General features: G+C 42.9%; 1 protein-coding gene across 2 annotated transcripts; it reads right to left on the minus strand.

Moving 5' to 3' along the window:
- Positions 1–25,388: 25,388 nt before the first annotated feature.
- LOC126354579 (facilitated trehalose transporter Tret1) lies at positions 25,389–230,586 on the minus strand. 2 transcript variants are annotated; one of them, XM_050004325.1, is made up of 6 exons: positions 230,428–230,586; positions 174,449–174,604; positions 68,453–68,597; positions 58,719–58,978; positions 43,884–44,405; positions 25,389–26,945 (listed from the first exon to the last, which is right to left on the minus strand). In XM_050004325.1, exons 3-6 carry the CDS (start codon positions 68,559–68,561, stop codon positions 26,364–26,366), a joined length of 1,473 nt encoding a protein of 490 aa, XP_049860282.1. In that variant the 5' UTR covers positions 68,562–68,597; positions 174,449–174,604; positions 230,428–230,586; the 3' UTR covers positions 25,389–26,363. The 2 variants fall into 2 exon arrangements, with proteins under 2 accessions (XP_049860282.1, XP_049860281.1); XM_050004324.1 differs by lacking the exons at positions 174,449–174,604; positions 230,428–230,586 and adding an exon at positions 70,410–70,760.
- Between the last annotated feature and the right edge of the window lie 57,772 nt (positions 230,587–288,358).

Below are 288,358 nucleotides of genomic sequence, written 5' to 3' on the forward strand. Positions count from 1 at the left end.
TGAAACACATTGTGGAAACAAATTAAACAATGACTAGTAACAGTAAACTTGTTGTTTTTGTGATATCAGTAACAGCCATCGTGTAGCCAAACCTAAAATGTTTGCATTTAAAGATATAGAAATTCTTGTTTACAGATACAAATTGGAATGTACAGTTATGTAATGTGAGAACTTGTAAGGTCAATTTGATTGATTATATGGAAATATTAATTAAAAATACGTTATGGCAGAGACATTAATTAGGAGTACTTAAATAATACATTTTCCTTTATGAATTACAAAAGTGTATCTTTGTAATTAGCCATTAATCTGTTACCATATTCTATGTACTAGCATCTAGTTAATATTAGTAGACAGTCAGTTTAGCAATATTATTGAATCTTTGACACCAAGGGAAGGTGCCAATCGGTTGAAGAGACCGTTGCAGCTAAGTGGAATAGGAAAGTGCTGGGGGAATGGATGGTGTTAGGTAGGGATATAGTCACAGTGAGAACCAGAAGTCTGGAAACCACACTCTGTCCCCATACATGGGTAAGTCAGATGATCATTCTCACACACTTTCATTGGCCAAGGGATGTAGGTAACATTCACGAGGCATCTCTTGTCAGCATTCTCCAACTATGAGAACTATGCTTGGCCCATGGCATCAGCCATTTCAGAGCACTAGCCATAGAAGTGGTCTTGCAATAAGCAACAGCTATCAATGAGAAAGAAGAAAAGTTTTCAGATTCAATATTTGTAATAAAACACTTCTGAGTCCCTTCAAACAGGTAGCCACCCACACCATCATTTCCCCTTACACAGGAGTGGAGTTATACGAAGTTTTCAACAGATCTTTAGATGGTTACAAATGGATACAAACAAATTTTAACCAACTTTTAACTTTTATCATTGACTTGTTGCACTTCATTATGAAGATGTGTCAACATTGCAGTCTGGTATAATTTTTGTGGTTTCCCAGCCTGATGAGTTTGAGAGCCCATCAGAACACCTGGATCTAGATGACAGGCAGGGCTCTTAAACTTTGTGAACACTGCTCTTGTTGCCTATGCACAGGCTGCTCTGTATAATGTACTAATGTGATGAAGAAAATTACCAAAAAATTATAACATTTTAAATAATACTTTGTTCATAAATGATTCACTCCATTACTGCAGAACATGAAAATACACTCCTGGAAATTGAAAAAAGAACACATTGACACCGGTGTGTCAGACCCACCATACTTGCTCCGGACACTGCGAGAGGGCTGTACAAGCAATGATCACACGCACGGCACAGCGGACACACCAGGAATCGCGGTGCTGGCCGTCGAATGGCGCTAGGTACGCAGCATTAGTGTCAGTGTCAGCCAGTTTGCCGTGGCATACGGAGCTCCATCGCAGTCTTTAACACTGGTAGCATGCCGCGACTGCGTGTACGTGAACCGTATGTGCAGTTGACGGACTTTGAGCGAGGGCGTATAGTGGGCATGCGGGAGGCCGGGTGGACGTACCGCCGAATTGCTCAACACGTGGGGCGTGAGGTCTCCACAGTACATCGATGTTGTCGCCAGTGGTCGGCGGAAGGTGCACATGCCCGTCGACCTGGGACCGGACCGCAGCGACGCACAGATGCACGCCAAGACCGTAGGATCCTACGCAGTGCCGTAGGGGACCACACCGCCACTTCCCAGCAAATTAGGGACACTGTTGCTCCTGGGGTATCGGCGAGGACCATTCGCAACCGTCTCCATGAAGCTGGGCTACGGTCCCGCACACCGTTAGGCCATCTTCCGCTCACGCCCCAACATTGTGCAGCCCGCCTCCAGTGGTGTCGCGACAGGCGTGATTGGAGGGCGAATGGAGACGTGTCGTCTTCAGCGATGAGAGTCGCTTCTGCCTTGGTGCCAATGATGGTCATATGCGTGTTTGGCGCCGTGCAGGTGAGCGCCACAATCAGGACTGCAAATGACCGAGGCACACAGGGCCAACACTCGGCATCATGGTGTGGGGAGCGATCTCCTACACTGGCCATACACCTCTGGTGATCGTCGAGGGGACACTGAATAGTGCACGGTACATCCAAACCGTCATCGAAACCATCGTTCTACCATTCCTAGACCGGCAAGGGAACTTGCTGTTCCAACAGGACAATGCACGTCCGCATGTATCCCGTGCCACCCAACGTGCTCTAGAAGGTGTAAGTCAACTACCCTGGCCAGCAAGATCTCCGGATCTGTCCCCCATTCAGCATGTTTGGGACTGGACGAAGCGTCGTCTCACGCGGTCTGCACGTCCAGCACGAACGCTGGTCCAACTGAGGCGCCAGGTGGAAATGGCATGGCAAGCCATTCCACATGACTACATCCAGCATCTCTACGATCGTCTCCATGGGAGAATAGCAGCCTGCATTGCTGCGAAAGGTGGATATACACTGTACTAGTGCCGACATTGTGCATGCTCTGTTGCCTGTGTCTATGTGCCTGTGGTTCTGTCAGTGTGATCATGTGATGTATCTGACCCCAGGAATGTGTCAATAAAGTTTCCCCTTCCTGGGACAATGAATTCACGGTGTTCTTATTTCAATTTCCAGGAGTGTAGTTACTTTTTTCATTTAAAAGCAATATGATTTCCATCATATTCTTACTAGACATCAGTTCACACTGCCACCAAATCACACAAGAATTCAATTTTTATATATGAAACAGTATTACTAAAGACAATAAAGGTACTGACAAATATCTGCTTACTCTTAAATAAATATCAATACACTTGGTTCCCTGACACACCCACGTGTGGTCTCTAAATACAATCACATTTCTTCTAGCAAGTGGTGTTGGTATTGACAGATTTCTTCAATATGACATTACTTATCTCCATGGATAACCATCAGTGCTTCTACCAAGTTCAGTAAATCTAAAAATTACAGTTTATTTAAGTAACACAAAAATGTCACTGATGCAAACTCACTGACATAGTCTGAATCAGCCTAGTCCATCATAACCTGCGTAACCTGAACTATACAGAATTCAGGTAAATTGGAAGTTATTTGTAATTTTTATACTTATTTCCTGAGAATTATTTTAGAAAATCTCTACACTGACGTTCAGCTAAATGCAAGTTTTTCTCTTGAATGAACACAAAATAACATAACTCATTTGTTAGACACTTAATCTAACTTTCAATTAATGTTATCTATTGTATGATGTTTCATAAGTTTACGAAATGAAATCAATAAAACAATTTTTATCATTTTACATTAAAGTTATGAAAATGTCAACATGTAAAAAGAGCCAATGGAAACTTTTAGTTTCTCTTGAAACAAATATCCCATAGTTGTCAGAGGAAAACTTACAATATTCCCTCAAGAGGACCTCATGACTGCCTATAGCTTGGAATGCAGGAAGACTAAAGCTAACTTATACAGAATTTTGCAGTATTTAGAATTCAGCCGTAATACAGCCTCTGACAATAAAGTTTGGTGAATAAAGTCAGAGAGGTCGATCGGGCGAAACTGGTGACTCACAACACTGCACCTGCATAGGGGACTGTAGTTCAGTCGAGCGTCATGTGTGTTCCGTGTTAGACCTGTTGGACAAAGTGCTTATTTAGTGCACTGGTTCTGAACTGAGAACAGGATAATGAATGAGCAAAGGATGAATTTAAAATTTTGTTTTAATCTTGACAAGAAACCAAAGGAAATGCGTGCAATGCTGGCACATGGTTATGGGGTTAAAGCACTGTCATTATAGTGTGTGTACGAGTAGTTTGCCCATTTTCGAGGAGGCAGAGAAAGTGTTTCTGACAATCCCCATACTGAACAACCGGCGACTGTCATCAGTAACGAAAGCATTGAGAAAGTGAGGATATTAGTCATGAATGACTGTCAGTTAGCTGTGTGCATGATAGCAAATGAACTGCAGGTGAACCATGACTCCATGCAACAAATCCTTACCAAGGATTTAGGAAAGAGGAAAACATGTTTTCTTGTGCCATATCACTTGAATGACAATCTGAAGTAGGCACATTTAGAGGCTTCACAGGATTTTGTCGAAACTGTGGATGCGACATCCAATTTATTGAACCTTATTGTCACTGAGGATGAAACTTGATGTCTCCAGTATGATCCTGAAAAGAAACGGCAAAGCATGGAATGGCGTTCTCCGACATCACCTTGTTGGAGAAAGGTCAGAGATGAAAAATCACGGATCAAAACAATGCTCATCACCTTTTTCTATAGTCAAGGCATTTTCCACAAGGAATTTCTACCTGAGGGAATATATTGAACTTCATCTGTTCCTGAGTAGCTTTTTAGGAAGTCATCCTGTTTTATTTTGTTCTGTTTATAGTATGTTTTAAAGTATTTTGTTCTTCATTATCAAGGGATCAGTACAATGTTGTTTTTGTGCATTGCATTATAGTTTTGTGTGGGTAATCTCGCCTTCTGAAGGAAGGGGGAGGTAGTAATAAAGGTTTCTTTCTTTCAGGTCACATACTGAAATGTGTACAGATATAGACCAAAATGTAGTAATAATTTCAGAGTAAAGAGATGATTATGCTCTAATATCACTGGAAGACCCATAGAGATGTCAGAGGGGAAGTGTTACAATCTGCCCAAGTAGGATGATACAGCCTGATGTAGAAGCATGTGGGATCCAGTTATTCCTGGGAAAAACCAAAGCAAGTGAATGTCAAAGGGAGGCATTAGCACTTTGTGCACAGCCTTTGTTCTCCTTATACTAACTTCTGTTTGTCATTTGGTAGTAGGTGATGTTTGTCTGGAACTTGAAGTTCCACATCGTATTGATTTGCATACATGCATACTTATTCCTGGTGGTTTGGATTTTTCAGGTCGGTCATATATACCTGTATATCACAGGTGCATTGTAGGTTAACTCTTGTTGCAATCACATTTTCTATGAGTGGATAACTTCTGCATCATTCTGCGCACCACTTCAGTCTCAATTAACAGACTGGAGGCAATTTTCCTTTGCATGTTCTTGAATATAATTTAAATTAGTGTTTTTCTATGATTTAGTGTGGGAGAACTCTTGATTCTGATATGTCATTCATGGACATAAATCTAAATTTTGTCTGGTATAGTAGGTTAGATTTTATGCTATCAACTTGAATATTGTTTTGTCACACTGTATTATATACACAAAATATCTCCTTACATTGTACAGTTCACCATACTTCTGAATTGGAAGTTACACTGTGATTAGATTAATTAAAAATTATTTTTGTGCTGATACAAGTTTGAAATGCACTAAAGAAGGAGATGGAATAAAATGATGTGAAATGGAGTATAATAAAAACATAACACTTTATTCTGAAATACTGTTTACTCCACTTGGAAAACTCATAAAGGTAAGAAGCAAAGTAGTTGCGACATCTGATGGGTTACTCTGAGAAACAATTAATTTTGTTTAGTGATGCACATTCACACTTATTTGGGGACACTGATCTAGATGTGATCATTCTGACCACTAAATTTGAATGATGATACATTTTTTTGGTCCAGTGAAATTTCTGCTTTGAAATGAGTTTGATACAGCATAAAATGTCTGTCATTCTGGTTAACATTTTTTTTTTTTTTAAGGTTAAGACACAATTTCTTAGGTAGCAATATATGAACATTGAACATAGTGATAAGAAATCTCATAGAACATTCAGTGGAGTGCATCAAAAGAGCACAACAATGATATAACTGTGAAATTTTATACACTTGCAGTTTTTCCCTATTATAATGAAAAAAGTCATATGTGCCTTGTAAAATTTCTTTATGGTAGTAGATATATATCCCCCCCCCCCTCCAGGAACCATGGACCTTGCCATTGGTGGGGAGGTGTGCATGCCTCGGCGATACAGATAGCCATACCATAGGTGCAATCTCAACGGAGGGGTATCTGTTGAGAGGCCAGACAAACATGTGGTTCCTGAAGAGGGGCAGCAGCCTTTTCAGTAGCTGCAGGGTAACAGTGTGGATACTGACTGATCTGACATTGTAACGTTAATGAAAATGGCCTTACTGTGCTGGTACTGTGAATGGCTGAAAGCAAGGGGAAACTACAGCCATAATTTTTCCCCGACAACATGCAGCTTTACTATATGGTTAAATGATTGGGTAAAATATTCCGGAGGTAAAATAGTCCCTCATTAGGATCTGCAGGCAGGGATTACTCAGGAGGGCGTCGTTACCAGGAGAAACAAAACTGGTATTCTACGGATCGGAGCGTGGAATGTCAGGTCACTTAATCAGGCAGGTAGGATAGAAAATTTTGAAAGAGAAATGGATACATTAAAGTTATATACAGTGGGAACTTTTGAAGGCCAGACATACAAACAATTAAAGGGAACAGCCATGGGTACCAGGATAGCCCCCTCATACGCCAACCTATTCATGGGTCGTTTAGAGGAAGCCTTCTTGGTTACCCAGGCCTGCCAACCCAAAGTTTGGTACAGATTTATTGATGACATCTTCATGATCTGGACTCACAGGGAAGAAGAACTCCAGAATTTCCTCTCCAACCTCAACTCCTTTGGTTCCATCAGATTCACCTGGTCCTACTCCAAAACCCATGCCACTTTCCTTGACGTTGACCTCCATCTGCCCAATGGCCAGCTTCACACGTCCGTCCACATCAAACCCACCAACAAGCAACAGTACCTCCATTATGACAGCTGCCACCCATTCCACATCAAACGGTCCCTTCCCTACAGCCTATGTCTTCGTGGCAAACGAATCAGCTCCAGTCTGGAATCCTTGAACCAATACACCAACAAACTGAAGACAGCTTTCGCATCCCACTACTACCCTCCCGACCTGGTACAGAAGCAAATAACCAGAGCCACTTCCTCATCCCCTCAAACCCAGAACCTCTCACAGAAGAACCACAAAAGTGCCCCACTTGTGACAGGATACTTCCCGGGACTGGATCAGACTCTAAATGTGGCTCTCCAGCAGGGATACGACTTTCTCAAATCCTGCCCTGAAATGAGATCCATCCTTCATGAAATCCTCCCCACTCCACCAAGAGTGTCTTTCCGCTGCCCACCTAACCTTCATAACCTCTTAGTTCACCCCTATGAAATCCCCAAACCACCTTCCCTACCCTCTGGCTCCTACCCTTGTAACTGTCCCCGGTGTAAAACCTGTCCCATGCACCCTCCCACCACCACCTATTCCAGTCCTGTAACCCGGAAGGTGTACACGATCAAAGGCAGAGCCACGTGTGAAAACACCCACGTGTTTCACCAACTGACCTGCCTACACTGTGAAGCTTTCTATGTGGGAATGACGAGCAACACACTCAACCTCCGCTAATTTCAAGTTGCCTCCGCTCATACCTCACCTGTCTTTCAACAACTTCTTTGCCTCTGTACTTCCTCCTCGACTGACATCTCTGCCCGAACTCTCTGCCTTTACAAATGTCTGCTTGTGCCTGTGTATGTGTGGATGGATATGTGTGTGTGTGTGAGTGTACACCTATCCTTTTTTTCCCCTAAGGTAAGTCTTTCCGCTCCCAGGATTGGAATGACTCCTTACCCTCTCCCTTAAAACCCACATCCTTTTGTCTTTCCCTCTCCTTCCCACTTTCCTGAAGAAGCAACCATTGGTTGCAAAAGATAGACTTTTGTGTGTATGTTTGTGTTTGTTTGTGTGTCTATCGACCTGCCAGCACTATTGTTGGGTAAGTCACATCATCTTTGTTTTTAGATATATTTTTCCCACGTGGAATGTTTCCCTCTATTATATAAATAGATAGATAGATATTCAACGATCACAGGCCCTGCAGACCACATGCTGCTTCCACAAACTGCTTCCATTCCTCCCTGTTTTGTGCACAGTTCCACCAGATGTCTTCAATTCACAGGGTTGCTAGGTCCTTCGCCAGGTCGTCCATCCAGCGCTGCCTTGGTCGTCCAATGGGGTGTTTGGTTTTTGGTTTCCCCACTAGTGCCATCTTTGCCTGTCTTCCATCTGGCATACAGGCTACATGGCCGACCCATTGTATTCTTTTGCTCTTTATCTTCAGTAGGATAGTTGGTTGTTGCATCAGAAGGTAGATTTCCTCATTTCTCCTCCTCCTCCATTCTCCATTATCTAAAAATGGTCCCCGTATCTTCCTCATTACTCTTATTTCAATTATTAATAGTTTTTCCCTTTCTCACTTAATCATGCTCCATGTTTCTGAATCATACATTACTGCTGGGCATATCGCTGTGTTGTGAATTTTCATCTTCGGGTTGACTGAGACCAATTTAGAGCCAAGTGTCTCTCTGAGGGTATGCATGCATTTCGTTCCCATTGCTATTCTTTCCTTGTCCATTTTTATGTTGTTGTCCATGGTAAACCACGATCCCAAGTATTTGAACTGGTCTACTCTCTAGAACCTCTTGCCATCTATCTCAAGAAATTCTTTCTGCTCTTGTCTTCTTTCTAATTGCATGAACTCTGTTTTGTCTCAATTCACTTTGAGCTCTACCTTCTGTGCATAATTGTCCATTTTCTGGTACATTTCTTTCAATTTGTGCTTTGATTCACTTAATAGTACTATGTCATCTGTATATGCAAGACAATTGACGTTTCTGTCCATCTCTACTCCAGCCCACTCCTGTTGCCTACAGTCTTTTATTACTTTCTCTAACATGACATTGAACAGAACACAAGAGAGAGCATCCCCTTGTCTGAGGGCTGTCTCAATTTCCAATGTTTCTGATGTGGCTCCTCGGAAACGTACTGCTGCCTTTGACCCTTCCATACAAGCTTGAACCATTCTCACTAGCTTCTTAGGGATTCTAATGTCCCGCATTGCATTGTATTGTATAGGCTATTCCTGTGGATGCTGTCATATGGACGTTGAAAATCAAAAAACAGGCTGTAGCTTTATGTATTATACTCCCAATGTTTTTCAAACAATTGTCTTAGTGTGAAAATGTGATCTGTTGTTGATTGGTTTGGCCGAAAGCCAAATTGGTACTCCTGTATGTTGTTCTCTAAGAATGGTTGCAATTTTCTGAAGATAATGATGGACAGCACCTTATACGTTACATTCAACAAGCTGATTCCTCTGTAGTTACCGCATTCCATTTTGCTTCCCCTCTTGTATATTGGGCATATGATAGCCAATTTCCATTGTTCTGGCAGTGTCTCCTTCTCCCATATCAAATGGATCAGTTTATATATCTTTAAGTGTAAGCTCTCACCTCCCTCCTTGATTAATTCTGATGTTATTCTGTCCTCCCCTGGGACTTTGTTGTTTCTAAGTCCTTTGACTGCGATTTTCACATCTTCTTCACTAACTTCCCATTCTTCTTCATCTTTCCTTTCCTCCGTAGTGTTTGCAGGTAATATCTCATCTTGGTCTGGGCGATTCAACAGTTCTGAGAAATATTCTTTCCATCTTTCTAAAGTTCTTTCCTTGTCGTTTATCAAGTTGCCATTCTTATCTCTAATGAAAAAAAGTTGGACTCGTAAATCCACGTTTCCGATTTTTTATGTATTGGAAGAATTGCCTTGAGTCCTTGTTTTGGCTCTCTGCCTCAAATTGTTCTAGCAAACTGGTTAGATATATTCTCTTTTCTGCTCAGGATTTGGTTTGTCTCCCTTCTGATGTTGATAAAATGTTCCCTTTTCTGCTCATTCTCCCTGTCAGCTAACCACTTCTCTCTTATCTTCCTTCTCTTTTCTGTAGCCTTCTGGCATGTTGTATTGAACCATTTCTTCTTCTTTATTATCTTCTTTCTTCCCAATATATCCTCCACTACACTTAGTACCATGGACTTTATTTCTTTCCACCTTTCCTCCACATTCTCTCTTGGTTCAAGGGTCTCTAGGACCTCAAAACGGTTTTTGATTTCTATAGAATATTATTCTTTAATCGCATTTTCTCATAGTTTCTCAACATTCAAAGCAGGTTCTAGTGTCGTCTTCTTCTTATGCACATAGGTGAACATGAGTTTAAGCTTGTACACAATGAGAAAGTGGTCTGACACACAGTCAACTTCTCTATAAGACCTGACGTCCATGACTCTATGGCTATAGTGCTGGTCCACTAAGATGTGATGTATCTGGTTGGTGGTTCTGCCATCTGGTGGACACCATGTTCCCTTATGTATTCTCTTGTGTTTGAAGTAAGTCGAACTTACTCTCAAGTTTTTTAGATTGCTAAGTTGATCATCCTCAGGGATGCCTTGGATGTAGATGGATACATGGTTATAAATACAAAATCAAATAGGTGTAATGCAGGAGTAGGTTTAATAATAAATAAAAAGATAGGAGTGCAGGTAAGCTACTACAAACAGCATAATGAATTCATTATTATGGACAAGATAGACATGAATCCCATGCCTACCACAGTAGTACAAGTTTATGTGCCAACTAGCTCCGCAGATGATGAAGATATTGATGAAATGCATGATGAGATAAAAGAAATTATTTAGATAGTGAAGGGAGATGAAAATTTAATAGTCATGGCTGACTGGAATTCGATAGTAGGAAAAGGAAGAGAAGGAAACATAGTAGGTGAATATGGAATGGGGGTAAGGAATGAAAGAGGAAGCCACCTGGTAGAAATTTGCACAGAGCATAACTTAATCATAGCTAACACTTGGTTCAAGAATCATAAAAGAAGGTTGTATACATGGAAGAGGCCTGGAGATACTAGAAGGTTTCAGATAGATTATATAAGGGCAAGACAGAGATTTAGGAACCAGGTTTTAAATTGTAAGACATTTCCAGGGTCAGATGTGGACTCTGACCACAATTTATTGGTTATGAACTATGCATTAAAACTGGAAAAAACTGCAAAAAGGTGAGAATTTAAGGAGACAGGACCTGGATAAACTGAAATAACCAGAGGTTGTGCAGAGTTTCAGGGAGAGCATAATGGAACAATTGACAGGAATGGGGGAAATAAGTACAGTAGAAGAAGAATGGGTAGTTCTGAGGGATGAAGTAGTGAAGGCAGCAGAGGACCAAGTAGGTAAAAAGATGAGGGTTGGTAGAAATTCTTAGGTAACAGAAGAAATATTGAATTTAATTGATGAAAGGAGAAAATATAAAAATGCAGTAAATGAAGCAGGCAAAAAGGAATACAAATGTCTCAAAAATGAGATAGATGGGAAGTGCAAAATGGCTAAGCAGGGATGGCTAGAGCACAAATGTAAGGATGTAGAGGCATATATCAAGAGGGGTAAGATAGGTACTGTCTACAGGAAAATTAAAGCGACCTTTTGAGAAAAGAGAACCACTTATATGAATATCAAGAGCTCAGATGGAAACTCAGTTCTAAGCAAAGAAGGAAAAGCAGAAAGGTGGAATGAGTATATAGAGGGTCTATAGAAGGGCGATGTGTGTGAGGACAATATTATGGAAATGGAAGAGCATATAGATGTAAATGAAATGGGAGATAGGATACTGCTTGAAGAGTTTGACAGAACACTGAAAGATCTAAGTGGAAACAAGGCCCAGGGACAACATTCCATTAGAACTACTGACAGCCTTGGAGAGCCAGCTCTGACAAAACTCTACCATCTGGTGAGCAAGATGTACGAGACAGGTGAAATACCCTCAGACTTCAAGAAGAATATAATAATTCCAATCCCAAAGAAAGCAGGTGTTGACAGATGTGAAAATTACCAAAGTATCAGCTTAATAAGTCACAGCTGCAAAATACTAACATGAATTCTTTACAGATGAATGGAAAAACTGGTGCAATCCGACCTCAGGGATGATCAGTTTGGATTCTGTAGAAATGTTGGAACACGTGAGGCAATACTGATCCTATGACTTGTTTTAGAAGCTAGATTAAGGAAATGCAAACCTATGTTTCTAGCTTTTGTAGACTTAGATAAAGCTTTTGACAATGTTGACTGGAATACTCTCTTTCAAATTATGAAGGTGGCAAGGGTCAAATACAGGGAGCAAAAGGCTATTTACAAATTGTACAGAAACCAGATGGCAGTTATAAGAGTTGAGGGGCATGAAAGGGAAGCAGTGGTTGGGAAGGCAGTGAGACAGGGTTTTAACCTATCCCCGATGTTTTTCAATCTGTATATTTACCATGATCTATGAAAAAACTCTGATTGTTCTAATGTGAAGTTCAATATGTAACAATGATAGTAACTGTTAGAACCATATAAACAGAGGCGATTTGTACACCACCATACTTCAGTGTTAGGCCAAAGTTTGCATCAACAGCATGTAGTCAGACACCGTCACAATGTAAACTGTTTTATAACTGGAAGATGTGAGTTCTACAATGTAAAACACATTTGCTTCTGAACATCTAGCATGCAAAATAAAAACCTATGGAGAGAAGAACTACTAAAACTTATTTTGACTATTTCATAACATCTATGTAATGACGCAGTAACATCAGAATCAGCCTATGGCAGCATCAAAAAGCAGCACCTAGGATTACACAAAATATGTATAAAATTGATGGAGAGTTATTTGAACGCTGGTAATGTGTTGCAAAAGGTGGTATAAAATAATCAGATAGTGATTGAACAGTATTTTCCTTGTGTTAAACTATGACACACATCCCAAACTTCACATAAACATTTTTGCCACGTTTTATTACAATACTTAAAACTTAACCTTCCAAAATACTACCCTAAATCCTGACTTCTATGCTCAATAGATGAACTAGTAGCAATGCAGAAAGGGAGAATGACATCTAAACAAATGTTTTGACACCTACATGAATACTGTAATTGATGACAACATAGTATCACAACCATAAGCATGATATCTAACAGCGCTGTAGTGGTTTTGATTGTACTTTGTGTAATCTACTTCTCTTTTAAACAAAGATCAGTGGACCACTCAGATTTATCTGTGCATCAGATAGCATTGATTGGTTTGTAAATAAAGCTCTGTTACGGTGTAAAGTGAAGTGTCGGCACATCTGTCGGGAAAGATAGAGCAGAGTGGACTGTGACAAAACACCGGCCAATTGCATGCTAATTGACCCCTCTGCAGGACAACAACGTGACAGCACTGGCCTATATCCAAAGAGGACATAAGCACCGCCCCCGACTGGTCATGGCCCAGTCAAAGAAAAACATCAAGGCTAGGGACCTGAATAGAAGTGTCAAAGCTCCTTACATGCTTGTACATTCTATGTAGCTCAATCTTGGAATTGTTGTACTGAAGAATCCTGTTTGTTTCATATGTCGCCCTTTGCTCATGACACATCTGTATTTCTCAAAGACAAGTATTGTCATTTATTTTTTGTTGTAAAACTCATTAATATGATTTGGTTGAATCATCTAGCGATCCGAGAAAGTAAGTTGCCTAGACACTCCATCTTTAATGACGAGGCAGGATTCAACAGCTGATGATGAGTTATAAGAAGAACCCAGTGCCTGGTGGCCATGGATTTTCTTTTGTGGTTGTTGGTGCCTTAATTCTACTTTTTTTTCTCTCCCCTTCTTCATTGCAGGGGTATGTTTACTTGCTGTAATATTGCCTCTTATAGTGTTTTTGCTAATCAGTGTTTTCAGGTGGGCATTGCAGAAATTTTCCTTGCTTGTGTGCTTATTTTTATTGCTTGCCTTGTCTGTTTATTGCATTTGCATAGTCCAGAATGAGCAACCCACCTCACCCACCCCCTGCTCAGGCGCCTCAGGTGCAAGCGATAAATGCAATGCAGTTAATTCAGATGTTTCAGTTCCAGACCAAGCAAATTGCTTTGCTGCTAAACACAGTACAGCAGTTCCTGATAACTCAAGCGACCAATACATGCAAAATACAACTACTTTAGCTCTGAATGTTATACCGCTATCTCGCCAGTTTAACAAAAAACCTAAGGAGTGGCTCGAGAAGCTGCAACAGTTTTCAGCACATGTCATTGCTCACAACATGCCAGGTACTATGAAACTACACTACTTTTTGTCAACAGTAGGAAGTGTGGTGTTTCACCTGATTCGGAAATTGTTCCTTAACACCACTCTGAGTGAACTTTTCCATGATTGGGTTGTAGATCCACTAACTAACTATTATGACCAACAAGTGAATGTGTTGAGAGCTAGGTATAAATTCTTTAATTGCAAAAATACATCAGAACAAACTTATTGTGAGTGGATAACGTATTTGCAGGGTATAACGAGGAAATGCAAACGTATATTCATATGTTATGTTGCGTGATGTGATCATTTACAATGTAACTGATGTCAGACTTAGAGAACAGATTCTGAAACAGTCAGATCCATCATTTCAGCATGTAGTGCAAATATTAGATCAGTACGAGTCAGGTGTCATGTCAGTCCATGAATCTGAGCTGCCACCAATTTGTCGGGTCGAGTCGCCCCTTGCTTACGACCGGCCCAGTTGGCAGCAACAGCATGCACATGTCACACTGCGTAAACAGTTCCCTACGCAGGTGAACAGAATTAAGTCATGCTTTGGTGCTATTCATGACACAAATGCCAAGACTTCCCATACAGACAAGCACAGTGTTACGCTCGTGGTAAGAAAGGTCACATAAAATCTGTATGTTTGCAATGGAACAAACTTCAGTATTTTGCCCACTCACAAAAATCTAGGCACAATGCCCATGTAATCAATGCAGTGTATTGAAAGACTGCTGCAGTTATTAGAAAAACTAGCAATCAAACGGTTTCTTCAGTGCTACGCCAGTCCAACAAACTTTTTGTTCATTTGCATGTTAGTGGAAAATGTGTGAAATTTCAGTTGGACATGGGTGCCTCTATTACATTGCTGAATCATAACACATATGAACTGTAGGGCTCCCTATGCCTGTCTAAAATTAGCATGCGCCTGATGGCTTATAATGGACAAGACATTCCCATTCTCATAAAATGTACTTTGCCTGCCATATATCGCTTGCATATGGAAACTACAAGTTTCACTGTGTTGCAGTATGCGAGCATGAGAACATATTTTGACACTATCCATTTGATTTATTTGGCTTTAAAATGCAGGACAATATGTTGTCAGTGACTGCATTCAGTGCAAAAGACAGTGTAGTTGGTGAAAGAATTCCCTGACCTTTTTTCTGAAGGTTTAGGTAAGGCTAACAATTTTGTTGGACATATTACTATGAAAGACAATTCTCAGCTAAAATTTTTCTGCACCAGAACTGTTCCAATTGCATTAAGGGACAAAGTCGCTGTTGAACTTAAAGAACTGCAAGATAGCACAGCTATTACACCCATACAAGCTAATCAATGGGCAAGTCCACTGGTTTTGCTTCCCAAACTTTCAAGTCGTGTTCGCCTCTGTATTGACTTTAAGTCTACAGTCAACCCACAATCTGTGATTGATACTTATCCATTGCTGCACCCAGAGAATCTTGTAGAATATTAGACACTGGTCATTATATTCCAAAAATAGATTTTCCTGATGCATATCTTCAAATACCAGTAGATGAAGAATCTCAAAAAGTGTGTGTTGTGAACACCCATTTGGGCTTGTTTAAATATTTGCGTTTGCTTTCTGGCGATGCTTCCACACCCAACATTATCTAGCAGTATTTGGAACAGCTGACTGCTTAAGTACCAAACTGTTCAAACTATTTGGACATGCACCTGAAGAACACATCGAAAAATTTGCATGCTTCGTTTCATGTGTTATCTGATGCGGGACTAAAGCGTAGACTGAACAACTGTGATTTTATTTAACCTGAGTTGCAGTACCTAGGTCATGGCATAAACAGTCAAGGTGTACATCCTCTTCAGTCACATTTGTTTGCTGTATGTGACCTGCCAGTTTCTTGCAATGTCACCAAATTGCAGTCAGTCTTAGAGAAAATGAACTATTATATTCAGTTTGTGCTGAATGCTGCAAAAACCACAGCTCCATTGCATCGCTTGCATTGCCAGACTGTTCCTTTTGTTTGGACAGATGAGTGCCAAAAAGCTTTTCAAAAACTTAAAGATGCATTGCTCAGTGATCATTTTTATCCTGACAAACCAGTTGTGTTCCAAGTTGACTCTTTCTCTTACGAAATCGGTGCAGTGCTTTTGAACAGATTTGGCGATGAAGACAGGCCTATTGCTTTCATATCAAAAGTGTTGTCCAAAACTCAATCTAACTAATCATATATAGAGAAAGAGACATTGGCTATAGTGTATAGTGTCACCAAATTCCACCATTATTTGTATGGCAGAAAATTCTACTTAGTAATGGATCACAAGTGATTGCAGTCCTTGTTTCATCTGATGAAGCCAGTTCTTGTATGAACTGCCCAAAAGTTGCAAAGATGAGCTTTGTTGTTGTCTCAATACCAGTATGAGATTATTTATCATCCAACAGGTCAACATGGTAATAGGGATGCCCTTTCACGTCTTCTGATTGGCCCTGACACAGACTTTGATATTTCTCCTGCGTCTTGTTGTAACATCAATGTTCACAATTCTCAATTGCTTCGATCCTTTCCTCTGAACCATAGAAAATTGCACAGGCCATGGGAGCTGGTTCAGATTTGAACATTTTGGCCTCACTCACTGCAGGGCATAAAGAACTCCGTAGTCCACAGATTCTTTGCATGTCCGCATAGCCTCACTATACAGTAAGCTGTGATTCTTGTTCAAAATGACAGTTCACGTCAAATGAATTTGAAACATGCAGTGGCATATGGCATCTAACTAGTGCTCAGTTCCATCCACAGTCAATCAGTAAAGCAGAACGTTTTGTCAGATCATTCAAGCAGCAGATGACAAAACTTCACACCACACACACCAGGGATAAAGCATTGCAACTGTTTCTCAACACCTATCGTTTGTGTCCACGAAATGGACCATTACCAGCAGAATTGGTTCATAGCCACTGACATCAGACACTGCTCCACCGGCTCCACCCTCCTCAGCATACGGCTCCAATGAAAGGATGCAAGAATCGCTTCATGCTGCATGATATTGTGTTTTACAGGGTTTTTAGTGGCAGCGGATGGTGGGCGTGACACAAGGTCCTTTGTCAACTTGGTGCATGCATGTATTTAATTTCAAACCCCAATGGAATGTAACATCAACATCACATTCAAATTCACCACTGTCATGTGTACAGTGATCCTTCTGTATCTCTTCTCCCAAAATTCATGGATCCCCAAGACAGTGTAGCCACAGCAGCCACCAGAGGGTTTCAGCACAACACTGCAGGATGACCCCATGGAGATGGACCCTTTGCCTCCTCCGCCTCTGCTCGTCCTACCAATGGAACTGGGCCCACCTACACTGCAGCAGCCGAGGCCTTCTACATCATGTTATGGGCCTCAGAAGGAGGATGCGTACCCTTCTGGTCATTTACTGTGGGACGCCTACACCAGAGCGCAGGCCAGATGGCAGGGTATGACTGGAAGCCTGATGTCCCCTGCAGCCACAGCGTCCAGTCCATCACAGCATTCACACTCCTGCCTCTCCACCTGTTGTCACACTCCCTACACAACGATAGTCTGTTGCATTGGGAGGAGTGAATGTTACAGCATAAAGTCAGTGTTGGCATACTAGTTGGCAATGATAGAGTGGAGAGGGCTGTGTCAAGATGTCGGCCAGTTTCACGCTGATCGACCCCTCTCGAGGACAACAATGTGACAGCAGCGTCTTCTATGCGAAGAGGGCGTAAGTGCCTCACCCAACTGATCACAGTCCAGTCCAAGAAAAGCATCAAGACTAGCAACCTGAATAGAAGCATCAAAACTCATTACTTGCTTGTACATTCTATGTAACTCAATCATGGAATTGTTAGACTGAAGAAACTTGTTTATTTTGTATGTTGCTCTTTGCTCGCAACACATCATTATTTTTCAAAGTTAAGTATTGTCATTTATTTTTGTAATAAAACTCATTAATACAATTTGCTTGAATTGTTGTATAGAAATCCGAGAAAGCACGTTTCAAAAAAAATGTGTGAAATCTTTTGGGACTTAACTGCTAAGGTCATCAATCCCTAAAAAGCAAGCTTCCTAGACACCCCATCTTCAATAGCTAGGCAGGATTCAACAAACTCGGACATAGTGAGGGAATTACGTGTAAACTAATAGATGAACTGTAAGTATATCAATAACCATGTTAGTGTATAAGAAATAACATCTGCAAAGACCTATGTTATCGTTTTGCTACATCAACCATTGAAACTCATGTAAACTAGCTATATGAGGGTAATGGTAGAATAACTTAAGTTGTACTGGTAAAGTTTAGTAGGGGTACTCTAAAGTGAAAACTGGAGACAAATTTTCCAAAGGAAGTGGGAGATGTTACAGCCAAGGATAGTATCCCCAATAAACACTAAAAATTCATCCAAGCTCTACCTTGGCAGCTCCTAGAATGTGAAACACTTGTCAATGACCAGTAGACTTCCAATTGAAGGGAAATGCTGAGTGAGTTGCGGCAAACACAGACCCCAAAGGTGGACGAGCAAGTGCCCAGGCCTGCAGGTGAAGCATAATGACATCATGGAAGCTCAGAGATACCATCAAACTTGTGGCAAAGCAGGATTTTGTAAGGAAGGCTATGTACAATCCAACTTAAGTATGCAGGTGCTGAGGCAGCAGAAAAGAGCCTCTGAAGGTAACTAGGAAAACTGACAGTGAGCAAAAATGACTCCTGATTCCATATCCATTCCCACCACCTCAGAGTGCATGGAAAGTGCCAACATAAAAACCCCACTCTTCTTAAAAAATGTTTGATTGATTAGTGATGATTGCTGACTGCCCAGTGCCCCTTGTGTCCGTTGCAGCCATCCAGTGGTAGGGGAGGCTATGCAGGTCTACCTCTTGTCATCAGTCATCTATGGAACCACAAGTCCGTCTGGAAAGGTGTTGCTGCTGTCAGCTCCACTGCCAACTTTTGAGGCCACACTACTGGGATGCAGTGGCCATCATCACCCTGCAGGTCTGCTGGAAGCTTGACCTGCATGACACTGTCCATCATCTGCTTTTGTGTGTGTGTGTGGATGCTGCTGCTTCTCATCCTGTTCTTGTGGCAGATACCAATGCTGCTGGCTCCTGTTTTCTAAATGAGGGCTGAGATCCAAGCCCTGTGAGTCACCAATATTGGGGCAAGACTCCTGATTACAAAGTTTTGTCATTATGGGAGCACTTAGGAGACTGATATGCAGAGCTGGAGACTGCCAGATTCTGCGGTAGACGGCCACTGATGATGTAGCAGCTGCCACTCAACACTTTGCTGTGCTGGCAGTACTGTAAGACGAGCTACTGAAGAAGTGATACACTGCTGGCCCAGCTGCGGTGCAGCACTTTGGAAGACAATCCTGTATTACTGCCTAATAGGTGTGCTATTGTCAATGTTTTCTTGGCACTGTTGAGTGTAACTAGGTTCTCACCACCACATTCTGCCTCATTCTCTCTCATGTCCGTAAGTGTCTGGTACCAGACTCCTATCATATGTAGAACAACCCAGAGGGAACAATAAGACTGGAATACAAAGAACAAAATGCTTAGCTTAAAAAGGATGTGACAGAGGGATGTAGTCTTTCACCCCTATTGGGGGTCATGAGTTAGATGAAGTCAAGCAATAGTGCTCTCTAGGCAGCAAAATAATACATAATGGACAGAGTAAGAACATAAAAAGCAGATGAGCAATGGCAAAAATGGTATTCCTGGCCAAGATAAGTCTACTAGTATCAAACATAGGCCTTAATTTGAGGAAGAAATTTCTGAGAATATATGTCTGGACCACAACATTATGTGGTAGTGAAACATGTACTGTGGGAAAATTAGAACAGAAGAAAGTTGAAGCATTTGAGATGTCATGTTACAGAAGAATATTGAAAATTAGATAGACTGGTAAGATAAAGGAATTAGGAGGTGCTCCACAGAATCATCAAGGAAAGGAATATATGGAAAACACCGAAAATAAAGAGAGACAGGATGATAGGTCATATGTTAAGACATCAGAGAGTGACTTCCATGGTACTAAAGGGAGCTATAGAAGGCAAAAACTATGGGTGGAGACAGAGATTGGAATACATTGAGGATGCAGGTTGCCAACAGCTCACAGGATTCTACAATTACTGTACAATAAAAATTGGTACTTTTGCTCTTTTACAAATTCTTTTAAATAAATCTGTGACCACCACAAAAACAGCTGAGTTTGTGTTTAACTTTATTATAACAGGTAAATTGGCTATTCACACATTGATTGTTGACTGCAAAACAGTTGATTAGTCAGTACTGTGGTTACTAATATGAGCATACCTCCTGCCTAATGTCTGTGCTGCTATTGTAAGGTAATATATTTAAATTTCCTTCACAGCCCTACTCCACTCCACAACCAATATCTTTGGGCTCTGTGTGGTCATATCTAGTTTTCTTGTCTGGTGCTAGGAGAACAATTGTTATCATCGATGACTGCTGTGAGTACTGGTGGTTGATTTCTCCAGTCCTGATTATTTAGCCTTTCCTACTGGCTATTGTGCCAGTAGCTGTCACTGTTTCTTGACACCTAACCACAGTTATACCTAGTTTTTTGTTGCTTTTGCTCATTCTGGTTGCTACCATAACCACTGCCTCATTGCTCATACTGAGCTGTTAGTTGATGCTCATGTCAGTCCACATGATAACTGTCTGACATGCTGTATCTGCAACTATTGCTATTGCCAACAACTGTCAGCCAACTTTTTGTTTGACTTGTCCTTGCTTGAGCACCTTCACATACCAGATAAAGTGAGTCAAGGACCTAGATAAATTCCTTCAGGTTCAACTCAGTATGTGGATCAACTTTTCTTGCACACCAATAGGCAACTTTGCCTTTAAGGTTCGCAAAATGTTATGATGTCTCTTTGGCTCAGTTCAGTATTGTGTATTATTAATACATTTCTCAAATTACTGTCTCACAATCTCTTGCCAAAAACTGAAGGTTTCCAGATTAAACACTTCTTTCCTGAGGTATTCTTGAATACAGTTTGAGCAATATTTGGCCAGAAATGATCTTTCAAACTCTTCACACATATTATAGTACACTGTTGCATTGGTAGCCCAGGGTGAAGCATCTTTGTGTACATGTCTAGTACGAAACCTATTTTTGATCATAATTCCACAAGAATGGCAACAAACCACAGGATGTCTGAATAAATACAGAGGAATGTAACTCTTGTTATCTGTCAAAAAGGTCTGAAACTGAATTTGGTGCAGCCCCCACTGCTTTCTGTGTTTTTGGCAACAATTAAGGGGCCAGCTCATAGTGCTCCTGCTGCTCCCAATCCAACAATGGATCAGACTCTTGCGTCTTTTCAAGCTCCTGTACTGCTGACACTGTCATTCACAACCTCTCTAACCTTGGCTGATTCGTTATTTACTAGGTTGATTCAATTCCTAATGGCTTCATTCAGTTGTGAGAAATCTTTCCCCATTTGTTCTTTTATTTTGCACAGCTTATTTTTCACTGTTTTTGCCAAACGATCTCATTCCTTTGAGGTATGATTAATCATAGCCTGAACTTTACTATCTGTTTGCTTGGCAATTTGTTCATCCTTTACAGCATCCAAATTGTAAATTAACCTGCAAATTGGTCTTTGCAGTTCAAAATGTTCATTTAAAGTCTCTTTCTAGCTCAAGAAATAAGACACCAGCAGCTCATTTTCACAACTGGTGGACAGTTTCAGATAGGAACTTTCGAGTGGTTTTTTTCTTTCATACCTTGTCAGTTAATTAGAGTTAACATCAGGTAAGCCATCCTCAGCTTTTCTTGACTTGGTAAACTCATTAGAAATCTGATCCTGTCTTTTGAAAGTCTGTTTAACTCGTTGGCTTGCATTTCAGATATTTCCTTTGCTAATTCAGCTTGGGTTTTGGAAATTTCTTACTCTGTCAGCATAGATTCCTCTTTTTCTGGCATAACACCTATTTGGTAAAGCATCAAAGGCATTGTCACTGCTAAAATTTCCATTTTTCAGAATAAATCCATTAATGGGTCTTTCTTTTATTGTGTTGAGCAATAAGTTCAGGAAATTGCTTAGGGCAGCTGATGTAGGTGGCCTGTCAGGAGGGAGATAGAGGTTATAAACTGTGATGGCAGAGTCCAAGTGTACTAATGTGGTATGAAGTGGGATCCATGTACTAACAATGGACCCAAGTGCAGATGTCACCAGAAGCCCTCAAAGGTTTGACCTATTTCCCACAGAAAGCACAAAACCCATGAAGGGTTGGTGAGTGAGCATCAGTAAAATGAGATTCCTGGAAAATGACATGAGCTGCCAAGGAAAAGGCAATAAGGGATTGGAGCTCAGGAAGGTGATATTAGTATCCATTACAATTCCATTGAATAACTGCAGAGTGAATATCCAAATGGGAGGCAAACATGCTGGAACCAATCATGCTGCCAGATTACCATCTGTCACCAATGATGCTGGAGTGAAATCCATAAATATGATATCGGACTCAGTTTGTGAGGGAGGAGATGACGCTTCTGGGGCCACTAGGATGATGATAATAATAATAATAATATTAATAATAATAACAATAATAATAATAATAACAATAATAATAATATTCTCTTTCATAGGTCAAGAGGGCAGGGCATAGAGGGAGAGCAGGCTTCTGCATTATCTGGAACTGAAAGAGAGCGGGCAACCTTGGGGTGCCTGTCCCACAGCCGAGTTGTGAAATCGGGCTTCCAGCCTGAGAGACTCTGGCGGGAGGGGGTCACCAGAGGGAGTCCTATCACTGGTGGATGCTGATGAAGGGGGGCACTCCTTTGGCTGGGGAAGGGGAGCGGCTCAAGGAGGGAACCACATGGAATAGGAGAGGAGAGGGGGACAGGACGGGTAAGGAGGTGGGAGGAGGGAGGAGGGGGAAAGGCTGCAACAGAGGTAAAATCGGAAGTCATCAAAACAGGGTGGAGGCAGTCATATTTTTGACGAGCCTCAATGTAAGACAGACAATCCAGGGATTTATAGTCTTGTATTTTCTTTTCTATCTTGTAAGCGGGGCAATCTGGTGAGCATGGAGAGTGATGGTTGTGACAATTTATACACACTAGTAGCAGAACGTGGGTTCCCTCATGGAGTGTCCACCATACATCAAGGAGATAAATGCCACACTGATAAAACACAACCTTTATCTTCTCTGGGAGGGTATATCACTCGGAAGACAGAAGAAAGGTGGTGGTTTCAGTGGATTTGTCCTCAAGATCTTTCTGCATACGCCAAACAAAATGAATGCTCCATCATTCCAGATTAGCCCAGATTTTCTCATCAGTTTGAAGAGCGAAAAATTACTCTCTGAACCATATTCAGAGATTAGTGAGGTGTAGCAGACACTGGGACATTGCAAAGATGATTACAAGCACAAAGAGCTGCAGATTGGGCAGCATAAGAAGATTTGAGCAACAGGGAACTTGACAGCATCTTACTGAGAGACTCCACTTTGCCAAACTTGTCTTCAATATTTTCCACAAAAAACAGCAGCTTTGTGGTGGTGAATGTTTTCCCATCCATCTAGTACAGACCAGGCAGTGGAGAAAGTTTTTCACTCCGAGCTGGTGAGCCTGGTCCTCTTTCCAGTGTGTAGCCAGGGAAGAGAAGGCCACAGGGTCATAAGAATCAGTCAATGATCTGTTACCACTTGAGGAGATGGCTGTAAGAGAATAGCCAGATTTTTGGTGCTTGATATGCTTCATGAACAAAGCATCCACCCTGATACCATCCACTCCAATTAGGGACTCTCCCTGTGGGCGCCACCTAGCCACAGGCTTCTGGCATGGCAGCCATTGCTGGGAGTTCTGATGCTCCAGAATAACAAGCAATCATTTCTAGGTGTACATGGTGGGAAGGCAACAGCTCAGGTATCAGAAGTGTGATCTTTGTATCATCTGGGAGCACAGCCAGGTGAGTACATAATGGTCCCACCACACAGACTGGCTATGTGTGCTTGTCACATAGTGGGGTGGAGGGGGGGAGGAACCCATGTTGTAGACACTAGGGAGGGAGTTCTTCCCCAAAAGGCTTACACTAAAGACAAAAAATTTAGAAGTGTAGATCAAACTCCAAAGGCGACCAAAAATGCCAGAGATAATTGAAGAGAAAAGGCAAGAGAAACAAGCCAGCAAGGAATATAGGAAACCAGATGTATAGACACGTGAACATAACTAAGAATGCTAAGATAGGGGGCATTGGGAAGGAGTGAGGATGGGGATGGAGAGCCATGGGGGAAGAAATGCGGCCCAGGGAGGAAGAATGGGATGCAACAGCTTGGGTCCTCTTCGGCACCATGCACAAACTTGCAAAAGAACCATGAGCCCTTTGATGGGCCCAGCTGATATTTGTTTGCTTTAATCTGTATCTTTGTTTATAACTCTTAAGACTGCAATCCTGTTTTTGCATTACCATCAACAGAACAAACAACATCCAAACCACTTCTAGAATATGCACAACAGAAATGATGATAATGTGAAAAGTTAGTTCACTATCTAGAATAATAAGTATGCATGTTACAGACCGACATGGAAAAACCAAAAATAAACTAAACAGGAAACAAATTTTCATCCCATTTAACAGAAATCTCTGTTCTCAATATATACACCCCTTCCAGAAGTCCGCTCCTTTGTCTCCGCCTTTGCCTCCTGTATGTGATGTACTACTTAGTAAACTGCAAGTCACATCAATGCATTCAATTTTAACCTTGGTTTTTACCAGCAGATGATGATGATCTTCTTCACCCATTCTTTTGCAACACTACTCTCTGTCCAAACTACATTTTTGACTGCACTGACAATTAGCTTGTTTTGATAGTTCTGCAGCTGTGCACTACATCATAACCACCAGTCTTTCTTCCACCATCCTGGCCACTTCCTGCCCGACCCACTTTTTAGTTCACATTTTCTGCGAACACGGTCAGGTTGTACAGAATACAGATTGAAATTCACTTTATTTAATTATCTGTAGAGAAATCATTCACTAATGGAGGGTTTAATTTTCTGTAGACGCCAAGAGAAACATTTATATCAGCTAGACAAATTACTGCATTACTAGATGGTCAAAACTGTTGGGTATAGTCATGTCAGGAAAGGTTGGCTGGTTCATTTAGCTTCTCTGTGTATGTTTCTGAAATTAAAGAATCACTAACAGCATAATGTCTTAATTTATTAATACATATAGATTTACACATACAATTCAAATATAAATAAAATATACATTTACTGATAATATGTACAAAGTTGCATTTGGTATAAAACAAGATAAAATGTTTATCACTCTTGTTGATAAATAGGAAAAAATCACATTTTCTGCAGTAACAAGTAACTGCATACTTAAAATCTTTTTAAAACTGTATTGTGCATTTTCAGATTTGTTAATATTGCAAAATATCATAAGCTCAGTCACCATACCAGAAACTGAACACACTATAGTGAGCAGTTTGAGGAGAATTTAATATCATTATACAGATAAAGTGTTATTTTTCAGGTTCTAGTGTTTTCACAAATAATAATTGGGATGAAGGCCATGAAGCTTAAGTTCTTGCTGCCAAAATTAATAGTAATCAAACGTTACATCATCACAGTTACTTTCAACAAAGAGCTTCACAAAAATTGTTGTTTATCACAAAATAATGGCACTAATAAATATATACATTGATTCCTACCTAATTATTAGAATTTTACATGTAGCTTCAAAGAAGTGCAACATTTTAAAAATGACAGCTCTGAAACAGTAAATAAATTATATATAAATATATTTTTCTGTAATTGAAAATTAAGTAGTAAGTGCAGCTCTAGATTTCTTCTGGTATGTAAGGTTGTCTTCTTCCCTAATTGTTACCAAATTGGTCAAATTCTTTGCTTTTCCAGCGAAAATTTATAAAGCAAAAATGTAGTTTTGTGAAAGTAACATTCCTTGCCCTAGCGAACAGCTTTTCTGTATGGAGTTATAAATATTCTGATGGTCAGAGTCATTATTTTAAAATCTTCCCACATTATTTTTAACTCTCAAACAGAGTCTACAAACAGTGTATAAAAGGCTGCCTGCAACAGCACTTCTTACAAAAGTAATTACTTGGGATAATTAAACAGACATGAATAAGCACTCTTTATCACAAGTGGAATTCAGCAGTCTTTGTGCTAAAAATTTAAAATAAAAGAAATTGTAATGTAAGACTTGACACAATAATTATTTGAGTTCATGTGTCACGCTTTCAGCACTATTAGCTATATAATGCTTCTGTATAAGCATTCCTATCCTTTTCTCTCTTCTTTATCACACGCGGGTGGGCGCGTGCACACATACATACGCACACATGCACATGTACACATGCAGTCTTGTTCTGCTGCAGCTGTGTTTCACTACTGCAAAGCTGACATACTTTCTTCCTAGTAGTCATGTGTTGTTATTCACCATAGACTATTACTACAGTACAAAAAGGTGAGCTCTGTGGTAAATAATTTTTTGTAATAAACAATTTAAAATTTTTCTACTGCAGTTGTCTCTTCATCTTGTTGTCTTTTGTCTTCAGTAGCTTCTCCGCCAAGTACTCTCTGCACTTCTTCCAAAGACTTTCCCTTGGTTTCTGGTACTATGAAGAAAACAAAGATTGTACCAAGGGTAGAAATGGCAGCAAAGATAAAGAAGGTGACATCAGAACCAAATGCATCTTTCATGTCAGAAAAGAATTTTGTGACAATAAATGCAAGAAACCAGTTCAGCAGACATGCAACTGAACTTGCAACACCCTTAATACTTGGGGCAAAAAGCTCACTCATCATCATCCATGGGATGGGACCAAACCCAAGTGAAAATACAACAATGAAAAGACACATGGAAACGAGTGGGAGCCATCCTATCTGGCCTTCTTGTTTCTGATCTTGCAAGAGGAAAAATATACCAAGCAATAATGAGCACAACGCCATAACACTGTCTGAGACAAGCAACAGAATTCGCCTCCCTAGCTTGTCCACAACTAGAGAAGAGACAAATGTTGCTGCTACTTGCATAACTCCCACAATGACTGTTGATACTGCAGGTTCGATATCGCTCCCAGCGCTCTGTAAAGAGAAATTTGTACAATGTTAATTCAATATATTTGGATACTATATCTTTTTAACAGTTTAATACAGGAAAATTATTGTATTGCTGTTCATAAATGCATTTTTCCTCCATTATAAAGAGCAAGCAACAGAACAAAAAATAATAAAGTACAGTTACAAATTTTTGTTTTGTTCTTGGATATTCTGCTGTGTAACATCATCCAGGTTTTGCAATAATTTTGCCATCTTTAAGTGGTTCTGATGGTAATCATAAGAAGCCCGAAAAGCAGTTCAAGATGATCATACATGAAAGAAACATAAGATCAGAAGATTATAAATGTTTCCATTCCTCTTTGTGTTTTGTTCAATGCATGGTTTATTCTGAAGGCATACTTACTAACAAATAGTGTATCATATGGTGGTGGAACAGTTTTGTATATTTCATGTTGTACAATAGAGCAAGCAACTAAAACACTAAATTGAATCTTAAAAAGAATATGAGGCATGATCAAAATGTAATGAGAATTTTTGGAGTGATGGTGCTTTTGCCGATCTTCGAAGCACTTTGGGGACTCATTTTTTATTATGATGTTCAGCTTCTTCAGTGATTCCGTTTTTACCTCATCAATGCTAGCAAAACAATGTCCGTGAGTTTCTTTTCAAGCTTGGGAATATAAAGAAGTTGCCAGGGCCATATCCAGTGAATACACGGCTGAGAGAATATAATGGTTTTGTTTATTGTAAAAAAAAGGACACGCACACAGGAGCATTATCACAATGCAATTTCTACAAGTGGTTTTGCCACAATTCTGGTCATCATCTTCTCACTGCTTCATGCAAGCAGCACATAACTTCCAGGTATTCCTTGCTGACCACACAACCATAAGACAGGAACTCATGATGTGCTATCCTACTGTAATCAAAGAAAACAGTCAGAAGAACTTTCACATGTGGTCAAGCTTGTCAAGTTTCTTTTCGGTCTTTGTTCTTCAGGCAGTTCCGATTGGGACCAATGGGCCTTGGTTTCAACCTCATGTGCCTGCGCCAATGTTTCATCATCTGTTATAACCTTTTCTAGAAGTCCTGGAGCATTTTCAACTTCATTCAGCGAGTCCTGGGAGATGTCTATGTGTTAATTTTTGGTTGAAATTCAACAATTTTGAAACAAATTTTGCTGCTACATGTTTCACGCCGCCTCCCCCCCCCCCCTCCCAATATATATATATATATATATATATATATATATATATATATATATATATATATATATATATATATATATATATATATATAGTGATGTTAAATAAAATAGAAAGAAACATTCCACATGGGAAAAATTTATTAAAAACAAAGATTCCATGACTTACCTACCGGGATAGCGCCGGTAGACAGGCACAATAAAATAACACACAAACACACACACAAAATTTCTAGCTTTCGCAACCAACCGTTGCTTCTTCAAGAAAGAGGGAAAGACAGACACACACGTCCATCCATACATATACAGACACAAGCAGACCAGGACCATTATCTTTACTTCTTCCACAGAATTGTCAGCAATTGGTGTGCTAGAGCATCCAGAGCGGTCATCTTCAGTGTTTTCTCAACCCTCTTTGAAACATTTATACCATTTTTAAACTCTTGAGTTACTCATAGCACATTTGCCAAAAGGTACAGTCAACAATTCAAATGTGATGCTGTACTTGATACTGTTTTTCAAGCAGAATTTGATCAAGTTCTTCGGTCCATATTTCTTGAAAGTAAAGTTTTCTGAGCACTCATAAACACACATCTTTTCATTTGTCAACAATAAATTAAATATTGAAAACAGTGAAAATGCAAATATACATCAGGAACATGTACACAATCAGGTTTTTTCCCTGGAAAATCAGATGTATAAACCTACAAAAGCGAATTTAAGAAGAAATTTCCAGAAATGTGTATGTGTGTATCACAGCATTATATGGAAGTCAAACAGACTTTTCAGAAAACCAGTGAATGATGTGGAAGCATTTGAAATGTAATGCTATAGGTGGAAGTCAAGAATAAAGTAGGAAGGTACAGTAGAAAATGAAGAGGAAAGACCGATACATTTAGTTTTTCCATTTATAAACAGGAATAACACATGAAAGCAACAAAATTTGTTTTCAAAGACACAGCTATTTTTTATACTTCCAATTTAATTCAAAATTATAATTGCATTTGAAATTGTTAATGTCACACTACAATTTATTGTGAGTAATAATTTGACAATATTTGTAGCAGAATTAATTATTTGTGTGTTAATTCCTTTGTGTGTAAGAGATCAATACTTCATAAAATCACTGTACTGTGACTTCTTGTATATTTGTTTTTGTAGATCTGTGTAACTGTTTGGCACAAATAAGTAACATTTTTATGGATCACAGTGTTCATGGCATGTGTTAGAGAGAAATCACGTTTCAGATTTTGAACTGCGAAGTTACAGAGACATGGCATTATGATTGTTCTTATTGAGGTCTAATGTTCAATAAATGATGTAAAGAAAGTTATCTGCATCCTCTATATTATTTTTATGTACATATTTCAAAATTACAACCTGCTATATCTCATAAGAAGCCAAACCAACTCATTAGACTAACAGCCAAACAACAATTCAATTCACTGATCACAAAGCTAAATAGAAACTATGAGCTTGGTTTATTCTACCTGCACTTGCTCATGTTAATATGCATTTCTTATGCAAACATAGGCAAAGGTAGCATTTTGAAAAGTATGCGAATTTCTTTATTTATACTATTATTGTAGTAAACAGAGCAAGAAAGACAGTTAGAACTGAGGGCTCTTGTCCTTGGTGGAAATAGACACACATGTACTAAAATTACACCCATGTTGCACAAACAAAATTAACTATATGGAAACTAGAAAAACATGATTGTAACCAGGATAGATATTGGACAATAAGAGAAACTGGCAGCAGCAGACTGACACAAAAAATTTAAGTAAAAACAATTTTTTTTGTTCTTGTATTTTTGTGTGATAAACAAGTGTTACAAATGACTATACTCAAGCCAAAGGTCAAATCAGAACCTAACAATCAAGGAGGGGGAGCAAATAATTTGAATCAGTGTAACAAATAACAAGAGTATTCAGAATTGAAAAGAATGATATTAGTGCTTGGTCAAGCTTTAATAGTAATGGAACAATCAGTTATGGTTATTTGACAGTTGAACAATGTACATCAAAAAATTAAGAAAGGTTAAAGCCAATGAAACAATCAATTGCGGTTAAAAGTGAAAAAAATTTACGCTTTAAAATATCATGACACAAGAATCTCAAACATGAATCAGTAAAAACATTACATAGTGAAGTTCATAAACTTGTGAATGAAACTGGAATTTTAGCACCAAAAGTGAATTCAGAAGTGAATGGCAGAATTCAGAAAACTGAAATTAGCATTCAAGATAATTTAGTAAACTGACAAACTTTAAATGACCATGTTGTGGAAGGAAGGATGCTGGAAGTACAGTAGACAATCCTGTTGTACAGACGAACTGTTTTCCTAATGTAAATAATGAATAATTTACCTTTATCTAAAGTAAGTGGAGTTCCGACATGAGACACTGAAGACCATGTGGAATCCATCACTTGCAAATGATTCATATGCAAAGAAGTATCTGAAATTTTCAACAATATGGCACTTCGGAAAAATTATTGCAACTTTGTAGTTGATTACAGTTTAATAGGTGGTTGATTTACCAAAATGAATTCTGTAGTCAGTTTAGAAATAATAGCTTACGTGTTTGTGGTAATGCTGAAAGTACTGATAAGCACCCAACTTTGATTGCAAAATTTTGTAATTTTAACTTGCAGACTGTAATAACTTATCAAAATTATGTAAAAATATTTTAAGGCAACAGCTGTAACAATGCTAAAGACACAAGTAATTTGCACAGAATACCTAATTTTGTCGAAAATTATCACAGTTTTCAGCTGAAAATGAGAGGAAAATAGTAACAGTATGCAGTAAAAGTAGAGCTATGTTCCCAGAATGAGATTTTCACTCTGCAGCAGAGTGTGCGCCGATATGAAACTTCCTGGCAGATTAAAACTGTTTGCCGAACCGAGACTCGAACTCGGGACCTTTGCCTTTCGCGGGCAAGTGCTCTACCAACTATGCTACCGAAGCACGACTCACGCCCGGTACTCACACCTTTACTTCTGCCAGTATCTCATCTCCTACCTTCCAAACTTTACAGAAGCTCTCCTGCGAACCTTGCAGAACTAGCACTCCTCAAAGCACTCATATCCACTGGGGCATTTTACCGCTACATCCAAAAGATGTGCGCTGGGGCCCTAGCCTTGTGAGTACACAGTGAGCACGTAAAGATGCCTAGAACAGTAGTGTGTCTTGCCAAGTATGGGTGCCCGCTGCGGGGTTTCGCATGATACCATGCAACCCCTACATTTCCTTCTCCATGACAGTCCTCGGCCACACACTGTAGAGGCAATGAGGACGTCCCTGCATTTTTCTCTATGGGAAGTGTTTGATCACTCACCACACAGCCCATACTGGGTTCCCTACGATGTTTGTCGCTGCTGACATGTACCACTGGCTGTGAACACAACATTTTGGCTAATTCTGCAAGGTTCGCAGGAGAGCTTCTGTAAAGTTTGGAAGGAAGGAGACGAGATACTGGCAGAAGTAAAACTCTGAGTACCGGGCGTGAGTCGTGCTTTGGTAGCTCAGTTGGTAGAGCACTTGCCCGCGAAAGGCAAAGGTCCCGAGTTCAAGTCTCTGTCGGGCACACAGTTTTAATAGAGCTATGTTAATTTGTGAAAAAATGTCTTGTGCTCTTTATGTGAAGGTAAACTTAAAGAAAAGATTAAGAATGGAATACGAAATTAAACTACCTTTATTTTCAGTGTGGACCCTAAATTTTTGATTACGATGTAGGCACACTTTGTATTGTAGAGCAATGTTTGACGACGGCAAAGACTAGATGTTTCTATCAGGAAATATATTGACAATTTATTATATAATTACTGTGTTTCTGGTGGCTAAGAGAAAATAATCTAATGATTTTTGAGATAAAACATATCTCTGGTTAATAATAACGATAGAAATAGTAGAAGAGTTAAGACGTGAAAATTTTTTGTAATGTCAGGATGTTGCTGACTACTGATTTGTGCCACCATAGAGGTGAAACAAGTGTGACCATTAAAAATAATTTTATTATTATTTATTTATTGGCTCTTCTTCATTATTTATTAAACAATAACTTCACAATCACAAAGATAAGTAGATATTGTCAACTTGGTTTATTCTACCTACACCTGCTCATTCTAATAAGCATTTATTATGTAAACCTAGGAAAAGTTCTGGTAGAATTTTGCACAGAGCACAACTTCATCATAGGTAACACTTGGTTCAAGAATCATAAAAGAAGGTTGTATACATGGAAGAAGCCTGGAGATACTGACAGCTTTCAGATAGATTATATAATGGTAAGACAGATTTAGGAACCAGGTTTTAAATTTTAAGACATTTTCAGGGGCAGATGTGGACTCTGACCACAATCTATTGGTTATGAACTGTAGATTAAAACTGAAGAAACTATGAAATGGTGGTAATTTAAGGAGATGGGACCTGGATAAACTGACTAAACCAGAGGTTGTACAGAGTTTCAGGGGGAGCATAAGGGAACAATTGACAAGAATGGGGGAAAGAAATACAGTAGAAGAAGAATGGGTTGCTTTGAGGGATGAAGTAGTGAAGGCAGCAGAGGATCAAGTAGATAAAAAGATGAGGGCCAGTAGAAATCCTTGGGTAACAGAAGAAATATTGAATTTAATTGATGAAAGCAGAAAATATATAAATTCAGCAAATGAAGGAGGCAAAAAGGAATACAAACGTCTCAAAAATGAGATCTACAGGAAGTGCAAAATGGCTAAGCAGGGATGGCTAGAAGACAAATGTAAGGATGGTTAATATAGATACTGCCTGCAGGAAAATTAAAGAGACCTTTGGAGAAAAGAGAACCACTTGTATGATTATCAAGAGCTCAGATGGAAACCCAGTTCTAAGCAAAGAAGGGAAAGCAGAAAGGTGGAAGGAGTATATAGAGGGTTTATACACAGGCGACGTACTTTAGGACAATATTATGGAAATGGAAGAGGATGTAGATGAAGATGAAATGGGAGATATGATACTGCGTGAAGAGTTTGACAGAGCAATGAAAGACCTGAGTCGAAACAAGGCCCCGGGAGTAGACAACATTCCATTAGAACTACTGACAGCTTTGGGAGAGCCAGTCCTGACAAAACTCTACTATCTGGTGAGCAAGATGTATGAGACAGGCGAAATACCGTAAGACTTCAAGAAGAATATAATAATTCTAATTCCAAAGAAAGCAAATGTGGACAGATGTGAAAATTACCAAACTATCAGTTTAATAAGTCACGGCTGCAAGATACTAACACGAATTCTTTACAGACGGATGGAAAAACTAGTAGAAGCCGACCTCGGGGAAGATCAGTTTGGATTCCATAGAAATATCGGAACACGTGAGGCAATACTGACCCTACGACTTACCTCAGAAACTAAATTAAGGAAAGGCAAACCTACGTTTCTAGCATTTGTAGACTTAGAGAAAGCTTTTGACAATGTTGACTGGAACACTGCCTTTGAAATTCTGAAGGTGGTAGGGGTAATTTACAATTTGTACAGGAACCAGATGGCAGTTATAAGAGTCTAAGGACCTGAAAGGGAAGCAGTTGTTGGGAAGGGGGTGAGGCAGGGTTGCAGCCTCTCCCCGATGTTATTCAATCTGTATATTGAGCAAGCACTGAAGGAAACAAAAGAAAAATTCGGAGTAGGTATTAAAATCCATGGGGAAGAAATAAAAACTTTGAGGTTCGCCAAGGACATTGTAACTCCTTCAGAGACAGCAAAGGACTTGGAAGAGCAGTTGAACGGAATGGACAGTGTCTTGAAAGGAGGATATAAGATGAACATCAACAAAAGCAAAACGAGGATAATGGAATGTAGTCGAATTAAGTCGGGTGATGCTGAGGGAATTAGATTAGGAAGTGAGACACTTAAAGTAGTAAAGGAGTTTTGCTATTTGGGCAGCAAAATAACTGATGATGGTCGAAGTAGAGAGGATATAAAATGTAGACTAGCAATGCCAAGGAAAGTGTTTCTGAAGAAGAGAAATTTATTAACATCGAGTATAGATTTAAGTGTCAGGAAGTCATTTCTGAAAGTATTTGTATGGAGTGTAGCCATGTATGGGAGTGAAACACGGACAATAACTAGTTTGGACAAGAAGAGAATAGAAGCTTTCGAAATGTGGTGCTACAGATGAATGCTGAAGATTAGATGTGTAGATCATACAACTAATGAGGAGGTATTGAATAGGATTGGGGAGCAGAGAAGTTTGTGGCACAACTTGACTAGAAGAAGGGATCGGTTGGTAGGACATGTTCTGAGGCATCAAGGGGTCACCAATTTAGTATTGGTCAGCAGCGTGGAGGGAAAAAATCATAGAAGGAGACCAAGAGATGAATACACTAAACAGATACAGAAGGATGTAGGTTGCAGTAGGTACTGGGAGATGAAGAAGCTTGCACAGGATAAAGTAGCATGGAGAGCTGCATCAAACCAGTCTCAGGACTGAAGACCACAACAACAACAGGAAAAGTTAGGAATATGGAAAGTCTGCAGATTTCTGTAATTCTGTTATCTTAGATGCAAGAACAATGAGGAAGGTTAGGGAACTCCAACTAACAATAGCTGTTCAAAAAAGATTTCTGTGACAATGTCTTACTGCAAATGTTTTAATTTTTTTAATTTTAGCTATTTGGTCCATTGCTTGATGTTGCACACAGAAAGCTGCTTCACTGGCAAACTAATTTTCTAATACAGTTTCTACAAATGTACCTATTAACATTTTAGTGCTTTTGATTGAACCACAGCTCAAATATTGAGACTGTCTAATGGAATATCCTAAATTTCTCATGGAGAAACCTAATTATACTTTTCCTGAAGTTAACGTTCAATACACAATCACAGCTACAGAGCCTCCAATGTATGCAGGTACTTATCGTCAGGAAAATTGGCTTAAGAAAAACTTTAATTTCAAGTCATGATCAGGCTTGCTACAAGTCATCCTTCTAAAAGCTGCTAGTGTAGTCTTCTCCATCTCGTTTCCATGAAAATTTGAACTCTGCATACCTGTAAGGATTACTGAGCTTTGAAAGCTTTACAGTGCCGGACTGATTTCCATTACCTTTTTTATACGATTTCAACTGTCAAGGTTCAAGGTGTGGGTTTCTGTAGTCATGTCCTAGTTTATGAACCACGGGTAACGTATGAGTGGCCAAGTAAGTGGTCCCGACAGTCGGGATACCAGTTACTTTGGAATAACGCTGGGCATCTCGGACATATTCTGAGTCATGGTCAGCTTTATGCTCATACGGAAAAGACTACCAAATCGGTTAGTCCCTCAACTGTTAGGGGTAAAACTCAATGGGACTCGGGGCAAGTAAGGCTGCTTCCCTCGTACTTTAAATATGACGCTGGCAACAATCAGAGCAAAATGCCTCGAACCTTTGGAGGTGACGGAGTCCCACCTCTAACTGACAAACCAGGGACTCCTAAGATACAACTTGGCAAACTAATGGTAATGAGATGGGGAGCTATTAATATCAATGGGGGCTACTCTGGGAAGAAGGTAGAGCTGGCAGAGGCTGCAAGTAAGATGGGGCTGGACGTTTTAGCTGTTAGTGACATTCGGGTAAGGGGGTGAGAAAGAAGAGGAAGTGGGAGAATACAAGGTCTACCTGTCAGGAGTCAAAGCAGGAATAGCACAATGGGGTGTAGGGCTTTACATCAGGAAAGAAATGGAACCCAGCGTAGTTGCAATAAGGTATGTAAATGAACGACTGATGTGGATAGATTCGACAGTGTCTGCATATTAACATTGTGAAGGGACAGATCAAGATAAGATGGATAGTTTTTATGAGGCACTCAGTGATGTAGTTGTTAGAGTAAAGGCCAACGACAGTGTTCTGCTCATGCGCGATTTTAATGCCAGGATTGAAAATCGAACAGAAGGGTATGAAAAGGTTATGGGTAAATTTGGAGAGGATATGGAGGCCAACAGGAATGGGAAACAACTCTTTGATTTCTGTGCCAGTATGGGCTTAGTAATCACAAACTCCTTTTTCAAACTTAAGACCATTCACCGATATACTCGGGAACGCAGGGGAACCAGATCTGTCATTGACTATATAATAACAGATCAGGAATTCAGGAAGGCTGTGAGGGACACACGTGTATTCAGGGGATTCTTTGATGACACTGATGAAAATACGATCAGTAATGTTTCAGATTTCGAGGTACAATGGGATAGTAATGATGGAAATAGGATCACATTTGAGGAAGTGGAGAAAATGGTCAATAGATTGCAGTGCAATAAAGCAGTTGGGGTTGATGAAATTAAGTCGGAACTCATCAAATACAGTGGAATGTCAGGTCTTAAATGGCTAAACAGGATAATTGAATTGGCCTGGGAGTCGGGACAGGTTCCATCAGACTGGACAAAAGCAGTAATCACACCAACCTTTAAACATGGAAACAGAAAAGATTGTCACAACTACAGAGGTATCTCTTTAATCAGCGTTGTGGGTAAAATCTTCTCAGGTATTGTTGAAAGGAACGTGCGAGTATTAGTTGAGAACTAATTGGATGAAAATCAGCGTGGGTTTAGGCCTCTTAGAGGTTTTCAGGACCAGATCTTTAGCTTACGCCAAATAATGGAGAAGTGTTATGAGTGGAACAGGGAACTGTATCTATGCTTTATAGATCTAGAAAAGGCATATGACTGGGTTCCTAGGAGGAAGTTATTGTCTGTTCTATGAGATTATGGAATAGGAGGCAAACTTTTGCAAGCAATTAAAGGTCTTTACATGGATTGTCGGGCAGCAGTTAGAGTTGACGGTAAATTGAGTTCATGGTTCATAGTAGTTTCAGGGGTAAGACAAGGCTGCAACCTGTCTCCACTGTTGTTCATATTATTTATGGATAATATGTTGAAAACAATAGACTGGCTGGGTGAGATTAAGATATGTGAACACAACATAAGCAGTCTTGCATATGCCGATGACTTAGTTGTGATGGCAGATTCAATTGAAAGTTTGCAAAGTAATATTTCAGAGCTAGATCAGAAATGTAAGGACTATGGTATGAAGATTAGCATCTCCAAAACGAAAGTAATGTCAGTGGGAAAGAGAGATAAACGGATTGAGTGCCAAATAGGAGGAACAAAGTTAGAACGGGTAGACAGTTTCAAGTACTTAGGATACATATTCTCACAGGATGGAAACATAGTGAAAGAACTGGAAGCGAGGTGTAGCAAAGCTCAGCTACGATCTTCTCTCTTCTGCAAGAAGGAAGTCAGTACCAAGACTAAGTTATCTGTACAACGTTCAATCTTTCGACCAACTTTGTTGTATGGGAGCGAAAGCTGGGTGGATTCAGGTTACCTTATCAACAAGGTTGAGGTTGCGGATATGAAAGTAGCTAGGATGATTTCAGGTACTAGTAGATGGGAACAATAGCAGGAGGGTATCCACAATGAGGAAATCAAAGAAAAACTGGGAATGAACTCTATAGATGTAGCAGTCAGGGCAAACAGGCTTAGATGGTGGGGTCATGTTACATGCATGGGAGAAGCAAGGTTACCCAAGAGACTCATGGGTTCAGTGGTAGAGGGTAGGAGGAGTCGGAGCAGACCAAGGAGAAGGTACCTGGATTCAGTTAAGAATGATTTTGAAGTAACAGGCCTAATATCAGAAGAGGCACCAATGTTAGAATTGAATAGGGGATCATGGAGGAATTTTATAAGGGGGACTATGCTCCAGACTGAATGCTGAAAGGCATCATCAGTCTTAAATGATGATGATGATTCAACTGCCAACTCTCCAGGGTAAAGGTATTATCTAGAATAGACTTTATTCAAGCTTATCACCACATTCCTGCAGCACAAGATGATCCACAAAACTCAGGTGTGATTATAACATTAGGACTTTTCAAATTTTTGAAATGCTTTCTCTTGTTTTAGGGTGCAAAAACAACTAGGATCATATGCACCCGTGTCAGAACTGCAGAACTCTAAGACAAAGAGAGGAGTTAAAAACGATGACACATTAATCTCTATCAAAGGACAAGAAGACAACAAAAATCAGGGATGGGGAGGAAGGTCTATAAAATATGCCATAAAAAATGGAGGTAAAAGATTAAATATCCTTCACCACAGTGATACAATGGATAAAAACAAAAATGCACTGGACAGCCCTCGTGTTGTTTGCTAAAACAGCCAATAACTCAGATGGTAAACACAAATGAGAACTTAAATGTAAAGAAAAGGGAATTCCATCAGGAAATGACAGACTGTCAAAGGTTGAGGTCAATGAGCATGGTGGGAGAACACCGCTTAACTAATGACAATGGCTAAAAAGACAGTGCCTGATACCCAACTTAGCTAAAATGATCTCCTCATTGTGAGATGGCCAAGAGGAGGTCACTTGACTATGTGTCAGAGACAACAGATCACTAGAGATGATGAAACAGCTGGGCAGTGCAGAAGGATAGATCCAAATGGGAATAGGTGTGCGAGGAGTCTGAAAGGAACATGGATGCTCCTGTGTTAAGGTAGAGGAGGTTGATTAAGAAGGCCAGCCAAGAGAGCACCTCTCAGAAAGGTTCTGGGAGAACCCCAAAGGGGATGGTGCACATTAAAATCACTGATCAGCAGAAAGAGTTGAGGTAGCCACCGAATAAGCTGGAGGAAGTCTGCCCTATTGATATTGAATGATGAAGGGATATAAACAATACAAACGGAAAACGTCAAGTGAAGGAGGAAAACAGCTTGAAGATGGGTAGTCAGGAAGAGGGGCTGACTATGAATGTCATTCCGTATGAGCAGCATGACTCTCCAATGAGGTGGAATGCCCAATGCCCATCTCAGGGGAGAGGGGGGGGGGGGGGGGGGGGGTAGGTCGAAAGACTGGGAAGAAAAGTGGAAGGCCAAAGCACTCATGAGGATGCAATTTTGTTTCCTGAAGGCACAGGACAAGTGGATGATGCTATTCTAAGAGCAGTCATAAATCCTTTTTGTTGGATCAAATGCCGCAAATGTTCCATTGGAGGAGGGTCATGATGAGGAAAAAATGAAGGGGTGTCACCTCAGTGGCTGCTAAGTGCCAGCCTGCGAAGACTCGCTGCTACAGGGAACAGAGGTAGGGGGATCCTGCTCCACAAGTCCTTCAGAAGCATCAGCTCTCTTCTGCTGTCAGCCTGTGGATTCCAGTGCAGAAAAACAGTTGGTGCTGCACACCAGTGACGCGGAGGCTGGCTGGGTGAGGGTGTCACGTGACGACACCATCGAAGAGAATCTTTGGGTTAGCAAAGGAGAAGACATTTGCCTTTGGTTGACTTCTTCAAGTCTTTCCAGTTAGCATAGGTAGACAGTGGTGTTGGTTGGCTGGACGGACGTAGGAAATCTTCACAGGAGTATTCCTTCTGTCCTTTCTGATCTGCTCGATGCGTAGGTGGTAACTTCGCCCTGTGGGACGAGAGTTTGATGGCTTGTTGCACAGCTAGACAAGGAGATGTTGATACTACAATGAGTGATTTCACAACCTCAGAGCTGAATTTTAGATTGAATGTCTGTGTGGCCATGTCCTTCATGGAGCGAGGTGTAGGAAGAACAGTACTGTAAGTGTCACATGGTAATAAACAGGGTTTGTGGCTAGCCAATAACTTGTGAGTGACCAGGTAAGATACTTTTTCCTTTACCCAGATCTCCTAGACAGCCCACCCATTGAGATACATGGGACAATCTCAAGAGGAGGTGGCATGGTCACCATTACAGTTACAGCGAGGAGGAGGAGGCAGACAATAGCCCTCATGTGCATCCCTCCACAGGTTACACATTTGGCAAGATGTTGAGAAGACATTTAAGTCTGGTTGAAATGGTGGCAATGGTAGCAGCACATTGGATTCGGAATGTAAAGTCAGACTGTGATAACTTCATACCCTGCTTTGTTCTTGGATGGAAGCACCACTATATTAAAGGTGAGAAAAAGAGTGTGTGTGGGCACTAAGTTGGTATCTGCCTTTTACATCACCCATTGGACACCAATAACAACCGGATTAGAGAGTTAGGTTTGGATTTTGGCCTCAGTCAGGCTGTCAAGCAACCCAGTGTAAATAACACTGACCCAACCAGGATAGCTGTGGAGCAGTGAAACAGCAAGCAGTAGTTGTGCTTGAGACTCATAAGTAGTCTCCAAAAGCAAAGTGCCATAGCATAAACAAAAGAAGGATTTCAAAGGGCTGGCAATTCAATCAACATCTTTCTGAATTAGAAAGAGATTTCCCATTGCAAAGGACTAGCTGTCTTCAGTACTTGAAACCGTGAGAAACTGTGATGCAGCTGGGAGGGTCTTTGAATCAGGAGGGTCATTCCATTTAAGTTTGGTAGATGTAGAGTGGAAAGATGATGATTGGCTCATTGTGAGAAAATTCCTCATGATTGACAGCATCTCTGATGGTGTGATCCTTCCAAGTGGGGGACCCCTTCACAAGGGGGCACATCCACCTTAGCTGATTGTTCACACCTCAGGTCGCACCTCCCGTACACCTGACAGAGGGCACTTGGCGATTTGGGAAGGTAGCAGCTCAGGCAGTCACCCCTCCCCAGGCCTGGTGTGTACGGAGGGTACATGCGAACCCTACCTGTCAACCCAGGGCTGGGGATTACATGTTACCCAGTACCATTATGCATCAGATACATGGGCCAGCCTTCAGGAGAGCACAGGGAAGAAGAAGAAGAAGAAGAAGAAGAAGAAGAAGAAGAAAAGAGGAGCCTCAAACGTTGAAGCAGAGGAAGGGTAGGAGAAGGTGAACAAAGAAATGAAAAAGGAATGAAAAACAGTGTTGAGACACTGTCTGTAATCTGTGGACAATGCAGAACATTCCCAACAAACCTCAGACATGTTCCCCAAGGGAGGTGAAAAAGAATTGCAAGAGGACAGACATGCAGCATGGAAGGTAAAAGAAGCTGAAAAGGATGGGGCCCCATGGTAGCCAAACATGAACCCGTCAAAGAGCGGCGAGCCCCCTGGGGGTCCATGCACTATATGACTTGGCTCATCCTGTCATCAAAGGCACAATGGACTGATTCAACAGCACTTCATTCGACCTTCACTGAAACGAGAACTAAAGCTGAGTAGGAAAAAAAAGCCTTTTTTGTCAAAAAGTGTATGTTTCAAAACAACCAGCGCTTACGGAACTTTCAGCAAAGTTGACAGTCATGTCCCACATATTTATATTGATCTGTAGGGGCCATTACCTTGCTATCCAGGCTCCATTTACCTCTTAACAATGATTGACAGATCTATACATTGAACGGTGGCAGTATCACTAATGGACATCTCTGCGGAAAGTGTTCCCAACACACTGTTATCGTCGTGGATGGCATGTTTTGGAGTATACCCACTGACATGTGATGACAGTTTCTTTGTCTGTTGTTTACTCATGTCATAAAGTCTGAAGACACAAGCTACTGCTAATCTTCTGGCATCAAAAGACAAAGTTGAACAGTGATACTGCAATGTCAAGGCAGCATTATGAGCCCGACTCTCAGATGACTGGTTGACAACTTACCAACAATTTTAATGAGTCTCTGTGCTTTTTGTGACTCCAGAATATAAAATCACTGTTTATAACAAATCAGCACTACAGGGATAGCTGTTGAGTGGTAGATTGTGATTAGTAATCTGATTAACAAAATTTATGATTCAATCCATTTTTCAACTAAATTTTTTTTTTTATAAATGAAAACCCAAAATTCAGTACAGGAACCTTTGAGATAAAGTGTGCTACATAAGGATATTTATTCATTTTTTTCATATTTCCTGTAATATTTTGACATCCATTTTCATTTTTGACTTTTAAAAATTTTAATTATATCATAAATTTCAGTTGTTTCGATTGACTGAAACTGGCATGTTACTTCACATTGTGAAATATTTAATTATGGAAAATCCATCATAACATTTCACACACCATAAAAATAAAAACTCTTACAATTTTTCACAAACACCAAGAAACATCGTAATGTTAATATTGTAAGAATGCATCTTTGATGCTCTGCACCAACAAGTGGCCAGTCATAAGAAGTGCTGAACTTGATTCTTGTAAAGTAAAGTATTATTTTGTGAAAACCGTGTCTAACAAAAACTATCAACTTTTATATGAGTATTTCTAAAATAATTAAACAAAATGGAATATTACCAGTTACAGAGTCAGTGGCTATTTGAAAGTGAAGTACAGGGAAAAGATACAATTTGTTGCAGACACTGAACTTGACTAAAAATGATAATGCTTTACTATCGACAAATTAATATCTTCACAAAAACATTTAAAACTTGGTCCCCCTGAAGCATGATGCCTCAGAATATAATGGACAATGAGCTGAGCTGTGAACATCTTCAAATTACCCCAGATGAGGTTTATTACTCTGTTCTCATTTATGAAACAGCCAACACTGTAATATCTATTCTACAGTGCCATTTACCATCATATACTGATAAAAATTTACATGTATGACAGCACAGACAAAGAAAAGTTAATGCTAAAATTAAACCATTTCAATAATTGCTGTTTGATTGGACTGTGGGAACAGGACTGTTAGATACTGCAGAAATTCTTTGAACCTACACCAATGGAGTGTGTGACATTCCAATTTAATTTGCAACCTGAAGCAGCACATGCAGTCACATAAAACAATAAATGTTCACTATCACCCTACAACATTTGTCTTCACCTATTTTCAACTTATGACTTTTCACATTTCTTCATCAGACATTATACACAGAGAGGAAACTTCCCTAACTATCTGGTAGGTTCACACTCTGAAAAACACTTTGATGTTGAAACACTTCATGGTCAGAAGACTGTCTCCATCAATAGACTCAAGCCTTCCTGCTGAAGAATATGGAGCATGGACCACTCATGTCAGCTTCACACAATCCACCAACCAACTCCAGCCATAAAACCTTTGGAGTGTCATCAACCAATCTAATGAATTCACATTCTGGCCATACAGAGCATTTCCAAAAAAGTACTTTAATGTTATCACTGATGAGGGATTAGTACGTGGTTATAGCTGGTGTAATGAAATATAAACTCTGTTAAAAGTATTGGTACACATAGGATTAGACAGTCTTTTGTTTCTGTTTACTATTTCCACTGTAGCATCATTTTAAAATATATGTACAATTGAGCATCACAGTTTTGTGTTGTTGTCTGTAGTTCTGTATAAAAAAAAGAGGAGATAAAGTTATTTTAACTAGAACTGCAATTTGTACTGAATTTTACCTGGAAATATATGTCAATTGCCGTCTACAAAAATTGAAAAAGTAAAAAGTTTTTCCTAGCATATTGGATATACCAGGTCTACAGAGGTGAAAAGATTAGCAACAAAACAACAAGTCATGGAGAACAAGATTGAACCACTGAAAGAATTACAAAAAAGAAATTTGAATGTCTCATGCATGTAACAGATAGGTTAATATTTGTACCTCGACAGCTTCAACTTAATCATTCATTTTATGCCATGCCTAAAAACCCCAAAAGCATCAATGTGCAAATTTCAGCTCAGTGTGATCTCCACAACAATGTCGGTATAACTTATGTTCCCATATGGAACTAAAACATACACAGTGCTTAATTTCATTGCTGATGTGTAACCTTTTATTGCATTGACTTTAAATAATGGATAAGACTCCTCAGATCACTTTTGAAAAATTATATTCATATTTTGGTTTCCCACTGCTTCTTTAAGTACTTTTAATATGCACGTGTAATTCATTAAAAAGAATTCAAACATAAATGTAACGCACCTTAAAAATGTCGGAGGTGTAAAATATCACAGCATTTACTCCACTGAGTTGTTGGAAAATCATGAGGCCAAAAGCAACAAGAACTCCTTTTCGTGCAGCTGGTGTATTGAAGGCCTTCCACAAAGAGACCTTTTCCTTCGCTGAACTCTCTACAGATTCTCTCATTTCAGCTAGCTCAGGTTCAACATCATAGTGTGGGCCTCTGAACCACTGCAGTGCCTTACGTGCCTCATCACCACGTCCTTGCTTCAGGCGATACAATGGAGTCTCAGGCATGAAGATAAAAGCTGCTGCAAATAGGATGGGCATGAGACCACATGCAATGGATATCCAAAACAGCTCTACACCTAGTCCCAACAAATACACAAACAGTATTCCCACAGTAAGCATAAGTTGGTAATAGCCTCCTAGTGTTCCTCGAATTTCCTTTTGCGCAATCTCACTTGTGTAGACAGGTGCTGTTAAACTGAATGCACCTCCCATTCCTCCTGTCAGTAAGCGTCCTACACACAGCCAAACAACCTGTGAAACAAATAAAGACCATAATCAATTTAAAAGATCCTGTCAAGTCAGTAACAGGAACAAAGGAAATGTTTCAGTAAAATTATGAAAGGAATGAAACAGATTACTGCTGATTGAAAGAAACATAACTAGCAGATTTAACAGCAACAACATATACTACATATTTTTACTGTTTAGGAATGAAATGATAATTAATATAACACTAAAAAAACAGACTGTTGCACTGAACTCTTTACAATTTCTAGTATAGTCAGATGAAAGTGTAACGCCGGAAATGCATATCCTTCTATTTCCATCTATTGCACTATAGATTTTTCCTTATTTTGTTACCTGATATGACATTTCTGTGTCTTTGTATATTGTAATTGTTTTACTATTTGTATATATATATGCATTTATGTCGATGTACACGGTGATTCAAAAAGAATACCACAACTTTAGGAATTTAAAACTCTGCAACTGTAAGAGAGCTATAAAGTTTCATTTAGTTGTACATTTGTTCGCTTGAGGTGCTGTTGACTAGGCGTCAGCGTCAGTTGATGCTAAGATGGCGACCGCTCAACAGAAAGCTTTTTGTGTTATTGAGTACGGCAGAAGTGAATCGACGACAGTTGTTCAGCGTGCATTTCGAATGAAGTATGATGTTAAACCTCCTGATAGGTGGTTATTAAACGTTGTTATAAACAGTTTACAGAGAATGGGTGTTTGTGCAAAGGGAAAAGTTCTGGACGGCAGAGAACAAGTGATGAAAATGTAGCACGCATCCAGCAAGCATTTGTTCGCAGCCCAGGAAAATCGACTCGCAGAGCTAGCAGAGAGCTGCAAACTCCACAATCAACTGTATGGAGAGTCCTACAAAAAAGGTTAGTTATGAAACCTTATTGTCTGAAATTGGTTCAAGCACTGTCTGCAGCTGATAAGATTAAAAGAATCGATTTCTGTGATTTTATCCTTGCTCAAATGGAAACAGATGAATCTTTCGTTTCAAAGATTGTGTTTAGTGATGAAGCAACTTTCCACTCTAACGGGAAAGTCAACCATCACAATGTCTGTATATGGGGCACTGAGAATCCATGGGAAACAACTCAGTATGAACGTGACTCGCCTAAGGTGAACGTTTTCTGTGCCATTTCAGCCAATAAAGTTTCTGGTCCCTTTTTCTTTGAAGGTGCTACTGTAACTGGACTACAGTATCTGGAGATGTTAGAGAATTGGCTGTTACCTCAGCTCGAACAAGAAGCACAACACTTCATATTTCAGCATGATGGAGCGCCACTACATTGGCAATTATCTGTCCGTAACTACCTGAATGTCAACTACCCGAGGCGATGGATCGGCCGCCAGGCAGCCCGTGACAGAGCACTTCATCATTGGCCTCCAAGAAGCCCTGATCTTACCCCCTGCGATTTTTTCTTATGGGGGTATGTTAAGGATATGGTGTTCCGACCACCTCTCCCAGCCACCATTGATGATTTGAAACGAGAAATAACAGCAGCTATCCAAACTGTTACGCCTGATACGCTACAGAGAGTGTGGAACGAGTTGGAGTATCAGGTTGATATTGCTCGAGTGTCTGGAGGGGGCCATATTAAACATCTCTGAACTTGTTTTTGATTAAAAAAAAACCTTTTTAAATACTCTTTGTAATGATGTATAACAGAAGGTTATATTATGTTTCTTTCATTAAATGCACATTTTTAAAGTTGTAGTATTCTTTTTGAATCACCCTGTATAATTGGTTTGTTTTGTGACTATTATTTGTATTTACACGCTGGGTCTGGCCTATGGAAAACTATGCTATCGAATGAATACATTGATAGGTCGTGTGGAGAACCAAAGTGTTTAGGATCTTTGGTAGTGTTAATTCTGCCGCGTGGAGCGCAGGCAAAGAGGGTCTGGCTGGAGGAGGGCAGTGGAGCAGGTGCGTTGTGTGACGCTCCCGCGAGTTGCCGCACTTTCGGGGTTTGGCAGCATGTAATTGCGCTCGACTTGCTATGTTAGTTTCTGACATGGTGTCGCAGATGGGAAGCATTAGCTGGCGCACATCAAGAGCCCATTTTGCCTGGTGACCATGTTGAGAAGAAGGCATGCCAACATCCAGCTTCTGCAAAAGCGACGGCCGACAATGAGTGACTGTCGTCACCTGCTCGACTGATGACTGCAAACCTTCAATCAACCCACAAGGAAGACTGGAAGCACGTAAATTTTTAGAACTGTATGGAAGACCTCAATTCCATCACAAAATTACAGCAACTTAGCATGAACCTTTGTTGCTCGTTGTCCCAATTGCATAACCAAGCAGGGTCCCTTCCTTTTCCGAAATGAACCCGAGTGTCGTTGAAATTCAGACGCCAGCGTTGAAGGAATATCATTCCATTTCACTGCTTTAATTTCAAAGTTCAGTTAATGTATTCATAGCTGGCAGTATTTAGATTACACAAGCACAAATTAAGAGTGCAAGTTTTGTTACCATATTTTAGCTTACCTGTGACTGCAGCTCAGCTTGGTACGTACTAAATTTTACTATTGTTAATTGTTCAGAATCATTTAATTCAAGTTCAAAGTTAAATCTCTTATTTCTAAATTACGTAGATTCAAGTAGCTTTTGAAATGAATGTTGAGGTAGCCCAAGACTAACCTTATTTTATTGAATTTCATAGTGCTTCAGAAACAAAGCTCACTATTAATTTCAGTCGCTAAATTAACTTTCAATTTTCCGGTTATATTAATTCTTTTGCTAAATTAAGTCAGAGTGTATCGAAATTTATTACTTCTGAAAAACTTTCAGTTTTCACACTACACGTGTCACCCTTCAGTTGCCATGCTTCTAGTGCTAATTATATGTGCAATAACCTTTCTTTTTCAGTTACTATAGTAATTGCCCATAGGACTGGCAACCGTGATTTTCCCCAAACCTCAAATATCTAATTACCACTAGGTAATTGTTAATGTAACAGCTGCACAGTTACTTTCTTTATTAGCTTTACCCCTTTTCAAAATTAATTTCCACCAGTTTCATTTGCATTTTTCCTTTCATTTAGATGCAACCCTTTCCTCCCTCTTTACCGACAGATAAACTTCGGTGACGATTGCGTTTCCCAAATTCCCATTAGGTACACGCTGTTTAAGTTTTCACTGTCATTAAGGTCGATAAGTGAGGGGGAGGTTACAAAAGGAAAGAACCTTATTATATTGGGCTGCGCAACAGCACCCTTGCAAAAGTTGCCAGAGACAAGTGTAGTTGAAACTTTAAAACTGCACAAGATAAAGGTTTGCTTAAATTTGCAATCACGCTCTTCTATTTGCACTAGCAATCATTAACTCAAACACACACAATTTAAAACCAGAAACGTAGGTCCAGTCCTAAAATCTGCTAAAAAGTTAACAGGGAAAAGGCTTAAATAGGATATGAGGGCAAGAAGGGGGCATGGGTGTGGGGGTACATGCACCCAGCCATCCTGATGACATATTACAACCTCTTTCCTAATAATGCAGGAACAAAATCAGTGATATCACAAATCCTTAAAAGTCTTGTCTAATTTTTCTTCAGTTGCCAAAAGACAGGGCAGATAAACTAGAGGAAGGTTTGCTTTACACTTTTTAGGATTTACACAAACTCTGTTAAAATGTAGTATACATAAATCTTTACACCATAAGCTTGACACACTAATGTGTCCTCTTGCTGAAGAAGGAATCTATGTAGCATAGGACAAACTCCAACCAGGAGGTGTGTTAACAAGACTCTTTTACCTCTGTGGCTGGAAAGAGTTATGCTACAGCTGGGTGGCTGGCTTAATCAACCACAGCATTTTATCCTACACTTCCAACCACTCTTCCTCCCACCAATGCATGATCCTGTGCCTCAAAATCAAAGGCTATGCATACAAGGCAACATTCCACTGTACACGCCATGCTCTGTTCAATGACATTGTCCCCATACATGGCAAATATGTTTCTGGCTGATTCTGCTGCTGTTACCTCTCTGCAGAATTCAAACAAAAGAATATATCATAAATATCCTGATTTCTCCACTTGGCACTCCATTTTTTAGCATACACAGCTCCCCTCACTATCTCAAAATGACCATATGTAAATTAAGACATCAACCGTGAACTACAAATAAGACATGATAATTGATAAATAAACCCTCAGCAAGAGGAATACCAACATGAAAAACAAAAACACTACTCATTATGCACCAGCATAATACAAACACTCTAATCCATATGTCTAGGGCTCCAGATAAAAATTACAATAAAAAGATAATGTGCTTTCTGCTCAGTCATAACCTGCATCTAGCTATGGACAAATTCCCAATTACTGTTAATGAGGCAGCCACAGCTACAGGCCAAAAACTGTTCTGTCGGGTACGGTCATCAACACCACAAATGTGGCCATGGTAATTCCAGAAATGACTGTTCCACCATGCAGGATACTTCTTTCTTTGTGCCATCATCTCTATGTCATGAAGGGGGTCATATTATTAGCTACAGATGAAGAGGAATGTAATTCTGTCCTCTCTCCAAGCCCACTTTCTTCAGCAGCTTCATACATCACACTGGATTACGCAAGGACGTGACAGCTAGGCTTGTTGCCATGTTTACTGGCTCATAGTCAATGCTGTGGAAGACTGCATGGTTTCAGCCTATCACGCTTGCGCTTATAACGAGTCAGCCCTGACAGAACACTTCTCCCCAGCTTAAACCCGAATGCCCAAGGGAGAGACCATGTTTATTTTGCAGGTCCACTCCAAGGTGCCATGGAGTTACTACTGGATGATGCTCCCTCTAGCTTTCCATTCATGGTACAAATACCAACCAACTCATGACAGCCACAAGCCAAACTCTGGAAACTTTTTTCACTGTAGAAGATCCTCCTCCTCTATTGTGTTGGACTACCATCCCCAGTTGGTACCACTGCAATTAAGCTGTTCTGTCTCTGTAACAGCAAAGAACATCTAATTACCATCCCTTCATTCTGAGTGGAATGGATGGTCAGGAACTTCAAAACACAAACACAGAAGGTCATAGGATCAACGGCCCCACTAGCTTCCTCACTTCTCACTGATCTGTCCACCTCAACAGTTGTGACATGGCCAAAGTTTTTAATGGGTGCAGATCCCAAACATTATTTGACTTTATGTGCCTGATAAGCAAACACAGATTACAAGCCTGCACTCATCCTATTACTGTGTGGGCTGCAAATCAGAACTTGCACCTCACATAGATCCCAAAGTGCCATGACCAGCAACAGATGGCACCAAATTTTTGCACTCATATCCATGCAAGAGTGACTGATTCATCATAAGAATCAGATTTTGCTATGATATACACCACAGAACGCACCCACAGACCAATCAGTCAGTCAGTCAGTCAGGGACAGAGGTAGGCAGGACACCCACTTGAGAACAAATGCCAATCCTGAACTTACCACTTCCCTTCCACTAGCAGCTGTATGATCTGAGACCACACTAGAATCTTCAACAGCTTTTTGAAGTGATCACAAACCAAAAATGGGTGCCAATAGAGAGAGAACACTTACATCCTCCTCTATCTTACTGAACACAATCCTTTCCCTGTTGCTGCATAACCTGGGTTGTGAGTAACTAAATCCACTTACCCTTCTTCCCTTTCTTTCCCCTCTCTCCTCCCTGATTAAGGAACATTTATTCCGAAAGCTAGGAACGTAATTTTTTTTTTTTTTTTTCTTTTTTTTTTTTTTTTGTATATATCGGCTGTACTGAGCTGAGGTAAGTACTGGCCAGGCCCTCTCTCTGTCTCTGTCTCTCTCTCTCTCTCTCTCTCTCTCTCTCTCTCTCTCTCTCTCTCTCTCTCTCTCTCTCTCTCTGTGTTAGTATTTGTTTAACATCTTTATATAAGATTTTCCATTAATTATTTTGAACACAATCTCAATCAGACATTCACCCAAATAGCACCTTGCAATCAACAGACCAGCCAGGCCTTTCCATTGTGCAGATGATGCTACTGCCTGGTCCTGCCTCTAACAATACTACACAGAAAGCAATGGATGGCAATATCCGTGTTCATTCATCATCACTGTGCTTTCACTCCCATTGCCACAGCCATTTTCAGCCCTAAATACCCACTAAAGGAGGAGGGGATTTAGTATTGTATCATGCTTATATCAATTTGGATTTAGAAGCAGACACATTAGTAGTGTCTGAATCATCATCTTACAGTCCAGTCCACACAAGGCACCAGAAGAGAATATGGTGTCTCTGACCACTAGCAAGCCAGCATTAGAAGTGTTATGGCCTCCGACCAATTGCTGTAAATTGCTCTTAGTAACATGATGTCTTGGTAGCTGTTATTCAACCTTGCCATTACTTGGTTTATGCTTGTGGTGTCTGCTCTGGCAAAACCCTGGATTGTTATTGGACTTAAGCTGGTCTGCTGACTCACTCTGGCATTCTCCTTGCCTGCTTGCCTAGCGACTTCTATAGCTTCATTGCTGCACACTCTAGTGACACTACAATTGGCAACAGTAGACTATGCTTCCATTTCAGTTATTGAATGCAAGTAATTCTCTTTTTCTTTATCAGCCAATGAAGTTGGAAGACTTTGTATTTTCTAGGTCTTTCTCTATGTATACCTGTAGCCTAGCTGGACCAGATGAATGCTTTGTAGAATTATTGTTGATAGGACCTGTCCTGCAGCCTCTATCTTTCAACTGACAATGAAACATTTTCAAATGTTTAGGGCTAAACATGATCATACTTTAAGGTTTTAGCAAACATAGTAGCCATGACAGCCTTTGATCATATGCGAGGCCCATGGGCTCAACTGACAAAACTGAAATGGAATGATGTCTTTAAAATGTAGTGCTGTTACATTAAGACTGGGACAGACATGATTAAAAATACACTCCTGGAAATGGAAAAAAGAACACATTGACACCGGTGTGTCAGACCCACCATACTTGCTCCGGACACTGCGAGAGGGCTGTACAAGCAATGATCACACGCACGGCACAGGGGACACACCAGGAACCGCGGTGTTGGCCGTCTAAAAGCGCTAGCTGTGCAGCATTTGTGCACCGCCGCCACCAATGTCAGCCAGTTTGCCGTGGCATACGCAGCTCCATCGCAGTCTTTAACACTGGTAGCATGCCGCGACAGCGTGGATGTGAACCGTATGTGCAGTTGACGGACTTTGAGCGAGGGCGTATAGTGGGCATGCGGGAGGCCGGGTGGACGTACCGCCGAATTGCTCAACACGTGGGGCGTGAGGTCTCCACAGTACATCGATGTTGTCGCCAGTGGTCGGCGGAAGGTGCACATGCCCGTCGTCCTGGGACCGGACCGCAGCGACGCACAGATGCACGCCAAGACCGTAGGATCCTACGCAGTGCCGTAGGGGACCACACCGCCACTTCCCAGCACATTAGGGACACTGTTGCTCCTGGGGTATCGGCGAGGACCATTCGCAACCGTCTCCATGAAGCTGGGCTACGGTCCCGCACACCGTTAGGCCATCTTCCGCTCACGCCCCAACATTGTGCAGCCCGCCTCCAGTGGTGTCGCGACAGGCGTGATTGGAGGGCGAATGGAGACGTGTCGTCTTCAGCGATGAGAGTCGCTTCTGCCTTGGTGCCAATGATGGTCATATGCGTGTTTGGCGCCGTGCAGGTGAGCGCCACAATCAGGACTGCAAATGACCGAGGCACACAGGGCCAACACTCGGCATCATGGTGTGGGGAGCGATCTCCTACACTGGCCATACACCTCTGGTGATCGTCGAGGGGACACTGAATAGTGCACGGTACATCCAAACCGTCATCGAAACCATCGTTCTACCATTCCTAGACCGGCAAGGGAACTTGCTGTTCCAACAGGACAATGCACGTCCTCATGTATCCCGTGCCACCCAACGTGCTCTAGAAGGTGTAAGTCAACTACCCTGGCCAGCAAGATCTCCGGATCTGTCCCCCATTGAGCATGTTTGGGACTTGATGAAGCGTCGTCTCACACGGTCTGCACGTCCAGCACGAACGCTGGTCCAACTGAGGCGCCAGGTGGAAACGGCATGGCAAGCCGTTCCACAGGACTACATCCAGCATCTCTATGATCGTCTCCATGGGTGAATAGCAGCCTACATTGCTGCGAAAGGTGGATATACACTGTACTAGTGCCGACATTGTGCATGCTCTGTTGCCTGTGTCTATGTGCCTGTGGTTCTGTCAGTGTGATCATGTGATGTATCTGACCCCAGGAATACCGTCAATAAAGTTTCCCCTTCCTGGGACAAGGGCTGCACGGTGTTCTTATTTTAATTTCCAGGAGTGTAGATCTACTTTGTGACCTTATCAAACCTTTGATTTGCATGTGGATCACAAAATTCTAGAAAACTAAAGCTAATGGCATTCCTCTTGCATGGTTGGAATCTTACTTCCATAAAAAAGCAGAGGGCTCAGTAACAGACTGTAAATTGGGCATTAAAATAACCTCAGAACGATGCAACATAACATCTAGCACCACAGAGATCAGTTTTAGACCCACTTTTGTTTCTAACTTGTATAAATGATCTTCATATGAATTCAAAAACTGGAATGTTTGCTAATGACACAGGCACTCTAATAAAGGGTCAAAATCAACACTAGCAAACTCAGGTCAGATGATAGATGAGCATAACTGTTGAATGAACAAGACATCTACATTACAGACTTAAGAGATGTCCAAAACCCAGCTGACAAACAAAAGCTAAACGAAGTGAAAATGTGTATAAAGGACAGTGCTGAGAAAGGCGCTCAATGAATTTGAAAATAAAATTTTGCCAATCAGTCCAATTAAAAACTCAAAGAGGTTTTTGTCTTACATAAAATCAGCAAGTGTAACAAAATCATCTATTCAATCACTGAGTGATGATACTGGCATGAAAATAGAAAATGACAGAGAGAAGACCGAAATACTAATTTTTGGTGCTTTGAAATTGTTTCATGCCAGAAGATCTTAATACAGTTCCCCCATTCAATCACCATATGGCAAAAGGCGGATACTGAGATATGTTGTCCTAAAATAGAAAAGCAACTACAATTGCTTGGTAGTGGATATACTTGTAAGATTCTACAGAAGTTATTAAAAAAACTTGCTCCCCTCCTAGTAGAAGCTTACCATAGATCACTGGAGCAAGGAAAGGTATCTAGTGAGACAAAAAAAAGTGCAGGTCATTCCTATTATCAATAAGGGTCATAGGACAGATGCACATAATTATGGGCCTATATCACTGATGTCAGTCAGTTGTAGAATTATGGAATTTGTTTTATGCTCATTTTGGAGAACAAAAATCTCCTCATTAAAAAACCAAGATGGATTCTGCAAACAGAGATCTTGCAAAACTCAGCTCTCTCTGACAAGAGATTCACAATGTTGTAGACATCAGTTGATGCCCTGTTCCATTAATTCAAGAAGGCATTTGGAAAGTCCTGTGCTGCCATATGCACTTACTGAGTGCTGGATGAGAGTAATGATAGGATTCAATGTTTCCTCACAGATAAAACTCAACATGTTGCTATTAACAGTGGAAAAATTGAAAGGTGTAAAAGTAATTCAGAAACAGTTCAAGGAAATGTGTCACAGTCACTACTGTTTACAATACATGTAAATGATCCTGCAGATAATGTTGGAAGCTGCATAAGGCTATTCACAGATTATGTAGTTGTCTATAAGGAGGTAGCAATGCCCAAAGACTAGCACTTAGCATGAAGACCTGCAGACAATTGATGAATGGTGCAGAGACTGGTAGTTGACCCTGAAATAAATAAATGTAACATATCGCACATACATAGCTGAAGAAATACATACTGCACAATTGCGTTATTGATTACAAATTGTTGAGACTGGTAACTATCATGAAACACACTGAAGTAGCCATCTGGAGCAAACATTACTTGGAATAATCACATGAAACAAACAGTAAGAAAATCAGACGCCACACTGAGTTTCATATAAAAATTCCCCAGGAACTGTAATTCATCCATGAATGATCTGACTTACAAAACACTTGTGCCATTTAAGACTTTCCTGACGCAGTAACTGCTCCATTGGTTCATGGGCATCATGTCAGATAGTGTTGTGGAAGCTGCACAATATTTTGACGAGACAACTGCTCATCATCCTGAGGTGCTTACTGACGCATTTCTGCAATGGCTTGCCAATATATATTCTGACTCGCAAGAAAAGCGCAGGTGTCAAGGGTTGAGACTATAATGTCATTGTAGGTGAATCATAGAGCATGGCAACATCCAGTGCCCCCTGCCATACAAATGAGACTCAGGCTTCTCATTCGCGATGCGGGAAAAGCACGGCTGCAAGTAGTGGCCTAGAGCAATTACGTGCACTCATAGTGCTGGCACCCAGTTTAAGTGTGCAGACTATGTTTCTCTGTCTGTGCTGACACAGATTCATTTGTCTGCAGCTGACGATGCCTTAGTATTGCCAGTGCTGGTTCCCATGCCTTGCCGAGTTGAAATCCCATGACCCTATTGATCAGGTCATTACTTACATAAATTTTGACTGCTTCTTTAATGATGGAGCCCTGGAATGAGGAAGCAAATGAAAGGATCTTTGTCTCTCCACAGTTCATGCTGTGTCCCATGTCAAGACAGTGTTCAGCCACAGAAGACTTTCCTGGCTGGCCCAGTCTGGTCTGATGCTTATATTCAGCACATTTATCCTTAATAGTGCGACACATCTTGCCAGTGTATGATTTCCCATGCTGGCATGGGATTTTATATATATCCCTGGTCTCTTTAGACCTAGGCTGTCTCTAACAAAACCCAACATAGTTTGCACTCATGCCGGAGACTGGAAGACATTTTATTTGATGTTTTTTGAAAAGCCTGCCAATCTTAAAGGACATGCCACCAACATACACTAGAAAAACAATTATCGTGGAGTTCTCTGTTTCTTCTAGCTGTTCTTGAGGTTTAGAGGGTGTAGATTTAAATGATTTACAGGTCTGTTTATCAGTGTACCCATTTTGTACAAACTTAGTGTGAAGAGGGCTAATGGTGGCGATGATTGGTTTGTGGGGCTCTCAACTGCGTGGTCATCAGCACCCATACAAAGTCCCAATTTTGTCACAGCCCAGTTTTTTTACATAGTCCAATCGAGCCACTATCATGAATGATGATGATGATGACAACACAAACACCCAGTTCCTGGGAAGAGAAAATCACCAATCTGGCCAGTAATTGAACCCGGGACCACATGGTCCAGAGGCAGCAATGCTAGCCACTAGACCATGAGCTGCAGACGTGAAGATTGCTAAGCCCTTCTGATAAACTCCCTGCATCAGAGATAATTCTGGCCCTATGAACAAGAGTCCACAACGCGGCTCTGCATTGAGATGAGTGATGGCAGCCTGAAGCTCATAGATATAGGTCAGTGTGAGTCAGTTTGCGAAACACACTGCAACCCAAGGAACCATCATCTTTTTTGTGGACCAAGACATCAAGAAACTGGAGGTCTCCATTTTTCTACACTTCCATGATGAAGCAAATGCTGGGATGAAGGGAGTCAAGGTGTTCCAGAAATGCAGCAAGCTTTGGTGCTCTGTGTGACCAAACTACTTAAGTGTTGTCCACATATCTCCATAATATTTAGGTTTCAACACCACTGAATGAAGTACTTTTTCCTTTAAGTCTTCCATAAAAAGATTAGCTACAAAGGGAGACAAAGGGCTACCCAAAGCAACACTGTCAGTCTGGTAAAAACAGTTTTCTTTAAATAAAAGGTATGCCAAGGCAAGCAAATGTTTGATTACACATAAGATGTCCTCCTCCAACTTAGTTCCTGTAAGTTGTAATGAGTCCACCAAAGGAACTCATGTGAACAAAGAGACCACATCGAAACTCACTAATATCTCAGCTGGTTCAAGACGCAAAGTCTTCAGTCATTGTATAAAATAATCTGAGTTTCCCAAGGCATAGGAACCAGTATTGGCAGTATTGAGGCATTGTCAGCTGCAGATGAACAAAACTGAGTCCACACACACAGAGAAACAGTCCACACACTTAAATTGGGTGCCAAAACTCTGCCCACGTGCTCTCTGGGCTGCTATTTGCGGCCGTGCCTTTCCCGCATGACGAATGAGAGACTCAATCCTTGGTTCCTGTGCTTTTCTTGCGAGCCAGTGTATATATTGGCGAGCCATTGCAGCAACACATCAGTAAGCACCTGAGGATGATGAGCAGTTATCTTGTCAAAATATTGTGTAGCATTCACAATAAAACACGTGTTTGAATAATTCTTGAGCACTGCTCATTAGTCTGGAACCCTTACCAGGTTGAGTTAATAGAAAAGGTAGACAAGATTCAAGGAAGAGTGGAATATTTAATCACAAGATTGTTTAGTTGGCATAAGAGCATTATGGAGATGCTCAACAAACTCAAGGCCATACACTACAAGGATCATGGTGAGGTTTACTATTTAAATTTTGAGAGGGTGTGTTCCAGAAATAGTCAAACAACATATTACTTCCTCTTGCAAAATGTCCACACTGTGATAATTTGTTTTGGAGCTAACACAGAGTTTTAGCAACAATCATTCTTCCCATGTGCCATTCACAAATGGAACAGAAAAGGGGAGAACAGTTAGCGGTAACGGAAGTACCAACCACCACACACTGTCAGCTGCCTTTGAAAGTATATATGTAGATGTAGAACAGGCCTATAATTGTTTCACAGCTAGTGAAGACACATTATGCAATTTCAAATAAGCAATGACCATTGAGCAACAATCAATAATTATATAGTAAATGATGCACAGCAGGTAAAATTCTACATCTACATCTATATCCATACTCCGCAAGCCACCTGACGGTGTGTGGCGGAGGGATCCTTGCGGATCCAGATAGATACAAGTTAAAATGGAGTCAACACATGGATAAAATAATCAAGAAACTCAGTTCAGCTTGTTATGCACTTGGAAGCATCTCCAATTGTACTGGCCTAAAGAAACGACTGTTGATTTACTATGCATATTTTTCTTTCTCTGTTTTCTTATATAATTATCTTCTGGGGCAGTGTACCTAAAGCAAATAGAGTGTTTGCTCAACAGATGTAAGCAATAAGAATATTGTGTAAATTAGATAATCATACACGTTGCAGAAGCCTTAGGATCTTACTTCCCACTCCTTAATGGTTTTTGTTATTGATAACAAAAATCAATTTCAACTGAACTGTGATATACATACAGAGTCACAATACAAGACACAAAAATAATTTTCACATAGACTTTTCCTCCTTGTCGAGGGTTAAGAATGGCGTTATGTATGCTGGTAGTGAGCTATTCAAGATCCCAGCTACCATACAACAAGAAATTGGGAAATCCTAACAATTCAAAATAAAATTTAAAAAAAAATTTCCAAGTTAGTAACTCTTTCTACAAATTACCTTAACATATAAATGCAGAGTGAAAATTTCTGTTAGTTATATGGTATGTGGTGTGTTTGTTATAATGCTGTATGACAAGTAATAATTTAATAAACTGGACTCAAAATTTACATTTGTTACAAAATTTTCTCTGAAAAATACCACTGTAATCAAGTAAATATTTAGCTAATAATAGCAGATAAATAACACCTATAATTAGTTACTTTCACATTACATGGATCACTTGCATGATACATTGTAATGATGTGGAATGAGTCATTTTACATTCACATTACAAATTAATTTGTAAATATGGCTACAGTCTGAAAATAACTTTTTATTTTTTAAATATGAAAATGTGAGTTAGTAATTCCAACCCATCATCTTTCACATATTCCAATAATAGAAATTCTTCTTTGGAATAGAAATGGTTGTGAAGGAGAAACTTTTTTAATTTGTTTTCAACCCTAACTCTGCCGTCAGACATTTTACACCACTGGGTAAGTAATCAGACAATTTAGTTGTAGCATTGTACACCCTGTTTTGTTCTAAAGTCAACCTTAATGTCAAGTAATGAATGTCATTATATAACAAAATGGAGAAGGCAGCAGTTTTACTCAATGCAACAGCTTCAGTTGGCTTAACTGTAATATGCACTGAGCAGTATAGTGAAAGTTTATTGTTAACAGACCTACAGTATACAGCTTCAGTTTCTCTGATGTGTTTGTCTCATGTTAGTGTATACCTTGACTCATTCCACATCCTCAAAGGTTTGCCTCCTGGATGGAATCTATGGAACATGATGTGTGGGTGGATGGGCGGGTGGGGTGGGGTGGGGTGGGGTGGGGTGGGGTGGGGTGGGGTGGGGTGGGGTGGGAGGGTGAATGAATGAACAAATGAAAAAAATGCAGAAACACTTACTGTATCTCCCCACACAATGCATGCCCATCCAGCAACAAATGGAGGAACAAGACAAAGCATAGTAAGTTTTCTTCCCACCAGATCAAGGAGGTAACCAATTGGTAAGACCATTGCAAAAGCTCCAAGTGGCATACAAGCACCAATCCATGAAAGCTCATTAGCAGTGTAACAATGTCCACTATTCGTAGCACAGTCAAGTTCTGCATTGGCTGGGCTGGTCCAGGCAAGGGTAGTACCTGCTGCCATTGCTCCAAGAGTCACTGAAACATAAAACAAACTCTTGTTGTCACTTGGGTGTAATTGGTTATGTTCTCTTACTCACAAACCCAATAAGACAACTGTTTATCTGCACAACTTGATAAACATAAGATTTAAAAAATAGTGTCTGTCAAAGCAAAAAGTGTGCAGGATAGGTGAGCACATTCATGTATTCATTACTCTGTTGAATCTGAATTTGATGCAAAATACTGTGCATTTACTGGTGTTCCATTATACAGGGTGGTCCATTGATAGTGACTGGGCCAAATATCTCATGAAATAAGGATCAAACAAAAAAACTACAAAGAACGAAACTTGTCTGGCCTGAAGGGGGAAACCAGATGGCACTATGGTTGGCCCGATAGATGGCGCTGCCATAGGTCAAACAGATATCAACTGTGTTTTTAAATAAGAACACCCATTTTTTATTAGATATTCGTTTAGTATGTAAAGAAATATGAATGTTTTAGTTGGACCACTTTTTTTGCATTGTGATAGAGGCGCTGTAATAGTCACAAATGTGTAAGTACGTGGCATCATGCAACATTCTGCCAATAAAGATGGTATTTGCTTTGTGATACAATACCTGTGTTAAAACAGACTGTTTACCAATTATGGAAAAGGTCGATATCATGTTGATGTATGGCTATTGTGATTAAAATGCCCAATGGGTGTTTTAGCTGCTGTCACGGCCTATACGCACATCAGTAGCAGACAAATTGCACGAGAATTGGGAATCTCAAAAACGTTGGTGTTGAGAATGCTACATCAACATTGACTGCACCCATACCATATTACTATGCACCAGGAGTTGCATGGTGATGACTGAATGTCGTGTACAGTTCTGCCACTGGGCACAAGAGAAATTACAGGATGATGACAGATTTTTTGCACCTTATTCTATTTAGCGAGGAAGCATCATTCACCAACAATGGTAAGGTAAAACAGCATAATATGCACTATTGAGCAACGGAAAATCCACGGTCGCTGTGACAAGTAGAACATCAGTGACCTTGGCGGGTTAATGTATGGTGCGGCATTATGGGAGGAAGGATAATTGGCCCCAATTTTATCGATGGCAATCTAAATGGTGCAATGTATGCTGATTTTCTATGTAATGTTCTACCGATGTTACTATAAGATGTTTCACAGAATGGCGATGTACTTCCAACATGATGGATGTCTGGCATATAGCACACATGTGGTTGAAGCGGTATTGAATAGCATATTTCATGACAGGTGGATTGGTCATCAAAGCACCATACCATGGCCCGCACGTTCACCGGATCCGACATCCCCGGATTTCTTTCTGTGGGAAATTTGAAGGATATTTGCTATTGTGATCCACAAATAACACCTGACAACATGAGTCAGCGCATTGTCAATGCATGTTGATGGACATAATTTTGAGCATTTATTGCATTAATGTGGTATTTACAGGTAATCACGCTGTAACAGCATGCATTCTCAGAAATGATAAGTTCACAAAAGGTACATGTATCACATTGGAACAACTGAAATAAAATGTTCAAATATATCTATGTTCTGTATTTTAATTTGAAAAACCCACCTGTTACCAACTGTTTGTCTAAAATTGTGAGCCATATGTTTGTGACTATTACAGCACTACCTATCACAAAGTGTAAAAGTGGTCCAACTAAAACATTCCTATTTCTTTACATACTACACAAATCGGTAATAAAAAATTAGGGTTCCTATTTTAAAAAAACACAGTTTATATCTGTTTGACCTATGGCACCATCATCTAGTGGGCCAACCATAGTGCCATCTGTTTTCCCCCTTCAAGCTAGACAAGTTTCGTTCTTTGTAGTTTTTTCGTTTGACGCTTATTTCGTGAGATATTTGGTCCTGTCATGATCAATGAACTACCCTGTAGATATAAAAGAGCAAACAAGGTTTCATGGACAGGACAAGGATTTCAGGTGCAGCATCAAGAGGCTGGGGAGGGGGGCACGATAGATACCCCAAATGTCTGCTTGCTGTCCTTTTTTCCCCCCTAAGGTAAGTCTTTCTGCTCCCGGGATTGGAATGACTCTTTACCCTCTCCCTTAAAACCTACATCCTTTCGTCTTTCCCTCTCCTTCCCTCTTTCCTGATGAAGCAACCGACGGTTGCAAAAGCTTGAATTGTGTGTGTTTGTTTGTGTATATATCAACCAGCCAGTGCTTTTGTTTGGTAAGTCACATCATCTTTGTTTTTAGATATAGATAGATAGATAGATAGATAGATAGATAGATAGATAGAGAGAGAGAGAGAGAGAGAGAGAGAGAGAGAGAAGGGTGTGGGAGCAAGCATTCAGCAGAGTAGGAGAGGAGGAGCAGAGAAAGGGAAAAGACTGGTGAGTGTGACAGGACAGGGGGTGCAAACTGTTGAGTGGATGGTGTGGGCACACTGGGTTACTGTAGGCGGAGGCCAGGGTGACTCCAGGAACAGAGAATGTGTTGTAAAGATAATTCCCATCCGTGCAGTTCAGAAGAGCTGGCAGTGGAGGCATATGGCCCAGGTTGTGAAGCAGCTATTGAAATCAATTGTGTTATGTTCAGGTGCACATTGTGCCACAGAGTGGTCCACTTTGTTCTTGGTCACAGTTTGGCAGTGGCCATTCATGCTGGTGGGCAGTTAGTAGTCTTTTTTTGTCGCCTGTCTTCTGACTGGTTTGATGTGGCTGCCACAAATTCCTCCCTTGTGCCAACCTCTTCATCTCAGAGTAGTGCTTGTGACTAACTTCCTCAATTATTTGCTGGATGTATTCCAATCTCTGTCTTCCTTTACAGTTCTTTCCATCTACAGTTCCTTTAGTACCATGAAAGCCATTCCCTCATGTCTTCACAGATGTCCTATCATCCTGTTCCTTCTCCTCATCATGTTTTCTTCATATTGCTTTCTCCTCTGATTCTGTGCAGAACCTCCTCATTCCTTATCAGTTCAACTAATTTTCAACATTTGTCTGTAGCAACACATCCCAAATGATTCAATTCTCTTCTGTTCTGGTTTTTCCACAGTCCATGTCTCACCACCATTCAGTACTGTACAGATGTATGTTCTCAGAACAGTCATACCAATATGAAAAGCCATTCAATGATTGCAGCACAGTTGGTACATGACACAGCTGTTTCACAGGTGGCACAGTCTCTGACAGAGTAGGATAGTGAGTGATGTGTTGGTGGATTGGGCAGGTCTTGCACGTGGGTCTTTCATGGTGATATTCATATCACCACCCTATGGCAAGGGGTTGGAACAGTAGTTTTGGAGTTGCATAGGGATGGACTAGAATATTGTGGATGTTGGGCGGGTGATAATACCAGTGCAGAAGGGTTGGGAAGGATCTTTGGTAGGGTGTCCCTCATTTTTAGGGCATCAAGATAGACAAACAAAGTCCTGGTGAAGGATATGTTTCAGTTGTTTCAGTTCGAGGTGGTACTGGGTCATGAAATTGGTGTACGCTCATTGCTGGTTGTTGAAGGTGGATGGAGGATCCCAACACATTGCTGCTTGTGGCCCATCCCTATACACCAGTATCCCTCTGCCCATAGTCTTGCAGCTGTTGAATACCACCTCTTCTGCGTCCTTCACACTCCAAACTCACTACCTCATTCCTCATACACCTTACTAATCTCATCCTAACACAAAACTACCTCTCCTTCAAAGGGAAACAAATCCATAGGACAGCCAGAGCCATCCTCCGGTAACCTTCCTGAGCCAACGTGATCATTGAGCATCTAGAGGAATCCTTCCCACCCTCCTGAAACCCCTGCTCTTTTTTAGGTTCACTGAAATATCTCCATGGTCTGGACTCAGGGCCAAGACACCCTATCATCATTCTTCCACACTCTCACAAATGCATTCACCGGTAAGCAATGCCCCCAGACATAGCCCACAAAAATATTTCTTGTTCCATGTCCCCACACACTGCCAATCCTTCCACCATCTTCAAGAACCAGCTACAAATGAGCACCCTCTTCGTCACTCAGTAACATCTCAGACTGGAACAGCTGTATCTCATTTTTTGATAGGGCTTTGATTATCTATCATCATGCCCTAAAATGATGGACATCCTGCTCAGGATCCTTTCCACCTGTCCTAAAGTTGTGTTCCATCCCTCACTCAACCTCCACAATATCCCAGTCCATCCCTATGAAACTCCCAATGCCAGCCCCTCACCACTTGGATCATATCCCTATGGAAACACCAGGGGCAAGACCACCCCAACTCACCCACCAACCACTTGATATTCTAGTCCTGTCACAGGCTTATCCTATCCCATCAGAGATCAGGCCACCTTTGCCAAACTGTGGCCAAGAGCAAAGTGGACCTCCCAGGCCACAACATGCAGCTGAACATAACATGACTGATTTCAATGGCTGCTTCACAACCTGGGCCATCTCCCACAACTATTGGCATTGCTGAACTGTGCATACAGAAGTTATCCTTACAACCCATCCTCTGCTCCCAAAATCATCCCAGCTTCAACCTACAGAAACCTAATGCCACCCTACCCTCCACCCAACAGTTTCCACCCTCTCTCCTATCACATCCTCCTGGTTTGTGTCCCCTCTGTGTGCCACACTCTGCCATCACACCCATGGGTCTTTTCAACTTCTCTGTTGTTCTCCTTCTTCATTACCCCTTCCCCCTTCTGTGCCACAGCCTCCTGACACTGCAGCTGGCAGCCTTGTCCTGCCACCATCAGTCCCTGGATGCTCTGCCAGACAGCACTCACCTCCCCCCTCTCCTCATACCATACCCTACTATCCCCCTTTCCTCACTCCACTATAGATTGCTGCTTCCATTTGATGGCTTGGCCAAAAACTCAACATGTAACAGTCTCTTGTTGTGCCTTTCTGCAACACAACATGTCATATTTATGTTGAGTTGCAGTCTGTAGTTGGACATTTACCCACTCATCTACATCTAAATCCATACTCTGGAAACCACTTGTGAAATTTATGATAGAGAGTTACTTCCTACTTTCTTCACAATCCATTTGCATATGGAGTGCAGAATGAATAATTGTTTAAATGCCTATGAATGCTGTGAATTAGTCTAATATTGTTTATGTGATTCTTAAGAATGTGACAGACACGCAGTATATTCCTAGATTCCTATTACTAGTTCTTGAAATTCTGTTGTTAGGATCTTGTGGAATACTTGATATCTATTTTGAAGCGTCTGTCAATTCAGGTTTTTCAGCATTTCTAGAATTCTCTCCTATGTATGAACCAAACATATGACCCTTTTTGCTGCCCTCCTTTGTAGTCATTCAATCATTCAATTACCACCCCCCCCCCCCCCAACCAGATAATAATATTTTATATGAATCACATACACTTTAGCAATATTCAAGGACACAACTGTTTTATAAGCAGTAACTGTTTTAGACAAATTTCATTTTCCCAGTATCCTATCAATGAACCAATGTCTGCCACCTGCTTTACCTAGAGGTATAAATCAGCTAATTCCAGTTGTGACCCACAGATACTAGTCACAGGATACTAGATTTCTGAGTTTTGTGAAGCATACAGATCTTTACATTTCTGAATATTCCAAACAAATCAACAACCCGGGCTATCTGCCTGAAAATTTGTGCAGCTTTTTCCAGACAGTACTTCATTATGGATAAAATCCTCATTTGTAAAAAGTTTGAGGTTAATATCAGTATTATCTGCCACATCAATACATTACATTACAACCTGTAAAGGTTCTAAAACACTTCTCTGAGGCATGCTTGATGTTACTTCTACAATGGTATACGAGTCTTCTCCCATAACATGCTGTGTCCTTCCTAAAATGAAATGGTCACTCCAGTCACAAATTGCATTTGATACCACATATGATTGATCATTCTTTCCTTAGGAAGTGTTGCTGTGATACAGAGGCAAATGGTTTTTGAAAAAAAAAAAGAAAAAAAAAGAGTACTGCATCTACCTGACTGATTTAATTGTTTCGTTGCTGATAGTAAAAATGTTTCAATTGCACTGTGTTGTAGCCAGTCACAATACAAGACACACAAATATTTTTCATGTAGACTTTGCACCCTTGTCCAGTCACAACGGAATTACTGTATTTACTTTGGTGGTTAGATACCAACAACCCCCCATCTAACAAAGTGAGAAGTTGTGAATCTCTGCCCATTTGAAACAAATTGTGTGTCATCCTGCCACCTCATACAAATTATCTGAACATCTAGATTCGTGTCTGAAAATTTCTGTTAGTTATACGGCAAATAGCAGTAATTGTTATAAAAATGTATGACAAGTTACCATAAACAAAACTCACATGTCACTCCGTATTATCCTGGTCTTTAATGTGTTACCCAGCTACTTTGACAGAGCTCTGACTTCCTAATATTAATACCTGAAATGAGGTCCATTCTGTCCAAAATTTTGCCCACCACACCTAGAATATTTACCAAGGAATCACCAAACAGCTGTGTGTTTTGAGAAGTTATTTTATTTTGACAACTAGTTTTGACATTTTAATATGCCATCTTCAGACCCCATATGCACTTCATGTACAGGCATTCAGTTGTATCAATATTGGCATACTGGAGCCATCAGTATCTCAGTACTGTGAATTCATTACTCAAGTGCTTCCTTTGAAATATTGACAACATCTGCAAATATTGTTGTCAATGAAGTGCACATGGGGCCATAAGATGGCATATTGAGTGCTAAAATTTGTTGTCAAAATAAAATAACTCCTCAAAATGTATGGCTGTTTGGTGATTCCTTGGCCAATATTTGATCAGTTGCTGTCCTGCATTCACAATGGGTCAAGAGAGACATCTAGAATAGCTGTTTGTCATCTTCCCAATCTCCACAACATCCTCATCAGATCCTACACTACTTCTGCACCCATTTCCCCATTTCATGGCTTCTACCTCTGTGACAATCCCTGTTGTAAGATCTGCCCTATACCAGACCCATAACTGGCAAAACATACTGTCAAAGGGAGAGCCTCCTGTGAAACAATACAGGTCATGTACCAGCTGTTATGAAAATACTGTTTGACCTTTTATGTCAGCATGACTTCTAACAAGTTATCAGTTGGACAACTGGGCATAAACAGAGGGTATGTACCAGCAACACACAATATTCTGTTGCAGAGCACACACTGCACCATGGCTGTTGTGAGCACACCACACCTGCCATCTCGATTTTCCCCTCGGATACCTATTTCTCAGGACTCTGCAGGTGTGCTACAATGTGCTCTCAATTATTGCCAACCACTAGTCCTTAATTTCCATTAATTTCTTCTGCCTGAGAATTTGTTAACAGTAACTATTCATTTCTTCACTCCCTTTTAGTTTTATACATCTTTCTTTTTCTCCAATTCCCATCTCCAACACATAAAATGCACTTGGATGTCCACAATTATTAAATCTTGCACAATGTTTTGTCAGTAATCTCTGTCTTACACATTAACCTATTTTCCAGCGTTAAGCTCTCAGGCTTTCAAATTTTGTCTGGTGCAGTCCCCAACAATCACTTACCTTCTATCACTGTTTGCTAAATCTACCCTGACCCGAGTTCTTGGTGACTTTTCTGTACTCTCCCCATTTCCTCAACCTCATAAGCCCTTTTCCTACACCCTTATTCCTTCCCCTTCAACCCTTTTGCCAAAAGGAGGTGCTACTGACTGAAAACTTACAGACTTAAATACTTTTATATGTGTGTTCTCCTGCTGCTGCTTGGCTAGTAGATTTTTTTATTTATCCAATTACATTTTATGTTAAAAAATTGATTACTTTCATTCCTAAATAGTACTCAGTATCTATAAACTGAAAAAAATATTTTCATTGAAAAACATCATTGCAGCAAGTGTATTTTAAGCTATGAACAGTAGCTAAAAAGTATAATTGAGGAGGCAACATTTTCTCTAAGTAGTAGTTTTCTTACTACATTAATCAACTAGACTGAGACAGCACAAGCATAAACAGCATTAATCAGTACAGTGTTGATTTATTGTTAATAAGGTGCACAGATTATATTTCTATGATGCTTTTGTGTTATGATAATATATACCTTGACCCAGGTTCATGGAGCATGACAATTTTTTTTTTTTTTTTTTTTTTTTTTTTGGATCTATGCCTGATAGTATGGGAGAAAGTCATTCTGTATGAGCTACCTCATTATGTCTGAACACAAAGAGTATATTCTAAGGTTGTACAACAGATGACTGTAAATTATATTGGATAGCTATTTTGTGGATCACTCCTGCAACCCTTCTTGTGGATGAGTGTGATCTGCATTTTCTTCCAACCACTGGGTACAGTTTTTGCTTGTGAGTTCTGTGCTATGTTAGCATTAAAATGAACGCTAACTCAGCCACATATTCTGTATAGAATGTGATGGGGATTCCATCTCATTCTGATACCGTGGTAAAAATTACCAATTTGAGCTGTTTCTCAATGCCACTGAGACTAATGTCATGGTCCTGTTATGTTATTTATTTGCACACTGACAGTTGACAACTGAATGTGTTTCATTCAGTATCTCATTGTCTATAAGTCTCATAAAAGTCACCATGCCTGTATTTCAGATACCTTCATTAAGACACAAGGAATTTTAATGTTAAATGAACATCATCAAATGACACTGAAAAATTGGCAAGAGTCTTCGTAATTCTCACAAAGTGGCTCAAGAATGTCTAATCACCGTCACCATCAGAAAATTTCGGGTTATTTATGAAGACTGTTGGCAAATTTTAATCACCTAAATATGTTCATTTATTAACGAACTTGTTGTGGCATTGTACAGATACCCAAAATATAGCAGTGTGATTTTTATCATCATTTACAGCATTAAGCTGTGGAGCATAAAAGATCAAGGCTATTTCTTTATCTACAGCTGTATTCTTTGTTTTATACTCTTTGTACAGCAGTCACTGTCTGTTTAGAAGGTTTTCTTAACAGTGACTTCAGATACATAGGGTTCCTTCCATCACAAACTCTTTTACTAGCTACCGAACTTATCTATCCAGTGATTAGTTAGCTATTCTAAACTCGAGTCACAGTTTCTCTGCCTGCTACTGCAGAGCTATAGGTTTCAAATCCGATGATGCTGCTGCCTCTTTATCTAGTTTACTGAACATCCAGACCTTTCTGCTTGTGTTAAACCTGTTACAAATTTATTCATTACTTCTGCTGCCTTTGGAATAAACAGTGTAACAAAATATGATTACATGATGAATCATGATGGAAATGATATCAAGTGTAGTGTTATAACATTTTTTAATATTTTGGTTGTTGATAACAGTAACTTCACACAGAGAATATGATCTCAAACAGCAACTAGCAATGGTTTTTTTAAATTTAGATTAATATATATCTAACAGTTGTATTATTTCCTCTAAATATAATTGATATGAGTTAACAGCCACGAACTGTTATGAATCAGTATGTAGCTCCTGGCTTCACTAGAATCAAATAATTAGAAATGTTGTTTATTTTTTACCAAATATGGCAGCTATATACTGTGGTAATTTCTTGGCAGGTGCAGAAGAAGTGCTCCCTCCCACAGACACCAATGTCTGTGTACTGACTCCCATCCTTGTGTCATCCATCCTGCGTATACTTGTGTAGGTATTGTTGGGCGGAAACTGCAAACAAAAGAGAAAAGGATGTTTAATATGTTCAAAAGTCTTGTTACATTATACTTAATACTTTCTATAAAACTTTATTTGTGAACAGGACAATAACTGCATAGATGCTGTAATTTTGTCACAGATAATGAGAAGCAGTACCATCACTTTCTTTCAGCTGTACACACAATAATTCTCCTTTTTCTCCTTGCTCTTTGTATATTCGGGAATTATTACCACTGTAATAAGCACAAAATGACAAATGTTATGGTATTAAGCAATTACAGATGACTGCTAAACTATTAGGGAAGTTAAGTTTTTTGGGCTATGTAGTTCAGCAAAACCCTGGATTAGTTCCTGTTTAAGAAACAAAATGCAGAAAGTTATCCTAAGCTGAACAAGTAATACAAAGAACGATGCCACATCATCTGGATGTGGAGAAATGACAATGGGAGTCCCACAGAGTTTGATCATTGGTGCACTATTGTTCTTGCTTTCAGTTACTGATCTGCCACTTTATTAAACGGGTGGCAGAACTAGTCAGTTTTAAAGATGATACCAGGATTGTTATGAAACCAGTCAAAGAAGCATCAACAGAGGATACAGTCAGTTACAGTTTTGTGAAAGTTACTGGATGGTTGTACACAAATTGGTTAGCTTTAAGCTTTGAAAAAATTAAGTTCATCAAGTTTTGGACTGTCCAAAATATCCCATCTCCTATTAATCTAGTATATCAACAAGACAGAATAAACAAGGTAGAAAATTGAAAGTTCTTAGGTGTGAATATTGATGAAAATTGAAATTCGAAAAATCATCTACTAAAACATTTCCACGTCTACATACATACTCCGCTAGCCACCAAGCGGTGTGTGGCGGAGGGCACAATTCGCGCGAAAGTCATATTCCCCACCCCTGTTTCACTCGCGGATTGCGCGAGGGGAAAAACGACTGTCTGAATGCCTCAGTACGAGTTCTTATTTCCCTTATCTTTAGGTTCATAAGAATAAATGCCAACTTTAGGGATATAGAAGTCAGTAAGTTAATGTATTTTGCACATTTTTATTCACAGATATCTTATGGGATAATATACTGGAGTAACTCCACACTTAAGACAAAAAATATTCATTATGCAGAAGTAATTAGAATTATATGAGTAGTTCACACACATATAGCCCATATTGCAGGAATCTCTTTAAGCAGCTGTGAATATTCACTACAGCCTCACAGCACATTTATTAACGTATGAAAGTTGCCATCAACAAGCCATCTACGTTTGAGAGGAACAGAGATATTCAGAAGTACGAAACTACGAGGAGTGATCTGTATTATCCATTTGAGGAATTTAACTTTGGCACAGAGTTAGGTGAAATATGCAGCTATAAAAGCTTCGATAAACTACTAATGGAAACCAAAGTCTGATAGTGGAAGTGTTTTAAAATCTATATTAAAGATGTTTCTTCTTGACAACTCCTCCTATACCACAGGGCAATTCTTGAATGGAGATAATTAGTTACTTATAGATAATAAAAAAACTTAACGGTCAGCATCTGGGCAAGTAATTGTTATTTTTTGTTGCAGGTTGTAAACAAGTGTTGTATATTTGTTCTGTTGACGCGTTCCACATCACAACGTTTATCAGTAATTTGATCTATGGAACAAGAAACTGACTAAAGTACAATCTCCTTCTAGTTTCTTATTTTATCATTTCCACTTCTGTTTATATATAACAGCCCTCCATTGTTAATAAGATTATTCAGAAAGTATTGCAACACAATTTCGGTTAACTTTTACGCTTTTTATTTCATAGAAAAACTAGGGGACAACACTTACAAGCACTGTAATGACAGCATTGCGTCCTTTCTTGAAAAGCCTCTTCAGTTTCATCTTATTTGTGTGCCGGCAGGGACAGCTGTGCGAACTCACACAGAACCATATTTATTTTGTAAATGCCAGCTTGTAATCGGCGCGCCCTCTAGTGTAAAGTACAACAGGATAGTTTGGCCAGATGTCTGAACTACACGCAACAGCATGCAGCAACGGGCAAACCGATCGACCGACGAGCTGGACGCGTTTCGGCATCTTGACCGACCGACGGACTTTCCCTTTGTCGATAAGCCGGGCGGATAGAATCACCCGACAGCCGACTCCCTCACCACTCGACTGAACAAATTGTGCCGTGCCAACTTTGCGAGAAAAGTTCGTCTTTTGTTACTGTTTCTGGAGAAACGTTTGTGGGACACGTCGTGCTAGGAGTATAATAATGTAGATGCAAGAAATGAAGCACATTTTTCATTTTTTAACGAATCCATTATGGTTTCTTCTTGACATCTAGAATAAACGTCCGTGGACATTCGATATTCCTGTTTTTGGGTTTTATTTCCTATACTTATCGGAAATGAAATCTAAAAACCGAAATATCGAGATTCAGTGGACGTTAATTCGTAAAATATACTTGCTTCATTGTTATATGAGTTAAAAGCTCCAGCCCATATCCAAGCCGTTAAATATCTGGTGTATTTATTAGATTTTGTGCGCCACCGCCATGTTTAGTCTTTCTTCTTCGAATTTGAAATGAGTTTCTAAAACTTATGGCCATCTTTCATGTCACATACATTAAAAAAATTAATAACGTTTAAATGAACGTCTTTCGTTTTAATTTTCTTTACCGTGATGTATTTCATTACTGAAGTATAAATCACGCTGCAGGTTCAGCAAGCATTTTACTTAATAATTGTGGGGATACAACAGCATTGAATATGAGGCACTCTTTAACTTTTGCCAGTTGCTAGAAATCGTCTTGTATCGAAAAGCCTCTCGTCGCAGCTTACAATCACTCTCATAAATGTATTATTTTTCTTCAAGAATGGCTTGATGATCTTCCGCAACTCCGAACTGCCTGCTTCATCCACTCTAAGAAAATTACGAAAATCATCGGCTCTCAGCTGCTTAAGGAACAGAGCATGGGTGAATTTTATTTCCTTGCATTAGCCATTTCTTTGCCCACAGCTTTGTCTCACCTTGTTTGGTCTTGTTACCTCTACAACAAGACGAACCATTGTTTTTGTTTATTTATGGAACCAAACATACCATAAACTCAATGATCATAAGATGAACACATCGCAACAGCAGGACGGCGCTGTAATCGCGGCAAGCAGTCTGTCGGGAAGTGCGCACACTGCCACGGAATTGGTCAGTCGGTCGTTCGGCCGATAAATTGGTGCGTGTGTAGTGGCCTTAAATGTTACCACTTTGTAAACGAGACAGTCGAACAATAACATTAATCTACATCTGCGTCTACATACATACCAAGAAAATTACTCTAAAGTGCACCAAAGGAAGATGATGGGATTAATCGCCTGTCTGATGACGTGACCAAAGTTTGAAGAAGAACCAAAGTGTCAGATCGCATTAAGGTGTGACCACTCGATGCCTTTACCCTGTTCAACTTCGCGCGTGCCATAGTATTTACAAAAGCACAACGGCTAATGCGCATTTGTACATGCGCAATTAACTGGAAATGGAAGTAGTGTGTAGGAGTTCATTGCATCCCATGTGCGCTAGGAATCTTTTGCATGTTTAGCAGACGACTGCAGCTTCGAGCTGACGTTTGTTTCGTTGTATTGTGCGCAATGGTAGTGCCTTAAAGCGAATTGTCTGCAGTAATGTCTGTTGACTGCAAAGAAAGCACGCTGAAATTTATAAATGATTTTACAGACTAAGAGAAGTCATAGGGAATGTCGCTTCTATAGATTGTCTAAATAAAAATTTGAGATTCGATGCCCAGAGTGCCATTAGATAAAAAGTCTCAGACCGTATCAATGTAAAGAATAAGTCTCAATGTAGGAAAACGGAGAAGAAGAATTCCACAAATTTATGAAAAGTGAATGGGGAACTGTGGGCGAATGTTCATTCTAAGGCGACACAAAAACTGAAGAAGGATACTTATGATCCAAAAATAAATAAATAAAACGAAATTGAGCAGCACAACAGCTGTTGTAGTGAAGTCTGGGTCCTATGATACTACCGAATTTGTCGAGTACGAAGATGTTAATCTATATACCATAGCCTCTTTCCATACAAGTTGTGTACACAATTTTTTATAAAATAAAATGCAAATATCATACTGAATGTCAATTAACTTTCACAGAAGACTAAGAACCTCCCTTAAGTGTTTCTCAATTTTAGGGATAATCACTGAAATGCTTTGTCTTGAAATGTGACATTAATAGCTCCAACTGGCATATATCGGGTGATTAAAAAGTCAGTATAAATTTGAAAACTGAATAAATCACGGAGTAATGTAGATAGAGAGGTATAAATTGACACACATGCTTGGAATGACATGGGGTTTTATTAGATCCAAAAAAATACAAAAGTTCAAAAAATGTCCGACAGATGGCGCTTCATCTGATCAGAATAGCAATAATTAGCATAACAAAGTAAGACAAAGCAAAGATGATGTTCTTTACAGGAAATGCTCAATTTGTCCACCATCATTCCTCAACTATAGCTGTAGTCGAGGAATAATGTTGTGAACACCACTGTAAAGCACGTACCCAGTTATGGTGAGCCATTGGTGTCGGATGTTGTCTTTCAGCATCCCTAGATATGTCGGTCGATCACGATACACTTGGGACTTCAGGTAACCCCAAAGCCAATAATCGCTCGGACTGAGGTCTGGGGACCTGGGAGGCCAAGTATGATGAAAAATGGCTCTGAGCACTATGGGACTCAACTGCTGTGGTCATTAGTCCCCTAGAACTTAGAACTACTTAAACCTAACTAACCTAAGGACATCACACACACCCATGCCCGAGGCAGGATTCGAACCTGCGACCGTAGCAGTCGCACGGTTCCGGATTGCGCGCCTAGAACCGCGAGACCACCGCGGCCGGCCCAAGTATGATGAAAGTGGCTGCTGAGCACACGATCTTTCACGCGTCTAGCAATTTTTTTTTGTTATAATAAAACCCCATGTCATTCCAAGCATGTGTGTCAGTTTTTACCTCTCTATCTACATTATTCCGTGGTTTACTAAGTTTTCAAATTTATACTGACTTTTTGATCACCCAGTAAGTCGCCGGTTACCAGCAGACGAAATATTATTGTCAGCCTTATCATTACATTTTTCCAGGCAGGAAGTCTCAAATTGCGCTGTGATCCCCTCATGGCATAGGTCTATGCGAACGAAACGTCGCTTTGTATTACTTGTACCTCTGTTATTTACTGTTTTGTGCTTAGCCGCCTCGTGTTCTCTTTTTCCACCGCTTTTCACCACAGTAAAAGCAGTGCAAATTGCCTAACAAAGAAAGGGGCGGACAGCAGACTGCTTGCTCATCTACATGTACATCATACTCCGCAAGCAATGGTGTGGGGCGGAGGCTACCTTCCGTACCACTATCTGATCCCTCTAACCCTGTTCCACTCGTGAATAGTGCGTGGGAATAACGATTGTCGGTAAGCCTCTGTATTGGCTCTAATTTCTCGCATTTTGTTCTCGTGGTCAATACGCGAGATGTATGTGGGGGGAAGTAATATGTTGTCGGACTCCTCCTGAAAAGTACTGCCCTGAAATTTCAGTAGTAAATCTCTCCGTGATGCACAACGTCTCTCTTGTAACGTCTGCCAATGGAGTTTGTTTAGCACCTCCGCTACGTTCTCTCGTCAGCTGAACGATCCCGTGACGAAACGCGCCGCTCTTCATTGGATCTTCTCTATCTCCTCTATTAGTCCTACCTGACAGGGATCCCAGACAGATGGACAATAGTCAAGAATCGGGCGAACAGTGATGTGCCGTGTGGGTATGGGAACACACTTGCTTACATGCGTTCTTTGTACTAATTTTTGAGCATGTGCTTCTGTTCACGTGCGCCAGCGACTGTGCACGAGGAAAGAGGCATCGTTTTGACAACATCACTGCATCTGCACGGCGAAACCGCGTGAGTAGCGCTCGCTGCCCATCAATCGCTTCGCACGCGTTCACAGGAGCACGCGCCCAGCATTTTCCCCATTCGACATCACGAGGCGCGCACTCGGTGAGAGCAGGGCAGCAGGCGTGTGACACTGCCACACAAGAAGCATGAACTACACTCCTGGAAATGGAAAAAAGAACACATTGACCCCGGTGTGTCAGACCCACCATACTTGCTCCGGACACGGCGAGAGGGCTGTACAAGCAATGATCACACGCACGGCACAGCGGAGACATCAGGAACCGCGGTGTTGGCCGTCGAATGGCGCTAGCTGCGCAGCATTTGTGCACCGCCGCCGTCAGTGTCAGCCAGTTTGCCGTGGCATACGGAGCTCCATCGCAGTCTTTAACACTGGTAGCATGCCGCGACAGCGTGGACGTGAACCGTATGTGCAGTTGACGGACTTTGAGCGAGGGCGTATAGTGGGCATGCGGGGGGGCCAGGTGGACGTACCGCCGAATTGCTCAACACGTGGGGCGTGAGGTCTCCACAGTACATCGATGTTGTCGCCAGTGGTCGGCGGAAGGTGCACGTGCCCGTCGACCTGGGACCGGACCGCAGCGAGGTACGGATGCACGCCAAGACCATAGGATCCTACGCAGTGCCGTAGGGGACCGCACCGCCACTTACCAGCAAATTAGGGACACTGTTGCTCCTGGGGTATCGGCGAGGACCATTCGCAACCGTCTCCATGAAGCTGGGCTACGGTCCCGCACACCGTTAGGCCGTCTTCCGCTCACGCCCCAACATCGTGCAGCCCGCCTCCTGTGGTGTCGCGACAGGCGTGAATGGAGGGACGAATGGAGACGTGTCGTCTTCAGCGATGAGAGTCGCTTCTGCCTTGGTGCCAATGATGGTCGTATGCGTGTTTGGCGCCGTGCAGGTGAGCGCCACAATCAGGACTGCATACGACCGAGGCACACAGGGCCAACACCCGGCATCATGGTGTGGGGAGCGATCTCCTACACTGGCCGTACACCTCTGGTGATCGTCGAGGGGACACTGAATAGTGCACGGTACATCCAAACCGTCATCGAACCCATCGTTCTACCATTCCTAGACTGGCAAGGGAACTTGCTATTCCAACAGGACAATGCACGTCCGCATGTGTCCCGTGCCACCCAACGTGCTCTAGAAGGAGTAAGTCAACTACCCTGGCCAGCAAGATCTCCGGATCTGTCCCCCATTGAGCATGTTTGAGACTGGATGAAGCGTCGTCTCACGCGGTCTGCACATCCAGCACGAACGCTGGTCCAACTGAGGCGCCAGGTGGAAATGGCATGGCAAGCCGTTCCACAGGACTACATCCAGCATCTCTACGATCGTCTCCATGGGAGAATAGCAGCCTACATTACTGCGAAAGGTGGATATACACTGTACTAGTGCCGACATTGTGCATGCTCTGTTGCCTGTGTCTATGTGCCTGTGGTTCTGTCAGTGTGATCATGTGATGTACCTGACCCCAGGAATGTGTCAATAAAGTTTCCCCTTCCTGGGACAATGAATTCACGGTGTTCTTATTTCAATTTCCAGGAGTGTATATACAGCTTCAACACAGCACTGCGGCACTGATGAACATGGCAAGTATTGGAGTGCATTTGGAATTTCTTAGTAGCTGTTTATTTTATGTTTTTTCAATAGAGAAAGTGAATGCTGTATACCTGAGATTCGTCAAGTATTAGCACAGCGACTGAGTGTGATCGATTATAATGAGACGAAAAGTAGTAATCGAATATTGAATGGTATTGAAGGTAATTGATATATAGGCCAAAAAATTTGTGTTTTGCCTTCCAGAAATGAGTGTAATTCTGGAAACTGTTTTAACCACTCAAGTAGGGCTGTGATATGAACAATCCGAGTTTGCCCCTATTTCTGAGAGGGGCTTCAGTCACAGTTAAATGAAAACCACTGAAATGTTGGAATTTTCCGCTTTCAAAAAATAATAAATTCCTTCAAAATTACACGTTTAATCGAAAAGCCAAAGTTATGTAGGGCATTAAATTCTGCCAAAACTTTGCTATTTGATTAAATTTTCCTATACAAAAGCTACTTGAGAAAACGATAAACCTTCACACTTTTCGAAAAATACTCTTTCCATCAGTGTGAAACATGCAGCTTCTGAAAATCGACAAATAGCAGGAAAGTTGCGGAGCACTGAACTGTGTTATCCAAAAAGTCAAAAGAACTGACAAAAAATAGAACTGGTAACTACGAGTAAATATGGCCACGGTTCAGTTATCTGTAATGGTTAATGACCAAGTGCCGCATTCGCAGTAAATGGCTCCCCACATAATCACATTGACATTCAAACGTGTTTTGGACAGAACAAATTAAAAAAAAAAAACAAATACGCTGATGAGCCTGACAATAGATTACAATTGTTTACTTTGTTTGAAATTAACAAAAAACTTCGGTCCAGCTACACTACAAGTTTTTGTGAGTAACTTGAACAAATGAACTAATAGGACTCGTTACAGCTGATAATATTAATTGCAGTACCACAGAGAGGAAGACAGCACAAGATGTAGCGGTAAACAGAGACAGATCCCCCCCTTCTCTGCAAAATTACATATCTGGATCTTTCTATATAGGTTTAGCTACTCTTATAACTTAAAAAATATTGTTTAATTGATAGATATTTATATAAAATACTGCACACAACAAGTTAAATGAATCACTGTTGTAAATAAATCACTAGTAATACACACTTTCCAGAGCAATCTAAGGAAAGTGGTATTGTATTGTTATCGAGCTACTGCACATTGGTCTTAGTATGGTGTATAATAAAGAACTCATATAAGAATCCTACTACACAGTGTCATCTCATAATTTGGTGGAGACGAGATGTACTTAAAAAACCGTTAGCACTTTCCCAATATATAAATTCATCACCAGGAATGGGGCCACATTTATTGCTTTATGTTAACAAAAGAATTCGAAAATCACATCGATTTGCCAGAGGAAAAATTTTGGAACGCAAAAAACCCAAACAACTGCTTGATGAGAATCACATACCACTCTCAGAACGAAGTTCACCAGGTATAAATCCACAGAGGTGGAAACGTAGACTTGATCACTTTCTTGTCTGCACCAAAGTTAAATTTATCCAAAATGACCACACAGCAAGAGAACACATCTTAGAAAATTGACTCAAAAAGGAGCCAAGAAACTAATACATAAGAGGAATGGAAGAAAGAAAAGGATATCGCCTGGGGACTGTTCTGTACCAACTTTATACATGAAGCTAAGAAGCTAACTCGTAGAAGAAGAAAACGAAATAACATTAGTGGAACTAGGTATGCAAAGAAACTCTGGAAGAACGAAAGAGAGCCTTCCAGAAAAGTAACAGCAAAATATCACCTGATACAAAATGGATGGCAACAAACAAAGACGACACTTATGCGAAAATGTTATTAAATTATCGTAAATAACTTTAGGGAAACCAACTCATGTGACTTTTACAGGACGTTGAGTGGGAAGATCCGTTGATACACATAGCGAAATGTATGTTTCAGAGAAAAAAAATGGCTCTGAGCACTATGGGACTTTACATCTTAGGTCATCAGTCCCCTAGAACTACTTAAACCTAACTAACCTAAGGACATCACACAACACCCAGCCATCACGAGGCAGAGGAAATCCCTGACCCCACCGGGAATCGAACCCGGGAACCCGGGCGTGGGAAGCGAGAACGCTACCACACGACCACGAGATACGGGCATGTTTCAGAGAGCTGGACGGTAACCTCGCTCTGACAAATCACGAGAACTGTAGGGAAGAATTTCAATAATTCTCTGAGCTACACACGTGTCCAGCATCACCTTCAAGATTTACCATGGAAATCCCTGTACAAATGCGCCCAGAATCTCAACGGACCACCAAAGATGAAGTCTGAAAACATATCCTTAGACTAAAAAACAACTGGGCATCTAGAAAGAGGGCATCGTTGGAGAGTTACTGAAGCACATATGGACAAACACACTCGAGAAACTTGAGGGAGCAAGTGAGCAAGATGAAAGAATCGATTGATGAATCATTATTGTCTTGGGAAGGCGATCACAGCCGAGCAGGTTGGGATAGGGAGTCTACTATCTCTCAGGCGTCGTCTGTAGTTCGACTTTCGTGTGAAATTGGACGATAATGACGACGATGATGACGTTTGGTTTGTGGGGCGCTCATCGACGCAGTAATCAGCGCCCATACAAATCCTCAATTCCATTTTTCCCAATGACGATGAAACGACGGGGACAACACAGACACCCAGCCCCCAGGCAGAGAAAACCCCAGACCCAGCCAGGATTCGAAACCGCGACCCCGTGATCCATAGGTAGCAATGTTAACCACTAGACCACGAGCTACGACGGGAAATGGACGAGACACCCCAACTTGCACAGGATGGCTGCTGCTTCGCAGCCCCTTGCTTCTAGCAAGAGAGACTGAGATCTTGAGCTGTGTTTCTTGACCATCCCTTTGATGTCTTGCAGCTCCTTTTCTATCATAGTGACTATTTGATGAGTTATCTGAGTGGCCACCTGTGAGATCGCCAGCTCAGTCTCCTCAGTTATCTGCATCACTGCAGAGACTGCAATGGTGGCTGGCTGCTCAGTCTGTGTGGCTGCCTTGACACGCATTGGCATGGTGGTGGTCTTCTCTTGACTTGTTCTAGTGCACTGTCACTGTGCTGCATTCTAAATACAGTCGCAGCATATGGATGATTTCCAGAATCTCAACAATCCCTCCAAATACACCTCAGTCAGTTAACTTCCTGGTGTTGTCAATGGCTCCTCAAGATCAGTCCTTCCAAAACGCAGGTAATAATTATTGGATGCTCCACTCACAACTTCCACCTCCATGAGTTCTATCTTGCCATTCATGACCATCCCATGTAGCTAACTAATACAAAAGAAAGGTTTTGGGCTGACAATTACCTGACAACTAATGTGGAAACCTCACCTTCTAACCATCCAAAAGAAAGACTACAATATGCTAAAACTACTAAATGACCGTTTTTTAGTATTGAAACCCTCGACTGTCCTATAAATCCTTGATGCAACCCATCCTTTGTTATTCGAATGTTGCACGGATCTCGACCCCACCCAAGTTCAATCAGTCCCTCCAGATCCTGGAACGACATGCACTCTGACTCGCTTTCTGCATCCGTTTACCTTCACCCACCTCTTTTCACTCACACTGAACACCTTTGAACACTATACACCATCTACAAACTCGACTCCAATAATCCTAACGTTTCCCCTCTACTTTCCAATCCTCACATGCTGCCACAACTTTACAACAAATCCCACTAACCCTTCACACCCCACTAACACTCCACCTACAGCCTCCACATACCTTCCCAAAGAAACTTCATCCATCTCCCCCTCGCAGAACATGAACTCTAACCCAACATTTACCATCCTACCAGTTATAGATCTACTCCACCCCAATCTTGTTTTAAATGTGCACTTATTGTGTTTCATTTTACCTTTTATTATTGCTGTTTTCGATTACTTCTGCAAGAAGTCGTCTGTCGTATATCAAAAACTTCCATTTTATTTTTCACCTTTATAAAGTTTTGGACTCAATGTAAATAGCTCTGTCATCTGCTTCTTCTTTTTTTCGTCTCTTTTAATTTTTTGTTGTCAGTTGGCTGAAGAGTAGGTTGCCTGTACCGTTGACAATCCATCCCCCTCCCCGTATGGGGCGTGTATGAATGAAATAACAGTAAAGAAAAGAAAAAAAAACATATCGTCCGGTCTAAATGCTGCCACGAGACATCGTTTATGCGATAGTAACCCACCCAAATGGCAATGGGGATGCCGCCTGCTGACGAAGTGGGCGCCTTGGATCGTAGCGACGGCTGTTGTAGTTCCAAGTGACAACAAACGGTTCTTTTTGTCATTCCTCGGAACAGTTTTTTTTATGGCTTACAATATCGTGACGCCTACAATATTCACTTAATGGCAAAGAAGGGAGAATTAGAGCAACCCGTGGGAGGAATATCTATCCTACTGAAACCCTGGATGACCCCCACCAAAAAAATCATAATACAGAATATAGTATGCTAGTAGAAGCATCAAACATAAATATAATTGCAGCCCATTTCCAGCCGCACACAATTGCAGTAGAAATAATTGACGAAATAGTCACACTCATCAAACAATGCGACTGCAAACCCACCATTAATGCAGGCGATCTCAACTGCACAATAGACACGGAAAACTATGAAACAAGACTAGTCATTGAAACCCTAGAAGAAGACGGTTTCACCCTACTGAACGATAGACCAATACCTACATATACATGTCATAATGGAAAAGCACCATTGATATCGCATTAACAAGAGGAGAAATAAAAGGAAGTATTCAACCAATATGGTATGACTCCATCACTCCTATACGAAAACACATTCCAATGAAAATAAAAATAAATAACGTCACCTCACCACCAGCAAGAAAGACCCATCAAATCACACAAAGAAAAATCGATAAGGAAAAAATAACAAACCAACAAGAACAAATAGCGCAAATAGAAACTTTAGTAGAGAGTGGAGACTTTTAAAAAGTAACAAACAAAACAGAAGAACCCCTAAAAAATTAAGTGATACAAACAAACCCAAAAAGAAGGACGTCAAGAAGTGGTTCGGTGCTGAATGCTATAGCAAAAGGAACACTATTCTAAGAACGTTCCATAGATTAAGAAAACCGCAGGATGAGGAAACATGCAAATTATACGCAAAAGAGAGAAAAATCTACAAAAACTAATAGAAGAGAAAAAAAGAATACATAGAAAGAGAGCCAAAAAGAGAAGCAGATGAAGCAGCGAAAGACCTATACATAGCAGGAAGACCAAGAAGACAGACAAAATATAGACATGAAGGAATGGGAAGACCGCTTCACTAAGGTACTGAATAAATGAGGAATTCAAACACCCCCAGAGAAAGAGAAACAACATCAAACAAAGGAAAAAGACAACTTCTAAATGAAGAAGATGTAAACAAAGTAATAAAAACACTGAAGAACAAGGAAGCAGCAGGACCATACATATATAAAAGATGCGAAGTTGGCTCTGTAACACATATGGAGCAAACTATTCAACAAATGCCTGGAACTTGGAAGAATTCCGACTCAATGGAGACACTGGATAATAAAAGTTCCCAACCGACACAAACAAGTACAGAGGCATAGTCCTAGAAAATACTGAGTTCAAGATATTTTCAAAGATAATCACACAGAAAATCAAAGCCTGCTGGACAGTCACCTCCCAGAGCCATGAATGGACTTCCTATCTGGAAGACCAACACTCACAGCAATCAGGCTTCTTCTAAACAACATCGACGAAGTGCTACAAAAGAAACAAATGTTCTGCACAGTGTTCATAGACTTTGAACTACTGGAAAGAGATCTCATAGTCCGAAAACTGGAAAATACAATTGGAGGAGATAGCGCATGGGCAAGAATAATCAAGTCAATCCTCGAATACAACTTAATCTCAATATCAGACAACCCCTCTTTTTCGAACCTCATTTTGCAATCGAACGGAGTCTTACAGGGTGACACAATGAGCCGTTTGTTGTACATTCTTGCCACTGAAGAAGTACTGCGAATTGGAGAAAATGAAGAAGATGTATACATATACGCATACACTGACGACATAGCCGAACGGTCAACATATATATAGAAGCTGCAGAAAGTCTTTGAGAAAACAGATAAATTGTGCAGTGAACACAAACTACACATAAACGTAACAAAGACAGAAATGGTGATTTTCAGAAAAGGAGGCAAAACACCCAAGAATGCGGAAATCAACATCAAAGGACAAAAATAATACTCTCATCAGACTTTAAATACCTAGGAGTGACATTGCAACCAACAGCCAAACGCTTCACAAAAAATACAACAGAACGTGCAGCCCAAGCAATAATAGCAATACAGGACATCAGAAACATTCTCCTACTCAGTCTAGAAACGGCCATGAAATTATTCAACGTAAAAATCTTGCCAATCCTGACCTAGGGGATGGAGGTTATATCGCACCATCTGACAGAAAAATATCTAGAAACACTAGAAAAGGTAAAAACGACTTATCTAAAAAGAGCACTAGGTCTCTCAAAGACAAAAAGATCTAGACTAGTGTACTTGCTAGCGAGAAAGACATTTCTAATTGAAGACATCACACTTCGATATATGATGCCACACACCAAGGCTTCCATAAATCAACTGAAGATTATGAAGGATAAACGAGAAAAAGTGTGGTCGGAGTTCTATGGCACCGTAGCAATAACGAACCGCAGCACCAAACTTTGAACTGCGGCATGTCGTAACAAGATTATCTATTCATGGCTTTCATGATCTAATTTGCAAAAACAAAACTTATCACGACCCAACCACAACATATGTGTGTGAACTGTGTAACGAAGCCTGTGAACGATACCACATAGAACTGTGCAGTAAAAGAGTGAAATCTATAAATGAATACGCGAAAATGTAAAATGTGAGCTTTAAGCAATTTTATGAGACAAAATATCGTGACGCCTAGAGGCCAAAGTTCGGCCACCCGCCTAACTATCCTGTTATGCTGGTTGACTGCAAGCCCTGACACAGCAATCGAAAAGTGTATACTGTAATGGACCAAGAGTTACTTTTTTTTACATCTGTCTCGCTTTCGTTTGATGCTTCTTATACTGGACAATAAGGTGAGCGAATGGTACAGATACTGTTATCAAACAAGGGTATAGTGTCCCAGACGAAAATAAAATAGAACCCATTGGCAGAAGGCCTCGAAGAACATGACAACGAAATTAAACATCTTTCCCAAGAGATACCGTAGTTCGACACTGGATTACGAAGATATTGTAGTAAGTTTGACAGACCATTGTAAGAAGCAGGATTTTTTTCATTGTTTTTCGTTGCATCGAGTTAGTGATATACTCGTACGTCGCGAAGAACTGTGTAGAACTCCACTCGAGACTACAAGCAATTTATTAATCTGTGCTGAGACGAACGCACGCTGTTAGATTAAGAGATGGTCGAACCCCCATTAAAAAAGAAATATTTATCATGTTTAACATGACATACTCATTCTGTACACCCCATAAGATAGTTATGAGGAGTGTGAACGAATCTTGAATGGATCACGATATCTCAGCTGAGCCTTTATGGTTCTTTGTTCAATTTAGGATAATTTGTTACACTGTTCTGTTACGGTTTCAATTAGACCCACTGTTATTTCTTTGGTAGTACATTCACAAATATTACCATACCAATCTTGTATAATTAGTGATTAAGAGAAAGAGAAAAAAAGAACAAATTCGAAGTCATGTGCTTTTCAGTATCAACGTTTCTATTTTTCACCAATTAGAAATGAAATTAAATGACTCGCTTATAAGAGTGGCACGAGACTGTAACTTCAATGTTTCTACACCGCAGAGTAAATTTTTGACAACCAAATGAAGCCAGTTAGTCGAAACTATGATAGTTAATAACAAACAGAATAGTTCAAAAAATTATGATATCAAGTTGCAACACTACTTCTCATCTATGACGATACTGCTAGAAAGCTCCCAACATTTCAATATGTCCTTGGGACAACGAAGAGGAGCTTTATAAAAATCAAATGAAGCACTGCTTAAATGTTATAGAGGAAGGTTCGAGCTACACAGATTTATGGGTATACATGTAAAGAAAGAAACAGGCCGGTAGAACAGAGAGTACAGGGGTGAGGTACCAAAGAAAAACTGCAGGATACCCGTTGTTGTTTGTGAACGGAAACAGAGGCATCAAACAAGGAACAAACGATTTCATTTGAACGTTGTAAAAACACAACATAGTAGACATTGAAAGCAAAGATGCATATGAAATCGGTTAACGCGCAGTTACTGCGATATTATTCATTCATTGCGACACTTTAAATTTTTCGTTCGTCATTTTGGATGATAACTCATAAGTTGAAGTAATACGCGGCTAAAATGATCGGAGCCAGAACACTAAATAGCTAAATTACAGAAAAATGAAGGTTGGTCTAATGAAGAAAAGTTAATTGACTCAAGACTTCTGCGGACATGAAGTCGCAGGTGTAATTTAATTCGTAATGATGTCGTTGATGACGATGACTAAGTCTTAGGTTTTATGTAACAGAAAACAATTTCTGGAAATCTTCTGAAGCTGTTTCAGTGTACGTGTTAATCTCCAAGTCTCCTGTGCTGCTTTCGGTATGTGGATTAATGTACTCGAAGCGAATGAGAAAAAAAAAAGGGGATGGGCGAGAAACAAGCATTTTTGAAGATTAGTGGCCAGATCTTTGACAAGATAAACATCGAGTGATTAACACTTTGCAGATCGTTTCTCGCTGAGCGGTAGTAGGCTTGCCCAAACAGCCTACTTCGTAGGCAAAACGTGAAGCAGTCTCGTATGAACGGCGGCATGGTTAATAGGAGTTAGAGCTTGGTGATTTTGCTTTGAAACCTAGGATGGCTTATACCCCCTCAGTCCAATAAGCTTCTAGCCTTGATTAATGAAAAATAGAAAAAAAGTTATGTTGTGGTTTTAATGTTCAGATGTTCTACATAGTCTCCTACGAACTTGAGTATAACGCAATGAGGTCCATATAACCACGTGAATCTGTCAGCACAGACCTTCTTTGGGATGTTGTTCGACTTGTGCATCTCACTGGCTTGATTGTTGGTTATGTCATCAAAGTGTTGACCCTTCATGCGAATTTCTGCACTTTCTCACTTTCTGGTAGATTCGCATTGATAATACCAAGTCTTGTAACCTTTCATGATTTTTTCCAGAAGTTAATTGTACGCATTTTGCATTTAAATCGAGATGCAGCAGGGGCCCACTAATCGTTGTTTTTATTCGGGAATCAAGGTGTGCGGAAAAAAACTTTACACACAATTTTCTCTTCTTGAAAACATTGTGGAGAACGTCTTGAACTTTTGATTTAGAGACATTGTTCCATTGTGATTTGTAACACAACGGCGTTAGCGCATTACGGCTGCATGTCCTCTACGTAACACTGCCTACTCGCAGCTGACTGGTCGAATGCACATCCGCTGTTCACAGTTGTTAGTTCAGGCTACCACCGTAGCCAGTGCACTGACGCCGCTTATACCCCAGGAATAAAATCCGTCACCGAACTTTTCGGACGGACGGGGTAGTGATAATCGAGTGTATGAGCTTAAGAATTACATGTTATATAACATTACGATGACGTTATCCAATTTTACTTTTTTTAATAATTGAAAGGCTGGCGAGGACGGAGAAAGAAATCACTCACGGAATTTTGTATAAACTGTATCGGTAATCGCTTCATTTAATTCTGGAACCAAAAGAAAACATTCAGCATGATCGATCGATAATTTGGAAACCGTATGAGTTCATCATCTATGTCCTCCGCTACTTGTTTTGAGTTTCATTGTTTACTAAAATTACTTCAAGCGAATGGCAGGCTGGGCCCTTAAATATTTGACGAATACTTCCTTGCTCTAGCTTTCTGCAACCCATTGTTTTGAACTCTGACGTTGCGGGAGGCGCTAAATTCTAATCTTTTAACTGAGTATGATCACGACGATTTGCACAATACAGAAAAGCGCCACTGAAGGAGCTCCTGACAAAGCATACACACGTATTAAATCTTCAACTTAAGGTGATTCTTGAAGTTCTCACGGCCTAATTAGTATTCCATTTGGTTTCGAGACTGGAGTCGGATGACGTCGACATCTTGCCATGATTCTTTGGCAGACAATCATTCAACCATATTCAGATGAATATTTTTCACTGGAGTTTGTTGCCGCAAGCGTTTGAGCAATATCGCCGCACCATCGTATGAGCCATCAACAGATTGGGAGTGTTTTGTGAAAAAAACTCTCATCTTATACACAATTCTGCCGACTTTTAAATAGACTAATGTTAATACTGCTTTTCTGTCTCTTGAATTCGTTGCTACTCATCAGCAGATACACTAAAGCCGATATCACAGCGCTGTTCCAACAAGCCCTTCGCCCAACTCATTTTTTATTCAGCTGTGAATATTTTGATATTACGGTGTACTGCCAGTTGTCCATTCACCTCTCTGGTAGTAAACTTTCACTTTATGAAAGACTTTGGTGAGTGCTCACGCGATTTGGCAGGACGTGGATTAAAAGTCTTCTGGCGATATGTAGATGACACTTTTGTAGTGTGGTCATACGGTGAAGAAAAGCTGTGACGATAGTTTCATCTAAATTTAATCCACAAGAATGCCCAGTTTACAATGGTAGCGGAGAAAAGGCGGACGTCTACCGTTTCTAGATGTCTTAGGCAGTCGGAAAGTGAATGGGTCGTTAGGGATTTCCGTTTACCGAAAGCTCACTTATATTTACAGGCGTCTAGCTGCCACCAACCTTCACAGATTACTGAGTCCTTCGAACGTTGGTAAACCGGACACAAGTTGTGTCTAGTAGAGACAGCTTTCCAAAGACGCTGGAACATCTATAATCTGTGTTCAAAGATAATGGATATCAAAACTTCGTCGCCGCTTAAAAATCTACGCCGCACCCAGACACAAACGTGGCTCAGAGCCTTATCTACATCTACATGACTACTCTGCAATTCACATTTAAGTGCTTGGCAGAGGGGTCATCGAACCACAATCATACTATCTCTCTACTATTCCACTCCCGAACAGCGAACGGGAAAAACGAACACCTAAACCTTTCTGTTCGAGCTCTGATTTCTCTTATTTTATTTTGATGATCATTCCTACCTATGTAGGTTGGGCTCAACAAAATATTTTCGCATTCGGAAGAGAAAGTTGGTGACTGAAATTTCGTAAAAAGGTCTCGCCGCGACGAAAAACGTCTATGCTGTAATGACTTCCATCCCAACTCGTGTATCATATCTGCCACACTCTCTCCCCTATAACGTGATAATACAAAACGAGCTGCCCTTTTTTGCACCCTTTCGATGTCCTCCGTCAATCCCACCTGGTAAGGATCCCACACCGCGCAGCAATATTCTAACAGAGGACGAACGACTGTAGTGTAAGCTGTCTCTTTAGTGGACTTGTTGCATCTTCTAAGTGTCCTGCCAATGAAACGCAACCTTTGGCTCGCCTTCCCGACAATATTATCTATGTGGTCCTTCCAACTGAAGTTGTTCGTAATTTTAACACCCAGGTACTTAGTTGAATTGACAGCCTTGAGAATTGTACTATTTATCGAGTAATCGAATTCCAACGCATTTCTTTTGGAACTCATGTGGATCATCTCACACTTTTCGTTATTTAGCGTCAACTGCCACCTGACACACCATACAGCAATCTTTTCTAAATCGCTTTGCAACTGATACTGGTCTTCGGATGACCTTACTAGACGGTAAATTACAGCATCATCTGCGAACAGTCTAAGAGAACTGCTCAGATTGTCACCCAGGTCATTTATATGGATCAGGAACAGTAGAGGTCCCAGGACGCTTCCCTGGGGAACACCTGATATCACTTGGCAGAGGGTTCATCGAACCACAATGATACTATCTCTCTACTATTCCACTCCCGAACAGCGAGCGGGATAAACGAACACCTAAACCTTGATGTTCGAGCTCTGATTTCTCTTATTTTATTTTGATTCTAGACTTTCACAGAAGAAAGGAAGTTTGGAACGTAGGAGATGAGGTATTGGCGGAAGTAAGGCTGTGAGGGCGGGTCGTCGTCAGTCGTGCTTGGACAGCTCTGTCGATAGAGTAATTGCCCACGAAAGCAAAGGTTCCTAGTTCGAGTCCCTGCTTAGCACATCGTTGTAATTTACTAGGAGGTTTCAGATCAAAGCACGCTCTGTTGAAGAGTGAAAATTCAGTCCTGAAATAACGGTCATCCTTTCCAACAGATTACCACAGCTTTAACGAGGAAGAAACGTGACCACTCACAGTATCAAGAGCAGAAAGAGCTGTTCAAGTCCAGGGCGTTCCTCCTACAAATCGGCCATATTACGCAGAAATTAGACAGACTCCTAAAGAAACAATACGTGAAAGTAATCTTCTGCCACCTACAAAGACCTGTGTTCTTTTCCGTTCAGTAAAGGATGTTTCTCGATTGCGAAATTCTGGTTCAAATGGCTCTGAGCACTAAGGGACTTAACTTCTAAGGTCATCAGCCTCGTAGAACTTTGAACTACTTAAACCCAACTAACCTAAGAACATCACACACATCCATGCCCGAGGCAGGATTCGAACGTGCGACCGTAGCGGTCGCGCGGTGCGAAATTCTGGGCTCTACAGAATACCTTGCTAGTGTGGCAAACCGCACTTTGGTCAGAATACATGCACAATACGTGGAAGGTGCGTGGAACATGATTGCCACAGTCGCCTGGCAAGCAGCCGAGCGCAGTATCTCCACAGGACATTCTATGGATTATTATGCCACGGAAATCTTGGCCACGACGAGAACCTTCTGAGATACAATTGTTAAGGCATGTGTGGAAATACGCTTTGGTGAAGATGTTATTAATCGTGATGGCAGATTCAACTTGGTAAAGGGTGGGATTTCTTTAATATCCTTAGAAAGAAAAACGAAACCGGACAAATTCGAGTAGGACTCACACCCGAGAGTTCCGTAAAAACTTAATCATGTATACAAATAATTCATCCATTGGGTTCAATGAGTGAGTTTGTGATAATACATTTATTACACAAATGCCCATATTTTGATTTCATTGATTTAGAAGCTTAAATTTTTTACACCGTCAAGGAAACCTAGGCCTTAGCATTTGACATAAATTTCGACTTAATACCTCCTCCCGTCTCTAAGAAAAAGAGTCTTAACAGACTGAGAGACAGACGGACTACAGAGTAATCCTGTAAGGGTTCCGTTTTTACCGCATGAGATACGGAACCATACCGCTAATGACACGTCCAGCGACATTTTTGTGTCACCTGAATTTTAACCCTAAGGCCACAATTCGACAGAGGCTCTGCATGCAGTATCACCATTATACCTGAGGTTGCTCCCCTTTTTCGGGGCAGTATTCAACAGAGAGTGTTAAACTACACATACTGCAGTAATGTAGCGGCAAACCATTGCGCAATCGCCTCCGCGCCTACTTTTGATACATGGTTACCGACGTGCACCAGCAATCTTCAACGTAAAAACCTCACCTGAAGATAACTTAATGGTTGACAGCCAAAATATCATGGCAAGATGTCGCCGTCATCCAGCTACAATTAAAAACTTCATGGAACAAATGCTTAATTTTGGTTACGGAAAATAATAAAGGTGGACACTGAAAGTTGCTAGTCGAGTGCCAGGCCTCATAGACCACGATTAAAAGCACTGCCGACATAGTAGAACTCTGCCGATATTAATCTCGTGGGAAGAAAAATATATTCAGCAACGACATAATCGCCAGTATAAGTACAGGAAGCAAGACCGACGAGAAGAGAAATCGGGAGAACGGCTCGCACCTTTTTCATTACGGAAGTTTTATAACTGTGTCATTTTCCCGTCTGGCTTGCAGAGATGTCTCCGCTTAAGAAAGTGGCAGTGAAAGTTGAAGTTATTCACAAGTAAAACTGCCCGTCATGCAAAAACAGCCCTCAAAGAGTCCGGAACTAACCACTCCGTTTCTGCACAATGTGTTTTCCAACCTCTGTTGGTCTAGCGCTGTAGAGTCGAACGTTCTTACCAACTGCACAGTCCAGTCATATTAATGTGACCACCGCTTATGTTCGACTTCAACGTGCAATAACCACTCTCATACGGCAGGTGGTAGCACTGGCATTGGAGGATAAAAGAGTACAGAGCGCTAGAGGAGACGCGCAAAAAAACTGCCGTCGTTGTCGTAATGCGAAAACAGAGCGATTTATCTGACGTTCAGAAGGGCATGAACATTGGCTTTTGGGCCAAGTGTGGAATCATTTCCGTTACTGCTAAGTTTATGAACTCTTCGCTTGCCGTCGTAGTTATACCGTGCACAACAAAATGGTGCTATTCAAAACCGGAGCCGAGGCAAGTATAATGCAAAACGGGCCACTGATTAAAGGGGCTACGGAGATGTGCACGGGAGACTAGACGTGCATCTGTTGAGTAAGTGACCGCCCAGATGAACCAAGGGGCTACCATCAAACTGCAGACCGATTTCACTTTTGCCAGCATTCTCAAAAATTTCAGAAAGAGTAATGTACAGACAGCTTCTCAACCATCTGACCACAAGTAACATATTATCAAGAACACAGTTTGGATTTCTGAAGGGTTCTGATATCGAGAAGGCTATTTACACCTACAGTGAAAATGTACTTAATTAATTAAATAACAAATTACAAGCAGCAGATATTTTCTGTGATTTGTCAAAGGCCTTTTATTGTGTGAACCACAACATCCTTTTAAATAAATTAGAATTCTATGGTGTCATGGGCAATGCTGCAAAATGTTTCAAGTCATACCCCGCTTACAGGAAACAAAGGGTGTCAGTGCAAGGGACTAGTGAATTAAGTCGTCAGTCATCATCAGAATGGAAAGAAATTACATGTGGTGTCCCACAAGGATCCATTTTAGGGCCATTGCTTTTTCTTGTGTACATCAATGATCTCACATCAGTTACACTGCCAGAAGCAGAGTTCGTTTTGTTTGCAGATGACACAAGTATTGCAATAAATAGTATGTCGAGTGTAGTTCTAGAAAGATCTGCTTATCATATTTTCATGGATATTAACAAATGGTTTAAAGCCAACTCACTGACATTAAACTTGGAAAAGACTCACTATATGCAATTCAGAACCTGTAAGAGGTTTCCACCCAGCATATGCATAAAGTATGAAGAAGAGCAGATAGAAGAGGTTGACAGTCTTAAATTCCTGGGATTAAAACTTGATAATAAATTCAGTTGGGAGGAGCACACCACAGAACTGCAGAAACGCCTTAACAAACCTGTATTTGCAATTCGAGTGTTAGCAGACACAGGCGACATAAAAATGAAAAAGCTTGCATACTTTGCCTACTTTCATTCCATAATGCCACATGGTATAATATTTTGGGGTAACTCTTCAAGTCAAACAAAAGTTTTCAGAGTTCAAAAGCGTGTAATACGTATTATTTGTGGAGTAAATTCACGGACGTCCTGTAGAAACCTCTTCAGAGAACTGGGTATACTAACTACTGCCTCTCAGTATATTTACTTTTTAATGAAATTTGTCCTAAATAATATATCTCTTTTTCCAACAAACAGTTCAGTTCATACATACAATACCAGGAACAAAAATGATCTGCACAAGGACTTAAAAGCACTTACTTTAGTTCAAAAAGGGGTCGACTACTTAGGAACACTCATCTTCAATAATTTGCCAGCAAATATAAAAAATTTAGTTACAAATAAAGATTAGTTTAAAAGAAGTCTGAAAGACTTACTAGTGGCCAACTCCTTCTACCCCATTGAGGAATTTTTTAACCGAAACAAATGATGTATTGTATATACTCATACTATTAGTATTGATATTTCAGCTTAAAAAAAGTGGCATGTTCCACATCCACGAGGATCTCCTCAGTACGGATCTATGGAACGAAAAACTAATCTAATCTAATCCACCAACAATGTCTCCTCGACGACAATTCAGCGATTGCTGTTTCGTATGGACCAACGCAGCAGGCGCTTTGATGATGCACCTATGCTAACTGTTGTTCATTGGTGACTAAGACTGAAATGTTCAAACCAATACCGCAACTGGACCTACACTAAGTGGCGGCGTAAGGCTTTCTCAAATGAATCACATTTTATACTCAATCGGACAGATGGCCATTGGCGTGTACGCTTTGAAACGTCTGAAAAACAAAACAAAACAAGAACAAAACAGAAGGCACCTTTCTTGTGTTATGGTTTGGGGAATGTTTTCGTTGCATTTTCATTCTGGAAGGCACAATGGATCACAACAAGGGACCTATCCTCGGCGACCAAGTCCACCCCTAAATACAGTTCTTTTTTCCTCGGCACGATGGCATCTGCTAGCAGGCCAATGCTATGTGTTAATCAGCCAGCAGTGAACGTGGGTGGTTCAAAGAGCACCATGATGAGTCTTTCGTTCTCCCCTTACCACCAAACCCCGCAGATTACTATGCCGATCGGGGTATTTGCACCAAGGACCTTCAATCCAGAAACCCCGAACAGCTGGCCGTGGCAGTGGAGTCATCATGATTATTTATTTCTAGTTTCTGCTACCAGTCACTTTTTTATTTTATGTTTAAACTAATATAATAGAACGAGGTTTCGAACAGGTTCTGTTCATCTTCAGGCGTTTATACATACATACATACATACATACATACATACAAACATACATACACACAGGCATTTGGGGGGGAGGAGGGGGGCAGTGTATGGCTAGAAATCGAAATCAGTGATGTCTTCTGCTGGTTTTCTTCCTTGTGGTTGACTATATATGATATCACAGCCTGTATAGGATGCAGATAGATTTGCATCAGTTATGTGTTACGAAAATAGTGTGAAAGGCTTTTATATAACAGTTGATCACTTACAATTTCATCAACTTACTGCTTCACTTGCATGGCTCCACATTCTTCACGGTACCTACCAGCACCTCACTGACTCTCTTGCTGCACGTCTCGCAACGCTCCACGTCGCGAAAGGTGGTTATTCAGGGTTTTCACGGCTGGTCACATTAATGTGACTGGCCAATGTAACTAACGGCCACGTCATCCACGTGAATTATCATTGAGAGGTGGTGCAGAAGATGGGAGGTGGACTCGGCAGTGATCAGAAGTTTCCTACAGAATTATGGGCGTTATTACTTGATGTTATAATTATTGGTGATAAGGTATTTACAGCATGATGTGGTGGGAGTAAAATCCCACACGAGAATCACACTATAACAAGTAAATGGGACAAAATGGCATAGAAGCTAAACATATGTACGAATATAAACGCATCTGTAACTGACATATATAAACTTTCGGGCGGAACATATAACTTACTTTCCATGGCCTTGTATTCTAAAAACGAGCAGAACAGTCGCAAAGGCCACAAATACAGTTTGAACACCGATATTATACATTATGAAAATAGAAAACCCAAATACGAAGGGAGAGAGCACATCACAGATCAAGTTGGGGACAATAACTACTAAGACTTTAATATACGTCTACCGAAACAACTGACGGTAGAGGAAATTAAACTGGTAATCAGGGACAGCAAAAATCCATGATTTTTGGAAATAAAACAGCTGATGAGAATCTCTTAAACAGCAAACAACAAAAAGCTGATACAAAAGACATGCATCACTAAAGAAGAGAAAGAAAATGCTTTGGTCATAATGTAAATGTGGTAGAGAGACTTTTTTTGAAACAACTATTCGAGATATATGATAGCACTGACATGTTGTATAAACCAAAGTTCTGATCACTCGCCACTGCAGTCGAAACGTTGATCAATAGAACAAGAAAGCGATGCGTTCACACACACACACAGCCTTTCATGACGGTAACGCTTGTACAGACACTACATTTCAGAAAATGTTAAATTCTTTGAAGAGAACAGCATAACTGAGCTACCCAGTGATATATAAACAATAACAAGCAAGCGCGCTCTCTCACACACACGCGCGTGAGCCCACACACACACACACACACACACACACACACACACACACACTCACGCACGCACATACATACACACACCTACACACCCACACACCCACAAATCCACACACCCACACACAGAGCCAGATAAAAAAAGTCACAGACAATAACCATCACAGACTAGTTCTGATTGCATCATTATGACCGCGGGACAAAGATGCACAGCAAGTAATGGAAACATGTGATTCGCCCTTGCGGAAAAAGGTGGAGTACCCGCTATCATCGGGCAAGGTGATGTTGAGTAATTTTTGGGACTGCCATGGTCTGATGTTAAGGCATAATGTTTACAGGGGACAGTCCGTCACAAGGGCATAAGAGCGAAATCTCCTTAAGAGATTACTGGAAACTGTTAAGAGAAAGCGTCGCGGGCATTTGTTGAAAGTGGTATTGTTGCAAGACAATAACGTAGCTCGTTCTGCACCACACACAGTCAAACTTGCTGCTTCTCTGGGCCATGAGAATTTGCCTCACAGCGACAACGATGATGGTGATGGTGATGGTGATGATGATGATGATGATGATGACGATCATGATGATGATGATGATGGGAAGAAGAGGAGGAGAACCGTTACTAGACGGCGGGTGCTTCATAGGGCACATACTACTGCTGACAAGCAACGGATTCCATGATGAGTTTTTACCCTTATTTTTTTTTTTTTTTAAGCACGTGCGTGCGTCTCCTGTTGACGCATCGCATCGCATGAATAGAGCGTCTCATCACAGATTCAGTTGACACAAAATTCTTTGGCGCCGAATATCTGTGGTCGCCTGCGCAGTGGTGCCGGAGGGCTTAAAACGAATGACGAAAGATACTGTAGCTTCAGGTTCTCTGCTCAGTCGGAAATTAGCCGGTAGATATATGGCCGAAATTCCAGTTTAGACCTCAGGTTCCTGCAACTTCTCTCCAGAAATCTAATGTTCTTACAGTCTTGGCGTGGATCTACATCTACATCTATACTCCGGAAGCCACCTTATGGTGTGTGGCGGAGGGTACTTTGCCTGTCACAGTCACTGCCCCATTTTCCTGTTCCAGTCTCGCGTGTTTCGCGGGAAAGACAATTGCTGTTAAGTTTCCATGTGAGCTCGAGTCTCTCGAATTTTATCTTCATGGTCTTCTCGCGAGCTACACGTAGGAGGAAACAATATATTGGTTGATTATTCTAGGAATGTACGTTCTCGGAACTGTAACAGTAGACAACAACGTGATGCAAAACATCTCTCTTGCAGTGTCTGTCACTTGAGTTGACTGTGAATCTCTATGAAGGTTTCGCGCTTGCTAAATAATCCTGTAACGAAACAAGCTGCTGTTCTTTGGATCTCTGTAAGTCCTAGCTTGTACAGATCCCCTACTCACGAGCAATTTTCAAATATTGTCGAACGAGTGTTTAGTAAGCTACTTCTTTTGTTGATGCACTACATTTCCTGAGGATTCATCCAATGGATCTCAATCTGGCATCTACCTTACCCGCGATCACTTGTCTGTGGTCGTTCCACTTCAAATCTTTCCGTACGCATTCTCCTAGAAAGGAATCCTCTGCAATTTAAAGACTCTTTCTGTCTATATATTCACAATAGAGTACATTTGTTTATGATAACAATCAATTGCCATTCTATGCATTAAGTGTCCATCCTGTGCAGGAATTCTTGCATTTCTTTACAATTTTCTACGTCACGACTTATTTGTATACAACATCATCAGTGAAAAGCCTTGTGTAACTTCCTACGTCCCCTAATAAGTCACTTGCATTTACTGTGAAGAGTAATGACCCTATAATACTTCCCTAGGGCACGCCAGAAGTTACTGTTATTGCTGAAGTCTTTACTCCGTTTAGAATGACACGCCGTGTTCTGTTTCTTAGAACCTCTTCAGTCCAGTCACACGGTTGGTCTGATACTCCATACTCTCGTATTCTGTTCATTAAGCAGTAGTGCAAAATTGCGTCGAACGCCTTTCGAAAGTCAAAGAACACGGCATCTACCTGACCGGCTGTTTCTACTGCTTTGTGTGTCCCGTGGACGAAGAGAGCAAGTTGTTTTCTGAAACCATGTTGGTTTCTACAGAGGAGATTTTCGATCTACAGAAATGTTACAGAACGCGAGCCTACAAGAATACTCAAACGGTTCAAATGGCTCTGAGCACTACGCGACTTAACATCTGTGGCCATCAGTCGCCTAGAACTTAGAACTAATTAAACCTAACTAACCTAAGGACACCACACACATCCATGCCCGAGGCAGGATTCGAACCTGCGACCGTAGCAGTCGCGCGGTTCCGGACTGAGCGCCTAGAACCGCGAGACCACCGCGGCCGGCCAAGAATACTCATCCGCTACCACAGAACATGAGTTAGTCGAATGTTCGTCTACATCTGGGGTGCCCAGAATTTTAACTTACGTAGGCCACACTGAAAGAGGACGAGCATTGTTTTGGCCGCACGTAATGTACTTAACCCAAATAATAACAGCAATAAAAAGTATGGATCAATGAGAGAATAGCATCTGCAGCGGAAATTTAATGTTGAAAATATTCAGTTTATCATAACTTTCCAAAAACAGAATTTTGTGGATTTTCTTTTACCGATCGTGTGCTAATGTCCACGTCTTGGTCCGCTTTGATAATTGCTTTGGATCGCATGCGGCCCGCGGGCACCGTGTTGGACACCCCTGGTCTAGAAAGAGGCGTAGTAGTGTAAGCCTGCTCAGACGGTTGTATAGCACATAATCTAGTGCAACGTTCGACTAGGTAGACAGCAATAACTAAGCTACAGCGCGTGACTTCAGGGCGTGGCCTCTGGGAAACGCGCCCGCTGCTAGTTCTCAAAGGGGCGGCAGCCTCCTCCGCGCGGGGTCGGAGTTCAGACCCAGCTGGCGGCCAGACACAACGGCCTCTATATAGGTCGGCGTAGAAAGCTGCAGCGCGCCGCTCTTGCGACACATTCAACAAATTCCCCTCCGGCGGCTGCACGTGTAACGGCCGGCCGAATCAGTAGCTTGTTCACGGCAAGCCAGCGCGTCGTATGTGTGTGTGTGTGTGTGTGTGTGTGTGTGTGTGTGTGTGTGTGTGTGTATGCGTGTGGGGACTCCTTGTCTACATCGTCTGTACGTAACACAAGTTGCACATAAACTATGTGATCAAAAGCATCAGACTGCCCTATGTAATTCAGAATTGAACAGCATACGTCACTACAGGCCGGTATATCCTAAGGAGTAGCAGAATTTGCTGAAAAAAAAAAAAAAAAACAAAGCAAAATACACTACTGGCCATTAAAACTGCTACACTAAGAAGAAATGCAGATGATAAACGGGTATTCATTGGACAAATATATTATACTAGAACTGACATGTGATTACATTTTCACGCAATTTAGGTGCATAGATCCTGAGAAGTCAGTACCCAGAACAACCACCTCTGGCCGTAATAACGGCCTTGATACGCCTGGGCATTAACTCAAACAGAACTTGGATGGCTTGTACAGGTACAGCTGCCTATGTAGCTTCAACACGATATCACAGTTTATCAAGAGTAGTGACTGGCGTATTGTGACGAGCCAATTGCTATGCCACCATTGACTAGACGTTTTCAATTGGTATGAGATCTGGAGAATGTGCTGGCCAGGGCAGCAGTCGAAGATTTTCTGTATCCAGAAAGACCCGTACAGGACCTGCAACATGCGGTCGTGCATTAACCTGCTGAAATGTAGGGTTTCGCAGGGATCGAATAAGGGTAGAGCCAAGGGTTGTAACACATCTAAAATGTAACGTCCACTGTTCAAAGTGGCGTCAATGCGAACAAGAGGTGACCGAGACGTGTAACCAATGGCACCCCATACCATCACGCCGGGTGATACGGATGCGACCATCACGATGCTGTAAACAGAATCTGGATGCATCCGAAAAAATTACATTTTGCCATTCGTGCATCCAGGTTCGTCGTTGAGTACACCATCGCAGGCGCTCCTGTCTGTGATGCAGCGTCAAGGGTAACCGCAGCCATGGTCTCCGAGCTGATAGTCCATGCTGCAGCAAACGTCGTCGAACTGTTCATGCAGATGGTTGTTCTCTTGCAAACGTCCCCATCTATTGACTCAGAGATCGAGACGTGGCTGCACTATCCGTTACAGCCATGAGGATAAGGTGACTGTCATCTATACTGCTAGAGACACGAGGCTGTTGGAATCCAGCACGGCGTTTCGTATTACCCTCCAGAACCCACCGATTCCATATTCTGCTAAAAGTCATTGGATCTCGACCAACGCTAGCAACAATGTAGCGATACGATAAACCGCAATCGCGATAGGCTACAATCCAACCTTTATCAAACTCGGAAACGTGATGGTAGGCATTTCTCCTCCTTACATGAGGCACCACAACAACGTTTCACCACGCAACGCCGGTCAAGTGCTGTTTGTGTATGAGAAATCGGTTGGAAACTTTCCTCGTGTCAGCACGTTGTAGGTGTCGCCACCGGCGAAAATCTTGTGTGAATGCTCTGAAAAGCTAATCATTTGCATATCACAGCATCTTCTTCCTGTCGGTTAAATTTCGCTTCTATAGCACGTAATATTCGTCGTGTAGCAATTTTAATGGCCAGTAGTGTAGCTTCTGATACAAAAAAATAAAATTCACTTATACAGTGACATAATACGCTTGCAAATAGGACTGCAACAGTACTTCACAATGCATTTAATTATTAACTTTTCAATACTAAATTAAAAACAAGTTTTATAATTATTAGTGCCTTTGTAATTATTAGGTCCCGACAGGTTGGCTGCAGGTCCTCCACTGGCATCCTTCTAACCAATACCCGGCCATCCCTGGCACCGAGGCAGAAACGGCTCTCACAATGAAATACAACAGATCTTCACCCTGGCTTCCAATCAGCTTTAGTTTTGACACCACTGAAGTCGCAAATGGCGGTGGTTGTGGGCTGTGGAAAGTAATCTAGAGAGAGTCGGAGCTGTCCCTGAAGTAAGCGATTTGTAACAGTTGGCTGTGTCACGGTAGTGCCAACTGCTGCTCAAATTGTTGACGCAAATTCTGTGCGATTCGCCAGAGCCATACACTGAACGCTATAGTCTTCCCTCTCGGTAGTGCCACGTGACCGTCCGGAGTCAGATATTGCGACTGAACATTCCTGTGACCACAGCTGCTAGCAATCATAAGCAGTAGCTACGTTCCTGCCAAGGCTTTCTGCAGTATCACAGAAAGAATATCAAGTTTCTCGTAGCCCTATTAAAAGATATTGTTCAAACTCAGCAAGGTGCTGATAGTGGCGTCTTTGTCGCCTTAAAAGGCATTCTTCACTAACGTCAACTCACCACGTTCAGGTCTCAAAGGTGGCTCACGATCGTTACAGGAAGTATTTAAAGCAAACCTAATTTGCTTTCTCGTAGTGGCGTTACTAGAGAGCCATAGCACGCCTAAGTTCTCGTTTTGTCAATGTGGTGTCTCTTTGCTGCGAGATAGCAATAAATTAACTGATTGTTGGTGATTTGTTAGGTTTGTAACTTTGGCTACAAATACGTTATGTATATCGTATGGGGAAAGGCGGCGGTGGGGATTGAAAATTATGACTGAAAATAGGATCGCGAATGGTGAATGGTTGAAAAACGCTTTTGTAGTCAATGCTAAGCTACACTTGAGGTGCCGGCTGCGGTGGCCGAGCGGTTGCAGGCGCCTCAGTCCGGAACCGCGCGACTGCTACGGTCGCAGGTTCGAATTCTGCCTCGGGTATGGATGTGTGTGATGTCCTTAGGTTAGTTAGGTTTAAGTAGCTCTAAGTTCTAGGGGACTGATGACCTCAGATGTTAAGTCTCATAGTGCTCAGAGCCATTAGAACCATTTGACACTTGAGGTGGTGTACAGAGCGAACGTGTGGAGTGATCAATCATTTTTTAACCCTGTGGCAATCCGCTGGCCGTGTTTGGGTGCGACGAACGGATGGAGAAAGTTACCTACCATTATGTGTAATGCCAACAGTGAAGTATGGACGACATTGTGGAATTCGTGGCGGATAGCATCAAACCAGTCAGAGGACTGATGACGCAAAAGAATGTCCGGACATTTTTGATCACTTTATACTCAATCGTCTAGCAGATTCACTCAGCGTGAAAGCCATGTACGCAATCTGTTTATCTACAGAAGAGGGATAATTATAGTGTAATTGTTTCAGCTTTATCCGCCGCTCTAAGTAATCGACAAATTTCCGCCCGGCAGAAAGGCAGACTGCAAATAATTGTATAGGTCTACATTGCGCCGATAGTTTTGCATTAACTCAAGTTAGCATGAGGTATGCAATATCAATATCAAGTATTTTTTGGTAAAGCCGTTCCAGTAACTTGGTCACGTCACTCCGCGCAGCCGCATTTATACCAAAAAAATGCGTGTCTTGTCGTTCCACGGTATGCCGCCTATAAGTAAATGACTCTATCATATAACTTCTCTTCATGGGCGGGAACGACAATTGCCGTTAATGTTAGTATGCTACAGCAGACCTTTTACACTGCTGGTTATCAAAAATGAAATACTGGAAAGGATGGTGAATGAAGAAATTTTACTTATTGTGAGTAAATAGTATAGTGGGGAGAAGACGTAATTTACGATTAATTTTTAGGTGTTTTAGTGATCATCAGCATGTAGAATGTGGTACACTGAGAGCTCTGCCACATGTGGGAACGCTATGTCTCTGACTGGCCTTGGCATCGAGAATATACACTGTAGAGCCAGAGAAACTGGTACAACCGCCTAATATCGTGTAGAGCACGCAGAAGTCCCATAACGCGAAGTGGCAGGGATTCGACTAATGTCGCAAGTAGTGCTGGAGGGAACTGACACCATGACTCCTGTAGGGCCGTCCATAAATCTGTAGATGTACGAGGGGGTGGAGATCTCTTCTGAACAGCACGCTCCAATAATGCTCAAGAATGTTCATGTTCATGTTGGCCAGCGGAAGTGTTTAAACACAGGAGAGCGTTCCTGGAGCCACTCTGTAACAGTTCTGGAAGTGTGAGGTGTCGCATTGTCCTGCTGGAATTGCTCAAGTCAGTCGGAATGTACAATGGACATGATTGGATGCAGGTGATCAGACAGGACACTTACGTACGTGTCACCTGTCAGAGTCGTATATAGACGTGTCAGGGGTCCCATATCATTCGAATTGCACACGTCCCTCAACATTACAGAGCCTCCACCAGCTTGAACAGTTCCCTGCTGACATGCAGGGTTCATGGATTCATGAAGTTGTCCCATACCCACACACGTCTATCCGCTCGATACAATTTGAAACGAGACTTGTCCGACCGGCGAACATGTTTCCAGTCGCCCTGTGAAATGTCGGTGATGAAGGGCCCAGGCGCGGTGTGAAGCTTTGTGTCGCGCAGTCATAAAAGGTACACGAGTGGGCCTTCAGGTCCGAAAGCACATGTCTATGATGTTTCGTTTAATGGTTCGCATGCTGGCCCAATATTGAGATCTTCAGCAATTTGCCGAAAGGTTGCACTTCTGTCGCGTTGAACGATTGTCTTCAGTCGTCGTTGGTCTCGATCTTGCAAATTCTTTTTTCGGCCTCAGCGAAGTCGGAGATCTGATGGTTTACCGGATTCCTGACATTCACGGTACATTCGTGAAAAGGTCGAACGAGAAAAGCCCCACTTCATCGCTACCTCGGAGATGCTGTATCCCATCGATCGTGCGCCGACTATAGCACTACGTTCAAAACTCACTTAAGTCTAGATCACTTGCCATTGTAGAGCAGCAACAGATCTGGCAACTGCACCAGACACTTATTGCTTTATATAGGAGTTGCCGACCGCAGCGAGGTATTCTACCTGTTTATGTATCTCTTTATTTGAATACACATGTCTATATCAGTTTCTTTGGCACTTCAGTGTAAAATATACAGTGTACGAAAAAAAAATTTCTAGGTGAAAATTTAATATTAATGAACGGGATATCTGTCTGTATTACGGCTGGCCGCCTCCTAGTAGCTCCTACTGGTTGTGTAGGTTCAACTTTGTGTTTTTCAAATGGTAACCCGCTATTTTATGGCCTATTCAGATTCTACCGCAACAAATATGTACGGTTTACTGAAGCCATTAGATGGCTCTGTAATCGACAAATATTAAAAGTGCATATTTGTGAAATTAAGAACCGATGCATTTGATTCCACATTTTATTTACGACGCAAATGTAAACCTTTGTGTACTGGCTGTTGATACTTATGAAACTTCCTGGAAGATTAAAACTGTGTGCCGGGCGGAGACTCGAACTCAGTTGGTAGAGCACTTGCCTCGAGAGGCAAAGGTCCCGAGTTCGAGTCTCGGCGCGGCACACAGTTTTAATCTGCGAGGAAGTTTCATATCAGAGCAAACTACGCTGCAGAGTGAAAATCTCATTCTCGTTGATATTTATGTTCGAAATTTACTTTAGTATTACAAATTTGATCGTAAAGTACAATATGGTTAGCCATTTGAGTGTCTAGTTAGAAACTACGTTTAGCGTGATTCAGGAACAACGACTTGTATGTAACAGTTTTATGTTCCCATGGAGATGCCTGATATCGGCGAGTCACCTCGCCAAAACATTATGACCAACTATTTAAAAGCGTGGTGCTCCACCTCTGGAACGCAATTCAGCAGTGATTCTGTGTACCATAGATTCGCCAAGTACTTGATAGGTTTGCAACTGGTTATGGCACCATATGCATACGCACAAGTCACACACTTCCCGTAATTAACGGGCAGCTGGTTTGTGGGCCCGGAGCGTCCCAGTTGAGTTTCATCAGATTCAGATAATCCGAATCTGACGGCCAGTACTTCAACGTGAGTTCACTATCGTGGTCCTCAAACCACTGCACGACGATTCCGGCCTTACGACACGCGCAGTCGTCCTGATGGAAGATGCCATAGCTGTTGAGGAAGACATCAGGCACAAGGGGTTATTGTTGGTTTACAATAATGTTCACGTAGTCCACAGCTGCCAAGGTGCCTTCGATTACTACCGCAGATACCCTGGAAGCCCAGGTGAATTTCCCCAGAACACACACATCAAAAACAGTTTTGCATCACCCTGATTCCCAGAACTCCTGAAGATAGATGTTGACTGTAGGTACTTTGCCACAGACACAGTCCCTTTGACTGTTCGAAAATGTCACTAAACTCACCAAAAGATGTACACAACCATGCATGAGCAGCGCTTATTAGACGGAGGGGATACGGCAGTCTATCAGTTCCACTCATTCCGCCAGGAAAGAGGTACACGGTTCGTGTTGTCTGTAGTTCAACCATGCCTGGACGGTCAATACCGCGGTTCGATCGCGTCCGCATTGTTACTTTGTGCCAGGAAGGGCTCTCAACAAGGGCCAGGCGTCTCGGAGTGAACGAAAGTGATGTTGTTCGGACATGGAGGAGATACAGAGAGACAGGAACTGTCGATGACACGCCCAAGGGCTACTAGGGCAGTGGATGATCGCTACCTACTGATTATGGTTTGGAGGAACCCTGATAGCAACGCCACCATGTTGAGTAATGCTTTTCGTGCAGGCACAGGATATCGTGTTACGACTCAAACTGTTCGCAATAGGCTGCATGATGCGCAACTTCACTCTCGATGTCCACGGCGAGGTCCATCTTTGCAACCACGACACCATGCAGTGCGGTGCAGATGGGCCGAACAACATGCCGAATGGACCGCTCAGGATTGGCATCATGTTCTCTTCACCAATGAGTATTGCATATGCCTTCTACCAGACAATCGCCGGAGACGTGTTTGGAGGCAACCACCGGTCAGGCTGAACACGTTAGACACACTGTCCAGCGAATGCAGCAAGGTGGAGGTTCTCTGCTGTTTTGGGGTGGTATTATGTGGGACCGACGTACGCCGCTGGTGGTCACGGAAGGCGCCGTAACGGCTGTACGATACGTGAATACCGTCCTCCTACCGATAGTGTAACCATATCGGCAGCATGTTGTGGAGGCATTTGTCTTCATGGACGACAATTAGCGCCTCCATCGTGCATATTTTGTGAATGGCTTCATTGAGGATAACGACATCTCTCGACTTGAGTGGCCAGCATGTTCTTCAGACATCAACCCTATTGAACATGCCTGGGATAGATTGAAAAGGGCTGTTTATGAACGACGTGACCCACAAACCACTCTGAAGCATCTACGCCAAATCGTCGTTGAGGAGTGGGACAATCTGGACCAACAGTGTTTAGATGAACTTGTGGATAGTATGCCACGACGAATACAGACATGCATCAATTCAAGAGGACGTGCTACGGGGTATTAGAGGCACCAGTGTGTAGAGCAATCTGGACCACAACCTCTGAAGGTCTCACTGTATAGTGGTACAATATGCAATGTGTGGTTTTCATGAGCAATAAAAAGGACGGAAATGATGTTTATGTTGATCTCTATTCCAATTTTCTGTACAGGTTCCGGAACTCTCGGAGCCGAGGTGATGCAAAACTGTTTTTGATGTGTGCATAATACTGCTCCCACCGGCCTTCGTCCGTGGCGCGCTGCATGTTTCAAGCAGCCTCTCGTCTGGATGACAGCGTATCTGGACTCGACCATCGACGTGGTTTGACAATAACCGGGACTCATCCGGGCAGGCGGCACGATTACATTGATCCGCGGTGCAATCTCGATGATCTCGTGCCCACTGTAATCATAATTGACGATGTTGTCGTGTTAACTTGGGGACACGTAAGGATCCTCTGCTGCGGAACAGCGTATTCAACACTTTGCGTTGAACAATGACCTCCAAAACACTTGTGCCTGGGCCAGCGCTGTACTCTGTCGTCAGATATTCCACACATCGCCGCCTATCCTGCTTTAAAGAGCGGGCAAGCCTCCGATCCCTATGTTCTGTGGTGAAGTATGGACGTCCAACTTCTTGTCGCCTACCCGTGGTTTCACCATCCTTCAACCAATTTCCACAGATGCTCACGGCAGCAGCACGCGAAAAGCAGACCAGCTTCGCGTTTCCGAGATGCTCGCTCCCACACACACTGGGCCACAACAATCTGGCTGCTGTCAAAGTCGCTGAAGGCGGCGAAAATCCGCCTCTGCGCCACTTATCGTGGCTAGAATGATTCTGCATTCGTCTATGCTCCGCTCAGATACTTCTCTTGCCGCGTCAGGTATCCTCAACGCCACCAGGCACCATACAATCTCGCAGTGGGCAGCGGTAATTATGTTTTGGCACATTGAAACTTCCTCTTGGAAAAATTATGAATTGCAATGCTGGTAAATCTCTTACGTTATTTGATTTTCAAACAGCTGAGCAAAACTGAACGTACTCAGACATTTCTCTCTTTACTTATTCTGATCAACACTAAACTGACACACAATATTTTTTAGCGCAACGCAATCTGACTTTCAATAATCCCTACAAAAAGAATGACCCTGACTAACAATAACCTATACCTTTCATGAATAACTTACCTCACAAAAATCTTCGTTATTCAAACTACTACAATACAGTGTTTGCCAATACTGCCAGGTAAATAGATGATTCTAACTACTGATAGGCATAGTTAATAAATGAAAGATTCTGATGGAGAACAAACAATGTAATTAGCTTAATAGTGTTCAAAAGTCATAATATATCAGTTCATGACAATATATATACAGGGTGTTACAAAAAGGTACGGCCAAACTATCAGGAAACATTCCTCACACACAAATAAAGAAAAGATGTTATGTGGACATGTGTCCGGAAACGCTTCATTTCCATGTTAGAGCTCATTTTAGTTTCTTCCACCTACGCTCAATGGAGCACGTTATCGTGATTTCATACGGGTTACTCTACCTGTGCTGCTAGAACATGTGCCTTTACAAGTACGACACAACATGTGGTTCATGCATGATGGAGCTCCTGCACATTTCAGTCGAAGTGTTCGTACGCTTCTCAACAACAGATTCGGTGACCGATGGATTAGTAGGCGCGGACCAATTCCATGGCCTCTACGCTCTCCTGACCTCAACCCTCTTGACTTTCATTTATGGGGGCATTTGAAAGTTCTTCTCTACGCAACCCCGGTACCAAATGTAGAGACTCTTCGTGCTCGTATTGTGGACGGCTGTGATACAATACGCCATTCTCCAGGGCTGCATCAGCGCATCAGGGATTCCATGCGACGGAGGGTGGATGCATGTATCCTCGCTAACGGAGGACATTTTGAACATTTCCTGTAACAAAGTATTTGAAGTCACGCTGGTACGTTCTGTTGCTGTGTGTATGCATTCCATGATTAATGTGATTTGAAGAGAAGTAATAAAATGAGCTCTAACATGGAAATTAAGCGTTTCCGGACACGCAACCACAAAACACATTTTCTTTCTTTGTGTGTGAGGAATGTTTCATGAAAGTTTGGCCGTACCTTTTTGTAACACCCTTCACACGCACGGCACAGCGGACACACCAGGAACCGCGGTGTTGGCCGTTGAATGGCGCTAGCTGCGCAGCATTTGTGCACCGCCGCCGTCAGTGTCAGCCAGTTTGCCATGGCATACGGAGCTCCATCGCAGTCTTTAATACTGGTAGCATGCCGCGACAGCGTGGACGTGAACCGTATGTGCAGTTGACGGACTTTGAGCGAGGGCGTATAGTGGGCATGCGGGAGGCCGGGTGGACGTACCGCCGAATTGCTCAACACGTGGGGCGTGAGGTTTCCACAGTACATCGATGTTGTCGCCAGTGGTCGGCGGAAGGTGCACGTGCCCGTCGACCTGGGACCGGACCGCAGCGACGCACGGATGCACGCCAAGGCCGTAGGATCCTACGCAGTGCCGTAGGGGACCGCACCGCCACTTCCCAGCAAATTAGGGATACCGTTGCTCCTGGCGTTTCGGCGAGGACCATTCGCAACCGTCTCCATGAAGCTGGGCTACGGTCCCGCACACCGTTAGGCCGTCTTACGCTCACGCCCCAATATCGTGCAGCCCGCCTCCAGTGGTGTCGCGACAGGCGTGAATGGAGGGACGAATGGAGACGTGTCGTCTTCAGCGATGAGAGTCGCTTCTGCCTTGGTGCCAATGATGGTCGTATGCGTGTTTGGCGCCGTGCAGGTGAGCGCCACAATCAGGACTGCATACGACCGAGGCACACAGGGCCAACACCCGGCATCATGGTGTGGGGAGCGATCTCCTACACTGGCCGTACACCTCTGGTGATCGTCGAGGGGACACTGAATAGTGCACGGTACATCCAAACCGTCATCGAACCCATCGTTCTACCATTCCTAGACCGGCAAGGGAACTTGCTGTTCCAAAAGGACAATGCACGTCCGCATGTATCCCGTGCCACCCAACGTGCTCTAGAAGGTGTAAGTCAACTACCCTGGTCAGCAAAATCTCCGGATCTGTCCCCTATTGAGCATGTTTGGGACTCGATGAAGCGTCGTCTCACGGGGTCTGCACGTCCAGCACGAACGCTGATCCAACTGAGGCGCCAGGTGGAAATTTGTAATACCGGATGTCATGAACTGATATATATATATATATATATATATATATATATATCAGTTCATGACATCCGGTATTACAAATTTCGTTTTTCTGGCGGACACACGTCCAGATCGTCCGCTCTTAAACTCTGCCATCTCTCTCCCCACATCCACCACTGCTGGCGGCTCAGCTCCAGCTGCGCAACGCTACGCGCTGTTAACAGCCAACTGCCCAACACTACAATAGCAGACAACAATGCAAATTAGCCACAGATTGCACACAGCACAGTCAGTGATTTTCATACTGAGCGCTACGTGGCATTACCAACATAAAAACCTAAACAGCCTACTTACAACCTCAGTGTGCAGCAGGTACACCGGTCACTATTACTTCATGGACATTTTACATTACTACGACGGTTGTGGTTTGTATTCCACACGTAGCCGCATAGCGGCCATCGCGAGAGTTACGGGTGGGTAGATGGAAACACATGATGGCGCGGTTCGAGGGCGGCCACCGAAATCAAGCATCCCTGTGGTTTAGGGACTCACCACAATCACCCTCGCAGGGAACAGAAAACCACGTTACCAAACAAGTAGCTTATTTGCCAGATGTCGATCTAACCCCATATTATTTATACTGCACAACTACATTTGCAATACTCAAGGGACTTTTGCACAAGAGTCTCAACCGCTAGAACACAAATGTTTACATTTACATCGTAAATGTAACATAGAATCAAATGCGACGGTTCTTCATTGATTTCTCGATTACAGCGCCATCTACCACAAACGCAAAACAATGGTGTGAGTAAACCGTAAGTATCTTTTGGTGCAGAATCAAAATGATTAATAAAATGGGGATTCCCATTTGAAAATACCCACCTTCACAGAAGGTGTGGTTGGGAGGTGTGGTTGAGAGCTGACCAGGTGTCCCCTTTACTGATATCAACTTTTCATCTAGAACTTTTTTTGTGCGATGCGTCCTTTTCGAGATATTTTGTCCTATCTTTAAATTCATAACTTCACTCATGTAGCTGATATAATTTTACAACGTATCATTTTGAAAGAGACGCATCAATTCGTTAACTGGAACGGGGTACGTTAACGACTTCATTACTTTGAGCTGTTTCAGTCCGGTGTGCGTGATCGACCGTGAGCACAAATCCGTGAAGTAACTGTTAGTGTGACGAAGCAGCGGCCGTGACTCGTTCCCACTGGCTTCAGAATGGCCGCCCTCAGCAGATGCCACGCTAGCGGGGTCACAGACCAGCTGTTGGTCTCTGTAGGTCAAGGTCGTGGAGCGCACCTGTTGCGGCAGCTGATGGAGATGACTTGCACGCGAGGTGCATCGAACCTGCAGTTTCTTTGTACAGGCCGAGTGCCGCTACCGCTGCGCAGTCGCGTCGAGTCATCCTGCGGAGCAACCATCTGGAAGAGCGGGCGTAACGAGCGGTCAGTTAGTTGCCTGGGACCACTCTTCAGAAACAGCCTCGCGCTTCTCGACAGCAGTTACCACTCGCATGGATCTAGGTGGAGGTCGAATGGATAATTTGATGTGCGTGGGTGGAGGCGGGAGATCGTGCACCGTACAGGGACATGTGCAGCACGGTAAGGCCGGATTAGGCCTTGTTTAGAGTGGTGCCGATAACTTCGGCAGACGCAGTCGCCAGAGGCTGCCCGATAACATCGGCCAACAACTTGGTCACAGAGCGTTCGCCGTCCTACGTCGGTTTCGAATGGAATCAAGGTTGGTTTAGTTTAAGTTAGGTTAGGATAGAATCTATTGTATTAGGGAGGTTACAACGTATTTTAACCAGGGTGACCAAGATGGATGCCGCGACACCCCTGTGCATTGCGGCTTTCGCTTTTTAAAAGATGGCGAATGATAGTTGCAAATATTGTATACTCTTTCCTCAGTGAAATAACTATACACGTTTTTCGAATATATGGTTTGGAAAGAGAATCGTTCTATTACATACTCGAGACGATTCGTACTGACTCTGAAAAGAAAGATTATAAACACTCTGCGTAACAAACCAGTTCAGTTATCCTACAATGACTGTCATTCAGAATATGTGTGAAAACAAAAAAAAATTAGAGCAGGATACACTGAACACATAAAGCACTGTAAAGCGGAAACACATACACCACATTTTCAAACCATTTAATGTATCAGAATCGCCACCCTACTGGCATAAAAACCTCGGTAAGGTGTTTTGAAAATTCATAGATAGCTAATGTTCATATACCACAACCTAAAAAAGATCCACTTTACAGTAACATTAAGCATAAGATATCCTCCCTTTTCACTGGGAAAATTTTACAGGTCAACGAAAAATTTTTTTGGAAACTTTTTTACACTGATAGCTGAAATTTATAGATTTTTATGAGCTGAATCCAAATCTAGCCTTAGTTTTTTTTGTATCACCCATAGTTTTCGAGCAATATGCTTTTTATTATATAGTATAAAAATCCTATGCCAACGGTAAAAGGGGAAATTAATGAAACGCTTTGTTACAACATAAGCATGGTTTGTGTTTACAGTAAGCTATTTAAAACAATGATATGTGTTAATAGAGGTTTCACTTGTCAGCTGTAATTGTTTTGTATTTTCTTTCTCTTTATTTTTCATTTTTTGAGCTTCTTGTGTAGCTTTTTCTACGATGAGTCGCTTGCTGAACGTATCGGTGAAGTGACCAACGGTAGTCCCCCATCATGTTGGTGTTCCAGCGGCCTTGGCAGCATTTTTCCATCACTTCAATGTCCTTGTGGAAAAGCTCTCCTTGCTCGTCACTAACATCTCCCATATTGTCCAGGAAGTAATCAAGGTGACTGTTCAAAAATTCAACTTTCAAGCTCATTAAACATCCTAAAGTTTTAAACTTCTTTAACATTGTAGCTATATTGGAAACACATTTTTGGTCTTTTCCATGTCCTAATAACTTTGTAACGACTTACTTGAATGATACCCATGCTTCTTTCTCATTTCAATTCATTGTGGATTCAAAGTTAACATCAAACATTAATTTTCTAATGTCAGGTTCGACGAAGACGCCTTCTTTTAGTTTGGCTTCTGAAAGGTGTGGAAACTTTTGGCAGAGATACTTGAAACTTGGTCCATGATTAGACAAAGCCTTTACAAACTGCTTCGTTAGGCCTAACGTTATATATAGAGGTGGTAGGAGCACTTTTTTTGGATCTACAAGGTATTTGAGTATAATGTTCTTCTCACCAGATTTTAAAGACTCCCTCACAGGCCAGTTCTTTCTGCACCAGTTTTGATCCCTAGCCCTACTGTCCGATTCACACAAGAAAAATGGAAATTTGGTAAAGCCACCTTGCTGACCAAGGAACATGTTTGTTACTTTTAGATCGCCACATATCATCCAACCATGAGCAGAACAGCCTATTTTATTTAGCACTATTTCTAGGTTTTCGTAGCTTTCTTTCATATGTGCAGAATGTCCAACAGGTATAGATGCATACATGTTACCATTGTGTAATAAAACGGCCTTTAAACTAGTTTTGGATGAAGCAATTAACAACCTCCAGTCATCCTTTCTGTATTAAATACCAAACTCATTCATCAGACCGGGAGTGTCTCAGCAGTACATTAAATCGCCTTCTTGTTGAAAAAACTTGGAAGATTGCTGCTCTCTCTTTCTATACCCGTATATGCTGGTTCCAACTGACAATAAGTTCTTTTCTTTTAATCTAGAGCCAAGCAACTCAGTTTTTTCTTTCGTTAAGCCAAGATCCCTAACCAAATCGTTAAGCTCGGCCTGAGTAAACAATTTTGGCTCTAGAGTTTCTGTATTACAATGGAATTCATGACCATCTTGTTTATCTAAATCACATTGTACATCAGAAAATACTTATGTTGGAATAGAATTTAAATCATCTGGTGGTTCAGAAACCGGCAAATCTACACCATGCGCTACTGGTCGGCTGGCGGACGGAAGGTTAGGGTAGCCTATTACCTTCTTGTTTTTGGAATTATGTCCAGTAATATCAACACTGCAAAAGTAGCAATCATCGGGATGATTTCTTGGCTCCCACCATATCATAGGAACAGCAAATCTAAAGGTTATTACTTCTTTTTGGACCATTTTCTCAGATCTTCAACACACACATAACATCTACATCTACATCTACATCCATACTCCGCAAGCCCCCTGACGGTGTGTGGCGGAGGGTACCCTGAGTACCTCTATCGGTTCTCCCTTCTATTCCAGTCTCGTACTGTACGTGGAAAGAAGGATTGTCGGTATGCTTCTGTGTGGGCTCTAATCTCTCTGATTTTATCCTCATGGTCTCTTCGCGAGATATACGTAGGAGGGAGCAATATACTGCTTGACTCTTCGGTGAAGGTATGTTCTCGAAACTTTAACAAAAGCCCGTACCGAGCTACTGAGCGTCTCTCCTGCAGAGTCTTCCACTGGAGTTTATCTATCATCTCCGTAACGCTTTCGCAATTACTAAATGATCCTGTAACGAAGCGCGCTGCTCTCCGTTGGATCTTCTCTATCTCTTCTATCAACCCTACCTGGTGCGGATCCCACACTGCTGAGCAGTATTCAAGCATTGGTCGAACAAGCGTACTGTAACCTACTTCCTTTGTTGTCGGATTGCATTTCCTTAGGATTCTTCCAATGAATCTCAGTCTGGCATCTGCTTTACCGACGATCATCTTTATATGATCATTCCATTTTAAATCACTCCTAATGAGTACTCCCAGATAATTTATGGAATTAACTGCTTCCAGTTGCTGACCTGCTATTTTGTAGCTAAATGATAAGGGACCTATCTTTCTATGTATTCGCATCACATTACACTTGTCTACATTGAGATTCAATTGCCATTCCGTGCACCATGCGTCAATTCGCTGCAGATCCTCCTGCATTTCAGTACAATTTTCCATTGTTGCAACCTCTCGATACACCACAGCATCATCTGCAAAAAGCCTCAGTGAACTTCCGATGTCATCCACCAGGTCATTTATGTATATTGAATAGCAACGGTCCTATGACACTCCCCTGCGGCACACCTGAAATCACTCTTACTTCGGAAGACTTCTCTCCATTGAGAATGACATGTTGCGTTCTGTTATCTAGGAACTCCTCAATCCAATCACACAACTGATCTGATAGTCCGTATGCTCTTGCTTTGTTCATTAAACGACTGTGGGGAACTGTGTCAAACGCCTTGCGGAAGTCAAGAAACACGGCATCTACCTGTGAACCCGTGTCTAAGGCCCTCTGAGTCTCGTGGACGAATAGCGCGAGCTGGGTTTCACACGACCGTCTTTTTCGAAACCCATGCTGATTCCTACAGAGTAGATTTCTAGTCTCCAGAAAAGACATTATACTCGAACATAATACGTGTTCCAAAATTCTACAACCTTTTGCGGCGCCCACGGTTTATCTTGGTCACCAAGCTTAGATATGATAGATAAACCTTTTTCACAAAGCCTGTAATGTTCCTTTAGTATTTTTAAATCACAAATTCACCACAAATATAACAAAAACTGTCAGCAGAGTTTTTTAAACCACGATTTTACATTGTACTGAGCACATGTACAGGAACCGGGAAAGTGAGGTTGACAGTAAAGAAAACACCATCTGTTAACACAAAAATAGAATAGACCTTTTTTGCCAGCAAATGTTTTTCAGCAGTGCTACCAACATCATCTACATTCATTACACCTGCTTTTTTAATTATTTTAACGATACAAAAGCTTCTACATTCTTTAAAAAATCCCTTAATTTAATAAATTTAACTGTAAAATGTGAAGGAATGGTGGGTGATACAGTCTTTTAAGTATTGTATTTGTAATTCCCACACTAAAAAACTTCAGAATAAGGTATTTTCAGCAAAAAAGTTTTTCCATCGTTGGCCTGTGTTATTTTTTGAGGTTATAATTTATTCCTGTGCCTAAAATTTCCGATAAAGGTTTTTCCCACTTCTGGTCTCCAATAAATATGCGATTTCAGTGCATAGATTCCGAGCTGTACCCAGATTACGATACCTTCCATTCTCTAGATGCCACAAACTCCTTCTTTTTCGGTCTTAAATTTTCAGGTTCCCACACTCCACATTTCGTGTGTGAGAACGTCGGCAGATTCAGTTGAAGAAAACAATCAAATTTTAATTTCACCGTTTATCCTCCGGAAAAAGGCCGTACGTTTGGGCGATGAATCTGCTGCACTGTGCCCGCATGCGTAGCGGCGTGTTGATCTGAAAAGATCGGCCGTCTTCGTCTGATGTCGGTCGCCGGTGAAATCCACAGACGTCTGTGACACTGTGGTAACAGTCTAAGAGACTTGTCGCCGATGTCGTCACTACCTGTCACCTGGCACGTACAACTATGATCTATGATGCGTCGTTTTCTTGAGAGATAGTAAAAAACTTATAAATGACGTCTCTCTTCGAAACGATTTAATTTAAATCGTAAGAGATACTTAGAAAAACTTCGTAAAACGGATGAGTTACTGATCTATATAGGCTTCCGTGGCCGGTGTCATTCTCATTAAAATCCTCCCTGTGTGTACAAAAGATAATGAAATAAATCGACGTTTCGTCCGAGTTACAGCTGCCTTCCTTAGAGAGTGGGTGCTCAATATATCGCTTTTCCATGTTTCACTAGGCAACTCACGTCACGAGCGAAGTAGTTCACCTGCAGGAGCTATAACTCGAACAAGGGGCTGTCATGTGAAAGCAAGCCAGATGGAAAAATGAGTGAACTGTTTATTATTCATTTCGCCATGACTGTTAATACGTTTATCCCATTGTGAAACAAGACAGTCAGGGTCTTCATAGAAAAATGTTTGCGGGCCCACCCACATGTTGTCAGGGTTGTTTCTACTACGCCGCAAAAGGTACGCTGGGAAGCCCTTACACATCCTTGATACTGTCCCGAAGTTTCCCCATGTGATTTCTATATTTTTGGAACCCTGTAGCAAGACATTCGTGCCGTCGATTTGTTTCGGACGAATAGTTGCACGCCTATATTCAGTCACGTTTCCGTAGGTAATAAAAAACATTTTTTCCAAAAAAGCATTGACCGTCTTGTCTCACAGTAGGATATGTATTAACAGTTATAGCGATTACTTTTGAAATAATAAATAGTTTAGTTACTTTTTTTGGATGTGTCTCGTTTTCAAATGACAGCCCCTTACAGAAACTCTTCACGTTGGCTGGATGTGGGAAATCGGCTACAGATTCTAGCATTTCGTTCAGATCACAATGTTTCCTGTTTATTAGTAAACCTTAGAGATGAGACGGTTCTCAAGCGTCGAAACACACAATGCATAATAGGAAACTGTGCCGTAACGTAGTTTATAGTGTGTTGAATAATATCTGATACAAGTCACAATAGTGACTGTTAGCGGATCTTATTCTACACCCCATAAAAGGGGTGAGTTCAGCAGGACGCATTATGAATCAAATTCACGTAATGTTCCCTGTACCGCCAGTTCACGAAGCGAACTGTTTACAGCATCCTCGCTTTTGTTCCGGCAGTTGGCATTTATCCACACTCTATCGCCGTCTTCGTTTCTGGTTGTTTCTACGCCGTACAGTCCGTACTTCGGTGCTGTGACCTCATGACATCCTGAGTCAGAGAGTGCGCAACCTATTATTCCAGCAGGCAGAAAACTTTTGCTCTTCGCGTTAACGGGTTCATTCGTCGCTGCTTGGTAGGCAAGCTTATCTCGATCAGTGTAAATAGAAAACTGTGAATGTTCTGTAGTATTTATTTGCTAACCAGTTTTCGGCTTACAAATCATTTCAGGTAATACCTATGATCTTCAAAGATGATAGCGTATTAGTGAACATCTTTGGACAAGACGTTACAACCGACTGTTGCGTTACGATCCACGGTTGAAACTCGCGTTTTATAGTTTCGTCGACGTACATGAAAAAATTCAAAATCAAAGCATTTATTGAGAGAAATGAAGCGGGAAAGAATGAGTGCAAAATGTTATTTTGTGGTTTAAATACAAGCTATAATGAAATCTAAACTCGTAACCAAGGATTTGCTCACCTGTAACAAAATGTGACTGATTTATAAAAATAAAAGAAATAATTGCATATAACAGCAGTTAAGATGCAGGTAGTGAAGCTATTTAGTAACACATAATGCACTGATAATCAGAGTAAAATGAGTCTCAGACAGACTGGATCGATAAAATAGGAAAAGAAATTTACGAATTGTAGAGTATATGAAAGATTCGTAGAGTTTCTGGAAGGAATAGTACTAAGCTCAGTCGACAGTTAAAAATTAACTGCTGACCGTGGTGGCCGAGCGGTTCTAGGCGCTACAGTCTGGAACCGCGCGACTGATACGGTCGCAGGTTCGAATCCTGCCCCGGGCATGGATGAGTGTGATGTCCATAGGTTAGTTAGGTTTAAGTAGTTCTAAGTTCTAGGGGACTGATGACCTCAGAAGGTAAGTCCCATATGCTTAGAGCAATTTGAACCATTTTTTAAAAAATTAACTGAAACTTCCTGGCAGATTAAAAATGTGAACCGGAGCGAGACTCGAACTCTGGACCTTTGCCTTTCGCGGGCAAGTGCTCTACCATCTGTGCTACCCAAGCACGACTAACGCCCCGTCCTCACAGCTTTACTTCTGCCAGTACCTCGTCTCCTACTTTCCAAACTTTACAGAAGCTCTCCTGCGAACGCAGTCTTGATATGATGATGCGATTGATCGGCCACCATTATAGCCGATTCATCACTTTTTCGTGATTTACGAAGTCAGGTTACGATTTCTTGAATGCATTTTTATGCACTCTAGCAATGGCAACCCAAACCTTTATTACTGATACAAGGTCTAGCGCCATCCTATTGATGACTGTCTGCGAAAACCAGCTACGCCGATTGTTTCAGCTTTTTAATTTAAAAGTTTCGTCGTTATAATAACAACATTCCCTCTCAAAACAGATGAATTTTTTATTATCAAGAAAACGAGATACAGAGAGAACATTTTTTAATGATACAGACAAGGACCAGCGTAGAAAGAAAACGGTGAGCACCTTTTGGTACGCGTGACCAACGTAGTGGTAGTGATTCGAGAAAACCTCTATTCTTTGAGTAAGGCTTTGTTTCTGAAATTTGGTTTGGGTTCTCGCATATAATGCTCTATAGTTTTCTTTAGCGACTGTCATATTGGTCTTAATCCTTTGTGCGGATCAGCATTCCGAGTTATCAGAAAATTTCCAATTATCGTTAAGCCCGCTTGTAAAAAGGAATAGTTTGTACAATCATTGTTTGGTACAATCATGGTTAGGCATAAAAAATATATCATTTTTAAACTGAGTGCTTCCTTTTAAAGACCCGTGGGTTAGAACATTCATGAAGAGTACTGTGTTAATTGTTTGTTCCCCTTTAAGCACTTACATGTTAATTTGCACAATAGTCAATGAATCGAAAACTTATATTGTTCACAGGTAAACCCTGAAAGAGCGTGCGATCTTTAATTCATTTCTGTTGTTGTCACCTTGTGGCTATGTGGTTTTAATTTATACCCTGTGTATGTACTTCATTTGAGCTGAATGAAGGGACTGAGTGATGCCTGGCCTCAAGCTAGGCCCTTATGTCAACATCTCATTATAAACCAAATGTATTTTTTTCAGCTCTTTGAACTGTAATTTAATACCGTTAATGCTTTCATTGTTTACATAATTATCAAATGGGCATTTTATTAAACTATTTGTTGAATATTGTAGTGAAACTTTTTAATTTTATTAATACTCCTTCTCTGACTGTTTATGGGATTTGAAACTTACATGTGCAAAATACAGGATGATGCATTTTATCTGATGACCACACGCTCGGATTTGCGTTTGCAGGCCACCGCAGCCGCCCAGGCCTGTTGAGTCCCCTGTCTCTGTTGTTGCCGCACTGCGCACCTTTTCGGCCTGTGTCATTCGAAAATTGAAACAAACATCTCGAGTGTTAACAGTGACGACTGCCAACGCAACTCTGGCAAGACGGTATTGTTCCATTCCACAACAAGTGTTTATTTACGATCTGCACGTGCGTGCACAGTCCGCTCGTATTGTCCGGAGACTGAACTGAAATTTCCAATTGTTCGAATTCCGAGTTCGTGATGCAATTCACAAATTAGTGAGTAAATTTCTCGAAACGAGAAGTGCTCATGACAAGAAGCGTAAACACGACTTGCAGTGCTCACAGAAGCTCATCGCGATAACGTTGCATACCGCATGGAAAATTTCCATAAAACGTCTTTCACAGCAAATGCAAATTCTTTGCACCTCTGTACAAAGAGTTACTAGGGCTAAGGCGTTATAAAGCAACAGTAGTGCAGGAATTTTAACCTGGTGATCCCGCGCACAGTGTTTTCAAACAAGTGCATGATGGTGGAATGAATCCTTCCCTCATCCTGTTTTCATACGAGGCTTGGTTCTGTTTACGCAGGTATGTTAATTTTCTTAATTACTGGAAGTGGAGCGCTGATAGACTTATTCTGCGCCATTACGATTGAGGACCCCCCCCCCCCTCCCCATGATAAGAAAACAGTAGTGTGCTACGCAGTTAGTGGTGACAGAAAAATGGGCCTAATTTTTTAATGATACAGTTAACAGTGAAAGATATGTATAAAACATTATGCAGCCGTTTTTTAATGAATTGAGTGAAAAAGAACGAAGCTACACTTTTTTTTACAGGATACAGCTAGAGTTCATACGGCCAATATTTGTTTGCACGTAATTAACGATGTGTTCCATGACAGTCATTCGCAACAAGATGTGGCCCACTCGAACACCCGATTTACCCCCGCTGGATTCCTATTTGTGTGGAGCACGAAAGGATATAGTGTACGTAACAAATCCGCACACGTTACAGGAATTCAAGAATAGTATCCGCGGGTCAATTAACTCAATTTCTCAAAGAGAATTTCATCGCGTGCTGAATAATTCCTCGATTACACTTCAGAAATGCGTGGGAAACAACGGCAGGCAGTTCCAGGGTCTCCTTGCATGACACGGGTGAGTACAACGTTTGTCTGCATATATTTTAAATTTAGTCCTGCGATAGTACACGGGTGACAAGGCATCTGATTCGCCAGGCAACAGAGCGCTCGCTACCCATCATCTACTGCGCCTGGCGTGCGGTCATCAGATAAATAAAACACGCCGTACTTTAAAATTTTCTTAACTGCTTAAGAGAATAGCTTGAACCCTCATTCTGATTGTGAGTTTATCTTCTCAGAAATTCAATTGTTAATTATTTTCAATATGGTTTGAACGCTGCTGAGGTAAATAAATATTTAAAATTTCTTCTTCTATCTGGGCATGTTGGGTGGAGCACCTTACCACTCCAAGCTTCGTGCTGTTATTAAAGGAAGTGATAATGTTTTGCTGGGGCAAGATCTTCCTGGACTGGCCAGTTGAGGGATCAACTTTAGGGTCCACGTCAGTCGTTCATACAGTGTATGTACATGATCTAAGAGTGCTATCGGATGGTAGTTCTTTGGGATTTCCGGGTCTTTCCCAGAGTTCAACAGTGCTACTATCTCTATCTATCTCTACATCTCTGAAATTTTTCAAGTCTTGAGAGAGTGGTTAGTAAGATCCACGATCCATTGTTTGGAATCAGAGTGAAAGTGATCCGTTTCACATAAGTACAATGGAGACTCGTATCTTTTGCGTACGAGTCTCTCGAAACAACGTAGTGAAGCTGTTGATAAGCCCCCCCCCCCCCCCCCCCCCCGCCCATCCCCAGGGCTCTCTCTGGAGAGATCACGCGCAGTGCACGTGGCACGTGGTCTGGGAGAACGGAGAACTTGTACTGTGAGCAGGCCGATCAGCGCACGCAAACGCGCGGCGGTCAGCACCTTGCGACGTCTTGACCTTCAGGGCGGCATGCAAATAGCGAGTCTCGCTGCGCAATGCGGCAATGCACGTGGAACAGACAACGAGAGTGCGTCTAGCTTCTCTGAGACGCAGGCACGGGTCGTTACCATTTTCAGTGCTGTTTCTTGCCTCCATCTCCCAGATTCGATTCAGTACTTCATCAGTTATCCGATCCATCAATCCAAACTTCGGCACTCTTTTGTAGCACCACACTTCGAGAGTTTCTTTCTCTTCTTGTCTCAACTATTTACCGTCTACTTTTCACTCTCGTAGAAGCCTACACTCAAGACCTGCAGAGCAAGACTTCCTAACATTTAGATTACATTCGATGTTAGGAAATTTCTCTTTTTCAAGCGATGGGTTATTTTGCTGTCCAGTTAACACCACTACCTTCAAGTGTCTCATTTCCTACTCTGATTCCCTCACCATCGTATGACTTGATTCGGCTACATTCCCTTACCGTCCTATGAGGTTTCCTGACGTTCTTTTTATAACCCCTTTTTGAGACACTATCCGTTCCGTCCAGTTCCCCTTCACAGTCATTTGCTATCTCTGTCAGAATTACACTGTCATCGGCAAACCTCGCAGTTTTTATTTCCTTTCCCTGGCCTTCAATAAAGTATCCATCACACGAGTTTTACTCAAATGAGAACATTGTGAAGCCGCGCGGAGTGCCCTTGAGGTTAGAGGCGCCGTGTCACTGACTGCGTGGCCTCTCCCGCCGGAGGTTCGAGTCCTCCCTAGGGCATGGGTGTGTGTGTTGTCCTTAGCATAAACTAGTTTAAATAGTGTATAAGTCTAGGGGCCGGTGACCTCAGCTGTTTGGTCCCTTGGGAATTCACACACATTTGAGAACATTGTGATCAAATTTTCGTCGCTCTTTGATGGAATGCTTAGTGTTAAGAAAATAGCCACATTTTCGTGGATGCCCTCCGAGATTTTTATTTCACATTAAACATGTTCACCTCTAAATATGGAATCAATCGTCCTACAAACTTAAGGATTGTTCGGTCACCGTCCTTTACTAGGGTTTGCTGTATTTCATGAGTTTTGCTTTGCTTACTTATGAAGCAGCTCATCCAGCTACTTGTCTACAGGGTAAAGTAGCCTCTGAACCATTGTGGGTCTTCGCGTTTTTATGTAACTGTTCCCTACCTGTCACTTTACTGTTAAGTGTACCAAATAACACTCACCCGGAGACTGGAGATAGGGGATGCTTGGAAACCGAGAAATTAACGCAAAAAAGGGTGAAATGTTCGCCCATTATTCCTGGGAACTAACAGCTCAATACGTCACGGCCCACCTGCACCCGAGAGGGCTTGCTCACAGGAAACGCTCCGTACGCCCGCAATGAAGGGTTGTGGCAGCCTGTCCGGCGCGCAACTGACCAGCAACGTAAACATCCTGCTGCCGGAAGATGACCACCACCAGTGGTCGACACCACTTCCTGCGAAACGGCCTCCTACATATGCATATTGCACTGGTTCCAGCTGTTTAAACGCTGAAATCATGCAATCGCTTCTTTGATTAAGCGTACTCTGTTCTAATATGAAAAATCGGACAAGTGCGAGCAGGACTGGTGCGCCGATGGTTCCCAACAACCTAAATTATGTACCGGTAGTTAAGTAGTTTGTGCGTAGTTTTGATGAGTGAGTTTGCGAGTATTTAGAACCTTACTTTCTTTGCACCACCAACGGACAGTGGATTTTGAGACAAAGCTTGATACTGCAAATGTTAATTGTTTTAGCATCTATAACTAAGAGAGCTCAAATTCATTGTTCTTCTTGGCTTCCTGCAGCCACATATTTCAATATATACCCGTTTCCGAAAAAAGGGCGTCTTAACACATGGACAGACAGATGCATAATAAAGTGATCGTACACTGCTGGCCATTAAAATTTCTACTCCAAGAAGAAATGCAAATGATAAATGGGTATTCATTGGACAAATATATTGTACTAGAACTGACATATGATTACATTTTCAATCAATTTGGGTTCATAGATCCTGAGAAATCAGTAACCAGAAGAACCACCTCCGACCGTAATAACGGCCTTGATACGCCAGGGCATTGAGTCAGACCGAGCTTGGATGGCGCGTACAGGTACAGCTGGCCATGCAGCTTCAACACGACACCACAGTTCATCAAGAGTAGTGACTGGCGTATTGTGACGAGCCAGTTGCTCGGCCACCATTGACCAGACGTTTTCAATTGGTGAGAGATCTGCGGAATGTGCTGGCCAGGGCAGCAGTCGAAGATTTTCTGTGTCGAGAAAGGCCCGTACAGGACCTGCAACATGGGGTCGTGCATTATCCTGCTGAAATGTAGGGTTTCGCAGGGATCGAATGAAGGGTAGAGCCACGAGTCGTAACACATCTGAAATGTAACGTCCACTGTTCAAAGTGGTGTCAATGCGAACAAGAGGGTACCCAGACGTGTAACCAATGGCACCCCGTACCATCACGCTGGGTGATAAGCCAGCATGGCGATGACGAATACACGCTTCCAATTTGCGTCACCGCAATGTCGCCAAACACGAATGCGACCATCATGATTCTGTAAACAGAACCTGGACTCATCCAAAAAATTACATTTTGCCATTCGTGCACCCAGGTTCGCCGTTGAGTACACCATAGAAGGCGCTCCTGTCTGTGATGCAGCTTTAATGGTAACCGCTGCCATGGTCTCCGAGCTGATAGTCAATGCTGCTGCAAACTTCATCGAACTGTTCGTGCAGATGCTTGTTGTCTTGCAAACGTCCCCATCTGTTGACTCAGGGATCGAAACGTGGGAGAATGTCCGTTACAGCCATGCGAATAAGATGCCTGTCATCTCGACTGCTAGTGATACGAGGCTGTTGGGATCCAGTACGGCGTTCCGTATTACCCCCGTGAACCCACCGATTCCATATTGTGCTAACAGTCATTGGATCTCGACCAATGCGAGCAGCAATGTCGCGATACGATAAACCGCAATCGCGATAGGCTACAATCCGACGTTTATCAAAGTCGGAAACGTGATGGTACGTATTTCTCCTCCTCACACGAGGCATCACAGCAATGTTTCACCAGGCAACGCCAGTCAACTGCTGTTTGTGTATGAGAAATAGGTTGGAAAGTTTCCTCATGTCAGCACGTTGTAGGTGTCGCCACCGGCTCCAACCTTGTGTAAATGCTCTGAAAAGCTAATCATTTGCATATCACAGCATCTTCTCCCTGTCGGTTAAATTTCTCGTCTGTAGCACGTCATCTTCGTGGTGTAGCAATTTTAATGGCGAGTAGTGTACTGTCCCATGTCCAGTCTATTTCTGTGTCGCTGTCTTGTTCGGTTTCAGGAAACGAAACGAAGAACACGTTTGGCTACGCCGCTCTGTCGCACCCCTTAACCATTTCGCGGGCCGTGGGGTACATACTTCCCACTAAATATATTTTTTTACAGCGTTTAAGGGAATATGTGTTACCATGTCTGTATGCTCCGGGAATCTGGTGTCTGTCCGCTGCACTATCTTTAGTTCATGTTTGTTGTGAAATACAGCTTTTAGTACTTTGGGAAGTATATTTTCCACCAAATAATGGTGTTTTAATGGTTCTTGGGAAGTATGATTACCTCCAAAATAGTTTCTGGAAAGGACTTGGGAAATACACTTACCACAAAATTAATCTGCCATTTGTGGTCCTTGGGAAGAATAGTTACCACCAAGTTAGGGCTATCGCAAAGCTTGTGGGAATACGTCTTGCCACCTCTGTCTGTGTCAGACATCTTGTGTAGTACACTGCACCAGGTGCGTGAAAGCTGCTGCAACAACCAGTTTCTGTATGTCGTGGGATCAACTGTTCGGAAGACATTACTTCTCTTCTGCAGTATACATTATTGTGACCTGTACCACCTCATACCTTTTTTACATGATAAAGTTTATAGGACTGTTTTCACATTGTGGTAAGTAAACTTTAATATCGGTAACAAATATTTTTTTAAATAAAGTAAAAGAAAACTTAGGGGCCGGCCGATGTGGCCGAGCCGTTCTGGTGCTTCAGTCCGGAACCGCGCTGGAGCTACGGTCGCAGGTTCGAATTCTGCCTCGGGCATAGATGTGTGTGATGTCCTTAGGTTAGTTAGGATTAAGTAGCGTTTCTGAAGAATAGAGATTTGTTAACATCGAGTATAGATTTAAGTGTCAGGAAGTCGTTTCCGAAAGTATTTGTATGTAGTGTAGCCACGTATGAAAGTGAAACATGGACGATAAATAGTTCGGACAAGAAGAGAATAGAAGCTTTCGAAATGTGGTGCTACAGAAGAACGCTGAAGATTAGATGGGTAGATCACATAACTAATGAGGAAGTATTGAATAGGATTGTGGAGAAGAGAAGTTTGTGGCACAACTTGACCAGAAGAAGGGATCGGTTGGTAGGACATGTTCTGAGGCATCAAGGGATCACCAATTTAGTATTGGAGGGCAGTGTGGAGGGTAAAAATCGTAGAGAGAGACGAAGAGATGAATACACTAAGCAGATTCAGAAGGATGCAGGTTGCAGGAGTTACTTAAAGATGAAGAAGCTTGCACAGGATAGAGTATCATGGAGAGCCGCATCAAACCAGTCTCAGGGCTGAAGACCACAACAACAACAACAACAACAACAACAACAACAAGTAGTTCTAAGTGTAGGCGACTGATGACCTCAGATGTTAAGTCCCATAGTGCTCACAGGCATTTGAAATTTGAACCAATTTTGAAAACACACGTCTAATGGCAACACGTAACAGCTCATAAAAGGAAAGTGGGAAAATCCTTTACCACCGTAGTTAATAATACCTCACAGTGGTCTCGTGGCGATATACACTCCTGGAATGGAAAAAAGAACACATTGACACCGGTGTGTCAGACCCACCATACTTGCTCCGGACACTGCGAGAGGGCTGTACAAGCAATGATCACACGCACGGCTCAGCGGACACACCAGGAACCGCGGTGTTGGCCGTCGAATGGCGCTAGCTGCACAGCATTTGTGCACCGCCGCTGTCAGTGTCAGCAAGTTTGCCGTTGCATACGGAGCTCCATCGCAGTCTTTAACACTGGTAGCATGCCGCGACAGCGTGGACGTGAACCGTATGTGCAGTTGACGGACTTTGAGCGAGGGCGTATAGTGGGCATGCGGGAGGCCGGGTGGACGTACCACCGAATTGCTCAACACGTGGGGCGTGAGGTCTCCACAGTACATCGATGTTGTCGCCAGTGGTCGGCGGAAGGTGCACGTGCCCGTCGACCTGGGACCGGACCGCAGCGACGCACGGATGCACGCCAAGGCCGTAGGATCCTACGCAGTGCCGTAGGGGACCGCACCGCCACTTCCCAGCAAATTAGGGACACTGTTGCTCCTGGGGTATCGGCAAGGACCATTCGCAACCGTCTCCATGAAGCTGGGCTACGGTCCCGCACACCGTTAGGCCGTCTTCCGCTCACGCCCCAACATCGTGCAGCCCGCCTCCAGTGGTGTCGCGACAGGCGTGAATGGAGGGACGAATGGAGACGTGTCGTCTTCAGCGATGAGAGTCGCTTCTGCCTTGGTGCCAATGATGGTCGTATGCGCGTTTGGCGCCGTGCAGGTGAGCGCCACAATCAGGACTGCATACGACCGAGGCACACAGGGCCAACACCCGGCATCATGGTGTGGGGAGCGATCTCCTACACTGGCCGTACACATCTGGTGATCGTCGAGGGGACACTGAATAGTGCACGGTACATCCAAACCGTCATCGAACCCATCGTTCTACCATTCCTAGACCGGCAAGGGAACTTGCTGTTCCAACAGGACAATGCACGTTGCATGTATCCCGTGCCACCTAACGTGCTCTAGAAGGTGTAAGTCAACTACCCTGGCCAGCAAGATCTCCGGATCTGTCCCCCATTGAGTATGTTTGGGACTGGATGAAGCGTCGTCTCACGCGGTCTGCACGTCCAGCACGAACGCTGGTCCAACTGAGGCGCCAGGTGGAAATGGCATGGCAAGCCGTTCCACAGGACTACATCCAGCATCTCTACGATCGTCTCCATGGGAGAATAGCAGCCTGCATTGCTGCGAAAGGTGGATATACACTGTACTAGTGCCGACATTGTGCATGCTCTGTTGCCTGTGTCTATGTGCCTGTGTTCTATCAGTGTGATCATGTGATGTATCTGACCCCAGGAATGTGTCAATAAAGTTTCCCCTTCCTGGGACAATGAATTCACGGTGTTCTTATTTCAATTTCCAGGAGTGTATGTATCACCATAGTTTTTGACCCTACTTCACAAAAATAAAATTATCAAAAATTAAACTTCGACAGCTGTTCACAGTTCCATAGGATAGCAAAAGAATTATTTTCACTGGTTGTTACAAAAAATGTGCCCACAAAAGGGTTAACTCGGAAACGGGTCAACCTACCGAATTTTTTTCTTAACGATAATTTTTCAGTACAACTTATGCTGTATCACCCTTACATGCATTTCAAGCTGTTGCAAATCACTCTGTATCTGTGCAGGATCGTAGTATTTTAATTAATATGACGATTCATCTTATTTATATTACATGTGCCATATGGTGATCCATGGGTATGTACCACATTTTATTTTCTACTTATTTTGGAGTGTGCTTTGTAAGTATTATCCATTGCTTTTGCTGAAGATGTGGTCAACACGTAAACTTTTTCTGACTGCGTCTGACAGAAAATAAAATACGATAATTTACGGTTGTAAAAAAGTTGGCACTACATTTCTCGTTCGAGCATTTCCAGCCTCTTAAGCAGTACATTACATAAGAATGGTGTGGACATCTACCAACAGCGTATGTTGCGAAGTTAGGAGGGGGGTATAGTGGCCCTCTTCTTGACCTTTTCTGGGCACAAATTTCATTGGGCGTTGCTTATAGGACATCAGATACCATTTGACCAACATTAGGGAGTTGGTTCTGTCCAGAGTGATTGTCTACACAATTCCGTGCTAGTGTGGGATGTCTTATACCGACGGGTCATTCGCCTGGTTCAGAACAGCTGCGTGGAACCGCCCTCTCACGACACTGCAACAGCCGAAAAAATCGGCGATAGCGGAGTATTCTTTAGACGAGGAGCACAGAATGAATTCTGAAGAGACGTTGATAGTTGCCGGTACGTCGGGATTTTGGGATAGTGTTTATGACTACAATGAAATTAGGTTGAGAGACGATTGACTAACAGAGGCAGGAGTTTTCCTCAAGTGGACGTGAAAACCTGTATTATCCGCATCAAGGCACAACGTTCCTTGGTATGACCGGCCTGTGTCTTTGAGTACATTCTTTGTTTGAGATACACCGTGGTCGCCGGTGCGTATTACCGGAGACGCCACAAGCTCAGTCTTAGCGGAGCACCGGTAGTGAACTGCGTATGTGCCGTGTACGGTAGGGGGTCCTGAATAGAACGACGATTTCCAGTCTTTGCATCAGTTCTCAGCAGGACTCAGCAGCACCAAAGCCTCTCCCGGAGATTTTTGAGAGATGGGTCGCCGAAATATCGTGTAATGTTGTTTTTAGAGCCCAGCAGCAAACCCGAGGAGACTTCCAAGAATTATTACGCCGGGAAAGCCTACGCAGTCGTATGAAGACTCCATTTTACCAAACTGATTCTGAAAAGTTACCATGCTAATCTATATCATCCCAATTTTTAATAAATGTACCGCCGAAGCGAGTCAGTTAAACTGACCTATTGAGCCAGAGATGAGAACAGCTTACTTGCGTTAGCATAAACTCTGTAGCCACTTCATTTCATTCATATGCTTATGATGTGGAAGTGGGAGACCAACAAGATGGACTTAATCATCCTCGTAAAATAAGCTAACTGTTTTTTAATAATTAAAAGACTTTCATTTTCCACGAGGCAACAGTCAACAAAAGTTTTTTGTCACCTTCATTCTCATTTAACGTCACATGTTATACTGCTTTAAGCAAGGCGGCACATGAATTATGTACTCTGCAGAAGCTCTACGAAGCGATTACCTTTAATCTCGGATGGGTATGACAAGAGTAATACATTCCGTAAGGAAAGATGTGACTTTTCTACATGAACACTTGCAAAAGAGCAAGAATGGAAGACCAAAGGTCAGGGACAGCTACATAATAAATATTACAGCTCCTTCTAGCAGCATACTTATTCCGATTTTTTTATGCTAATTATAAACGACTAAAACGCTTTTGCGTCTACACCTAGCGCATCAAAACTCAATAATAATAGTATACAAAACGACACGAAGGAAGAGTAATAGTCACATGAACGTCATGGAACTAGCGCAGTAATGCTACACGACTGTAAATTCTTCAAAATAATTTAAGAGAGGCCATGATAATCCTCATCTTATTGTGGATCGTCTTCGATAGTATGTACTGTTTCATTGCCGTTGCTGTAGCAACATGCATTTACAGCAGTAAGTCGCCAGATCCGGATTCCAGTTCAGGGAGTGGTCTTACTTCAGGAGAATGAGTGGCGCGAGAGACCGCTTTAGTCTGGCGTATTTCATCTTCACTGACATGAGATCGCGCCGAGTATTTTCGTAGCACATTGCTCGTCCGCCGCTTTCAGTGAAGTGCATGTAATTTCTTCAGCAAATAGCGAAGAGTGTCGAATTTCACAAATCCTGGCAGTATTTACTTTTGAGGGCTTCCTCAATATTACCATGCCCGACGGATACCCATGAGGCCAGTAAAAGCCTTTGAGATGTCGAAAATTGGGTTAAAACTAGTGGACGAGGGAGCAGAATTAGTGGAGATGCCCGTTATTTGGGTAAAAGCCAATGAATCTATAATCATGGCACGGCCTACCTCGGGGAAGATAAGTTTGGATTCCAGAGAAATGTAGGAACACGCGAGGCAATACTGACCAAACGGCTTATCTTACAAGAAAGATTAAAGAAAAGCAAACGTACGTTTGTAGTATTTGTAGATTTAAACAAAGCCATTGACGTCGTTAACTGGAATACTCTCTTCGAAATTCCTTAGATAGCAGGGGTTAAAATACAGGCAGTGAAAGGGTACATACAATCTGTACAGAAAACAGGCGGCAGTTATAAGAATCGGGGGGGAACGAAAGGGAATCAGTTATTGAAAAAGGAAGTGAGAAAAGGTTGTAGCTTATCCCTGATGTTATTCAAATTGAATTTAGTGTAGGAATTAAAGTTCAGGGAGAATAAATAAAAAAATTGAAGTTTGCCGATGACATTGTAATTCTGTCAGCGACAGCAGAGGGTTTGGAACAGTCGGTGAACGGAATGGACAGCGTCTTGAGTGGGGGATATAAGATGAACGTCTGGAGTTTCTCTGAAGTCTAAAAATGAAGGAGTAGGCCGTGAAACCTTTTGGAGGGTGGAGAGTTGGTTTCTGATGTCTTTCAAGGCGCAAAGTCAAGACATAATTTCTCGATAGTTGTTTCGTTTTGTGAAGTCGTAATCCAAGCGATTTGCAAACGTGCAGTTCAGATACAGAGAATTACCGTGGAATCAGGGATAGATATCCTTTTCCGTTGCAGAGAGGAACTGTCACATTTTTTTCAACAATAGCGCATCGTGGTTTAGCGCAGATGAAAATCTTGTATTGTGGAAATAATAGCTAATGGAATGGAAGAAAGGAAGATTCGAGGTTAATGTCCCGTCGTCGACAGGGTCATTAAGATGGAGCACAAACTCAGATTTGAGAGGAAACTCTATCACTCCGTTTTTAAGGAACCATACCACCATTTAACTCCTGTGATTTGGGGGAAACTGCGGAAAAACATCAATCGGAGTGACCGGACTGGGTTTCTTAATTGCAGCCTCCTGGGCGCAAAGCTAATTAGAACATATGGTGGTATATGATACTAGACGAAACTTGTTAAAGCGGGTATAAGTATCCATAGAAGCTGAAGTGTTAGCTTATGGTGACTCTTCGACTCTCTTACCAGAGACTAAGTTTCTGAAAGGTTTTGACACGTTTGCAAAGATGAAGCTTGTAGCCAAAACTTGATCGCGAGGTATTTTTTCCGGCGGAGTAAACAGATCAGGCATCTATCTGAGAGCAATAGCACTACTACATGACGCATCTCAGAGGTGCTAGAGTTCTGAACATATACTCTTGTGTCTCAGGTACTAGCGAGGTTGGGGAGCCTTATCAAAACACTTCCAGTATATTAGTGCAGGGTGTTGATCTGGATCAGCCATGTTTGATTCACCGATGGCGGTGCAGTTACATCACGTAGCGAAGTTGTGGACGTAACGCTTATTCTGGAACGTGTGGATGATCTTATGAGAACGAGCTTTTTACGAAGAACAGTGAGTGTAACGCTTAACATCACCTTTGTAATGCGATCGTTTTTCATCGTCACTGAGCATCCCTACCCACTGAAACACAGAACACACAGTCAGTATTAAGTATGAGATCAAACTTCAGGAGGAGATTCCAGACAGCAAAAGTAACAAAAAATTTCACATCAACGTATGTCCGGAAATGGACGGTAAGTTTGCAATAAAGTAATTAGCACTGGTGCATTATATTACACATTTTTAATGTATTAATGTACTGTTCAAATAATATATATTCGCCAACGTAGTTGTCTCTGGTGAAAGATGTTATTCTCCGTGCTGCAGGTTTTGTGTGATCTCAGATGTCAGAACACAATGGCCCATAAATCATTCCACGGAAAAGCCGAGATGCTTTTTCTTCTACGATCAAAAAGCTGGAAACAATTGAATGGCTACACATATTTATCGAGCCACTTCCATGACAGATAGTATCACTCAAGTCGCAAAACATTTGCATTCATTTTACGGCTTTTGTGTGCGTATGGGTCGTGTCAAGGAGATGGACAACTTGGAGACCAGCGGTATGTTAGTACACCATTTCTGGAACAACAGGCCACCTTGATCTCCTGATGGAAACCCCCTGATGTTTACTTGTAGGAACATCTGAGAGCCGGCCGCGGTGGTCTAGCGGTTCTAGGCGCTCAGTCCGGAACCGCGCGACTGCTACGGTCGCAGGTTTGAATCCTGCCTCGGGAATGGATGTGTGTGATGTCTTAGGTTAGTTAGATTTAAGTAGTTCTAAGTTCTAGGGGTCTGATGACCACAGATGTTAAGTCCCATAGTGCTCAGAGCCATTTGAACCATTTTTGAACATCTGAGAAGTGTTTTGTACGCTGTTCGGCTACAGACTGGAATATTCGAAAGACTGAGGCAGTCCATGATGTGACGTATGAATGCTTGCATTGCAGCCCATTGTGACCATTTTAAACATGGTAAAAATTAATACCATTTAATGTAATGTAACAGTATTAATTGCTATACTGCAGACACATCGTCGATTTCCAGACTAAAGTACAAGCCACAGAAATGCCACAGGAAAATCGAACGGAGAACATACCGGATGAACGTAGGGCATTCAAAATGAGCATTTTCTGCTTGGACACTAAAGCCCCTTCATGGCCCCATCAGACAGGAATGGTGCTGCCTTATAATGCGCGTTTTTAAGTGTGTGCCAACAGTATGAAGAGTAATAAAGGCAAGGTTTTTAGTGTGGGGGCTATTTCCTCTGTCTACTATAGTGTGGACGGCAAACCGCAGTGAACCTGGTTTGCGTCATACCCGAGATTTTTATGTTTTCCTCGCTGCGAGACTATACTACTCAGATAGCGCGTTCAATACAAGCGCCTCTGCGCGCAAGTTTTAAGTCCCATTGACTGAATACGGCGAAAATATAAACGTACGCAATCTGATATCCCATCTAGTGTCACCAAAATAAAGTAAATATGTAATCAACCAAAAGGTGTTTTGAGAACACCAGTGATTTAATAGGCATAGTCCTTAACTTTCAACTTCTGGTCCTGATCATCCATCCAGGTATAGGGTGATCCACATTTGACGGGTGGTCCACATTTGAAAGTGAGCTCCTGACCTTGGAAAAAGTCGATCTCTCTCTCTCTCTCTCATACACACACTCACACACACACACACACACACACACACACACACACACGGAACATGGCAAAAGCTGAAACTTAAAAATACATCTGCATCCACACACATACTCCGCAACACACCGTATAGTGCGTGGCAGTGAGTGCCTTGTATCACTACTAGACATTTCCTTTCCCACTCGCAAATGGAGCGAGTGAAAAAGGACTGTAAGCCGGCCGCGGTGGCCGTACGGTTCTAGGCGCTGCAGTCCGGAACCGCGTGACTGCTACGGTCGCAGGTTCGAATCCTGCCTCGGGCATGGATGTGTGTGATGTCCTTAGGTTAGTTAGGTTTAAGTACTTCTAAGTTCTAGGGGACTGATGACCTACGATGTTTAGTCCCATAGTGCTCAGAGCCATTTGAACCATTTGAAAAAGGACCGTCTATTTGATTCCGCGCGAGCTCTAATTTCTATTATCTACGTGGTGGTTCTCACAAGTTATGTACATTGTACTGCCGTCAGCTTTAGCTCCCAGTTCTGTAAATGTTCTTAACGGTGTTTCGCGCAAGACCGTCGTCTTCCCGCCAGGGATTCACCTTTGAGTTCACGTAGTATCTCCATGATACTCGCGTGTTGATCGAACCTACCGGTAACAAATCTAGAAACCCCCTCTGAACTGCTTCGACGTCTTCCTTAAACCGACGTGGTGGGGATACCAAATACGCAAGCAGCATTTAAGAGTGGGTTGTACTAGTGTTCTTTATGCGATCTTCTTTAAAGATGAACTACACTCTCTATTCGTCGTCCCTGTTACTGTCCTTATGTGCTCGTTCCATTTCATATCGCAATGCAGCGTTACGTCTAGCGATTAATCGATGTGACTGTGTCGAGCAGCACACTGATAATGCTGTGTTCTAAGATTTAGGGATTGCTTTCCCTACTCATCTGCGCTAACTTAAAATTTTTCTACTGTTAGAGCAAGCTGCTGTCCACCACACCAACTACAAGTTTTGCCTAAGTCATCTTGTATCCCTCTACAGTCACTCAATTGCAACACCTTCCCACCCATCACAGCAACATCAGATAAGAGCTGCAGATTGCCGTTCACACTGTTCGTTAGAATATTTTTGTATATTGAGAACAAGATCGCTCCTATCACAGTTCCCTGGGACACTTCTGACGATACCCTAGTCTATGATGAATAGTCGCCGTCGAGGACAACATATTGGCTTCTATTACTTAAGAACTCTTCGTGCCATTCACATATCTTGGGGCCTATTCCGTGTGCTTGTACCTTCGTTAACAGTCTGTATTGGGGCACCGTGTCAAACGCTTTCTGGAAGTCTGGGAGTATGGAATCTGCCTGTTGCCCTTCACACATGGTTCGCAGGATATCGTTCAAGGACAGGTCACGCTGGGTTTCGCATAAGCTATGCTACCTAAATCCGTGCTGATTTGTGGACAGAAGCTTTCCTATCTCAAGGAAATTTATTATACCTGAACTGAGAATACGTTCAAGAATTTCTTAAGAAGCCAATCTTAAGCATATTGATGTGTAATCTTGCTGGTCCGTTCTTGTGTCTTTTTTATATACAGGAGTAACCCGCGCCTTTTTCCAGTCGCCTCGGACTTCCCGCTGGGCGAGAGAATCGCCATAAATGCAAAGGGGCTAATGCTGTAGAGTACGCTCTGGAAAACTGGACTGGGATTCCATCTGGTCCTGGCGACTCATTTGTTTTCAGCTCATCAATGGCTTCTCTAGCCAGGGACACCTATTATTACGCCCTTGATATGGGAGTCTTTACGATGGTCAGATTATGGGATGATTGTACGATCCTCCTGCGTGAATGATTTCTTAAACACGAAATACAAAACTTGATTTTTCCTTTTACTGTCTTCTATTGGTACGCCACTCTGGTCAACGACGGACTGGACAGAAGCCTTCGAGCCGCTTAGCGGTTTACCGTAGGACCAGAATTTTCTCAGGTTCTCGGCAAGATCTTTTACTCAAGTATGACGATGGTAGATGTTTGCTTTCCCCACCTATCTTTTTACAGACGCAGGAGGTTCTACTAACTTTAACCCGTCTTCATTCTCGCGTTCTTGTTTGAATCGAGAGTGCAACTGTCTTTACTTCCTCAGCAATTTCTGAATTTTGTTATTAAACTAGGGCTGGTCTTTTCCGTCCATAATCCACCTACTCCGGATATTCTCCTCCAGAGCGCAATTTACGATCCGTTTAAATTTGCATACAGTCCCCAAGTCCATCGTCTGTGATAAATTTCCCGGAGGGCAGTAAATTCAGAAACTTTGCTACGAATAACCTGACAGTTTACTGTCAAGATTTGGACAGTCGCAGTGTCTGATTTCTCTCTCTGCATATTGACTGGCGAACGTTCATCACATGACAGGCACTAAAAGACGAGATTACTAATATCACTAATAAAAGTAACATAAGTTCCAACCAGCTGTACAGATCAAATAGTGAGGTATTCATTGAGCGGAACAGGTCATTAGCTCTTCCAGAATTGGTAACTTGACCGCGACAAAGCTCTTTTCATAGGCAAATTCACGTCTCAACTTTTGATCACCGCGAAAAATAATGTCATCCTAGATTCGGTATTCTATTTAAAAATATGATCTCATGAAGATTGTTGGACATCATGTCCCACTGAGATGTCTTCCTTCTATAGTGGCGTGCCCATAAGAAGACAAGTGATGGAGCGTAGCGCACCAATAGGGCCAGTGTTATACCTGACGTAAGCAGTCAAAAGCGTTACTTTGCCCCCTCTGTCTGTGGCATGCTTTTAATTTCATGTTAGTTTAGGTACGGTGAAGATGCAAGCGACAGGCAAAAATGTGAAAGCACCACAAGTACAACACTATGCCGAATATGGTATAGCATTCAGATCTGCTTCTGTCAATTCGGAATGGATAAGGAAAGTATCTGTGTCGTTTTCAATCTTATACCATTCTTCCTGCAAAATGATGCAAGGAGAGGCGACGATGACGGAGGTTGGATAGCGATGACGCTCCCTTCTCTCCAAATAGACCACAAGGGCTCAAAAATAATGAGATGTGGTGACGGTAGTGGCCAGGGAAGAAGCAAATTCACCATCGTGCTCACGAAACAAGTCATGGACGATGCGAGCTGTGTGAACAGGGGCCCTTTCGTCTTGGAACACGCCATCACCATTTGAGGACAAACACCATGGGATGGACCTAACCACCCAAAATGGCCACGTAGTCCCTGGCAGTAATGCGACCTTATAGAGTAACCACGAGACATATGGAATCCCACTATATGGCTCTCCAGATCACCACACTTGGGACGTAAACTCTACCAGAAGTTAGAAATGGTGTCAAACAAGACTCATCCGACAAATTAACTTTCTTCCATTTCTCCATGGTAAAGGTTTTAAGGCTTCGGCACCACGTTTTCCTGTTACAGGCATTTGCATCACTTGCCGCGTGGCATTAGCCGATTGGTCTATGACGCTGCAGTCATGAACTGTGCGGCTGGTTCCCGTGAAGGTTCGAGGGCATGGGTGTGTGTGTTTGTCCTTAGGATAATTTAGGTTACGTAGTGTGTAAGCTTAGGGACAGATGACCTTAGTAGTTAAGTCTCATAAGATTTCACACACACTTGAACATTTTTAACTTTGCATCACTTCGGAGTCCTGGCTCGTGTTGGAATTCCCAGCTTATAGATCTCCCTTCATGTTCTTTTGTTGCTGACAGGGTTCGCGAGTGTGACACACAGTTCAGCAGTGAATCATAATCCTCTTAAATGAACGTCTGTCACGGTCACTTAACACAAACTTTCGTCCACGTTGTGATGCTGTTTCCCGCTTCCCCCTGTATGCGGTATAAATATTTGATACGTTGCCTCTTTAAACACCAAACAGTTCAGCTACCTTGTTTACGGAAGCACCCACCATACAGGAACCAACAATTTGCTCACGTCCGAATTTATTTAGCTCCGGTATAATGCACTCAGAACAACACAGAACACTATTCTAAACACGACTGAAATATGCAATTGAAACCCCCCCTCCCCCTTAGAAAAATTTGTGAATTACTGTGCTGATAAACCTCTACGTTACTTGATTTTCAAACAGCCGAGCAGAACTGAACGTACTCAGACATTTCTCTCTTTACTTATTCTGATCATCACTAAACTGACACACAATATTTTTAGCGCAACGCAATCTGACTTTCAATAATCCCTACAAAAGAATGGCCCTGACTAACAATAACCTAAACCTTTCATGAATCACTTACCTCACAAAAATCTTCGTTACTCGAACTACTGCAATACAGCGGGCGCCAATACTGCCAGCTAAATAAAAGATTCTAACTACTGAAGGCACTAACTACTGATAGGCATGGTTATGAAATTAAAGATTTTGATAGAGAACAAACAATGTATTGTAATAGTGTTTAAAAGTCATAATATATATATCAGTTCATGAAATCCAGTCTTACAAGTTTGCTGTCTCTGATGGACACACGTCCAGATCATCCGCTCTCAAAACTCTGCCATCTCAATTGAAAGTGAGCGTCCAGCAGTGGTGGATGTGGGATCCACCACTGCTGGAGGCTCACTTCCAATTGCGCAACGCTACGCGCTATTAACAGCCAACTGCCCAACACTACAACAGCGAATATCAACAATGCCAACCAGCCACAGACTGCACACAGCACAATCAGTGATTTTCACACAGAGGGCTACGTGGCGTTACCAACATAAAAACCTAAACAGCCTACTTACACAATGTATTGAGTGCATTGCACAGGTGCCGCTCGTGGTCAAACACACCAGTGTAATCTTCGGGCTTAGCTAGCATTTGCATTTATGTTCAAGCCTGCAGTTCTCGCGTTATTTCCACAGCCTTGCGGAACCTCTGTAAGTAGCGATTGTAGTGCCTGTTACCGATGGTATTAAGCACAGGCGTCAATTACGTTAGCAAACGCTGTGACAGTTGTTCGAGCATATGACGTTTGTTTTCTGTGGAGAGTGAGAAGCAGAAACTGTGGGCCACTGAATCGCTTACCGCAGCGTTGCCAGCAGTCTGGTAGACGACTGCTAAGGCGTGGTGTTCGACAGAGAGCACCCCAGAGACTCGACGCCACAGAGTGTTCTCGGCTTTCGCCTGCGCACAGCGCGTCACTAGCCCATCTTTTTACTTACACGCCTTAGATTTACTTGCTCGCTTTTACCTTTTCCTACCTCGTCTGCCCATCTGAGCTTTAATATCCTCTGTAGCATATCCAATTTCACAGCCTCTTCCGACCCCATCCAGTCCATTTTCTTCTTGGCGCTACAGTCTGGAGCCGCGCGACCGCTACGGTCGCAGGTTCGAATCCTGCCTCGGGCATGGATGTGTGTGATGTCCTTAGTTTACTTAGGTTTAAGTAGTTCTAAGTTCTAGGGGACTGATGACCTCAGATGTTAAGTCCCATAGTACTCAGAGCCATTTGCACGATTTGAGCCACTTTCTTCCATAGTTCGTGTGACACAGGTACACGATGTTGTGCTCTATGTTACAGTTGCCTGAGTTGTGAGCTACCATCAGAAACCACTGGCATACTCTTGTTGAGGAAGCTTTGTTTGCATCTGCCAATTTCCTTATGCTGTTTTTTGATGTCATCTTTACTTCGGAAATCTAATGTAATTTTGCATCTTAGATAGCATAATTCTTTCATTTCTTCTACTACGTTTTTTGAATTTTGATGTAATCATACACGTTATCAACTTCGAGAATACTTCTACTAGGTGTTACCTGCTTGTTTGATACCTCATGTACCCACACTGTTGCTTTCCAAAGGTTGTTGTAGATTTCTTCAATGGCCGTTCAGAATTTACATCAACAAATAGTCGGTGACAGTTACTACAGGCCTACGTCAGAAATATGTCAACTTCGCCTTTGCAGAACTATGTACTACGACAATATTTATTTCGATTTTCATAGAGATCTCTCTTTTATTTCAAAATAGTAATTTACTGGTCTGTTGTGCTATTCTGGAGGCCAACATACGCAGTAAACTGAAAAGGGCACGAGGAAAAGTATGCACTCGAACTACTGTCATTAAAGACGTATTCTTCCGCTCATTAACGTCAGAGTCGTTAGTCACGTAGCGTGTATATAACTAGAATGAAGACTGGAGGTTGACGTTAGCGCCTCGCAAGAGGTACAAAGTATCGCAAAGAAGGCGACAAGTGACATTTTTATATGCTTTTTCTTGATTCGTGCTAGTAACTGTTTTCCTACAGTACAGTAGACTCTCCTGGGAGGTGAAAATCCTTAAGGAAACTTCAAAACATTTGCAAAGACATTCACGAAATAATTTCATGTAATGTGACTTATAGATAATGTCTGTTGTCCATCGTCGAACTTCTTCGATGCAACTTGTAAAAATTTAGGTATACAAACAACAGCTTCACAGCACATTTACTGTTTTATGAAAATACTAGTAGCATTCATAAATAAAACACTGGGAACAAAAAAGTAGCCTCCTCTATTGACAAATTAACCGCATTCTTTCACAGAGAAGACTAAAGTATGCAGCAATTAAAATATTTGACCATCTCCAATGTGAATTGTGCTGGCAAACAACAAAAGTTTCAAAAACAAATTAAAATCATATCAACTTGATAATGTTGTCTGCTCGATAGATGAGTATTTGAATGTAGTATGTATATGACAGATTTACATTTATCAAATTTTATATTACATGAGGATCAAGAAAGAGAAAAATCCATTACGTAAATGGTTAGTACGTGCCGATATTTTCGCAGATTAAATGGATCTTACTTTAAACCTAATGACACGTTCTTCATTGTGTCATGAGTATGAGAAACGGAAAATTTAAATTACTAAACTAAGCTGAAGCTTGTCAGGTAAAGAACTAAATCACTTCAGCTCAGTACTAGAGAATCGTCTACAGGAGGAGAATAAGAATGTGAACTATTTGAAGTAATGATTTCACATCAAAGAGGTGTCATTCACGTTTCTCACAGACTATAAATTGTATACGACAATACCACCGATCTTGTTCAAACTCCTCTAACCAAACTGCAGTATTGGATGCAGACGATCATAATGACGTGGTATGTCATGTTAGGAGTTAGTGAGTCATAGCGAATTACGCTATTTCCCCATATTACGGAGACTTCTAATAGGACATTGCTGCTGCTGCAGATCGGAGTACACGCTTTCCCACCACATACCAAGGTTAGAAAACCTTGGGGAACGCGCTGGGTGGAATGTGTGCTTAATTTATTTTTTATTCTTATCTTATAGATGCGATTGGAGAAGGAGTGTAAGATGTTTTGGATGTTCTCTGTGCTAGCGGTAGTCAACCCCGGCCCTACCCGCCACTATGGGCGTTTCAGCTTTTATGGTGTGCGATAGGCAGAGGAGTTTTATAAACATTTTATCGAATTTTCATAAAATTTTGACAGAAAATATTTAGCATTTAATTATTATTATATGTTTTAACTTGCTATAACTTTGCTCTGTAAGTTTTATAAAGTAAAGTTACTTCCATGTTTAATAAATAGCGGTTATTCCGAAACAGATGGGCGGTTAGAAAATTTTATTATCAACAGGTATTCAAAAGTGAGTGATAAGTATAAAAAGGTTTCTACCCCTATTCTATGCTATCTGTTGTTCTCTAACAAAAATCTTGGGTGTGTGATCAATGCGTTTACGGCTCCCCATATCTTCATGCCTGGACAAGCAGCCATTAGAGGACAGGCAACTTGCAGAAACAGAAAAACTCGAAGTGAGAGAGGGGTTTTATTCTTTCTCCAGTATGTTGGTAAACAGCTCTATATGTGAAACATAGCTATTGTAAGGGACACAAGGAGCTATGTATCACTTCGTGGTAGTCTAGTCGACTATGAACCTGTTGTCCTTGCGGGAAAGTCACAAGGAAGGGTCATGTAAACTGCAGTCGAATATAATCTGGAAGAGAATGTGCCGCTGAGCTACCACATAGTACATTTAGGTACCTGGAATTAACGCTCATTTTCAATGACCACAGGTTTCTGAGAATGACAGTGGTGAAAAAGCCCTACATTTATGTCGTGATAAGACGAAAGAAAACGACCGATTTGTGTGCTACCAATGGCATTTTACACCAGTTCTTAATAGGTACTGCTTTTACAACGCGATAACTTCACGTTGATGTTGTAATCCGTCCATTGTGTAAATTTAAGATCTTGGCGACATGTTTGACGCTGAATGGTGTTATTCTCGTGACAAGAAGTGGTGTGTGTAAGGTTAAAAGTCGAAACTCCGCTGCTAACTGCGTAAGAGAGAGAAGTAACAGCTGGCAGTTCCGTTACAGCATTTGACATTTCAGAGCTTGAATGCAGCTCATAGTGAATAAGTTCCGAAGAGAAGTGTGTGTTATTCCGAACTGCACTTCAGACAAAGGTTCATCCGTACTGTTAAAATAATCGCTTAACTATTGGAGCTGGCATGAAAAGACTCTAACCCTGATTTTCTCTGCTGCCTGAAACGAAATTCCTGATTAATGCTGTCAGCTACAGTAACTGAAACGTCACTTGCTAATCACTTTAAATCACGAACCATCCACGCATACAGGAGAAAATTATCGCACTCTAGAAAAACACAAGGCCTATAAACATCAATCGAGAAACTGGGATGGGCAATTTTCAGTGTCGCTTCCGATAGTTTCTTCAATCGGAGACCACAGCTGGGGTGCCGATGTGTGTTTCAATTCGAGCACGTTTGAGAGTGGCGCATTCGAATGTTACAGAAATAAGAGGAATATTTTCCTTCGGCGGGAAGATTAACGTTTAAGAAGTCTAAAATGAAATACAATCGAACATTTTCTTCAGGCAATTGTTACAACTTCAATTTATTTGTTGAAATGACAGACGAACACAATGCTGTTCTGTACATCAATTTATTCACGACCGGTTTCAGTCATAAGACCATTTTCACAATGCTGTACAAATAAAGCCGAGAGAATTTCTTCAACGATCTCATCCCGATACAGAGGGCTAGTACGCAAGACAATGTTCAAGACGATGAGATCATCTGTGAAGAAATCTGGAAGATGCTACGCAAGGAAAGAGGGAACTGTCCTTGGGTTTTCCGATCGATGCGTGAGAAGAATTCTGAGATGTGACCTCGGGGTACACGCGTACAAGCAGCAAGAGAGGGAAATCAGTAATCGCTTCTGGGTTTTTCTCAGCAATTTTGGCAACGCTCCACTAGTGTAACCAGTGCGTTGTTACTTAGTGAGGTGCAATTTAACTTCTGTAGCACCTGAAACAAACAGAACTGCCGACACTGGTGGTAGCTGATGCTGGTGAAACATTTTGACATTTCACTGTATGATTAGGCGCTGTGCTAGACGAATCTGGAGCGTAAGGTCTGTACTCATTCGAGAGTACGTTAGCAGTAATTCACGCTTCCGATCAGAATTGTGACGTACAGCAGAAATTTTTGCAGCAGATCTGGATAAATCTGAGGAGAATGCGTGGTTCCAAAATGGCAGGGACCCAGCCGATGCATGCTGTTCAAAGATAACGCCGCAGCAGTTGTAGACCATATGGATTCATGACAACAACATGGCGGAAGAATCGTTACCATAACAACGAACGCCGCGCAAAGATGATATTTCAGCAGGCGACTTGTACGAAGTGGCTACCATGACTACAGTGTCCCAACCATACAGGCTAGCGGGCGTTTTATATATACTATCGCCCATGGCAACGGCGTCCCTACCACAACAGATAGAGGGCTATCTCTATCCACAAAGTATGTAAAACATGAATGGGACAACAGTTACCTGAATTTTAAATAATTGTAAATTTCTCGAGATTTAATTACTTATAATTATTATTTATTATGTTTTATATTACTACTGGAACAAACTGTAAAATTTACGATTTCTTGCTTAAGAATGTAACTACCATTGATCACCGTGGAGGGCGTTACCATCTGCCCACGTGTTGTTGGTCGTTATTTAAGCTTAGGCAGAGAACCAACCATGCAATCCTCCACACCTATAAATCCCTCATCCGCCCTATCCGGTGTTACGCCCATCCTGCCTGGATCTCCGCCCCCAACACCATACCTTTTACAAATCCCTTCAGATCCTTGAACGCCATGCTCTCTGCCTCGCCTATCGCATCCGTCTCCCCTCCCCAACGCGGATTCTGTACGACCTCAAACCGTTCCCCCACCTCCACCTTTTCCTTGAACGGATACGGAAAACTCGATCCTCCTCACCCGCTTGTCTCCCCCATCCTATCCCACCCCCACCCACTGCCGCGCCTGTATTCCCATGTCCCAACCGGTCTCCATCTCTCCACCCTCCTTACCCTCTCCCAAGGTGGCTTCCGCCTGCTCTCCCCTCCTTGATGATACCCTCCTCCCCTCCATCTACCCTTCCTACCAACTTTGATCCTCTCTCCCTCTTCCTGTGTTTGCTCCTTTGGGCACCCTCCCTCCCTTCTCTCCCCCTTCCTTCCCTCTTCCATTTCTCCAAACTCCTCCCCCGGGCTTTCCCTCCCCTATCCCTCTACTCCTCCTCCCATCTCCTCAGCCATTGGCATCTTTGTTCTCCCCTCTCCTCCCCCCCTCTCCCTTCTTCCCCTCTTGGCAGGTCCCCGGACTCGCACATGCAACGTGGACATTCGCGCACCAGAGATCATCGCCATTAGTGTCTTGTGTGTGTCGTCGTGTTTAGTGTTCAGTGTTCACCGTCACACTCCATCTTTCACCAGTGCCATCGACATCTTCAGTGTTTGTGCGTCGTGTCAACTGTTTGTAGTGTGGATTGTCATCGAGTGTGAACGGCTTCATGTTTTTTATGTTCATGTGTCTACTGTTTTTTCCTCGCCGTTTTGTTCCAACTCATATGTCTTCTCTGTTTTACCATTGTAATATCTCGGGCTGAAGAGCGGCGTATTGTGTTGCTGCCAGCCTACCTGTTTTTATACGGGTATTAAAACCACAATAAAGAAAAAAAAACAACCATGCATAGTTACCAACCGTACACAGGAAGGGCCAGCAAGGGACCAAATGGGTATAAAATCTGTTTATTTATGTAACTTTGAGTAATTGCTGTAGATCACGTACATGATTACTTACTAATATTACAACTTTACAGTTTAAATTGCTTGAAGATGACCCTATCGTGGGCTGAAACTGGTTGGTGGCAAAATAAATAATGCGATTGTGACTGTCATTTCGAATAATTGATCATGCGTCTACAACCTGTACACGTACACCCATCATGTATACTCCTGTACGGAAAGACATTTTTACTTGAAACTCGCTTGCGTGGTGTCGACAGATAAATACAATATTGCAGAGCCTGTGTTATGCATGCTTGTCCAAGGGAACATTGCATCGTGATTCGGAATAACACAAGCGCTGTATTTAATAGTAAACAAATGGAACGTATTGCGGATAGACAGACAGAAAGACTCTTTATTGTATGATTACAAAGTTGCTGGACAATCACAAGAAGAACTTACAATCGTAAAAAAATCTAGGAGTATGTGATTTGAAATGAAACGGCCACATAAAATTAATCGCGAATAAAGCAGATGCCAGACCGAAATTCGTTGGCAGAAGCCACAGGTAATGTAGTCCATGAATAGAGGAATCACTCGTTCGATCAGTACTTGAACACTGCTCGTCAGTATGGGATCCATACCAGACAGGAAATAGAAGATTCAAAGAAGAGCAGCACGTTTCGTTACAGGTTCATCTAGCAAGCACGATAGCGTCGCAAAGATGATCACCCAACTCCAGTGGCAAGCGGTGAAAGAGAGGCGTTCTGCTTCACGGTGTGTTTTATTGTTAAAGTTCCGGGAGCTTCGTTCATGCTTCCTCCTGCGTATATCTCGCGAAAAGGCTACGAAGATAACATAAGAGAGATTCGAGCCCAAGCGGAGACTTACGGGCAGTCGTTTTTTTCCGCGAACTGTCCGCTGATGGAACAGGAAAGGGGGAAGGGACACTCGTGCACAAAGTACACTCCGCCACACAAGATGGCTCGAGGACTATAGATTTAGATGTAGATATAGAGAAAAAACAAAAAGATTAATTTCGTAATTTTATTTTTTCTTTTGTATCACAAATATTTCCTACTTCTTACAATTAGTTTCTTTTCGGCCTGATGTTCGATTTTCGACATGTTCTTAGTTGTGATAGAGCGCAGACATACAGGTGCTTCGTAATCTTTTGCTACTGTCCCAATGCCGCTGTATTCAGATAAGAATGTTATTCGAATTAGATACTGTTCAGCGATTTAAAAATTGCGATCAGTCTGTCGTTATCTCCCATGATTAGATCATTCTCTGAATTTATCTCAACCCTCGTGTCGTAATGCGTTCCTCGAGTTACTCGCAGATGTGACGCTTAAGAAATTAAGATAACGTGGGGACGTGACAGAAAATATAAAAATCAACTGGGAAATTACGCACGTGTTTCAGAGAGTTATTTGAAGATTACTGCAGAAACCTAATCAACGCGAATTTCACGTGTTAAGGAAATAATGCCTGGGAGGGTTTGACGTCGCACAGCATGGTAGACGAAAGCTATTTTATCACTGGGACGAATGTTTATGTTCCACGTTACTTGTGTTACTGAACATAACAGCAGAAACAGTTATACTGATAGTACTCGCAAGACGTTGCACCACGCCTCTGGCACGAAGCTGGTGAAATCAATCATTCTTGCAACAGCACACAGTGCAGATAATAGGAATCATTCTGGAGCAGAGCTACATGACACAGGTAACAGACTTGAGAGCTATAAAAACGTGTTTCATACAGTGTGAGGCTAGTGAATCAGAGAACCACAAACACATCAAGAAAGAATAAATACATTGAGGTGCGGTTTTAGCTAAATTACTGCGGAAAATGTGGAAAATCTTCGAAGGTAGGCAAGTCATATTCAATATATATATATATATAGCTACCGAGTTAAAAAAAATTGAACTAGGCACTGCTTTTCTGTAACATTGGAAATAACCCCCTAACAGACTTTCAACGGCATGACATATGTGAAATTTTCTGGACGTCTCGTTCAACATTATATTTAATATGGGTATGAGACTAAAAGTATGAATTGACTCCAAGGAAGAATAAACAGATCGTTAATACCGTAACGTATCTTCCCATGCCGATATGGGTGAACTGTCAGAGGAGAATGCAAGGCACGTGTACTCACTCAAACCGGGGATTAATTATACTTGCTTACATTATAGGGTGGCAGGTAGGTTTAGGACAGGTGGGCCTGAGTCGTTGCGGGATTTCCGAAAGGCGTTCCGAACTTTACGGGAACCAGGATATTCCATTTTCTCCGCAGCCTGAAGGATATTGGGGGTTTTCCCAGAGAACATGTGATAGTGTGCCACTCCATAATGCTTTAACCGCTTGTGATACAGCATTGCCAGTGACGCCACTTGAGTTTGTATTATCTAAGCGGGTCAACTAAACCTTCCGATACCGGGTGCTGATTTCGTACTGTAATACAAAGATGATGTGTGACTTCATATGTGCGGAAAAATGAAGAAGACAGAACAGTAACATTTGCGTCTATATCAGTTCCTAGACTGTGGGTTGTGATGAAACTGATCTATAGCTTAGCTCCAGTTCTATTTTAGGTTGAAAAGTGATTGGTTGTGAATTGGCGGAGCTATACACTATGCTTCAGTTAATCCATAATTAGTTAGCCAGATACACTGCCGGTAAAAATGCAGCACCTTCAAGGACTAGGTCATTTTACTGATACGTGGTTTGACAGGTAGTTCATAACTGTAGGAGCGTTTGATAACAAATTTAAACCAAATGAAACACAGGTGTAACAGTAAAGTGTTGCCCGCAGACAGTCGCATCAATACGTGTAGTACACCCCACTCCTCCTCGCGTCTTCGTAGGTGCATATTCCCACCTGCAAATGATCGCAAAGGTGCCTAACGGCATCCTGTGATAGGTTGTCCCAAGCTCATTGCGCCTTTCCTTGCGTTTCTGTAGTGGCTCTTGCAGGGCGAGTATGCCCACGCTTCGTCACGTCCCATACGTGTTGAACTGTTGAGAGATTTGGTGACGTTACTGGCCAGTGCAGTTGTTGTACACCACAAAGGGCATGTTGCGTCACTGTAGCCGAATGTGGAGGTGCATTATCCTGCTGAAAAAGCATATATCTTCGTGTCGAAGAAATGGTGGTAATAGAGGTATATCAGTTTGTGCGCTGTAGCGGCCACTGATTATTTTAGCCTGCACAGATATCAAATTTCGTGTCGAGTTGAACTGATAGCTTCCCCCACCATGAAAGCTGTGACGTGACCTGCAGCTCGTTAGCGAGTGCACTCCGTAATAGGAAGCTTACGAGGTCAACACCCGATGCGTATGCGTCTATTACTCGCATGCAGGCAGAAACTATTCTCATCACTGACGACAACAGAGCGTCATTCCATTCTCCAGTCGATTCCTTCATGACATCAGAGTAGCCGTGCTTGGTGGTGTCGTGGTATAAAGGCAGCCTGTCCAGAGGCACGCGATATCGTATTGTTTGTCGACCACCGCTGCTCGCATGTGTCGATCTATAATGTGAGCCTGAACTATGTGGACGTCCTGAATCTGGTCTACGGGTGTGGGAAAGTTCCACAGACCAATGATGAAAGCAGCAACACACCAACGATACACTGCGCCCAACATGTGCACTAATCCGTCGAAAAATCCATCCAGTTTCTTTCGGATCCACAGTGTGACCTCGTTCAAACGGACAGTGCTGTTCAATAGAAGTACGCACTCGTTGGTGAGTCGTGGTTGTAATGTAGAATGAATATTACAAATTCTGTTCACCTCTAAACTCAGCACAGTTCCTGCCAGGAGAGACAAAACAGAGAGTACACAGACAGGCCCCCTGATTGTCATCTGATCGGCCACGATCGTGACAAATGAGTCACTAACACTAAAATCCCTCAGTATGCACATATACTGACGGGAAAAAGATGCGATACAAACGAAAGTTGGTAGGTGTGTTTCTATATATGGGAAAGGTGATGTCTATTCAAACTTCGCGCCAGTCGCACAAAGGTCGTGTTAGTAACGCTATTCTGAGGATGCAAATCAGGTTTCCTTTAAATACATGCTGTAAGGGTCGTGAGATTGGTCGTGGTGAGTTGATGTTAGTGAAGAATGCCTTTAAGGCGACAAAGACGGTATTACCATCACCTTACTGCGTATGAAGGAGTTCGTGTAACAGGCCTACGAGGTGCTAGATGTTCCTTCTGCGATCCGGTAGAAAGCCATGGCAAGAATGTAGCCACTGTAAATGACTGCTGGCAGCTGTGGTCATCAGAATTTCACCTCGAAAGAAGACCGGGTTCCTAACGGCCACGTGGCTCTACCGAGAGGGAAGAACATCGTTTTTGGCGAATGGATCTGCAGCAGCAATTTGAGCAGTATTTTGCACCATAGTGACTCAAGGAACTGTTACAGATCGATTAACCGATTACATCTAGGAGAGCCCTGAGGCAGACGTCCCGTAGCGTGCTGGCCACTGACCCCAAACCTCTACCATTTGCGACTTAAGTAGCATCAAGCGAGAGCTCACTGGAGGGCATGATGGAGGTGTGTTGTGTTTTCTAGTGAAAGCTGGTTCTGCCTTTGATGGCCGTGTGTTGGTTAGGAGAAGGCCAGCTGAGGGCCTGCAACCAAGCTGTTTTCTTGATAGACAAACTGGACCTGCACCTGGAGTTATGGTCTGAGGTGTGATATGGGGTGTTTTCCAACAGGATAACGCTCGGCCTGTCGTGGTGGCCGAGCGGTTCTAGCCGCTTCAGTCCGGAAGCGCGCGACTGCTACGGTCGCAGGTTCGAATGCTGCCTCGGGCATGGGTGTGTGTGATGTCCTTAGGTTAGTGAGGTTTAAGTAGTTCTAAGTTCTAATGGACTGATGAGCTCCGATGTTAAGTCCCATAGTGCTCAGAGCCATTTGATTTGATAACAATCGCTCACATACCGTTGTTTCAACCCAATATGCTTTACAGAGTGTCGATATCTTGCTTTGGCCCGCTAGATCACCAGATGTGTCAGCTTGGAACACACTTGCCGAATAACTGGCACCACATAGGGAAGCCGTACCGTGCACTACATGCAGGCAAGCTCCCCCCCCCCCCCCCCCCACACACACAGTGAGATGATCTATGGCCGATCTCACACTAATATATAACGGTCCTGAATGTTCCAGGAATGCAGCAAACTTGGATACATCGCCATCGCCTGCCACGGCAATGATGCATGATACCCATACTAACAAACCCAACCTTGCATGAACTATCGCAGCTAGTAAGCCACTACTGCTCTTGCTACCCTTCCCACTGTTGCAGAGGTTTTTTTTCCCACGGCACGAGCCTTGGCACTTTTTTCTCTCTGCTCTTCAAATTGCTACCCTCATTCGCGTTTCGTTCGCTATCTATCACATGATGGACCGTGTTAATGCGTAGTCTTACCCAGACTCGCGGATTACATCACAGCCCAGCATCCTGTGATCCACCTATTAGATAACTAACATGTTGACGGAGGTGACAGTAGAACTTTTGGTCTGGTCACCACGTTGGTGTGGGCGTGGAGCGGCCCCATCTCTAAATTAAAGTTAATTAGATGTGTCAGCAATGGCGCACATATAGGTCGATAATTTCAGCGTCATCCACAAACAGCATTAATCGTCTCTGTTTTGACCAGTGAAGGGCAACACAATGCATGGGCATTTGCATACTTGCATTCAACATTCTGACGGTTACACCGGTTATTAATGTACCAGCATTTAATATTTGCAGTGGGTTATCTCGTGCTTGCATTAACCTGTGAACCTGATATGCTAATCACTGAAATAGGTTCCCTAGACAAACATATTCCCGATATTTTATTACTCTACATTAATTTTTTTGATGCTGCATTTTTTTCCCGTCATTGTATTAGACACAGCCTTGCCGCAGTGGATGCACCTTTTCCCGTGAGATCACAGAAATTAAGCGCTGTCGGGCGTGGTTGGCACTTGGATGGGTTACCATCCCGACCGCCATGCGCTGTTGCCATTTTTCGGGGTGCACTCAGCCTCATGAAGCCAATTAAGGGGCTACTCGAGCGAATAACAGCGGCTTCGGTCAAGAATACCACCATAACGACCGGGAGAGCGGTGTGTTAACGACACGCCGCTCCTATCCGCATCCTCCACTGAGGATGACACGGCGGTCGGATGGTGCCGGTCGGCCACTCGAGGCCTGAAGACGGAGTGTATTAGACACAAATTTTTAGACAACATAGTTGTAGGGAGATAAACAGCGATTAATTTACTTGTTATCAATTATTCAAAATGACAGTCACAATCGCATTATTTACTTTGCCGCCAATCGGTTTCAACCCGCGATGGGATCATCTTCAGGGCCATTTACACTGTAAAGTTATAATATTAGTATTTAACCACGTACGTAAACTACAAGCAATTAGTCAAAGTTACATAAATAAACAGATTTATGCCCATTTGGTCGCTCGCTGGAGTCGGCACCCTGCCTGTGCACGGTTGGTAACAAATGCAGGGTGACGACGCCAGCGAGCGACCGAATGGGTATAAATCTGTTTATTTATGTAACTTTGACTAATTGCTTGTAGATTACGTACGTGGTTAAATACTAATATTATAACTTTACAGTGTAAATTGCCCTGAAGATGATCCCATCGTAGGTTGAAATCGGTTGGCGGCAAAATAAGTAATGCGATTGTGACTGTTCAGATGGTTCAAATGGCTCTGAGCACTGTGGGACTTAACGTCTCAGGTCATCAGTGCCCTAGAACTTACAACTACTTAAACCTAACTAACCTAAGGACATCACACACATCCGTGTCCGACGCAGGATTCGAAACTGCGACCGTAGCGGTCGCGCGGCTCCTAGAACCGCTCGGCCACCCTGGCCGGCGATTGTGACTGTCATTTTGAATAACTGATTATTAGACACAAGTATCACTAAGCACAGTTCTTTGTTGCTTTTATTCTTCCGGCAGTGTATGGTGATGAATGAGGTGTTATTGCTTACAGTGGTGAACGAATGAGGTACCCTGTTCCGTTTTTACTTTGTAAGGAAATAAAAAATAGAAAAAAGTGTCCCATCGGTGAGGCCAGCACGTGACGTGGTAATGAGAGGAAGCAGTTATTACGCAGTCTACGCAACGTTTACGTAAACAGTTGTTACGGCGGCTGGTGAGCGTGCGATAAGCGCGAGTGCCGTCGGAAGGTTAAGGCGGCGCTGAGCCGGCGCTGCGAGGCCTCGCCGGCAGCGAGCCGTGACCGCCGGCGCGGCCGCCGTGGCGGGCCGTCGTCGCCATCGTAATGCGCGCCGCGCGCGGCCTGCCGGCGCTCGTGCCGCCGGTTGGCACCGGGAAAGGACGGCCGCCGCGCCGTCTGCTGCGCTGCGCCGAGCCGTGCCGTACTCCTGCCGGTGGCCTTCCGGAGCGGAGCGCGCGTACGCCCACTCCCTCGGCTGCCTCGCTGCGCTCACTGACGGACCGCGTGATACCTCTAACACCCGTCTGCCACGCCCCGCCGCGCTTTGTAAGGCATTGTCTACTCGACACAGGTCCGGGTGGCAAGGATCGGCGACTCGGCAACAAGCGTCGGAAGACGTGAAAGCAACTGAAGGACCTTAATAGTTTAGTCCTTTTAAGTGCACTATATGATCAAAAGTAGCCTAGCTGAAAATGACTTACATGTTCGTGGCGCCCTCCATCGGTAATGCTGGAATTCAGTATGGTGTTGGCCCACCCTCAGCCTTGATGACAGCTTCCACTCTCACAGGCGTACGTTCAATCAGGTGCTTGAAGGTTTCTTGGGGAATGGCAGCACATTCTTCACGGAGTGCTGCACTGAGGAGAGGTATCGATGTCGGTTGGTGAGGCCTGGCACGAAGTCGGCGTTCCAAAACATCTCAAGAGTATTCTATAGGATTCAGGTCAGGACTCTGTGCAGGCCAGACCAGGTATGTTATTGTTGTGTAACCACCCAGCGGAACTTCTGCACGTCAGTCAAAACAACCTTTGCAACATGTGGGCGGGTATTATCGTGCAACAGAGTGATGTCACCCGTTAATTTCCTGGGCGCTTAGACCAAATGACGCCTTTCAGTTTTTACGAAGTGTTCACGTGAAGCGCACCATCAATTCGAAACGCCCGGGAATGTTGACAGAAGGCATCATGTCGTTGCAAGATAATGGCCGCCCACATGTTTCCAAGGCTATTTAGACTACGCTGGGAAGCCCTTACAGATCTTCTATTACAGTTCCGTTCTCTCTCCATGCAATGTCCTCACTATTGGAGCTCTGAAGAAATTCGTCACCGTCGATTTCCTTCCGACGAAGAGGTGCACGCTTTGTGCAGTCATGGTTTCGTACGCAGTCGCTAACACTTTTCCATGAACGCACTGACCGTCTTGTCTCCCAGTGGGATAGACGTGCTAATGGTTACGGCGATTTCTTTTGAAATAATAAACAGCATATTTGGTCGCGAGGGATTAGCCGAGCGGTCAGACGCGCTGCAGTCATGGACTGTGCGGCTGCTCCCGGCGGAGGTTCGAGTCCTCCCTCGGGCATGGGTGTGTGTGTTTGTCCTTAGGATAATTTAGGTTAAGTAGTGTATAAGCTTATGGACTGATGACCTTAGCAGTTAGGTCCCATAAGATTTTACACATACACGCCACAGGCCGTGCATTATGAACAGGTGCTCGATCGTGGTGAAAGAAGTAATCGGCATCTACAAATTGCTCTTCAACAGTGGGAAGCAAGAAAGTGCTTTAAAAGTCAGTGTAGGCCTGTGCTGTGATAATGCCACGCAAAACAACAGGGGCTGCAAGCCTCCTCCATGAAAAACACAACCACATCATAACACCACCACCTCCGAATTTTACTGTTGGCACTACATATGCTGCCAGATGACGTTCACCGAGCATTCGCCATACCCACTGTAGTAGCATTGCCACAGATACTACTACAACACAAGGCTGGAACCCCGTCGTCTGCCGAACACAGCGCACTCTAGCGGGCTGTGCAACTCGACGAAATTGGAGTATCCTCTTTCACTTCTTAGCTAGATTTCAAGCTAGGCAGACCCACTTTTATAATCAGCCCTCAGGCAGTTCTTTAATGTTTCCATTGATTCACTAAGGAGCGCCCATTAGTGTGTCGTCTGACATTTACCGGTGTGATTTGTGGCTTACGAGCAGCCGCTCCACCATGAAATCCAAGTTTTCTCATCTGCCGCCTAACTGTCATAGTACCTGCAGTGGATCCTGATGCAGTTTGGAATTCCTGTGTGATGGTCTGGGCAGATGTCTGCCTATTACACATTACGACCATCTTCAACGTCGGCGGTCTCTGTCAGTCAACAGACAAGGTCGGCCTGTATGATTTAGCGCTGTAGGTGTCCCTTTACGTTTCCACTTCACTACCACATCGGAAACGGCGGCGCTAGGGATATTTAGGAGTGTGGGAATCTCGCGTACAGACATGTTACGCAAGTGACGCCCAATCACCTGACCACGTTCGAAGTCCGTGAGTTCTGCAGAGTGCCCCATTCTACTCTCTGACGATGTCTAATGATTACTGAGGTCGCTGATATGGAGTACCTGGATGTAGGTGGCAGCACAATGCACCTAATATGAATAATGTATGTTTTTGGGCGTATCCAGATACTTTTGATCAAATAGTGTAACAAACCAACCAACCAACACGTGTTAGACAACGGTGTCGTTTAGCACCAACACTTTTCTTGTCAACTGATCCTACCGATTCCGGATGTCAGCTTCGTCCTTTAACGTAATAAAGAAATTGCACAATAGTGGACATAATCGTCTTGAAGGTCCCAGCAACTGTATATCTAATTAAGATAATTCTTATTTGGACTGCCACTGCTACTCTGATGTGTGGTTCTGAGTAGACAAGGCGGGTTGCTGACGCAACTACTTAGATATGAAGATGGTCCAGAGTGATCGAAACATGTCATTTCATTAAAAATGTGCGACTGGGACACAATAATAATGTGAATTATCACATACTAATCTGTAACATAGTGCGAGATCTAGGTTAAGATGACAGGTTTGCTTGAAATTGGTGAAGCGGTGTCGAGCGCTCAGTTAATTCCCCAGTTATAGGTTACGCTGTAAAGCAACAGCTTGCTTTTAAGTTAACGAAGCTGTATTTGACGCTTCAGTTAACTCCTCTTTTCACTATTTGTCCTGCAAAATAACGCCGTAATTCTATCAGAGAAAGTAAAGGATAGGTATAGCCATGAAACGGAATAAGAAGTGTCTTGAAAACAGGCTACAAGATGAATATCAACAAAAGTAATAGAAGGCTAATGAGATGTAGTCGTATTACACGATACAGCCCCAAGCAAGGTGTATAGAAGAACTTGCCTGTCCTCAGCCTCTAGAGCAACAGCGAGGCAGCAATCGGCAGAATGTGTGTCGAAATCTATGACAGATACATTTTTAACGTGCTTGCGTGGTTGTCGCCTAGGATGTTGCTAAACTTGGGAGGGGGGGTTCTTGGACGGACCCTCTGCCATTTTATTCACGCACATGTCAATCTCGCATCTCTTCGTGGTAAAGCCGCAGGAGGCTGAAAAAGAATAAACACCTTTTGTCGTTTCGGATCACGTTCAAATTTCGTCGAATGATTTTGAACGGTCCCTAGTAGTTCCACCTTCGATATCAGAACAAAAATCGCGGTCCCATCACACTCCACAGGCGTCAGATAGCGTTCAGTGGGGTTGCAGCTTCACGATGTGCTCAGTGTAGATCTGAATCGTCGAGAGGAGCTGTCAGCGGTGTCGAACGTTGTCAACAACGTCGCCCTGCAGCTGAGCGCAGTGCGAACGTTGGTTTTCGACCGCGGAATCAACGCCCAAAGGGAAAGTGTGGTCTCTTTAACGCCCTTTATGCCACTTACTGAGGGCTCTCCGTGTCAATTCTGAGCAGTGATATGCTTTCCTCGGACACCCATAACAATACCGCGTCAAGTCACGGCTCTGACGTCCTTCGCGGCAATGAAGGGATGGAATGTTGATAAGAGGAGGTGCCACCGTCTGAATGTCCATGATGGTGCTGGACAGAGTTGTAAATTTCGTGCCCATGTGACATCATTAACCCACCTCACAGTTCGCATGTACTTCTGACCTGTGGCCTTATTTTTCGCGGTTGTCGACAACACCTTGCTATTTGAAGCGTCACTGGACCGAAGGTGACGTCGCAGGGCGCCACACTTTTATATCCCTGCAGAAGAAGGTTGTAGACACTTTTGAACCTTGCAATTACGAGGTGTCGTAAACGTGATACTTCTTTGGGCAGTGTAGAACTTTAGCACGTTTTACCAACAAGAAACATAGAACGAAGCATTAAAAACATACTTTTTAATCGAATAAAATTTTACTACACAATTTGTGGCTGAATGAGATGCTACAACAAAATAAATAACTGAAATCGTGAGGTACTTAACATGATGTATAAACCACGTTATGAATAACTATATTTAAAAAAAGAACTAAGAATTGATCCTTGACCACACAAAAATCAGTACGTCAGATCTACAAGATACATACTTTAAGTAGAAGCAAATGTATCTGTTAGACAAATTTAGATAAAAAGAGAAATGTATCAACCAAGCAAATTTTACCTTGTTTAATTCAAATTCAGTACTTTCCCAAATAATCAGTTTCCTAAAGGAAAGTTTAAAAAAATCTTATTAGGTAATTGGTTTGCGCCTAGACTTCATCCAAACGAAGCTAATTATAATATCTTCGTAACTTGTCTTAAAATATCACTTTCAGTACTGAGCGAAACCGAAACGCAGAGCCTCCCTTTTAACATGGAAGTTCTAATCCTGTGTTTGATCAAATTCAGTTTTGAGTTCGAGTTTTTTCACTGCTGTTTGGAGTGGCAAACACGCTGTTTAGCGTGATCTCGATATTAGGAAAACAAGCTTTGACGTTTTATCAGACATGGAGAGGATGAAAAGAGGAATGGAACGAATCACTGAAACCGAAATCATTTCAGACTGAAGAAAGTCTGTTAACCATTCTTTTAACAGTCTTGGCGGCTGTGCCAACTAATGTGACAGGGATTCGTCCGGGCGCCGCTGGGAATTTGAAGCGACGGGCCGCGGTGTTTGAGAGATGAATGTTGACTTAATTCTCATGACCTGTTCGCAGGAAAATTCGGCGTTATAATCCCCTACGCCTTCCACCATTATGAGGAAGTCAGCATCATAGTATTAAGACAAAGACTTTTTTACTGAAAACTTTTGTGAGGAAAAGGAGGGAGGGCGGGGGGGGGGGGGGGGGGGGGAGCTTTGCGGCGTGGGCCCCTAGCTTGTATAGCGTGGATAGCCTGAGTGTAAATAACTCCCTGGACCGCGTACAGCACCGGAACCCAAGGTTGCTTTGCAACTAATATTGATCTGAAGATGTTCCGTAACCGAACAAAACCAGTTATTACAGCGGAGATAGTGCAACAGTAGGTTGTAATAAAGGACCTTACACAACTCACAAGTAGTGCAAGGTGGGATTCGACGAGTCGAGGTTTTTTCCCTTCAGACTTTGCACACCATTTGTTTTGCCGTTTGTTTTTTAGTGATAAGTGATACATATTCACACTCGATACAGATAACTGAAACGAATGTTTTCTTAATTAAGCACTTGTTGCTCGATCATTGTTATCAGCGCTTATGATGGAATATTATCGAACTGAGACGTGGTCCAAGACTCTGTTATATCGCAAGACGAGAGTGCTTTTCAGGTAGAATGTTTTTTTAATGAGAGCCCTTTTGCGTCGTAATTTCTGCGTTTCCTGTATACTTCATTTAATTTATTTAGCCACACATTATAACATTTCCTATGAAATGCCCTAGAGGTCGGCAGACTAGCTGAGGTAGATCTGACAATGTGATGATATTTGCATTTTGTTGTCGTGTTCTTCAGTTCAAAGAGTGGTTTGATAAAGCGCTAAATGCTTGTACGAGTGGAGTGGCTTGTTCGTCTCAACAATACAGGCAGATCAGTAGGTGCAACGACATCTGAGAGGTAAAAGTAACAAGTGGTTGCTTAAGAGGGGCAGCAGCCTTTTCAGTAGTTGCACGGGCAACACTCTGGGTGGTTGACAGCGGAGAGCAGTGGGAAACTACAGCCGCTTTATTTCCCGACGACATGCAGCTTTATGATTACACATAGTCTTGGCTAAAATATTCGCAAGTAAAGTAGTCCCCATTCGGATCACCGGAGAGGGATTCTCTAGGAGGATGTTGTCAAGAGGAAAAAAAATGCACACCAGCTTACAAATGTCCTTGCTTTTAAAGAAGGCTTTACATACACTGTGAGCTTCATGTAAGACATTTAATTATCGTTTTACATGTAGATGATGGTGTACAGCAAAACGTCTTCAGTAAATACTTGCATTGATGAAATGAAATTGAAATTCTGACATCGACCGCAAACGGGCATTGAAATGAACTCAATGGCGACAAGCGAAAATTCCTGCCAGACCGGGACTCGAACTCGGACTTCCCACATTAAGCGAGAGGTCGTCTAAGCGCTTCGACTATTCGAGCACACATCCCATCCAACCCACATTCCCAACTTGTCGCAACACTACTCAGATAGCGCCCCCCTGTCGACCATACCGATTGCTCGCAGCCTCACGTTCATTCTCACAAAAGTTTGGGGGAGAGAGAGAGTGCATCCGCACGGAAATGATCTTAATGGTCGTCAAGCCGTGTATGTTTATATATGTGTGGTATCTGTTCTTTCGGACATCAGACCTATATAAATGCTTACAAGATGCGGAGTCCGTACACATAAAATTTTCAAATGCTCTTCCTATCTCGGGATCTCAAATTAAGTATACACTGGGACCCCCTAAAAGGCAAACGGATTAGAGTGATTATTTTGGAATAAAATTTAGGAATTAAGTGAAACAAAACTCTGAAAGAAAGAAAAACAGTGTTTTCACGTTTGGTTCCTTAGACATTAGCAACTGTCCTTGATTAGCTAGTTACCTCTAACCAGACCACTGTGCGTCACGTTTAAGTTTTGAAAACTGCATACGAAACGCGAAAATATGTATTTAACTACAAATCACAAGGAAAATAAGATCCAGGTAGACCACGGAAGATGGCTAGACTGAGATCGGAACAGGCGAGTGACCTACTGCTTGAAATCAAGAAAAAGAAGCTTACGAAACACTCTTCCAGTGGAAGACACCGTGCCTCGTGAGCTTATCACCCAGTGAGGGCTGTACTATGATCACACCTAGATAAATAAAAAACACAGTATAATTGCGATTATTCCGTGCAAACTTAATTGTGTATACAGATAGTTCATCGATAGGTTTTCATGAGTGGTTTGCATCAAAATATGTGACGTAAGTGATTGTGTCTTTTGATTACTTATATGAATGTGAGGTGTCTGTTCTTCGGAAGAACAGACACCATGCGGATGCTGTGAAACACTATATCTTAATGGAAGGGAGATCATTGCTGTCAGCTGCAGCTGGACATTAAGCGGAATCAGCAGCGAGGACCGAAAATGTGTACCGGACCGGGATCTCCTGCTTACTCGGCAGGTGCGTTAACCACTACACCGTGCGGGACACAGCGTTATCGCAACTGCACGGACTGTCTCGGTACGTCTCACAGCCAATCCACACTTCCGCAGAGCGCCACCTATACGCAGTCCCTGTCCAATATGCTCCTGTTCGTTAATCAGAGATTCTCACAGGAGATTGGACATCTTTTCGTGCATTCGCACTGAAGAAAGTGGATCCATAGCCCATTCAGTTGTCAGCTATATGAATGCGAAGTGTCTGCTCCTCGGTGGAGTGTGGATCGGCCCTGAGGCGTACCGAGATAGTCCGCCAAGGGACTGTAGACCCTTTGACATAAATTTCAACTAGCTTCCGCTACCTGTTCCTGAAAAAAAAGGGATCTCAACAGAATGCCGTGTACAATGTCTAGTGAAAGTAATGGGATTACCTGTCAAAAGCCTGAATAACCAGCCGGCCACTGTGGCCGTGCGGTTCTAGGCGCTTCGGTCCGGTGTCGCACTGCTGCTACGGTCGCAGGTTCGAATCCTGCCTCGGGTATGGATGTGTGTGATGTCATTAGGTTAGCTAGGTTTAAGTAGTTCTAAGTCTTAGGGACTGATGACCTCAGATGTTAAGTTCCATAGTACTTAGAGCTATTTGAACCACCTTTTACAGTGCAGACCGCTACGATACGTACACGAAAAGTCAATGAAGTTCGGAAAGGTACCGGCAGGAATGCGGAGGCATGGCGACTCCAATGCCATGGCCAGCTCAGCTAGATTTCTCGGTTGAGGATCCATGGAGGGAAGAGCTTGACCAAGGTGGTCCCACAGATTCTCGACTGGGTTAAAAATTCGGCAGTTTCACGGCCTGGTGTCCTTCGAACCACGCACCACTGCGAGCTGTGTGACACTTTGCTTGATCCTGCTGGTAGATGTCATCGTGCTGAGGAAAAACAAACTTCTTGTTGGGGTGAACTTAGCCCGCAGGGACAGATAGCACACTTGTGTTGACCTATTGTGCATCCCAGAATAAAGAGATTTCCCAGAAAATTGCACAAGAACATTTCCCAGACCATAGTGCATGCAGAGTGTTCACGGTGTACATGCCAAATGGTCTCTGTCCGACTGAGCATAAAACGTGGTTCACCTGAAAAAGCCATCTATATCGAATCAGCGGACGTCTAGTTGTAGTATTGGCGTGCAAATTCCAACCTCCGTGGCGTATGAACAGCAGTCTGCATGAGTACATGAAACCAGGCGATTACTACGGAGACCCATACGCAGCAACGTTTCGCTGAATGTTCGTTGAGGAGACATTATTGGTGCCTTTGTGCATCATCTGGGCGGTCAGCTGCTAAACAGTTGCAAGTCTATTCGCCCGTAGAAATCTCTACAGCCTTGCTTCACACCGGTCATCTATGCAGTGTGGTGCACCGAAGTTACCACGGTGCTGGTTTTGTAAAGCGTCATTTTGCCATCCACTGTATACTTCAGGATGGCGGAACTCGAATAGTTTACAAACTTAGCCGTTTTGGAAGTTTTCCTACCCTTAGTCCGAAAGGCAATGAACGTACCCTTTTGGACGTTTCCATATTACAACAGCCGGTAGCTGTGGCCGAGCGGTTCTAGGAGCTTCATTCCAGAATTGCGCTGCTGCTAGAAGGTTCGAATCCTGCCTTGGGCATGGGTGTGTGTGATCTCCTTAGGTTAGTTTGGTTTAAGTAGTTCTAAGTCTAGGGGACTGATGACTTCAGATATTAACTTCTGAGGTCATCAATCCCCCAGAACTTAGAACTACTAAAACCTAACGAACCTAACGACATCAGTCCTTAGAGCCATTTGAACCATATTATTGCACTGTTTTCCGCGTCCCCCCGTCACGCTTTGTATACTCTCCAGTGCTAGTGTTGCCACCTGCGGTCTGTGAGTGATCATTACACCTTGCACCAGAGGTAGTGATATGCTTAATGTGAGTGGCCTGTTTATATTGATTGCGTTGACTCAGATGCTTACATTTTTTACTCTGCCAAGGGACTGTAGATCTTTGTATTGGACGTAATTTTCATCTTGACGTTCTACCGGTCCCTGAGAACATGTGGTCTTAACACGCGGACGGCATAGTGATCCTATAAAGGTTCCGTTTTTACAGACTGAGGTACAGAATCCTAAAAAAATCAGAGAATACTGTTACACAAGTGAACGGAATCTCATAAGATCTACGTAAAATTACTGCTACACTTTGTCGGAAAGTAAGGTAACGTACGCCAGAAGGACGCCCAATCAGACACATGCGATGTTTAGTGCCAGCGCATGTAGGCGTGGGAAGCTGTAGCTACACGCTTTTGCAACACGCCAGCGGGAAATCCGGCTTCGGTTCAGGTGTCGCACACTGCTTGACTTCACTACTATAGCCGAAGCGGTTGTTCTGTGCGGCCACCACCCACGCACTAGCGGAACGGAACGCAGCGTCTCGTTTGTTTGCGGCCGGAAGCTGAAACCGGAATCAGCGAGGGCGCCGACCGTCCGCGTGTGTGAGCAGATCGCGATAGTAGCAGGTGGCAGCTTGACAATCAGCTGCCTTGTCTAACTTTCTCCTTTAGTAATATTTCAGTATAGCACTCGCAGAAATCTTGAATGCATACAGAACTCATGGAAGAAAGGCTGGTAGAGTTGTGCTTGCGGTCGATACCGTGGTTATTCGAGAAGGAGCTCTTGCTAGTTGCTGCTTCTATCTATTTGGACGACCCTCCTGACATCCACCTCAACCGATTTAGGAACACCACAGAAAACATAAATCAGGAAGGGCGGATGGGGATTTAAATTCGCTCCTGCCTAATTAGAGTCCAGTGCCTGAACCACTGCGACAGTTCGCAAAGTTTATAAATAAGCACCCTAAGGTGACATCACGCTGATTTTTCTTTATTTATTCACCCAGGGATTCATATCACAATAGCATTTGTCATAATAACACAATAAAAAACAGATCGCTGAAAATATGGATACACACAGAATATAGAAGGTGCTTCTGAAAACTCCGGTGACTGGTCTCAGAAAATAAGGGAAACAAGAGTTACAACCAAAATACCTTTACTGGCCCCTTCTCTCACCATTAGCTACAACACACTTCTGGCACTGGTTGTAACACCTTTTGTGGAATCGCTGTAAGCACCGCGGTCAAGCATTGTTGCATATTTCCATCATTAAAGGTGCCACTAATACGATCGGAGATCAAGCTACGGTCAATGGTATGTTGTTTATCGTCTTCCCCGCCTTCCTTCGGTAGAAATTTATGACATATTAAGCCCTCAGTGTCAAAAAAGGCCATAAACTTGTCTTGAACTTGGATTTCATCAGGCGACGTTTTAGGAAATGAGGAAGCCGACGAACGCTATGTCACAGACTGTCGCTTGCTCTCTGGGTAGTATTGGTACTACACGGTCTCTTCTCCTATAATGATTAGGATATCCAACAACGCGTGCCCCACGGTGCTTCCAGCAGTCCCACAAAAAGCACCGACGTCCGTTTCGCTCGGAAACTGGTTGAGATAGTTCTGCATTAACTCTTAGCGACTGTTCCCGTCGGTTTTCAAACCGTTGACGTTGACTGTGCATTTCGCTCGTCTCCCGTCCTTGTACGGTAGGATCTTTTTACTATCACTGTTCAAAGGCCGCATTAAATGGCTGCTGCTAGTGCACCATTCCTTAAAGACACGTCGGAGGGTCCAAACCATTACATCAGCAAATGGGGCAACTTCATTTGAGGTGTGGTCGTGGGCATGTCCAAACTTGGTAGTGTCTTCTGCCATTCTGTCACGTCCTCACGCTGACCCCTCTTACTGCGCTGGCACACACAGGCCAGCTCCTCTACCACTGCCATGACTTACGTCAGCAGTGTAGGTCATAAAAACCCCTTATACCTCTACACCATCTACAGCTCTGCAAAGCGATCAGTGTGCACTTTTAAGGGGATGACTAATATCTTGTACGGTGAGCTCACTTAGATGAAATGGATAAATACATATTAAGAAATAGGCCAGTCCCATTGTACGTATATACTTGCAAATAAAGTCACTAGCGCCTCTTCGCTTCAGCCGTTCTTAGTGTCAGTGAACATTATTTTTCCTGGACTTGCTTGTGCTCGGCATGTTCAATGGGGTGTGTCACTCGTTTATTTTCATACTTTGGCAGTTACTTTGAGTCTGAGTAGGTTGAACTTTTCAGCAGATAATGATTGTACAACGGACCACCCACATTAATGTGACAACCGCTTATGTTCGACGTCAACGTGGAGTAACCACACATAGACGGCAGATGGCATCACTAGCAGCGGAGGGTATATCAGGCGTGTCGGAGGGAAGTGGGAAAATCCACCATCTACCCCTCCCGGATGATGAGCTTCGCCCTGACATCTACCCTTCCTACCAACTCTAAACCCACCTTCCTGCCTCCTCCTCATGGCTGCTTCTCCTCCCCCTCCCTCCTCCTGAGCGGCTTTCCCCTCTCTCTCTTGTGCCCCTTTCAGTGTCTCTGCACTCTCTCCTGCCTTGTCTTCCCTCTTCTTCTCCTGCCCCACGTGTCTCCTGCCTCTTAGTGTACCCGCTGACGCCCCTAGTCTCTTCATCCTACCGTTTCTCCTGTTGCCCGTTGCTCTCCCCTCCTTTTCCATCCTCTCTGCCGTTTCCCTCGGCAGGTCCCACCTGGCAGTTTTATTCTTCGTTGTGTGTGCTCCAAGTGGGTTTAAGTGTGTTGTTATGGAGCGTTTGTAATACTGTGGCCGACTTCTAACCTGTGCTTGTGCATCCAGTGTCTTCTCTGTGTTTTAAGAATCGCCAACTGTGTTTCTTTAACTTTCTGGTGACTTTTTTAACTGTCCCCCAGGAACGCCTCCATGTCAATGTATTTTTACCTCCATTTTCTCCGCTTACCCTGTTTTATGTTCCCTTTTTTTATCGCCTTATGTAACTAACATTTTATTCTTGTTTTAGTTGTCATGTCACTAGGCTGAAGAGCGGCGGATTGTGCCGCTGAGCTGGCCAGAGTGGCCATGCGGTTCTAGGCGCTGCAGTCCGGAACCGATCGACTGCTGTGGTTGCAGGTTCGAATCCTGCCTAGGGCATGGATGTGTGTGATATCCTTAGGTTAGTTAGGTTTAATTAGTTCTAAGTTATAGGCGACTGATGACCTCAGAAGATAAGTCTCATAATGCTCAGAGCCATTTTTTGTGCCGCTGACAGCCCTCGCCTGCCCTTATGGGGCATGGAAGTGAAATCACAATAAGGGAAAAAAAGAAGTGGGGAACAGTGCAGTCATTGTTGTAAAGAGGAAACAGAAGGGAATTCTTTTGGCCAAGGGTGGAACGATTCCGAAACGGCTAAGACTGTAAACTGCTGCTGTGGCTAAAGTAAACAGTGCATGGCAAACTGGTGCTACCCAAAACTGGCGCCAAGTCAACTGTGGTGCGCCATGAGCCATAGATGACAGAGGTGAAAGACGGATTCAGAGATGGTTACGGACGAATAGTCGTGCAACTGTTGACAACTGACCGCCCAGATGAACCACGGAGCTACCAACAGTGTCTCCTCAACTAAGATTCATCGAACATTGCTGTGTATGGAGCAGGCGGCTGATGCACCCATGATGGAAGCAAATCCCAGCATGTGTTATGGTATGAGGAATGGCATTCTCTGGGAGATCTCCACTTTCTGGAAGGCACAATGGATCAACATAAGCATGCTCCTATCCTCAGGGACCATGACCAGTCCTACAAGCAGTTTGTTTTTGTTCCTCGGCACGATGTCATCTGCCATCAAGACAGTGCAACGTGTCACACAGCTCGTAGTGTACATGCGTGGTTTGCAGAGCACCAAGATGATTTTACCGTACTCCCTTGGCCACCAGGCTCCACTGATTTAAAGCATTCGAGAATCCGTTGGACAACCTCTGTCGAGATATTCGTGGCATCGATCCTTAACCGAGAAATATAGCGGAGCCGGCCACGGTAATGGTGTTGGCATGGCTCCACATCCATGTCGGTACTTTCCAGGACCTCAGCGACTCTCCTCCTCCACATCTCCCATCTGTGCAGAAGGTGGTTCAAAATGGTTCAAATGGCTCTGAGCACTATGGGACTTAACTTCTGAGGTCATCAGTCCCCTAGAACTTAGAACTACTTAAACCTAACTAACCTAAGGACATCACACACATCCATGCCCAAGGCAGGATTAGAGAATGCGATCGTAGCGGTCGCGCGGTTCCAGACTGAAGCGCCTAGAACCGCTCGGCCACACCGGCCGGCCAAAAGGTGGTTATTCAAGCTTTTGACGGGTGGTCACATTAATGTGGCTGGAATAGCTTTAGAGTCAGTGAAACACCTTTCTTCTTGGACTTTCTTTTGCTCGGCACATTCTACGGACTATGTGATTCCGTTTTTGACAGACTTTTTCAATTGCTCTGAGTCTGAGTAGGCTGAACTGTTCAGGAAATAGCGATAATAATTATGTCAGCCTATATACAAATGCAAGAGCATTTTGCACAAAACTGTTGCTTGGTTATTATTGTCAGTTAATGTCTGTCAGACTGGACACTGAAAGGTGTTGTTTGCTTACGGTGCGGGGCTTGGGAACAGTGGTTGTCGACATGGCTTTGTAACAGATAAGAGAACGTTCGATCTATGTGCAGTGCTAAAACGCCTTAGTGGCGTAAGTTGCGGTATGTACTTTGCGAACCAGGAGGAAATCGGAATACAGCCTCGAGGGCGTTGACTGAAGGCAATAGGAATAGTATTAGTAATTCTAAAATACCACGACGCATCCAGTTTCTGAAGACCTGTTGCGTTTCACAGGTATTCAGAAGTTTGGTGGGCTAGAGGCCAGCTACTTTATTATTGATTCAATGAATCTAACAGAACAGAGTTTAGCTATTACGTATCGAGTTCTGGTGTTCAGTTTGCGTTTTTGGAATTGCGTAGAGCGTGTATTAATTTTTGTAATATGAATGAATCCTTCAGTTGCTTTAAAGGTTCTGATTTATTTTTTAGTGATTTGGCGCTACAGTGCAACTTCATACCCCTGAATATAAAACGAACATTTTTGTCATACCTGTAAATGCATTAAACCAAACTATCTGTAATTATTCCTAAAATCGACCGGAAATTAATTTCATTAAAATAAATCAGTTTCTATATGCACCGTGATATAAGCAAAATGGTTCAAATGGCTCTGATCACTATGCGACTTAACATCTGAGGTCATCAGTCCCCTAGAACTTAGAACTACTTAAACCTAACTAAACTAAGAACATCACACACATCCATGCCCGAGGCAGGATTCGAACCTGCGACTGTAGTGGTCGCGCGACTCCGGGCTGTAGCAGAATGGTAAAATAAGTTTTTACACAAGTGGTAAAAACAAAATGCGAACGCTATGTCTTAGTGTCTACAATACATCATATTTATAGAGTTTGCACTAAAATTCATTTTCGTTTCTCCCTCCTAGTAATATAGTTCTTTTGTGAGACCAATGATTTTAGTACAGTATCTATAAATGTAGTGAGTGATAGTCACTGATCCATAATTTTCGTTTTCACCAGTTTGCTGATTTCGTGATGCCCACAGAAAGTGCAATTGTTTTAGTTTAATGGGATAATGTGTGATTTTTTTAGAGCAATTATAGATTATGCATTTACATATTGATGCAACAGAAATGTGTTTATTGCATTCAGAGGCGTCAGTATAGTGCACTGCAGTAAATAAAACAAAACCTTTCAATACTGCGGAAGGATTCATTTATATTACAAAAAAATTATAGCAAAATGTCGCGGCCTCCGATCTGTCCGAAGATGGACGAATGAAAATTCTATAGACTGTGGTTGAACCTTATGTAAGTATCTACTGAAAACTTCCTATACCTGACGATGATTTGACAATCGAAACGCGTAGCAATAATAACATTTTTCGCATAGCAACTGATATTGAAACAATATAATTTTCGATAAGTAAAAGTTGTAAGGCATCAAGTGCGGAGCCGGCCGCTGTGGCCGAGCAGTTTTAGTCGCTTCAGTCTGGAACCGTGTGACCGCTACGGTCGCAGGTTCGAATTCTGCCTCGGGCATGGATGTGTGTGATGTCCTTAGGTTAGTTAGGTTTAACTAGTTCTAAGTTCTAGGGGACTGATGACCTCAGATGTTAAGTCCCATAGTGCTCAGAGCAATTTAAACCACGTGCTGGAAACACTTTTAAAAAATTATCTCTCTACATAGCGCGATTGTGCCAAGAGAGCTGATTAGGAGAGAGACTGCGGGGAAATTCCATGCTCAAGCGATGTAATCATTACAAAAATGCTTATTTGTTTCTTTGCCATTCTGTGCAGGCGAACAATATTTGCGGATTTCGTTGTGTTGATGTTATCACAGAGGGGAGTTGGATCCACTCCAACATGGTGAAGGTGTCCTGGGAGACTACAGTGTTTGAACTTCATATTTACGTAATAGGGAAACACAATTAGAATACATAATGATGGACTTGTGCCTTCAATGGATCCAGTTGTAGACCGTCGTACAGAAATATCGGGAGACAGAAGAGTGGAGTAATCGGAAAGTTGTCCAAGTTTCGTATCGGCAGTCACTCCAAAACAGTCAGGCACGTTAATGTGTCCATTGCTTTAACATTGCATAATATTGCATTCTGTTGTTGTAGGGAGAGAGAGAGAGAGAGAGAGAGAGAGAGAGAGAGAGAGAGAGTGAGACAAACAAGGTGCCGAAACCACTTGAGGAGCAATCAGGCGCTTCGAGCGCACAGGGCACCGCCAGGTGTCGGCAGGCAAAACACTGCGCTGCAGCTTCCATACCTTGAGGGTGCGGGGCAGTTATCAGTGCTGCTGTGGACGACTGTCGATAACACTGGGTGTGTTGCTCGGCGTAAACAGCGGCGGCTCCTGCGGTGAGAGCGTATCGCTCGCCGGCCAGCAGCCGCGCGTAATTAACTCGCCGCCTGCCACAGGGAAAGCTCTCGTGTTTTCCCGGCTCCGCCCCTTTCCGCAGCACAACACAGAGATTACGGCCGATTCCGTCAACAGCGTCGGAACTGCAGCATCAGACTTCCACGCACCGCTAGTTTCAGGGGACGTAAGTCGATGAATTACTGAACACTCCAAAATTAATTTGAACCAGTTTTTTTTTTTTTTTTTACACAGGGAGGTGTAGTACATCTCAAGACCACTGTTCGTTAATAAGTTTGCGAACTTGAGACAAACAAGTTTATGGCGCCACCTGTTATGAGTCAGTACCACGACTTGTAGAGTCAGTGGCATCACGCTGAAAGCGCCAATCGATCTACGTCAGCCGTTTACAGTCGATTGGGATTGCCTACATCCCATCCTGAAGTAAGGTCGAATGTCTGAAATTTAAGTGCAATTTATTTCACGTATATTTTGCACTATAATGAAAAATAAAGAGAGTATTCTATGTTTCATCATATGTAATTTTTTGTATGATAAATAGTATTTTATTTACATAATTATATGCCGTATAATGTGCGAACTGGAAGTACATGCGCGGAATGACAGTGGCTTAAAATCGTGAAGAGTTTTTTGAACGAAGAGGTGAGGAGAATGCACGAAGTGAAGAAGAAGAATCTACCTACAGTACAGGAGAGGAACAGGATACAGATGATGAAACTGAAGTGGGGGACGCTACTTTGAAAGAGCACTTCGTATTTACGACCAAGTTTATTCTATTTCCTAATCAAAACTGCATGAATATTATGTTTCAACAATAAAAACTTTGCTTCATCAGGTTAACTTCCATTCGGAAAGGAGTTGCACTCAGCGACTGTTATGTTGAGTTGTCAATTATAGACTGCAGCAATTAGTCGTACTTTTTAAATTTTATTATGCAGATTTAGATTTCGGCGAGAAGCTAGCCATTCTCAATGCACTATTATTTTCGCTCAAAGCATAGTATTCAATAAACTGTGGGTGAAGCCCGATGAACAGGGACTTACGTGCTTTAAGCGAAAATAATAGTGCTTTGAGAATGGCTAGCTTCTAGCTGAAATCTAGATCCGCATAATAAAATTTAAAAAGGACGACTGATTGCTACAGTCTATAATATACAAGACAAAAACTTTGCTTATTTTGATAATGCCAGAATTTTCACTTTTTCGCGATAGTCATCCGTTTTTACTTTCTAGAATAAATATAATTTTTCATTGTTCAATAATATACTATTTTTTATTATAGTGCTATATCTTAAGCAACTCAGTTAAATTTTAGCCATTTATATGAAAAGACAAAAAATATGGTTTTCAAAAAGCAATGTTCTTCAATTTTTCCGATATTTGAATTGTTCGATCTTATGTTTCGGTTATATGACTCACACAACTACAAAAATTAAGCTTTTGAGATGTGATAAAACTTTTCGAGTAAAAATATTCAATAGGTTATTTATTATAAAAATTGTTGTCACTGGGATGCAATCAAACCCAGTGAGTCAAGAATTTCACTTCACAGAAGTGTGTGAAGTAAGGATTAAGGACCTGTTTCTTCATTCTAAAAATTTTTGTGGTTACGAAAATGTTATGAGAATCAAAGATAAACTGAGATGTGTTCTGATAAAAAAGGGCCTAAGGCAAGCTAACAGCTTTTCTCCTTCACTATTCAACCGTAGAATGTCAACTCATGATCAGTAAGGTTTTCCTCAACTACGAAAAGTGTGAGTGCAATTACTAGCCAACCACCATTCGTTGAAATAGTGCGCTAAATATTTCAAATGTCATACTTAAGTGTGTAATAATGACGCTTTCCCTGACCATTGGTGGTCTTTAACACGAGGGGGTTACTCATCAGTTGGTTTCATGTGCAACGAAACATACAGAATGACATGTAAAACTACGGACGAAACTAACTTTTCACATGATGTGCCACTGTCAGGCAACGCAGCTCGATAAAATTTGGACCCCTACAATGTAGCACAGAAGGTAACTGAAAAAAAATACACGATGAGGCGAACGGAAATGACTCTTCTAGTCGAAGAGAATAATTACACTGAAGTCACAGCGATTTATGACGGTCCCCTGGACATTAAAACAGATGGGACTGCATGTTCAGCAACGTTCTCCCGTGCTGGCAACAAAGCTGGCAAGGGCGATCCATCTCTCCACCAATGCGGTTGAAAACTGCCGGATGGTCATTGCAATACGTCTCCCCAACGCATTCCACATGTGCTCGATGGGATTTAAGTCGGAGGGAACGGCCGAATATTCTCTCGTTTCAAGAGGTACTTCAACTACGCTTTTTAACGCGGTCGCGCTTTGTCGTCCATAAAAATAATGTCATGGCCGAATGCAACCATGAAAAGACGCACATCGGCAAAGAGAACAGTGTCACATTAACGCTGATCAGTGAGTGCACCGTATTCAAAAGAGGACGGTTCGCCCATGCAACATTATGTCTACCCACACAGTTACACCTAGATCACCAAACCGTTCATGTTGGGCGCTGTTACTGGGTGCATTAAGTCTTCACACCTCTCATCCAGTATTGTCGAAGATAATCGTTTGGGTGGTCCAGATGTCATGATGTGGTGAGGTGTACTCTTGCATGGGAGTGCTGATCTCTAAACCTAAAGCGATACGCTCAGAAGCTGTACTCCTTTCCCATATACGTCTTCTTAGGGTTTCATTCGGCACGTCCACATGCACCAAGTACCATCCGGCTGTTATCAACGAAAGTGGTCGAAGAATGGACTGTCGTACCACACGAAATCCTCGCCAATCTTGTGGTCAGCATCTGAGTACGTTGCAGAGCACATAATAAATCGCCGTGCGTGGTGATGTCACACTCTGTTAAAAACCATGTCTCGCCTTTTGTAATGTTCATGGGCCATAATAAATCGCACTGACTTCAGTATAATTGATATCGTTGAATAAAAGTATCTTTTCTGTTCGTCTAACTGCGTATTTCTTTCAGTTACCTCCTGTACTGTAACAGTCCTTTCTATGTATGGTCAAAGTTTGATCGAGCTGTGTTACTTGGCAGCGACACATCAAGAGAGAGTTACTTCCGCCATTAACTTTTGGACGCCACTGCATTTAGTGAACATAGCCACAGAATATGAAAAAAAAACCTGAAAATAAAGAAAACTGCAAATATATTTCCGGGGAATTACCGCAGAAATTTCGCTTGTGAGAACAAAACTCTTTCGAACCACAAGATGTGTATGCTGATATTCAGTAAGGACACTGATGACCGTGCATCTGATCTCCTTAACTCCAACATTATCATCAAAGTATGTCGAAAGATGCAATGAAATAAATCTAAGTATTCAGAGTTGGGATTAAAATCCAGAGTGAAAGGATATCAGTGATAATGTTCGTTGATGATGTTGCTGTTCTCTTTGAAAGTGACGGAGAATTTCAGGACCTGCTGGGCATGAAGCATAGATTGAGAGTAAACAAAAGAAAATCGAAATTACTGAAGATTAACAGATATAAGATTAGCGACAAACTTAACGTCAACGTGGCGGCCGAAGGAATTCTCCCGCGCTGGAAGTGGAAGAACGTATGACGGGCCAGGAGAAGAAGAAAAGCAGACCAACACTGACTACGACAACCCCCCCCCCCCCCCCCTCGCACAAACGTGTGAAGTACAACACTGTATGGAAGTGAGACACGGACTGTGAGAAAACTGGAAAAGAGGCGAACCGAAGAGTGCCACAAACCGATACTGAAAATTAAATGGAGTGCCAAGAAATGCCGGTATTTTCCACCAAAAAAAGAATATGTTCAAAAGCCAAACAAAGAAGCGACAGGTCGGTAGTAGATACACGAAGAAGCAGTTAATAACTTCCACGGTACTACAGGGAACCACAGAGAATAAGAATAGAGGGGAAGACGGATTCTGAATATATACAAACAAAAATTGAGGATGTTTGGTAGAAGTGTTGTTCTGAGTGGAAAGGATTGGCACAAGAGTGGTGGTCGTGATAGGCGACATCAAACAAGTCAGAAGACCGACGAAAAAAAGTTACATTACGAACGATCTCGACCTGAGATTATACGACTGAGTAAAAAAATACCAGATTTTGAATTCATCTGCTTGCGCAGTAAGAGCAGTAGTTATTCTAGAACAGTAATAATTGTTACACGATCTTAATCTCCATAAAATGGGTTTCGTGCACCACAACATTTCGCTTATGACGCTGTTCCACGATACGTATATGGTGTCATCAACAATGACACCATTGATTTCGTTACATCCAGTATAAGGGAAATGTCGGACATCGCTGTTACGGCTCTGTCTGTGACGCTGTGAGAACTTTAATCACTTCGGCTTTTAAAATGTAAATTCAGGGCCTCGCAGCTGGAACACCTCCAATCCTGCTCTGTAGCGTTGCGCCGGAGAGCAACGCTGGCATATCGCTGACGTTAGTAAAACATTACGGGCGCACTCAAATTGTTTTAGAGTTACGACTGCAACTAGCTTACGCAGAGTGACGCGACTTGCGACGTCAGCTGGCTAACTTCGTATAGGCCACTGTAAAAGTGTTTGAAACTCGACTCAATCGCAGAACTTGTAGTGCCCGATCGGATTTTTTGCTCATAACACGAAATAACATTCATAGGCTATCAGAGAGCAGCCACTACATATAAAAGTGTTCCTAGTTCTGCAGTTAAATTTTTAATTTATATGTACTCGCTTCAGTGTGTTAGTTGGTATTATTTCTCTGAGTCTAACAGCCTACTTGCAAACACGACACACTCGTGGGCTGTTCGGAAAGTAAGTTCCGATCGTTCGCGAAATGGAAACGACAGTGAAAATCAAAAATATTTTATTTGCAACAGTTTGCTACACGTTCCAGCTACTTCTCTGCACAGTCACGGTTACGACGTAGACATCTGTCGTTGCGTTACCAACTTTCCAATACCTCGTTATAGAAGGCAGCCTCCTGTGCCTTCCGCCACTTCTCCACGCCGGCCTGCAGTTCGTTGTCTGTGCCAAAATGTTGTGTTCACAGCCAGCGGTACATGTCAGCAGCGGCGAACATCGTAGGGAGCCCAATATGGGCTGTATGGTGGGTGATCAAACACTTCCCATAGAGAAAAATGCAGGGACGTACTCATTGCCTCTACAGTATGCGGTCAAGGACTGTCATGGAGAAGGAAATGTAGGGGTTGCAAGATATCATGCGAAACCTCGCAGCGGGCACCCATACTTGGCGGGAGACATTACTTACTGTTCTAGGCATCTTTACGTGCTCACTGTTTACTCACAAGGCTAGGGCCCCAGGGCACCTATTTCAGATTTAGCGGTAAAGCGCCCCAGTGGATTTGAGTGCTTTGAGGAGTGCTAGTTCTGCAAAGTTCGCAGGAGAGCTTCTGTAAAGTTTGGAAGGTAGGAGACGAGGTACTGGCAGAAGTAGAGCTGTGAGGACGGGGCGTCAGTTGTGCTTGGGTAGCTCAGTTGGTAGAGCACTTGCCCGCGACAGGCAAAGGTCCCGAGTTCGAGTCTCGGTCCGGCACACAGTTTTAATCTGCCAGGAAGTTTCATATCAGCGCACACTCCGCTGCAGAGTGAAAATCTCATTCTGGCCCCAGTGGATAGCCCATCAGAAACTGATCACAGGTCAAATATGAAAACATGAAGAAGATTTACTGAATTGTGAATAAAGAGGCAAAATAGTAACTGTGAATAGTCCTACCTCAAGATGTGCAACATCTAGCGAATTTGAAGAGCCACCGCTTCGTGGTTGTGTTGTTATCGTGTTGGACTACGAAGGAAGGTATCCGTGTTCAGATCTCCCACGCGTCACTTTTTTTTCCTGTTTCTCAAGATTATAAACTTCCCGCCCGGTCATTGACGTGTCTGTTCTCCTTCTGTAGTCTTGGTAGTTATCATACTACACATTGGTTATAGATATGTGTCATGTGGTATATATTACTGTCGCAAGTAAATGTGATGAATAGTGAGAGCAGGGGAGATGCCGCATAGATCTCTTACAGAAATGAAAGCAACAAATAAACTGGTGTGAACTATGTTGCAACAAAGGAATTCAAGAGTCAAAGCTTCCAAAACGGAAAGTACAAGTAATAACATATGGTACTTGTGTAGAACAAATAGGAAGTACGTACGTCTGGAGGTTCCTCCCTTGTACCTCGCTGTTGCAAATAGACGGTACACCACAACACATACGCAAATTTGAATGCAGCGAAGAGACACGTCAATGACCGGACGGACAGTTCATAATTTTTTTTTAAAAAAAAGGGAACACGGGGGAGATTTGAACATGGATCTCTCTGTTCGCAGTCGAACACCGTGAACACGTAATCACGAAGCTGAGGCTATTCAAATTAGCTCGATGTTCTTGAACCTGGACTGTTTACAGTATCTATTTTGCTTCTTTTTTCACAGTTCAGTGGATCATCTTCCATGTTTGGTCTGTGTTCAGTTTTTGACGGGATATACACGGGGCCATCTTACCGCTAAATCTAATGGTGGAGGGGGTGGTGGGATGGGGGAGACGATGGAGAGTTTCGCTTGTCAGAACTGAAGAGAGGGGCGTGACGCAATTAACAGGCATGCTAGAAACATTGCCCATTGTGCAAAGATTCATACAATTTTTACTGTTGTTTCCATTTCGGGACCTGTCGGACTTTACTTCTCGACCAACCCTCATAAATTACACAAGATTTGGTACGTAGGACATCCGTAACTGAGAGACATGAAAACTAATTTAGAGAGATCCGCTTCAGTTATACTAATACTTGTTTAAACCACGACCGGTGCACGCTAGAAAGACCAATCACCACTGTGTAGAGGGCCACCTCGACGTTGCCCTCCAGAGAATAGTGGTTGGCTTTTCTAGCGTGCAATGATTGGAATTCTTGTACGATTGGCCCGACCGTATGTTATGTTTTACCAAATACTATAATTTCATACACATGGCAACTGGATTTTAAAATCTCGAAACCGGTCATGGTTTAAATAAATATTAGTACAACTGAAGCGAAACTCCTAATTTTCTACCTGGTGCTTTCTGCACGATCGTAACTGTACGACTATTAGACTATGCCTGTCCGTACAATACTTGTGTCCAGACTTCAAAACCTGCCTTTCTGCCCAGGGGAAAATAACAATTAATGCCTTGCTCTTGCCACATGTACTGGGAGGTACTACTCCTAACAGCTATAATTATTAGTCTGCAGATGAAGTAAATACTTACGTAATGTTGTTCAGTGCACTGTTCCCAATCACCAATAAAAATTATTGCACTCCCAGTACCCTGCGTATTCCAGAAATGGGAAAAGTGAATGAACTTCAGAACTCCAGTGTAAAAGATTTCCTCGCAGTACACTTCTTTTATTCTGTACAACTGACCGAGATACAACTGTACTTATTCTTTGCCAAAACGAATTTGGGCTTTGTCTCTGAGGACCTCGTCATCCAGGCTATTGTAAAACCTTGTCTTCTTTCTAAAGCTGTTCCTCCAAGTAACTTAAAGCATGTAATGTAGTACTCGTGTTCTAGCTGGTTTGATGCAGCTCTCTGTGTAGTCTCCTGTACAAGACTCTTCATCTCTCTATCACTACTGCAACAACCATTTATGAATCTACTTACTGTATTCGAACCTTGGTTTCCATCTGCAATTCGTGTACCATGGTTAACAGTGCCACACCTTTCTTACCATACTATTATTATTTCCGCACTTAAAAAACTATAGTTCCTGCCTCTAAAAGCCTATACATTGTTGTTATGACCATCCCTGTACATACCATTAGTTGTAAGATTTTTACTATGATATTTTGATCTCACGGTAAAGTTCATCAGATGGCATACCTCATTTTTACAGAATTTGTGAAGGGTATATCGAGAGACATAAGTACATGTTGTGTGAACTGCTGGGCGCTTGTCTTTCTATGAAAAACAGTCAATAACAATTAAAATACCATCACACTCCGCTGAAAGTAACATACCGTATGAATCACAAAAGCCTTCAGACGAAAGTATCACTACTGCTCATTGTCATTTCATTGATTCTTGAGAATGCGGTCATAATCCAACAAACATTTTGTTAGTTGTAGCAACTGATGGTCGATGTTATTATCGAAGTCTCCGCTCATTACAGTCTCTAAATGAAATCATTACAGTTTTCATTAAACGACTGACAGACTCGTATGGAATTATTTATTGATAAGACACACTATAATACCTAAAATTAGAATTCTCTTCAACTGACAATGGCATGCATGCAATGACATATCGTTCCACGGAGACTACAGTAGAGTAAGAACGAAAAAAGATGGAATTAAGTACAGCTGAATCTTTTATAGAATGAAGGAAGAAGAATATGACGGTAAGCATAAGAAAATAGAAGCTGATGTGCGACGATTGAAATTTGCTTACCGACACTTGTTGCTGTCCTAGGAGACAGAAGGGTTTGGAGAGTCACCGGTAACGGAAGATTACGTGCTTCTGCGCACGTAGGCGTTGCGGGGAATCTCCCAAATGCGAAGCTGTCGCCCGATAGCGGCCTGCGTGATGTTCTCGCCTCGGGTGAACCTGCAGTTGATTGAGGAAGTTTCCATCAGATACGTTGTAGGTGTTACATACAGAGTTTAAACGAGGTGCAACAGTCTTGTCCACTATCTCTGATATTTTTTATAACAAGAACCTGTTCAATATATCAGCAGGCTGACAAACTCTGGGCAATTATGAACTTGTGCGTCAACAAACAAGATAAATTTCACTGCACTTGCACAAGACGGTACACTCATTGAGAAAACTAACGCGTGAACCATTATTCATTTCAATGACCTCCTTAGTGAGCTGTTTGCCTCTAAAACATTTTTATGTTTAATATTTTTATTATTTATAATTTTTGAATACATTCAATTAAGTTAAAGAGAGATTCATATAATGAGGCATATACGAGTGTATTTATAGTAAGATAACAGATCAACGGAATGGTCAGTGTCTTGAAAGGAGGGTATAAGATGAACATCAACAAAATCAAAACGAGGATAATGGAATGTAGTCGAATTAAATCGGGTGATGCTGAGGGAATTAGATTAAGAAATGAGACACTTAAAGTAGTAAAGGAGTTTTGCAATTTGGGGAGCAAAATAACTGATGATGGTCGAAGTAGAGGGGATATAAAATGTAGACTGGCAATGGAAAAGAAAGCGTTTGTGAAGAACAGAAATTTGTTAATATCGAGTATAGATTTAAGTGTCAGAAAGTCGTTTCTGAAAGTATTTGTATGGAAAGTGGTCATGTATGGAAGTGAAACATGGACGATAAATAGCTTGGACAAGAAGTGAATAGAAGCTTTCGAAATGTGGTGCTAGAGAAGAATGCTGAAGATTCGATGGGTAGATCACATAACTAATCAGCAGGTATTGAATACAATTGGGGAGAAGAGGAGTTTGTGGCACAACTTTACTAGAAGGTAGGACTTATTCTGAGGCATCAAGGGATCACCAATTTAATATTGGAGGGCAGCGTGGAGGGTAAAAATGGTAGACGGAGACCAAGAGATGAGTACACTAAGCAGATTCAGAAGGATATAGGCTGCAGTACGTACTGGGAGATGAAGCAGCTTGCACAGGATAGAGTAGCATGGAGAGCTGCATCAAACCAGTCTCAGGACTGAAGACCACAACAAAAACAGCTAACAGATGACGATTGTGACAGTTACTAATTAAAAAAACTGTCATTGTTGATAGTTTTCATTTCCGATACTCTCACAATAAAACAAAATTTTGATTTGGAGTTTGTTTCCAATTGTGGCATATTAGCAGAACCGTCAACAAAACTATATCTTCTAAACTGTAGATGAAGTAAGTTGCGTATCAGTACTTGAATGGATATTAAAAATGTATTTTTAATGCGGCACTACGATATCATTGTTTGGTCAGGATCCTTGGGCACATCTGTATAGCTCCTCAACGCGTTCTATACGTGCTCGATGGGGTTTAAGTTGGGGGAGTGGGAAGGTCAGTCCATTCGCTGGTTATTCTCTCTTTTCAAGAGCTGATCCACCTGCGCTCTTTGCCGGCCGGATGGTCGTGCGGTTCTAGGCGCTACAGTCTGGGCGCTACAGTCTGGATATGTGTGATGTCCTTAGGTTGGTTGGGTTTAAGTAGTTCTATGTTCTAGGGGACTGATGACCTTAGAAGTGAAGTCCCATAGTGCTCAGAGCCATTTGAACCATTTTTGAACCTGCGGTCTTTGGTGCGGTGTCACATTGTAATTCTACATGAAAATGAAGTCAGGCTCGAATTCACACCTGAAAAGACGTAAAGGGGGAGCGGTACAGTGTCACAATAATGTCACATATGGCGAGAGGTGGGAACACTCATGTGGTCTACATTTTTAGGAAATTGGTCTCCTTCCATATGTGCGTCCGTTGTTATGGTTGACAGTGGGCGACCGCACCTGCAGAGCAGGTGGAGATGCTCATGGAACGAGAGGATCTTCGGCGAACGGATTGGCCTGCCCGTTCCCCCAACTTAGTCCCATCAGCACTTGTGGTACGCACTGGGAAGATGTACTGCAGCACGTCCACAATCCCGCATCACCAACGACAAACCGCGCTTGTGGGGAGACGGAACGCCGCATCAATCTTGTGGCCATCATGAGAGGAGTTCGCAGAGCACACGCTACCGTCCGTGGTGTTCACTCATCGTGTTAAGAACCTTGTCCTGCCTTTTGTGGTGTCTAGGGTGTCATGATGAATCACAGTGACTTTGCGTCAATTATTACCTTTGAATGAAAATGTCATTTCTCTTCGTCTTACTGCGTTTTTGTTTCACTTATCTTCTGTATTATGTTGTAGCAGTTCTTTGTATGCATGATCGGAGTTTCATCTAGTTTTGTAACTTAGCAGTGACACATCATGCGAAGGTTACTTTCATTTTAAGTTTCGCACACCAGTGCACGTTTAGTTTGTCGTGAGTGAGGCGTTTGCTGCCATGGAATTTGTGATGATACATCTTTCCTAGAAGTATACTCTACTGACGGTTACACCATAGACTACCACTCGTTTTGCTATAAAAACTTACAAGTCAACGATATATAACTTTATGAGCAAATCTAAGTACGTTGTAGTGTACTGAAAGGTATGACGTCAGTCGTCAAGATCGACATATATTGATGGCTGTAGTAGAACATCGAAAGAGTCTCAGAACATCCATGGTATCGTTTCCATTTACCGACCACCACTACATAATTTTTGTCAAGGTCACCTAAATCAGCAGCTTTCCATATTTTCTTTATCTCTGGCACGATGTTAGATTCATTTCACATTACTATGGGACTTAACATCTCAGGTCATCAGTCTCCCAGAACTTACAACTCCTTAAATCTAACTAACCTAAGGACATCACACACATCCATGCTCGAGGCGGGATTCGAACCTGCTACCGTAGCGGTCGCGCGGTTACAGACTGTAGCTCCTAGAACCGCTCGGCCATCCCGGCCGGGGTGATTTTTGTCACACATTTCGTCAGCAATAAGTTGGTGACGTCATTATTCCAATTTTTTGTGATTTCCTGGGAGTTCTGCAGTGTAGAGATTGCCAGAATAGCTGCGTGTCTGCCGTACTCGGTGGCGCGCAGAGAGCTTTGGCAGCCAAGGATTGCGATAGCCGTGACTAAGGGTTGGCGGCCGCTGGTTGCCGAGGAAGTAACCCCCCTGTCATCTGCCGACCGAGGCCAGTGTCAGCAGAAAGGAATTCCTATGATAGCGACGCGCAGGAGGCGTTCCTGCCGCAGAGTTCTAGCATACCAATTAAGGTCGCGCGTGGCTGAGTAGGACAAGGGACGCGGCACGGTGGCCAGCGGTGCGCGGCTTCCGTCATAGACTTCCTGCTATCATGAGGATTACCCGCCTTCGAATTCCTCTCTTGATGTGCGGGGAGAAACTAGAGGCACTACTGCTTATCAGAAACCGTTTCGGCACCCTCCCAAGCTAACTTCTGCTCCTACAGACAGGGTGACTCAGCTTCACCCACCGTCTTCGTTTAATGCAACTCTCAGTGTTATACCTGGCGCGCAACATATTTATATTCTCTCCCAAGCTACGCGTAAGCTATTAGCCCAAAGAAAAGAAGTTAGCGCGGCCTTCTTGTAGGAAATTAATTGTAGATAAATTTTGTACTGGGATGCGCCACAGTTTCCGATTTATCAAGAAAAAGTACAAAAGTGACCAAACGCATCTCTACCCTCACACTCAACACTCACTCCTCATCGGTCAGAATTGCTAGTATGATGTTTGTGGCCCTCTCTCCTGCCACTGCACAAAAATTTCCAACTACACGAACTGTTCCCGATATTCGACCTTTTTCGGTTTCTAGTGATTGACCTGTTACGCCACCATCATAGTCGGCGACTTCGTTAACATTACTTATTTAAATGCGCCACTGAGGGTAATAAAAGGGAAACTAGTTTTGTAAAAGTTACGCTAAACTAATTATGTTGACAGTTCGATCCAACTTAACCCTTACAGCCACAATTGTTTCGTAGTCAGAAGGCCTGACGAATGCAACGATGTAATTGGCTCAAATGGCTCTAAGCACTGTAGGACTCAACATCTGAGGTCATCAGTCCCCTAGACTTAGAACTGCTTAAACCTAACTAACCCAAGGGCATCAAAAAAACTTTCAAATGTGTGTGAAATGTCATGGGACTTAACTGCTAAGGTCATCAGTCCCTAACCTTACACACTACTTAACCTAAATTATCCTAAAGACAAACACACACACCCACGCCCGAGGGAGGACTCGAAACTCCGCCGGGACCAGCCGCACAGTCCATGACTGCAGCGCCAGAGACCGCTCGGCTAATCCTGCGCGGCCCTAAGCACATCACACACATCCATGCCCGAGGCAGGGTTCGAACCTGCGACCGTAGTAGCTGCGCGGTTCCAGACTGAAGCGCCTAGAACCACTCATCCACCACGGCCGGCAACGATGCAATTGTTAATGCTCTTAAAATTTACTTAATTGTTAGGTAAAATGTACAAAAACCGTCAATTTTACTAATTGCAAGTGCTGGACTAAGCCGGTGACTACTAAGTCCACTCAATGAAGACCAAACAGGTCGAATGTGGGAATTAATTCATGCAGCCGCAAATTTTTGTACAGTGGTAGGAGGGAGTGCCATCAACAACTTACCACAAACCCTGACCGAGGGGGGGGGGGGGGGGGGGCTAAGGGTGGGAGTAGGTTTGAAGGTCATTTTTGCACGTTTTTCTTGAATAATTCAAAAACTACGGCCATTATCGAAAACGTATCGCGGTACAAAATTCAGCTACGAGTACATTAAATTTCCTACAAAAAAGGTGGTGTTAATTTTTTTCTGTAGTAATAAGTTTGCGCACAGTGAGAGACAGAATATAGAAATCTCGAGCGTGATTTTTTTTTTAAGGACAGATGTAAAATTGCAGGCTACATAAAATCTCATAGGTAGTGACAGCTGAAACGCTCTGTGTGCTTCATAGGTCACCCAGTACTGTAGGGCGGTTGGTACTTCGTGTTGTCAACATTTTCCTTACTGCTAATCGTCTTACGCTGACTCTAAGGTTGTTCCCCTCCAATTGAGGTGTTCTCATCCTTCTAGGCATCTCTCTGCCGCTAATAGTGGGCTTTAAGTCCCATACTCCCTAAGACGACGATCAGTTGTTTCATATTTCCTCTTATTGGGGGACCGTCGTTCTGGAAATCTCTTCCGATACATACATTTGGGCCACGAACCATCTGGCCATACGTACGGCAAATGGGCATCTACCAACTCCGCAGTTCAGCACACTTTCGTCGCATTGTACCACAAACTAAGTTCGAGAGGAACACTAAGCAGTTGATGCTACATGTTCGATGTCAGTAGAGCAACGAAGTTAATTGCGTGTCAACACAAGAAATGAAGTGTCATATGTCAACATTACCTTCATTCAGATAGAACAACAAACACTGGCTGTGAGCCGAAGCATTACAGGCTTATTGCAGACAATGCCTAAGCATTACAACTTACTGTAGACTTACATTCTAACCAAAAGTAGGCGGTACTTTGAACATTGTAACAAAACCTATCATGTAATGCTAGTACGCACTGTTTATGTATATTTTCCTCGACTATTGTGAGTATGAAGAGAATTGGAACATGAACTCTAACATGGAAATAAAGCGCTTTTGTACTGGCTATGGCCCCTGAGAGGTCGTATGGTGTACTCACACTGCTACGTACATATGCAGTGTGTGTTGACTACCAGTCATCTGCTCCGTGTGAAAGTGGCTGGGCTAAGAAAAATTTAAGTTTCTGATTTGCTTTTAAAACATCTTTCTCCACCTGAAGACACTCATTCTTACTGTTTTCTTGTTGAAAATCACTGCAAGTTTACTAAGAGAGGTAGCACGCAGTACGGCTGATCAGTACACCCTGCTTCTTCGGTGAAATCTCGTCGCCCCAGGGCAGGTGAATATTAAAGGACGCGTAGCGTCGCAGGGAATCGTCAGAGATCATTTCGTCTGTAACAAAAGTTGTTGCCCATGGTGTGATTCATAACACCTTGACATTTAATTCGAAGACTCCGAATCACCATGACCGGCTGACAGTTCTAGCGATGTAATTTGTCAAAATTTCAACATTAAACCGCGATGCACAACGCCTCTCTTGTTATATCTGCCACTGGAGTCGAATGGGTTTCTTTATGACTCTTTCGCGCTTACTAATAGAAACCGGGACGAAAAGTGCTACTATTATTTGTATGTTCTCTATATTCACTGCTAAGGATTCCAGCCTGAAAATCAATACGTAATTATCGAACGAGAGTTTTGTGAGCTCCGTCTTGGGCACTACGCTCCCTAAGGGATCAATCTCTGTCTGGCCTCTGCCTTTACTACGATTTATGATAGCGCCCCACTTTAAATCGCTCCGTACACATACTCGCAGATGTCTTATGGGTGTGGTTGTTTCCAGCGATTTTTCCGCAATTATATAGTAAACCCGTAGAAATGTTGGAACACGTGAGGCAATACTGACCCTACGATTTATCTTAGAAGAAAGATTAAGGAAAGGCAAACCCACGTTCCTAGCATTTGTAGACTTAGTGAAAGCTTTTGACAATTTTGACTGAAATACTCTCTTCCAAATTCTGAAGATGGCAGGGGTAAAATACAGGCAGCGAAAGGCTATTAACAATTTGCACAGAAACCAGATGGCAGTTACAAAAGTCGAGGGACGTGAAAGGGAAGCATGGTTGGGAAGGGAGTGAGACAGGGTTGTAGCCTATCGCGATGCTATTCAATCTGTATATTGAGCAAGCAGTAAAGGAAACAAAAGAAAAATTTGGAGTAGGTATTAAAATCCATGGAGAAGAAATAAAAGCTTTGAAGTTCGCCGATGACACTGTAATTCTGTCAGAGACAGCGAAGGACTTGGAAGAGCAGTTGATCGGAATGGACAGTGTCTTGAAAGGAGGGTATAAGATGAACAGCAACAAAAGCAAAACGAGGGTCATGGAATGTAGTCGAATTAAGTCGGGTGACGCTGAGGGAATTATATTAGGAAATAAGACACTTGAAGTAGTAAAGGAGTTTTGTTATGTGGGGAGCAAAATAATTGATAATGGTCGAAGTTATGAGGATATAAAATGTAGACTGGCGATGGCAAGGAAAGCGTTTCTGAAGAAGAAAAATTTGTTAACATCGGGTATAGATTTAAATGTCAGGAAGTCGTTTCTGAAAGTATTTGTGTGGAGTTTAGCCATGTATGGAAGTGAAACATGGACGATAAATATTTTGGACAAGAAGAGAATAGAAGCTTTCGAAATGTGGTGCTACAAAAGAATGCTGAAAATTAGATGGGTAGATAACTAATGAGGAGGTATTGAATAGAATTGGGGAGAAGAGGCACAAATTGACTAGAAGAAGGGATCTGTTGGTAGGACATGTTCTGAGGCATCAAAGGGATCACCAATTTAGTATTGGTGGGCAGGGTGGAGGGTAAAAATCGTAGAGGGAGATCAAGAGATGAATACACTAAGCAGATTCAGAAGGATGTAGTTACTGGGAGATGAAGAAGCTTGCACAAGACAGAGTAGTATGGAGAGCTGCATCAAACTCGTCTCAGGACTGAAGACCAGAACAACAACAACAATGGAATTTTCTGCCTCTTTTGTGTAACATTCTACATTCGTTTATGCTGGGAGTCAACTGCCAAGCGTCCATGCTCTGCACATCTTCTTGCGATCCGCTACAATTTCTAGCGTTGCGACTTCTCTATGTGCAACAGCAACATTCTCGAACAATCACTGAGCTTCGGATGTTACCTGTTAGGTCGTTTACTTTGTGAAACGTAATGGTCCAACAATGATCCCATAATTCTCCCTTGCCCCTCAGCTGCTTTTACATCAGAAGATTTTTCACCATATTGTGTAATTTCTCTAATAAGCGATGCTCCATTTGCTAGGAACGAAATCACAAAGTTGGTCCAATATTCCGTACGCATTGCTTTGTCCAGACAGCGTGGAACTGTATCGAAAACGCTTCGAAAGCCAAGGAACAGAGCTTAGCAAAGATACACAGTTCCAGTGTGGTTAAGTTGCTTTAAACGTCCATACAATACATCAGTTCTCGTCAGACGTGAGATCTCTGTTGGAGGCTGTGGGCTGCGTAAATAATCGGTGCTACTGCAATAGGAACAAGAAACTTGTATTTTACGGAGTAAAACCTAGAGCAGGTAACTTGACACAAGATGATTCGGCAAGTAATCTTTTAATCTACGAGTAAATCGTAGCCATTAGGTAGACCAGATGCAAGTTGTTAGTCGGTGAGTGCGATTCTGACCGCTTAAATCAGAGTTTCACAGAGAATTATCGTACGACTACGACTTTTCATACGCCGTACGTGTCAACAAAATTTCCGTGTTTCAAATATGAGCAGAAGATACGAGGTATGTAAGAAAAATAACGAGACTGACTTTTTTTATCTACCAAAGATTTTACTTTTTCAACTATACTCTCCCCTTCAAAGCAGTTCCCTTCGGCAGCGATATACCGGTAGAGTCGTGGCTCTCGGTCTTGGTAGTCGCATTTGAAGCTTCTACTGGTAGAGCCTTGAACAAGTCGGTCGCATTCTTTTGAATGTTCTCCAGAGTCCCAAGATGAAATCTTTGTAAGACGGTTTTCGATATCGGGAAAGAAAAAAGTCAAGAGGAGTCAGATCAGGTGAATACCGGACTGTGGAACAACAATGTCTTTGAGGTCAAAGAGGCCATTTGACATGGGGCATTGTTATGATGCAGCATTCACGTGGCAGAAATCTTTCTCCGGTCAAAATGTGGTGTACAGTGAAACTGTTTAAGTTAAATAGATCGCCTATCCTACCTATTGTAATTTCGGTCTGCTCTCACAAAAGAACGCACACATTCGACGTTTTCGTCAGTTTTCGAAGTTTAAGGTCCCACTGAGCAAGGTTCAGCTACAACGTGTTCTCGGCCTTCCAAAATGATTTGTGCCAGCGAAAAACTCGATAAGGAATGTTCTCCTTAGGCCTGTTTCAGCTTTTCGAAAGTCGTTCTTGCGCATTCCCTAAGCTTAAAACGAACTTGATGGCCTAAGTTTATGGTCCCACTGAGCGAGGTTCATCTACAACGTGTCCTCGGCCTTCCAAAATGATTTGTGCCACCGAAAAACTCGATAAGGAATGTTCTCCTCAGGCCTGTTTCAACTTTTCAAAGGTCGCTCTTGCGGATTCCCTAAGCTTAAAACAAACTTGATGGCATAACGTGCTCTAAATTCAGCTGCTCCACATTCGTAACACACAACAAAAACAAAACTTCACTGATGGCGGTCTCAAAAATCACGTGATAGCCGTGCGGAGTTGAAACTCGGACTGAGCATCTGAAAGGGATGAACACAACGATTTACACAAATAGAACAACACAGCGTTGGCAGATCGGTCACACTGTGGTCAGTCTCACTACTTTCCTCACATACCTCGTATTTAATAAAGTTCACGGACAGATATGTTGCACACTCCTTTATTTCTCAGAGCCTGGATGTCAGGTGTCCTCTACTTTTAGAGACAGTATGTAATTTTTCAGCAGCGAAACAATACACCACACGCAAAACGTACTTTATTCTCAATAATGTGCGGTGAGAAGAACGCTTCAGCTATAACAGTATCTAGGTACGTCTATACGGGATAATCTCGTTAATAGCAAATACCGTTTTCCATATTCATACACTGGATTGGTCACACTTATCAAGACATAAAGATTTTATTAATCGAAAAGACGTAGTATCCTGTGTCTACAATATCACTGAGTCAACTAACGAAAATACCTGGGTGTAACAATTTGTACGAAAATGAAATGTAATGATTGTACAGGTTCAGTGGCAGGTGAAGCAGGTGGTGGACGTTGGTTCATTGGTAGAATAGAAATAACCATAGTTTTCGTATGCGAAATATTTTTGTGACATACAGTTTTCTGCGCTAACTACTCTATCTTAAATAACCTTATCTTGTCGATGACTTAAACCATAACTTCAGTGATGAATCCACTGCTATAACAAAGAACTAACGAATTATTCTTCAGTTACCTTGTACGCTCAACTAATGAACCTCGCCATGTTAACACTCCGATAGACTGTTGCTAACTAGACAGGAAAATGCAGCAAGGTCACGCAAAAAGATACCGTCGGTTGATTGCTGACGACACCTCAGCTGGTCTTCACATACCAGCGGTGACGGCGACCAAAGAACGCTTCAGCGGCTTTGCATGTGGGAAACTTGAAGCGTGCAGCGCACTTCTTGCACTTCAGTCTACCACCGACTACCGAGATATATCAGCGAAAAAACTACTGCTAAGAGCTTGATTTTTAATATGAATGATATTCCAAACGTTAACTAACTCTTTTTCTTTTTTGAGCAACCACTATTGTGCCTACTACGAATTCCTCTCCTGTGTCAACCTCTGCATCTCAGAGTAACACTTGCAACCTACATCCTCAATTATTTGCTAAGTGTATTCCAGTCTCTGTTTTCCTCTACAGTTTTTACTTTCTGCGGCTCCCTCTAGCATAATTTCTGTTACTTCTCGTTACTTGTCTTTCTCCGATTTACTCTCAGCCCATATTCTGTGCTCACTAGACTGTCCATTCCGTTCAGCAGATCCTGTAATTCGTCTTCACTTTCACTTAGGATAGCAATGTCATCAGCGGTTCTTATCACTGATATCCTTGCACCTTGAATTCTAATTGCACTCTTGGACCTTCCTTTTATGCCGTCATTGCTTCTTCTATGTACATCTACTGACATTATTTTGTAATTACTAGCGTCCATAGTCCTTCAATAGTTTAGAAATGATATTTACGGCCAGGTGTGTTATTAGATTTATTTATTCACAAGCGCGAATGTAGCCAGTTATAGAATTCTCAAGTGACAACTCAGTATGAAGTACGGTAATGCATAATCAAGTTCAATGTCCTCGTGACAATCGTGTTTATAAACAAGTGAGCTTACAAACTGTTCCAAACTTTTAGGTTTGTGGACTTCATTCGAAGACTGGCTTGATGCAGCTCTCCATGCTACTGTATCCTCTGACAGGCTCTTCATCTCCGAAGAACTACTGCATCCTACATCCTTATGAAGAAGAACCTGCTTACTGTATTCATTCTTCCCGCCCCCCCCTCCCCCCCCCCCCCCCCCCGTTCCCTCGTCACTCCAGTACTAAACTGATTGATGATGCTTTGATGTCTCAGAATGTGTCGTATGAACCGAGTTCTCGTTTAATCAAGCTGTGCCGCAAATTTCTTTTCTCCGCAGTTCTACTGATTACCTCCGCATTGGTTACATGAACTACTATTCTCTTCTTATTTGTGCCGGCCAAAGTGGCCCAGCGGTTCTAGGCACTACAGTCTGGAACCGCACGACCGCTACGGTCGCAAGTTCGTATCCTGCCTCGAGCATGGATGTGTGTAACGTTTAAGTAGTTCTAAGTTCTAGGGGACTGATGACCTCAGAAGTTAAGTCCCATAGTGCTCAGAGCCATTTGAATCATCTTCTTATCTGCACTGTTTTTCATCCATGAATCAATTCCACACAAGGTTACACCCCAAAAACTACTTTCAGAAAATACTTTCCAACGCTTAAATCTACACAAAATCAAAAGGATCGGGACACCTGGCTGAAAATGACTTACAAGTTGGTGGCGACCTCCATCAGTAATGGTGGAATTCAATATGGTGTTGCCCCACCCTTAGCCTTGATGACAGTTTCCTCTCTCGCAGGCATACGTTAAGTCAGGTGCTGGAAGGTTTCTTGGGGAATGCTGTCCCATTCTTCACGGAGCGCTGCACAGAGACGAGTTCGGTCGGTGAGGCCTGGCACGAAGTCGGCATTCCAATACATCTTAAAGGTGTTCTGTAGGATTTAGGTCAGGACTTTGTGCAAGCTAATCCATTACAGGAATGTTATTGTCGTGTAACCACTCCACCACAGGCCCTGCGTTATGAACACGTGCTCGATCGTGTTGAAAGATGCAGTCGCCGTCCCCGAATGGCTCTTCAACAGTGGGACGCAAGAAGATGCTTAAAAAATCAGAGTAGGCTTGTGTTGTGATAGTGCCACCGAAAACAACAACGGACACAAGCCCCCTCCATGAAAAACACGACCGCACCATAACACAAACCCCTTCGAATTTTACTCTTGGCACGACACACGGTGGCAGATGACTTTCACCGGGCATTAGCCATACCCACACCGTGCCATTGGATCGCCAAATTGTGTACCATGATTCGTCACTCCACACAACGTTTTTCCACTGTTCAATCGTCCACTGTTTACGCTCCTTACACCAAGCGAGGCGTCGTTTGGCATTTACCGGCGTGATGTGTGGCTTATGAGCAGCCGCTCGACTACGAAATCCAAGTTTTCTCATCTCCCGCGTAACTGTCATAGTACTTGCAGTGGATCCTGATGCAGTTTGGAATTACTGAGTGATGGTCTGGATAGATGTCTGCCTGTTACACATTATGAAACTCTTCAACGTCGGCGGTATCTGTCAGTCAACAGACGAGGTCGACCTGTATGCTTTTGTGCTGTACGCGTTCCTTCACGATTGCACTTCACTATCACATCATAAACAGTGGACCTAGGTATGTTTAGGGGAGCGTGGAATTCTCTCTTACAGACATACGACACCCAATCACCTGACCACGTTCGAAGTCTGTCAGTTCTGCGGAGCGCCCAGTTCTGCTCTCTCACGATGTCTAATGACAACCGAGGTCGCTGATATGGAGTACTTGGCAGTAGGTGGCAGCACAATGCACTTAATATGAAAAACATATGTTTTTGGGGGTGTCCGGATACTTTTGATCACGTAGTGTAAATTCAATGTTAACAATTTGTCCTCTGCAGGATGTTTTTCTTCTCGTTGTCAGTTTTATATCCCCTCTACTTCAGCCATCACCAGTTATTTTGCAGCTCAAACAAAAAACTCTAGAACTGCCGTTAATGTCTCTATTCCTAATTGATTCCTTTAGTATAGCATGATTTAATTCAACGACATTGCATTACCTTTTGTTTTGGTTTTGTTAATGTTCATCTTGTATCCTTATTTCAAGACATTCTCCATTCCGTTCAAATGTTCTTGTATGTCCTTTGCGGTCTCTGACATAATTAAAATGACCACGGAAAACCTCTAATTTTTTATTTATTCTTCATGAACCTTAACTATTTATCAAAATTTTCCTTTGGTTTACATTCCTGCTTAATCTCTGTGAAAACTGAAGAACATCATGGAAAGGCTACAACCCTGTCTCATTTCTTTCTCAGCTAGGGCTTCCCTCTCATGCCTCTCGACTTTTATGATTACCGTCTGGTTTCAAGTTGTCTGTAATCTCTCGCTATGTGCATTTTATCTCTGTTACCTTCAGAATTTTAGTGTGTGCTAGTCAAGATTCTTAAAAGCTGTCTCTAAATCTACAAAAGCTATAAACAAAGCTCTGTCTTTCTTTAACCTATCTACTGGTATAATCCGTAGAGTCAATAGTACCTCTCATGTTCCTGATTTTCTCCGGAAACGAAAGCGATCTTCCCAGAGATTGGCTTCTACCAATTTTCCCATTCTTCCGTAAAAAATTCGGGTCAATATTTTATAACCGTGACTTATTAAGCTGACAGTCCCGTAATATTTACTCAAATCAACCGTGCTTTCTTGGAATTGTAACTGTTTTGTCCCCCTTGAAGCCTGGGGATGTTTCGCCTGTCTGATAAACCATGATCCCCAGGTGGAATAGTTTTGTTATGGATAGCTCTGCAAACGATGCCTGTAGTTCTGAGGGAATGTCGTCTACTCCAGAGTATTTTTCACTGCTCTCTCAAATTATTATCGCAGCATCGTACCTGCCATTTCACAACCATCTACGCCCTCTTCCCTTTCCACAGAATTATTTTCATTTCCCTTATATGCCCCTTCATATACTCCTACCGCCTTTCAGCTTTTCCTTCTTGCTTAAAACTGGTTTTCACCTGACCTCTTGATATCTATACATCTGCTTCTCATACCTTCAAGAATAAAAAACTGAGTACTTTGAGACCAATAGTCGAAAATGATTACCTAGTTTTCTCTTAACATAAGAAAGGTACACCCTGTAGCAACAAAAAAAGTCCTCAACTCTTCAACGTGACGACAGCCAATCCCAGAGTATGTATTACTAAAGCGCGTCGTCGCAGTCTGTCGAATATCTCTGTGGTGTGCTCTGTGTAACGAGACAGGCTGCCAGGACGTTACCAACCAATTTCTCCTCTATTCTTATTTGGGTTCCATACACCAACCATCCACATATCTCTACAGTAAAAAGATTGGGCTGAGATCCTGTCGTCATGCTGGCCATGGGAAATAAACGACACTGGTATCCTTTGTTCACATCCCAACGAAGATTAATATCGAAGTGAGGATGGTGCACCGTTCTATTAAAATGGCTTACTCTAGCGATCAACAAAAGCTACAGCCCATGACAACTGTTGGAGCAAATTTAGAATAAACACAAGGTAATATGCTCCCTTGAAATGGGCTTCATAAATTAGATAGTATGAGCTGTGTATTTAAAGTCTATAAACAGATAGAGGATCATTGCTGATGATCAGGAAGAAGCATGGAGTATGGATTTCCATTGCTCATGAGTGGTTATTGTGGCTTGTAGTCACTGGAAACATCACCAACTAATATTTTTGTGCTGATTTCAAAACCATTCTCAATATTTTTCTGTCATGTACAATTTTTTCACAATGGAATACTTATTTTATTTTTAGTTATTGTTGTTTACTAAGCAAGAGTTGCATAAAAAATATTGAAAGACACCGCCACCACAGTGACACAACCACCCACTTGGCGTCTCCCCATTCTATGCAGCAGCCTCCAGATAGCGCTCACAAACAAGGACCTCTTCCTGCTTCCGCACCTCACCCCCCAGCGTCGAACTCGTCTGTTGAACCGACAGCAGCCAGTAGGGAACTTTGATAACAGGAGACTTTTGCTTCCGTCTCATACCAGTAGACACTGAGATTCTTCACCTACAGGCACAAAACAGGATGTGTTCAATACACAGACAGAGTTCCGAGCAGGTAATCGGACACTTGAGAACCACTACTAGAAAGTATACTGTGTTCCCAGAGCAAGTTAAGTAAAGTACCCTGGAAACTACCTTCTGACTCAGCAGTCTCTATTGATGGAGAACTTGTATCGCTTGCAAGAGTGTCTGCAATATTACATTTAGTTCTAATGACAAGATCAAGAACTGCAAAGAGACAGCTAAGTTATTTTAGATATCGCCGTATCTGGTTGAGGATATCTTGCACCGTGCACAAAATAGTACCAAAGTACTATGTTCTAACATATTATTAATAGATGTAAGTTGTTATTCCTTATTATTAATAGATGTAAGTTGTCATTCCTTATTGTGTGCCAGATCTTTGTTATAGTGCGGTTTATCAATTAAGTGTTTATTTGGAAATGTGCAAATCAGCCACCATTAAGGAACCAGCGTAAGGGTACAGTTTTCTGCTACTGTGGTTGTTTGGACTGAATTAACAGTAGCATTCGGTTACTACATTCACAACAATTATATGAATTTTATTACAACAAGTTGGGCACACGAAAATGCCCTCCCTTGTAGTTTGATAGCGGAACCGGGCAAATCAGAAGTACTGGAGTGTAAAGGTTTGGCCAAATTGTATAAATTTATGCCTTAGAGTTTCGCATGAAACGCTTGTATACAAAAAAAAATTGCTTCCACCACAACATATCACACTGGGGTTGATGAAGCAGTTTGTAAGGGCTCTCTGGCTTTCCAAATAGAAATAAGAGGGAGCATTTGTTACGATGGTACGTGCTTGTGCATGCCCTTCAGAAAGCTTTGTCTCTTACATTCGTCACGGAAGATATTATTGACACTTTAGTGACGCATGCCGTCACGGCAATAATTGCTCTTATGGGTCCCCAGCGCAAATGGATGTTCAGTACCGAGGCAAGTGACGCAAAAAGACAACACGTGGCATTTGTTGTCTGAGCAGCGCGCTGATCCGATCGTTTTACTGTCACAAAAGGAAGGCGACGTGGAATAACCTACTATTCCGTTGCACTGCAAGTGTGCTCCTGAATGTAGTGCAGCTAGTTACGTTATTCAGATTTAAAATATAAGGTAAATGACTAAAGTAAAATGGTCACCGATCCTAAAGGAAAGGAAGGAAGGTTAGGGCTGACATCCCATCGCGACGAGAATACTAGAAACGGATCCCAAGCTTGATTTGAGGAAGAACGGGGAAGAGAATCGCTCACCTCTTTCAAAGGTACCTTTGAGTGACTTAGGGGAATCACGGAAAAACTAAAACAGGGTATAAAAGCGTTGGCTTCCGTGGTCGGTGGCAATATTACTAAACACATTCTGTGTATATTGCAGCATCTTCTAATAAATTACTTAAAATACTGAAATGTGCAGACGTTTCGGTTCAATTGCAACGGTCTTCCGCAGGGTAGAGACTAATTTGCTGGGGTGCGGTGCATCTGACGGTGTCACTAGACCAGCGACTTCACATTTATTGGATTTTATTGCCCGTAAAACGACACTGTTCGGTATAAGGAGAGAGAGAGTGGGTACACGACCGACTGTGTGTAGGTCGCTCGGGTTGCTTGCAGTTGGCAGTCTGGCTGGTAATATGCTTAGTCGGACGGGAATTGAAACCACCGTCCTCTGGAATGCGAGTCCTCGCCTGACGATACGGACCTGCGTTGCGCTGTCAACCGTGAATCGGGCGAGTCTTGATAATATCGAGGTGACATTAATATTTAATGTCGCTGGTTATCTTTGGTTGTGTGTTGACCATAGTATTTACGATATTCCTCACAGTGAATGGTGGATAGGCTGTAGAAAGCTATGGCCGATTCCTTCGCCCGTCCTTGTTGGACTAACTACTCACTTTATAATGATATCATACTCAGTGAGACAGGGAACTAAAATAAAAGAGCACGTCTAACTGTCAGGTGATTGAAATCTCATACTATCGTTTTTTATTTTTTTATTTTACTACTTAGAAGGACCAGGACGTAATCGTCTTTCCAGTGTACAGCTAACGATCAAGAGGCGTCACGTGAGCGCAACCTCAGCGGCCGGGGCTACGTGACACGTTAAGCAGCAACATTTTGAGCTCGAGCGAGCGATGGCGTAAACACAGGCGAGTGGCGTGTATACAAACATCGCGACAGAACCATGCACGATCTGTTGTCAGACAGAGAACTGCACATCGTGCAACTGATACCTGAGGTGGTTTTGATTCCCTTCTCGAGCCGGTCGGTGTGGCCAAGCCGTTCTAGGCTCTTCAGTCTGGAACCGCACGATCGCTACGATCGCAGGTTCGAATCCTGCCTCGGGGATGGATGTGTGTGGTGTCCTTAGGCTAGTTAGGTTTAATTAGTTCTAAGTTCTAGGTGACTGATGACCTCAGATGTTAAGTCCCATAGTGCTCAGAGCCATTTGAACCATTTGATTCCCTTTTTGAGACGTCAGTCTCCTGAATGGTTCGTTGCACCACACCACGAACCTCTCTCTCCTGTGCCAACCTCTCCATCTCAGAGTAGCAATTGCAAACAATATCCTCAATTATTGGCTGGATGTATTCCAACATCTGTCTTCCCCTACAATTTTTACCCTTGACAGTTCCATCTAGCACCGTGGAAGTTATTCCGTGACATTCTAACAGATGTCCTATTATTCTGTCCTCCCTTCTTGTCAGTGTTTTCCATATATTCCTTTCCTCGGCAATTCTACAGAGAATCTCTTCATTCCTTACTTATCAGTCCACCTAATATTCTTCTGTAGCACCATCATTCAAATGCTTTGCTTCTCTTCTGTTCCGGTTTTCCTACAGTCCATATTTCACTAGCATATAATGCTGTGCTCCAAACGTACTTTCTCAGAAATTCTCTCAAATTAAGACCTACATTTGACAGTAGTAGATTTGTCTTGGCCAGAGATTGCCTTATTGCCAGTGCTAGTCTAGTTTTTATGTCCTCCGTCACGGGTTATTTTACTGCCAAGGTAGCAGAATTTCTTAACTTCATCTAGTTCACGATCTCCAGTTTTGATATTGTCTTTCTCCTTGTTATCAACTCTGCTACCTCATGTTACTTTCGATTTACTTCTATTTCCTCTCAATCCATATTCTGTACTCATTAAACTGTTCACTCCACTCAGCAGAAACTGTAATTCTCCTTCATTTTGACTGATGGTAGCAATGTTAAATCCTTTCACCTTAATTTTTAATTCCACTCTTGAAGCTTTGATTTCTAGTATCTCAAAAATATGGAGCGATTCTTCGCCTAGATTTTTGTAAAGTACCCGACATAGTCAATACATTTTCGAGCGCGCACGAATGAAACCCACGACGTATTCGTACCATTAATAAGAAATCCAGCGAATTATACCCATTGCTTCAAATTAAAAACTTTCTTCCTCTCACAATGGATTTAGTCGTGTTCAATTGTACTGTTACACCATAGACACTTTGAGTGAACGATACCCAACTGAGTCTCCAGTATCTCCATGCCTGTGGCATAGGCTGCCTCAAATTTCGTTTTTGTGCTGGTATTTTCAGTAGAGATTAAGAAGCGTGGTAGTAGACTACGCGATGGTTATTGGTTTGTGTCTAACTTTACTAGAACTTTTCATTTGGAGATCTCAAAGCAGTGTGCGCAAAGTACGTGCACCTACAACTTATTTCTGTCTTCTGCAAAAGCTAGAATAGCTGGCGTGAGAGACGTGGGAGCATCACATCGACAAACAGTGTAGTAACCTGCCCACTCGTCTAATATGGGGCTCCTAGGAAGCTGTGTTCTCGGATCGCTAGACAGCAATTCAAGCAAATGTTATTAATGGAGTTTATTACAGTAAGTTAAATTGACAATATTTTGCGTATTCACAAGGTGAGTCGCAAGCAAATGGCGACAGACAAATAACAATCAATGTCCTTCGGTATATACAATTTCAATGCAAGCAAAACAAAATAGTTCATAAGCCACTGATATAGCGTTCGTATGACGCCTCGTCTTCCTTAGCGGCCGCGTGTAGAGGCCGCTCCTGTCTTGGTGTCGTCCTAGTCAGCGTACTATGGGCTAACGTCGTCGCACAGCCCTCTCTGCTGTAAAGTTCCAGGCCGACAGGCCTTAATTTGAGGAAGAAATTTCGGAGAATGTGCTTTTGGAAAACAGTGTTGTATAGTAGAGGATCATGGACAATGGTAAAGGCGGAATAGAAGAGATTCAAAGTGTTTTAGATACGATGCTAGAGAAGAAGAAAATGGACTGATGAAGTAACAAATGAGGAGATTTTCCACGAGGAGCAGATGGAAAGCACTGCAAGCAGAAGGGACAGATTGACAGGACATCTGTTAAGACATGAGGGAATAGCTCCCGTGCCAAATGGTTCAAATGGCTCTGAGAACTATGGGACTTAATATCTGAGGTTACCAGTCCACTAGAACTTAGAACTACTTAAACCTAACTAACCTAAGAACATCACACACATCCATACCCGAGGCAGGATTTGAATCTGCGACCGTCGCGGTCACGCGGTTCCAGACTGAAGCGCCTAGAACCGCTCGGCCACACCAACCGGCGAAGACGAAGACTGGAAGACATCCGACAAACACTTGAGGCTGTATGGTGCGACTACTACTCTGAGATGATGAGATTGGCAAAGGAGAGGAATTCATAGTGGGCTGAATCAAACCACTCAGAAGACGGAAAACAGGAAAAAGTAAAAGAGTAGTCACAAGTCCTTCCAGAAGGACCACGCACGACAAAAGCACAAGATTGTTCGAGCAGTTCTGACGAATAGACAGATGACAACAGCTGCAGTGCGGGCAGAGGGCAGAGGCGGCGTTCACGCGAACCGTGGGAACACATTGTTGAGTTGAGACATCGACGTGCCACTGCTGACACCATACCACAGGACAGAGACTTGCATGGTGTATAGCCGAACTGGGGCACTGAACACTATTCTGTGGCGTTGGGCGATAAGTCTCGTTTCTGTCTGCACCAAAGCGTCCGTAGACGATCTGTTGAAACGTTACAGAAAACAACGAATATCATTAAACATACTAGTCCACCTCGTGTAGTCATGTAGTGCGGAGCTGCTGGGCATGATAATATGACTGACCTTGTAATTGATGAAGGAACACTGTATGCTTGCCAATACGTGGCAACCATATTGACATCTGTTGCCGCGCCCTTCATTACCAGGCTATCAGACGACATTTAGCAGTAGGATAATGCATAGCTCCAGAATGCAGTTTACAGTACAAACACCTTGAAAACTGGGAGAATCTTTGACTGGCCTGTCTGGTCCCGTAATTTGTCATCCACCGAGCGTGTGAGGGTTGCGATGTAAGGACATCCAGAAAGCATCCTCAAGATTTGGTGGAGTATGTGTTTCACGTATGCGAAAACCTCCTGAAAATGACATTTGAAGGCTGTTTGCTTCCATGCCACAACAGATGCCAATGATCTTGGGGGCGGGAGGGGGGAGGGTAAAGTCTCATACTGAAGATGATGGATAACAGAAATGAATGAAAGTTTAATCATTTAATGTATGTTAAGTGGTGAACTTCTGCACAAAGTTTGATGAATATCGGACTGGTGCTTCACGATCCGTGTATTTATTTTGGAAAGCATTTGCCGTATAAATGGGACGGCCGCTCAAGCAGAAAGAGAATTGTGTAACCCAGGAGAAGCTTCTTAGCTACCGACAGCTGATGAGGCGATCAGAAGGACAATTGTCCCTACAACTCAGGAAATGACAATGCGAAAAACTGTTGATGTTTTGTTGATACTGAAGATGCAGGCCGTCCCAGACGTATTGCTAATGAGACCATGAGCTGGGAAGGCTACGTTTTCTTGCGCTAGGAGGATTAGCTAGCAATACATGTTTTACACTTCCTCTTCCCCGACGGTATAATATAAGCAAACGTGACATCACAGAAAGTCCTAGTTCAAGACATTCAAGGCTTAAGGAACAGATACACACGAGGCTCGCTGAAGGCGGTGAAGCTTGTTTCACTTTGACGGATAGAGAACAAGTAGCGTTCGCAGTGACTTAGCACGAAGCAGCAAAGTTCACTGCATCGATCGGTACTAACGTCTAGTTTGTAACCGTTTCGGGCGTGTTGTCATTAATGTAGAATTTGTAGATTTAGAGAAACGCTTTTTTCACTACTGACAGGAATACACTGTTTGAAATTCTGAAGGTAGCGGAAGAGAAATGTTGTCTACAACTTGTGCGGAAACCAGTTGAAGTTATAGTAATCGGATGGTATTAAAGGGAAGCAGAGGTTGAGAAGGGAGAGGAACAGCTTTGCAGTCTATCCTCAATGTTATTCAGTCTGCACACAAAGCAAACAGTAAAGGAAAACTAGGAGAAAATTCAAAGGGAATCGACGTTCTGAGAGAAGAAGAAATAACTTTGAGGTTTGCTATTGACACTGCACTTCTATCAAAAGTGGCGAAGGACCTGCAAAAAGAGTGAACAGAATGGACAGTTCATTGGTAAGAAGTTATAAATGAACAGCAACAGGATAATAAAAATGGTTCAAATGGCTCTGAGCACTATGGGACTTAACATCTATGATCATCAGTCCACTAGAACTTAGAACTACTTAAACCTAACTAACCTAAGGACATCACAGAACACCCAGCCATCACGAGGCAGAGAAAATCCCTGACCCCGCCGGGAATCGAACCCGGGCGCGGGAAGCGAGAACGCTACCGCACGACCACGAGATGCGGGCAACAGGATAATAGAATTAAGTATTGCGGACAGTATTGATAGTGGCCTCAGACATTTCACAGACTGTGCAAGTTATCTATAATGAAATACTGTCTGAAAAAACCTGCAGATATGCTCATTCGCATCTTGATAAGGTTTCAATGTGGTGAAAAGATTGGGAGGTTGTTTTAAATTTCCAGAAATGTAAAACTGTGCACTACACAAAATGAAAAAAAGCCGATTATCCTACGGCTACAATTTCAACTAGTCACAACCGGAATCGGTTAACTCCTACAAACAGCTGGGTTTAAACCTTTTGTTGAGATATGAAATGAAACGTTCATATAGGAAAAGCGGGTACCTGACAGTGGTTTATTGACAGATTACTAAGGAAATGCAGTCAGTTTACAAAGGCAAAAGAAAACACTTGTGCGACCCATCTTAGAAAATTTCTCCAGTGTGTGGGACCCGTAGCACAGGTGTTTCCAAATATTTTCTCTGACGGAACACTTCGTGAATGCTGGTACTGTGGTAGAACACCTTACTTATTTTAAGGGTTTGTAAAATTTTAAGAAATGTGAAAACTTGATTTATTCATTGATTACGTCAATTTTAAATAGTAACTAATAACACAGAAATCATAATAAAATTTTAAAAATGATTGCAATCGTCAAAATGTCGAAGAAAGGCATGCTATTCATAATTTTTTTGCGGAGCACTTTGTCGCTTCTCGGGGAACACCTTCGTTCCACGAAATGCAGTTTGGGAAACCCTGCCGCAACAAACAGGATGTCGAACGTATGGAGAGAAGGCAATACACAAGTTGGTGTGATCTACGAAGAGTGTCACAGAGATGGTGGAGGAACTGAGCGGGCTAACACTTGAAGACAGACGTAAATAAGCCCCAGAAGAAACTGCTTATAAAGTTTCAAGAAACGGCTTTCAGTGAGAACTCTAGGAATAACATTATAGTATAGCCCCTACGTATCACTCCAGTAGCGTCGTGCTGGATTAGCCGAGCAGTCTTAGGATTTCACACACACACACACACACACACACACACACACACACACACACACACACACGCACACGCACACTCCAGTATGAAACGTGAGGACAAGATTAGACTAATTCCTGCGCCTACGGAGGCATCTAAGAAATCATTTTTCTACAATGGGAAGTAATGTCTACCGTTCACTTTACAGTGGTCTGCAGAGTTCTATGTAGGTGTATTGCAACTGTGTTTTACCGCGCTATGAGGCGCTGTAACACTGTCGCAACGTTATTTTAGTGTTTTGAAATTTGCGCCTTGTTGCCGTAGGACTGTGGATATTCCATTATCATAAAAAAATACTATATTCAATGGACTACACAATTTCCACTTCTTCCTTCGGTGTGCTAAACTCCTTTCACATTTCAACAGTGAAACCGACCGCTCTGACCTGTGGTGCATTATTTTTAGGCTCTCAGTATTGCGATTACAGCTTCATCTGTTAGCAACTTTGTGATCTGTTTCGAAACTTCTGTATAAAATTATTTCAGCTTTCACAATGAACATACCGCTTGCCGCACTCGTCTATCGATCGAAGTTTTCGAGATATTTTTATCTTGAAATCAGGGACTCCTTCGCTGTATACCCAGTATGATTTTGTAACAGGAAACAGGGCTTGTGAAACTTGAAAGATGAAATTAATTTGCGGGGCGATAAATAATACAAAATTACTGTGTAAAATAGTAACAATGAAAATTCATACTGTGACTGTTGTAAAAAAAAAAAAAAAGAAATGAGCGTGTGGCATTGTTGGCCGGGAGACCCCATCCAGGAAGTTCGGCCGCCGATTTCAAGTCTTTTTGCAGTCGACACCACATTGGGCTACTTGTGTGCCGGTGATGAGGATGAAATGATGATGAGGGCAACACAAGATCCAGCCCACGAGCGGAGAAAATCTCCAACCCGGCCGGGAATCGAACCCACGCCCGCTTCATGGTAGGCAAGCACATTACCACTCAGCTTAGCGGGTGGACTGTCGCAAGAATATTTATCGTTCACAGGCTGAAGCCGTGGAGCAGGGAGATTTGGGGGGGGGGGGGCGAGGGGGGTACGGTTATGTAGAGTATGGTTTGAAGAATGGACTGTACGTCCCGCCATGCAAAATAGAGTATTAGTATCAAGTTGATTGAAAAAAGAAACAAAAACGTAAACGATCACATACGGCAAATAAGTATCGCAATTACTTGTAATTTAATGTAACTGTTAACAGCTCTGAGCCGCCAGGAAAGTCGAATGTGTTAAAACGCCGCATCTGGGATGGGGAGGCGAAGGGGCCCTGGAGCGAATCCGCCCGGCGTATTAACGATGAGGGCCGGTGTGCCGAACAGTTTGGGTGTGGTTTTTAGGTGGTTTCACACACGCAACTAGGCGAATACTAGGCCGGCGCCGAAGTCCCACGTCAGTTATACGAATCGTAAACATTTAGAAAAGTTTCTCTCACGTTGACATGAATAACACTACACGCAGACTATTGGGGTACACATATTTCGTCCTACGTGATGGTGACACGAAGGAAATCCGGCCATCCCTTAAACTAACCATGCCAAATCTGTTAATAACCATGCCGACCCTGCCACGATGCGGGACAGAGGGACATGAGAAAAGAGGAACTGTTAACACCTGTGGGGTGTGATGCTGTTCTGGAGGTGATAATTCATAATCACGACCCAGATTCCTCTACTGACATTCAACATGCTGGAGCAATTGCAGGCCAGCAACCTGTGTTAACCACTACAATGGGAAAACAACGGTAAGTTGAAATTTTGATTTTTATTTACTTGACTAGTTTTGAGTCGGGACCCATTTTCAAATCATCCAGATAGTCAAAATGGTATTTCCCAAAATATGAGAATCTTATCAAGCTAACAAACAGTATTAGTGCAACTGGGCACTTATCAGTGTGCTCTGTAACGGCTCATTTATTACTGTAGCATGGTTCTTATACTTTGGGAAGTACCATTTTGACTATCTTGATGATCTGAAAATGGGTTACGACCAGAAAATACTCATCAAGTGAATAAAAGTAGAATTTGCAACTTTGGCTGTTTTTCCTTTGTATTAGTTAAATTTATTATTCATTTTATTTATATGGGAGAGTGTTGAATGCTCAGTCTCTAAAGACCTCATCGTCGACGGAAAATTACGCCCTTTTGTCCTACCCCCAGGACGATTATGTCCTTATAGACGAAACCTAAGCTCGAATTAGACAAAGATGGGGTCTGAAATTGAGAATTGGATCAGATGGGTCCTTATGTTTGATAGAAGAAAATGACGACAAATGGAGCAGTATAGCAAATGAACAACCGAGGTATATCACTCCTGCAGTGATTTAAAGAAACATGGGAAACCAAAATCTGGATACCTGGTCAGGGAATGAATACGGGTTTATCAAGAATATTGCTTCACGGTCGTAAGGACAACAGTATAGCGGTAGAAGTGCGAACGAAGATCAGAAAGTGATAGTCTGCAGCGGACAACACGAGTCGTAGCAGTTGTGAGATGGCTAGGTAGGCATTCCACAGCCTGTTTGTTTACAACGCAGCGCGAAGTGCGCCTTGCGTTGTTCACGGGTAGGCCGCCCGCGCAACCCGGCCTCGCTTTCTCCCCAGGAATGGCAGCCAATTGCCGCCCCCTCACAGAAGCCTGCCTGATGGGCGCCTTCCCCGAAACGGACGCTGTTATTTTCACCCAGAGGAAGTGAAGACGTCAGTGGATCTCTCTCCCGATCGCAGCTACCAACTGGCAACAGCCTACTGTTAGCGGACAACGTACCAAGGCTTCCTCTGGCGCTTACGTGGTATGATATCAATAAATTTTTGTTTTTGTTCTGTTGCTACATGTTAAGCAACAACGCAAGGCAAGTCTCGTCTTGAATCGTTACACATTTCTTTTCTAAATATCATTGGTATTGGGCGTGTTTTACTTACGGGTATAACCAGGAATGCCATGTTGTAAGCCGGCCGCGGTGGTCTAGCGGTTCTAGGCGCTTAGTCCGGAGCCGCGCGACTGCTATGGTCGCAGGTTCGAATCCTGCCTCGGGCATGGATGTGCGTGATGTCCTTAGGTTAGTTAGGTTTAAGTAGTTCTACGTTCTAGGGGACTGATGACCATAGATGTTAAGTCCCATAGTGCTCAGAACCAATTGAACCATTTGAGCCATGCTGTAGCAGACTTGTTGTCGATGGAAGCTGGCGATAGATCACTGAATATTCTACACACAGGAAAAAATAACTAATCTAACGACTCACAGGAATGGATACACTACAATAATGCTCTCTGTAAGCCAAGTTTAGCAGTGCACTGATTCAGTGTGTGCATTTCTTGATTTACAACTTCCAAATACTTAAAAACAACCTACTTCCTACCCTTCGTACCGCAGTCGTCATCTGCAAAACCCTGATGGGGCCTATTTTCCTATACGCCAATGTTTCCCGGATATCCAGCCAAAAAAGTCTCTCTTATTTAGTCCAAATGCTTTCTAACCCCTAGTCACCGATATTAAATCTTCACATGCTACCGTACGTATCCCGAAGCCACTCATCAGCCCTACACCTACGCACACGCACATAAACACACACACACACACACACACACACACACACACACACACACACACACACACACACACACACACACATTCCATACTGTCCTCTCAACCACACTTCAGCCGTCTCCCACACAATTACATCTAGACATTCAGTCATCATCAGCTCCCTTTCCTCCCTGTTCTGTTCCACATCATGGCTTCCTCCATTTCCTTGTATCCTTAGCTCTTTCCATCTTCACATCAAGGCGCAGCCCACACCCCAGTCCACTATTTCATTTCTGTTTCCTCGTTTCCAAATTTACAACTAACCGACCGCACGGAACCCCTAAACTTCTGTCTCATAAATAGCCTTTTCGAGTGAAGGTTCTTAAGTTGTCTAGGACTCTACACAGCTTGTTCTCTAAACCTTCCCCATCTGGGGCATCTCTTCAATTTGGTTTTCCATAATTTTTTATTTAAAAACTCGCAAAAGGTTGAAAGCTACTTTTATACGCATGTCCAATAAAAAATCACATTTTTAAGTAATTCTTAAACCTTCCACAAGTTTTTAAATGTATATTTGTTGGGTTAAGATCTGAAAATTTGTGTTGCGAACAACGTATTCCCTGCCCATTTGAAGCGATGGGGATGAAACAACAATAAAAGCGAAAAAAATTAGTTACCTGAATCACTGCGAAACTAAAATGGACTATGTGCTACAGTGATAAACAACATGACAGTTAGTCACCGAGCAGTGCTAGCAGCTGAGGTGCATTCCAGCAATGTGCAATTATTTAGATGGTCACGAAGGCGGAAAAGTACTTATTAGACTAATTTGTTTTTCACCTAGAATGATCCATGCAAACTACCTAGCACAACACCACGTAACGAGATTCCTGTGTATAGGATAAGATAACACTGTATGACGAACGTACCGTAATTACGACTCTTCCATATTTTTAGTTAATTAACTTGTGTAGGCTAGTTCTGAACAGAGCTGGTTACTGTAATTCAAGCAACACAACACGAAGGAGCACATTATCTCCCAGAAGTGGGCTGTCCCAATTATATTTCGGTATTTTATTTATAAATGACTTTTACTGTGGCTTTAATTGGGGAAAGTCACAAAACAATAATGAACAACACCATAACGCATCAAGATGAGTATGGTGACATAAGTTTTCTCACAAGTCTCTTTCTTTTGAGTGGAATTGTGGTACACCAGGTGAGTGTGAAGGGTAAAGGGTGTGAGTAACAGTGTATTTAGTGACTATAAAAAAAGGAAACACACCAAAGATGCACAGAAGGAACGGAAAATATGAGGTAAAAAGATATAAACGCAAGCTGATTATACAAATCCACGTTCACAATTAATGCAATTTCAGAAGTAGATCGAAACCAACAGAAGACACAAAGGTGTCGAAACATGTTTGGATAAATAGAAAATATAAACATATTCTATCTCCTGCGCTTTTTAATTTTGTGATGGAGGGAATGAATAAGACAGTTAAAGATACAGTAAAAGAGAAAAAGATGATTTTTGCAGATGGTATGGTAATATGGGGTGATAAAGAGGTAGAGGTACAGTTACAGCTTGATGCGTGGAAGGAAATAATGAAAAGGTATGGATTAAAAATAAATAAAGATAAGAGTGAGGTAATGGTATTTGGAAGAGAGAAAGGAATCAATGAAAATATTACCTTGAATGGAGAACCCCTCAAAGTGGTTGAAAGTTTCACTTATTTAGGGAGTGAAATATCTAGGGATGGAAGAATAACTAACGAAATTAATAGGAGGTTACAGAAGGGAGGCAATTTCTACCAAACAATAAAACATCTGATTTGGAATAATGAGGTTTCAGAAAGAGCAAAACTCCTTATGTATAAGAATTATTACATCCCTATTGTCACCTATGGTGGAGAAACGTGGACAATATCAGAAAGGGACTGGAGCAGACTGCAAGCAGGGGAAATGAAATTTCTCAGAGCAGTTAAGGGAAAAACAAGAATGGACAGAGTAAGGAATGTAGAGATTAGAAAGGACCTCAAACAAGAAAGTACGAGAGAAGAAATTGAAAGAAAGATATTAAGATGGTATGGGCAAGTTAAGAGGATGCATGGGCAGAGACTCCCCAAAATTATGGAAGAACTAAAGCTGGATGGGAAAAGACCTAGAGGGCGCCCAAGAACACGGTGGAAAATGGGAATGAGAATATCTGTTGAAAGGAGAGGTGTGGCCTGGCAGCAAGTGGAGGAAGAAAAGTGGTGGGAGGACCGAGCCAAATGGAGAGGACTCGTCAGCACCCAGACCCGGCAGTAGCTGGAGCGGGATTCGGATATAGATAGATAAACATATATCGTTTTGCAGATCGAGGACTTTAAAACTCCAAATTTAAAACATAATTATCACCCTGTTTATTAAAGTTGTAACGGGAGGGCGTGATATTAGCTTAAGCAACGTGTCGAGTACGTATCTCTCATGATTTGGAAATTTCACCAGCAGTGTGAAATTTCACGAGAGTAATCAATGGACTCAGAGAACATATCGGTAGTTTATACTTAGAGTTTTGGGAGTGTTATCGCGATACAATTTCCTATTTCTTTGGGGAATTTCAGTCTCGGATGTACATTCAATTGCTGAGCTGAAGTGGTGTGGTCATTTCACGTGACCCATTTTAGAGACTTTGTGAAGCTATTAAGTGGGTTGATGTAGTGACCATATGAATAAGGTGCTTCCAAACTGAACGATTTTTCCTGAACTATTGTTTGACCCAATTATAGAGTTGGAGCACAGTATTTTGATACTTAAACGTATGTCCATTATCTGATTTAATACAGCTACTACAGAAAACTTGTTCGATTATTGGGATGTATTCCAGCTATGTATAGTCTCCTTCAGGCACTCGATCTCGACGACACACTTTATCCCGACATTTGAGCTATTAGGGCTTGCAGACCAGACGTATTCTGACACAGTGTTACTGTTGGTTATTAGGAAAGTAATTTGTCAGCATGATAAAAATATAAATTCGTAGACAGTACCCTGAATGTGTATTCACAAATTCGCCACAAACACTTCACTAGAAATATCGGTAAGATCTGGCGTTCTCAACGATATACACTCCTGGAAATGGAAAAAAAGAACACATTGACACCGGTGTGTCAGACCCACCATACTTGCTCCGGACACTGCGAGAGGGCTGTACAAGCAATGATCACACGCACGGCACAGCGGACACACCAGGAACTGCGGTGTTGGCCGTCGAATGGCGCTAGCTGCGCAGCATTTGTGCACCGCCGCCGTCAGTGTCAGCCAGTTTTCCGTGGCATACGGAGCTCCATCGCAGTCTCTGACACTGGTAGCATGCCGCGACAGCGTGGACGTGAACCGTATGCGCAGTTGACGGACTTTGAGCGAGGGCGTATAGTGGGCATGCGGGAGGCCGGATGGACGTACCGCCGAATTGCTCAACACGTGGGGCGTGAGGTCTCCACAGTACATCGATGTTGTCGCCAGTGGTCGGCGGAAGGTGCACGTGCCCGTCGACCTGGGACCGGACCGCAGCGACGCACGGATGCACGCCAAGACCGTAGGATCCTACGCAGTGCCGTAGGGGACCGCACCGCCACTTCCCAGCAAATTAGGGACACTGTTGCTCCTGGGGTATCGGCGAGGATCATTCGCAACCGTCTCCATGAAGCTGGGCTACGGTCCCGCACACCGTTAGGCCGTCTTCCGCTCACGCCCCAACATCGTGCAGCCCGCCTCCACTGGTGTCGCTACAGGCGTGAATGGAGGGACGAATGGAGACGTGTCGTCTTCAGCGATGAGAGTCGCTTCTGCCTTGGTGCCAATGATGGTCGTATGCGTGTTTGGCGCCGTGCAGGTGAGCGCCACAATCAGGACTGCATACGACCGAGGCACACTGGGCCAACACCCGGCATCATGGTGTAGGGAGCGATCTCCTACACTGGCCCTACACCTCTGGTGATCGTCGAGGGGACACTGAATAGTGCACGGTACATCCAAACCGTCATCGAACCCATCGTTCTACCATTCCTAGACCGGCAAGGGAACTTGCTGTTCCAACAGGACAATGCACGTCCGCATGTATCCCGTGCCACCCAACGTGCTCTAGAAGGTGTAAGTCAACTACCCTGGCCAGCAAGATTTCCGGATCTGTCCCCCATTGAGCATGTTTGGGACTGGATGGAGCGTCGTCTCACGCGGTCTGCACGTCCAGCACGAACGCTGGTCCAACTGAGGCGCCAGGTGGAAATGGCATGGCAAGCCGTTCCACAGGACTACATCCAGCATCTCTACGATCGTCTCCATGGGAGAATAGCAGCCTGCATTGCTGCGAAAGGTGGATATACACTGTACTAGTGCCGACATTGTGCATGCTCTGTTGCCTGTGTCTATGTGCCTGTGGTTCTGTCGGTGTGATCATGTGATGTATCTGACCCCAGGAATGTGTCAATAAAGTTTCCCCTTCCTGGGACAATGAATTCACGGTGTTGTTATTTCAATTTCCAGGAGTGTAGATTCCATCGTGAGCCTCTTTTATTTCATAATCGCTTCGCTATTTCCGCCTGATTTCTGCTTCACTGTTTCACGAATAGGGAAACAGCTTGACATTGTATCTGTAGTGTGTCACACTCTGAAAGTTGCTGGCATTAATTCGTTATTTTTACGTAAACGTATTTATACAACTATATACGTCGATATTGTCGAAAATAGCGTAAAAATTAGAACTGTAAGCTGTAATGATTCCAAATCCCTATCATTAGTGAAACCAAACTCAGATACGGAAACATACTAGAATCACACCGCATGTGACCACCTAAGTTAGTTATAACCACATTGCACTACTAGGATGCAAAACACCTGTCGAGTAGCAGCGAGTGCACTAGAATGAACATTTCTGGAAAATGAGAAGTGCGTGTTGACCGCAGCTTCAACTTCTTTCTCTTTGTCTCACAGCCAATGCTGTACCACATAAGCAATCTTCCAGCGTCACACAATCTCATTGAAGGCTTCAGTTTGCCATTACCCCTCTCCTTTTTTCGAACAAATTATTATGTGTACCATTCGTATTTGCTTCTCTATTAGCAACAAATATCTCGTTTGTACAACTATCTTGGCAGAAAATCTAGTAGCAACTATAAGAGTCTTTACAGCACTCTGCGTGTGCCAACAACTAATATTTATTTTAGTCTGTTCTTTTTCCTTTCTATTCGGAAAGAACCTAACCAAAATCACGATAACACCATTTATGTCTCCAGTGGTTGATTCAAAATAGGCAGATGTCGAAGTGGAGTACTTAACTCCTGTAGAGGACTGATCTATACATCCGTCCCTAATCGTCAATATGCCGACGTGTTCGTAAGGTCTTAAGAACGAAATTCCGGTTTTTATGCTGCAGTACGCAAAATTTTCGAAAATAAAACATAGTTTCACACTTAACTGATCATGTGATGCGTTGTAAGCCTTAAAATTGTGTGGCTTAGCGTCACTCGGACCGAGAAGATTTGGGACGGAACTAGTGACAACCGAGGATGGCGACTGAAATCCTCCATCCTCCCAGTTTGATTTAGGTTTTCCATGGTTTCCCTAAATCGCTTCAGGCGAATTTCAGGGTGGTTCCTTTGGGGAGTACACGACCCGTTTCCTTCCCCATATTCAATATGATCTTTTGCGTCGTCGGCTATGACGGAACGTAAATGTTCTTTCTTTCCTTTAGCGGCAAGCGGAAACTCCGAATCTGACCACGAGGCCCCATCTTAAGGACACCGCTTGCTAAAGGCGCATGTTTGGTGTGCTGGTTCGCTGTACAAGGTGCCTGTTTCATTTGGGACTCCACGACGACGATATATAAAACTTGAATCAAAAATTAAAGCAAAGCTCGACACAATAACATCTAAAAAGCAGAAAAATGTATGTATTGGCATTTTAATATAAGTATTAATATTTTGATCCAAGCGTCGTCACGTCGGGGGGACCGCTAAGTAAATTAGAAGAGCATTCTTTCATTATTGTAGAGTATAAGCCTCTTCTGTTTGGTGTAATCTCTTCCAGCTGCGTGTCCCGCGTCCACACCTCAAAACAGCTAGTGAAGTTATAATTACTTTATAAATTATGAATACCAATTCGTCTTTAGTTAGCCTAACGTTGTTGAAGAACAGCTACGTGTTTATTTTATATCATATTTTTTTACACAATTACGTGCGCACTTAGTTTCATGTATTAATCTATCGTACGAGGCATGTGTCCTACTGTGGTCTACGATAGCTCACTGACTCGCGTATAATTAAACCGCGAGCGCATGTAGCTCGGCGGGCGGTGCGCGGGACGTGACCCAAGTGTGGCGATCCGAAGGCGAAGTCGCGTGTGAGGGCAGGCGTCGTTGACGTTTGTGTCTATACCGCAAATTTTTTGGAGTAAATTAATTAAGACTTATACTCAACGATTTTTATTACTATGTACGTTGCCTAGGTAGGCTACTTGTATTTAAATTACATACTGTATCATTTTTAGATATATTCCGTTTTTATTTTATTTAGTTAGTGGCCTCCCGACGTGACGACGCTTGGATCAAAATATTGCTACTTTTATTTTTTTTTACTTTCTGGAGGGTTTTTGAGTACTTTTTCAAATTTTGCTATGAGTTTTATTTCATACTTTTTGAACTTTATATTTTGGTAGTAGATACAGTACGATCGACGCTCTATCACCACAATCACAAAAATATAGGGTGATTCAAAAGTGACTGTACACGCTTCGTGAGTATAATGTATGGATCAAAATAAGAGCAATAAGTTAAAGGAAGTTTTGTCTGAAACTGCTTTATTTCCGAGATATGATTCATAATGTCATTTGTGGTAGGCATTACATGATGGGCCAGTGAGGCTTTCGGCTTGTCGTGTTCACCTGCATATCGACTGATGTTGCTTTGTACATCCCTCTACACTGATCCGTTGATCCTGGCAAGAAATTCCTTTGGTTACTTGGATTCGGCGCAGCCCGTTGTGCAGAATGAGATGAACGGAGCCTGCAATATTCCTAGAGCGCTAAGACATGGAACATGTCACTGTCTTCGTTTACGTGGACATCATTTTCAACATATCCTGGAGTAAATGTACAGTATGTAGATGAGTTGAATTTCGGGTCCCTTCGTGTAGTTGCTTTTTAGGAAGAATCAGTTCTATGTTGTTTGTGTTGCACTTGTGATCTCTACTCTGTTGCATAACCCTGAAATAAAATAATTTCGGATAAAATTTTATTTATCGTTTTAGTCTTATTTTGGTGCATACATCACAACCACGAAGCGTGTACAGCTACTTCTGAATCACCCTGTACTTTCCGGGACGAAAAACGAAACTGAGACGCGACGTCTTTGTGACTTACGTGATTTATGTGTTTCTTTTTTGAAACCACACATATTGTCATTGACTGTTTTAGGATATATTTAGCTAAATTGGGTAACATAACCAATAAACAGTGGTGATAACCTTAAATCAAGTCGGAAGAAAGTGAGCTGCCATTACGCTCTCTTGCGATAGGCAGCCTAAACTACTACGGTAAAATCATTTGATTTAGTACTGACTTTTAGGCCTCAAAAAGAACTACAAAAAGGTATCCGTGAGAATATGCTTACCTATTACATTTGAGTCACAATCACCCTTTTCCTGCTTTGTAGGTACTGAAACAGCCGACTTCAAAAGAAAAAGAAATCCTTGTTGGTCAATTGTAAAAGATAAAAATATGTTCTCACGAACTTTTATTTACATGTATCTGAGCTCTACAATCAGGTACTGTATAACTTGATGTGCCTCTTACATATTACAAAGCATATATCAAGAGAGCATTTTTATTTGATTTAAACGGGCGAACGGACCTTCAAGGAACGTAGCTAACAAACCATCCCGATTAAATCAGATTTCAAATAAAAAAATATGCATTTAAATCGACCCTTTAGTTTGGGAACTACGACGCCACAGACAAATATAATTGTGCACACTGTCCCGTTATCACTGTTTCCCGCGACACCGCCCAGCCCTCTTTAATAATACTCTTAGTGCTTACGTTTAGCGCTTACGTATCTCCCGGAAACTTGTGGAGCGAACCTGTCCAGTGTCACAGCTTTCGGCATTCGTGATTTCGACTTGCGTAACACAGGAATGCGGACAAGGAGGCAGTGACCGTGAACGACGTGATACGTACGGCACGTAACCCAAAGTTTATGGATAAGTATTGTGCTCATTAGCAGACGTTCTGCGTCAATTAGAGCGAAAAGACACGACTTTATTATGTGAAACGAGTACACTTCTTGTATTTCGTGAAGGCAATGTATCACAGTCCTTAAGTATTTTAAATAAGTCATATTTCAAAATCGCAAAAAGCTGCTGATAAAATTTTATTAACAGCAGTTTTGAGCTTCTGATCATATTCAGGTATCATGGAGATATTCTTACTGTGACCTCACATAAGAGTCATTCTGCGTTGCTTTGTGCAGTAACACAAGATATTTTTTTTTTTTTTGCATCGTAGTAAGTAAGTTTTTATGGAACCTGAAGAAGCCCAGAAGATGGAAATTGGAAGTAAGTAAATAATTATTTTATCAGTGGCCCTTGACGGTTTTGAAACACTGCTTGACTTTTATGAACCATTCCTGTCAGTGTGTATAATGCACAAACATGTACAGATACACAAAACTGGATCGAATTTTATAATTACGTGTTACATACAGACTGTAGCTTGTCCATGAGGAGACCTGCCACACACATTTAATTTTGCGTTTCAACTTTAAAATCGGTATCGGATGGAAAAGCAAGCCTGCAGATAAGACGACAGTTGATGGCCGTTCAAGACCAGATAATTTTGCCATTGTGACAGTGTTTTTTTTTCATGTAATTTTTTTCCACGATAAAACTCTAATCAGTAAATCCTCGTGATGTGTCATGACAGGCGGTATGCCCTTTACCCTGAATCTATTGTACAGATAATTAACTGTGTTTAAATAACGGTATCAAATAGTCATGTAAGACAAGACATAATAGCACACACGGATTTGTTATCCTGCTTTCTCTGTTGATATGCAGCTGTTAAAATATTTCAAAAGCATACTCTGTCATCAACTTAAGGTATTCGTAACATGCAATGAAAGCATTCTCCATCACAAAATTCATCATTCAGGTAGTGACAGTTAGAGGTTACGTCTTTCTTTCTTTAAAAACGAAAATAAATGATATTAATTTGGTGACATATTATTTCAATCTGATGAGGGGTGTCATCTTTGGAAAATAATCTCTTCTCATCCTAATCCGCAGCGAGTGTTGACAATAATCAATGTTATAACACATCACAGTACACGTGAGTCAAACATCGTTGACAAATAACGTGGAATACGCTTCTAAGTTCGATATCAATTAGGGGTATTTCTCGGGTACGCAAATCCAGACGTATAACTCACCTGTACAAACATTAATTGATGCAGAAATAAAGGATAAGTTTTAGTGAGTCCTACTCCTAAACAATAGCTGACAGTAACACATGGTAGGCTTTCACGGCCGGTATTAAAGTTCGTGATGATTTCAGTTATATGGGCATTACGCTGTGGTCTAAGGTATGTTTCTGTGCCTAACGTTTCGTTTACAATGGTGAAGCCTATAAAGGCCATTAAAGTGCCTCTGAGGATGTCTTGACCATTACAGACTAAACTCTAGTCACGGAAACACGCCTTAGGCCACGGTCTTATGTCCATATAACTAAAACCATCATGACTCGCTGATAGAATTATCGGCAGTCTCAACTGCTACTCCAGCATTTACATCTTCGGTTACTTCCAGCTAGGCAACAGCTGACTAAAGCGGACCGATTGTTAGCCGTCAGTCTGGGACCACTGGAAGCTGGAGTAAAAAAACACATACAGATTTAGGAAAAGAGATACAGAATACTCACATTAATTATGCATTTCTGCACGAAATTTTTTAATGTACATGACAGCGCCAAGGAAATTTGGAATGAAATAGGGCGGAAGATGTTGCAGGTAAACTCGTTATGCATCACAGAAAAGCTCCTTCTTGAAACCTCATGACTTGACCGTCATATATACAACTCTTGCAGATCTATCAAACATCTGTCCATTGGAACTTTGAAGAGACTTACACTTAATTTCGTGAAAATAATGAATTATTATTCAAATATTGGGCTGTTCAGTCCCCCCTCCCCCCCTGCCCCCCGAAGAGACACATTTGATACCTTTCTGATACAAAGGAAAGTAAATTAGAACTCAGTAATCCATTGATGTAAGGTATAGTATACACGTTCCAGTCACATCAATGTGACCACCGGCTGTGTTCGATGTCAAGGTACGATAACTGTGATATCCACTCACAGACGGAAGATGGCACCACTAACACGGGAGGGTATATGGAGAGAGTCAGGGAAACGCGGAAAATCTCGTAATGCCGAAACAGAGCGATTTATCTGACATCCAAAATGGCCTGATTGTTGGCTTTCGGGCCAACGGTGGAAGCATTTCCAAAACGGCTAAGTTTGTAAACTGTTCGCATCCAACTACGGTTAAAGCATACCGTTCATAGCACAAGGCGCTATACGAAACCAGTGCGGAGGCAACTGTGGCGCAGCATGGGCCATGAATGACAGGGGTGAACGATGGCTGCGGAGATGCAGGGGGGGGGGGGGGGGAGAACTACGGGGGCTGTAGCCCGCCCCCCAAATGGATTATCATATTACACTGGATAAAATGACTTCAGAAATCAGCGAATATATTACTTCAACAGATTCACTCTTTTTTTTTAATGTAGCGATATAGGTTGAAATTTATTTCAAATACATTTTAACAAAATAATAAGAGAGGTAAATAGCTTACTATCTCAACCAATAAATATCATTTAACTTAAAATGGGCGTCTTATTATTTATTAATATCCATTGGATGTATATTAATGTACAAGTACCACTTACAATAATGAAGAAATCTGAATATGACAAACTGCCTATTGGCTTATGTCTCGGGTTCTTCGGCCGACGTTCATCTAATGATTTTACTGACGTTTCGCCATCACGAGTGGCTGGCACAGCCAAAGCTTCACTCTCCATTTCCGGTGGTGCACTGAGCGTGAAGCTCTGACGATGCCAGCCTCTCGTGCTGGCGAAACGACAGTAAAATCATTACATGAACGTCGGTCGAAGAACCTGAGACAGAATCCATTAGACAGTTTGTCAACAAGTGGCCACGAAAGACTTAACAATTTTGTAAATCTAAATATGCCGGGTATGCCTACCAACACTTAAGTTGCTGACACCGGAAAAAAACTTCGAAATCGCCGGACATCTGGGTCAAATCGTATTATTTTCCCGGGCACACACATTCTGTAGACACGTTTTTATTCTGAACTCCAAAACAGTTACCAAAAACTATTTTACGCAACATGAAATGTTGCCAATTTGTCGGTGGAGGATCCCAACTCTCCTTTTTGTTAAGCGATGTTCCATGTACCCGCTTGTGCAGTAGCGTTCTCGCTTCCCGCGCCCGGGTTTCCGGGTTCTATTCCCGGCGGGGTCAGGGATTTTCTCTGCCTCGTGATGACTGGGTGTTGTGTGATGTCCTTAGGTTAGTTAGGTTTAAGTAGTTCTAAGTTCGAGGGGACTGATGACCATAGCTGTTAAGTCCCATAGTGCTCAGAGCCACTTCTAGAGTCGCCCCCTGCGGAGATGTAATGTGTACCGGCGAACAGACGTGCAACTATTGAACAACTGACCACCCAGATGAACCAAGGGCTACCAACAATGTATCCTCAACGATCGTTCAGTTAACATTGCTGCCTATGGACCTTCGCAGCGGACGCCTGTTTCATGCTCCCATTATGACTGCTGTTCATCGACGATGATACTGCAACTGTGCGCCCAGTGGGCGGCGGCATGTGACATTTTCAGATGAACCACGTTTTATGCTCCATCGGACTGAAAACAAACACCCCGTAACAATCATCAGAAGGGTCCATGCTGGAGGGAGGGGACTGGACTGGATTGTTTGGGGGAAGAGACCAAACAGCGAGGTCATCGTTCTCATCGGAGTACGGAAGGACGGGCAAGGACCCCGTAACAATAGTCAGAAGGGTCCAAGCTGGAGGGAGGGGATTGGATTGGATTGTTTGGGGGAAGAGACCAAGCAGCGAGGTCATAGTTCTCATCGGACTTGGGAAGGACGAGGAAGGACGTCGGCCGTGCCCTTTCAAAGGAACCATCCCGGCATTTACCTGGAGTGATTTAGGGAAATCACGGAAAACCTAAATTAGGCCGGACGCGGGATTGAACCGTCGTCCTCCCAAATGTGAGTCCAGTGTGGGAGGGAGGGGCATTATGGTCTGGGGAATCTTTTCTTGGCATTCCATGGCTGATAGCGTCATTGCGGAAGGCACAATGGATCAACAGAAGTGTGCATCTATCTTTGTGCACCATGACCATCCCTACATGCAGTTTCTTCATCCTCGACACGATGTCATTTTCAGCAGGACAATGTAATGTGTCACACAACTCACAGTACACTTGCGTGGTTCGGTAAGTACCATCATGAGTTTGCCGTACGCCTCTGGGAACAAAATTTCCAAGATTTAAACACAATCGAGAATCTGTGGGACCAAGTCGATCGGGCTGTTCGCGACATCTACATCTACATCTATATTTATACTCCGCAAGCCACCCTACGGTGTGTGGCGGAGGGCACTTTACGTGCCACTGTCATTACCTTCCTTTTCTGTTCCAGTCGCGTATGGTCCGTGGGAAGAACGACTGTCTGAAAGCTTCCGTGCGCGCTCGAATCTCTCTAATTTTACATTCGTGATCTCCTCGGGAGGTATAAATAGGGGGAAGCAATATATTCGATACGTCATCCAGAAACGCACCCTCTTGAAACCTGACGAGCAAGCTACACCGCAATGCAGAGCGCCTCTCTTGCAGAGTCTGCCACTTGAGTTTGCTAAACATCTCCGTAACGCTATCACAGTTACCAAATAACCCTGTGACGAAACGCGCCGATCTTCTTTGGATCTTCTCTATCTCCTCCGTCAACCCGATATGGTACGGATTCCACACTGATGAGCAATACCCAAGTATAGGACGAACGAGTGTTTTGTAAGCCACCTCCTTTGTTGATGGACTACATTTTCTAAGGACTCTCCCAATGAATCTCAAACTGGCACCCGCCTTACCAACAATTAATTTTATATGTTCATTCCACTTCAAATCGTTCCGTACGCATATTCCTAGATTTTTACAGAAGTAACTGCTGCCACTGTTTGTTCCGCTATCATGTAATCATACAATAAAGGATCCTTCTTTCTCTGCATTCGCAATACATTACATTTGTCTATGTTAAGTGTCAGTTGCCACTCCCTGCACCAAGTGCCTATCCGCAGCAGATCTTCCTGCATTTCGCTACAATTTTCTAATGCTGCAGCTTCTCTGTATACTACAGCATCATCCACGAAAAGCCGCATGGAACTTCCGACACTATCTACTAGGTCATTTATATATGTTGTGAAACGCAATGGACCCATAACACTCCCCTGTGGCACGCCAGAGGTTACTTTAACGTCTGTAGACGTCTCTCCATTGATAACAACATGCTGCGTTCTGTTTGTTAAAAATTCTTCAATCCAGTCACACAGCTGGTCTGATACTCATACGATACCATCGCGTATGAGTAATATCACGATGATTCTGTAGTTGACGTGCGTTATTATGAATCACACGTATCACGAATCTTGCTGCTGTTTTCACACATATAATAGTGCGTTGTAGCTCTGAGGCGCTCACTGTTTGAACATACTGGGGAAGCTTTGTTACAGATTCATTGTTTGAGAACGACTGAGATCATTAGATCAATACATCGCCGTTATCGTGGAATGTTCCATCAGATGTAGGTGATTGTCTCTTTCAATGCCAATCCCCCATTTAACGCAGTTATTCGTTTACTTGTGCCATGCGGATAAGTTAGTAGAATAGTACAGTGGATTGCATTTGTTCAACTCCCGACTGAAAATATCGTATACTCTTGAGTCTTTATAGTAAGGTGTATTTAGATCGCGCTGTTGAAAACCGATAGAAATAAGAGCAAAACATCGAGCCAGGTGCCACAATGTTGCGAGCACTGAACACGTGCTCGATACCCCGTCCGGCCCTCCTCAGGTTTACTGAGGTTCCTCTAATACATTTGATGGTGTTGTTGGGCAGGATACTTTGAATAAGGTCACACCACAGGCAGTCTCTAGATGAATGGATGCTTCATATCCATCAGCGGTAGGTTAAACGCTAACCTCCGCTCCAAGAACAGAAAGGATGACGTGTATTTTTCTCTATTATATTTCAATCGCATCCCATTAGTCTCCCAGGTAATATACGGCTTCTATGGTACATTGAAATCATCGCTTAGTAATAGGGAACAATTCAGATCGTTGCATTTACATAGTACAAATGACACGATAGCATAAAAAATTACAAGAAATGATTTCTTTCCTGGTGACAATAGAGATGATGAAAGGGAGTCAATGGCTTATGAGTGCCATTTGTTTGTTTTGACGGAGAACGATCTTTTATGCATAAAAGACCTGAAAAACGAATTGAATTCATTGAAGTCTGCATTCCGCTCCCCCGTTCTCCGGACATACATCTCTTTCCTCCATGTCATACTACGTGAAATTCCAGAACGACTTTTCACTCTGAAGCAGAGTTTGCGCTGATATGAAACTTCGTGGCAGTTTAAAACAGTGAGTCCGGCGGGAACTAAAACCTGGAACCCTTACATTCGCGGGCAAGTCCCCTACCGACTCAGCTATCCACTAACAACTCACGAGTCCACCATAACAGCTGTACTTCTGCCTGTAACTTACCTCCTATCTTATAAAGTTCACAGTAGTTCTCTCGCGTACCTTGCGGGACTAGCACTTCTGGAAGAAAGGATACTGAGGACACATGAATTAGCCACAGCTGGGAGATAATTTTCAGAATAATTTTTACTTTGTAGCGGATTGTCCGCTAAATTAGTTTCGAAGGCAAGAGATGAGATACTGGCGGAAGAAAAGCTACGAGGGAAGGTTCACAGTTCAGTCAATAGAGCATTTGACTGCGAAAGGCAAAGTTACCAGGTTCGAACCCCAGTCTGGCAGCAGTTTCGAATTTTCACTGATAGTGTTCAGTGGTAACTGCTGTGGAACGGGAACCTGTATAACAATTTCTCTCCCTGAATACAAACGCTGTATGTGTAACGAACTTTGACACCTGCCGCCGCTCTTCAAACGTGACTTCTCAAGAGTCTCCTGATAAAAAACGATAAAACTTTGACTCTTATCGGTGCCCGACAGAAGAAGCGATGGTAATTGCTCCGTCAGAGCCGAGAAGGAATGATAATGAAGCCAATTGTGTTGACTGATAAGAGACGCCGCGGGCGATTTGTGGAGTGGACTGGGATCTAATTTGCCGCTCAGCAGTGCGATGCAAAAAAGCTCAGTGAAGTGGGTAGTCCAGAGCAGTCTCTGGTCCACTTTAAGCCGTTTCAGAAAGAAGACCAAGCGTGTTCACAGTGGCTTGAGTAACATCAAATGCTGCCGTGTTTCCTACCTTTCTCTGTATTTTACTGTCTGGATAAATTCTTGACTCACAGCGATCGACGGAAGTAGAATTAGTGACGAAATTCGTTGTACAGTGGAAGGCAGACGAATATTAAATAAATTTACAGTACGTGTTAAATCTGGACCTGCCAGCATCGACAGCTAAAACCTGAACCAAGTAAAATGCTATTAACAGTGAGTGGTATAATAATTGGCAGCATTTAGTATCATATAATGTATGTCGACACAGTCCGTTAGATTGGGATGCAAAAATGATTGAAATCCATGCCCATGTACATGTGGAATTAGCGTACTCGGAGCCTGAGTGAAGGGGAGGGGAAGGGGGACGGGGAAAGAGCTCGTTAGTTTCGCGTTGGAAATAATTATGAGATTTCGTACCGATGGCCCCAGGTAAATTTGCTTCTAGTTGGTATCTATTACAGGTTCTTTCTTCAAAATGATACTGAACTAAGGTACTGCTGAATCGCCACTGACGCATGCTGTTTGATTTATTTGACTAGTATCACCAATTAGATGCGAGTACCCACATATATCCAACACCGCATGACGTCATCGTCAACACACACAGTTAAAGCTATTAAGGAGATTCACCGATAATTACTCTTCGCAGATGACATTCGACAATGGAACATGGCCACACACCGTCGGCTGGCGTCTGTTCATAGATGTGGATACAAATCCAGATGTAGACGCCCTAATGAACGCCACCATGGCAGTAACATGTAAGAAAACTTGCGTGTGACGTGAGAAACCAGTCAAATAAATCGAGAATACTTCTGCTATTCTGGACTAGCTTTGAACTCGGTTTAGTCAAGGGAACCTGATGAAGAGCCTTAGCTTCGGAATATGTAGCATATATGCTATTTAATTAGAATTATCCGGACATCAATATGTAATACGAAATGAACCACTAGACGCCAGGGCAGTAAAAAAGAAGTCGGGGAGTACTGTGTAGGTATCAGAGAAGCAGTAACAGCAGCATTGGTCGACTGAAAGTCATTGGATGTCATCTGAGTAACAAACCAGAGACATTTCAGCTCTTCCCGAGCTACCGAAGTCGATTGTTGCCGATGTGATTGTGGGGTGCAAAATCGAAGGAACAACGACAGCTAAACCAACACTAGGCGCATCTCGTATACTGACGAGAACAAACCATCGAGCGTTGTGGAAACTCGTTGTAAAAAAGAAATCGCATGACATCAGCAAAAGGAATCACTCATGAGTTCCAAAGTGCTAGCAACAGTCCAACCAGCGCAATGACAGTGCGAAGGTAGTTAAAAAGAATGGGATACAACTGTCCTCGAGCAGATTCTAATAAGCCACGCGTTTCTGTGATCAACGCTCTGTGGCGTTCGAAGTGGAGCAACGAGCGACGTCGTTGGACAGAGGACGACTGCAAACGAGTTATGGGAGTGACTGACCACGCTTTGTCCTGTGACAGTCAGACGCGTTTGGAGATTGCCTGAAGAACGTCACCTGCCGACAGCCAAGTACGGAGGAGGTGGCGTTACGGTAGGGGCGTGTTTTTCATGGTTATAGTATGATCCCATTATTTAAATTAAGCAAACGCTAAATGCGAAAGGGTTTGAACACATTTTAGAGCAGCGTGTACTACGTACAGTAGAGGAACAGTTCAGAGACGACGAATTTGGATGTAGAAAGAAGTACAATCTCCAACCTCTGTGGCAGCAGAATTCGAATGAACTCCAGTTAATACGCACAGTTCAGTGGTATAACACGGTTCGTTCAGTTAATTTTGAACAAGCCGAGACCACAGGTTAATAGAAAGTATTCGGCGACAGCACGAGAAGAGAGTGGCGTTGGATTTTAACCACTAGAATTTCGGTTATTGTGGCTGTTGAGAACATCACAATAGTGAAATGTTCTCTTACACGTCAACAATAGAAACTGTATGAAGTTTATTACTGTGATATTGTACTGCATATTGAGTTTATAGAACTGGACACTGGCTTCGAAATCATTTGCACCAGTTGCTTGCAAACGTTGTTTACGGTAGGGATGCAACTACTGTTTAGTATCGTCGCTGGACTCGGACATCGATGTCGAGATGAATTAACAGTGTTGGGCCGCGATGGGCGTCTAAAGTTGTGTTTGGTTTCAAGGCCGTACTGCGGGCAGCGTGGACTTGGCGTCAGTTGGCAAGTCCCTCTGGTGGCGTAATCTGGGAAGAAAGTGGACAGACTTTCCTCGTTCAGTTCTGTTGAAGTATGCCAAGCCTTCCGGTCGTCGTCATCGCTATTCGCACACACACACACACACACACACACACACACACACACACACACACTCGCGTGCTGATAGCTATTTCTCTCTGTTTCCTATTGCAATTTTGATCACACACTGTTGACCATTCTTGGCTTTCGTGTTTTGGATTCCTCTCGGTTTGTACTTTCGGATTTCTGTACTGTTTCCGCTGTCGATCACTATGTCCTTTCGGCCACTTGCCATGTGCTCAGAAACTACTGAGTGACACTCCCCGAACTGGGTAGTGAGTTACTAAATACTGCTATATCAGTGCTTTCCATGTTGGTCTCCTTTCTTCGAAGCGTGCATTTTACTGGCAAATTGTCGAGTGCTTTTTGGTGTAACATCTCCTCAAATTATAATGAGTAAGTAATTGTTTACGAAAATCTTGACCAGTTCTCTGTGGGTGGAACAACCCAGTTCTTCGTACGTGTCTTCCCAAGACTAAAAATTCGTTCCATTTAGAATGACACCTGTTTGGAATTTCTTTCTGTACTTGTAGACAGTTTCCCGGGCACTCCGTACGTTAAATAACTTTAGCTTTTCCTTAAAGAGTCGTGAGACAGTGATAAACTTCAATGTGAAGACGTTACAGGAGACTGAATGCTTGACGAAATGATCAGGGTACCTGATGATAGCAACTCTGTCGCTTGCCCAAATACATTTCGTCATGAATGGCGGCGGGATAAGTAGGAGAATAATACGTGTGATTGCTTGTTTTTGAAGGTACCACTTCTAATGCCGATTCGGCTGGTACTGTTTGCTGTCAGGTAAAATTAGTTTAGAAACACATACCTTCCCCAGTCAAGACTTCTCACCGCCTAAAGTATTCATTTTCAAAAAATATTCAGAGTTACTGCCTGTGTAATTTAGATCCTAAGGGCTTAGGCCGACCTGCGTATTTCGTACACAGTAATGATGGCATCGCCCTTATTTGAAATACAACAGACGACCTTTCGTCTTCTGTCAGTATCATCCCATTAAGAAAGCCGAGGTGGGCTGTTTTATTTAATTTGCATTTCAATCGCATACCTGTTTATTCTTTCGAAAAGAAAACTTAAAAAAATAATTTCCTTTTTTCCCCCCAAAGATGTAGCACACTTCTACTGAGAGTTAAACCGGGAACCAAAGGCACGTGATATCATGGAAAACATGAACTCTTCATAGAGTTCGGTGACCTTGATACACTTGTATAAAAATTGTCTGTTTGGATGGCACTTTACTTTTTTCAACGGATAACCAGTTTCAGCATAATGTCATCATCAGATCAAAAAGTTAACAAACCGATATATCGTGTTACGTCAGATTATAAATGGCTGTACCGACTAGATGGCCGACTGCCATCATCAGACCAGTGCTCAGATAGTATATGACATAATACGATGTACTGACTTTTTGAGTTTTTGATCTGATCTCGACAGCCTACCGAAGCGAGTTATTTGAAGAAAAAAAAGTGAGAAGTAGGCAATTTTAGTATAAGAAGACGATACAAGCCTTTGATCCACTCTGTATAGACTGCTGGACCTTGGGAATTACAGGGCATGCTGAATTACACACTCCGCTGTTTGTAGTGTTCTTGCTATTCGGTTTCAGATTTTACTTATAGTGAGTATATAGTAGGAAGAAAAAATGATCAAATTTGTATGTAGTTGGAGATGTACAATGTGTGAAAGTTAGTACACAAAGCTGGCACCTTTAGTGTCAACAGTGGCTCTAACCCGACCAGGTGTCGAGTCAAACTGAGCTTAGACGATATATATACATAATTCTTTACTGCTTCAGCCCTCAGTCTTCGTGGCTGGCGAGTGGGGGCGTGCCAATGTCTCGGCAGCTCATGACCAGTTCAATGGGTGAAGGTCCTCGTGAATGTTCTGGCCGGGGCAGCACTCGAACATCTTCTGTATCGAGATAGATCAACACAGGAAACGTTCGGTTCCAGAATGAGATTTTCACTCTGCAGCGGAGTGTGCGCTGATATGAAACTTCCTGGCAGATTAAAACTGTGTGCCCGACCGAGACTCGAACTCGGGACCTTTGCCTTTCGCGGGCAAGTGCTCTACCAACTAGAGCACTTGCCCGCGAAAGGCAAAGGTCCCGAGTTCGAGTCTCGGTCGGGCACACAGTTTTAATCTGCCAGGAAGTTTCAAACGTTCGGTTCTTAATTAAGTTGGCTTTTTTATGTTGCTGGGAGATAAGGTCACTGTGACCTCGAAGGTAAGCTACAGCCACCAATCTTAACACATTAGAAATGTAACTGTCACCGACTAAATTACCGGCTTTGGCCGGCCGGAGAGACCGTGCGGTTCTAGGCGCTACAGTCTGGAGCCGAGCGACTGATACGGTCGCAGGTTCGAATCCTGCCTCGGGCATGGATGTGTGAGATGTCCTTAGGTTAGTTAGGTTTAATTAGTTCTAAGCTCTAGGGGACTGATGACCTCAGAAGTTAATTCCCATAGAGCCATTTGAACCATTTTTTTTTTCTTGGGCTGCATCTGTAACACGTCTCAGTTGTTGACAATAAAAGCCGGCAGTGATGGTTATACCTCGGGGAAGGAATTCGTAGTACACCACACCGTCGCTGTTCGACCAGACGCATAAAGTTACCTTTCGTGGATGGGCGCAGGGCTTAGAACTGGGAGTTGCTGCTTTGTTTGGGCTCAACCATTTCATTCTTTTTCTTATGTTAGTATAAAGACACAATTTCTCGTCACCAGTAACGATACAGGATAAGAATGGTAGGTGTTGTTCACGAGCCAATTGACGACGTACAAGTAGAAATCCACATATGGCCAACCGCTCATGAATGTGGTTTCGGTTTAGACACCTGCGATCTTTGCCGGCCGGGTGGCCGTGCGGTTCTAGGCGCTACAGTCTGGAACCGCGTGACCGCTACGGTCGCAGGTTGGAATCCTGCCTCGGGCATGGATATGTGTAGTGTCCTTAGGTTAGTTAGGTTTCAGTAGTTCTAAGTTCTAGGAGGCTGATGACCTCAGAAGTTAGGTCGTATAGTGCTCAGAGCCATTTGAACCATTTTGAACCGGCTTTGCGAACAAGAACGCCAGAATCTTGTCCTTATCATAGTGATGAAGGTGGTGTTCTTCTCGGGGCCTCGGGCCTCCACACAGGGAACTTGTCTGGAAAGACGAACGAAGCGGTGCTGATCCTGTGACCATGGTTGGTATTGGGCGCAGTAACACTGTCGGCACGCGTCTACTGCCTGGTGAAGGGGCGCCGCAACGATCTTCATCTTGTTAACATCAGTGGTGCAGCAGACGTCAGAGCTCTGTTTGTGTGGATTCTTGTTTTTTTTCTGAAAAGAAGCCCATTTCTTGACTCAAGGTGCCTGAGGTGGTTGCACGACCCTGCATGGCCGAGCGAGCAGTTTGTCTGTCCTCTCAGGCACTAATCGCGTGGTGCCTATATGATCCTGTGTGGTGGTGAGTATGCTCATCTTGAACCTATAGATTCTACATTCATATAACGGTTGGGTAATACAGCAGAGCTGAGGAGCAATAAAACCGCAGCCTCGATAGGCAGAGGTCCTGACGCTGTCGATTTATGACAAATACCGATAGACGTTTCTCGTTGTCTTACAGGCATCAACAAAAGTTTTGAATCACCCCTTTATTTCGAATTTCAAGGCACAGGAAAGGTAAATTGACTGTGAGCATGCATATATATTCATCTGCAACGTGTCCAGATCGTCAAGTAGTAAAAGGCTAATAAAAACAATGCGTGACGAAAAATCGTCTGTTTCCCACGGGGGGTTTTTCACAGCAGTCCTGAATAACGTCAATACGTGGTGAAACGTCCCCTTGCAAGGATGCGGGCTTGAATCCGTCGTGACACACCATCGATGAGATCGTCAAACCATCCCTGATCCAAATGCACCCACTCTTCAGCCGCGATTCTGCTAAGCCGTGCAGAATACGTGGCCATCCGAAAACAGCTTATGTCAATCGATTCTACATACGTTAGAATGCGTCCATGTCCGGAGAAAGTCCAGAGAACAGGTCTACCACCCCGTCTGGTGACCCTAGCACGCTGAATCAACCTGTCCACGAGCACATACAATGAGCAAGCGAGTTATCGTCCACCAAGACGAAATTTTCAACACAATGTTTGCCATACGATCCCACTATAGGTTGCAGAAACTTGTCCCTGTACCGCACATCAGTGTGCTACCCTCAACAACCGAGAGAGGTGTGTGATGACCCCGTGTAATGCCAACCAAGAACATCACCCCGCCACCACCTTGTTGCATGTGTGGAACGATGTCTGAGGCGTTAGACGTTACCGAGTAATCTCCAAACACGCTGATAAGTTTTTCAGAATACAAATAGACCCTAACTTCGTCCTTAAACATTGCGCGAGGCCAACCCTGGAGCGTCTATTCAATACAATTTCATGTTCATTTTAAGGGAGTCCAATGTGTTTTGCACAACGTGATGTTCACCATCGTCCTCGGGAATGGAGATTCACATCAAACAATAGTCTTCTAACAATTTGGAGCGATACATGACGTCCTGTAGACTCTTCAAACACCGAATCCAGTTCTGGAGCACTCAACCCACGGTTCTATTGACTCAACATTCGTAGATATCGATCATCCTTTGCACCTGTCGAATGTGGACAGCCTGTGCGGTGCGAGTCTTCAAAACCACCTGTCTCTTGGAACCGATTCCATGTCCGCACTACATCACTTTGATTCTGGTGCACACGTCGAGCAAATTCCCTGGTTGACATGCGTTCTGCGCGTAAAGTGTTTATTCGGACTCCTTCGTGGCATGACGGACGTTAACTCTCCTGTTCGACAGACATCTCTAAAGCGTCCCTACAGTTGCTTTACTTTCAACTAAAATGCTGCAATCCATTCGAGTGCGGCGTTCTGCCTGTATGCACGAGGGTTGGAACTTAAATAGTGGCAACTATTTATTCACAACCGATACAAAGGAATTACATGTTTGCGCCTGTTACTGTCCTTCAGTGTAGTCACCATAGTTGTGTAGAATCCGTTGCCAGCGATGTGGAAGGCGTATTATACCGTTAGCAGAGCCTGTTCTGTTGATAGTGCGAATGGAGCAGTCTACTGCCTGTCGAATCTCAGGAACAGTTCTGAAGCGAATGCCACGATGTGGTTCCTTCATCTTCGGTAACTTCTGACCAAAATCAGAAGGACTTAAGTCCTTGGGGGGGGGGGGGGGTATGGTGGATGGTACAGTACTTCCCAGGCCCATCGACCGAATAGAGCAGCGACAGATTGCGCTGTATGCGCGCCCGCTTTTTCCTGAAAAATGATGGGTGGTCTGGGCAGAAAGTGTCGCCGCATCTTCCGCAAAGCTGGTCGCAGGAGATGCTCCAAAAACGGACATCAATATTGTGCACTGATGTTGGTATTCGCTTCAGAACTGTTCCAGAGATTCGACAGGCAATAGACCACTCCATTCGCACCACCAACAGAACAGGCTCTGCTAACGGTGTACTACGCCTTCCACATTGCTGGCAACGGGTTCTACACAACGCTGGTGACTACTTTGAAGGACAGTAACAGGTGCAAACATGTATCTCTTTTGTATGGGTTGTGAATAAATAGTTGCCACTATTTAAGTTCGAAACCTCGTATGTAGCAATCATGTTAACCGTGTGTGTGTGTTTACAAACGCCGGGGATGACCTTCACATTGGTACAGGAGTAGTCACAATTGCAACACCACCGCAGGACGTATTGGGGTGATACAAAACTTCTGTTGATGTGTTTATGAGGCATAACACGATCTTCTCACAAGTAGCCAACAATCAATTGTTGTTACTGAATAAGAAACCCATTGCGCAATCTTCGCTTATACAAATAATCTGGATGGCGTTACCCTTACCTACATTGTGTGATTGCGCTAAACTGCTAATCATTTGAATAACCAAATATGTTGACAGTTGTCTGTTGCATGCCACCCGCATTTTGTTGCATCTTCAATGGCCAGCAATGTGACAAAATACATAAAAGTTATTCAGATTATACTCATGTCTGCTGTATTAAGACGCGTATTATTTTTGAGTCATATATAAGTGAAGCAAGCGTACGCAATCCGAAACAGTAGGCTGCGTGAACTGTCCCCGCCTCTCAAAAATAAACGCGCACGCAGCGAGCGCTAAATCTGAATTCGCTGGCATTGAAGACGCACGCACAAGTTACGTAAATCGGAGGCGGCCACTTTCAGGGTTTCGCGCAGTCGGGAAGCAGATGCCGTAGTCTCGGGTCGTGATTGGTCTGCAAGCAGCCGCCAATGCATGCTGGGCTGTGGGGCGGGGAATTACCTCTTTGCGGAGCAGCAGCTCTGCTGCTACTCACAAACCTAACATGATGTGTTTCCGAATATTATCCAGCGAGATACCTAGTGGTCGAAAATGTAACAGTCATACCATGTTTTGTTTATCGAGGTTGCTCGCGCACCAGCACATCATGAGACCAGGATTCGGCTGCTATGCCACTGAATGTTTTGTCAAAGTCTCCATAACATATTAAGAGACCTCTGGAAACGGCCTCGTCAAAACAAACGCACGAACGATTCCTGCTTTAAACAACACTTACGTCCTCGTTGTCGACGAGTAATAATAGTAATGATTCTACAGTGTTTCACCACTAAAGCGATATGAAAACAATAGAAATTCATAATGGTTATTGTCAGTTTGCAGTCTGAAACACATCCCGAAACGTCTCGTGTTTGAAAACAATTCGCTTTTAATTCTACACGAGCTGATGGAATGAACTAGATTTTAACACAGAATACACATATATAGACCAAAGTCAGCTTACAAAAATAAAAGGAAGACAACAAACCTGTTAGGTCCACTGTACAGTTCAAATTCCATCAACATCCATATAATCTGCCTTTTCAATTAGTAAATCTCTATAATTTTTATTGGAGGCTACATTAAAAGTGTAGAGTGATAATAATGGTGGCAAGGTGGCACTGGACTTTTTTTGTCTTCTCAATCCCCGTGGTCGTGAATACAAGATTTTTTTGTGTTTTCTATGTCGGATTTTGGCGATACCTTAGACGTTACTCTACACATGCTTGTCAGTTCAGAATGAGCAACATTTCGGTTACACTACGCTACGAGTTAACCATATGACCATTCTCACTTTTTATTCTAGAGTGCGTATTATAACCAGTATGTCCGTTAGACAGATTACAGTTTTCTAGTATCCTACTTTCTTTATCGACGAGAGAATCCTTGTGATTTTTTTTTTCACTGCACTGATTAACACTATAGACCGTAACAGTATTTTATTTTCCGACTAGTATTGGCTGGATGAAACCTTGTGCTGAATTTTGATTTTGTAATTTATGTATGGCCAATCGCATTAGCATCGCTGGTGCTTCGTCACTTGCTACCGACATGTCGATGTGTGCCTGACGCTAATGCAGTTAGTCTCGTTTTTTGCATATATAAATCAAACAATTCCATATCTGATGATGACTTTACACAGGTGAAACAGGTCAGAAGACACATGTGGTACTGTGACCTAGGTGCTTCCCAAATTAACTAGAAAATAGAATGAGAGTTTCACTCTGCAGCGGAGTGTGCGCTGATATGAAACTCCCTGGAAAATTAAAACTGTGTGCCGGACCGAGTCTCGAACTCGGGACCTTAGCCTTTCGCGGGCAAGTGCTCTACCATCTGAGCTACCCAAGCACGACTCACGCCCACTCCTCATAGTCTTACTTCTGAAAGTATCACGTCTCCTACCTTCCAAACTTTACAGAAGCTCTCCTGCGCACGTTGCAGAACTAGAACTCCTGAAAGAAAGGATATTGCGGAGACATGGCTTAGCCACAGCCTAGGGGATGATTCCAGAATGAGATTTTCACTCTACAGCGGACTCTGCCAGGAAGTTTCATATCAGCTCTCACTCCGCTGCAGAGTGAAAATCTCATTCTGGAAACATCCCCTAGGCTGAGGCTAAGCCATGTCTCCGCAATATCCTTTCTTTCAGGAGTGGTAGTTCTGCAAGGTTCGCAGGAGAGCTTTTGTAAAGCTTGGAAGGTAGGAGACGAGTTACTGGCATAAGTACGGCTGTGAGGAGGGGGCGTGAATCGTGCTTGGGTAGCTCAGATGGTAGAGCACTTGCCCGCGAAAGGCTAAGGTCCCGAGTTCGAGTCTCGGTTCGACACACAGTTTTAATCTGCCAGGAAGTAACTGGAAAACAGTTTAAAGGCTGATCATTGCTGTTCCTGTTCAGTGGATCCTACTAAATGAGTATTCCATTTTAGGTCCACGTACTTAACAATACACTATTTTTATGATGCGACTGTCGCCAGATGCGACACACTAATCGAATTTAGATAAAAGTCTTCTGCATTGTTCATTGTGGTTTTACATGAGCCAGTATTTCGGCAGGCCTGACACAGGTTGTCAGTTTTCCCGATATGTTATTTACAACGCTAATAGTCTTTCACTATCACCTTTCTCGGCCTGTGTGTTAAGCGTATCAAATGTGATGATACATTGTCACTGAGTGGAACGGCACGAATTAGTGACCTGGCAGACAAAGTTGAGACTGAATCTCGGATATTTGGCAGATGATGCAATTAACTATGATGATCTGCTGTCTGAAAAATGTTGCACAGTAATTCAGTGTTATTGTGATAAAATTTCAAAGTGATACAAAGATTGGTATTCTCGTTTTAAGTATTCAGAAATGTAAAACTGTGGACTTCACTAATCGCAAACACAAAGTATTCCACGATTACGGTGTCAATCGGAATCAGTCAACTTAAACGACTACCTGGGTGCAAAAACTAGAATGTATGTGAAACGGACGTATCGCATAGGTTCAGTCGTTTGTAAAGTACGCGCGATTCATTGGTGAGACACTGGCAAAGTGCAGTCACTACGCTAAAGAGAGTGCTTACAAAATACCTGTGCGGATAATCCTAGATTAAAGCTCAAGTGTTTGGGATGCATATCAGGATTAATATTGGTCGTATACAAAGAAGGACTGAATTAATTTCCGTACATGCATCTCCTGGTGAATACTCGGACAATAGCTGATATCGTACCTTACGTATAGTAACTACAACTTCATCACATGTATTTACTGGTTTTACTTATTATGCAGCCGATTTCGGTGTTACCGTACACCATCTCCTGCGTCTCCTGCCCACTTTACGATTCTGCGTCAACAGGTCAACAGCGAGAATCAGTCGCAATACAGACGATAAGACGTTTTGTGGACACCTTCTACAAAAAAACATGGTGATGATTCCCGATATCAACGTCATCACCCAGAATCACATAGGGGCCGGAAGTGGCGTACTGTGACGCCGGAACAGGTTAAATATAACAGCATATAAAGGTGATGGTGTTGTCGTTACTCATATCATGTTGGTGCATAAGTTCGTAAAGTTTATGTTTTGCATATTGTTATTCCGGTTGCTATGAGTTTATTTATCGATGGTCATTTTTTTAGTTCACTATTGTTGCTTCAGTTTACGTATTGTCTTTTTGTCGTTTAGAGAAAGTGAGTGGATCTGTGGAGGCTAGAAAATGGTGTGCCAAGTGGAGAAATTGGAACATCCCAACATATTCTTCCATTTGAGTTCAGTGGAGGGGTGACTACAGTGGAGGAACCCTGAACATTTTCACTGTGCACTGGGATAATGCCATTGGACAGAGCACAGGCAAGATATTGGTTTTCTCTTCTTAAGGAGGATTGTTTTGACATTAGTGAATCTTCACGTTCAAGGAGACCTTCAGGGTTTGACGAAGATCCTGTAAACGCATTAATCCAAAACGATCCACGTCAGTGTACCCGAGAACTGATAAATGTGATGAACTGTGTTCATTCCATGATCGTGCGACATTTGTATACACCGGGAAATGTTCAGAAATTGCGTGTGCTATAAACCGGAACCACAGAAATGAGTGGTTGGCCACATGTGCATTTCTACTTGTTCGTCGTCAATTGGCTCGTGAACGACACATGCCATTCTTATCCTGCATCGTTAGTGGTCACGAGAAATGGTGTCTTTATACTAACACAAGAAAAAGAATGGAATGGTTGGGGATTTTCTCTGCCTCGTGATGACTGGGTGTTGTGTGCTGTCCTTAGGTTAGTTAGTTTTAAGTAGTTCTAAGTTCTAGGGGACTGATGAGCATAGATGTTAAGTCCCATAGTGCTCAGAGCCAATAGAATGGTTGAGCCCAAACAAAGCAGCAACTCCCAGTTCTAAACCCTTTGCCCATCCACGAAAGGTAACGTTATGCAACTGGTGGAACAGCGACGTGGTGCGTACTGCGAATTGCCTTCCCGAGGTATAAGCATCACTGCCGGCATTTATTGTCAACAACTGAGACGTGTTACAGGTGCAATCCAAGAACAACAATCAGGAAGACTGCTTGAAGTGAGGCCACATAACGATCCCGCTCGCGTGCATTCTGCTAGACTGACAAAAAACGCTACACAATAATTGGGCTGGGAAGTCATTGGGCACCAATGTTATTCACTTGATCTTGCGTCCACAGATTTTCACATTTTCCTCTCTCAATCGTACAGCCTTCAAAGAACGTTCTTTGCTGATAAAAATGCGCTCCAAACATGGCTCGACGAGTTCTTCGTCTCAAAACTACGTGATTTCTACATCCGCAGAATCGCATAGCGGCCAAGAGGTGGTGTACAGTAACACCGAAGTAAGCTGTGAAGGAGGATGGATTATTGATGACTGAAAAAAAAATGGTTCAAATGGCTCGGAGGACTATGGGACTTAACTGTCCGAGGCAGGATTCGAACCTGCAACCGTAGCGGTGGCGACGATGCAGACTGTAGCTCCTAGAACCGCTGGCCACACCGGCCGGCTATTGATGACTGAAATCTGTGTTATGTGTATCTGTTGTGTTTATGAAACATATGGAAAAATACAACGTTATACACCTACGTAATACAAGAGGCAGGATTAATGTTCACATTTATTTAGTCCACGAGTAGCGCCACTGAGGTGCTGAGAAGACTGAACTCTTATACGCTTTAACATTGATTGACGCCAACTATTCCGTGAAGGCCTACTTCCGTTTCAAGAAACAGTACTGAGTGAGGATTTTTGGAACATACAACAACTTCCTGCTCATTTTTCTGGTAGAGTCCGCAAAAACAACGTTAGGCCAATCACAGAACACACAGACGCTTATCATTCTTCCAGCGCTCCATATGCAAGTGTAATGGGAAGAAACTTTAGTACCTAACACAATGATAAGTACAGCCAGCTATGCACATCATAGTATACATTGTAGATGTAGAAAGAACACAGCAACGCAACTTATTACGAACATCCGAAGGGTCTTAGTACCTCAGAATTCAGCCGAATCTCGCGAATAAACGCACGGAATGTAATAGGAAAAGGAATGGGAAACGATAGGTACACTGTAAGCTATACGATGTATCGAACAGAAGTCGCACTCTGTCATCGCACTGTTTGCTTCGCCGGCGACAACGCAATGTGGGCGGCACTTTGCTGTTCTTCTGCGCGGCGCCGGCGGAAGACAGCGGTCAGGAGAGCAGCAGCGGCTGGCACTCACCCTAGGGCAGTGGGGCGGCGCACCGTATGTCGGGGATGTGGGCGGCGGCGGCGGCGGCGTTGTCGGGGTCGGCGGCGGTCAGCGAAACTACCTGCTGCTGCGGAACCGGCTGTGCGCAGAACTGGATGGCCGAGCTGCACTGTGTCCACGAGAGCGAGGCGCGCGGCCGCTATAGCCGCCCCCTCCCTCCCGCGCCCCACCAGCGCTCACAAGCCACGCGACGTCCGCAGCGGTCACGTGACCTGCACCTCGCCGCGCGGCGGCCCGACACCCGCGAACAGACGGCCACCGCGCCGCGCAGCCGGCGGCTGTCAAATCAAGCGCCACGCTGTGGCACTCCGTGTCACCATGACCGGTTTGCTAAAAAAAAAAAAAAAAGAAAGAAAAAAAAACTTTAATCGAAGTTTTGCGGTTGTGGACCGGACCTTATTGAATATACACCACTGTCCATTAAAATTGCTACACCACGAAGATGACGTACTACAGACGCGAAATTTAACCGACAGGAAGAAGATGCTGTGATATGCAAATGATTAGCTTTTCAGAGCATTCACACAAGGTTGGCGCCGGTGGCCACACCTACAACGTGCTGATATGAGGAAAGATTCCTGCCGATTTCTCATACACAAACAGCAGTTGACCGGCGTTGCCTGGTGAAACGGTGTTGTGATGCCTCCTGTAATGAGGAGAAATGCTTATCATCACGTTTCTGACTTTGATAAAGGTCGGATTGTAGCCTATCGCCGTTGCGTTTTATCGCATCGCGACATTGCTGCTCGCTTGGATCGAGTTCCAATGACTGTTAGCAGAATATGGTATCGGTGGGTTCAAGAGGGTAATACGGAACGCTTTGCTGGATCAAAACGGCCTCTTATCACTAGCAGTCGAGATGACAGGCATCTTACCCACATGGCTGAAACGGATCGTGCACCCACGTTATTTCGACTATCAGCTCGGAGACCATGGCTACGGTTACCCCTGACACTGCATCACAGACAGGAGCGCCTGCGATGGTGTACTGAACGATGAGGTGCACGAATGGCAGAATGTCATTTTTTCGTATGTTTACAGCATCATGATGGTCGCATCAGTGTTTGGTGACATCGCGGTGAACGCAAATTAAAAGCGTGTAATCGTCATCGCAAATACTGGCGTATCACCCAGCGTGATGGTATGGGGTGGTATGGGGTGCCATTGGTTGGTTACACGTCTCGGTGACCTCTTGTTCGCACTGACGGCACTTTGAACAGTGGACGGTACATTTCAGATGTGTTACGACCCGAGGCTCTACCCTTCATTCGATCCCTGCGAAACCCTACATTTCAGCAGGATAATACACGACCGCATATTGCAGATCCTGTACGGACCTTTCTGGATACAGAAAATGTTTGACTGCCGCCCTGGCCAACACATTCTCCAGATCTCTCACCAATTGAAAACGTCTGGTCAATGGTGGCTCGTCACAATACTGTGGTATCCTGTTGAAGCTGCATGGGCAGCTGTACCTGTACACGCCATCCAAGCTAGGTTTGACTCAATGCCCAGGCGTATCAAGGCCGTTATTACGGCCAGAGGTGGTTGTTCTGGGTACTGATCTCGGGATCTATGTAACCAAATTGCGTGAAAATGTAATCACATGTCAGTTCTAGTATAATATGTTTGTCCAATGAATACCCGTTTATCATCTGCACTTTCTTCTTGGTGTAGCAATTTTAATGGCCAGTAGTGTAGACGGAAAATGAATAATAACGCCTTCAGGCACAAATTTTCTCATTTCATTAAACCGCACGATGCATTTCGGACACTTTGGGTCAATCATGAGATGCATACCGTTTTAATACACTTTTCGCTTGTGATCTTGAGCGAGGATGCAAAGTATATGTTCCTGTTTCTGAGATTGTTACATTATAAAAATTTTAAAAAATTTAATAGCTGGATAGTTTTTATATAAAACAATTAACATAGGATGACTAGCTAACATCCATTTTCAGATAAAATGTATAGCAAATGCGCGTTGAACACGACTGGATATATCAGTAGTACTCATAATACTGCGACAACTGTTACTGTAGAAAGCAACGTGAACAAGTAAAATGTTTTCGAACAGAGACAACAATACTGACAAGAAATCCCTTGAGTGCGAGGTCGCAAAAGGCCAATATTGGCAACCATAATATAGGCTGCTAATGACAACGGGGGATGGGACTGGAGGTATTCAACGGCGAGAACACCACGAGGCTTTGGGGCGTAGCTGAACTGCTTAGTCGATGAGTAACTCACAACAGTGTTGCAGTGCTAGTGGTATCGATTCAAAGAAGTAATATGGGAAAGATAAACAGCAAAAAATGCATTATGTCTACAACAACAGTTGCAGGAAATCACATTTCGTCAGAAAGGAACCCAAGAAATTTCGCAGAGCGAGAATGAAATGGCAGATGAAATATTAACGTTTCTGCAAGATCAGTCAGTGGAATGTGTGATGTCGTATACTCTCGACTGTGCGTACAATGTACGACAGTCCGCAGCTCGTCGTCGTGCCGTAGCGTTCTCGCTTCCCGCGCTCGGGTTCCCGGGTTCGATTCCCGGCGGGGTCAGGGATTTACTCTGCCTCGTGATGACTGGGTGTTGTGTGATGTCCTTAGGTTAGTTAGGTTTAAGTAGTTCTAAGTTCTAGGGGACTGATGACCACAGATGTTAAGTCCCATAGTGCTCAGAGCCATTTGAACCATCTGAATGTACGACAATGACGATACGTGTTTAACAAATCAAAATAATAGCGAAACAGTTGTCAAGCCACATAGTTCGTCATCCTTGTCGGACACAGAGCCAAAAATCCAGTCTCCTATGAAAAACGTAGTAAAGGACAATCGTTATCCAAGGAGAGGGTACTAAACATAATTGCGTACATAGATCATCCACAGCATAGGACAGAAAAAATCATGAACAGATTTCGAACAAGTTCGCAGAAATATGACCGTGCTGAGCATAATAAAAACTACGGATATTCAAGAGAGGACAAGGCGTACTTGTTACAGAAGCCAGTGTTTGCGCATGCACGTGCAACTGCGCGCGACATAGATTACAGTGATTTCAAGGGAAGCATGGATGCTTACGTAACTTCAAACAGTGCTACAGAATAGGAAGATGTAAGGTAACGACATTTCAAACAAAGCGTCAACTTGACGATGCGCAGAAAACTGCGGAATCGGCCCGAAAATTTGTAGATGAGGTAATCAGTTTTATTCCATCGTTCATTAAGAAATTTGTTTTCAACTTCACTCAGTAGGGATTTGAAGAGGAAACGCACATGAAAGGAACGCTGGAAATTAGACGTACCAGGGGAGCTGTATCAAGTCAACAAACATCAATAGCTTAATGCATTCGTGTACAATTATGCCGACTGTTAATCTGGATGGTAAATTGGCTAGAAAGTTATTTATTGTGTTTGCGAGAACTCAGAGGTGCTCTGCTCCCCTATGATTCTTTCTCGTGCGCGTGATATATTTACGTCACAACAAGTAAGAGTGGGAACATGGGCGTAAGGGAACTACAACCTTGGTATCATCATTGCTTTTGGCCATTAGCCAGTAGCTGGTCATAATAACTTGCTTTTGCTTAATTCCTGGTCTGCGTATAAAAATCATACTCTTTTAGAGCAAAACATCATTCCGGAAAAGTGTGTACATTGCAATTCATACCACGTGTAACCAGTGGACAAATTCAGACTCTGAATGTTTTTTTTTCCGTGCCTATAAAATATATTATCGCACTATCTCTTAAAGGATACTCATTTACACGATAAGCTTCACTACAGACTGTTTGACATTCGGTTGCATACCATCACATTCCATCAGCTCTCGTCACTCCATTACACCAGTATGATTCTATATGCATTCTTTAAGACTGGATACCAAACTGAACGTCCTGCTCGATATGTAACTCCCAAGTAGCTTACTTTCAGTCTTGATGGTGCAGCCTTTGTGATAATCGTGAAACGACGTTTTTCATTCGGTGTTCGTGGAAGAAGTTATTGGTTTGTTTTGAATGTTTCTTGAATGTCGACGATACTTCCCATAGTGACTGATCTCTGCACCTCCCGCACACTCGTTTTCTATCACCCTCCTGATGCACATGGTGAGTCATTAGCATCTAATATTTTTCTGTCGTACTTGTTAACACAACACTTTCAAATGAGCCTTACTATAGACTGACTTTGCGATTTTTCTCTCAAGGAGTTAATTGTAAGCCAGAATGCACACCGTATTCTTGCGAGATGCAGATTGAACAAACCAGCTGTTAAGCTGCGACTGTAAGAAACACAACCAGCACGTTCAACCTTTCTCAATTTTTGTGCCGTCGCATAAAAACATTTTTTCGATGAACTTGTTCAGTGTTGTTGTTACTGTTAAATAAATCGTTATTTATATTGCTTTCTAAACGATCAAAGTCACAACATGATGGTTACTAGTGGTATGTCCAGTTCGTGATCAATCCACATTCTGTACATGCATGAATTGAATATGATTGTTACTTACAGTCGAAACTATCTAATCGTCTTATTTTAATTGTTTTATGTAAATGCGATATAGGTTTTAAAACTTTTTGTAAAAAAATGTAAATGTTAATAAATTACCTAAAGACAGCTTTCTCAATTCAGGACAGAACGTTACATTTTAAATTTCTCAATTCGCGTGTCAAGTAACGGAAAATATGATGAGAAACAATAAAAGAACTCACCGGAAGATGCAGGAAGAATATTTTTAACGTTTAACTGTTTGTAAACGGTACTTTATCCATTCCATAACAGCACATCGTATCACTCAATGTGCACACTTGTTCGTACATTTCAAAACACTTCAGAGATAAAGTTTATTGTTTAATCTGATTTGAGCAAAGATAAAGTTAATTATTTAGTGTCACATATCAGAGTTTTAAAATAAATTGTTATATGTACGGTACTAAATTTAAAATAATTACTAAAATAGCTATGGCTATCGAAATCTGTCTGTTCAGTTAACATGGAATCACCCTTTCTAATTTTATGGAGTTACATTTACAGTTCCTGTAACAAATCTAGGCTCTTACCATTAGCTTTATTGTGTGGTACTACCAAACTGTTTTCTGTCCCGTTAATTATATATTTAGTTTCCAGCATGCATTGTGTTTATGTAGTGGACTAGTATGTGTTCCAACTTACTGTTGCTAGAGAATGAAACTGTGATTTTTTTCACACAGGATAGTGATATTTTTGTGAAATGGGGTCTAAGTAAGAGATACTAACATATATTATGTTTTCTTCCTCAGTGTGGCAAATTTTTGAAGTGGTTATGTCTGAAGGTATTCACGTGTTCTTGATAACGTATTTTGAGGCTCCTGCCTGTTTTCCCATAAATGTAGGCAGGACAACTGGGGCACGGTACTTTATATACTCCACAGTTATTTTAGTTTTGGAAATATGTTTTATGTTGTGGACTAGTAAGTGTTCCAGCTTACTGTTGCTAGAGAATGCAACTATGATTTTTTTTTAGATATGATAGCAATACTTTTGTGACATCGGATCTAGTTAAGGGATACTAGCAAATATTTTGTCTTCTTTCTTAGTGAGGCAAGTTTTTGTCTAATTTTTATGTATTTCTGTGTCTAAATTAGCAATTGGTTTGGTTGTGTAGGCAGTGTCAATGGCAGCACTTCATTCTGTCCAATTATGTCTTAAGGTGTATTATTCCAAATGAAGAGAGTGTGCTCCATGTAGTAAGGCACTAAATCTTACATGTTTATATGTGGTGGGATCAAGAGTTGTCTTTTGTTTGTCCGCGTTCTGCTTCTGCTGGACAGTTATTTATAAAAGTTACTACGACCTCTCAGAGTTGCTACTCACCCAGAAATAGATATTTTCCAAAATTCCACAGTGGGTAGACGTGAGCGGCGCGGGCCTGTAATTATGTGTATGTTTGACGATCGTTCTTGGAAACAGGAATTACTTTCGCTTTTTCCTACTCGTTGGGTACCCTTCTGTTGTTCTAGCGACAACCGATAAACTACTGTTAGAAGTAGAGCAAGTTCTTTCGCTTAATCTCTGCAGAACATTGAGGTATCTTAACCGATCCAGGTATCTCACTCTGACGTCTGTCAGAATGGGCTGAAGAGCAGTTCACGGATTGCAGTGTGATCGTCCAAGACACCCTGTCTTAGTCCAGTTGAGCACATTGGGGCATCATCGAGCGAGATGCCCGGGTATACTCATCTTAGTCTTAAATCTCATGCTAAATGACGCGTCATGCATTACTGAGTAGATATCTATAACTAATCTGCCCATGCGCATGTATTTTTCTTCGCGTAAGCATTGTATATCAACTGCAGTTTTTAACTGCTTGGGATGTAGAATGCTTTGGACATCGTAGTTAAGCTGTAACGGATCCTGCTCTTTACAATTAATTTCAAGGCCAAGAACGTATCAATATCAGTAACGGTCGGTACCTCCGAAAGATATAATGAAACAAATTATGCTTCCAAATACAGGACTCATCGAAGAAAAGGAAGCAGTCCAGAAAACGTGTCAGAAAAAAATACTGTCTGATATTTATTGGTTTATTTTATTTGTTTACATTTATTGGATCCCTGGCAACATACATTCTATGAGTCACGTGAAATTCGTATCACAAGCACTGAAAAGTATACATATGTCTAATAATTAGCATCTTGATTGTATACATCAATATTCTACGTCCAAATCACTTTAATTACAATTTTGATTAGACCATTTATGTTATATGTACATACAGGGTGATTTTGCTAAATATGGACAAAGAAGAAGAAGAAGAAGAGGACAAGCTGCAGGACACGATGCCTGAGAGGATAATGAGCAAAAAAGGTCTTTAGGACGTACGGTCAGAAATGTGTTTCAAGTGAGATACTCCCAGTTGAAGGTGGACATAAACGATTTCTGACAGCGCAGATCGAATACACTCATGAGAAAACATCGAAAGTGTTAATTTTCTGTCTGTACTAATGTTTTAGTGTTATGGTGGCAGTGAAGCATAAGCACCGATGCAGCCTCAATAAGTGGTCGGCGTAGATGTTTAAGAGCTGCCTCCGCACGGAAATGGAGGTGTGAGCTCTAGCACCATTAGTGTAGTAACCCCATTACCGTCCGTGCGACCGAAGTTACGACTTCCGCTGATGAGGCAGAGTCACCCGCAGGAAGTCAGATGTACTTCGCCTGTGAGACGATGTGGAAGGATGACGTAGCACGAGACGGTCACCAACAATCCCCGCCCACACATTGAGACTACACTACTGTTGATAGTTAGCTGTCACCATACTATTAGAATACCAGTACAAGAAGAACATTTGCAATTTCCCTGGTGTATTCTCATACGTGCTTTGAGTCTTTTAAACGTAAACTGTCAAACATCTCCACCCTCAAGAGGATGTACCTTCCTTGCAACACATATCCGGCCGTTCGTCCATATGACCTTCTTTCCTCCTTATCTTCCTAGGGGTAGTTTCCTGCATATGCCTCCGTTTAGCAAAATCAGCCTGTTTGTGTCTGTGTGGCTTGAGAGTCATCCTCTCTCTCTTTTTTGTAAGAGCATATTTTGTGCGTTATGTAAGCTACATCTCATTTTACACGTGGTATTACGCTGCAGTTTGTCTTGCACTGCAGTGCACATAAAATCATTTACAATATAGTGACAATTTTCAGCCAAAACTATCTTGAATGATTTTTGGAAAATATTTTTGTTGGTTATCTTTCTGAAGTTTGAAGGGAGGTTTTCTAGGGTTTTGGTCCAGCGTAGGATGGCTTTGATTCCAATTTCGTAGTATTGTGCATGGGCTCGGGCCGGCCGCTGTGGTCGAGCGGTTCTAGGCGCTTCAGTCCGGAACCACGAAGTTGCTACGGTCGCAGGTTCGAATCCTGCCTCGGGCTTGGATGTGTGTGCTGCCCTTAGCAGTTAGGTTTAAGTAGTTCTAAGCCTAGGAGACTAATGACCTCAGATGTTAAGTCCATTTGAACCATTTTTGCATGGACTCATAGGTGGCAGAATTTAAGTTTTCTTGTTTCATGGTTTTGTTGTGCCTAAGTAACGGAAACATATTTTGAATTTTGTCCAGCATAAGAGCTCATATAGATATATGTTTAGAAGTGTTCGTATCTTAAGTGCTCTAAATGCTGATCTACAAGATTATCTCCGTTTATGGTCGGCTATCACTCTTATTGCTCTTTTGTACGGTTTCAAATTCTATTACTGGTAGTTTTGGAGGTCCCCCCCCCCCCTCCCGCAACAAAATTTTTCCACAATTTCATGGTCTTGCGGTAGCGTTCTCGCTTCCCGCGCACGAGGTCCCTGGTTCGATTCCCGGTGGGGTCAAGGATTTGCCCTGCTTCGAGATGAGAGGGTGTTGTTGTGTCGTCATCACCATTATTCATCCCCATTACGGTCGGAGGAAGACAATGGTAAACCACCTCCGCTAGGACGTTGCCTAGTCGGCGGTGCGGGTCTCCCGAATCGTTCCGTAGACTCCTCGGAGTATGGGGCGTCTTCTTCATCATGTAGAATTAATTAGAGCATAGTACGTCATTTGCATATTATTTATTTCTTTTAGGTAGCTGAGTTTGTGCAGGAAATATTGATTTGAACTGAGCTTTCCACTAACAATATCTGTATGCTATTCCAATTTACATATTCATCGGTTATTATTCCAACAAATTTAGTGTGTTTGGAGTTTACTTCTATGCGCTAATCTGTTGATAAATTATCTTCTGTGTGCTCCTTTTTTAGCCTGAAATATGAGCAAAGTGATTTGGTACTGTACCTTTATTCTGCAAATTTACAAGGTTGTGCTGGAATAGTAATGCCTCCGAATTTTTTATGTGAAAACTCTTGAAGTTTATTAAATAAATCGAGCGTTATTAACATTCTACGTCTCTATTCTTCATGTCTTCATATTTCTTTCTGTACTTAGTGAACCTGGTTGCGAACACATTTCTCACAGCGAGAGTTCAGTTTGTTGATACCGTTTGTGTAGAATGTTTGACTTGGTTGATGGAGCCACAAACTCACCTCTGCTTGCAACGCTTCGTCTCTATGAAAGTGAAGTCCTCAGAGGTATTCTTCAACTTTCTGAAGGAGATGGGGTAAAGTCGAGACTGTATGGAGGATAATGGGTGGCAGTGAACCCAAGTTGTCGGACTGTCGCCGATCTCGCAACGCTCGCGTGTGCCCTGGTATTGTCATGTTGAAGGAAAGCGTGCCCGTGCATGGACGCACACTTCGAATTGGAAACTCGATTATAGCACACTGTTTCTGAGACACAGACATGGTTGCATTACACACGGCCATATTACATGCTACGATTCGAAGCTCTCTATCGGCAGAGTGCTGCGAGTATACAGATATGAAGGATAAAGATGTAGAATGTTAATAAAGTTTATTTTATTTAAAAAGTTTTAAGAATATTAAACTAAAATTTCGTAGGCATTACTTTTGAAGACATCCTCGTAATACCATGAATCTAATTTACGTTTTCCTTGTTTCCGGATTAGAGAGTGACCTCTATGAAGAGGCCATAAATACAGCTAAAAACCTAAGAATTCTCGTCATCGGAGTATCGCTGGTTTTCCTATCAACACTTGATTCTTACCTACTCTGATTAGATGTCCTTCTGTGACACAATGGAAATTTTGCTATCAGCAATGGCAGCTGAGATTATTCGCAAAGAGATATCTTGCGTTTAAGCTTCAGACGTCTGATAATACTCTCTGGGGAGCAGCATAGCCCTTCGGCGTAGGCACAATATCAGAGGTGGAACAGAGTCTCACGTGTCACGTAAGTTCTTAGTCGAGGACTCCTCCTAAACACGAATGGAATATTCTTTTCTCGTTTCAATTAAAAATTCATTGCGGTGATCCAAGGAGTTAAACGGATTGACTACGATCCTTGACGCACAGTAGGTATAGTACAGTGCGACTGTGCGGATAAAAATGGAGAAGCTGACACTTGTGGCTATTTTGTGGTTTCCACAAAATAACTGTTCGGTAAAATTTTCAATATTTGTGCTGAAAAGCTTATCAATAAGAATTTGAAAAATCAGAAGGTCTTGTAGTAGTGCGAGGAGGAAGAATAAAAACCATCAAGTTCGCTGATAACAGAGTATGACTATGCTAGCAGAGACGGAGGAAGAGCTCTAGTTAACGATGGAGTATATTGTTAAATGTGGATAAAGGGTCTGGACTGAAACTCAACACTGGCAAGATCAAAGTGATGAGAATCGGAAAACAAGGCAAGACGATTACTACACTGAAGTGCCAAAGAAACTGGTACAGGGATGCGTATTCAAATACAGAGATATGTAAACAGGCAGAATACGGCGCTGCGGTTGTCAACGCCCACATAAGACAACAAGTGTGTGGCGCAGCTGTTACATCAATTACTGCTGATAGAGTGCCAGGTTATCAAGATTTAAGTGAGTTTGACCGTAGTATTACAGTCGGCGCACGAGGGATGGACACAGCACTTCCAAGGTGACAATTTTGCCTTACGACCATTTCACGAGTATGCCGTGAATGTCAAGAATCCGGTGAAACATCAAATCTCCGAAATAGCTGCGGCCGGAAAAAGATCTTGCAAGAACGGGACCAATGACTACTGAAGAGAATCGTTCAACTTGACAGAAGAGCAACCCTCCCACAAATTGCTGCAGACTTCAATGCTGGGCCATCACCAAGTGTCAGCGTGCGAACCATTCAACGAAACATCATCGATACGGGCTTTCGAAGCCGAAGGTCCACTCGTATACACTTGATGACCGCACGACACAAAGCTTCACGCCTCGCCTGAGTCCGTCAACACCGACACTGGACTGTTGATGACTGGAAATACACTCCTGGAAATTGAAATAAGAACACCGTGAATTCATTGTCCCAGGAAGGGGAAACTTTATTGACACATTCCTGGGGTCAGATACATCACATGATCACACTGACAGAACCACAGGCACATAGACACAGGCAACAGAGCATGCACAATGTCGGCACTAATACAGTGTATATCCACCTTTCGCAGCAATGCAGGCTGCTATTCTCCCATGGAGACGATTGTAGAGATGCTGGATGTAGTCCTGTGGAACGGCTTGCCATGCCATTTCCACCTGGCACCTCAGTTGGACCAGCGTTCGTGCTGGACGTGCAGACCGCGTGAGACGACGCTCCATCCAGTCCCAAACATGCTCAATGGGGGACAGATCCGGAGATCTTGCTGGCCAGGGTAGTTGACTTACACCTTCTAGAGCACGTTGGGTGGCACGGGATACATGCGGACGTGCATTGTCCTGTTGGAACAGCAAGTTCCCTTGCCGGTCTAGGAATGGTAGAACGATGGGTTCGATGACGGTTTGGATGTACCGTGCACTATTCAGTGTCCCCTCGACGATCACCAGAGGTGTACGGCCAGTGTAGGAGATCGCTCCCCACACCATGATGCCGGGTGTTGGCCCTGTGTGCCTCGGTCGTATGCAGTCCTGATTGTGGCGCTCACCTGCACGGCGCCAAACACGCATACGACCATCATTGGCAACAAGACAGAAGAGACTCTCATCGCTGAAGACGACACGTCTCCATTCGTTCCTCCATTCACGCCTGTCGCGACACCAGTGGAGGCGGGCTGCACGATGTTGGGGCGTGAGCGGAAGACGGCCTAACGGTGTGCGGGACCGTAGCCCAGCTTCATGGAGACGGTTGCGAATGGTCCTCGCCGATACCACAGGAGCAACAGTGTCCCTAATTTGCTGGGAAGTGGCGGTGCGGTCCCCTACGGCACTGCGTAGGATCCTACGGTCTTGGCGTGCATCCGTGCGTCGCTGCGGTCCGGTCCCAGGTCGACGGGCACGTGCACCTTCCGCCGACCACTGGCGACAACATCGATGTACTGTGGAGACGCAGTTAGCGCCATTCGACGGCCAACACCGCGGTTTCCTGGTGTGTCCGCTGTGCCGCGCGTGTGATCATTGCTTGTACAGCCCTTTCGCAGTATCCGGAGCAAGTATGGTGGGTCTGACACATCGGTGTCAATGTGTTCTTTTTTCCATTTCCAGGAGTGTATGTTGCCTGGTCTGACGAGTCTCGTCTGAAATTGTATCGAGCGGATGGGCGTGTGCGGGTATGGAGACAACTTCACGAATGTATGGACCCTGCATGTCAATAGGGAACTGTTCAAGCTGCTGGAGGCTCTGAAATTGTGTGGGGCGTGTGCAGATATTGGGCCCCTGATACGTGTGGAAACGACTGTGACAGGTGACATGGACGTAAGTGTCTTGTCTGATCACTTGCATCTATTCATGTATTGTGCATTCCGACGGACTTGGGCAATTGCAGCAGGACAAAGCGACACCCCACAAGTCCAGAATAACTACAGAGTGGCTCCAGGAACACTCTTCTGAGTTTAAACATTTCCGCTGGCCACCAAACTCCCCAGACATGAACATTATTGAGCTTATCTGGATTGCCTTGCAACCTGCGGTTCAGAAGAGATCTCCACCTCCTCGCACTCTTACGGATTCTTGGTATCAGTTCCCTCCAGCACTATTCGGACATTAGTCGAGTCATCGCCATGTCGTGTTGCGACACTTCTGCGTGCCCGCTGGGGTCCTACACGATTTTAGCCAGCTGTACCAATTTCTCTGGTTCTTCAGTGTGTATCACTAGATGGAATGGTATTAGAAAAAGTTCATTTATTCCAGTACTTGGCAAGCTTGATTCTTCCAGCGGAAATTTTGCAGGGGGAGTGAGATGCAGAATCCCCACAGGAATGAGAGCTTTCGGCAGAGCGAAGTGCCAGAAGCATCCCTATTACGCTTAGGAAGAGGTTCGCCAAATATTTTGTGTGGACTGTGGTGTCGTATGGTTCTGAAACATTGACAGTCACACAGAAAGAACAAAAATATTTGTGAAGTTTTGAAATATCGTTACGAGAAGAAGGGAGAACGTGAAATGGGTGGACAGAATGAGAAATGTGGAGGTACTGAGCAGGGTAGGAGACGAGAGGAACTTCATGATGATGCAAAACAGGGAAATATCTCGAATGGGACACGTGTTAGGTAGGAATTGTCTACTACAGAGAAACATGGTGGGAAAAGCAGTACGAAAAAGAGGGTGAGGAAGAAGATGGTTTGTAAAGCTAGCAGATGTGAAAACAGGAAGAAATTAGAAGAAAATAAAAGAGAACGGTTGGGAAAGAGAGGTACGAAGGACATTCAGTTTATATCTATCTGAGGACACGTATACTGAAGGAAGAAGAAAATTCTAGCTTGTTATACCGTACGTTCGTCTACGTGAATAATAAATTGTAAATTAGGTGAACACTCTTTATGTTGTTGTTGTGGTCTTCAGTCCTGAGACTGGTTTGCTGCAGCTCTCCATGCTACTCTATCCTGTGCAAGCTTCTTCATCTCCCAGTACTTGCTGCAACCTACATCCTTCTGAATCTGCTTAGTGTATTCATCTCTTGGTCTCCCTCTACGATTTTTACCCTCCACGCTGCCCTCCAATGCTAAATTTGTGATCCCTTGATGCCTCAAAACGTGTCCTAGCAACCGGTCCCTTCTTTTTGTCAAGTTGTGCCACAAACTCCTCTTCTCCCCAATTCTATTCAATACCTCCTCATTAGTTATGTGATCTACACATCTAATCTTCAGCATTCTTCTGTAGCACCACATTTCGAAAGCTTCTATTCTCTTCTTGTCCAAACTAGTTATTGTCCATGTTTCACTTCCATACATGGCTACACTCCATACAAATACTTTCAGAAACGACTTCCTAACCATTAAATCTATACTCGATGTTAACAAATTTCTCTTCTTCAGAAACGCTTTCCTTGCCATTGCCAGTCTACATTTTATATCCTCTCTACTTCGACCATCATCAGTTATTTTACTCCCTAAATAGCAAAACTCCTTTACTACTTTAAGTGTCTCATTTCCTAATCTAATTCCCTCAGCAACACCCGTTTTAATTTGACTACATTCCATTATCCTCGTTTTGCTTTTTATAAGGCCTTCAGATGCGTGGTTTGGTTTTTAAGTGCTGTCTAGCATTTCTCGCATTAGACCGGAAAAAATCCAATCACAAAGTTCAAATCAATGCAGGCAGGGGAGTGCAGTGAAAAGTAATTTTAACTACGCACAGTGCCTTAAAGTTTTAGTAAAACTGAATTCATTCAGTTTACTGTAAGTTCACAATTTGAAAATGTCTCAAAGTATTCGCTATCGACACACGCGAATGTCACAAGTCCACGATTCATCATTTAGAATAATTTCAATTCACTCGAAACACGACCGTCTGCTGCGCATACTTACTGTCTTCTTTCAGTCACTACCACTGAACGAGTGCCAACCAAAGAGAGCCCCGTGCGAGATGGCTGCCCCTATTTAAGCCCTTGTTATGAGTCGAACGCAAGCATTTGTGACTTTCGCAACATACTTGAAAACTACAAATTTAATGAGATATACATGTATCTTACGTCAATGATATATACGTGTATCTTACATCAATTAAACACATAAATTGTCTCAGCTATGTATTGCTGTTCTTTGTTTTTCTTTGAGCTATATTGTTTGTTCACAAATAATGATTTTCTCCAGAGAAACATTATTTTACATTGTGTAGTTAATAATAGTATATAAAAAATTAAAACTAAGTACCTCCTTACATTCCTGTCTGTGTGTACCTAGTAATACTGCCTGCCATTCTTCATGTGCAAATTCACATTTTTACGTGCTAAATGCACATTTCAGGCTGTAATTTAAAATAAATAATGTTTATAAAAAATCCAATATGCTGGTGCAATAGTGCTCAGCGAGATCTATACATAGACACTTTATATGTAAAAATCACTCGAGGTGCTGTCGAGATATAAATTTGCACGAAAAAATTCAACATGAGGTGAATTACTCTTCGGATCAAGGGCGCATTTTCACCCACGCCGTTGCCTTATTTATGTCTTTTCATCCATGTTACCTACTTCTCTGTCATAGTCAGGTTCAGTTTTCGTTGGATTTGATCTTATGTGGTATATCTATTCTGGACACTCAATTCAGCGACAGCGTTTACCCAACCATGTACCTCTCCATCGCTTGGACGCCCGACTTTCCTGACCACAAAGACAAAGAATGGTTTCACCTGCTAGCCGACATCTTGCATACTTGGTGTTTCTCATACCACGAGTTCCCCCCCCCCCCCCCCCCCCCCCCCCAATCCCTGAGGTTGCCGCCTTCTATCGATGACAAAATGATACTTGTGCAGCTACTCAGCTCTGCCCATCTCGGCCACCACACAACCTCAGTCGTGAACACGCTAGCGCCAGCTCTACTGCATCACAACTGAGCACACGCTCACAGACATATCTGTTTTTTAAAATTTCTGGTCACAATTATATGGATTTAGCCTCTCAACATTCATCGTCCTAAAAAAAAGCTGCACGGGAAAGCTGGGACAGTAAATTTTCGACATCTCTGCCTCTGTCAGTAAGCATGGTGGCACCCCAGAAGGGGTTATGGGCGTTAAAATCACCCGAAAGTAGGAAAGGTTTAGTGAGTTGATGAAACAGTGCAGCTAATTCGTTCAGGAGTACTGCACCATCTGAAGAAAGATATACGTTGCAGACAGTTATTTCCTGCGTCGTTCTTATCCTGACAGCTACAGCTTGAAGAGGAATGTGAAGGGGCACAGGTGCACTGCGTACTGAGTTCAGGATATAGGCACAAACTCCACCTGACACTCTATTATACTCGCTACGATGTCCCCTATAGCCACATTGCCGGGAACCAGGTTTCCTGGAGGGCAATGCAGTAAGCAGGTGTAAAGCTTAAGAGTTGCCGTAACACAGCTAGGTAGTGGAAAAAACGCCGAAATTCTACTGGTGAATGGCATTATCGTGAGGCAGGGAAGGCATGAAACGCTCAACGAGGCAATTTACGCCACAGGATCACTTGCAGCCACCGATTGAGTACCTATGTCATCAGCATCCGTTGGGTCTGTGGGCCCAGGTAGAACCAAGTCCTCAGCAGAAGCCAGAATCTCCACTTCATCCTCAAATACAGAGCTGGTGGGAAGCAGTGGTATGGATGCCACACCCCACAGCAGTGTCCGGGTTATTGGGGGTCTTCTACTTTTTAGGTTTCTCTCGCTGTTCCTTAGGTTTTTTCGGCTGGGAGGGCTTCACTAATTCAGTCTCAAGGGTTGAGGAGGACCGTGAAACCTTACGACCAGAACTTGACCGATCCACTCCTAACTGCATTGGTACGCTAAGCACCATGAGCTATGGTTTAGGTGTGCACTCGTGGATAGTGAGTTGGGCCATGATGTCAAGCCAATTGATTGATACAAGAGAGCTCCAAACGGCTGTGACAGCCAGTATGACATTGGTATCATTAGAATATCACCTGAGCCTGTACAAGTACTATGCTCTGGCGACACGTTCGGAAGCAGTTTCCCCAGCTAGACGAGTTCGAGAGGACCCGAATCATGGGGATGTAGAAGGCTGGTCCTGTCATTGTACTGTGCACCACACCGTTCGATTGACACCACCACTGCCTGTTATTCGCGACTGTGGACACGAGAAGGCAAACGGGCACAGGCAGGGTCTAGACATCCCACAAGGAGAGAGCGACGACTAATTGTCCGACACCAACGAACGGATCCAACAGCTATGGTAGCGGGCATTCAGCAGGCAGTCCTGTCTTCTCTGCAACATCCCGTTGCTGCTAGTACCATTGGCAGGCGGTTGCACGACGCAGGCCTTACGGCTCGCCAACGGTTTCGGCACCTGCCACCCAGACCCCTGCAGCTTCGCGCCCAACAAGTCTGTTGTCGGCAGCGACGCTCGTGGGGCCCTGCAGACTGGCAGCGGCTCATCGTTCGGACGAGTCTCGTTTTTGTCTTGCAGACGACGACCACCGGGTCTATGCCTGGAGGATCAGTGGAGAGCGCCATGAAGACGGTTTGTAGTATACTATCGCACAACCCACCAACCTGGTGTGGTGATGTGGGGAGCAATATCCTGTGGGGACATTCTAATATGTTTTCATTTCGTCTGTGTCAGTTGCATGAATGTACAACTTATTGTTGCTGACGGACAAAATAAAAATTGAAGCTTCCTGGCAGATTAAAACTGTGTGCCGGATGGAGACTCGAACTCGCGACCTTTGCCTTTCGCGGGCAAGTGCTCTATCATCTTTTTTTATCTCATTTTGTTCTGCATTGTTCGTTGAATTTGTTCGTGGCGACGTCCGATGACACTCGTTCGAGTTGTTCGTTGATCCGTTTACTCAGTTTTTTATTACAGAGGGTAGCTAAACCCTCTGACCGAACACGCTGAGCTACCGTGCCGGCTTTAGTACCTCGTCTCCTACCTTCCAAACTTTACAGAAGCTCTCCTGTGAACCTTGCACAACTGGCACTCCTGAAAGAAACGATATTGTGGAGACATGGCTTAGCCACAACCTGGCGATGTTTCCAGAATTCTGTCCCCACAATATCCCTTCTCGCAGGAGTGCTAGTTCTGCAAGGCTCGCAGGAGAGCTTCTGCAAAGCTTGGAAGGTAGGAGACGAGGTACTGGCAGTAATAAACCTGTGAGGACGGGGCGTGAGTCGTGCGTGCAGTTTCTAAGCGGGTTTAATGATGGTATCACTGGAATGTGATAATACTAATAATTTGTGATCCGGCACACAGTTTTAATCTGCCAGGAAATTTCATATCAGCGCACACTCCACTGCAGAGTGAATTCTCATTCTGAAAACAAAGATTATTAAATTTTCTTCAATACTATAGAACTGCATACCTACCATCCCCGAAGCAGCAGGCCTCAAATCAGCAAAAATCCTTCAGTACCTGTTCACCAGTTTCTAAGCGGGTTTAATGACGGTATCACTGGAATGTGATAATACTAATAATTTGTGATCACCGGCTCCCATTTAATATTACATTTCAGACATTATTCCCGTTTAAGCTGTATGATAGTACAATAAAACTAATAAATACCAAGCAAAATGGTAAAAGTGTTTCGAAACGTACCATACTCGTACACGGGGAAGCCATAGTAGAAGGAACCTAATCACGGATGCGTAATGAAGAGATATAAAATAGGACACGGCGTCTCCAGAGGTCCCATCCCAACATTGATGTTAAGCGACTTATTAAATCAATGAAGGAATCTACACTAAAGAGCCAAAACTTTATGATCAACTGGTTAATAACTACGTGCAGGTCACGCCCGTAAATTACTGGCCAGTGATTTCTGGAAGCGGAGATGATGGAAAATAGCGTCACAAATGTGTTGCATCGGGTTCAGACTAGGAGAATTTAGTGGCCAAGACATTAACGATCCTCAAACCACTCTAACACGATGTGTCACAAATGTCCTTCTGGAGTATGCAATGGTCGTTGGGGAAGACATCAAGCAAGAAGGAATGCAGGTGTTCACGTATTAATACTACGGATACCGTGCAGCCCAGGAGAAAGTCTTCCAAAACATAACATTGCCTCCCAGCGGCCCGTGTCCATGGAGCAGTGCGTGTTTCAGACAGCCGTTCGCCTGGACAGTGGCGTATCCAAACATGACCACCGACCTGGTGTAACAAAGTTTGATTCATCCGACCACGCGAAACGTTTCGACTGAGCTACCCACTAATCTCGACAATCCTTACTGACAATTTCGTTGACTCAATATGGGAAAACTTGGGTGTCATCTGCTGCGGAGTCCCACGTTCAAAAATGTGTGCTGGATAGGATGCTCCGAAACACTTGTGCCTGCATCTGTATGGCACTCTGTCGTCATATCTAGTGTCTAACTTGCTTTCCTGAGTGGGAAAAACTCTGATCCTCATGTTCTGTGGTGTAGGGTAGAGATCCAACACTTTGTCATCTATTCCTGATTTTCCTGTCTTTCAACTGCTTTCCGTAGATACCGACTACTGTAGCACTCCAACAGCCGAGCAGTTTCGCCGTTTCCGAAATGCTCGTTCTGAGGCATTGGTCCGTATCAATCGTTTATCAAGATCGCTTCTGTCAGTGGATCTCGCGGCCTGTACCGTCCCTATTCGTATTTACCCCGCTTATATATCTTCTTTGATGCGTCACGTGCCCGCATCGCCATTACGCTCCGTTCGGCCACGCGGTTGGCAGTGGTCATTATGCTTTGGCTCATCAGTGTAAGTAAATCAAGTTAACAGGACCTGAACTTGAAACCTACTCCACTCTAACACGAGGTGAGTGCTTCAGTAGTTCAGTAACTCACTCGCTGTAAACACAACGATCAACAAGTGGATCGACAACGGTTATCGGTTGGTTCTACGCCGCTTCACGGCAAGGTCTGGCAGCTAAAGATCGTATTTTAGGGAACCTCAAAGTTATATGAAACTTCGGTGTAAGTTTCTCAGTTTCGGCGAGAGTAAGTATCTTAGGAACACGACGCTGTTTGAAACCTGTACATCTGCGCAAGGAGATGTGAAATCTTTTAAAAATATTTATTTAGTGGTACTATAGCCTACCGTATTTTGTTATTATTTTTCTGACTGATTTGTTGTGGCCACTTAGTATTTCCTATGTAGTGCGAATCTCATCATTTCAAGAGTTGCATACGAGGAGTAGCTATTAAACAAGGGGACTTCTGCTGCATAAAGTTTTATTTCAAAAAAATGCATATTTATTGTCACTTTCAATATACTCGCCTGCTATTCCTGTAACACTCCATGAGAATTTTTCATTGACGCAAACGGTGCTGGGAGCTCCTTGATGATGGGTACCGCTTTTCCTTTCACTGCTTCAACGGTCTGAAATATTGTTCCTTTTAACGCAGTAGGTAAGTAACGTGCCGATAGGCCAAGCAAATAAGGTATGTACCCTCACATTGGGATGCTGTGCTTTGCTAAAAACCTCTTAGAAGACAACGCTGTACGGGCCAGTGCGATATCTTGTGGTAGAACCCATGATTTGTTCTTCCACAATGCAGGACGCTTTTTTTTCTTATTTTCTACGGAGTTGAGCAAGAACCTCAAGGCAGTAATAGTCTGACCTTCAGGAACCCAGTGAAGAAAGGTAATTCCTCGAATATCGAAATAAACAGTCGTCATCGCTTTCAATCTTTATTTGCTCATTCCAGCCTTTTTCGCTCGGTGAAGTTGGGCCCTTCCACTGCATGGATTGGGGCTCAATTTCTGGATAATAAGCGAAAATCGGAATTTAACAGAGCTTTGGAAAACTTAAGAACAAATAAGGCACGATGAATAGATAACATTACATCTGAATTTCAAAAATCACCGGGAAAAGTGGAAACAAAACGACTATTCACGTTGGTATGTAGAATGTATGAGTCTGAAGATATATCATCCGACTTACCGAAAAATATCATCAACACAATTCCATAGACTGCAAGAGATGACAAAAGTCCGAGAATTATCGCACAATCAGCTTACAGTTCATGCATCGGAGCAGCTGACAAGAATAATATACAGAAGGACAGAAAGGAAAATTGAGAATGCATTAGATAAAGAGTAGTTTGCCTTTAGGAAAGATAAAAGCACCAGAGATGCAATTCTGAGGTTGCGGTTGATAATGAATGCAACACTAAAGAAAAATCAAGACACATTCATAGGATCTGTCGAACTGGAAAAAGCAATCAACAATGTCACGTGGTGTTCGAAATTTTGAGGAGAATAAGGGTAAGTTATAGGGAGAGACGGATAATACATAACATGTACAGCAGCCACGAGGGAAAAATAAGAGTAGAAGACCAAGAACGAAGTGCTCGGCTTGAAAATAATGTAAGGCACGGATGTAGTATTTCGCCCATCTGATCAATATGTACATCAAAGAAGCAGTAACGGAAATATAAGAAAGGTTAAAGAGTGGATTTAAAATTCAATATTAAAAAATATCTGTGATAAGATTTGCTGATGACATTGCTATCTTGAGTGAAAGTGAAGAAGAATTACATGATCTGCTGATTGGAATGAATAATCTGATGAGTACAGTATATGGATTGAGAGTATATCGCAGGAAGACGAAAGTCATGAAAAGTAGTAGAAATGAGAACAGCGGGAAACTTAACATCAGGATTGATGGTTATGATGTAGATGAAGTTAAGGAAGTCTATTATCTAGGCAGCAAGAGAACCAATGACGGACCGAGCAAGGAGGACGTCAAAAGTAGACTAGCACTAGTGCTAGTTCCAAGAGAAGTCTTCTAGTATGAGACATAGGCCTTAATTTGAGGAAGAAGTTTATGAGAATGTACGTTTGGAGCACAGCATTGTATGGTAGAGAAACATGGACTGTAAGGATAACGGAACAGATGAGAATTCATGCAATTGAGATGCTACAGACGAGTGTGCAAATTTGGCGGACTGATAGGAAAAGGAATGAGGAGGTTCTGCGCAGAACAGGAGAGGAAAGGAATATATGAAAAACGCTGACAATAAGGAGGGACAGGATGGCAGAACATCACGGAATAGGTACTAGAGGGATCTGTAGCGAGTAAAAACAGCAGAGGAAGACAGATATTGAAATAAATGCAGCAAGTAACTGAGGACACAGGTTGCAAGTGCTACTGTGAAATGAAGAGGTAAGCACAGGAGAGGAATTGATGGAGATTAGCACAGAGAGAAATTCGTTGCGGGCCGCATTAAAACAGGCGGCAGTCTGATGACAAACATAAAAAAATAAAATAAAAAATTGCCATATGACATCAATCTTTCCAAGAAATTAGGATCATTTTCAGTGGTATTCGTAGTGTCACCACAAACATTTTCACGAGCTTCTTATTGTTCCGTTGTTTTATCATGTTAATTGGATATGTAAAACTTGTCTGACACGTTCTTTGTCAATTCCTACAGTTTCACCAATCGATTGAATAGTCGACCCATGGTCAAATCGAAGTAGATTACCTACTTTTTCGACGTTTCAAACCGTTTTTTGATGTTGAACGGCGTCCTGGACATTAGTCATCTTCAGTGTCTTCTCAGCCATGTTGGAAACGCACGAACCATAGTTTTAGGTAGCAGTTTTTCCAAGTTTCGTATGAAGCTTCACGACAATTCGTTGATCTGTTATTACTCTTACCATTTTTCTGGGAGTACAAAATAATAGCCCGTAGACATACGAAGGCCACAGCCACACTTATTTGTCTTCGAACACAAGAGACGCGGCGTTCGATTTAGAATGTTTCACACTTCGCAGCTATTGGTCGTTCACTTTTGGCGCATGGCTACTTACTCGGTGATAGCATCAGTCCCGTTATTTTACAGAAACACATAGTATATGAGCAATGTCCTCAATCATTTGTCACATATATTCCAGTCTCTGTCTTCCCCTAGAACTTTCTCTCTTAGGGTCTCTACAACAGCGCTGACGTTATTCCCTTGTACTAGTTCTTCCGAGTGGGGTGGTGCAGGAGTTAGCACGTGGACTCGCATCGGGGAGGACGGCGGTTCAAATCTCTGCCTGGACATCCAGATTTAGGTTTACCGTGATTACCCAAAATCACTCCAGGCATATGCCGCAAAGGTTCCTTTAAAAAGGGCGTTGCTGATATCCTTCCACATTCTTAAACGATTTAATTTTTTGCTCAGTCTCTAACAGCCGTAGCCGCACTGTAGAGGCGACCTTAAGCTCTTATACTCCCCCATCGCCCCTCTCCCTGTTCCCTCCTTAGCCTAGTTATTATTTTTCATGTATTCCTCTTCACTCCCGTTCTACGGAAAATATCCTCGTGTATTATCAGTTCACTTAATTTTCAGCTTTAGAATACTGCGCATGTCGTCAAGATCAAACCGCAATAATGAAATGACGTTGGTCTGACACTGTAGATTGCATTTTGTGCCAAAAATTGAACATTACACTTACATTTGTCCTGTTTTCATATATTTCTATATCAGTAACAGCAATGGAGCTGAACTGTTCATGCTGCGGATGCAAATCGAAATCGTTAAAGGACGAGAAGTTTTTGAATAGATAATCACTACAAATTTCTAGTTATACACTGCCCGACAAAATAAAAATGAAACACCCACAAGGTACGTTCAGATGTCACTATAACTTCGAGCACGTACACACCATCGGCCACTGTGTAAATGATTCGAGTTGTAGTTCATTGTGACAGATAGAAGCACCACCATAGTGTAATAACGTGTTGTCACCAGGCCTGGTAAAATATAAGGGGCGTAAATACATGATGAATGATCAGTGTTAAGGATACCGAGGCGCCTCTTACTCGTGTAAGATACCTGTATCAGCTGCTGACAGTTTGAAAGGGTTCTAACAGTGGGTCTCCATTTGGCCGGTGGTTGAATCGTGCAGTATTGAAGTTTGTGGGGCATTTGGATTTGATAGTGGCCCAGTGTAGTACTGCATTGTAGAGCCAACTCATTATCAAGGTACCCATCGATCACGTCTGACCACCGCAGGGGAGGTTCCCCATATTGGGCACCAAGCACATAGTAACCCCTTCCCTTCTTTGCCTGCCATCCGAGAACAATGGACTCCGTGCAACAATCCGTGTCATTCCGCACCGTTGGTCAGACCTTGACAGCAGCTTGACTATGGAACTGTTGTCCAATTCGTAGGCTGCCGATCACAGCACAACGCTAACGGCTGTGTTTGGTGTCTTGGACTTCTGGTAAACGGTGTCGCATTTTCAGCGATCAATCTTGGTTCTGCACGACTTCGAATGGCCATCGTAGCCAAGTATGGCGGTGACCTGGGGAGAAGTCTCATTCTTCCAATGTTTTGGCTGCTCCTGGCATCATGGTGTGACAAGCCACCATGTACGACTTCAGGCCACGGCTGATGGTGATCTAGGGAACACTGAAGGAACAGTGGACATCCTGCGTCCTCATGTGTTACTTCTCATGCGACTGCATCGTGGCGTTATTTATCTATAGGACAATGATCTTCCACTCATGACACCTGTCTACATGAGCTCTCTGCGTCATGATGAGGTAGTCCTCTCTGAGAGGTACTCAGGGTTCATTTACAGTTTGTCAGTTATCTCATTACTGATGCGACTTAATACTTTCGCCTTCCACGGTTTCCTCTGAATACACATTTATACTCGGTAGCCAATACCTTCTGTTTACCAAGTCTAATTATCCGTCAGTGTCAAGCAACATGGCAATGTCATCCGAGTATTTTATTTATATCCTTTCACTCTGAATTTTAATCCCACTTCTGAATCTTTGTTTTATTTTGTTCATTGCTCCTTTCCTTACATCCTTCTTAATCAGAACACTTTTCACTTGGTTTTTAATTCTAATTGTACCCTATTGGTTCTTGTACGCACTGAATATTAGCCATCTATTCCCACACCATAAACCCATAATACTGCTGATTTCGAACACCTTTCATCACTTCACGTTGGCGAGCATTTAGAAACTAAAACTAAAACTTAACTCCGCCTGAACAGGCCATGAAGGCCCAACGGTACCGACCGGCCGCCATGTCATCCTCAGCTCACAGGCGCCACTGGATGCGGATATGGAGGGGCATGTGGTCAGCACAGCGCTCTCCCGGCCGTACGTTAGTTTACGTGACCGGAGCCACTACTTTTCAATCAAGTAGCTTCTCAGTTTTCCTCACAAGGGCTGAGTGCACCCCGCTTGCCAACAGAGCCCAGCCAAGTCGTCCGAAATTGTTAAGTCTTACTTCTATTACCAAGCGCATCTCTAGAATTGCGGCCGGCCTGGGTGGCCGAGCGGTTCTAGGCGCTACAGTCTGGAGCCGCGCGACCGCTACGGTCGCAGGTTCGAATCCTGCCTCGGGCATGGATGGGTGTTCATGTCCTTAGGTTAGTTAGGTTTAAGTAGTCCTAAGTTCTAGGGGACTGATGACCTTAGAAGTTAAGTCCCATAGGGCTCAGAGTCATTTGAACCATTTTTTTGAACCAGAATTGCGCCTTTACTTTTTTTTTTATCTTACCTCAAGCGAAACTAATCGCCAACGAATAGGCCCTCAGTTTACTTTTCCATTCTTTTGTACCTTATTCTTGTCATCAAAATGATCTGTTAAGCTTATTGTGTGAATGTTCTCTCTTTTATCTGCTCTTGCTATCTTCGGAATTTTGTGGATGATATTCTTCCCACAGTATGTTGATAACATAGGTCTGCAACATAAAAATTGTTTCAAATTTATTAAGTAATTTTTATAGCGTTTTCAACGTTGATAACGGGAAAAATAGTGGTACAATACCATCAGGTACAGTTATTTCACAAGCTGCTTGTCTAGTTTTAGCTTTTTTCGATATTTCAGCATTCTAGTCAGTTTCAATTTTGGTTTTTAGGATTTTCATAAACTGTTATTTAGCCGTTTTATACTAGATATACGTAAAATAAAGAGTAATTAAGAGAAACCAGCAGTATTTTCATGTCAGTGCCTGTCTGTCGCGCTGTCCCTTCCCCCGCCATCACCAAGCAGGGAGCTTCTGCTATTGTCCTTCAGCTCACAGTACCTCTTCACTCTGTGCTGTTCACGTGTTGTTACTAATGCTTTAAAGTATTGACTGTTTTCTTGAATTGTGAAGTTGTTTTGTGGACAATGGACAATGGCTACCAGAGAATGTATAAACTCACCAGATTGTTTCTGCTACATTTGTGGTAACTATACCACTAAAAAGCAACAAAGAAACATTTCCGATTTTGTTGAAAAATTATATTTCGCCAATTCTGGTATTACGTTAGGCGATAAAGATAAGCCTTGGGCCCCACACAAAGTTTCTTCAGTGTGTTGAAGAAGTGCGGCAATGGTTTCGACGTAAAAAGCTGTCCTTACGTTTTGAATACCAATGGTGGGAGGGAGCCCAAAAATCATTGTGATGACTGCTATTTTTGTTCTTGCAACATACGAGGTTTCAATTTGAAAAACGACAAATATATTTCTTACCTTAACATTCAATCAGCCATTCGCCCTGTTCCTCATGGACCTGAAGTACCAGTGCCCTCTCCTCCAGATTCTTTGATGATATAGACGATCACGAGCCATTGGCTCAGCAAGGTGATAGTGAAGAAGACAGAGATTGCTACGATCCTGTCACAACCCATCCCATTCCATTCTCACAATCTGAACTTAACGATTTAGTTAGAGACCTTGGCCTTTCTAAAGAATCGGCAGAGGTTCTATGATCTAGATTGAAAGACAAACATATGTTGGATCTGGGTACATCCTTTTCTTGGTATCTATCGAGGGAAAACTAATGACAGATCCCAACTCTGTGGACAAAATGGAAACAAAAGAAAAGACAGCTTTGACATCTTTTAAATTAGTTGTTACCGGTTTCCTAGGAAACAAAAGAGATCCAAACTATAAGACAATCGTCGCAGACATGCTCGACAACTTTAAGAAGTTGCGCTGTAACATGAGCATTAAAGTTCACATTCTCCACTAACATCATGACTACTTCTCTGCAAGCCTTGGTGATGTAAGTGAACAGCAGGCGAAGGTTCCACCAAGACATGAAAGAAATGGAAAGAAGGTATCAAGGAAGATGAAACGTATCATGATAGCGGACTACTGCTGGATGATAAAAAGAGATGAACCTCAACGAGTCCATAGCCGGAAAAGCAACAAAAGAAGCTTCGGTAGGAAGTGAAAGCGTTATTATAAGGACTTTGAGCTTAAGGAGAAATGGAAGTGTACTGGAAATGTAGTTTAGAACATGGTTTATGAACAAAATAAAATTTTATCATCATCATTTAAGACTGATTATGCCTTTCAGCGTTCAGTCTGGAGCATAACCCCCTTATAAAATTCCTCCATGATCCCCTATTCAGTGCTAACATTGGTGCCTCTTCTGATGTTAAACCTATTACTTCAAAATCATTCTTAACCAAATCCAGGTACCTTCTCCTTGGTCTGCCCCGACTCTTCCTACCCTCTACTGCTGAACCCATGAGTCTCTTGGGTAACTTTGCTTCACCCATGCGTGTAACATGACCCCACCATCTAAGCCTGTTCATCCTGACTGCTACATCTATGGAGTTCATTCCCAGTTTTTCTTTGATTTCCTCATTGTGGACACCCTCCTGCCATTGTTCCCATCTACTAGTACCTGCAATCATCCTAGCTACTTCCAGAATGAGATTTTCACTCTGCAGCGGAGTGTGCGCTGATATGAAACTTCCTGGATGATTAAAACTGTGTACCCGACCGAGACTCGAACTCGGGACCTTTGCCTTTCGCGGGCAAGTGGTAGAGCACTTGCCCGCGAAAGGCAAAGGTCCCGAGTTCGAGTCTCGGTCGGGCACACAGTTTTAATCTGCCAGGAAGTTTCATCCTAGCTACTTTCATATCCGTAACCTCAACCTTGTTGATAAGGTAACATGAATCCACCCAGCTTTCGCTCCAATACAACAAAGTTGGTCGAAAGATTGAACGGTGCACAGATAACTTAGTCTTGGTGCTGACTTCCTTCTTGCAGAAGAGAGTAGATCGTAGCTGAGTACTCACTGCATTAGCTTTGCTACACCTCGCTTCCAGTTCTTTCACTATGTTTCCATCCTGTGAGAATATGCATCCTAAGTACTTGAAACTGTCCACCTGTTCTAACTTTGTTCCTCCTATTTGGCACTCAATCCGTTTATATTTCTTTCCCACTGACATTACTTTCGTTTTGGAGATGCTAATCTTCATATCATAGTCCTTACATTTCTGATCTAGCTCTGAAATATTACTTTGCAAACTTTCAATCGAATCTGCCATCACAACTAAGTCATCCGCATATGCAACACTGCTTATTTTGTGTTCACATATCTTGATCTCACCCAGCCAGTCTATTGTTTTCAACATATGATCCACAAATAGTATGAACAACAGTGGAGACAGGTTGCAGCCTTGTCTTACCCCTGAAACTACTCTGAACCATGAACTCAATTTACCGTCAACTCTAACTGCTGCCTGACTATCCATGTAAAGACCTTTAATTGCTTGCAAAAGTTTGCCTCCTATTCCATAATCTCGTACAACAGACAATAACTTTCTCGTAGGAACCCGGTCATATTCCTTTCCTAGATCTATAAAGCATAGATACAGTTCCCTGTTCCACTCATAACACTTCTCCATTATTTGCCGTAAGCTGAAGATCTGGTCCTGACAACCTCTATGAGGCCTAAACCCACACGGATTTTCATCCAATTGGTCCTCAACTAATGCTCGCACTTTCCTTTCAACAATACCTGTGAAGATTTTACCCACAACTCTGATTAAAGAGATACCTCTGTAGTTGTTACAATCTTTTCTGTTTCCATGTTTAAAGATTGGTGTGATTACTGCTTATGTCCAGTCTGATGGAACCTGTCCCGACTCCCAGGCCATTTCAATTATCTTGTGTAGCCATTTAAGACCAGACGTTCCACTGTATTTGATGAGTTCCGACTTAATTTAATCCACCTCAGCTGCTTTATTGCACTGCAATATATTGACCATTTTCTCCACTTCCTCAAATGTGATTTTATTTCCATCCTCATTCCTATCCCATTCTACCTAGAAATCTGAAACATTTCTGATCGTATTTTCACCTACATTGAGCAACTCTTCAAAATATTCCCTCCATCTGCCCAAGGCATCCACAGGATTAACCAGCAGTTTTCCTGACCTGTCCAAAATACTTGTCATTTCCTTCTTACCTCCCTTTCGAAGACTGCTAATTACACTCCAGAATGGTTTTCCAGCAGCTTGACCCATAGTCTCCAACATGTTTCCAAAGTCTTCCCAAGATTTCTTCTTGGATGCTGCAATTATCTGTTTGGCTTTGTTTCTTTCTTCAACATAACTTTCTCTGTCTACCTGAGTTCTAGTATGTAGACATTTTTGATACGCCTTCTTTTTCCTTTTACAGGCTGCATTGACTGTGTCATTTCACCAAGCTGTTTGCTTCTTCCTGCTTTTACACACTACTGTTCCAAGACATTCTTTAGCCACTTCTAGTACTGTGTCCCTGTACCTTGTCCATTCCTTTTCCAGTGACTGTATTTGACTACATTCAACTAACTGGTACCTTTCTGAGATCGCTGTTATGTACTTGAGCCTGATTTCCTTATCCTGAAGTTTCTCCACTCTTATACTCCTACATATGGACCTGACCACCTGCACTTTCGGCCTCACAATCCCAATTTCACTGCAGATTAAATAATGATCAGTGTCATCAAAGAATAAAATTTTATAACATTGCAAAAAATTTGATAAATTGCTTAAGTTTTCTAATTAATATCCAAAAATACTCCCTTTTTTGAGAGAAAACCTGACGCGATAGGAAAAAATGGATTGAATTTTTGAAATCAGCACTGAAAAGTACATAAAAGTCAGTTATCAAATTTCAAACAACTTTAAAAAATATTTTTTGCAGATCTGTGATTTACCAGTCTCATATACAAACAAGGTAGAATAAAAATATCGAGCAATAAAAAATATTTGACAAGAAAAATATCCAATATTGCCTGTTTCAGATGACATCGACCAACTTTAGATCAAGTTCTGAACGTCACATGTAACTTTCATAATCAGTTTATCTGAACATAACACTGAAGATTACCGCTGTCAATGACGTTTCCGTCTCCACTAAAAGAAAACTGTATTTTATAAATTTACATTATGTGTCACGAAAATAGTCCTTTTTCCGCAATGATAGCTCTAGTAGATATTGACGTCCGTAAGACAGGAGGGTGGTTTTCAATACTTCAGAAGCTTTTCTCTGTGCATCATAGATCTGAGAAGGTTAATTGTGGTGCTGTTCACATTAAACTATTTTACCCAGGAGAAACAGTAATCTGCTATTATAATCTGACGGGGAAATTTCGCATCAGCAAAAAGTAATTAATGTAGAGTATCGAAATTTTGGGAATACGTTTGTCAAGGTAACATATTTAAACGATTACCATTGCAAGATCAGAGGTTAATGTAAGTGCGAGATAATCTATAACAAATGTGAAATTCTGGTGCATTAATAACTGGTGTAACAACCAGAAAGTTGAATGCAAGCATGAAAACGTGCCTGCATTGTATTGTACAGGTTCTGGCTGTTAGTTTGTGGGATGGAGTTGCATGCCTGTTGCACTTGGTCGATCAGTACAGGGAGGGTTAATGCTGTTTGTGGATGATGCTGGAGTGTCGTCCAATGATGTTGCATATGTGCTCGGTTGCCGATAGTTCTGATTATCGAGTAGGCCTAGGCAACATGTCGACACCCTTTAGAGCGTATTGGCTTACAATAGCGCTATGTAGGAGAGCGTTATCCTCTTGGAAAACACACCTTCGAATGCTGTTCATTAATGGCAGCACAACAGGTCGAATCACCTGTTTGACGAACAATTTTTCAATAAAGATGCGTGGGTAACCACAGAGTGCTCCTGCTGCCATACGAAATCTAACCGCAGACAATAACTGCAGGAGTAGGACCAGTGCAGGTATCACGCAGGCAGGTGGGTTGTAGGCCCTCAGCTAGCGTCTTTCTAACTAACACCTGGCCAGTGCTGGCACCGAAGCAGAACCAGTTTCGTGATAAAACGCAAGAGACCTCCATCCTGACCTCCAATGAGCTCTCGCTTGACACCAGCGAAGTCACAAATGTCAGTGGTTGGGGAGAGTGGAATGCAGTACGTTTGGCTCGGAGTTGTGCGTGATGTAACCGATTTTTAACAGTTAGTTGTGTCACTCTTGTGGCAACTTCTGTTCAGATTGCTGCTGCATCTACATCTACATCTACGTGATTACTTTGCTATTCACAACAAAGTGCCTAGCAGAGGGTTCAATGAACCACCTTCAAGCTTTCTCTCTAGCGTTCCACTCTCGAACGGCATTCGGGAAAAACGAGCACTTAAATTTTTCTGTACGAGCCCTGATTTCTCTTATTATATCGTGATGATTATTTCTCTCTATGTCGGTGGGAGCCAACAGAATGTTTTCGCAATCGGAGGAGAAAATTGGTGGTTGAAATTTCATGAGAAGATGCCGTCGCAACGAAAAACGCCTTTGTTTTAATGATTGCCACTGCAATTCACGTATCATATCTGTGACACTATCTCCCCTATTTCGCGATAATACAAAACAAGCTGCCCCTCTTTGTGCTTTTTCAATGTCATCCGTCAGTCCCACCTGATGCGGATCCCACACCGCACAGCAATACTCCAGAATAAGGAGGAGAAGCGTGGTGTAATCAGTCTCTTTAGTAGACCTGTTGCACCTTCTAAGTGTTCTGCCAATGAATTGCAGTCTTTTCGTTTGCTCTACCCACAATATTATCTATGTGATCGTTCCAATTTAGGTTATTTGTAATTGTAATCCCTAAGTATTTAGTTGAACTTACAGCGTTCAGATTTGTGTGACTTATGGCGTAATCTTAATTTAGCTGATTTCTTTTAGTACTCATGAAACTTCACACTTTTCCTTATTCAGGCTCAACTGCCACTTTTCGCACCATACAGATATCTTATATAAATCATTTTGCAAGTCATTTTGATCATCTGAGGACTTTGCAAGACGGTAAATGACAGCATCATCTGCAAACAATCTAAGACGGCTACTCAGATTGTCTCCTATGTCGTTAATACAGATTAGGAACAATACAGGGCCTACAACGCTTCCTTGGGGGACGCCGGATATTACTTCTGTTTTACTCGATGATTTTCCGTCTTTTACTACGAACTGTGACCTTTCTGACAGGAAATAACGAATCCAGTGGCACAACTGAGGGGATACTCCGTAGGCACGCAGTTTGGTTAGAAGACGCTTGTGAGCAACGGTGTCGAAAGCCTTCTGGAAATCTAAAAATATGGAATCAATTTGATATCCCCTGTCGATAGCACTTATTACTTCATGAGTATAAAGAGCTAGTTGTGTTTCACAAGAACGATATTTTCTGAAACCGTGCTCACTATGCGTCAATAAATCGTTTTCTTGGTGGTACTTCATAATGTTCGAATACAGTAAATGTTCTAAAACCCTACTGCAAATCGACGTTAGTGATATAGGCCTGTAATTCAGCGGATTACTCCTACTTCCGTTTTTGGGTGTTGGTGTGACTAGAGCAATTTTACAGTCATTAGGTACGGGTCTTTCTGTGAGCAAGTGGTTGTATATAATTTCTAAATAAGGAACTATTTTATCAGCATACTCTGGGAGGAACCCGACTGGTATACAATCTGGACCGGAGGCCTTGCCTTTATTAAGTGATTTAAGCTGCCTCGTTACTCCGAGGATATCTACTTCCATGTTTGTCATTTTGGCAGTTGTTCTTGATTGGAATTCAGGATATTTACTTCGTCTTCTTTGGTGAAGGAGTTTCGGAAAACCGTGTTTAATAACTCTGCTTTAGTGGCACTGTCATTAGTGACTTCACCTTTGTTATCGTTCAGTGTAGGTATTGATTGCGTCTTGCCACTGGTGTGCTTTATGTATGACCAGAATCTCTTTGGGTTTTCTGCCAGATTTCGAGACAGAATTCAGTGTGGAAATTATTAAAGGCATCTCGCATTTAAGTACGCGCTATATTTAAAAATTCTGCAAAACTTTGCCAGTCTGGGGATTTTGCATTCTTTTAAATTTTTAATGCTTTTTTGTTGTTCTTTCGTTGTTCAGCGATCTGACCTTTTTGTGTACCACGAGGGATCAGCACCATCACTTATTAATTGATGTGGTATATATCTCTCAATTGCTGTCGATACTATCTCTTTGAAAACATTCCACAACTTCTCTACACTTACATGATCAGATCGGAAGGAGTGAAGACTGTCTCTTAAAAAGACTTTAAGAGCATCTTTATCAGCTTTTTTAAATAGATATACTTTGCGTTTCTTTTTGATGGTTGTAGGTGTTACGGTATTCGGTCTAGCAGCAACTGCCTTGTGCACGCTAATCCCTGTATTCGTCACAATACTCACTATCTGTCCAGGATTATTTGTTGCTATACGTCAAGTATGCTTTCGCAACCATTTATACTTCGAGTGGGCTCATGGACTAATCGTTCAATATAATTTTCTGAGAAAGCATTCAGTACAATTTCGGATGACGTTTTATGCCTGTCGCCGGCTTTAAACGTATAATTTTTGCAGCATATCAAAGGTAGATTAAAGTCACCACCGACTATAATTGTAAGACTTATTTGAAATGAGACTCAAGTTTTCTTTGAACTGTTCAGCAACTATATCTTCTGAGTCGGTGGGTAGGTAAAATGATCCAATTAATAGTTTAGTCCGATTGTAAGGTAGAACCTCCACCCATACTATTTCACACGAATTATGTACTTCAATTTCGCTACAAGGCAAAGTACTTCTGACAGCATTAAATATTCCACCACCAACTGTATTTAATCTATCCTTTCTGAACACTTTTAGATCGTTTGAAAAAATTTCGGCTGAACGTATTTCCGGCTTTAGCCAGCTCTCTGCACCTACAACCATTTGCGCTTCAGTGTTTTCTATTAGGGCTTGGAGACCTGGTTCTTTCCCAAGACAGCTACAACAATTTACAACTACAATACCAATTGTTTCTACAACTACCTTACTGTGTTTTACCTGCCCACTTTTAGACGGGCGTCCCTTCTGTGGTTCCCTGAGACCCTCTAATCTTAAAAAGCGCCCAGTCCCTTCCACACAGCCCCAGCTACCCGTGTAGCTGCCTCCTGTGTGTAGTGGGCTCCTGAACTATTAAGTAGAACCCGAAAACCCTCCACCCGATGGCGCAAGTCAAGGAATCTGCAGCCTACACGGTCACAAAAACGCCTGAGCCTATGATTCAGACCCTCCACTCTGCTCTGCACCAAAGGACCACAATCTGTTGTATAGACGATGCTGCAGATGGTGAGCTCCTCCTTAATCTTGGAAGCAAGACTGGCAGTCCTTACCATTTCCGCTAGCCGCCCGAAACCAGACAGAATCTGCTCCAATGCAAAGCGACACACGCCATTGGTACCAACATGAGTCTCCACCTAAAGCTGGCTTCACCCTGTACTCTTCATGGTATCTAGAAGCACCCTTTCTACATCCAGAATGACTTCCCCCAGAATGCACATGGAGCCCACACTGGCTTCCTTCCCCTCCTTGGCAGCCATGTTCCTAAGGGGTCCCATTACACACCTAACATTGGAGCTCCCAACTACCAGCAAACCCACCCTCTGTGACTGCCCAGACCTTGCGGGCCAAGAAGCTTCCTCTGGAACAGGATGGACGACTGCATCCGGCTCAGAGACACCGACAGCAACAGATAACGCCTGAAACCTGTTCATGAAACATACTGGGGAAGCCCTACGATCGGCTGCCTGCCAGACTTTGGAATGATCTCCCACTTGGCCACGGGTGAGGGGTCAGCCTCCGTGCACACAGTACTCAGGGCAGCCAGAACAGTGGCCCTGTCGGAGGACACATGGGACGTGCTCGACGTCCCTCGCATACCCGCGTCCGATCCAATACAGTGACAGCCCTTGGCACCAGCCTCAAGCTGTGTGACGGAAGCAAAATCAGCCTGGAGCTGTGAGCGAAGGGTCACCAATTCAGCTCGCGTCTGTACATAACAATCATAGTTCCTATCCATTACTGGAGTCCCTCCTGTTTGAAGCTCATAAAAATTTGTAACAAGTAAACAGTATACTAGCCTTATTAGTAGCAGGAACGAGCGGTGCTGCTATTGCTGATGGTCTAACTGACACTGAGCTGTTATAACCAAACAAACAAAAGCCTGTATGATGCAGATGCAGCACAATGTGACAGAGCCATGCCCCATACATGATGGTCTTCATTCTCAGTAGTGCCATGTGTCCATACAGAGTCTGTTCCTTTTGCGACTGTACATTTCCATGACCACTGCAGTATTGGGACAAATCGGTTTCTGGCGCAAAGCATAGTTATCCAAGATGGCGGCGATGACATCATCAACTAATGTCAGCTGATGATGTCATCCAAGATGGCGTCTGGTGATGCCATTCGATGACGTTGGCCAAGATGGTAGCTATGGCATCAGCTGATGGTGAATGTACCGTTATCCAAGATGGTGGAAAAGTGGCACGCCCCTGATGGGAAGTTCAAATTCCATCAGGGCAATGTAACACACCTCTACTAACCTAATAAAATGGCAAGAAGATAAGACACTTGCGTTGACTGTACTAAACTAAGAAAATGGTGGGAAGGAAAGGGCAGTTGGGGTACCTCCACTAGTGCGACCGCCACCTCTTCCTAGGGATTGGGCCAGCTGCTGTGGCTGAGTGGTTCTAGGAACTTCAGTTCAGTTCCACACTGCTGCTATGGTCGTGGGTTCGAATCCTGCCTCAAGCATGGATCTCTGAGATCCTTTGTTTAAGTTAGGTTTAAGGAGTTCTATGTCTCAGGGACTGATGACCTCAGATGTTAAGTCCCCATAGTGCTTCGAGCGATTTGAACCTAGGGATTTTCTGAGAAAGAGGTCGATCTGTGCTGGACATAAGTTTTTATTTTGCATGCACCATTTATTTAAACAATTTGGGGCACTACCACTATCCAATGTGGTCGCCATGGGGTTCTGAGTCCAACTCACCTAGTACATGATACTACCACCACAGGCACTATCATCCGTTCTTAACCGAAGATGGCAGTCTGTGGTGGGGGAAAATGGCAGGAAAAGGACCCTGCCTGCGCTGGACGTAAGTCTTTATTTTGCAGACAGTGTCTCCAGCACGAGATCTAGAGTCCAACTGACCTAGTGCACAGTAATTCCACCAGAGGGTGCTTTGTCCCTCCTGTGACGTAACCCGAGATGGCTGTTTGGAGGGGGAAATGATTCAGTCTGTGCTGGGCTGCTTGAGAGGGTAAGAAAGGAGTGTACTTCATTTATTTGGAACAATTTATTTAGGGACCAATTTGAGATAGTGTATTTCTCAAGTATATTTAGCACACTGATACAAAACAGTCGCCCTAATGTGCTTGGGCTCACACCACACAGCCTACAGACCTGTAAACTATCCCTAAAATAATGCACTACAGACACGCAAAGAATAATGCAGTACACTGTTGTGCAGGCACGAAATCAACTCATAAACTGTCCAAATAATGCATAGCACAGCCTACAGATCTGTTAGCAAAATAATGCAACAGGCATGCAATCAATGTATGCAACCACTGCCTGCCACCCCTGGTCTACTGGTCCGCACAAATGGCTACTGGCATCCCCTCCCCCCCCCCCCCCCCCCCAGGAAGTGACGTGGCTGTCGGCTTCCAAGCCAAGTGCAGGTGCCCTCAAGCTTGAGGCGGTGGTATCCCTTTCATACCTGACACTTGAGAAATCCCTGTCAAAATATGTGATCACCTAGGCACCATTACTGACGCGACCACATGGGAGTGAAGACCTATTTACAGAGCGCAAACACTCCAAGGGAGCGTGTGCATTGACGCTACTGCCGGATGGATGTCAGCACGGCCCATCTCTCTCACGATGCTGCTGCCTACAGCGACTGGGTGAAAGCCGGTCTCTTTTTGGGTATACAGTTAGAGTTTTTGAAGTGTACTCAATCCCCCTGTCACATATTGGGTGTAAAATCGAGACTTCAGCTTCATAACTAAGCTAGCGATAGGTACTTGTGAGGTATTGCAACCCCATGTATACAGTTTCCTTGTAAGAGGTATCCCCCATAACTAACGATCATGTTATATAGGGCTGATGCAGGCCTAACATAATTTCTGAACCATGATCAGATGTGAACATTGGACATCTCCAGAAAGCTATATTGTGCTCGTATCATGCAAACGTTACAAGGAAGTAATTTTTTGTGTTACAGTTCAATGACATAGTTTATTGCAGTGAAACCGGGAAGAAGGATGCATGTCATGCACTTGAAATATATTTCTTACATTGGAATATTATTGGAATATATTCGTTACTACATCGACACGATACTCAGTGATATATTTCTGGGCTGGAGAATTGTTTCGCACTGTAATATTCAAGCTGCTGTCTTCAGTGGGAGAGCAGCATTCCTGAGTAAGAGTCTTCTTGTATTTGACGTTCTGTATGTCACGTTGCAGTATTTAATTGTTGGAGCAAATATGGTGATCTGTAGAAAAAACAATCATAATGCTCTATTCATTCACAAGTCATCCTGCATCTGAAAACTGATTCGAACAAGATGAAGGTCAGGTACGTATGGAAAGTTCTGAGAAAGCAAGTGTTCAAAGATAAGTTGAAGCTGACCATCCGTCTCTGGTAGGGATGCCGTCACTCATCCACCACTGTGCCATAAGGACATCTCAAAACCTGTAGCTGTAGGATACCGAAAATTCCGTCCATTTTTTCTCTTCTGTGCTTCGAATTCTGTTTGTGTAATTGTTGTGATTTCTCCCCGCCTGTGCTTAGACAGTGCACTCTTTCCAAACAACAAGAATGCTTTTATGGTTAATGGTGTTTTCGTGACCATGCACAGGATTTTATTGGTGAGAACATTTATCGTTTCTGAAACATATATTGATAGCAGGAAAAACATTTCGTGCGATGTGTCAGCCACACTGGGTATGTGTGTATAGCTAGACACAACTTGTATGATCTGTTTGGAACAATGCATAGGAACAATGCACCCTGTGCTATTTTGTGACGTCAGTATCTGAAGGTATTGCGTTAACAATGGTAAACACATGTGCTGCCCAGAGGCATCTCGCATATGGGACCGGCATGAGCGCGTTTTGAAGTTCTGTGATGTAAATATGACACTTGAAGAACTCTAACTGTACACCCAAAAATAGACCCAACTGTCACCTGATAGCGGCAGGCAGCAGCAGCGTGAGAGCGATGACTCACCATAGCTTGCGTCCAGTGCTGGTGTCGACACCCACGCACCCTTGGAGCATCTGTGCTCTGCTATACTCCCGTCCAGTCACGTCAGCAACGGTGCCTACGTGATCACGTATTTTGAGAGAAATTTCTCAGGTGTCAAGTATGAAAGGGGTGCCCCACCTCATGCTTGAGGGCACCTGTGCGTGGCTTGGCAGATGACAGCTATGTCACTTCGTGGGGGGCTGCCAGTAGCCACCTGTGTGATCCAGTGGACAGGGGGTGGCAGGCGGTGCTTGCATACATTGATTGTGTGCCTCTTGCAACACATTGCTAGCAGATCTGTGGGGTGTTCTACGCGTCTTTGGACCATTTACGAGTTGGTTTCGTGTCTGCACAATAGTGTACTGCATTATTTAGGAGATTGCATGTCTGCACTGAAATTATTTCGGTAATTTAGGAGTTGTCTGTGTGTCTGTAGTGAGTAGTTTACAAGTCTGTAGATTGTGGCCGGCCGCGGTGGTCTCGCGGTTCTAGGCGAGCAGTCCGGAACCGTGCGACTGCTACGGTCGCAGGTTCGAATCCTGCCTTGGGCATGGATGTGTGTGATGTCTTTAGGTTAGTTAGGTTTAAGTAGTTCTAAGTTCTAGGGGACTGATGACCACAGCAGTTGAGTTCCATAGTGCTCAGAGCCATTTGAACCATTTTTTTGTAGATTGTGTAGTGTCAGCCCAAGTACATTAGCGTGACTGGTTAGTATCAGTGTGATAAAATATACATATCAAATTGGTCCCTAAATAAATTGTTCCAAAATAAATAAAGTACACGCCTTCCTTACTCTCTCCAGCATCCCAGAGCAGGCCGAGTCATTTTCTCCTCCAGGACAACCATCTTGGGTTACATCACAGTAGAGACGAACCACCCTCTGGTGAAAGTATTGTGTACTAGGTCAGTTGGGCTCTAGATCTTGTGTTAGAGACACTGCCTGCAAAATAAAGGTTTAGGTCCAGCAAAGGCAGAGTCCTTTCCCCGATATTTTCCCTCACCCCAGACCTCCATCTTGCGTTTCATCACAGAACGGACGACAGCGCCCTCTGGTCGCAGTTCTGTGTACTAGACCAGTTGGACTCCAGACCTCGTCGTGAACACACTGTTTCCCGCCATTTCCCCCCCCCCCCCCCCCGCACCTCAGACCGCCATATTGGATTACATTACAGAATGGATGACAGTGCATCCTGGTGGCAGTATGGTGTAGTATGTCAGTTGGACTCAGGATCCTATAGCGACCACACTGGATGGTGGTAGTGCCTCAAATTGTTTAAATAAATAATGCATGCAAAATGAAGACTTATGTTCAGCACAGATCAAATCCTCTCGGAGCCAATCCCAAGACAGAGGTGGCAGTCAGATGACTTAGGTTAGTGGAGGTACCCCACCATTTTCTTAGGTTAGTAGAGGTGTGTTGCATTGGCCTGACGGAAATTTAACTTCCCGCCGGGGGGAGGGGGGGGGGGCGTGGCACTTGCACACCATCGTGGATAACAGTACTTGCGTTATCACCTGACGTCATGACAGCCATCTTGGATGACATCATCAACTGACGTCACTGGTCGCTATCTTGAATGACGTATTCAGCTGACTTCAGTTGATGACGTCATCACCACAGTCTTGGATGATAGTACTTTGCACCATCAATCGTTTTGTCCCAATACTCACCGCTGCCGGCCATCATGTACAGTGACTACATTCCTACCAAGTCTTCCTGCAATATCGCAGAAGGAACATCTAGCTTCTCATAGTGCTGTTACACGACTTTGTTCAAAGTCAGTGAGGTGTTGGTAGTGACGCCTTTGGCGCCTTAAAGGCCTTCTTTACCAACATCAACCCACCACGTCCAATCTCAAAAGGAACTAACGCTCATGACCGTTACAGTGCACTTAAATCTTATTTGCATCTTCATCTTTCAGAAAATGGAACACGCATACCCAGTTGGCATTAGTTTGTACAACGAAAATTTGCAGGGTGAACCCAAACTCTAACGACAAATGTCGGAGTTTGTTGAAGGATATTTTCTGAGAGTGTTGGCATAAGTTACTCATGGTCTCTGGTGACTCGTTACAGAGTAATGATGTTTTTATGGTTTATTCGGTTTTTATTTCAATCATCTATGTGTCTATAATATCAACTGTGTGTCATCTACGTGTCTATAAAAATAATGACGGTAAAACAGTTTCTAATACACAATCACAAAACTGAGAAACCCAGAAGAGTTCTACAGTCCTCAGATGCAAAAATACTGCGGTGTGGTTGCCGCCGCAACGGGAACAACGGTAGAGTGGCGTTGTCCCGCTCGTCCATCGCATGGAGTGAAGCCGTACACGAGGTGGATATCCACAGCCTCTTCGCCTCATAACACTGCCGGAGGAACAAAACCAAAGGCAGAACCGTGCAGTAATGGAGGTAAGCAAGGTATTGCGTGTTGGTTGTGTGTGTTTACTGTATGTAATGTTTTCCCACTTAGCGACTGCTACACACTGACACCGCAGTCTACGCGTGCGATAGTCACTCGCATCGAAGTTCGTGCGAGTGCGAAATGAAGACAGAAGAATGCCGTCCTTACGCCGAGCGTTTTCGCCGCTAGGGACGCGGTGATTCGCCTGCAGCGACGCGCCACATTTGCTCTTAGAATAGCAGAGCAACTATCGATTTTTACTCTTTGTTTCCTGTAGAGATTCTGTAACTCTTGTGTTGTAATAACGCTTGTACACAACTACGAATGTGGAGAGTTAATAAATCCGTTTGATTGTACGGAAGTTCAAGTGCTGGTTTTTTTTCACATAGTTATACCTCTCGTCAGTGGTGCCCCCGACGTGATTTTTGCCCTACAGAATTAGCAAACATCGTTGGAACCATCTACGGTATCACGCCTGGCAGTGCGCCTCCTACCCTGTTGGTCCCACAATCCCATGTTGTGGTTTGCTCAGGTGGAGGCAAGCTTTTCCTACGCCGGAATAACAGCCGATAACACAAAATTTTCTTTGGTCGTAAGCCAGCTCGACCAGAGATGGACGCAGTCGCAGAACTCGCTGACCGCATTAAAGATGCCATCACGGCGTGCTCGCAGGTCAGTACAGTAACTGTTCCTTCCAATGTTACGTCCACAGCCCCTACTATGACGCGTGCCGATTACGATGCCATGGCCACCAAGGTGGATCTCTTAAGTGCACAGATGACAGATTTGCTTTCATGCGGTAATACGAGACGCCGTAGTGGGCGTAGCCAACGACGATCAAGGAGTCGCTCCACTTCGTATAGCGCGTCAGAGTCTGGGCCCATAGCTTGCTAGTACCACCGCAGGTACGGCGAGCAGGCGGAAAAGTGTGCAAGCCCATCCACTTTCCCAAATGGGAACGGCGGTCAGTAGATGCCACTGACTGCCACAACACCTCTTGGCGCCTGTTTATAACGTATCTGACGTCTGGAAGAAAATATTTGATTGATACTGGATCTGATCTCAGTATTTTACCGAGGAAATCACTCTGCTGCTGCAGGCCACACGTGGTTCTCAACATGCAGTTGGTAACAATCCACAGATCCCAACTTACGGTACATGGCGTGAGGATCTGAATACAGGTTGCGTATATAATTTACATGGCATTTCACAGTTGCGGAGTGGCTGAGGCGATAATAGGCGCTGACTTCTTAGCATATATCAAACTTTTGCCTGATGTGTCTAACACCTGCTTGTGGACAGCCTTACTGGTCTGACAACCGCCGGATATCACCGCGATACTAGAACAAGTAGCATCAAGCTTGTGCAAGTAGCAGATGAAGAGTACAGCGCAGTTTTGCAAGATTTTCCGGCCTTAATTAGACCACCGGGAGCGCCACAACAGGTGTTGCAGACACTGTCCACCACCTCAAAACTACTGATGGACGCAGGTTAGCACTCGGACGCCTCGCAAAAGCAAAGGCAGAGTTTGATCCTATGTTGAAGGAGGGAATTATCTGCCCATCATCCAGTCTGTAGGCATCAGCATTACACCTAGCACCTAAAAAAAAAGGTGGTGCCTGGCGTCCATGTGACGATTATCGAGCGCTGAATGCCAGGACTATTCCCGACCGTTACCCGGTACTATTATGAAGTGTCTACAATCACGCTCTTCATGGCTCAACAATATTTAGCGTCAATGATTGTGCGAAGGCCTACATGAAGATACCAGTCGCGCCAGAGGACATTCCCAAGACGGTTATAATTACACCTTCCGGTTTGTTCGACTTGATGTTTATGACGTTCAGCTTGCGGAACGGTGCACGGACCTGGCAGCGGTTTATAGATTCCATCTTGCGAATCCTACCTGGACGACGGGTTGGTATATTCGGAAACCAGAGAACAGCACGACAGTCACTTAAGTGACGTTTTTAAACGACTGGAGAAGTACGGCGTACTTTTAAGCACTTCGAAATGCATTTTATCCAGCCTGAAGTTGAATTTCTTAGCCACCACATATCGTCCTCTGGTTCTGCACCACTAGCAAAAATGGTTCAAATGGCTCTGAGCACTATGGGACTCAACTGCTGTGGTCATTAGTCCCCTAGAACTTAGAACTACTTAAACCTAACTAACCTAAGGACATCACACACATCCATGCCCGAGGCAGGATTCGAACCTGCGACCGTAGCAGTCGCACGGTTCCGGACTGCGCGCCTAGAACCGCGAGACCACCGCGGCCGGCACCACTAGCAGAAAAAGTAGATGCCATCTTACGACTGCCAAACCCTTCCACCATTTAAGAGCTACGCAGATACCTGAGGGTGCTGAATTTTACCAGGGTAACTTACCAAGTACCACACAGCAACAAGAGCCGTTAAATGCAGCACTATCAGGTGGAAAGGTACGAGGTAACGCTCCCGTGCAATGGAATGAGAGTACAGACGCGGCGTTCAAAGCGACGAAAGACATCCTTGCTCGGGCCGCCCCACTCCCTCACCCAAAAGTTGACGCTCCGCTCGCCTTAGTGGTTGACGCCAGCCAGTTTGCAATCGGCTCGGCTTCACAACAATGGGTAGTCGGTGCAAGGCAGCCGCTGGCACATTTTTCACATAAACTGACGCCTTCACAGCAGCGCTGGAGGGCGTATGATAGGGAGCTGTTGGCCATCTACCAATCGATCAAGCAACTCAGACCACAGGTCAAGGCACGGGATTTCGCAGTTTATACCCATCACAGACCGTTGGTATACGCAATCAGTAAGAATGGTGAAAAATGCTCACCACGTCAGTACTCTCAACTCGAGTTTATAAGCCAATTCCCTATGGACTGACGGCACATTTCCGATTGACCAACGTGTTGGCCGACTGCTTATGCAGAGTATCTAATGTTTCACAAGCATTAAACACTCAGCAAGAAGACCCTGAACTACAAGCAATATTACGCGGCGACAAAATTTCGCTAAAATTGTAACGGGTCGACACTCCGCGCGAAAGTGGGAAGGTCTACTGCGACGTACTGCACGGCAGATCACGACCATATGTACCGACCTCATTCCGCCGGACAGTGTTCGATAACCTCCATAACGTGTGCCACCCTGGAGTGCGCGCGACGGTTTAGCTGGTGTCAAAGAGGTTTGTGTGGCCGGGCATCGACTGAGATTGTCGTCAGCAGAGTAGAGATTCCCCGCGCTGCCAGTTATACAAAGTTGCCTGCCGCGTGCACGCCCCAATAGGGGAGTTCCCAGACGTCAGCGCGCGTTTTGCTCACGTTCACCTAGACGTGGTAGAACCACTGCCTTCCTCAGACGTCTGTTGCTATTTAATGACAATGATCGACAGGTACGCGCGTTGGCCAGAAGCAGTACCTACTGACGACATTTCGGCAGAAACGCTAGCAGCAGCTTTCGGGTCAACATGGCTCCCCAGATTCGGTTGCCCTCTCCATATAACAATCGACAGAGGGACGCAGTTCGAATCTTAATTGTTCACACCGGTAGCCAAGTTCTGCGGATACTCGCACCATAACACCACTGCCTACCACCCGGCTAGTAATGGTATACTAGAAAGATGGCACCGCACTCTGAAGGCCGAACGGATGTACCGCGGGACCACATGGACTTCAGCACTACCTATTGTCCTACTTGGTCTGAGGACTGCATTCAAACCAGACATTGAGGCTTCACCAGCAGAGCTTATATACGGCACCGCACTCTGAAGGCCGAACGGATGTACCACGGGACCACATGACCTTCAGCACTGCCTATTGTCCTACTTGGTCTGAGGACTGCATTCAAACCAGACATTGAGGCTTCACCAGCAGAGCTTATATACGGAGAGTCACTGCATATACCAGGTGAATTCGTCGGCGCTACAAAGATATGCGACGTTAACGATCTACCGCAATTCCAAGGTACTTTACGTGAGACTGTGAACCTCATGAAACCAGTAAAAGTCACTAGGCACGGACAGCACACGATGTTCCTGCAAAAGGGTCTGGGCACGTGCACCCACGTTATGCTTCGCACAGACGCCGTCAAACCGCCACTGCAACCACCCTACACTGTACCTGTACAGGAGTTTACAAACAATGGACATTCTCATTAATGGCAAACAAGCTACAGTTTCAACGACTAGAGTTAAGCCAGCCCACATATTCAAAGAGGCGCTGACTACACTGCCAAAGATTTCGAGAGAGGAGAAGGAAGGGACTGCAATCGAGCCTAACATTCTACCACCAATTCGGCCACAGCAAGACGAAAAAAACGCACGACTCGCTCAGGAAGACAAGTTCATTTTCCTGCCAGGTACAGAGAAGACTTACCACGATCTACTCCCGCCAAAAGGCTCCTGTAGCGACTGCTGCACACTGTCTGCGCGTGCGATAGTCACTCGCGTCGGAGTCCGCGCGCGAGTGTGAAATGAAAACAGAAATGGTTCAATTGAAAGAAAATCAGTCCTCGGTCACTAAATGGTTCAAATGGCTCTGAGCACTATGGGACTTAACGTCTTAGGTCATCGGTGCCCTACAACTTAGAACTACTTAAACCTAACTAACCTAAGGACGTCACACACATCCACGCCCGAGGCAGGATTAGAACCTGCAACCTTAGCGGTCACGCGGTTCCAGACTGAAGCGTCTAGAACCGTTCGACCACATCGACCGGCTGAAAACAGAAGAATGCCGTCCTTACGACGAGCGTTTTCGCCGCTAGGGACGCGGTGATTCGCCTGCAGCGACGCGCTACATCTGCTCTTCGCATAGCCGAGCAAATACCGATTTTTACTCTTTGTTTTTTTGTAGAGATTCTGCGTTTCTTGTGTTGTAGTAACGCTTGTACACAACGGCGAATGTGGGGAGTTAATAAATCTGTTGTAAGTTCCGTCTCGTCTTTGATTGTACGGAAGTTCAGGTGCAGCATTTTCTCACATACCTCTCGTCACAACTGTCCTGGTCTATTTATCTTTCATCCTTCGTTTATGTTTTGGTATCTATAGGCAGTCTGAATTTTACGTGTTTTTTTAACTTTAACAGAATAAAATTACGGGAAATTTTAGAAATGAATGGTATACACCAGCATCTAATACCAGTCTGCGGGGTACAAGGTCAATATCGACATCACTGCGCAACAACACCTACCGGTAAAATGAGCATGCGGTTCGCCTTATGGCGATAAATCTAAGGTGATGGATCAGTGTGACTTGAGCAGACGTGCAGGATGTTCCGCAGACGTATGCCGTGAGTTTGAAAGAGGGCACTTTATTGGCATGAGAGGATGTGATTCATCCATCCGGAAAATTACGGCTCGTACAGGACGAAGTGTTTCGGCAGTGCAACGGATGTGTGTGCAGCATGATTCACGGAAGGCCGTAGAACACGACGAAATGGATCATGTCACACCACCCAGCGCCCCCCCCCCCCCCTCCCCCAGAAGATCGACACCTCATCCGAATGCCGTTTCAGGACAGATCTATCTGAGTCCTCCGCGGATATAGTGGAACAGTGTAGCACATCATACACTAAAAGAGTGGCAGCCTGCCGCCGTTTATTATGGCATGGGTTTGACGAATGTGCAGAAACATGCTAGATGCGGGGGAGGAATGGCATGAGGCAGTGTTTTCGGACGAATACAGGCACTGTTTGTTTGAAAATTATGGCCGAATTTCAGTTCGCCGCAGACAGGAGGAGCGGCACACAGTGACAGTATCGGCACAAGACACACAGCGCCAACTCGAGGCCTTATCGTGTGGGGTGCTATTGGGTACAACCAGAAATCACAGTTGGTGCGTGTCCAGGGCACTATGGTTAGTGTGACCTACGTGAATGACATCCTACGACCCGTAGCCATACCCTTTCTGCACAACACATCAGATGGCATTTTCCAGCAAGAGAATGCACCATCACATGTTAGTGCACGAACACGTGTTTCTGGTGTCACAGGATGTTAGCTTTTTACCCTGTCCGGTCAGATCACCAGACTTGTCATCCAATCGAAAGTGTGTGGGATATGGTGAAACGGCTGCCAACCACTACAGATGAACTTTGGAAGCACGCGTCTGCAGCGTGAATGGCTATACGGGAGGACGCCAATCCGGCGTTACACGCGTCGTTGCCACCACGCATGGAACAAGTTATCAGGGCCCATGGTTGACCAAAAAATGGTTCAAATGGCTCTGAGCACTACGGGACTTAGCGTCTGAGGTCATCAGTCCCCTAGACTTAGAACTACTTAAAACTAACTAAACGGCCGGCCGCGGTGGCCGAGAGGTTCTTGACGCTCCAGTCCAGAACCGCGCTGCTGCTACGGTCGCAGGTTCGAATCCAGCTTTGGGCATGGATGTGTGTGATGTCCTTAGGTTTAAGTAGTTCTAAGTCTAGGGGACTGATGACCTCAGATGTTGAGTCCCATAGTGCTCAGAGCCTAACTAACCTAAGAACATCACACACATCCATGCCCGAGGCAGTATTAGAACCTGCGACCATAGCAGCAGCATGGTTCCGGACTGAAGCGCGTAGAACAGCTCGGTCACAACGGCCGGCCATGGTGGACCCTGTGCCTACTAGGGACCAGGACATATGCTGACCTGAGGTCACTGAAATGCCAATCATTTCTATAGAACATTCTAATGTGCATATTCTGTGAATTTGAACGCCCTATCTCTAGTCATTCAGGGTGTTCTGTTCTTTTTTTTTCTGAACATAAGTGTACTTCAATGCAGATTTGTTATCGCCTTCGCTTTGCGTTACAGACTCACGGAGAAATCAATGGTATTTTCTTTTAGCTTCGACGTCATTTCCTAGCACCGCAACGCAATGATGCAACACGTATTCGTGTTTATTCTGCGCAGCAATTCACTCTGTCTCCATAGCCTGGCCAGTAAGACAACACTTTGCATCACAGCAAACATCATACTTGCCTTTTCTGTCTGACAGAGGTAAATCGTCGGCAGATATAGACGTAAATTATTGGAGAGAACGGAAAAGTACCTTGCCTTGCGGGCAGTGTCGTCTGTTACATCAGCGAAACACTCGTCTCTCTAAACGGTAATGACGAAGCTCATTTCTCAAGTTGATCGCTGCGTTCTTTCGCCGCCTTCTCACAGAACTCTGCAGGAAACAGCGGACTTCCTCTCTCTCACGCTTCCATACTGTAAGTACATCTGTTTTTTCAAACTAAATTGCCTTTTCTTGAGGTCTGGCAACGTTAGGTTGATGCCCGCTTGAACACTGAATGTGGTGTCTAACACATTCTTTTCTACCTCGTATTGTAGACAAACTAGGCGTAGAATGAACTCTTCACGTTACTGGTTCACGCTATCGACTGGACATTTTTCATCAGCGGTTTTAATATAATAGGAATATCTGACGGATTTCCTCTAGTGTAGAAATATTTTATCGCTATGTTACTGTTACTCACATAGTAACCCGAGCAGATTTTATTCGTGAAATTCCAACAGAAAACGTATCTCCTTAAATGCGAGTACGATATGCATTTTTTACTAACACCCTCAGGCACAACCAACAAAACAGAATCATATTACAGATATATATAGATGTCGCTTAAGAAATTAAAAACCCAATACATCATGGAGCACCTATGAGTAAGTGTAGCAGAGTCGATTAACCTATCGTATGAAATTAATTACAGTTCAAATCTAAGCTAATTTCAATAGAAAGGTGTTCCCTATCAAGGAAGGATCATGAGTTCATCGACAAGACGAGCAACTTGTACTACATACGTGACAAAATTATTACAATAAATAGTTTTGGGTTTCATGAAGGGCATTATTTGCTTTATAATAAACTAGAGATTACTGCTTTCGGAAAAGTTTTAAAAACAGATGAAGTCTTAATACAAGAGCTACTTGTAAGTTGACCTTTTTCAAGCTATTTAAAAATATATGCTTTTGTATTTGTACAGCCTGTACTTAAACGCTCTACATTGAAGCCACCCAAATTCAATCGTACGACGTACCTTGATAGCAGCTTGTTTATGCATTTATCAACGAATGACGCCGCTGGGTGCATCAGTCAGCTGTTGACACCGTTCTTGAGGTCATCGGCGTCAAGTGCTGAGTAGTCGGCTAGGGCTTATCTTGGGCAGGAGACGAAAGCTGCGTGGTGCCAAGTTCGGACTATAGGGAGGATGCTGAAAAATCTCCCAGTCAAAAAGTCTGAGTTTTTGTTCGGATACTTAGAATGCGGTCGTTCATAGTCTTGTAGGAGAATGATTCTTTCGCTAATAAGTTCACTCCGTTTGTCTTCGATTGACCTTCGGAATTTCGTAAGATGCAATGTCACACTGCTATCATGCGTTACTGTCATGCGATCTATTGTCAGAGTTCCTTTGCGATCCCAAAAAACCTGTAACCCATATTTTGCAGTTTGACAGTCCGTCGTCGAATTTTTGGGCTTGTTGGGAGAATGAGTGTGCATCCAGTGTTCAGATGCTGTACTGTAGCCATGTCTCGTCCCCAGACCTGATAAGGCTCAGAAATTTCTGCCCCCTTCTTCATGATAGTACTGAAGAAATGTCGACATCGACCGCACTCTTTCTGTTTTGTGGACACCACTCAGGTGTTTTAGTATCCACTGTGACCTACTTGTAACTTAACCTTTTCGTGGGTGTGTTGAGGAGGGCCTGTTCTTGATAACTGAGGCATATCTTCAGAAGGTTCATATGATGTGAACCGATGTCTCACATGCACAATTTCTTCTACATGTTGCGTAGGTTCATCAGTCACATCTGAATGTCTTCCTCGACCACTTGCATCATTTATATATTTTGGGAAAGCCTAGAACTTTCTGCACCATTACCTCACAACACCGTCACATATAGCCCCATCTTTATATATGCGATACTAGAGGTGAAATAGGCGATGAATATCGGCAGCATTGACTCCTTCTGCTTGCAGGAAGCGAATGACAGCAATTACCTTTCAACTGGCGGGGAATGCGCTAACACCGTCTATTACAATCGCTCCACGCTTTCACACTGACGAACGCAACAGAGATCTGACTGACGCATCGTGACCTTCGAAGTCTGCTTTTTCACCCATGCAAGCGCGATGAAGTTACAAGCATTAGTTTACTTTCGATAGCCATTCGGAAAGTAACTTATAAATAGCCATCTGAGTTTCAAAAAATGGTTCAAATTGCATCCTAGTACTATGGGACTTAACATCTGATATCATTAGTCCCCTAGACTTGGAACTACCTAAACGTAACTAACCTAAGGACATCACACACATCCATGCCCGAGGCAGCATTCGAACCTGAGACCGTAGAAGTAGCGCAGTTTCGGACTGAAGCGCCTAGAACCACTCGTCCATAGCAGCCGGGCCATCTAAGTTTCTCAGATAAGGAGATAATAACTAACTCACTACATAATCTCCTGTAATTAACCAATGACGATGGTACTGAGGCACATCTGGCGCAATTTTTAGGGTTCTGTATCTCATTTGGTAAAAACGGAACCCTTATAGGATCTCCTTGTTGCCCGTTCGTCTGTCTGTCTGTTTGCCTGTCCGACTGTTAAGACCCCTTTTTCTTAGAAAGGGATAGAGGTACCAAGTTGAAATTTGCGACGTACTAACGCCACGGTCCCTTGGCGCTGTAAATAAGTTTCTCAGTCAATGCAATCAAAAGATATGGTCTATGTCACAAACTCACGTGCGTGTCACAAACTCACTCACCAAAACCTGCCTTGTTTACTTCCATCGTCCGAAGCCTAGTTTACACGACGACATTGGGTTCCACCACTTGTTGCGTAGAATGAGTTGCACGAAAATGGTTTCATATTTGACTGTCGACAAGGCGAAACCAGTATACACTTCACTTTCGTCGTTTTGTGGGCTTCTGAGTCGTCTCTGAAATGAAAGTTTTAGCGGCTGCACGTCGCACGAGTTGTGATGGAGTTAAAGCTTGTTGCGTGGAATTGCTCCATAAGAAAAAAAAAAAATAAGAAACGTGTTTCGATTCGTGACTGATAAACGACGTCAGCTCGGTTACTCAGCACTCTGGCTGAAATAATTTGTAATGGAAGACCCAAGACGTTCTTTTAATTGTCTTAGAATGTCACCAGAATCGTTCACGTTTCTTCTAAATAGAGTTAATTATGCGATAAGGAATAAAGATACTGTAATGTATGAAGCACTTTGCCAGAACTGAAATTACATATCACATTGCGTGCATTACAATCGAGAACACTCGGCATGTTATAAGATGCGGCTTTAGTTGGTGATAACACTTTTTCATTAACACCAGTAATTATTAACATTAACAGTAATAATTATTAACATTAACGTCAGTAATTATTCGAATAGGCCGCATTACGAAGAGAATGGTTTTCAAACTACTCTCTTGAAGATAGATCTGTACAGTGGCAATATTTCAAAATTCAAACATATGCGAATGGAGAGCACTGCTGCTACGTTTTAAATGGATAATATTAAATAAAGAATGCCAAGTCGAACGATGGTATTTTAGTATTCGATAGAGTGCACCATAACTACCTCCTTTACGTGATGGACCATAACAGATTTCCCTCAAGTCTCATCGACACCAGGCAGCTCCTTTTGGCAGCAGACAGCTCTCAGATCCAGTTCATCAGTCGGGCAGTGGGCCCAATAACCATTAAGAGATCTATGCTGCAAGGTTGTCTCCTTTCAATCTACCTCAATGCAATCGCTCTCGAGCCCCTCCTCAGGGTCTTAATCGGAGGCTATCTGGCATCACATCGTGGGGCATCACCTTCTGCCACAGGGCGTACACCAAAGACCTGCTGCTGCTGGTTAGTTCCACTGATGAAGTCTGCAGTGAAGTAAGCTGGATCGAGAGATACGGACGGGCCACGACCGGTCTTCTGAACATCAAATCGGCGGCATTCGACATTAGCCACGGTCTTGGAAACATGCTGTCGACCCACTCCAACTAGTTACTGAAACATATTTTGGAGTCACGTTTACGAAGAATGTGCGCAAAACGGCCGCAGCAAAGTATCGACAGTTACTACAGACCGTACACATGATAGTGCACAAGAACTTGGATGACTGGGACTGGTTAACATCCGCGCACGGGCAGCTGCCCCTTATATGAGAAATATGTGGAAACAACGGACCAATCAAGACACCTCCCTCACGGGTCGTAGATCGGAGGTTCTGATGCCCGGCCCTCACGTCTCGCTGGTGTCGACGGCACACGTCCCGAAACAGCCATCGCACGTACCGATTTTCATTCTCGAATTCAGTTGTGTGATTCTCGGATCTCTCCACAACACAACCACCGAATGGAAAAGACTTTTACACCACCCATCTGCGGGGAGTTCCGCGTAACGCTGTAGAAACCAAGTACCCAACTGTCCGTTGGCCAGGAATGTGGAAAACGATACACCACCACTTTCTGCCAACCCCGTAGCGTGGTATCAAGTCACCAACGAAGTATATGTAACGAGACATCGGCTCTGTGCTGTTGGATTAACGGACTGCTCCCTTCGCCCCAATTGTCGCTCCCTGGACACGACCAACAACACTTCCTGTGCATGTCATCGTCCGGCGTTTTGCGACTGACACAGAAGACCGTAGTCTGTTACCTTCGTGTCACCCATGACGTGACTGAACATCGGACTGTCCTTTGTCCGGGTGTCTATTACTGTCCTGCCACAAAATACTATGTCGTTACATTGTTCAAGGAAATGGCCATCGACTATATCTTCGGAGAAAGGGAGGAAGAGGTACCGTACGCTTTTCGCAAATTATTTACACAGCCTTTCACTCAGTCTGGCGTTCTGTGCAGTATCGCATTAAAGATAGAAAGTCCTGAATTGTAAGCAGTGAGAAAGAAAAGAGATTGGCTTATTGGTAGAAAGCTGCATTCATTGAGGCATTAGCAAAGCAGAGTGAGTTTGCTGTAAATATTTTTGAACGGGGTTGTTGGAGATAGAAAACGCCGAACACAGTGGACAAGAAATATCCAGTTGCACTATTTCTAGATGAAAGATTCTTTTAGCTGGGCTGTACAAGCAATAGACAAAGGCTATTTTTATTGTCTTTTGAACAACATTGTTTTATAACATTATGTTTTATAGGATTTTCATTTGTAGACATTTAATAATTATAATCATGTTAAAAGAAGATTATGGAACCCTGAATCCTAACGCCTATGGAGAGTTTTCGGGAATAATTAGAGGCCAAGCCTCAAGAGGAATAATTCTTTTTTATGGCAGTGTAAAAGTGGCGGTGCCCTGTAGGGATAGCATTAATTTTTTTAAGTTTAAACTTTTAAAAAAGCGGTAACGTACGTGCCGGAAAAGCGAGAAGTCGCAGGACCGAATTTCTGTCGAAGCACGGATTTATCAGTCTTCGTTCTAAGCTAGCTTTCTCCTCTCAACGATTGGAGATGTCGCCAGAACCACTTTAAATTGTTGGTACCCTTTTCCCTATTGCATAACTTGGGTAGCTTAGGGACACGAAATTCGTCCAAGAAACACTTTCAGCAGGACTGTGTGCCACAGAAAATTATTATTATTATTGTTATTATTATTATTATTATTATTATCTATACACATGATTAAGTTAGTACATAACCCGCAGAGCACAAGTGTTACTCGCTTTTGCCCGGTTTTTGACGTAGTTACTCAATTAAAATATACGAAACGGTGTAGTAACAAACTCCCGTAAAATGTTGCACTGAAGCACGTCATACACAAAATACCAGAGCACTCTTACCTCTAAAACAAAGTTTTACTTTACACATTCAGTACACTTAGTAGGACTTTAATAATTATACATTAGAGGTTTATTTCCGTTATCAGATCTATTCGAATACAATTAAGGCAGCACATGAAATTTTTAGTTTCAGAATATGGCAGCCACCATAATGCATATCTGGAAATGGGATTACCAGTCACGAATCAGTGGTGGAAGCAGCTGCAGTCTCCATGTAACGAGCATACGTTAAGGGTGGGTCATCCAGGTGGCTGTTTGAAATGTCCGTAATACAAGTGTCTCCAGCAGAAATGCCCATGACAGAATGTCATGGATCAGTCCCGTCCGTGTGGTAGAAAGTCTTCCAGCGGCGCTGACAATAGACGCGCATTACCGCTGTGGGGCTGGTCCATAACATTCTGTTATGGGCATTTCTGCTGGAGACCCTTGATTTACGGACGCTTCAGACCTCCACCCGCATGACCCGTCGTCAGCGGCATTACCCGCCTTGGACTCTGGTGGTGCAGTGGCTCACCAGCGATCACGTGCAAATATATTGGGTACAAGGAACTGACAAGGTTAATCGGTTAGCAATGATTGTAACACCGAATCCGCATGACATGATTACGTTAAACTGGGACAGTAAGCTCAATGCGTAAACAGCAACGCTGGAAGAAAACACAAACCGGTCCCTAAATTGTTTGCAATGACCGCTGTTTATCAGTACTCCTATCCTCAGCAAGACGTCCCACACGACAGCTCTGTAACCAGTTCCTTTTGATATTACACATAAACTTTGGTCAGCCGTATACTAGTATGTGCGGAGAGGCGACGTATTCAAAGTCTCACTTCCGGGTCTGAAGTAGCGAAATGGTATTTTGTGATGGCAGTCTGTTCGCTCTGAAACAGTTTAGAAGATGGTTTTATATACATTGTGAAAGGACCTCCTTGGCAACTAAACTACCGTCGGTGACTTTGACTCAGTTTAGGTGTCAAGAGTACCCGTTCACAATGTCTACTCTACTTCTAAACTGTTTCGGAGTGACCACACTGGCATGACAAATCACCAGTTCGCTACTTCAGCCCCAAAAGGTCAGAGGGCGCCAGTAAACGTGGGACACATTGATGCCCAATTGGTATATGTTCGTAAATATTATACGGAATTCATTTATCTACTACAAGCCCCTTACAGCATGCCACTTCCAAATTAGACATCTCACTGAACAAAGGAAAAAAAAACTGTGTAAGAGAAATTTGGTCTATGCCGTGACAACTGCCAACTGGCAGACACTCTAGCACATACTTTAGACACTCTAGCACATACTTTTGTTTGCAGAGACCGCACTAAGATATAGAAGTGGACGCGAAAAAAGCTAGTAGTCAACAGAACGTCGGAACACACAATATCTGTCCCGACTGGAGTTTATTATTCCCCAGCACGGAACACAAAAGTGCCGTCTGGCTGCTTGGAAATTTTGCAAAATGTATAATTAGACAAAAACTGTAACATCGGAAGGTTTTATGATTTACATGGCAGTAGAAGACTTAAAGTCAAAGAAATTTCGTAAATACGGTGTCTTAGAAACTTCGTTCTTTATACTTCGGCATAAGAAAGTGAATAAGCTGCAATGACTTAGTTTGGCAGAAACATGTTAAGCGTATACCTAGAACTTATACTTTAGTAATACCATCACCTGGCCTCTGCAGAAATATACACTATAAGCTATAATCTTAAGTATGTACATTTTACAGCACCAGCAATAACAGCAGCAGCAAGAAGATAAGATACAGGAAGAACTAAGAATTTTCATGCAAAGCACAGCTTCTGATTGTATTTGCTAATACCCTGCAGACAAGCTGAGTGACTAAATGACCGGAGACAATTTCTGCCCTGAACCTGGTATATTAATTGGTATGATAGGCACTTGATTTGCTATTCACACTCACACCACAATCCACATGAACACAACATGCACAAAAAACACTCTACAGGAAAGGACAAATGAGACTAATTGAGCAAGGCTATATACTTCATTTTATTAAATTATACTTTGTGCATGTGCTAATTTGGAATTGATTGTGGATGTGACGTGTCGTGTCTTATTGTAATCATGACTTTTCGGGACAGATCATCTCCAAAATGTTTTCTAACCTACTATGAAAGTATATGTTGCAAGAGACATTTAATGAGGAAGAACACTTATTGTGTAGTACGAGGTGCATTCAAGTTCTAAGGCCTCCGATTTTTTTTTATAATGAACTACTCACCCGAATTCGATGAAACTGGCGTTACTTCTCGACGTAATCGCCCTTCAGACGTACACATTTTTCACAACGCTGACGCCATGATTCCATGGCAGCGGCGAAGGCTTTTTTAGGAGTCTGTTTTGACCACTGGAAAATCGCTGAGGCAGTAGCAGCGCAGCTGGTGAATGTGCGGCCACGGAGAGTGTCTTTCATTGTTGGAAAAAGCCAAAAGTCACTAGGAGCCAGGTCAGGTGAGTAGGGAGCATGAGGAATCACTTCAAAGTTGTTATCACGAAGAAACTGTTGCGTAACTTTAGCTCGATGTGCGAGTGCGTTGTCTCGGTGAAACAGCACATGCGCAGCCCTACGCGGATGTTTTTGTTGCAGTGCGGGAAGGAATTTGTTCTTCAAAACATTTTCGTAGGATGCACCTGTTACCGTAGTGCCCTTTGGAACGCAATGGGTAAGGATTACGCCCTCGCTGTCCCAGAACATGGACACCATCATTTTTTCAGCACTGGCGGTTAGTCGAAATTTTTTTGGTGGCGGTGAATCTGTGCGCTTTCATTGAGCTGACTGGCGCTTTGTTTCTGGATTGAAAAATGGCATCCACGTCTCATCCATTGTCACAACCGACGAAAAGAAAGTCCCATTCATGCTGTCGTTGCGCGTCAACATTGCTTGGCAACATGCCACACGGGCAGCCATGTGGTCGTCCGTCAGCATTCGTGGCACCCACGTGGATGACACTTTTCGCATTTTCAGGTCGTCATGCAGGATTAAGTGCACAGAACCCACAGAAATGCCAACTCTGGAGGCGATCTGTTGAACAGTCATTCGGCGATCCCACAATACAATTCTCTCCACTTTCTCGATCATGTCGTCAGACCGGCTTGTGCGACACCGAGGTTGTTCGGTTTGTTGTCACACGATGTTATGCCTTCATTAAACTGTCGCACCCACGAACGCACTTCGACACATCCATGACTCCATCACCACATGTCTCCTTTAACTGTCGATGAATTTCAATTGGTTTCACACCACGCAAATGCAGAAAACGAATGATTGCACGCTGTTCAAGTAAGGAAAACGACGCCATTTTAAGTACTTAAAACAGTTCTCATTCTCGCCGCTGGCGGTATAATTCCATCTGCCATACGGTGCTGCCATCTATGGGACGTATTGACAATGAACGCGGCCTCATTTTGAAACAATGCGCATGTTTCTATTTCTTTCCAGTCCGGAGGAAAAAAATCGGAGGCCTTAGAACTTGAATGCACCCGTAAAGGAAAACTTTATTAAAAAAAAACACTAAACCTACAAGATAATGTTTTCTATGTCTGACCCATATGTATTTGTAAATATCTAGTTTAATGCAATTGAAAAATGTAAAATATGTTTATGTATTACCAAACAATGTAATGTAAATGTATAGGTACATGTTTCACAGAAATTTTTTTATATCTATGTCGATATGTAATAGAAAACTGTGGTCAAACTGAAGTGATATTTATTATGTTTTGTGCTCTCTGTTGTGAACGAACATTTTGTTTTGCAACGAACAATGTATGAACAAGTTGTGTGCAAATAAAAAAAAATAAAAAATGGTTCACTGCGCTCATGATGGGACACTATGGGTGAGGTGAGTCGCAAAACCACCGCACACTTTTCGACGAAACGACGACTCAGTATCCAAGAGACGACATACGCCTTTTAGAAGACGAAATATGAAGGTTATTGAGTAGATGTAACACGGACTGGTCGGTATGGAACCCCTGACACCATATATTCCTACCAAGACAAAACCACATTTTAACTACGTCTTCCAAAGCACGCTTCGCTGTGAGATTGTTGATCTCCAACTTCCGTCTCGACGTAAACTAAATATGTGACAGGTGATTTTTATTTTAAAGTGCATAGACTTAGCACAGCATGAACCTTTTGTAACAAGTGACATTCTAAAGAGAATACGTTCACATATCTCTGAATATGCACAAAAAACATTAATTAATTTTATTTATTGAGTGAACACGTGTAATAACATTTTGAAGTGAAAGAGAAGAATGGACTATGTGCCCAACAATTTTTTACAAAGTGACTAAGAGCAAGTGAATACGAACTGTGAAATGAATGTTGCAGTCTATGTATACATGTTATTGTTCACTTTTTAAATGACGCTAGGATGAGTAGCCACGTGGTAGTACACTGGACATTGAAACTGAGAGCACCATGTTCAATTCCGCCTTGAATCAACTATTTTTCTTTTTTCTTTTCACTTTCATTTAACTTGTATGTAAATGTTATGTATGTATTTGTACAGATTTAAGATATTTTTTATATGTTGTATCTGTGAAACATGATAGGTAATAACTTACGATTCAAGACATGACAAATAAAGAAAATACGTCAACAAATTGCTCAGCTGCAGGTGGTACACCTTTGCCTTTGCAATTTGGGGGGCAGTTTAAGGGACCATTTGCACTCGAGCACAGACGATCTTTAATTTAATGACCTTAGAGTATATGAATCGACTTTTTAAGACAAGAGAAAGCAAAATAAAGGAATTAACACCGCTCTCTTATCGCAGCCTGTAGGCATCATTACATTCTTATTCGTTGTCCTAGAAGGACGTAATATTTTGTGTGGCTCCACAGTTAGCCATACTGATATTTATTTGCAGAAAAGAGACGCAGAATTAATAAGTCACTCTCGTTTGTGAATTATCTGCAATTA

The sequence above is a fragment of the Schistocerca gregaria genome, chromosome 3 (genome assembly GCF_023897955.1).
Source record: "Schistocerca gregaria isolate iqSchGreg1 chromosome 3, iqSchGreg1.2, whole genome shotgun sequence".
Classification (NCBI taxonomy): domain Eukaryota; kingdom Metazoa; phylum Arthropoda; class Insecta; order Orthoptera; family Acrididae; genus Schistocerca; species Schistocerca gregaria.

What these genes read in the sequence shown, in the direction of transcription:
- LOC126354579 (XM_050004324.1), bottom strand. Translation starts at nt 70,463, where the DNA reads ATGAAACTGAAGAGGCTTTTCAAGAAAGGACGCAATGCTGTCATTACA. An exon ending in GTATATAGCTGCCATATTTG is followed by an intron (nt 58,979 to 68,452) that starts GTAAAAAATAAA and finishes TTTATGTTTCAG; the next exon opens with TGACTCTTGGAGCAATGGCA. An exon ending in GCATTGTGTGGGGAGATACA is followed by an intron (nt 44,406 to 58,718) that starts GTAAGTGTTTCT and finishes TTTGTTTCACAG; the next exon opens with GTTGTTTGGCTGTGTGTAGG.